This window comes from Tamandua tetradactyla, chromosome 7 (genome assembly GCF_023851605.1).
Source record: "Tamandua tetradactyla isolate mTamTet1 chromosome 7, mTamTet1.pri, whole genome shotgun sequence".
NCBI lineage: Eukaryota > Metazoa > Chordata > Mammalia > Pilosa > Myrmecophagidae > Tamandua > Tamandua tetradactyla.
Window position 1 is genome coordinate 84,803,797 of NC_135333.1, and position 288,358 is coordinate 85,092,154.

Genomic DNA, 288,358 nt, shown 5'->3' on the forward strand with positions numbered 1-288,358 from the left:
GTATAATTCTATTTAGAATACATGGTCCTATAGTTATTATTAAAAGTAACACAATTAAAGGCCCAACGAGAGCAGATAATAGCGTCATTAACCAGGGGGACTTAGTAAACCAAGATTCAAACCATCCCTGTTGCGCCTCTCGTTCTTTTTGTCTTTCACGAAGGCACTCTCTGAGTTTTGTCATGGACTCTTTAACAACACCAGAGTGATCCGCATAGAAACAGTACTGTTCTTTTAAAGCTGTGCATAGTCCCCCCTCTTTAAGGAAAAGTAAGTCAAGTCCCCGCCTATTCTGCAGAACTACTTCTGAAAGGGAGGTTAGAGAGTTCTGAAGGGCTGAGACAGATCTTTCTATTTCTTTTAAGTCTTGATCTATTGCGGCCTGTAATTGACTGGTTTGTTGATTGCTATGTACAATGGCAGCAGTCCCTGTGCAGCGACAGTTACCCCCATAAAGACTGCTAGAGTTATTGAGATCGGTTCTCTTTTGTATCTGATTTGGCTTAATAGTGTAGCTTCTAATTCTGTCCCTGAATGATAGAGAATTCGGGGGTACATAGAAACTAATACATAATAGTTGACAGAGTTGTTAAAAACCTTTGTAGATACACAAGGGGTAATTCTGGTGTCACATGCCCACTTTAAACCTGGGGGAGGTTGGAGGAATTTATTATTATCTTGGGTTTGGTTAATGGTGGCACATAAGATTTTAACGTGGGGAGGAGGGTTACCTATACAAGTTCCTTGCCCCGTAACCTCAGACAAGGTGAGTTTATGGTCGCTGTCCCAGTCGCAAGACGTGCCAGAAAGGAGGATGGTATATGGCTTTTTTATAGCTATTCCTTCGTAATAGGGCGGCGAAGCTGACAGGCAAAGCCAGCACGACTGGGTGAGATCAGCTCGGGAGTGATTGAGGGCAGAAAAGGCTCCCAGAATTAGGTTGTATAATTGGTCACCAAGAGTTCCTGGATTGTGGGAAGTCAGAAGGGGTGGAGAAGTGAGAATTAGGGTACTAATGGGGTTACGGGGGGTACGGCTAGGCCTTCATGGGGGCATAGGTTTTGCATGAGGCCCTGGGTTTTTCATAGTTAGAACAGGGTTGGGGCCTATCCTGATAGCTTTTTGGGGAATTTCTTCCTTTTTAATTAGTATTAGCCCCCCCCCCCCCCCGTCTGGGCCTTCTTCGTTGTATCTGATTCCCCAGGTCTTTCCACTGATCCAACCATTGTCTGAGGGGTTAGTGATATTTAGGAACACTTGGATGCAAGGGGGAAGGGAACCTAGTTTCTGTGCATAATTGCAGCCAGTGCCACCAGGGTCACATCCATGGGGGAATCCAATTTTAAGGAAAGGATCGCCTGAGGTCGTCCACTTTGAAGCTAAAGTCTCACAGCCCCAGTGGGCACAATAATCATGTCCTGGGCTGTTACAATAACTTTTTCCTGGATTGGATGCAGGACATAGGTAAACAGGGGCCTGGTTGCAGCAGGGCTCGGACGAGCCCCCATGAATGGTAAGACTACAAGGGGTCATTAGAAAAGAAGGCTCCCCTGCTCCCTCCCAAGTATTTATAGTCTTCTCATCTTCCCATCTGGATATTGTCCATTTCCAAGGCTTATGCGGGTTGGAATTGGGTTCCCCTGGGGGAGGGAGGAGAAGGAGTAGTAACCCTACGAACCTGCAGCTTGAGAGGATTGTCAGTCCTTTCCAGTTTCCATTGGGACTCAGAGGGCGAAGGCACAGGTTTGAGATGAGACGCATGGATCCAGGATGCGATGCCATCGACCTTGACTGCGGTGGGGGTGGTCAAGAGTACCTGATACGGTCCTTTCCAGTGAGGTTCAAGAGTCTGTACCTGGTGGAGGCGGACGTAGACGAAGTCTCCCACCTGATATTGATGCGGAGTTCTGTTGTCTCTTGGCTGGTAGGAGGTGGAGAGCTGCCGCCACAGGAACCGCTGGGCTTTTTCCAAGGCTCGCAGCCTGTCAAGCAAAGGGGTATGAAGGGAACTATTAATCTCTAGAATGGAGGACATGTCCTTGACTGGAGGTGGCACTCCATATAAGATTTCATAAGGGGTTAGATTACACAAGAGAGCAGAGGGGGTATTCCTGGCTCTGAACAGGGCATAAGGCAGGAGTATGGTCCAATCTTTCAAGCCAGTCTCTATAGCTAATTTGGTTAGGGTCTCTTTAATTGTCCTGTTCATTCTTTCTACCTGTCCTGAGCTTTGGTGTCTGTATGCGCAATGCAATTTCCAATCAATCCCCAATATCCTGGCCACACCCTGACTTACCTGGGCTACAAATGCGGGTCCGTTATCTGACCCTATTACCTTTGGTAGACCGAACTGGGGAAAAATTTCTTCCATAATCTTCTTGACTACGACCTGGGCCATTTCTCTCTTAGTTGGGTAGGCGTCAACCCATCCTGAAAAGGTGTCTATAAAAACTAGTAAATATTTAAGTCCATACTTTGCAGGTTTAATTTCAGTAAAGTCGACTTCCCAGAACTGCCCAGGTCGAGTTCCCCTTAGTCTTTTTCCGTTAGGAGCTTTTGTGGGGTAGGTGTTTACAATTTGACACGCCTGACATTTTCTAGCTATGCGATCTGCCAGTTCTCTTCTTTTTGAGGCTGCCAGAGGGTACAATTCCCTCTGGTCTTGCAGGAGCTGCTGTAGTTTCCCTGTCCCCTGGTGAGTGAGCTGGTGGACCTGCTGTATGTAAGCTAGGGCTTCCAATTCTCCTTGGGGTGTAACCTCAGATAGTGTTTCAGGGGGTTGCTGGTTTTCTTTGGTTACTAGGACCAAGTTTACAGGGTCCCTTAATGCTGCCACTTTTGCTTCTTCATCTGCTCGCTTATTACCCATGGTTATTGAGTCCGAGCCTCTTTGGTGGCTAGCACAGTGAACAATGGCTAGTTCTTTGGGAAGCATGACTGCTGCCAGGAGTTCAAGAATTTCCTCTTTGTGTTTGATTTCTTTACCAGCTGAGGTTAATAGCCCCCTTTGTTGGTAAATTGCCCCATGTACATTGGCAGTAGCAAAGGCATAATGGCTATCTGTATAGATAGTGGCTCGCTTTTCTTTTGCTAATTCTAGAGCTTTTGTGAGGGCAATTAGTTCAGCTTTTTGAGCAGATGTTCCCTCCGGGAGGCTAGAAGACCAAATAACTTTTGTCCCACTGACTACCGCCGCTCCCGCTCGTCTCTTACCATGTTGGAGAAAGCTGCTTCCATCCAAAAACCAGGTTACCTCCGAGTTAGGTAATGGTTGGTCTTTTAAGTCTCTGCGGATTCCGGTCTCTTCAGCTAATATCTCTTGGCAAGTGTGCAGCACAGGTCCCGCGGTCTCATCTGGGAGCAGGGTAGCCGGGTTTAAAGCTGATGGGGCCCCGAAAGTCACCCTGTCTGTGTCTAGGAGGATGCTCTGATAGTGGGTAATTCTGGCATTTGACATCCATCTATCTGGAGGCTGGCGGATTATGCTCTCCAGGGCGTGGGGGGCTATTGTGGTCAGCTTCTGTCCTAGAGTGAGTTTGTCTGCATCTTTTGCCAGGAGGGCAGCTGCCGCGATGGCCTTGAGACAGCGTGGCCATCCGCTGGCAACTGAATCTAATCGCTTGGACAGATAGGCCACCGGTCTCCTCCAGGGGCCTAAAGCCTGTGTTAGGACCCCTGTAGCCACACCTCTCCTTTCTTCTATGTAGAGCGTGAAAGGTTTATTCACGTCTGGGAGGGTTAAAGCTGGAGCTGACAGGAGCGCTTTCTTAATGCTGTCGAAGGCTTCCTGCTATTCTATTCCCCACTGGAAATCAGCACTCCCTTTGAGCAAGGGGAATAATGGGGCAGCAAGGGCTGCAAACCCTGGGATCCACAACCGGCAGAATCCTGCTGTCCCTAAGAACTCTCATAGCTGCTTTCGGGTCGTGGGCGGGGGTATCTGTGTTACAGTTTTCTTTCTAGCCTCGGTGAGCCATCGCTTTCCATTCTTAAGAGTATATCCCAGGAAGATTACTTCCCTTTTACAGATTTGGGCCTTTTTGGCCGAGGCTTGGTACCCCAGTGCAGCTAGCTCACTTAACAGTTTTCGGGTTCCATACTCACAGCCCTCCTTAGTGTCTGCTGCCAACAGTAAGTCATCCACATTTTGTAGCAAGGTGACTCTGGGATGCTGAATTCTGAAGGAACTTAAGTCTTTATGAAGAGCTTCGTCAAAAATGGTGGGGGAGTTTTTGAACCCCTGGGGCAAGCCTGTCCAAGTCAGTGGGTTCGAGGATCCCGTCTCTGGATCGATCCACTCGAAAGCAAACAAGGGTTGACTGTCCTTATGCAAGGGCAGGCAGAAGAAAGCATCTTTTAGATCAAGCACAGTATACCAAGTCTTTTCAGGATGGAGAGTGCTGAGCAGGTTATAGGGATTTGGCACCGTAGGATGTATATCCTGCACTCTGCTATTTATTTCCCATAAGTCTTGCACCGGTCCATAGTCTCTAGTCCCTGGCTTTTTGACCGGCAATAAGGGAGTGTTCCAGGCTGATTGACAGGGCTTAAGTACTCCCAAGCCAAGGAATTTCTCTATATGGGGCTTGATTCCTTCCCAAGCTTCCTTGCTTAAGTAGTATTGTTTTATCTGAATTGGAGAGGCAGTGGGCTTTAGGGTCACTACTACTGGGGGCTGAGTGACTGTCAACCCTAACCCGGCAACTTCCGCCCAGGAATTAGGGAATTCTTCAAGCCAGGCCTGAGGAATAGAACTGTGGAGCTGTTCTGGTTTTACGTACAGCTGATATTCTTCTTCGACTGGCAAGGTGAGGGCAGTTATTACAGGTTGGCTTACTAGTGGGTTTAAAAATTCCACCTTTGGCCCCTTAGGATTGAAGGTGATTCTCGCCCTTAGTTTAGTTAACAAGTCTCTTCCCATAAGCGGGGCAGGACACTCAGGGATGACTAGGAAGGAGTGTTGAACCTTCCCCTTCCCCAGGTCCATGGTTCTTTTGGTAGTCCAGGCGCGGTAGCAACTGCCATTTGCTCCCTGCACTAAGGACCTTTTTGTAGAGAGCGGGCCTATAGGTTCTTGGAGGGCTGACACTACTGCTCCTGTGTCGACTTCAAAATTAATTGGTACCCCCTCCACATTAAATTTTACCCTGAGCTCGGGGAGGGGTGCCGAGCCCTGACTCCCCTAGTCTTCACTTTCTAGAGCCAACGTGGCCGGTTGTTGCCAATTTGGGGGCCTAGTACCCCTCCGTTTTTTGGACAGTTTTTGGCCCAGTGCCCAGTTTCTTTGCAGTAGGCACATTGGTCTGGACTAAGAGGGGTACGATAACGCCTACCAGAGGGATTTTCTCCAGCTCGTCCTCTACCTTCAGTGTTTCTTTCAACTACTGTGGCCAGGATCTTTGTTAATTCTTTCATTTTCCTTTTCTCTCTTACCAACTCTTTTTCCTCTCTCTCTCTCTCTCTCTCTCCTTTGTTCTTTTTCTTCCTCTGTTTCTCTCTTATAAAACACTTTTTCAGCTTCTTTGACTAAATCTCGCAAGGCTAGGTCCTGCAACCCATCTAAGCACTGCAGCTTGCGTCTAGTGTCTGGAGCTGATTGGGCGATAAAGGCCATGGCCACTGAGGCTCTTTGATCCTCTGATTGAGGGTCAAAGGGAGTATACCTACGGTATGCTTCCATTAGTTTTTCTAAAAAGACTGAGGGCGATTCGTCCGCTCCCTGAATAACCTCTCTTACCTTGGCCAAATTGGTGGGCCGGCGTGCGGCTGCTTGGAGACCCGCTACTAGAGTCTGGCGATAGATGGACAGATGCTCCCTACCTTCAGAGGTGTTCGGGTCCCAATTAGGGCGGCGCAGCGGGAACCGATTCATCGATGACATGCTGGAGTTGGGTGGGTCTCCCGTCTTGTCCAGGAACTTGCTTCCTGGCTTCTAGTAGGATCCGATCTCGCTCCTCCATGGTGAAGAGAGTCCCCAGGAGTTGTTGACAATCATCCCAAGTGGGCTGGTGAGAGAACATAAGGGACTCCACCAATCCAGTCAGCCTAGTGGGAGCCTCGGAAAAAGGAGGGTTATTATTTTTCCCCAGTTATATAAGTCAGAGGAGGAAAAGGGCCAGTATTGTACCGCGGGCATTTCTCCCCCATGTCCATCATCCACTGGAGGCCCGTACGGTCTGAGGAGGAGATTGACAGCCACATCAGATGGGCTTAGTGCTCATCTGCTTCGTGTACTATGTGCTGGTCCTGGTTCATCTGGGATCGTCTGTTGGTGAACCTGCGGAGAGGGAATGGAAGAGGGTGGAGAGAGAGAACTAGAGGAGGGAGAAGGTGAGCTAAGAGAAGGGGGGTCCTGTACCGGAGCTGAAGGGTAGGGAGGAGGGGAAGAAGGACCTGCGTCGAAGGGGAGTAGATCCGATTGGGATTCCGGTAGGACTGCACGAGGTAAGGAAGGATAGAGTTTCAGAGCTTGAGAAGGACCCGGCACCTTGATTGGAAGTACAGAGGGAGAGTCATGTTGACCAAGAGGAGTAAGAAACGGCTTTACCCATGGAGGTGGGTTTTCACACAGGTCCTGCCAAACCATGATGTAGGGCTGCTGGTCCGGGTGGCCATACGGGTCAGGGCGGAAGATGACTGACTTGATGGCCCGAATCAAGGGTAGATGAAAAGCTCCTTCACGAGGCTATCTCACGTTAAAAGAGGGCCACCCAGCCAAGCAGAAGGTCTGCCATTTGCCTTTCTTTACAATAAGAGATAGATTCTGACCTCTTTCCCTGACCTCAGACCAGTGTCTTAAGGTCAGAGAGAGTGGAGTTGACATTCCCTGACCCATCTTTGGTAAAACAAAAACAATTCCCAACACACAAATACAGACAGACACACACAGAGCCGGCACACCATGTTTACACGGTTTCAGAGACACAGCTCAGACTGGCCTGATGACTGTGATCGAGTCTCCCCCCATCAGAAGGGAAACAGAATCAGAGTTGGCCCTGTAGGTAGCCTCCAGGTGTCCCCGGAGGTCCCCCAATCCCGAGGCATCCCTCGGGAGAGTGACCTGCAACCCCTGGACACGTCTGTTGGTTGCGGTCAGGGAGTGCTCACGAGACTCTCCGACAGTCACTGCCAGTCTGACAGACTAAGCAATCGCACCTCAGAGAAAAAGGCCTCACTTACCCCAGGAGAGAAGGCTGTTGGAGCCTCCCCTATGAAGAGCCGATCTCGGTGGAACCTCCAAATGTAAGAATTAGAGAGTTTTGCCATGCAAAGGAAGACTCCAAGAGATGTTCTCTCATGCAACATGCAAGGGGTTTATTTACCACACATGCGTGGGGCTCACTGAACACTCAGGAACAGAGAGCCCTGAGTCTGAGTTTGGAAAAGCTTTTAAGGGGTAAGACAGGGGGGTGGGGGTCGGGCATGGGTCACAGGTGCTATTTTGCAAAAAGCAGATAACAAACAGTTTTACAACAAGCATTTCTTGAGCATGAGTCATGGGAGTTGCTTTTTGCATGAAGCAGATAGCCTCAGTTTTACAACAAGTAATTGTGGCGCAAGAAGCAGATAACCACCCTGGGAAAGTCCTGGATTGTTTATCTTCAGCCTGATGGGGCCCATAATTCTTTTCTTTACAATTCTTAACTCTCACCAAATGCATAGCCATGAATATAAAATGACACAAATGCTTTTGCTGGACATTTCAGAAGCTAAAATATATGTAAATAGCTGAATTAAGCAGGAAAAATTAGCTACTGTTAAGCTTTATAAAATCCCTTTTTACAATATCAACAATGGGTCTTATGACCATAGTCTAAACATTGTTCTTATCCTGAGACCATTTCTTTCTGTGAGTGCCATGGATTGGACCTTGCTCTGAGGACATTTTTTACTTTGAGAACTTATTGCTAGAACGATTGTCATTGGCTCTCTCTAGTTCTGCTAAATCATAATAATACACTGAACATTTCTTTCGTTGAACTCTTTTATATTATATATATATATTTTTTTTAAAGGAGAGGGGAACTGGTTTATTTTATTGTTGACCATTGGCAGCTTATGATCTTGAAGACAACCTCATAGAAATACATTGATTTTACAGACTTTTTAAGCAGACAAAAGATACATCACTGCATCACTGAAGTATCCTGTAATAGACCACAGTGAATAGTAAAGTAATAACTCTGAAGAAAAAAATAAGATCTTCTTGTTATAGAAAACTTTCAAGAACAACAAAAAGCTTTCCTATAAAATTAACAATAAATATATAATAAAATCAATCTTTCACTTTATTTTATTAAAGAACAAAAATCACAAATTCATGTAAAACAATTCAACTCATAAAATGAGTAGAAACAAAGAGTCAAAAATTAATTTTCAAAACACAACACACTATAATGTGTGCATACAGTGTATTATGTAGTTTTGGAGCACAAAACCAGGAACAAGGCTGCAAGCCTCCAGGAATGTTATGTGAGAACAGAATGAACCAAGATGGAGGCTCCAAAGTTTCAGGATGTAAGTTTTATTAGTCTATGGCCATAGGGTTCAACAATAGCCTCTGAAAGTCTGAGTCCCAGTCAGGGGCTGATACAAGGTATCTATAGACAGCATGGCTGGTAGTGTTTTCCTAACATGGAAATTGGCTACACTTGAGGGAGGTGATTGGCTCTTTGCTGGTTGCCAGAACCAGGAGGGTTGTGAAAGCTGAGTTTACAGGAGCGAATGAGTGCTACAGGGGGATGGGCCTGCTTTTTGCCAGGAACTTGCTTGCTACAGTTTAACTTTTAGACTAACTCAGTATTAAACACCCAGATTTTCTGAGGAAGCTGTTGCAAACACAATCTCTGAGGAAAAAACAGTCACTGATGTGCCTTTTTCTTAATGACATAAGAATGTAGTTCACTTAGTACTACAGTCTCAAATCTTATTTCATTACCAGCAACTGTTTTTTCAAGATCTGGCTTTAAGTCCATTTTTATCTTTTAAACAAATAACATTTTAATTTAATTACAGTCAATGTAGAAAAATGTGAAAATACAGAAAAAACATAAAGAAAATAAAAATTATCCAATATGCTTCCCCCCAATTCAATTACAAAAGATTATATTTGGTTCTTTCTAATCCCTTTGTAGGGTTACATAAAATTTTAAAACAAGCTTGGTACTGTAAAATGCTTACATATCCTTTTTCCACTTCATATTACAAAGCAACCATTTCTTTTGGACATTAAATTGTCTGTGAAAATATGATCTTTTGCTGGCTGTTCCAAAGTCTATTATAGCTAGATCATAATTTACTCCAATTTTTAGACATTCAGATTGTTTTGAATTTCTGCTAATATATCAAACACTATATTGAACATCCTTCTTTGCATATAATTCTCTGTATGCATCTCTGAAAGCCTTTCAGAGATAAATTTTTAGGAGTAACCAATTCAGAGGGTATAAATATCTTTGTAAGCCTCTTGATTTGTTTTACAAACTTCCCCACAGAAAAAGTGCACTAACTTACAGTTACACTCATAAACAGCCCAAGAGTCCCATTTCTTCTCCATATTCATTGGCAATATGAGAAACTGGATGTTATGCCTCCTCACTGTACTACTGCAGATTTCTGTGTGCACAGGAGGGATGGGGGATGATCTAGCACCTTGTCTGTTTTCTAAATTGTAAGATTTTCCCATCTATGTACTGGTCATTTGTTTTTCATCTGGTTTTTGAAGCAGCCCGAATCCTGTAGAAGGAGTTGCTAATAAGTGTAGTTTCTTGTCTTTCTTATCACATGTTCTTTACATGCAGGTAAGGGCATGGATTTTCCATGTTCTTTCAAGTTAAGCAGGAATTCCCAAAGTGACTAGACTTAAAAAGTCTTCTTTTCTCCTGGGCAGCCATGTTATTTATTTATTTATCTATCTATTTATTTATCTACTTTATTTTTGGCATGGGCAGGCTCCAGGAATTAAACCTGGATCTCTGGCATGGTAGGCGAGAATTTTGCCACTAAGCCACCATTGCACCACCCAGTCATGTTATTTTAATGTCTTGGTAATGAAACAGAACACTGGACCACATTCTTCAGGTGTGGAGAGTTTCGGACCATGCCATGGACCCCATCTGCGATATAGTAGGGAGTAAACTTTTGGCTTTTTTGTATTTTCTTTCAGGGTCTTTAAGACCATGTCCACTGAAACCGCTTCCTCATACTCCTTGCAGCAATCATAATCTGTTGCCACATTGATACTTACATAGCAGATTCTTGCTTCCTTAGCAAGAACAACCTCTGGAACTGTGATCATATGGAAAACATCATCCCCCTCAGGTACGGAACATGAAGCTTTCTGCTTGGGAGCTAAAAACGAGGTGACCATTGTCCCCTTGTGACCGTTGTCCCCTTGAGTAACAGCAGAGTCCTCACTTCTTGGCAGTCTCTATGTGGACCATTCCCGTTTCGGGGCAGAACGGCTCAGCCATTGGAATAAGGCACACTCCCCAGGCGCAGGAATGACTTCCCTCATAGAAGGTTCAAGGCCGTGTGGTGGTCCTGTCGATGGACTGATCGATAAGAACAATATCGCTGGGCTGAACCTCCTTCCTCAAGGAGCCATGAGCTGTGGCCATGTGACCTGAGTACAGCCCTCCTTCAAGGCCCAGATGTTCGCCTGGTGGTTGACTTTGGAAGGCACGATGGTGTGCTGCCTCCCATGCCTCGCAAGAAGGACACAATCAATGTTTTTTATCTTCCCCAAAATCAAGGCATCAGATGGCTTGTCAAATAGAGTATCCACTTATTTTTCAGTTGTTCCTTCTAAAATTTCTGGATCATCCAGGCCTGCTCCACCAATTATTCCAGTCTTCAAGGCTATGGTGGCAGCTCCTGAGGCCATATCCACAGGAGGAAAGCCCATTGCCAGGGAGGAGGTGACAGTGGGAGAGTGCAGTGGTGAGGGGGGTGGGGAGGGTGGGGAGGGTGGGGTCTTTAAGGAGGGGGGTGGGTAAGTGTGCTGGGAGGGGGAGGGGTGCGGATCTTTTGTATTTTATTATAGGCACTAGAAGAAGCCAGTTATCAATTTCAATATTTGCTTTAGAAATCTTCTTAGCAGAACCACATGCTTGTTAAGTTCCCTTTCTAGATTCCACATTAATTCAGAGGATGGTCTTTCTAGCTGCTCTGCCACACGTAACTCATATCCTCTTTCATCCAACCTCCAGTGAAAACTTCTTCATTGCCCTTCAAGGTTTGCTAACAGTTCCCTCAAGGCCTGTCAAGTGTCTGCTAATTGAGCTCAGCTGGGTGATTCTCATTTAGAGTATCTCAGGGCACCTGAGTCATCTGACAGCTGGGCTGGTCATCCATGATGACTCACTCACATGGCTAAGGGTTGATGTTGAGTGCTGGCTGAGAGCTCATCTAGGGCCGCCAAGAACATACACACAGCCTCTTTATGTTGCTCCTCTGAGCATGGCATCTAGATTCCTAGAGGGAGCATTCCATTATGTCAGCATTCTAAGAGACCAAGATAAAAATCACAAGGCTCTTTATAACCTAGCCTTGGAAGCCATACAGAATTTCTTCCACGGAATTTTATTGGTTACACAGGGCAGCCAACACTCAATTCCAGAGAGACTATAAAATGGAGAGAATACTAGGAGGTGTGATGAATCAAACACAATGGATAAACAAATTGTGGTTTATTCATACAATGGAATACCATTCAGCAACAAAAAACAATGATCTACTGATACACAGAACATTTGAATTGCACAGATATTATGCAGGGTGAAAAATTTACACACAATAAAATACTTGCTGTATATCAGATATTTCTTGTTGCAAAACTGCTCTCCACAAAATGGCTTAGAATAATAACAACTGTTTTTTGCTCATCATTGTGTGAGATGGCAGTTTGAACTGGAACCAGCTGTGTGTTCCTTTTGCTAGTCTCACCTGGAATCACTGAAGATTAATCATTCTTGACTGGGGTGGTTAGTCTAGGGGTTTTCAGCTGGGATGTTTCTTTCCTGCTTCCTATAATTTCATTTCCCAGTGGACTAGCCCCAGTTTTTATATATGGAGCCACCAAGTGGATAAGGTTTCTGGAGGCCCAGGGTTGGAGGCACACAATTTTGCTTTTGTAGTGTTCGTAAGAATCAAGCTAAGTTTAGCTTTCATACAAGGTGACGCAGGCAGGGAAAGGGGAAGGCCTCTGATGCAAGCTTAGAACTGGTGACAATTCCTTAATGGCCAGGGTCATTAAAATGTAAAACATAATCAAAGGGGGAACCTTTGGCAGGAAGTTCAAATTAGTTAAACTATCCAGATAGGCTGTAACTTCTGGAGTATCCAATCAGCAGAGAAATAGGGAAGGGTCTGGGAGCTATGCACAAGTATAACTGTTTCAGCATTTCATTGTTTGGTGAGCCAGTCACCATTTTTCAGTCAGGCACCCATTCTTGCAAGATCATGAATGAATTCTTTTCTTGTCTACAATTGGATGAGTGTTTATTCTCACCCAGGATCTGAGGCTTCAGAGGGGGATCCCTGGGGAGGATGAAGGGAAGGCACACTCTGCTGATTGAGTGGTCACAGGCTCCACCATGGGGGCCCACCTCCAGCAACCAGGAGGACCCAAGACTGGACGCTTAGATCCACTGATTGTGAAGGAGAAAATGGGGAATCTGCCTCACAGTGACCAGGCAACTCTGTGCATAGACCAAGGTAAGAAAAAGGCTATTAAGTATTACCTTGGTGGTCAGGATGAATTCTGATAACCCTGGCAGTGAGTAAGCAAGTGTGGAGTTCCAATCTGTGGTTCCTTTCCCCAACGAGGGAAGGGGCTAGAGTTGGATGAAGCGTGATGGTACTGAGACAGAGGAACCCAGGCAAGACTCAGAATGGGTAGAGGCAGTCAGCTAGCCAGGGAAAAAAGGAAGGGCACTGTGCTGGTTTGAAAGGATGTACTGTTTCGTGAAAAGAGGGACAAGGCTTTAAGCCTCCTGGAATATTATATAGAAATAGAATAAACCAGGCTGAGGCTCCGAAATCTCAGGAAGTAGGTTTTATTTTCTATGGCCATAGGGCTCAGCCGAGTAGTCTCTGAAAGTCTAAGCCCCAAACAAAAGGCAATCTTAGCTTTTATAGACTGTATTACATGCTAGAGATAAGGTAAGCTTAATATGGCTACTGGCAATGTTAAAGACAAACAATTGGTCAGTTTAAGGAGCAAAGCAGGTTACAGAAGCAGATGAGCTATTAGGGGACGGTCCCCATCCCAGGTGTCTTATCTCACTTGCCTATAGTTTTACCTGGTCCTGAAGGCTAGGAGAGGGGGGTTGTATCCCAGGAATGTGTCTTATCTTGCTTGCCTGCAGTTTTACTCATTCCTGAAGGTCAGGAGAGGGGGTTTTGGGATTTTCCACAGAGAAGGCAGCTGAACCAGAAGAATAAGGTGGGGGTTGGGGGTGGGGAGTGGCCTGCCTGCTTAAAAGCCTGCTTGCTACAGTATGTCCCCTAGAAAAGCCATGTTTTAATCTAAATCCCATTTCATGAAAGCAGAATAATCCCTATTCAATACTGTAAATTTGAAACTCTAATCAGACCATCTCCCTGGATGATGTGATTTAGTCAGGAGTGGTTGTTAAACTGGATCAAGTGACAACATGTCTCCACCCATTTGGGTGGGTCTTGATAAGTTTCTGGAGTCCTATAAAAGAGGAAACATTTTGGAGAATGAGGTGATTCAGACAGAGCAGAGCAGAATGACATAGCCACAAGAAGCAGAGTCCACCAGCCAGTGACCTTTGGAAATGAAGAAAGAAAATGCCTCCTGGGGACCTTCATGAAACAGGAAGCCAGGAGAGGAAGCTAGCAAATGACACTGTGCTCGCCATGTGCCCTTCCAGATGAGAGAGGAACCCTGACCATGTTCACCATGTGCCTTTCCAAATGAGAGAGAAACTCTGACTTTGTTCACCATGTGCCCTTCCACTTGAGAGAGAAACCCTGAACTTCATTGGCCTACTTGAACCAAGGTATCTTTCCCTGGATGCCTTAGATTGGACATTTCTATAGACTTGTTTTAATTGGGACATTTTCTCGGCCTTAGAACTGTAAACTAGCAATGCATTAAATTCCCCTTTTAAAAAGCCATTCCATTTCTGGTATATTGCATTCTAGCAGCTAGCAAACTAGAACAGGTACCTATAAAGTTCCTCCCATGGGGTACATTCCTCTGGATAGCCCATAGGGAGAATTTGGAACATTGGCAGACCAAGGGAAAGAAAAATGTACATTTGGACAAAAGAAAGCATTGTGCCATCTGATGTATTTTGGGCAAAGTATGGGGCAGATAAGGATTGGGTTTGTGTGAGATCTTTAAGGCCTCACTATATAAGGGATAAAATTGCCTCTATCCAAATCTCAAAACTTAAATAAAGCCTTTGAGGGGTCTCAAGGAAAAGACAGCTTAAACTACCTGGTAATTTTTAGTCCTTAAAAGGGACTTGAAGAAGCTACCCAGAGTTACTGATATTCCAGCAATTTTCTAGTTTTGTCTCTTTGGTTCAATAGAATTATGTCAGAGTGGTATGTGACCACTTGATGCAGAGTCTGGGTTTCTCTATTATAAATCCCTTTGCCAAATGCAGGAATTGCAGACATGCTACTAATAAGAGTGAAGCAAATGGATGAATAAAACTATTTGATGTGGGAGCATTTTCCTGTAGGAGTTCAGTCTTGATAAAAGTGTCAGTGCAAGAATTGGGCTTCTAGGAGGGTTATGATATCCTCTGGCAGGACCTGCTAACTATTCTGAGCAACAGTGTTGGCATTATTTGAGGTGGCAGAAAAGATGCCTGCTGTTTTATTTAGGCAAGTAACTGAGCCAAGGAGAGGTTGGATAATTAAAGAGACACATGGGATGCTTGGTTAAACTAAGGATGCATCTTTTCCAGCAAAATCTTTTTGGATATTACATTTTTTTAAGGAATGAACTTAAACAAAACTTCCTCTGCTTACTTGCAAAAGTTGAAGGACAACATAAGGAAATATTCAGGCACAGACCCTGATAGTCCTGTGATCCAAGGATATAAAGGGGTCTTGGGTTGACATTCAGAGAAAGATACAGAAAATACATAAGTGGAAGGATAAATCACTAGAGGAGTTATTAAGAAAGTCTCAGAGTGTATTTTAGTTGTGATGTTTTGCTGTACTCAACTTTACTGTTGATGGTGACCTTTAAGACCCAATCAGGCTCTCTACTTTGCTTCCACATTTTATTTTGGATGCAGGATCATCTGTTCCTTCTTTGATGCAGGTGTGGACTTTGTTCTTTGTCTGCTCTGAGGTGTAGTATGAGCAGGAGGTGGGGAGCGCGTGGGATGAGGGTGCTCAGAACTGCTCAGTGTCAGGGCTGTGAAAGGACAGGCGGGAGGTCTGGGCTTCAAATCTGCTCTGGAGAAGCAGTGCGAGGGGATAAAATAGTCACTGGGTGTCTCCTAGGTGCCAGTTACTGGGAGTCTTGTTTACTCAAAAGTGAAGCAGAAAAGAGGTGCTGAGAACAGGCCCTGCTTGCAGTGGCCACAGGGTACAAGCCAGCCCTGGCAGATCTATAGCCATTGGCTGTGTACTGGTCACAACTGCACAGAAGGACCCATGGTCTCTGCTGAGCCCGGGAACCAGGCCCACCTGGCAGACAAGGGTGGGACAGAGGCACCAGGACTGAGAACGTGAGCTCAACACCCACAAGCTCCCTCCTCTAAGTCCCCAGACCCTTCCACTATGTGTGGCCCACCCCCAGGCTCCAGCCCCAGGAACAGCTGCTGGCCCCTCTGGGGGTGGGGACCAATGCCAGGGACTGGCCAGGGATGGACTTGGCTGGGGGGCCAGCACAAATGCTGGCTGGGTATTCCCCAGGCTGCCCACCAAGTGCAGAAACCAAGTCACCTAGCAGGTTGTGAAAAGGGAAGAGAAAAACAGAAGCAACAAGCTAAAGTCATGTTGAGCACAGTCAATCACATAGTTAAAAAGGGATTAGAGATAAAGCAGGAAGGAAACAGGCAGAGACAGTCTGGGCCAAAGGGGATAAAGGAGTGAGGAGGGCACAAGACTCAGCAGGGCCAGTTTTCACTGTGGAAAACCTGATTATTTCAAAAGGGAATGCCCAAATTTAAAGAAAGAAGATTGGATGATACCCATGCTGAATTTTGAAAATTAGGAAGGGTAAAGCCTCCTCATCTCAAGAGCCCACTGGGAGCCTTTGGTAAATCTGTAGGTGGGTCCATATCAGGGGAGAAATTATATTTTTGGTGGACACTAGGGCAGCTCAATCTTCTGCAGCCCATATCACAAAGGGGATCAAATTCTCAGTAGCTCCCTCATAGTTTCCGGGATAAAAGGGAAAAGATTTAAAGTTCCCGTTTTCAAACCTACTGATATCTGTTGGAAGATAACCAAATTATAAGCTCCCTGTTGTACATCCCAGAAGCTCGGAGCAGCTTGTAGGGAAGGGACCTAATAATACCATGGAACTGGCTAGTGGGCATGACCCAAAACTACTATTATAGAAGGGCAGTGAGTGTGTTGCAGCATCTGTACTAAAAGAGCCACTGCCAGTCAGGACTGGGAGGTACAGGAAAGGGATGTATTAAAGGAAAATGGCTTCAGAGGCAGAACTATGAAGGCTGAGGTCTGAAGTCAAAAGGCCTCTGGCTAGGAGAGCGGACCCACCCACCCACTTGGAGAGGGTGAGCTTGCCCTGAAGGCAGAGGATGGGCCTTCCACCTCGAGGTGGAGGAGTGGTACTGCCTCAAGCCTTGGAGAGAGGGTGAGCACATTCCTTGGGAATTGGGGAGAGCCTGGCTGCCACCATGTGGAAGGGTTGACCATGTACCCTGGAAATGACAGACAGCCCAGGTGTGGCCTCAATGCTTGGAGGGGGTAGAGCTGAGAGGGGTGGGGTCTCCCCATTGTTCCCCAGGATTGCATTCGGAGAGAGATGGGCTGCTGTATAGGCCCTTGGAAAGGGTGGAACTGCTGCTTTCTAAAGCCCTGAAGATAAACTCTCAGGCTCTGAAATCTAATGGAGTTTGCCCTGCAGGTTTTCGAAACTGCTTGGGTCTAGTGACCCCTGTGTTCCTCCCAATTTCTCCTTATGTAAATGGGAATATGTATGCTATGATTGTCCTTCCTTTGTATGTCAGCAGCAAATAATTTATTCTGAGTTTTACAGGTCCAGAGCCAGAAGAGAATTTTGCCTTAGGACAGACCATGCCGGTAGCTGACTTTGCAAAGGACCCCTTCTTTAAGAATTATATACTGGCTTTGTCCTATGCTCTGTCATCCCTCAGGCACCTTGGCTTGCTGGCCCACACCCCACCTCCTGAATTTGCTGCCCATCAACATCAATCCAGCAGTTGGGTCCTCATCAAATTGTGGAAAGAGTCCAAACTCCAACCGGCCTGGGAATGATATTGACAATTAAAATGGCCATCTGGACAGCAGAGAAAGGCTGGACTCACTATACCCAAGTGAAAGGATGAATACCTAAGCTGGATGATAAGTACCCAACAACACAGTCCAAATTCTGGGAAATAACTCCAACTTCGGACCTTTAAAATCACGTTAAAGAGGCAATAGTTGGGAGGGTAAAAGTTGCTTTTTGTGTGTGTGTGTGAATTTGGAGTTGGGATTCTGTACTTTAATCTAACGTAGTTAATAGTGACCCTGGCCAAAGAAAAGTCTTACCCAAGGAAGACGGATGAGGGATCTGGGGTCCAATTAAAACGTGAGAATGATTATACTAGTTATAATGTTCCAAATTGGGGACACAACAAGCTCTGTCAAATTGATAATGAATGTAACTGAAGGTTTAAATGTACAGTGATGAAAGAGCTTAGGCAAAGGCTTTATTTCAGGGAAAAACCAATCCACCCGGGCAGCATTTCAAGAGAAAGAAAAACAGCTGCCTCGAGGTGGCGATGGGGGTGATAGGATTTTTAAGGCTTAGGGTTAAAAAGTTGGGGGGCAAGGGTTAGGGAGTCCCTGTTGGCTAGTTTTAAAAAATAGGGAGTTGGCAGCTTTCCATTGATAAAGTTTAAAATGTCAACGCTGCCTTAAACGTGCAGGGATATAAATGCTGGAAGGCAAATAATAAATAAAGGGAGTTTACACAAGAATGCATTTGCCGGAGAGTAGAGGCTGAGTTAACAGAGGTTGTTTCAAGAAGGCAGCTGATGGAGGGTGAAGGAGATGCTGTGCTGAGGCAGTTTGCAGTAAGAGAGGCTTTCTAAAATATTTTCCAGCTGTAGGTTACATCCTGGGGGGAAGGGGTCCTGTCAAATAAAAGACTGTGGAGACAACAAATCAATAACAATTGAGTGGTAAAAACAAGTACTTGTGTCCAGAACGAATGGGGGAGGGGTGCTACAATTGAGCCTCTCCTTGCTTCTCCTGGGATGATGTATGATGAAATTGGACTACCCAATTTCAAGGATGAACTGTGGACATGGAATTAATTTCACAGACCTGAAGGTAGTGTAACCTGGTGGTGATAACCATTAAAAAGCAGACAAACCGGGCAGCAGCAGAGAACAGTTGATAAAATATATGGAATGGGGGCAGACTTCACTGGAAAAGACCCTTTAGGAAGTGTTCAGAATACAAGTCCATCCCTAGCACCAATAATGCCCTCTCTAGTTAACTCTTCAATAGCACTTAAGGAAAGGTTAGTTCCCTAATACAAAATAATCCCAAAGTTGTCAGGGTGGACAGAACAGAAAATTTGGAGCAAACCACAAGGGTAGGGACAGAGATACAAATGCCTGGGTAGGATGAATCATATATACAGTTCAGAGTCTAAACAAAAACAACTGTCACACTTGCACACAGGTTGACCCACTGTTCTTTGTTGTGCCCTTTCCGATGGGTAGGGAGGAACACAAAAAGGAGTTTAAATGCATGGTACTCCTTTTTCAGAATACTACTCTTGGTGAAAATTGAAATATGTTGTTCTCTCTTTTCCCTCCAGTCAGGGATGGAAAAGTCAAGACCATACCGGCTTCTCGCCTCCGTTCAGGAAACCATTCTGCCTGTCTCTCTAGATGAAACCTTGGGACCATGTTCTCATGTACCCAAGCATTGGGATGTGACAGGAGGATAGTAATGACAGTTTTTCCAGTTTAACCACACCACAAGCAGACCTTTGGTGGTACTGTGGAAAAGGCATCCTCCATCCAGTTTTACTCAAGAAGTGGAAAGGGACCTGTGCTCTGATCCAATTGGCCGTCCCATCCACTCTTGCATTTGAAATGGAGGAGGATGGGGTTGGTTTAAACAATATAGTGGTGTCAATGAAAATCTCAGAAGAGTTTAAAGCTAGAAATTAAGTAGCTGCAGGATTTAAGTCATCCTTATTCTGGTGGGTCACCATCAACAAAAATGTGGATTGGATTAATCAGATGAATTGCACCAAGAATGCAGTGAAGGGAAGAGCAGAAGAGTTAGATGCCACTAGTTGGATGACATGGGAGTATAGGACAGCCCTAGGCATGATGTGAACTGAAAAAGGAGGTGTTAGCATTATGATGGGGTGGTGGGGGGTAGTCGTTATACACTTATTCCCAATAATACAGCCCCAAATGGAACGATTGCCAAAGCTTTACAATGTCTGAGAGCCTTATCCAAAGAATTGGCGAAAAATTCAGGCATTGATGACCCCCTCACAAGATGGTTAGAAAACTGGTTTGGGGAATGGGAAGGGGCAGCACTGTCCATGCTAACTTCCTTAACCATCATAGCTGGGTACTCACAGCAATTAGGTGCTGCATTACCCCATGTGCGCAAGGGTTAGTTCAGAGACTCATCAAGAACCCTGCTAAAGAGAAAGATCCCTATGATGAAGAGTGTGAAAAGGCTTTTAGGTTTGAAGAGAGACTAAAATGTGAAATCTAATGGTTTGAAAAGAAAGAGAGGGGATTTGTAAGAATCAAGCTAAGTTTAACTTTCATACAAGGTGACACAGGCAGGGAAAGGGGAGGGCCTCTGACGCATGCTTAGAACTGGTGCGAAATCCTTAATGGCCAGGGTCATTAAGATGGAAAACATAATCAAAGGAGGAAGCTTTGGTGGGAAGTTCAAATTAGATTATCCAGAGAGGCTGCAACCTCTGGAGTATCCAATCATCAGAGAAATGGGGGGATCTGTGAGCTAGGTATAGGTGTAACCATTTCATCATTCTGTTGTTTGGTATACCGGCCACCATTTTTTGGTCAGACACCCATTCTTGAAAGATCATGATTAAATTCTTTTCTTCTCCATAATTGGATAAGCATTTGTTCTCCTTCAGGTATGGTATTCTTTCTAACATGTTCTACTGGGAAGAGCTCAAGGGAGTTTTCTGGAGGTTGCTATCCATTTTCTTCAACTTGATTCTAGTGTAGTATATGTAAACAGTCATTAAGCTATTCATTTAAGATTAACAAAGCTGTATGTACTTTTCTGTATGCATATTATAAATTAATAAAATTGTTTAACTATTGTTTAGGGATTCTTATTCGTCTTTTCTTATTGTTCTGTGGGGGACCTAGAGGCTGAGGCATTCCCAAGTCTTTATAAAACTTGAAAGCACACAGCTGCATGACCCGGATCCACTAGTGTTTCAGCTAACTTCCCTGTGGAAGGAGGAATGTGCAGGTCAGTGTATGCAAGACACCAGACCCTTCTCTGCATAGGATGTTAATCTATACTTCCTTCCTGAAGTCCTTGCAATGTTGTCATGATTACTGTAATCTACTTGCAACCTATAATACTTCCTCTGTGAACACAAACTATCATGAATCCTACCCTTGTGTCATGAGACCTCTCTGCTTTACCCATGTTCTCATACTCAATAGAATCTTTGTCTAGGGCCCCTATAACCAGCCCTGTTGATTCTTGCCTAAGGGCAGAGTGCTTTCACCTGAGCTCTGAATCAACCACCTTCAGAGTAGCATGAGTCCCCGATCAACATTTTTCTTTACTCCTATAAGTAAATTCCTGTAATTAAGTTTATGTCTCAGTCCACCCCTAGTGCTTTCTTTGGTCCCTTGGCTGGAAAGGACCCTGCAGGCTGGGACAGTTTCTAAAATTAAATTTGTGATGACTCGAGGATACATCCATTGACCTAAAATAGGTCACGATAGTTAGAAAAGATCTTTAAAAGAAAATTCACTTTGAGTCACTAATTTGGGGAAAATAACTATGATTCTTGGTGGGAAATTTATACTAGGTCTTTTAAGAGGGTCATTCTACTGCAGCTAAATGTTTTTCTTAATATTAATCAGTATGGAACAGCCATACAATATAACTACTGAAAAAGAATAAAGAAGATCTATTTCATTTACTTAGAAAGAGAAACATAATAAAACATTAAGTGAAGAAAGCTAGTTGTAGAATAATATGTAGTTGTTAGAAGCTCCCCCTCACAAAATTGGCAATGACCAACCATCTGTGGCTTATCTCCCTGTAACACAACCCCCATCCATGACCTATGCGACTGATTGAGAAACCATAGCCTACGTGCTAGAATGCAACCCACCAAGTCCTTCCAAGGACAAGCAAAGAAATCTACAATTCCCTGTTGGCCCTTAACCCCCCTGCCCATAACCAATCCTGCTACCTATCCAAAAATGCCCCTTCTCCCTATCATAATTCCCTAGCAATCATAATAAAACCCATCAGCTACACCAATTACTCCTTGCCCCATTTAAATAATGTAAACTGTCCCTTGCACTCCCTGTCCCTTTGCAGAACACAGATTTCCATTTTCCTGACTGGCTGCCATTAAATAATAATGCTGTACAATCCTTCCAAAGGTAAATTGAACTTGATTCTTCAGACCCCCCTGCTGAGAGAGTTTCTCAATAAACTTTCAGCCTGCAATCATCAGTCTCGGCATCCTGGTGTGCACCATTTTTTTTCCTAGTATAAAAATGATCCCTATTTTGTTCAAAAGGTTACACATATTTTTATATATAATTAATACATAAATTTGTGCAAGCATAGGAAAAATAACAGAAATATAAGCAATAAACTTAAGGATTTGAATGATGGGATTATGTGATTTTTATTTTGTGTGAACTTTATTCAGAATTCCTAAAAGAATATAAGCTAAGGAAAACTAAAAAATGTTAAAGTTAACTTCAGTACATACCATATAGAATTTTTGGAAGTAGGAAAATGAAATATAAGTAAGACAAGGATAAATTATACAATTGTTAAAAGCAAAAAAAGCTGCAAATCATCAATCCAGTCTCTGACTCACTTCTTGTCCCCTCTCTCATCTCCATCTCATCCCTATTTTTGCCATGGATAGGCAGAACTAACCATGTGGAAGTCCCCATTGGGACCTCTCACCTCTTGATCTGGAATACATCATTTTGACATTTGTATTAGTGACCTTAGGCCTTGCTATTGGATTGAAAGTCATTAGTTAAAGTCATGTAAGCCATCATGGATAAATGGTAAACTATGACTATTAAAATTATACATGATATTTAAATAGTGAAGGACAAGGAGGATTAATGGTCCAACCCAGCACAGAACACACTAGGCAGAGAGTTAGACATGGGTTTTATTTGGGGCTTATGAACAGCAGAAGATTCTTCCCAATGGCAGCCAGTCAGGAAAATGGAAGTCTGTGTTCTGCAAAGGGTCAGGGGGTGCAAGGTCATTGCAGTTTACAAGGGTTTAAGGCAAGGGTGTGACAACAGAGTTTCAGCAGGGTCTCCTGACACAGGGTTCTGGAGGTTTGTTATTAAGAGTGATCAAGGGAGAGGAGTTTTAATGCTTTGTTTACGATACTATCTATACATTCTTCCCTTCTCCCCCTGAGTAGGTCTGATAATTTTTAACCCTGTCCTGGTCATTGTAGGCAGCTATGTGCAACAACTTATTTTTAATATGGAGGTGGGGGGGGCCTGGCCCTTGGTCTCCGCAACTTAAGTATGTATGTGTCTATCTCCAGACTTTTGAGATAGATGATGAGTCTTCTGGAATGGGGGATATGAGCTACCAAAGAGAGGAGGGAAATTTGGGGATGGCGTGCCTTTCTTGCAAACTACTCTACACTATTAACCATTTCTAAGAAAAAGAACACTGGGGGTCTGTTTTAGTTAGGCTAAAGCTGAAAGAACACAATGTACCAGAAATGGATTTGCTTTTATAAAGGGAATTTATGAAGTTAAAGTGTGTTAGTCAAGATTTTCTAGAGAAACAGAACCAACAGGAGAGATTCGTAAATATGAGATTTACAAAGATGTTTCATGCAACCGTGGGAATGGAAGAGTCCAAAATCCATTTGGCAAACTGTGAGGCTGGAGGCTTTGATGAAGGGTCTAGAAAAACTCCACAGGAGAGGCTCACTGGCTGAAGAAGCAATGGAAGAATCTGTTTTCTTCCTTAAAAGCCTTCAACTGATTGGATAATCTTGTGGGAGACATGACTTAGTTTATTGCAGGTGTAATCAGCCACAGTTACAATCAACTGACTGATGATTTAGTACATCAGCCTTCCAGTTTATCAATCAGCCATGAAATATCCTTGCAGTAATGGTCAGGCCAGTGCTTGCCTGACCAGACAACCAGGTATAATCACTTGGCCAAGTTGATACCAGAACCTAACCATAATAGGCTATGAAAATGTCCAAAGGTACCAACAAGAGGATGCCTTCTAAGAAGAAAGGCAGCTTGCATCTGGGTTTCTCTGTTGCATGGGAAGCCACATGGTGGTGTCTTCTATCCTCTCCTGGCTTCTGGTTTCAAATGTCTCTCAGCTTCTGGCATCTTCTGGGGCATTTTCCTTCTGCATCTCCAAATGTCTGTGTCTGGGCTTTCGTCAAAAATGCTTCCATCTAAAAAGACTCCAGTGTGCTGATTAAGACCCACCTTGAATGGGTAGGGTCAGATCTGCATGAAAACAACCTAATCAAAAGTTTCTGCCCCCTCCAATATAAGTCTGCCCCCAGAAAATTGGTTAGAAGAACATGGCTTTTCTGGGGTTCATAATAATTTCACCCCAACACAGGGTCCACCGGCAAATAGGGCCAAATTTGTCAATCTTCTTGGCACCAGAGTAATTTCAAGAGACATAGAGATTGAATGTTTCCCTCTTCCTTCCCTCCCTCTCTTTCTCCTTTTCTTCCTCCCTCTCCTCCTCCTCTCCTTCCTTCCCTTCTCTCCCCTCCCTTCCCTTCCCTTCTGATGTATTGAGATGCCTGGTCTTCTAATTGGCGAAACTAGGGAGGAGAGGATTATCATCCTGGCCTCTTGATTGGATACAGACAATTTGCCAGCATCGTGCATTTTTGACCCACAGGGGCAGAGATTGCTGTGTCTCTAATTATTTGTAGGTTTGCTACTTCCCATTGGGTTACTGTGGTGGTTTCGAACTACATGTACACAGAAAATCAGGTTCCTAAAACTAATCCATTCCTGTGGTTGCAAATGTATTGTAAGTTGGACCTTTTGACAAGGTTACATCAGTTATGGTGATCTTACTAGAGTCCTTTATAAGAGAATGAAAATTCAAAGGGAGAGAAGCCATGGTAGCGAGCTAAAAACAAAACTGGGAAGAGAAGGGAGAGACAAACAGATACTGCTATGTGCCTTGCCAAGTGGCAGAGGAGTCAGGGATCATTGGCAGCCCATCTTGGGAAGAAAATAGTACCTTCAGGATGACTTGATTTGGACATTTTTCTCAGCCTCAGAACTGTAAGTTAATAATTTCTCATTGTTAAAAGCCAACCCAGTTCATGGTATCTACTTTGAGCAGCCTGGGAAACTAAAATAGTTGCCTGACAGCTTTATTTGGGCTCTAAGGGTGAAAAAGTAACTGACAATTACAATTCATCAGCCAACAGACCGAAAGAACAATAATAAAAAGGACTGACTTTGTATTTGGAAGTATTTAGTGAAATAGAACTGCTGAAAGAGGTAAGTGACAACTTAAATTTGGAAAATAAATAATAAGAGTATTTAAGAAATTTCTGTTAAAACCTAAAAGAAAGGTCTTCTAACGTTAAAAAAAAAAGGCCACTAATCTTATAATTATAAAATTCCACAGACGAATTGAAGGAGAGAATTGTCCCTGATTAAATGTGAATTTATAAGCTCTGGCCAAAGAAGAAAAAACAGAGCAAAGATGAAAGAAATGAGAGAAAGAATAATAGAAATAGAGGGCAGATTCAGGAAATTTAATATCTGAATAAAATACACAGGAAAAAAGACATATTGACTAAGTAGAAAATAAATATTGAATGAGAAAATAGATCATAAATTTAAAGAGAAATTGAGATTATGAAAAATATTTCCAAAGAGTATGGCATATAGTGTTATGTATAACAAAAAATTTTATTGATTTGAAAAAAAAAAACTGGTAAAAGATATGAAGAGACAAACTACAAATCCAAACAAAAAATAAGTATGTATAATAAATGTTTTACTTCCATCACGAAGGGAATAGTTGTGTAAATGTGATATATTCATACCATGCTATTATATCACCATTAAAAGATGCACTGGGTATGGTGATGATTGCACACCTATGTAATGATACTGGAAGCCACTGATAGTGTACTTTGGATGGATTGTGTGATGTGTGAATATATCTCAATAAAATTGCATTTTTAAAAAAAGATGAATTGGAGACATAAGCAGCATACAAGGAAGTGTATGTATTATGATCCCATTTTTATAAAGCAAACAGCACCCCAAAGCCTTCTATTTGTGTGCATGTATGTGAGGATGCATATATGTATTTGTGTGTATGAAAATATAAGCAGAAAAGGGTATGAAAATTTATGACGTGGCGTTCTGGTTGCTTGTGATAAGGAGCAATAGGAAAAGAGGAGTGAAGAGGTAATAAAAAAAGAACAAGTGGTTTTTTTCCAGTAAGGGTGTTAAGCAGGATATGATATTAATCATGCAAAAATATATGCATATGCTCTCTGTGTGTCAATAAGCATAAAAATGTATGAAAGGAATACCACTAAATTTTAATGGTAGTTATCTCAGGATGGAAAAATTTCAAGCATACGTTTCTCTATATTTTAATTATTGCTTGAATTTTTTACAATGACCATATATTGATCATATAATAAAAAATGAAATATTTTTCTGTAAAAAAAAGGAAAGAAGAGGCGAAATGAGGTCTAGATAAACTTGCTGGTGAACACATTTTGAATTAGAAGAGGACTGATTGTCTGATTTCTGTCTGGTTGATCAGCAAGAAATATGCTGCATTACAACACTGGATGGCCAGAAGAGTCATGATAACTAAAGCCTAAAAGTTGATCAAAATAGCTCTAATTGCCTGGGGAGGAATCCAGTATTATATTCATAGGAGTCCTCCTCCCCAGCCTATGAGAGGTTGGGGACAACTCGGCTGTGGTGGCTGACCTGACGGCAGAAGGGTGGCAGTGTAGGGACCACAGTGACTGAGAAGGGTGAGTGCCAACAGCCACACAGGCGTAAACGCAAAATCCCCTGGACTTCCTTAGGGAAACTCTAACCCCAGAGAACTTGCTATGAGGTTAGAGATGCTAGCCTTGGTTATGCTAAAAGAGACAGGGGGTGGGGGGAGTGTAGAATATTTGAGAAATTGTTTAATCTTCTTTTATAATAATAATCTGGGTTACCAAATTACTGTCTTGATGCATGATATTTTCAATGTCAAATGTGGAAAATTACCTTTTCTTCTGTAATGTTGTAATATTCCCCTTCCCATCTCTAGGAGCATAGTAAGGTCAAGATCATGTGCTTAGAAAGTGAAAAGGGAAAGTATTTTAATTATTTTAAAAATATTATCCCTGTCATAATGAGTACCATTTATACTGTACTTATTATATGCCGGGTGGTTGTGCTAAATGTTCTGTTTGTGTTTCCTCATTTAATCTTTTCAATAATACTATGAAAGAAATATTATTGTGCTCATAATAATATTTTCATAATAATAATGTTTTCAGTGACAAGAAACAGATTCAAGTTAGATTAATTTACCCAAGAGTATATTTAGCCAAAATACCACACTCACTGATAAATATGATTAACTTGAAGATTGGTCTATACCTTTGATCACTATGGAATATTTCCTCCCAGTAATATCTGTGTCCAGAGTAAGTGAGTGTGTGTGAGTGTAGGAGTGAAATGTCATGAACGGTAAGTCTTTAAACATCAGAAGTTCATATCCACCTATATATTGTGGCCCCAAGCTCTCTTCATTCTCTTCCATCTCTAAAAATATTATTTGCATCTTTGGGGCCTGGCCATCTCCAAGCATAATAACCAGTGGGAAATAAAACGCAGCAGAATCCAGGTTCCATAAATGAGGTAGAAACACAGTTCCATGGAAGTTAATTGGAGGGGAGGTAACATCTGATGGACATGTCAGGAACCACTCAAAAGAGAAGCTTTTGACGAGAGACTTGAAGATGGAAAGGCTTCTCACAGACAAAGTGTGGCTCTGGTTTCTGAAAGCAGTGGGGCTGTAAGAGAGAATTACAGCCAAAAGGACAGTTCATGGGAAGTTCAGCTGCAACAACTAGTTCCCTTTGGTTAAAGGAACATTAGCCGCAGCAGGGTGAGGCTGAAAATTCAGATGGCGGCTCTGCGGGGAAGAGACCTGAATGTTCACGTGAGGGGTCTCTTCTCAATCTGGGATACAACAGGAGGGTTTGCAAATTCTCAGCCCACACACACAGGGCAAGTAATGTATGTGCGGGATGGCACAGACACAGACTTTCTTCCATATTAAGTCCTTAGAAATTTTCTTCATTTCCACAAGTAAATATGTTGCCTTTCATTTATATTTTAAATATGTAAACTTCTCAGGCTATCTTTCTTATGTTTGAAATAAATGAAAAAAATTAATAGCAGAAGCATAGTCATACAGGGCAAACTGCACTTCATCGCAGCATCAGGAGTACAATAGGGAGTGTTGGGGACTCTGGCAAACTGGAGAATATCCACTTTATAGGGGGCTGCAATTCCGAGGTGATTGCAACCATATGGGAGCCTGAGCTCAGAGTTTCTAGATCTTTTAGACTTGCATTGGCAATCAGAAATTCTGATTCTTTATATAAAATCCCTTGATTATTTAAAAATGGCTAATAAAAAAAAACACTTAGCAGGTCAAACTAACAAACAAAAATATCTTCCATCTAGGCTGCTAATTTGCAAACCCTGCTTAGGAAGTCATTAAAGCTTTTTCTTTTTTTTTTTTTTTTAAAGGTTTTTATTTTTCCCTTTTTGTTAGAGAAGTTGTGGATTTACAGAACAATCATGCATAAAGTAAAGAATTCCCATATACGACCCCACCACCAACACCTTGCATTGGTGCAGAACATTTATTACAATTAATAATACCACATTTTTATAATTGCACTATTGATTAAAGCCCATGGTTTAGTTTAGGGCTTACTGTTTAGTGTAGTTCCATGTTTTTTTTTTTAACTTTTTTATTGTATAGTATAACATATATACAAAGCAAAGAAATAAAAAAGCAATAGTTTCCAAAGCACTTTTCAACAAATACTTACAGGACAGATCCCAGAGTTTGTCATGGGCTACCATATGATACTCTCAGACTTTTCCTTCTAGTTGCACTGGAATATAGAAGGCCAGCGGGCTTAAGTATTTTTTTTATCTTCACAATCGACTGTTTTTCCTTCTTTTTTTTTTTGTGAAAAATAACAAATGTACAAAGAAGCTATACATTTCAAAGCACAACACCACAATTAGTTGTAGAACATATTTCAGAGTTTGACATGGGTTACAATTCCACAATTTTAGGTTTTTCCTTCTAGCTGCTCTAAGATACTGGAGACTAAAGGAGATATCAATTTAATGATTCAGCATTCATATTCTTTTGTTAAATCCTATCTTCTCTGTATAACTCCACCGTCACTTTTGATCATTCCATCCCTCGCTTTAGCGGTGTTTTGGGCTATGGCAGTTTGAAATTTCTCATATTGGAAGGGTCTGTCACTAATATGGGGTAGGGAGATGGCACCACCTGATGTTCTGGAGAGGCTGGGTTAGGTTTCAGGACTTATCTGGACCAGGGATCCATCTGGAGGTTGTAGGTTTCTGGAAAGTTACCCATGCATGAAATCCTTGTGGATTCCATGATGTTCTTTAGGATTGGCTGGAATGGCCCTGTTGGGGTTGGCAGGTTTGGGTAGATAACAAGGTCTAACTGAAACTTGCATAAGACCAACCTCCAAAGTAGCCTCTCGACTCTATTTGAACTCTCTTTGCCACTGATACTTTATTAGTTACATTTCTTTTCCCCTTTTTGGTCAGGATGGAATTGTTGATTCCACAGTGCCAGGTCCAGATTCATCCCTAGAGTCATCTCCCATGTTGCCAGGGAGACTTTCACCCCTGGATGTCATGTACCACATAGGAGGGAGAGCAATAATTTCACTTGCAGAGTTGGGCTTAGAGAGACTGAGGCCACATCTGAGCAACAAAAGAGGTCCTCCAGAAGTAACTCTTAGGCATGTCTATAGGTAAGCTAAGCTTCTCCACTACCTACATAAGCTTCACAAGAGTAAGCCTCATGACTGAGGGCATGGCCTATTGATTTGGGTGTCCCTAAAGTTTGACATAGTATCAGGGGATTCCTGGATGGTAAAGTTTAATAGTCCCATCTTTTTTCTTCCATCCCTCAAGGGACTTTGCCAATACTTTTTGATTATCTGCTTAATATACTCTAGGATGTATCCAGGCATTACAATAAACTACACAGGATTAAAGGATCTCTTTCGCATTCTATGCTCCCTGTGTTTCAATTGTTCAAGTGAGCTATACAGATAGGTTGAGTTAGATTATGCTCTACAGAAAATTTCAGTTCCAAACCAAATTAATCTTTCTTCCATTGGTTTCAAAGAGTAAGTGTGGATCTAAAATATTGACACTGTCTTCCTTGCCCCTATGTTCTGAATTACTTTAACTCCAACATGTTTGGCTTCATCCTCATCTCTAAATATCAGGTTATATATATATAACAGCCTCTCAAAATCCAGAATCATAATAATAATCACCACTCCGGGCTTAATGTTTTTGCTCTAAAAGCTTACAATCTAGGCCCCAGTTTTCTTATCAGCATTTTTTTTTTACATGGGCAGGCACCAGGAATAGAACTCAGGTCCTCTGACATCACAGGCAAGCATTCCTGCCTGCTGAGCCACCGTGGCCCGCCCGATCAGCATTTTGTAAAGGTGATCATACCATTGTTGTTCTTTTGTTTCTGGCATATTTTGTCTCACCAAATTCCCACATGTTCATTCACATCACATCATTGTGTGCCTCACAACTTTGTTCCTTTTTGGTAGCAGCACAACCTTTGTTCATAAGTATACACCTTCGTTTGCCAATCTGCTTCTCAAGTCAGTGCATTCTTCAGCCACCTGCCTTCATCAAGCATCATGCATAGTGATGGTAAAGCTTTTATCTAGTGCCATAGATACATCTACCGTTTCTCCTTTTATTCACATTACATAATCCAGTAGTGTTAATTATATTCATAATGTGGTACTCCTGTCACCACCATCCATTGCCAAAACTTTTCCATCACACCAAATTTTGTACCAATTAAGTACTAACAATCCATTCCCTGCAACACCCCAGCCCTTGGTAAACTGTATTCTAATTTATGGCTCTGTGATAATTTCTTTATTCTGATTATTTCATATGAGTTAGATCATACAATTATTTGTCCTTTTGTGTCTGGCTTATTTTACTCAACATGCTGTCTTCAAGGTTCAACCCTGTTGTCACATGTATCAGGACTGCATTTCTTCTTACAGTTGGACAGCTTTCCATTGTATATATATACTACATTTTCTTTGTCCATTCATTGGTCGATGGACACTTGAGTTGCTCCATTGATTTTTTTTCATATTTTTATTGAGATATCTTCATGCACCATATAGACAATCCAAAGCATACAATCAATCGCCCACAATATCATCACAGTTATGTACAAAGTTTTTCAATGGAAGAATAACAATTAGAGTTTACTTTAGGAAGATTATCTATGGTTGTGTATAAAATGAATTAAAGCAAAGGATGTTTTGAAACAAGGGACCAGTTAAGACCTCTTTGCAAAGTACCAGGCTTGAACTGGATAGGTAATCTGGGAGATGAAAAGGTGCTTGCGGGTAAAGGTCTGTGAAGAAAGACTGTCTAGGATTCGGCAGCAGGATGTGGGGCATTAAAAAAAAAATGAAGTGCAGTGTTTTTTTTTTTACAGAAATAATAAATTCAAGGAAAGGAAAGAAGTTATTTTTTTACCTCCTTTGGCTTTGGTACCAGGGGAGGGTACAGCTGTAACTTTGAGTGCTAGGATAAATCAGACTCCAGAACAGGAAATTTTAAGCAACAGAAATGGTAACTGGAAGAAATAAATCAGATTAAGAAGGAGATTTCAGGAAAGTTTCAAACACAACACAAGCAGTGAAGTCACAGTCCAGTCAAGTAGATGGTAGTAAACATGGAGTGACGTTGTGATGCTAATATTTTTACAACTTAAGTTCATTTCTCTTTTGGATATTTTTGTTGTTGTTGTTGTTGGAACAATGGTTGTTTCATGGTCAGAGACAGAAAATACTCTTTCAATTCAATTTTACTGAATACTTACAATAGGCCAGATATTATTCTAGATGTAGAATATAGACCTTGAAAAAACTGAATTGTCTCTGCTTTCATGAAGAGAACTCTAGATCAGGGAGGCAAATAATTTTTAAAAATAGACAAATTAACAAGAAAATATCAGGTAGTGAGGAGTACAGAGCAAGAAAACAAAATCAGAGAGATGGACTATGAAGTAACTGGGGGACCACTTTGTGTGGTCAGAGAAGGCTTCCCTGATGAGGGGAAGGGCCCCATTTTCTAAATCTAAGGGATGGCTCTTTTCATCTTGATTCTGAACATGTATTGTGGCATGAGTTAAGCGAAGATAGAATAGCCTCAGATCAGGGTTACAGATGTGTGGGAATCTGTCAAGGGAGGCCTCATATTCTTATTTTGATGTGCTTTTCTCAATTTATATCAAGGTCATAAAAACACTCAGTGAGAGAAAAAGAAAACAACGAAGTAAACAAACAAATAAAAAAACAATTTAACTCATCAGCACAGAGTTTTTTTAATACTTGGAATTATTGTACCTATGAAATATATAGGTATATATACATACATATATTATGTATGTTATATATATTAAGGTATATGACACGTAAATCAATATATATTTTCCACTTGTGGTATAGGTTATACACTTTTTAGAAACCCTTTTTTAAAGAAAGATGCTGCCTTTGTATATTGGTATTTGAGAATAGCTATTGCAGATGGTTAAAGTGTTGGGAAAGTATTATAGGTTTTTTTTAAATTAGAGAAGTTGTGGGTTTACAGAAAAATCATGCAGAAAATATAGAATTCTTATATATACCCCCATGCACAGTTTTCCCTTTTGGTAACACTTTGCATTAATGTGGTATTTTTGTTTCAGTTAATGAAACAATATTATTGTAATTATACTATTAATTATACTCCATAATTTACCTTAGGGTTCATTGTGTTGCAGAGTCCTATAGTTATTTTAAATTATTTTATTCTAATAATAATAGTGATGATATATATATATATATATATAATGCCCCCTTTGAATCACATTCAAATTTACAATTCAGTGGCATCAATTACATTCAAAATATTGTGCTACTATCACAGCCATCCATTACCAAAACTTTTCCATCATCCCAAACAGAGACTCTACACTAATAAAGCACTAAGTCCCTATTTCCAACATCCTCTCTGGCCCTGGCAATCTGTATTCTCGTTTCTGGCTCTATGAATTTGCTAACTCTAGTTATGTCAGTGGGTGAGATCATATAATATTTGTCCTTTTGTGTCTACCTTGATGTCTTCAAGTTTCATCCATGTTGTTGCATATATCATTCCTTTTCATGTCCTTTCATTCCTTTTATTTCCTTCATTCTTTTTATGTCCTTTAAGAGTCTCATTTCCTGTCAACCATAAAGAGTTACTAATATCAAGAATGCCAATTGAATCAAACCATTTCTGACATTAAATGTCAAGCCTTCATTTCCTCCTTAACTTTGAATTCAGGGATACAAGTTACGTAAATGAGAGTCAGTTTTGGCAAATGTTTTATATTTGGACTGTGAGTGTTTCTTTTTAGTACGGAGGCTTAATTGTTTTTCCTCTTTTGTGTCTCACATGTTTTGGTCCATAGCTGCCAAGGAGATTAGTTATGAATGAGATGTATATGTAGGAATTGATTTGAGGGAGACAATTAGATTTCTTGATGAAGTGGGTCTTGCTTTATTGCATCAACTCAATTTTTACACCATGCTTGCATGTATTCCTAAGGGTTGCTTAAATCAGTACTAAAACCAAGTGAGGTCAGTGCTAACATGAGGTACCCAAGATGCAAAAGTTTGCTTTTTTCTCATGAACCTTGAAGACATACCTATGACATAGCAAAAAGTTAATGTGACATAGGACCTACTATTTGTAAAAATCATTTGTGCAATGTGACCCTGATGAATTAAAAAAAAGAGTGAAAAATTTTAGTAATTGAAAGTGATTTCTCCCCCTACCCCTTAAGTAGCCCCTAAAACACCTGATTGTTTAGAATAGGTTTATTTGGAAAAGTAAAAGTAGTAAACCTTCCAATCAGATGTTTGTTTGTTTGTTTATATTCTTAAAAACTAACCACTAATCCCAGTATACAGCTGTCTAATGGAAGAAGGTTTCCCTACAACAGAGAGTATTTTCTTTGGAAGATGCAGAATCCCTATCACAGAAGGCTTACAAAAATTTATGTGCTATCAAGGTTAGAGCTCATAAAATTGGCCTTGAGAGTCCAAGGACACTGTGATTATTGAGGGAGGCTTCTTGTCAAAATGGAGTGACAGGCTTACCCTCCCACCTGAAACTAAAAGGAAACTCATACAAAATATAGGAAGCAATGGTTTTCAAGTGGTTGGGCATATGGCTGTGATAGTTTATCCTGCCAATATCACCACGCACTTATTAGAATGGTTAACATTATAAAGACTGATCATGTGAAGTTTTAGTGAGCATCTGGAGGAAAAAAACTCTCATATCTGCTGGTGAGGATGTAAAACAGTTTATTTGCATTGTAAAGCTGTTTAGCAGTTTCTTTTAAAAAGTAAAATATATGCCTACTACAGGATCCACTATTAAGTGTTTATCCAAGAGAAATGAAAATATATGTCCACAAAAAGACTTGTACATGAACAGTCATGACAATTTGATTTCTAATAGCCAACAACTGGGAGCAAATCAAATGCCCAACAGCAGGTGAATAGATAAAACAGTCATGGTGCATCCATAAAATGGAAAACTATTCACCAATAAAAGGAAATGAACAATTGATACGCACCACTACATGGATGAATCTCAAAATAATTTTGCTGGATAAAATAATGCCAGACAACAAAGGGTACATGATGTGTGATTTTATTTAATTAAATTTTTTTTTAAATGCAAGTTTTCTATAATGACAGAATACAGATCAGTGGTTGCATAGGTATGGGGAAGGAAGGGGAGAGAGGCAGGAAGGAGGAATACAAAGGGGTACTAGGAAATTTTGGGGTGTGATCAATATCTCATTAAATTGATTATAGTGATGGTTTCACAGGTATACACATATTCCAAGTAATACACTTCCAGTATGTGCTGTTTATTGCATGTCAATCATATCTCATGAAGCAGTCAAATTTATTAAGAGAAAATATTTAATGTTCAAAACCCAGCACTCTAAAAAATTACTGTAAGTCTTTGCTATTTAATGTGTGTGTGTGTTCAATATAAGGTGGGTCTTGGACATTGTTATTGGCATTGTCTAATCACTTACCTTTACAAAGTATTAGAAGTCTTTTTTAATTAGAGATTTTATTAGCAATTTTTTCAGTAATGATGCAAAACCAATTGGAAATACACATAATTATTTTCAGGTCTTTCTTCATAGAGTGATTTATTTATATATTACTCCTCTGAGGGATTGAATAGGCCCTTATCTTCCCAACATCGCTGCCTGCCACCCTGTCCCAACGACGCGTGATCTTGGATTTTCTGTCATGTGCCAATGCGGGGGTGTTCTCTCCTGTTCTCTCCCTTCACTTCTGGCCCCAGTGACTTTCATTTTCTGGCTGCTCCCTCTGTGGCTTTCTCTGTCTCTCTGTCTGAATTTCAATCTCTTAGAAAGGACTCCAGTAATAGGATTAAGGCGTACCCTGACTGAGGTGGGTCACACCTTAACTGAAGTGACCTCATCAAAAGGTCCCACTTACAATAGGTGCACACCTACAGGAAAAGATCAAGTTTAGGAACATGTTTTTCTGGTGTACATGGCTTCAAACTACTAAACAGTATATTAAACACATACTGATTTTTACTATTTTTATTTCCCTGTACATTAATAAGCGACAGTAAAAGAGTTTTTGATGTTTTGACAAAAAAATTTTAAAGCCACAGAACAATTGCAAGTTTTCCCAATGATGATTAAAATTGCTTTGCCTGGCTTCAGCTTGCATGGTCATTTTTATAGTCCCCCACTAACATACAAAATGAGGGGTAGTTTAGGGTTGATCTAGTCCCCAAAAGAAACTTCTCTATAGTAATAAGTGAAAAGTATCCATCAAAGCAGGGACTCAAGTTTCAAAGGAAGTGAGAGGGTTCACAGGATGCCACACTGACTAGAGCTTCACATAGATGAGACTGAGAGGACAAGCCTCTGTTACTATCCCATATGTTGGGTACACGCAACTAAGTGAAGGACAATTTTAAATAAGCTACCACACAATGGAGCAGCTCCACCTGAGCTTCTACCACAGAGTTCAAGGTCTGGTAAGGATAAACGTACATATCGGAAGAACAGAATAAAGAATTCAGAAATAGATCCACATTGCATTATTTGAATTTTTTATAGATATGCCCAGATAATTCAACGGCCAAAGCATAGTCATTTCAACAAATGGTACTGGAAAAACTGGATATTGATATGGAAGAAAAAGCAACTTAACCCTTACTTACCCACATACAAAAATTATTTTTAAATGGATCATAGACCTAAATGTAAAAGCTGAAACTATAAAGATTCTAGAAGAAAATATAGGAGAAAATCTTTACAACCTTAAAGGTAGCCTTCCTTAGCTATCACACAAAATACCCAAGCTGCAAAAGGAAAAACTGATAAATTGAATTTCATCAAAAAATTTAAAAGTTCTGTTCTTGAGCTGCTTAGAAAACTATAAGGTAGTTGATAAACTTGGAGACAATATTTGAAATCCATATACCTAAGTACTTATATCTAAAGAATATGTACAAACCTTAAACTCAATAATAGATAGACCATCACATTATAAATGGGCAACACATTTAAAAAGATGTCACAGTAAATTGTATACGAATGAGCAATAAGCATGTGAAAATATCTCAAAATCATTAGTCACCAGAAACATGCCCATTGAAACCACAATGAGTTATCACTGCATACCCACCAGATTGTCTAAAATTTTTTAAATTGAACAAATCAAGTGTTGGCAAGAGTATGGAGAAACTGGAACTCTCATATATTGCTAATGGGAATAATACTGTAAAAATACTTTGAATGGCAGTTTCTTTTTTTTTTAACTCTTTAAATTGCATAATACAACATATATGCAAGGCAAAGAAAAAAAAAGCAATAATTTTCAAAGCGCTCTTCAACAAGTAGCTACAGGACAGATCCCAGAGTTTGTCATGGGCTACCAAGGAATGCTAGTTTCTTATAAAGTGAAATATACACTTACCATATGAATCTCACTTCTATGTACTTACCTAAGACAAATAAAAATATGTATCCACACAAAAATGTGTTCATGGATTTTCATAGCAACTTTATTTATAATAAAGTTGGAAACAAACCAAACGGCCACCAACAGGACAACAAATAAACAAATTGTGGTATAGTCATACAATGGGATACTGTTTTGCAAATAGAAAAAACAAATAACTGATACATACAAATGACACGGGTGAATATCAAAAGAACATAATAGTTGCCAGACACAAATACATACATTCTTTATGATGCTACTTTCCTAGAAATTCTAAAAAAATGCATATCTAATCTATAGTGTCTGAAAGCAGATCCTTGCTTGTCTGGAGCCAGGATTTGGAGAAAACTGATTGAAAAGGGGTACGGGTAAACTTTTTTAGGGTGATGGACATATATATCTTATAAGGATGTGCATATTTGTAAAAATTCATCTCACTGTACACTTAAAATAAGTTCATTTTATGCTTTCAAAATCTACTTCAATAAAGCCTATTAAAAAAAAAACTACATCAAGATACCACACTGGCAGGAAATTTAAAAGCTAAACAACACACTCTGTTGATGAGACTGTGGGGAAATGGGCACTCATATTGTTTGAGGAATGAAAAATGGTTCAATCCCTACAGAGAGGAATCTTACGTCTCCTGATATGGTATACTGAGAATGTGTAGTATTCCTGATAAAAATGCATAGCCTAAATCTAATCTTGTGGAGACATCAGGTGAACACTGAGCTCCTCAAAAATGTTAATAACATTTGGATGCATGGGTGGTTCAGTGGTAGAATGTTCCATGTAGGAGACCCAGGTTCCATTCCTGGACCATGTACCCCCCTCCAAATGTTAATAACCTTTGGTATAGTTTTCCATACCAAAGTTCCAGATGAAAGGAGACTAAATAGTCTTAATAGACATGTCAATTAAATGCAATATGTAATCCTAGATTGGATTTTAGGACAGGAAAAAAAAAATAGCCAAAAAGTTCATTAATGGGATAATTGGTAAAACTTCAATAGGGACTATATATTATGTAATATGTCAACATTAAGTTTCCAGAGTTGTTATTATACTATAATCATGTCGAAATGTGTTTTTGTGGTTAGGAGATAAATATTGAAATTTGAGGAAGTAAAGGATCATGTGGTGTCTGCAAGTTACTCTCAAATGGTTTAACAATAACAATAATAATAGCAAAAACTAGTATATATGTATATGGAGAAATAAAGCAAATATGGCAAAACAATAATTGCTGACTCTAAGCAAAGGTTTTATGGGAGTACAATTCTTTCAATTTTTTGTTTGCTTTTTTTAAATAAAAAATCTAAAAATAAATAAAATGAACCTTCACATTACTGTTTTTCAAGGACCAAATCAAAGAAGAAGGAATATCAAAATGGGAAAACAGAATATTTTTGCTTTGGGCCCCTGGAACTGAGTAGACCCCTCAGATTCTTGGTAAAGATTTCAAAAGGTATTTATAGAGGTGCAAGGGTAGTTTAGTGGTAGAATTCTCATCCACCATGAGGGAGACCCAGGTTCAATTCCAGGCAGATGCACTTTCCAAAGAAATAAGCAAACAAACAAACAAAAATTCAAAAAACAGTGCTACAAAAACGGGCTACTCACATGGAAAAAGAAGGAAATGTGACCCCACCATACAGCATGCCAAAAAAAAAAAGTTATTTATAACTTTGCATGGTCCGGGAGTTGAGAAATTAAGACTAGAATATAACCTAATTGGGAAGTGGGCCAGAGGATGTATGTGTGATGGCACATGCTTGGCCCCTGCTCCTACTCTGCCACTTTGTTTCCATAATTTAGAGAGCTGTGAATATTTTCCTGCAATTTCATGGAAAATGCACACACAATATTATTAGCAAAGGAGGTTGGTGGTCACAATAATTTCTGGGGAAAAAAGAATCCCAGAATTTACCTCGAAGCTGGAGATTAGCAAATTTTTTAGAGGAGAATGAGACTACAAGATTGAGACTACATATTAGGGTCATTTCCAAGGAAATTATGGGCCGGAATAACATAAGAAGGAAGTTGAAGAAAGAAGGGGGGAGCCTGTGAGGAAAAGGGGAGGAGGGGAGGCAGGACTAGCTAAGAGAAGAAAAGCCAGCAGTGCCTTTGGCATGGAATAGCATGCACCCCAGCACAACTTCAGCTGCCCCTGGAAGGCAAGAGGCTGCTACTTCTGCTTTAACACTCTCCCTGCCGCCCCCTACCCCGCCTTCCCCCCGCGCCCCCCCCCACCCCCCCATCGCACCCAGGAAGCCTCGGGAGGATCCCCTGAAACAAAGGACCTGGTCATTTCACTATGGGGATGTTTAATTTTTTTTTGTCTAAGTCAAAGAAAGTTGAATTGCTGACCTAAGCAATAATTCACTTTCATTGAATAGTTACAATTCTTTGGTATGGTTTTCCAACATTTGTCTCATGCCTAACTGTATTTTAACTTTTATAGATGTTTGCCTCTCCTACCAAAATGTAGATCTCCTATAGGCTAAGCAGAGGACATAGACATTTTATATTCTTCACAAAGTCAAAAATAGTGCCTATTCCTGGTCCGGCTACGAGTCTCGGATCAGAGGGCTACCCAAGCCGCAGTGGCCCTCCCCCACGGGCGGCGTTCTGGTCTGGTGGCGAATTCCCCAGGCCACGGCGGCCTGTGACCGACGCCCCTCCCCCACGGGTGGCTTCCTGGTCCGGTAGCGAATTCCCCAGGCCCGCTGCGGCCGGCGACCAACACCCCTCCGGGGAGAGGAGGGAATTTCCGACAGTAGCAGGGACTGGGTCCAACCAAACACCAATAGGGAAATTAATAAAGGAGCCACAGGATCACCTCAAGCCGCGGCGGCTGACGCCCCCACCACGCGCAGCCCCCGGAACAAACTGAGAGAATTGGATCGGAAATCCCCAGGCCGCAGAGAACGGTGACCGGGGGGATCCCTTCCAAACACGTGAGACAAACGTGTGCCACGAGCGCCACCTACTGGGCAAGATAAGAAAAACAGAACCCAGAGATTTCACAGAAAAATCTTACAACCTTGTTGGGTCCGACACCCAGGGAAATCTGACTAAATGCCCAGACGCCAGCAGCAGAAGATAACTGTCCATGCTCAGAAGATTGAGAATATGGCCCAGTCAAAGGAACAAACCAATAGTTCAAATGAGATACAAGAGCTGAGACAACTAATGCTGAATATATGAACAGAAATGAAAAACCAATTCAAAAAGGAAATCGAGAAATTGAGGGAGGACATGAAGAAGACATGGGCTGAACAAAAAGAAGAAATAGAAAAACTGGAAAAACAAATCACAGAACTTATGGAAGTGAAGGATAAAGTAGAAAAGATGGAAAAAACAATGGATACCTACAATGATAGATTTAAAGAGACAGAAGATAGAATTAGTGATTTGGAGGATGGAACATCTGAATTCCAAAAAGAAACAGAAACTATCAGGAAAAGAATGGAAAAATTTGAACAGGGTATCAGGGAAATCAAGGACAATATGAACCGCACAAATATACGTGTTGTGGGTGTCCCAGAAGGAGAAGAGAAGGGAAAAGGAGGAGAAAAACTAATGGAAGAAATTATCACTGAGAATTTCCCAACTCTTATGAAAGATCTAAAATTACAGATCCAAGAAGTGCAGCGCACCCCAAAGAGATTAGACCCAAATAGGCGTTCTCCAAGACACTTACTAGTTAGAATGTCAGAGGTCAAAGAGAAAGAGAGGATCTTGAAAGCAGCAAGAGAAAAACAATCCATCACATACAAGGGAAACCCAATAAGACTATGTGTAGATTTCTCAGCAGAAACCATGGAAGCTAGAAGATAGTGGGATGATATATTTAAATTACTAAAAGAGAAAAACTGCCAGCCAAGACTCCTATATCCAGCAAAATTGTCCTTCAAAAATGAGGGAGAAATTAAAACATTCTCAGACAAAAAGTCACTGAGAGAATTTGTGACCAAGAGACCAGCTCTGCAAGAAATACTAAAGGGAGCACTAGAGTCAGATATGAAAAGACAGAAGAGAGAGGTATGGAGAAGAGTGTAGAAAGAAGGAAAATCAGATATGATATATATAATACAAAAGGCAAAATGTTAGAGGAAAATATTATCTAAACAGTAATAACACTAAATGTTAATGGACTGAATTCCCCAATCAAAAGTCATAGATTGGCAGAATGGATTAAAAAACAGGATCCTTCTATATGCTGTCTACAGGAAACACATCTTAGACCCAAAGATAAACATAGGTTGAAAGTGAAAGGTTGCGAAAAGATATTTCATGCAAATAACAACCAGAAAAGAGCAGGAGTGGCTATACTAATATCGAACAAATTAGACTTCAAATGTTAAACAGTTAAAAGAGTCAAAGAAGGACACTATATACTAATAAAAGGAACAATTAAACAAGAAGACATAACAATCATAAATATTTATGCACTGAACCAGAATGCCCCAAAATACGTGAGGAATACACTGCAAACACTGAAAAGGGAAATAGACTCATATACCATAATAGTCGGAGACTTCAATTCACCACTCTCATCAATGGGCAGAACATCTAGACAGAGGATCAATGAAGAAATAGAGAATCTGAATATTACTATAAAAGAGCTAGACTTAACAGACATTTATAGGACATTACATCCCACAACAGCAGAATACACCTTTTTCTCAAGTGCTCATGGATCATTCTCAAAGATAGACCATATACTGGGTCACAAAGCAAGTCTTAACAAATTTAAAAAGATTGAAATCATACACACCACTTTCTCGGATCATAAAGGAATGAAGTTGGAAATCAATAATAGGCGGAGTGCCAGAAAATTCACAAATACATGGAGGCTCAACAACACACCCTTAAACAACGACTGAGTCAAAGAAGAAATTGCTAGAGAAATTAGCAAATACCTCAAGGCAAATGAAAATGAAAACACAACATTTCAAAACTTATGGGACGCAGCAAAGGCAGTGCTAAGAGGGAAATTTATTGCCCTAAATGCCTATATCAGAAAAGAAGAAGGGGGAAAAATGCAGGAATTAACTGTCCACTTGGAAGAACTGGAGAAAGAACAGCAAACTAATCCCAAAGCAAGCAAAAGGAAAGAAATAACAAAGATTAGAGCAGAAATAAATGAAATTGAAAACAATAGAGAAAATCAGTAAGACCAGAAGTTGGTTCTATGAGAAAATCAATAAGATTGATGGGCCCTTAGCAAGAGTGACAAAAAGAATAAGAGAGAGGAAGCAAATAAATAAGATCAGAAATGGAAGAGGAGACATAAGCCCTGACCTCACAGAAATAAAGGAGGTAATAACAGGATACTATGAACAACTTTACGCTAATAAATACAACAATTTAGATGAAATGGACGGGTTCCTGGAAAGACATGAACAACCAACTTTGACTCAAGAAGAAATAGATGACCTCAACAAACCAATCACAAGTAAAGAAATTGAATGAGTCATTCAAAAGCTTCCTAAAAAGAAAAGTCCAGGACCAGACGGCTTCACATGTGAATTCTATCAAACATTCCAGAAAGAATTAGTACCAACTCTCCTCAAACTCTTCAAAAAAATCAAAGCGGAGGGAAAACTACCTAATTCATTCTATGAAGCCAACATCACCCTCATACCAAAACCAGGCAAAGATATTACAAAAAAAGAAAACTACAGGCCAATCTCTCTAATGAATATAGATGCAAAAATCCTCAACAAAATTCTAGCAAATCAAATCCAGCAACACATTAAAAGAATTATACATCATGACCAAGTAGGATTCATCCCAGGTATGCAAGGATGGTTCAACATAAGAAAATCAATTAATGTAATACACCATATCAACAAATCAAAGCAGAAAAATCACATGATCATCTCAATTGATGCAGAGAAGGCACTTGACAAGATTCAACATCCTTTCCTGTTGAAAACACTTCAAAAGATAGGAATACAAGGGAACTTCCTTAAAATGATAGAGGGAATATATGAAAAACCCACAGCTAATATCATCCTCAATGGGGAAAAATTGAAAACTTTCCCCCTAAGATCAGGAACAAGACAAGGATGTCCACTATCACCACTATTATTCACCATCATGTTGGAGGTTCTAGCCAGAGCAATTAGACAAGAAAAAGAAATACAAGGCATCAAAATTGGAAAGGAAGAAGTAAAACTATCACTGTTTGCAGATGATATGATACTATATGTTGAAAACCCAGAAAAATCCACAACAAAACTATTAGAGTTAATAAATGAGTACAGCAAAGTAGCAAGTTGCAAGATCAACATTCAAAAATCTGTAGCATTTCTATACACTAGCAATGAACAAGCTGAGGGGGAAATCAAGAAACGAATCCCATTTACAATTGCAACTAAAAGAATAAAATACCTAGGAATAAACTTAACTAAAGAGACAGAAAACCTATATAAAGAAAACTACAAAAAACTGCTAAAAGAAATCACAGAAGACCTAAATAGATGGAAGGGCATACCGTTTTCATGGATTGGAAGACTAAATATAGTTAAGATGTCAATCCTACCTAAATTGATTTACAGATTCAATGCAATACCAATCAAAATCCCAGCAACTTATTTTTCAAAAATAGAAAAACCAATAAGCAAATTTATCTGGAAGGGCAGGGTGCCCCGAATTGCTAAAAGTATCTTGAGGAAAAAAAACGAAGCTGGAGGTCTCACGCTGCCGGACTTTAAGGCATATTATGAAGCCACAGTGGTCAAAACAGCATGGTATTGGCATAAAGATAGATATATCGAGGAATGGAATCGAATAGAGTGCTCAGATATAGACCCTCTCATCTACGGACATTTGATCTTTGATAAGGCAGTCAAGCCAACTCACCTGGGACAGAACAGTCTCTTCAATAAATGGTGCCTAGAGAACTGGATATCCATATGCAAAAGAATGAAAGAAGACCCATATCTCACACCCTACACAAAAGTTAACTCAAAATGGATCAAAGATCTAAACATTAGGTCTAAGACCATAAAACAGTTAGAGGAAAATGTAGGGAGATATCTTATGAAACTTACAATTGGAGGCGGTTTTATGGACCTTAAACCTAAAGCAAGAGCACTGAAGAAGGAAATAAATAAATGGGAACTCCTCAAAATTAAACACTTTTGTGCATCAAAGAACTTCATCAAGAAAGTAGAAAGACAGCCTACACAATGGGAGACGATATTTGGAAATGACATATCAGATAAAGGTCTAGTATCCAGAATTTATAAAGAGATTGTTCAACTCTACAACAAAAAGACAACCAACCCAATTACAAAATGGGAAAAAGACTTGAATAGGCACCTCTCAGAAGAGGAAATACAAATGGCCAAAAGGCACATGAAGAGATGCTCAATGTCCCTGGCCATTAGAGAAATGCAAATCAAAACCACAATGAGATATCATCTCACACCCACCAGAATGGCCATTATCAACAAAACAGAAAATGACAAGTGCTGGAGAGGATGCAGTGAAAGAGGCACACTTATCCACTGTTGGTGGGAATGTCAAATAGTGCAACCACTGTGGAAGGCAGTTTGGCAGTTCCTCAAAAAGCTGAATATAGAATTGCCATACGACCCAGCAATACCATTGCTGGGAATCTACTCAAAGGAATTAAGGGCAAAAACTCAAACGGACATTTGCACACCAATGTTTATAGCAGCGTTACTTACAATTGCAAAGAGATGGAAACAGCCAAAATGTCCATCAACAGACGAGTGGCTAAACAAACTGTGGTATATACATACGATGGAATATTATGCAGCTTTAAGGCAGGATAAACTTATGAAGCACGTAATAACATGGATGGGCCTAGAGAACATTATGCTGAGTGAGTCTAGCCAAAAACTAATAGACAAATACTGTATGGTCCCAATGATGTGAATCGACATTCAAGAATAAACTTGGAATATGTCATTGGTAACAGAGACCAGCAGGAGTTAGAAACAGGGTAAGAGAATGGGTAATTGGAGCTGAAGGGATACAGACTGTGCAACAGGACTAGATACAAAAACTCAAAAATGGACAGCACAATAATACCTAATTGTAAAGTAATCATGTTAAAGCACTGAATGAAGCTGCATCCGAGCTATATTTTTTTGTTTTGTTTTGTTTTGTTTTGTTTTTACTATTATTACTTTTATTTTTTTCTCTATATTAACATTCTATATATTTTTTGGTTGTGTTGCTAGTTCTTCTAAACTGATGGAAAGTTACTAAGAAACGATGATCATGCATCTATGTGATGATATTAAGAATTACTGATTGCATATGTAGAATGGTATGATTTCTAAATGTTGGGTTAATTTCTTTTTTTCTGTTAATTAATTAAAAAAAATAGTGCCTAATAATTCATGCTCGGTAAATATTTGTTGACAGAACAAACAAAAGTAAGCAAAAAAACTAATCTATCAGTATTTACATTTGACACGTTGTTATGTGTCAGAGCCCCCTAGTGTGCAAAAACAGCTGTCCAAAGGAACACAGATTGACAAGAATTTGAACACATTTTCTAGGGAACGATCTGTGATTCGCTCCTTTAATTCAAGATCTTTTTGATATGTTCTTCCCAGCGAAAAGTTCGGTTGTAGAATAATAGGAGTCATTCATTCTCCATGATCTCAGCTCAGGTTTGGGGAGTTCAGCCTTTTTCCAAAATGCCTTCCCTCCCTCCCCGATAATGGGGGATAAATGTATTTTACTGATTCTAAATTTCATATTTTTCACATTTTAACATTATTAAAATAAAACTAGACCTTGCAATTGATGCCTTTCATTATTGTTCTGTTCCTACAGAAATCATGACTCAGTGGTCATCTCCTGTACATCCAAACTGTGTATTAGCTTTTCTCAGTATTACCTTGGTTAAATTAAGGGCACTGCCTGGTATCAATTTTGTTGAAATTAATTTCCATTTGAACATCTTTAAATATATATTATGGTACATTAATTATTATATATAACCATACTTTGGCATTAAAACACAAACAATTGTGCATTTAGGAAGTCCGGGAAATTATGCAGTGGGATGTAAATTTATTAGTTTACATTGGTTAGCTTTGGAAGAATGACCAGATTTTCAGATTTTTGTGCAAAACAAAACCAAGTTTTCTACAATTATATAAGCTGTATTGTTTTCTCTTACTGAGATTTATACACCAAGATTGCTTATCCCTTGCTAAGCAATGCAACTAAAGATTGGAGAAATTGTCCAGCAGAATAGATAGAACTTCAAAGCAATGAGACACCGATGCAAGTTTGATCCATATATTGGGTCAAACTGTCAGAATCTTCCCAAATATTTTGTAGACATTTCTGGGTTTCGTATGTATACAATCGTATCATCGTCAAAATAAGAGTTTTGTTTTTTTCCTTTGAAATGCTTCTATTTTTATTTATTTATTTTATTTTGTGATCTGGATGCCATCTTATTGAATAATAAGACATCTGACTCCTGTTCTTTGCGTTAAATGGAATGTTTCTTGTGTTTCACCACTAAGGATGATATTTGCTTTACATTTTATAAATGTAGATACTGTTATAAAGTTCACAAAGTCATCTTGTATTCTTAATCTAACAAAACCATTTTTAAAAATATAAATTATTTAAAAATTATGTCCACATGATTTTTCTTCATCTCCTGGCATAATCATTAACAGTTTTTTTTCTTTTGGTTTTATTGATTTTTTCTATGGTTTTTTTTTTGTTGTTGTTCTCCTATTCATTATCTCTGCTTTAATCTTTGTTATTTCTCTTCTTCCATTTACTTTGGGGTTAGTTTGCTATTCTATCTCCAGTTCCCCCAGGTTAGCCGTTAAGTCCTCGATTTTTGCTCCTTCTTGCTGTTTTTTCTTCAAACTTTTTTTTTATTGTATAGTGTAACATACATACAAAGCAAAGAAATAAAAAAGCAATAGTTTTCAAAGCACCCTTCAAAAAGTGGTTACAGGAGAAATCCCAGAGTTTGTCATGGGCTACCATATAATCCTCTCATATTTTTCCTTCTAGCTGTTCCAAAATATAGAAGGTTAGAGAGCTTAAACATTTTTTTCATCACAATCACTTCTTTCCTTCTTTTTTTTGTGAAAAATAACATATATACAAAAAAGCTATGAATTTCAAAGCACAGCACCACAATTAGTTGTAGAACATATTTCAGAGTTTGACATTGGTTACAGTTTCACAATTTTAGGTTTTTACTTCTAGCTGCTTTAAAATACTGGAGACTATAAGAGATCAATTTAATGATTCAGCATTCATATTCATTCGTTAAATCCTGTCTTCTCTGTGTAACTTCACCATCACCTTTGATCATTCCATCCCTCTGTTTAAGGATGTTTGGGCTATGGCGTTTCTAAAGTTTTCATATTTGAAGGGTATGTCACTAATATGAGGTAGGGAGATGAAACTATCTGAGAAGCTGAGCTAGGTTTCAGGACTTATTTGGACCAGGGACCCATCTGGAGGTTGTAGGTTTCTGAAAAGTTGCTCTACAGAATGGAACCCTTGTGGAATCTTATATATTGCCCTAGGTGTCCTTTAGGATTGGCCAGAATGGTCCTGGTTGGGGGTCGGCAGGTTATGGTAGGTAGCAAGGTCTAACTGAAGCTTGCATAGAGCAACCTCCAGAGTAGCCTCTCGACTCTATTTGACTCTCTCTGCCACTCATACTTTATTAGTTACACTTCTTTCCCCACTTTTGGTCAGGATGGAATTGTTGTTCCCAGTGTGCCAGGTCTAGATTCATCCCTGGGAGTCATCTCCCACATCACCAGGGAGACTTTCGCCCCAGATTGTCTTCTCCCATGTAGGGGTGAGGGCGATGATTTCACTTGCAGAGTTGGGCTTAGAGAGACTGAGGCCACATTTGAGCAAGGAAAGAGGTCCTCTAAAAGCAACTCTTAGGCATGCCTATAGGTAGTCTAAGCTTCTCTGCTACCTACATAAGCTTCACAAGACTAAGCCTTATGATCAAGGGCATGGCCTACTGATTTGGGTGTCCCTAAAGTTTGCCACAATATCAGGGAATTCCCTGATGATAAAGTTTAATAGTTCCAATTCTTTCTCCCATCCCTCAGGGTACTTTGCCAATACTTTTTGATTAATATACTCTAGGATGTTTCTAGGCATTACAATAATCTTTAGAGGATTAAAGGAACTCTTTGTCATTCTGTGCTCCCTGTGTTTCCGTTGTTCAAATGAGCTATACAGATAGGTTGAGTTAGATTATGTGCTACAGAAAATTTCAGTTCCAGACCAAATAAACCTTTCTTTCATTGGTCTTAAAGAGTATGTGTGGCTCTAAAATATTCTGAATTACTTTAACCCTAACCTGTTTGGCTTCACTTTTATCTCTAAATATCAGGTGATATATACATATATAACAGCCTCTTGAAATCCAGAAATAATAATCATCACTCCGGACTTAATGTGTCTGCTCTAAAAGCTTACAATCTAGGCCCCTGTTTTCTTATAAGCACTTTGTAAAGATGATCATATCATTGTTGTCCTTTTGTTTCTGGCTTGTTTTGTCTCACCAAATGTCCCACATGTTCATTCACATCGTTGCCTGCCTCACGACTTTGTTCCTTTTTGGTAGCAGCACAACCTTCGTTCATAAGTATACACCATTGTTTGCCAATCTGCTTCTCAGCCAGTGCATCCTTCAGCCACCTGCATTCATTGAGCATCATGTAGGAGGTCTAAAGTCTACAGTCCATCAACTTTCTCAATTTTAGATAATTTCATTGTTCCCAGAAGAAAGAAAACTAATAAACACTCCCTCACCAAATAGGAAATCTAAACCTTCTCTTAACTCTTGACCCTCACCCCATTATTTACCTCTGCTGTTGCTGTGGTAGTGCTGATGGTTTCCTTTTGAATATAGGTCATAGCATGCAACAGCAGTTTTCCCCCTGTACCCTGGACTTAAACACTCTTTATAAAAGACTCATATCTTTGAAGTAATTCTCACAAGAACTACTTTATATTTCTAGTGTTAATCAGTGGGACACGTAGGTTTATATAACCCCTTTCAATCTTGTTCATCTTCAGTATGGCAATATTACTTACAGACCCACTAGAGAACCACCTTCACTCCTATCTATTCCCTTACATTGGAGTTCAACCTCATTAGCGAACTATTCACCCATCTCTAGTTTCTATGTATCTCTAAGTCCCCTATAATCTGTATTACAAACCTCTGATTATACCTTTATGTTGGTCATAAAAGTGGAACCATACAGTATCTGTCCTTTTGTGTCTGGCTAATTTTTCTTAGCATTGTGTCCTCAAGGCTCATCCGTCTTGTCATGTACTTCAGGACGTCATTTTGTCTTAACTGCTACATAATGTTCCATCATATGTATATACCACATTTTGTTGATCCACTCCTCTGTTGATGGGCATTTGTTTGTTTCCATGTTTTTGGTGATTGTGAATAATGCTGCTATGAACATAGGTGTGCAAGTGTCTGTGTCATTGCTTTCAGCTCTTCTGGGTATATACCAAGCAGTGCTATTGCTGGACCATGGGCAACTCGATATTTAGTTTCCTAAGGAACTGCCAAACAGTCTTCCATAGTGACTGCACCATTATACATTCCCACCAGCAGTGCATAAGTGTCCCAGTTTCTCCACATCCTCTCCAACATTTATAGTTTCCTTTTTGTTTAATAGCGGCCATCTCATAGGTGTGAGGTGGTACCTCATTGTAATTTTGATCTGCATTTCCCTTATAGCCAATGGAAATGAGCATCTCTTCATGTGCTTTTGAGCCATCTGTATTTGCTCTTCAGAAAAATGCCTATTCAATATGTTTAGCCCATTTTATCATTGGGTTGTTTGTTCTTTTTTTGTTGAGTTGTATGATTTTTTTGTATATATAGGAAATCAAACCTTTGGTTCGATATGTGATTTACAAATATTTTCTCCCATTAAGTTGGCTGCCTCTTCACCTTTTTGACAAAGTCTTTTGAGGTGCAGAAGCATTTGATTTTGAGGAGTTCCCATTTATTTATTTTTTTCTTTTGTTGCTTGTGCTTTGGTTGTAAAGTTTAGGAAGCTTCCTCCTATTACTATGCCTTGAAGATGTTTCCCTACATTTTCTTCCAGAAGCTTTATGGTGCTAGTTTTTGTATTTAGGTGTTTGATCCACTTTGAGTCAATTTTTGTGTAGGGTATAAGATAGGGGTCCTATTCCATTCTTTTGGCTATTGATATCCAGTTCTTCCATGCCCAATTATTGAAAAGACTATTTTGTCCCAGTTCAGAGGATTTGGGCCTTGTCAAAAATTAGTTGACCATAGATTTGGTGGTCTATTTCTCGATTTGATTCCATTGGACAATGCTTCTATCTTTGTGCCAGTACCATGCTGTTTTGACCACTGTGGCTTTATAATAGGTTTTAAAGTCAGGGAGTGTTAATCCTCCCAATTCATTCTTCTTTTTTAGGATGCTTTTAGCTATTTAGGGTCTCTTCCCATCCAGATGAATTTGGTAGTTAGTTTTTCCAAATCTTCAAAGCAGGTTGTTGGAATTTTGATTGGTACTGTGTTGAATCTGTAGATCAATTTGGGGAGAATTGACATCTTAACTATATTTAGCCTTCCTATCCTTGTTGCATGTAAATATCTTGATTGGTTTACTTTGCAAGTTGATTTGTTTCAGTAGTCTAAGGCCCCATGTTTGTAGAATGGATGTGCAGCACGGTGCAAGATAGGGGGTGGAGCATAACAGTGCTGTGATTTGTTTCAGAGCAGGGATAGGCACAGGTTGGGGATGTTAGACTGGTGTTTGAGAGCATGGACACCTAGCAGCCAGGGATGGTGTAGCTGTGTGGGTGCATAGGTCTTCGGGGTGCAACCCTTGTGTGAACTGGCCTAGGGCATGGGGCCCTTTATGCACATGCGTAGAGCTGTGGTTGTAGGTTGATGTTATGCCTTTGTGGATTGAGGGCAGATGTTACCCGGCTGTGCAGGTCACCACTTTCCCAAACCTGGGAAGTATGAATCAATCATTAACAACTTGATGCCAAGAAATTAGACAAATCAGATGGAAGACATGACAAAATTTAACAAAACTGACACATGTAAGTTATTAATAGACTATAACAAAGGAAGAAATTGATTTAGCAATTAAAATTCTTCCTATAAAAGAAAGCCCAGACCTAGATAGTTTTACTAGTGAATTTTCTCAACACTTTAATAAATAATGTAAATTCTACACAAACCCTTCCATAAAATAAAGAAGAAACACATCTCAATTCATTTTATGAGGCCAGTAGTACACAGCTACCAGTAGTACACAGCCAAACAAAGCTGTAACAGGATAGAAAACTATATATCCCTCTGAGTAATGACACAAAAATCTTAATGCAATTTTACAAACCAAATCCTAAAGCATACAAATACTTCATACACTTTGATCAAGTGGAACTTATCACAGGAATGTAAGGTTGGTTTAACATATGAAAACTGAATTATTTAATTTACTAAACCATATTAAATAAAAAAAGAAAAAAAACAGGTGATGATCTCAATGGGTACACAAGAGAAGCATTTGTAGATCTTGTCATTCATGGAAACCATTCTCACCAAATGAGGAATAGAAAGCAAATTCCTCAGCCTGAGAAAGGCATCTACAAATATACAACAGATAATATCATATTAAAGGTGAAAGATGAATTTTTTTCACCAAAGATGAGGAACAAAGCAAATATCTCCATTCTCAGCATTCTTTTCAATGTTGTATTTGAACTAGCCAGTTAAATAATGCAAGAAAAAGAAATGAAAGGCACATATATGTAAAATAAATTAATTTGTCTTTATTTCCATGTGACATAATTTGTATATGAAAACATAATAAGTAATTTACAATTTAAAAAAAAAGAAAAGAAAAGTAAGCCTGGTAATGTCATAGGTTACAAAATGAATACTAAAAAGAAATGTATGAGGAATGTCATTCAAAAAATAAATTTAAGAAAACAATTTCATTCACAATAACATTAAAAGCATAAAATACTTACAAATAAAATCAGCAATGGAAGTACACTGAAAACTCTAAAACATTGCTTAGAGAAATGAAAGAAGATCCACATAAATGGAGAGATATACTCATAAATTAGTATAAACACAATATTGTGAATGGAATTAGTACTATTATGTGGTAAATTTTAAAAAATGGTTCAAATGGAAAATTTTGTTATTTATGTGTTTCTACAATAAAATGTTAAAAATAAGTCTACCATTAAGATAATTAAAAGACAAGTTCTAGACTGGAGAAAATATTTGCAAATCTTACTTCTGAGAAATGATTTGTGATCAAGAATATATTTTTGAAATGTTAGAACTTTTAATATGAGGAACACCCCTCCACAAAGTGTGGTGCAAATGATTTTAATATACTTCACCACACAAGATATATAAATGATTAATAAGCAATATTATTAAAATGGCAAGCCTCCCCAAATTGATCTAAAGAGTTACTGCAACTCCTCTTGAAATTCCAGCAGTGTATTTTTTTTTTTTGGAAATTGGCAAGCTGATTACAAATTTATAAGGATATGCTAAGGGCCTAGAATAGCCAAAACAGTTTTTAAAAAGAATAACAAAGTTAGAGGATTTGTACTGCCTGATTTAAAACACACTATAAATCTACCATAATTAAGATGATGTAGTATTGGCATAAAGATAAGCATATAGATAAATGGAACAGAAAAGATAGTACTGAAATAAACCTACTCATTAACAGTGATGTTTTCCACAAAGATCCATTAAAGACAATTCAATGGACAAAGGATAGTGTTTTTAAAAAGGGAATTGAAACAATTAGATAGTCATATGTAAAATTAAAAAGTTGAACTTAGAATGTTAGCTCATGCCATACAAAAATCTTAACTGAAAATTAACAATAAACCTAAATTTAAGAGCTAGCTATACAATTCTAGAAGAAAATTTAGGAACAATATTTTGTGACCTTAGGTTAAGCACAGACTTCTTAAATATTAATCCAAAAACACTATCTATAAAAGAAAAAGTCATGAAATAGACTTCATTGAAACAAAAATTTGACATGATGAAAACATTTTAGTAATGGATGGTGGTGAAGGTAGCATAATATTGTGAATGGAATTAGTACTATTATGTGGTAAATTAAAAAAAATGGTTCAAATGGAAAATTTTGTTATTTATATTTCCACAATTAAATGTTAAAATTAAGTCTACTATTAAGATAATTAAAAGACAAGTTCTAGACAGGAGAAAACATTTGCAAATCTTACTTCTGAGAAATGATTTGTGATCAAGAATATATTTTTGAAATGCTAGAACTTGTAATATGAGTATCACCCCTTCACAAAGTGTAGTGCAAATTATTTTAATATACTTCACCACACAAGATGTATAAATGGTTAATAAGCACCAAAAACTTTCTCAACATCATTAGTCATAAGGAAAATGCAAATTAAAAATCTCTGTGAGATTTCTTTATAGACCTCTGAAAATGGGTATTTTTAAGAAGACCCAAGATACCAAGTGTTGTGAGGAATGTGGAGAAACTGAAACCATTTATATGTTGATGTTGGGGGAAATTTTGATGTTGGAAAAACAGTTTAATAGGTTTTTTAAAAAAGAAAAACTTATCATATGAACCAGAAATTCTACTCAGGTCTCTCCCCAAGAGAAATGTAAATATACATCCACACAAAGACCTAAAACCAAATGTTCATGGCATCACTATTTCAAATAGCTAAGAACTGAAAGCAATCCAAATGTTCAACTGCTGAATGGATAAATAAAACGTGGTATATCCATATGTGCTGGTTTGAAATAATGATGTACCCTAGAAAAGCCATGTTTTAATCCTAATCCCATTTTGTAAAGGCAGCTGTTTCTTCTAATCCCTATTCAGTATTGTATGTTTGAAACTGTAATTAGCTCATCTCTCTGGAGATGCGATGTAATCAAGAGTGGTTGTTAAGCTGGGTTAGGTGGAGACATGTCTCCACCCATTTGAGTGGGTCTTGATTAGTTTACTGGAATCCTACAAAAAAGGAAACATTTTGGAGAATGCGAGAGATTTCCAAGAGAGCAGAGAATGACATAGCCATGAGAAGCTGAGAGTCTACCAGCCAGCAACCTTTGGAGATGAAGAAGGAAAATGCCTCCTGGGGAGCTTCATGAAACAGGAAGCCAGGAGAAGAAGTTAGCAGATGATGCCGTGTTCACCATGTGCCCTTCCACTTGAGAGAGAAATCCTGAACTTCATCGGCCTTCTTGAACCAAGTTATCTTTCTCTGGATGCCTTTGATTGGACATTTCTTCAGACTTGCTTTAACTGGGACATTATCTTGGCCTTAGAACTGTAAACTAGCAACTTATTAAATTCCCCTTTTTAAAAGCCATTCCATTTCTGGTATATTGCATTCTGGCAGTTAGCAAACTAGAACACCATACAACAAAATATTTATCAGCAATAAAAAAGCAACAAAGTACTGATAAATGCAACAACATAGATAAACCTCAAAACATTATGCTAAATCAAAGAAACCAGATACTAAAGACTACATATTATACTATCTCATTTATATGACATTTCCAGAAAAGACAAAACTAATGAGACTAAAAGCAGATCCCTGGCCATCTGGGGTTAGGGCTGAGAGCAGGGATTGACTACATCGTGGAACTAGGAAACATTTGGGAATGAAAGAAATGTTCTAAAACTGGACTCTGGTAACGATTGAACAGCTAAATAAATTTTACTAAAAATCATCATATGGTAAAAAAAAATCATCAAATGGTGTATTTATAATGAGTGAAGTACACGTTATATAAATCATCCCTAGAAAAAGTTGTTAAAAATTATCAGCATCCTGATTCAATTTTAACAAAAGTGTTACCCCACCCCCACCCCAACCCAAGAACTTGGATAACTTCTCTATTAAACAATAACACTAAGAGGTCAATCAAGTGATTGGCAATGGTCGGGACAGAGAAGGCTGACTAAAATCTGGAAAAAGCCTAAGATGCAAAAATAATTTTCCTGACCTGACAACTCCCTCCTTACTAAACCACCAAAAACAACCATTTTGATATGAAAGGTCAGTTAAGTTGGACCTTAAACAAAAAGAACTCACACAGTTTTGCAGATTCTGGTGATGCCCAGAGCTGGAGACTCTGCTACTACTAAATTGAGAGGTAAAATCTCTGTGAAGGTGCTAAAGTTCAAAGACAAAGAGAAAATCCTAAAAGAAGTTAGAGGTAAGAAAAGAAGCAAACATCATATATGATACAAAGGTAAGAATTTTAGCAAAATCACCATCAGAATCAGTGCAATCTAAAAGAGAACAGAATGATACAGTCCTAAAAACTGTCAAGCTAGAATTCTATATCCATTGAAAACATGCTCCAAAAATGAAGATGAACTAAAGATATTTTCAGATAACAAAAGCATAAAGAATTTATTGCCAGCACGATAAGAAAAACTAAAGGCAATTTTTCGGGTTGTAAAGAAATTATACCAGTTCTGAGAGAAAGGTTATAAAACACCAAAATAGTATTTAAGTGGGTAAATATGCAAAACTAAATTTTCATATCCTTATTTCTTTGAAAGACCCTTGTCTATTTAACACACAGGCAATATTGTATTGTGCGGTTTGTAACATATATAGTAATAAAATACCTGACAACAGAAAAAATACAGGACCTATTTCTCAACTTTTTTTATTATTCAACTCTCCCCTCCCCCAGGAAACTTTTAATATATTTTTATCTATCCATTGTATTATCTAAGATGTTTTTGCCCCCAAAACCAGTTTTGCTCCTTGAGGGTAAATTCACTTCCATTGCAAATGCATGTTCTAGTGGTAGTAAATTCCATGGATACAACATCTTGCTACACTTCTCTTGATGTAAAATGTGTCCCTTGCCCAGAAACATGTTGTATAGTTACCAACATAGTTAATAAGTCATTCTATAAGTTCATAGATGGTGGTGCCGGCAAAAGCATTGAGGACAGGAAAGGGTAGAACAGATTTGTTCTATTTCATATTGGAAATCAACCATGTTCTGTGGTGGAAAGCATTGATAGCCACACTTTACCACTCAAGGAATTAACCTCTACAAGAGATCCCAGACAGAGAATCAATATGTTCAGCAGTGTCTCAGCCTTCCAGACTGTTAGGACAAATACCACAAAATGGGTTGGCTTAAACAATAGGAATCTATTGTCTCATGGTTTTGGAGCTTCAAAGGTTTGCTTTCTCCTAGAGTCAGTTGTGTTCTGGTCCTGGCTTGTTGGCAATCCTTGGGTTCCTTGACTTTCATATCACATGCTCCTCTCCTTTTTCTTCCAGGTTCCCACTGATTTCCTGCTAACGCCTTCCTGTGGCTTTCTCTTTATAAGGCCTTCTGTATAGGATTAAGAATCATGTTGTCAGTTGGCCACACCATAACTAAAAATATCTGGAAGATTTAAGAACATGTCCTTTCTGGGGTACTTAATTAAATCTGCCACAAACAGAAATAAGTTGCCTCTTTTATCAATTACTCCACTACTTTCTCAATGGGCTTCTTTACAAAGTGGCTTTGGTAGCAGAAATAGAGGTTTTGTGTGGGATCATTACAATTTTAAGATTTGATCTCCTCAAGGGTAATACAGTTTCCACCACTATTGCGTGCCAAACCCACAATGGCAGAGGCCAATGCTGAATACCCAGTAGAGAACTATTCTTGAGACATCAATTATCTACCTGGAAGGAGGTTGATTAAAATGGACCCACCCAAATAATAGTTATACCCCATTCCTACTGCCCACTTCCACATACACAAAAAGGTTGGAATCTTCTTGATTGATTTTTATATTGAGACCAATAAGGTCTTTATTGCCATATAATCTAACTTTTGATTACATTGTTTATGAAGAAAAAGTTCCCAAATACTGCAACTTACTTTCACATTCGTGTGCACAAACCATGGCTCTTGCGGAGAAAAGAAATCAGTTTCACTCTATATTTATAAAAGCAATAACAAATGGCTTATTTCCTCATATTTTCCAAAGCCTAGAAAACTGGATAATATACCGTAACATATTATGAATGTTAAGCATAGTTAGAAGTGGCCTCTACTTCTAACTATTTTACCCTATGATCTCCTGATCATTCTCCATGTTCACAAGATTAGACTCAATCATCCTAAATCTTAAATTCTTCATATCATCAATAATTACATTAAAGAGCTGACCTCCTATCCAAAACAGTAAGTTTTCAGGCAAAAATATAGTCTGTGACTTAGTAGTCACTCTCCTTTTAGGTTTAGGAGGCATTCTTGAGTAATTAATGCCTTTGGATTCTTAAAATCTGTTTTTCAATGTTCAGTTGAAACAAAGTAGAACATCAGGGTTCAGTCAAATCTAGATTTTTTTTTTTACATAATGATAGTTGTAGAAAACAAGTTAATTCTGTTTTCTTCATATGGTCTGCGAGTAGGTTAGGGTCATCCACATTTATACTAGAGCTCTGCTTTTTTTTTTTTTTTTTTCTTCAAATGATTCAGCTAAACATGGGGCAGGTTTTCCATGAGGCAACAGAATTGTTTTTCCTAAGACAGCTGTAGCCCAAAAGAAAGTGTTATGTGAAAATATAGTCTGAGAAATTCATAAGGAGATCTTCACAAAGCAGCTTGATGAATTTCTGAGGCAGAATAAATGATAAAGGATGGACCAAGGTCATCGTCCTGATGTTGCTTCCTCCGAGAAAATGTCTGGCTGAACTGGGCCACTACGGCCCAAGGGAAATGGGAGCTTGGAGCAATTAATCTAAATAATTCAGACAAGAAGGCACACTTGGACTTTTCAAAGTCACCCAGATGAGCACAACGGGAATCTAAATATTTTGAATCTTGTTAGGAATTTATTAAATATCTCTAAGATAACGTTCTGATAATGACTCATTGCAAAAAGGAAAAAGAAAAAGTCTCAGGAAAAAGTAGGCTCACTTACATTAGTCATATTAAATGAAGGCTCAATTTTCTTTGCCCAATACATAGTTCCTTTTCACCTACATAAGTGATTACCTACAGTGCTCTTACAGCCTATTTAAAGCATTTACAATTCTGCATTTCTAAAATAATTTCCTCTCTAAGCAGCAAGAGTTTTCATTTAGAAGAAAAAAAAAAAGCCTGTATGGCTGATGTGGATTCAAGATAAAGGAGGAACAGAAAAGGAAGTAACATTACCTACGTACTTTTGGGAAATAAAAAGACCTTACAAGCTATTTTTTAAAAAATCATTTTATTTGTAGGGTACATTTCCAAATTTTCTGCATGGAAGGGAGGTAGAGAAATTGAGACTTACTGAACCTTTTCACTGCCAGCCATAATTACAATGAACACACCAAAGAAAAAGACATGTTTTTACAGCAAACCTCCTCCTCTGACATTGCATTTACAGAGTGTAGAAAGAACTCAGCAGAACCAACAGAGACAGATACCTTATTTTCTCAAGTCAACTATTTAAAAAGTGCCAATTCGGTTTTTTTTTCTGTAGTTGCTACATTTTATATGAAAGTTTGAAAAAAAAAAAGGAAATGAGCATTGATATTCTCTACACCTCCTGCCAGTGGAGTTTGGCTTCATTGCGATTAAAAATTTCATATATGCATCAAAGATTATTTCAATTTTATATCCTAATCTAAAATCTTTTCTAACATTATTACATTCACAAGCTGGTAATCAGTCTACATTGATGAGAAAGGGGAATATTTGAACTTTCCTGTTTTCCTCTTACCTTCAGCCTCTACAAATTTGGGCTTGAAAAATACAGTGTACAATGCAAAATAATGACTAGATCAAATAGAAACTGTTTTAGGAAGCTTTGCAGACCAACTAGGCTGTAAATTACCTACAAAGTTCTAGTCATTTTCCAGGTTTTTAAAAGATTAGTCAGGCCTTTGAATGGAGCTATCTTTGCCTGTTCGCTCCCTTACCCACTAGTGTATCTGACTACTCCACTGGCCATCAATAATCCGAAATTGTGAATCCTGCACATTATGAGGTGGTAGTCTCTAATATAATCGACCAACAAGAAAGCTTAAGGGATTAGTGTTTAAGATTGAATGAGAAACAGGGACAGGTTGTTTCTTTTGCTTCCATGAATACTAGATAGAATTCATTGGAGAAACAAACATTCTTGAACTATGAATCTTCATATAGCTATCACCTAAGGAGCTCTCTATGAGAAGGTTCTACTACTTCCACAAAGGATATTTATACACTGTTATCAGATGCCTCCAAGGTCTAGATACTATTGTGCACTGAGATAGTCACATTCTATATTCGCTACATTTATAAGAGTTTTTGCTGACAATCAAGATACTACTTGAAACACACAAGGTTACATCTCTGAAGAGACAAAAGTGAATGAGGGAAATAGATAAGGAAGCTGGAGCTAAGCTATAAAAAGTTAAGGCATCCTCTGCCACCCCCCACCTGGTAGAGACAACTCCCTCTTTCCCATGGGCATAAATAATGAAAGGTGCATCTGTGTGAGTGTGTACTATAGCACAGGGGAGAAAATGCATGTAGGTCTGCTTAAGTAATAAAGGATAAAATGCATCTCTCTCCAGGATGATGTAACAGTGGCTCAGTGTGGCAGAATTCTCACCTGCCATACCGGAGACCTGGGTTCAATTCCTAGAGCCTGCCCATGTCAAAAACAAAAAGGTATCTCTCTCCAAAAGTTGTGAAGGGAGGCTACTAAAGCTTTCTTACTACATGCAGAGCATACGATGACCATGCTTCAAGGTGACATGCCTACCACTGCTGCTTCATGATGACAGGAGAGCTAAATAATTAATTTTCGAAGTCAGTGCCAAGGTGCAGATGAAAGAGGGATATGAAAATGGACATGTTTGTTTAATCAGCTTCAAATACCAAGGAAAGTACAACTTGGAGAGGGAAGGGAAGGGGAGAGACAGGAAGGAGAGACAGGAAGGAGAGAGACTTTAGATAGTCAGGATGTACATGAGTAAACAGGTGCTGTCCTTCTACTCTCTTCCGAGTGTTTGACAATCTGGTTCTCACACTGCTTCCTCTTTACGTCTTTTCATTGTTAGCCAGATTGACCGGATGACAAAGTGTTTTCTTTAAACAATTTCGAAAAGGTTTCTTTCTTATGACTGAAATCAAGGACAACAGCCTCTTCTCTGCTTAATTGTCTTCCAAGACCCCTCCCACAGTCCTTTCACAATTAAAACCATGATTGTATCTTTCTTTTTCTCATTTTGGTTGGCCCTTCTTTATTACAATTCTCCATTTCCATTACCATGCACCCTGGATATATCTGACTCCTGATTTTCTCAGCCCTAAAAGAAGTCTCATGTTTTAGATGTTTTATTGATCTTGTGTGAAACATACTTTTTAAATGACAAATATCTGCGGAAAGCTTAGTTACAGAGAAGCAGAAAAAGATATGATCAATATATTTGGATAATATTCCATAAAATAGCTTTGTATTACTGATATATCCCATAGCTTTTAACAAAAACCAAAGTAGGATTTTAGCATAATATCAAGAACAATAGGAAAACAGAGGAAGTAGGTAATAAATAAGTGGCCATGAAGAAAATATAATTCCTCTTTCGTGCTTTTAAAAAAATTATAGTCACAGACTGTCAAGGCTATTGTGCAAATTCTCATAGGTTTTATAAGTAAATTGTGTCCAATTATTTATTCCTTAGTTGTTAGAAGAAATCAGAAATTCTGGCACCAAAAAGAAGAAAATCAGCAGAGAGGAATGGACGCATATATTTTTTTCCCCATATTATAATATCAACAGAGATTGTATTATTTTTGAATAAGCTTTTAGTTCCTGCAGTTGTTTTAATCTTTCACCTCCAGGATGTGAGATATATGTTACAAGTTCAAAAGACTAGCCTCAACAAAGGGTAAATCAGATAGTATCTATTTTCTTTGCTTTTTTTTTTTTTTTTAACATGGGCAGGCACCGGGAATCGAACCCGGGTCCTCAGGCATGGCAGGCAAGCACTCTTACCTGCTGAGCCACCGTGGCCCGCCCAGTATCTATTTTCTTATGATAGGAATAAAGAGAGATTATAGCAATGGTAGATTCATATAGGAATTTTATAGTGCTCCATCTGTACATTACGACCTCATATTTAGGAGTTTATAAACAGATACCCTGGGTTTCTGATTCCTTTGGATTAGTCCCCATGGATTTCAAGGAGATTGTATCAAAGTTGGTGGAACATTTGATGTATCCTGCCTATAAGGACTCAGACAATTCATCTGAATGGGAAAAAAAGAAGTTCCACATTCAATCATTATATCCAGGGCCAAAACTAGGCCAGGGTGACCAGAAATTTCCTACAGGGCATCCACTTTTAGAGAGCACAAGTTTAAGCCAAAAAAAAAAGTAGTTTAAGGCAGTGTAAATTTTAGGCTTCCCTGAAAATTTCCAGTCCCACCTCCCTAGTCACAAGGTTACAAGCTCAACCCAAGTCAGCCCAGCTCCTCTGGTAATGGACAGAGATAGGTGGTGCTGGCAGGCCAAGGTCAAAAGCAGAGAATTCCCTGACCCTAACACTGAGAGCTTAAAAGGAGGATCACCTTCTCCTTTCCTTTTGCCTCTCATTCTGCCCACACCACTTATCTGGTAAATTGAAGTTGCCAGAGTTGCTGGTTCTATTATTGCTGACCCTGCTGGAGGTATTAATCTAGGTTGGAGATGAAAACCATTTGTTTCCATTCTTATGTATGTCCACCAAAGGTCACATCATCTGAGAACTGACCTTCACCCTACGAAGGTGAAGAAACAAAAACTGCAGTATTGGTCTGTATCGTTACTATTCCATAAACTTTTCCTCTTGTTCCCACAAAAGTCCTTACAGCTTTTGTTCTTGGAAAGTCTATGAGCACAGAGCAGATATTACCTGGTGCTGACAGAAAAGTATTTATACAGCACAATAATTATTTCCTAAAGACTTTTTTTTTGGTGTTTTAGTGACATTTTTCCCCTTAGGTTGCTTCTAACAAGGATTTGGCCGTTAAAAATTTCACCAAGTCAATATTTTCAAACATATAAACAAAAACTTTAAATGGCTGAATTTCCAAACAAAGAAACGGGTGGTTGTGTATAGTAAAATTACAAAGCAGCCATAGCAGCTGACAGGAGATGTTATTGATATCTTTTCCATTTTGAATTACCTATCACATTTTTGTGATGCTTCTGACAAATCTAAGAATATTTTTGGTAAACAGCACCCTAGGATTGCTTGGGTCTGTTATTTTAGATGTTAATGCTTATGCTATATTGTCCAGATTGCTTCGGGGACAAGCAAGCGTATTTAATCTAAACAGTTTTAAGCCAAGAGAAGTGCATGAAGCATCACATAGCCAAACCAGGTAACTGCCTGAACATCTGCCATTTTGGATCATTTACTACCTTCCTTTGTTAAAATAATGAAAAGCAAACTGTACAGAGGCAAAGTTCAGTGAGCACTTCCTTAATTTCTTTTTGGGGATTATAATTTACCATAATTTTGTATAAGCTATTAGAAAAATATTCTCTATAAGGTTTATGTGTCCAGAAATCGTTTTTCCTATACCAATCTTTTATATGAAAAATTACTTTTCTTTGTTGTGGAATGACTTAATCCACCACCCATCTTACTGTTATTGAAGAGCAATTAAAATTAAACAGCTATCATCCTTATTCATGATCTTTAGAATCAAGCAGTTCTCAAATTGAGGCTGATAAAAATTAATAAGTCATAGCAGAACTAATTTTTATCTCTACCTTCCCTTCAGCCTCTAGGGGGCAAACTCATTTTTGTCATTAAAAAGCGATTGAAAAATTACACAGATATTAAAGGGTGATGTCCTGTCTTGGCAGATGTATCAAAAGTGATCAAATGCTTTTTTATTGAATGTGTCCACCATAACCCAAGACTCTTCTGATAAGAATCTTAAAAGTCAGTAACATTAAAATATAATTGACCAAATTTGGCAACGTACTTGGCCCAATCCTGAAGGTCTTAACTTCAGATAAACAAAAATAAAATAATGGAAATATAGAATACAACATCTTAATGTTTTAGAGTATTCCAGAGTACTCTACAAGATAATGATACAGATGTCCTCCCTTAGGAACACATTTATTTCAGTAAGGATATAGATATATAACTTCACATACACATACACTCCTCCATGTTTAGATATGTCTTCTAACCGCATAACAGGCATATGTATGGCATACACATGAGTCGCCACTATCAAGTAATGCTAAATTGTAATTCTCATTAACTTGAAGCCATACTTTGAATAGCAAGAGCATGTATGTGTATCCTTAACTGAAGACTCTGCGGAAGAGTCCAAATTTCACTGAAAATACTAATCCTGAATTTCTCGACATCAGTACCGCTAACATTTCAGTCTGGGTAATCCTTTGTAGTAAGGGGCTGATCTGTGCATTGTGGGATGTTTAACAGGTTTCCTGGCCTCTATCAACTAGATGGGCTCTTCCCTCATCAAAAATGTCTCCAGATATTGCCAATTGTCCCGGCTGTTGGTGGATGGAAAACCATCTCGGCTGAGAAGCACTTGTCTAATAATCAAACATGACTTTGGGCCATTTCTGTTTTGGCCTTCAGAAGCCACACAGAATAGTTTTGCACATATTCATAACTAATGTTGGGCAAATCTATTGCATAAATCTATCCCAGGAGTCATAATAAGATGTAAAATTTCCAGATAACACTTTCAATGGAACTGTGATGCATGGATTCTACAGAGCTCAATAATAACATTTTTAAAAAGTTGAACACTTGAAATATAAGTCTGAATGGCACATTTAGTGCTGCTTGAGTGCATTTTTTTGTTAATCCTTTAACAATAAAAGAGTTATAGATAAAAATGTATTCACTTTAACAATAACAATAGCTCAAAAGAGGAAATATATTCAAGGTTGCACATATTATGAACATTTGACACAACTCATTCACAGTACATATATATTTTTGCTGCCATAAAAGATAAAAATTGCAAATCAATTCTGCACAGAATCAATATTCTCAAATTCTTAACTTCCTAAGTATCAATATAACCTATATTATGTTAACCAGCCATATTTTAATAGCTAGTTTCATAATAATCTCAATATTCAATCCCACTTAGAAATTGCCTATGCCAATGATGTAGAATTTTTCCAAGGGGCTTTAAAACAATCTTAATATTTTGTAAATTGACTCACCAAAATATGTCACTTTTTAAAATCTGTATGGCATACGATATTTCCTATATTAAAATTGAAGCAGAAATTTATGGCATCTACATTTCAGTGACCCCTATAAGAATAAAGCTAGTGGGTTCTATTCTCTCCTTTAGCTGAAGGACATCCCAAAGCACAAAGACAAAGTGGAAACTTCCTTTACCTTTCTCTTACATGTGAACACATTCAGCTACTTGTATTTTGTCAGTAGCATTTTCTTGCTGTGTGTCAAGCTGGTGTAACAAGCTTTCTAAGCAGTTCCACCAGCTACTAAAGGAATAAATAGCTACTGTTCACATCCCTTTATTTCTATGAAACCTTCCAACCTTTTTGCACAACAAGGTCTCTCCATGAGATATAAAGGGAAATTAGGATGAGAAAAACAATTCTACTTGTTTGGGGTAGTTTTTCTTCGGTCAGACTTGCATCTCATGCTAGTATGGGCACTGTGAGTAATAACCAGTAAGCTGGCTTGTATTATATCTGTGTGCAATAGATAACATATAATGGATTTGTGCCCCTCCAAAATTGGTTGTAGATTTTTGCCATACCAAGTCATGTGTGTTTAACTTTCATCGTAGCACAGGAATGGGCTTTGTTAATTCTCTCTCTCTCTCTCTGTATATGTGTGCGTGTTTGTGCTTATACTCTGCCTTGGTGTGAACACCCTATAGTAGATAGAATAAAGGATGTCCCTTCTAGTCTGTCTTCCATAGAGACTAAGCTTTACTTCATTGTGCTTTACTTCATTTCTAAATTTTAAATTATTAAGAAGATGTTGACAATTTGTAACTAAGTAATGCACTCACATTTGTAGTCTTTTGCATTAAAATAATAATAACAATGCAAATAGGTGTGCAAAGGGGAGAATTAAAACTGAGTTTATGCCCTGAATTCTGAGGAGGAGGGAAAGTGGCTCATGTTATCCAGACTATGAATCAGGACAGTCTAAATTCAACAACACTTCACATTGTCTAAGTAACCTTGACAAAAGGGGAGGAAGCAATTCTTATTTAAAATAAAAAAGAGGGGGATTATAGTTAATATAGACTTAGTTCAACAAATCACAATAATCAGCGGTAGCATTTTGTATCCTTATGACTCAGTAAGGGTTTTATTTAATCTATACCCTGTCACCCACCCACTGCCCCTAAGTAGGGCAAAAATAAATAATTTTAAAAAACCTTCTAAATGTAAATTTTTTTAAGCTAGATATTTTATTATGCCAGTTTGTGTTAATAAAATCAGGAACATTTTTGCCCCAGTACTTCCTTTATTTTTAGCTTGTTTGGTTAAAGTTCCCCAGCCTCAATAATTAGAGTCCTGTCTTGCTTTAGCACTGCATCTTCTAGATTTGAACCATGTAAATGTGCTGTACCAACATCATTTCATCAGCATTTTACCAGCTGAAAATCCACAATGTGTTATAAAATAGTTCTCAAGATGTTTCATTTCTTATTTATCTTCTAATTTAACATCAAAAGTACAGTTTTGCTTGGGGTTTTGTTGTTGTGGCTCTTTTTTTTTTCCCTTAATGGCCCATGCAAATCTGTGAAACAACTTGACCATTTCCTTTCAGAGTCACTTAGAAAACTGAACAAAAATACCCTGGCTCAGTTCTTTCTCTTTCCCCTGTCCCTAGGAAGAGGATCGGAGTGAGGTATTCTCACATGGGTCTAGCTGCATTCTCAGTGCACCAATTTTATGGAGATACCAGAGTTGGAGGAATTCCTCTGGCATGGTATGGAAGCCCGAAAAGGGCAGGACGTTATCGTAGTAGTGGTGGCTGATGGGTTGCTCATGCATATTCACAGAGAACGGCCAGAAACCATAGATAGACACCTCTTCACAGAGGCCCAGGGCGGCGCTCACCAGAAAGAGCCCTGTGGACAGGCGCTTGGCATGGATTCCCCTGTTTTTCCAGAACTTTCCAATGCTGCGCAGAAAATTGGGGTTGGCAAAAAGCACTGTTTGATTGGCACCAGCATCTGACAATGTGTAATACACCCGGAGAGATGGCTCTGTCCCCGTCTTCATAGAAAAGGCAGGCATGTAGATGTAACTGTGGTTGTAGATTTTCATGTTGTCCACAAATGTCTTTCTGGACCAAAGCAGGTTTTGAAACCTATTAAAGAGAAGAGACTCAATTAAAACCAAAAGAAATCCATCAGAATCCACCCTACTATTCTTCTGATGGGCGTGATGGCTCAAGTCATCTCAATAAAAACGTAGAAAACACTTTGCTTGTGGTTCAACATACTCCTGAATTTAGCAATGGTCTATCAAAGTAGACTTGCTTTCCTCTACCCCAAAGTCCCAAATTCAAGTTAATATTCCTTAAAGGAGGTTCCTCTCAGCTTGCATGCATTGTCCATTAGGTTCTTTTTCAGAATGTATTTGCCTGGAATGTGAAATGCTTTGTACTCATGAATTCACAAAGGTTGTTAGATGGGACTTTGATGAGTGTTATTTTGCAATCTGGCTTAAGCGTGGGGCTGGTTTCACACTCCGAAATCAAAGGAACCACTCCAGAGATACCTCTTCCCACTGAAATTCTATGATTCAGTAAGTATTCAGATTATGATATAAAGTAACTACAATATGATACCAGAAAAGAAAGATTTGTTACTATTATGAAATGAATCTGATAGTAACCAATATTACCTACCTCCAAAGAACACTACTTTTCTATGTTCTTTCAGTTTAGATTACATAGAGGGAGGATTTCTGGTTCAAATGAAAATGTATTCAAGTAAAACTTACGATTTACATTCCATGTGTCAAGCTTGGGGAGATTAAACATTAATGAACCATTTGTTGACCTCAAGCAATTCAAGTCCATTTGTGGAAATGAAAATATAAATGCGTACAACATAATGTTCTAAGTGCAACAGTTGCTATTTGTGTGAAGCACCATGGAATGCAGAAGGGGAAAAACAATTCTGCTATGGTTGGGATCTGAGAAGAGCTACCATTTAAATACATCTCAACAGAGGAAAAGGAGAAATAGCAGCTAAATGTAATCGAACACTTTGGTGGTCCTGACAAGGCTGAAACAATGGTGAGCATTCAGTGTACCTCGAATGTATGTGTAGGCATGATGGAGGCAGTGATTGAAGATGAGGCACGTTGCACAAAATCTTACATACCTCTCAAATTTGTTCACACTGTACTCTGCAGGCAATGGGGAAATGTTTAAAAATGTACATGAGTACGTATTTACCACAGTATTTCTATCACATGTTTAACTATCTGTGTCTATGAAGGTAAGCCTGGTAGTATAAAAACTGATCTGGGGGCTGGGTGCATGGGTGTATGACTGGTGGAATGTTTGCCTTCCATGTGGGAGACCTGGGTTCGATTCCCAGACCATGCATCAAAAAATAAATAAATAAACAAATAAAACTGATCTGGGAAGACTACGGCATGGAGAATAGTTAAGAAACTATTGGTATAATTCAAATAAAAAAAGAAAATGACAAGGAACTAGATTAGGGCCTTGCAACTTTGATTATTTTTTTTCCCCACACAAGGGGAGCTGCTAATCTCTGTTTATCTGCAGGTGAAGGAGTGACATCTAAGCATAGAATTGAGCCATAACTAGCACAAGGATGTGCTTGGCCTGACACGTTGGGCAGGACCCACTGTAAATATGTGAATTTAAGATTTGAATCCACAAATTCACAGGACTTTACAGAGCAGTAAGTGTTGTTAACTCTGCCTGACAAGAAAGGTGTGTTTCTCAAGTTCAAAAAACGGGGGGATCTCGCGTTTTCTTTGTGTCCTTGATCCAGAAGCCTGCTCTAACACTTTCCCTAAGCCTTGACAAACGAAAATGTGATAAAGGGTCTTTAAAGAGCATGGCTGTACCCCTAGAAGAAGGCATGGAAGCACATCCAATCATATTCTGGAATTTGGTTAGCCAGCCCAACCCCAATTCCTATTTCCCAGCTTCAAAATGGCCTCTAGCCAGCAATTCTTTTATTTCCTCCACTGCCTGCCCATATTTTCTGCTCTCTTTCTAAGACCCCAGTGCTTTCTCAAACACATAAACATACCCTGCATATAACCTCCTACTTCATTTTAACCATGGTTCTTAAACTTTCGTGTACATAAAAATAACCCAGAGAGTTCACTAACATCGCAGCTTCCTGAATTCTATTGAGTGGTTCAGGCAACTAAATTTTTTCCAGAACTCCTTAATGATTCTGAAGAAGATCAAAGCCATCAATATAAGTTCTCAAGCTCTCTGCATCTATTTCTCAACATCTCTTTCTTTATATCTAATTTCATCCTTGCTGCCATTCTAAAAGAGGAAGTGCTATCTCTTGCCCTCTCTGGTTGGAATGAGCTATTCCACACTTTGCAAAGAACTCATGTTCGAAAGTGGGTCTCCTCTCTTTAAAACATTCAACCTTTCCATCTTCACTGAATAATTCCCTTCTGTTGAATACATTTAGATTTTAATAAAAGAGAAATCTTCGTATGCCCATACTGATTCCAGAGCTCTCATTCTAGATCTCTCACTTCACCATTAAAATTGTAGAGCCATCCTTATATTTCTATTGCCTCCCTTTTTAAATTCCCACTCCTCCCTTAGTGCTGTATAGAGTGGCTCCTTCCACACAGCTCTGCTGACTGATAGGACACATCCCTCTCTCTATTTAATGGACTGCACATTAGTAGGGAATTACAGACAGCTCCAATAAAGTCAGGGCAATTGATTTTGTTTTCCCTGTCTTAAAGGTGACATAATATATGTAATATTATGCTGGTCAAGATTCAATCAAGCTGTTTTTTTTTTTTTTTGTATTTTACTAAATTATTACAAAATTCAATTAGAATTATAAAATTGGTGTTCCTGCTCATCTCTCCAGTCTCACATCCAGCTTCACTCCATGTGCTCAATTTATGCTTCAGCCATCCCTGTATATGTACCTGTCTACATTTTTTGCATATACAGATTTCCTTGCATTCATCCATTCATTGTCTTAGTAGAGTTCTGCCTGTAAATCAAGACTTATACCTGATTTTTTCTTTTTATCAAAGTCTTCTTTTAACTTCCCAATACGAACTGAACATACCCTATAATACTATATACTCCTTGAAGACAAGGGACAATTCTTATTCATCCTTTAATTTCTATAGCCTAATTGAGAATAATCAGTACTGCACAAATGAATAGATATTAGACAATAACTGAAAAAGGAGAACAATGAGAGCAGATTAGGCTTATGAATATGATAATAAACATGGACATAAGGAAAAATACATCAATAGAGCAGAGTAGAAAGCCTAGAACCATAGCACATCTTAAAATGAATTTAAGATGTGATAATAGAAAAACAAAAAGAGGACCTGTTAGGAAATTATTTAATAAGTAACACTAGGAAAACTAGCTAACAATTTGGAAATTGGGGTGGGGGGAGATATTCATGCTTCACAAAAAATTACAAAAAAAATTCAAGACAAGTAAACTAAATATTTAAAATAGACTTTACAGGAAAAACTGAAGGAAACAAAACATATTTGCAAAATATCTTTCTACAGGGCGGGCCACGGTGGCTCAGCGGCAAGAACGCTTGCCTGCCATGCCAGAGGACTCGGGTTCGATTCCCGGTGCCTGCCCATGTTAAAAAAATATATATATATCTTTCTACAAAGGAAATAGTGACAGAATCAATTATGTCAAAATGTGAAATTTCATTATCATGAAAAATCTGATATCTACGGGAAATTGCTCTGAAAAATATTTACAACAAAAATGACAAAGGAAAGTTTATTAGACACCATTTATAGAGTCTACATATATTTACACGAAAATGGACAAAAATACAATTCATCTAAATGGAATTTCAATTAATAAAAATGTTAATACGTTCAGCTTTAGGTAGTAAAGATGTAAACTGAATGGAATAAGGAAAATACAAAGCTCCAGCTCTCCCCTCCTACAGCAAATCCCTACAAAAAAGAGAAAAGATGTTTTAAAAAATCCATATGCACTTTGATAAGAAAGCAAATGGACCTTACCTCTGAAAAACAGAAAGCTTACATAAGAAAACCAGATCATAGAATAACCTGCAAGAGTACTGCTCCAAAAGGTAGCCAGTCTCTATGCCCAGAGGCAAGGGTACTAGAGAAGGTGGGTACCATAGGGCAGTGATCGAGTTTATAGTTCAGATTATGGGGCAGCAGGGTCATTCAGGTGGGTTGAATTCTAAAGCTTTGCATCGGTCAATCATCAGTATCTGGGCAGGGGTGAAGGAAAGGTTTTGGGAGGGTGAATGTCAGCCTCTAGGCAGGAACAGTGGGAGTATGCCTGAGTTGGAAACAGAATAGTGCTTTGATAGTTGGCTCAGCCCTGGACAAACTAGAAATTCCTCTCAGCTCATGCAATATGAAAGGCAGGTTCTTAGTTCCCAAACAATACTGAAACTGACTGACAAGATAAAAGACCTACAGAGTAACAACATTTGGGAGCCTCCCGACAGAAAGTCACCTTGCCACCTTCTCAGCCTACAGTGAAGCTACACTTTGCACAGATCTTCTGGTCGCTGAACAAAAACAGAGAGCCAATACCAGCAGACACCGAGGGCAAGCCTCCAACCTGAGAGTCAGAACAGAGCAGAAGAACAAAGGAAGCCAGAGGAAGCCATTCAAAGGACAGTGAAAATGCTTCAAAATCTATAACTAGTTTGTTTAGAAACATTATTAATTATTGCATGCATGAAATAATACTGGAATGCTGTTGCCAGATTCAGCTTCCTAGGTTCTCGGTCATGCCACAAGGAGGCATTCAAGGTCACAGCACAGCATAGAGTAATCAGGTAGACAATTTTTTGAGAATGCATGGGAGAGAATATGCAGGTGCTCTCCCAAGAAAGAGATGCGAGGTGAGAGGCCCTGATGCATTGGGGCAATCTGTTTTAATTTTTGTTCCGTTTGTAATTTCTATTAACCATCTTACTGTCCCCGTTTCCCTCATCTGTGGCTGCTTCACTGTAGATGACTCACTTCGACAGGGTTGACTGGCTGTTCTCCCCAAAGGTATCTTTCTCCTTGAGGCCCGATGCCTCTGGGAATTTGCCCTTTGCTTAACCATCCACTGTCCTAATTCTAAGGCTACCTTACTGTTTTAAAAAGAAAAAGAACAGGGCAGGCCTGTTCTCACCTGCCATGCTGGAGACCCAGGTTTGATTCCCAGTGCCTGCCCATGCCCAGAAAAAAAAAAGAACATTCAGGTAAAAAAAAAAGCTGTTAGCAATTAAGGAATATAACAACAGATAGAATCTGGAAAAGGAAAGATCCAGGAAAACAGCCACACGGTAGGCCCATAAAGCCATCAATCAGTTTCCAGCAAGAGGACATTGCAAAAGAGTAAAAGGCCGCTGATAGACTAATGTGTTTGGCAGTAATAAGAGAAGATTTGCAGCTCTAATGGGAGTCAAGACAAATTAGTGATTGCTGCATAGAAAGCATTTATTAGCTCTGGGGAAAAATTTAAGACCTGGACAGGATATAAAAATATTTGTGATATACTCTTTGTCTCAACTGTGAATAATACTTACATAGACACTAAGGTAAATGCTAACTATTGTTTTAATTGTGACATTACAGGATTGAAATATTAGGAAAATGTGTTTGTGCAGGGGGGATGCTGTGAGGAACATGCTAAGAGAGCTAAATCTTTATTTTCCATAGAAAATCAATAGATAAATTGAGAAATTATAATTGGTGATGCTGCTTTAAAATGTAAGAATTAAAAATCAGCTAAAGAAGTAAAAAATAATTTCTTAGAACAAGTCTTGGGGAAGTGGGGAGGTACGATATAGGAGACTGCTGTTTTAAGTTTGCCAGACTATTTGGCATTTTAGTGATGTATGCATGTTTTGTGGTTTTTTTGTGCAGGTGTGTTTTGATAAAAATAGAAATAGAATTTTTTGAACATAAAGTAGATAAAGCAACTTATATTGATCAAATGAATAATAGCACCAGGCGGGCCACGGTGGCTCAGCAGGCAAGAATGCTTGCCTGCCATGCCAGAGGACCCAGGTTCGATTCCTGGTGCCTGCCCATGTAAAAAAAATAAATAATAAATAATTAAAAAAAAAAGAATAATAGCACCAAGAAAATGTGATAGCTAAGAAGCTTTACATAGCTAACAAAATAGTTACAAAATAAATATAGCAAAGATTGATAAGACTATAGAAATTCACAAATCCACAATCATAATGAGAGTCTTCAATAAAATTCACATTATTTTAAAACATAAATGGAAAATTTCTAAAAATGACCACGCGAATGTCCCCAAAGAAATACCAATATATTAAACAATTATCATGATCCATGCCACATCCTCTGATCAAAAACATAAAAAATTGTGAAATCAACAACATAGAGACACACAGCACCAAGAAATTTAAAAAATACTATTTCAAGTATGTTTATAAGGGAAAATCTGTCAATATTTATAGATGATATAATTTCATATCTAGAGTTTACAACAGAACCAACTTAAACAATTACCTATTGGAGATTTAGGAAAAATCTAATGAAAAAGCCCATAACTCCCCTATACAGCAGCAATAAGGTATTAGAAAAATATAATAGGACAAATCTTTCATTTATGATAGCAACAAAGCCTCCAAGTAGCTTGAAATAAACTAAAACATGTGACATCTTTGGGCGGATTATAATGAATATTGAAATATGTTTCCCCAAATAAATTTTTAGGTTTGATGCAGTCTCAACCTAAATCCCAATGTTATTTTAAAATAAAACTTGATAAGATGATTCTAAAATTCACATGGAAGATAAATCAGTATGCATACTCAAGGCAATTTTGAAAAAAAAATAACAAAGAGGGAGTACTTTGCTTACCAAATATCAAAACAGGTGATAAATGACAGAACAGGACAGAGAGCCCAGACTGGACTTGGGCATATTTCTGATATGATAAAAGTGACATTTCAATAAATGAAATGATGAATTGTACTGGGACCACTAGCTAGCCAAGAGTAGAAATTAAGATGAATTCTTGCCTCATAGAAAAATAACTTCCAGATGGAATCAAGATATATTATAAAATTAGAAGAAAATATCTTTAAGACCTGGAATATGAAAGGATTTGTTTGATAAGGTGCTAAAAGCAAAATCCATATAGGAAAGGATTGGTAAATGTGAGTTTTTCAAAATTAAAAACTTCTACAAGAAAAAAAGAGACTATCAAGTTGAGACAAGCAACAGATGGGGAGAAAATATTTACAACATGTATAACAAACGATTGGTATCCAAAATACAGTCAATAAGAAATATACAAAAAGCACAATAGAAAATTAACAAATATAGATCTGTCAAGTCATAGACAAGGAAATTCAAAGGGCCAATTAAATTATGGATAGCCTCACTTAATATTAAAACAGTGAAATAACAACTATCTACACATCCAGTTGGTAAAAATAAAGGGATTTGAAAACTGTGTTAGCATGTGTGCTCTTATGTGCTTCTAATGGGAATGTGAAGCCTTTGATATTTGCAGAGCTCCCTTCCTCACTTCTCTTAAGTCTTGGCTCCTATGAAAGTTAGGTCTTTCCTGACCAACCCAACTCTCACTACCAACTCATCCTTTGTTGTATTTTTTCATAGTACCAGCACTACATGACATTTTATTATATATTTTTGCCTTTATTTATTGTTTGCGTCTTCTTGAATGTCCAGAAGAAGACACACTGTTTTCTTTATGGCTAAATTCACAGCATCACAAAGAGTGGCTGGCACACACAGTAAAAATCCATGAATACTTAACTGAAGTATGCAGAAATTTAGAAACAACCTAAAAATGCATCACCAGGAGAATAGCCAAATGAATTGTGTTATATCTATACTATGGATACACAATGATTCTTTTAATGACACATAACTATTTATACTGAAATGGAAATATTTCCAAGACAAAATGTAATGTAAAAAAAGAAAAGGTTTCAGAATTACCACTACAATTTGAATAGATCATCTATCTACCTATTTATCTGTCTATGTATCTATCTAATCTATCTATCCATCTATTATCTTTTTCTCTAGTTATATATATATATATGTACGTAAATGCATGAAAAAATGTTGGAAGGAGACACACCAAGCTAAAAAAAAAAAAGCTTTGGGGAGAGGTATGGGTATGGCGTGAGGGGCTGGTCAAAGACTTCAACCTTACCTATGATGTTTTTATTTTTAGAAGGTAAATATATTTATATTATTAAGTGTTTCCTTTTAAAAGTTCAGCCTCCTTAATAATCACATAAATGCAAAGCAGAACAATCACGAGTTTCTAGTTCATCATTTGCAACAATACCAGAATTATGGTGTTGTTTTGTTCTTTTTAATTTAATATTAAAACAGTGTTGTTTGTAAGTATAAAACATTAATAAAAGGGATCACATATATAAAACACACTAATAAAAGGGGCCACATAATTATCCACATGAATTTATCTCCTAAGCATATTTTATTTTTAAAGTCTACTTCTTTTATAGAGAATATTTATTATAATTTTTTTCTATAATAACTTTTATATTAACACTTTCCTTATTATTTACTTCCTGTTCAATTGTTTCAGTGATTTTCCAGTGAGTTAACTCATTTCCTCGTATTATTTGCTGGCTTTTCTAATATTTTGGGGCCATTTTTCATGTTCATGGCTGCTCACTGTCATTTTTCCATCTCTTTATGCAGCTGCTTGTTTACCCAGCTGTTGCTTCCTTTTCCTCTATGAGTGTAAATTCTGTGTTGATTTACAGCACTTTCCTTCTCATCCTATGGGTTTATCTCTTCCACGGGAAAAAAAAAATTACCAGATTGCAAAGAGCACTCCATACCAAGATATTCTATTCACACAAAGATATTCTATTCACACATAATGTAGAATAAAATATGCTCTAAGATTGCAAGTTTTAAAATATTTGGAAAATGGTCTCCAAACCTAGACTGGGGAGATTGCTGAGAGGAAAGAAATTCAGGACAAGCCTTTCAGAATGGATATATCTGAACTGAGTTTTGGAGAACGAGTAGACGTTAGCTATAAGAATGGAGATGGGGGGAGGGAGACCATTCTTGCTTGTGAGGCACAGTGGGCAAGGCACAGGATGAAAGAGCATTTGTTCAGGGAAATGTAAGCAATTTAATATAGTAAGGCCTAAGAGCCTTGGCAGTAGTTAGAAATGAGGCTACTTTGGTACATAGGGCAGAATAAAAGGACCTACTGCCATCCAGAGTTGACATTTCACTCTTAAGGAAAAGGGGATACTAATTAGCATGCTGTTAGTCCATGGGGAAATGATAAATGTATTAGGTCAGGGGCAGTGGGGGTAGGAAAGAGAAGCCAACTTTGGTGACTGGGTGGGGCAGGGCTGACTTTCAGTTGGGAAGTAATTGTGAGGAGTGTGGGAAGATGCCCATTCCCATTTGGTGCCTATCTCCTGACAAGTTGTTAAATGGTTATTACTCCTAGATACGAGGATGGTTTCAGTTTGGGGAATTGGATGCCTTGGATTCCTGGCTCCTTTCAACATGCTACGTAACACACTAAGAGAAGACAGTTTGAAGAGAAGATTATTATATTAAGCCATGGGATCTAAGATTACCCAGTAGAGTAGGATCAAACTCCAAAACACTGATGAATACTAGTATATAAAGGAAGATAAAGGAGGCAGAGTTGCAGCAAAAAGTAGATGGACAGAGAAAAAGAGAGGAAGTCAGGAGAGTGTATCAGAAACAGAGGGAAGAGAGAGCTTCAGGAGAAGTTTATCAACAGTTGCAAATGCTGAAGAGAGGGAAAGTAAGATAAAGACAGAAAATGCCATTTGGGGATTTAGCAACATGAAAGTCATTATTTTCTTGGCATGAACTATTTCAGTAGAAATCAATCTATATCATGAGTTGAAAGCTCAATTGCTTACAGGGACCAATTAGGTTAGGAAAATATAATGAAGGGGTAGGGTATAAGAGGGAATGGCTTTGGAAATGGAATCTGTTGTGTTCTCTCTAAAGGATTTCAACTTAAAAAGAAAAAAAAAAGTAATAGCCAAGCAAAACTATTCTGAAAGTTAGGTTTGGCCTCTTGGCAACAAGTTTGATGTCAACACTCAAGATTTATTTTAAATTCTAAATGACAGTGAGACCACGGAATCACAAATTCTTTTGGGGAAGAAGAAAATAAAAAAAGATGTAATGTATATATAGTCTCTTGCTTAATGATGACACTAGTGATACCTGAGTTAAGAATCAAAAGACCTATGGTCAAATTATGGATATAATCAGTGATTCTTTTCTAAGGTGCTTTCTAAACACATTATCTTATTGAATCCTTACAGTCACTCTAAGGAAAGGGCATTGTCCCCTTTCTGCTATTGAAGAAACTCATGGAGCAGTTTATTCTACTGATGAGGGTTCCCAGCAGCAAGGTAGTAGACCCCAGAATCCAACTCAACTCATTCTGACTCTTGAGTCAGTGTTCTTTCAATTATACTGTATAGATTTATCTCTAGAAAGAAGAAGTGTCTCTTCTGTCCTTCACAATTCAGTCATTTGTGATCTGGGATTCCAACCTTTCTGACCTTCTAAGGACCTGATCCATAGTTATCATCTTTATTGCCTCTATCTTCATTCACTCCCTCCCATGGGTCCTTTCTCCTACTTGGGTTTGTCCAAATCTTCCCCAACCAAAACAAACACAAATTTCCTCCAAAGTACATATATTTTTTGCTACTTCCTAATCTCCTTCCTTACCTCCACAGTCAAGCTATTGAGAGATTCCATTTACTTTCATGACTTAAACTGGGTCCTAGGTAAGGGTGGAAAATGTTATTTCAATAGACAGCAGAGTTTCTTGCAGAGAGAGAATTCTGTCTTGATGTGGAGGGTCCTTTAGGTATTGAAGGTGAAATCCTTAGAGTATGTCTTGGGAACAGAAAAGGAAATAAATGATAACTAACTGCCCTGTATAACTAATTAACAGGAATTAGAGGGTGGGGAGAGGAAAGGAGCAAGAGAGAAAAGAAAGAGGAACAAAAGAGAGTGTAGGAGGCTAAATACTGATGTAGCAACAAGTGGGGCATTTTTATTTTTTTTATTTTATTTTTATTTTTTTTATTTTTTTATTAACGGAAAGAAAAAAAAAAGAAATTAACACAACATTTAGAAATCATACCATTCTACATATGCACTCAGTAATTCTTAACATCATCACATAGATGCATGATCATTGTTTCTTAGTACATTTGCATCGGTTTAGAGGAACTAGCAACACAACAGAAAAAGATATAAAATGTTAATATAAAGAAAAGAAATAAAAGTAGTAGTAATAGTAAAAAACAACAACAACAAACAAACCAACAAGCAAACAAAAACAAAAAAAAACCTATAGCTCAGATGCAGCTTCATTCAGTATTTTAACATGATTACTTTACAATTAGGTATTATTGTGCTGTCCATTTTTGAGTTTTTGTATCTAGTCCTGTTGCACAGTCTGTATCCCTTCAGCTTCAATTACCCATTGTCTTACCCTGTTTCTAACTCCTGCTGAACTCTGTTACCAATGACATATTTCAAGTTTATTCTCGAATGTCCGTTCACATCAGTGGGACCATACAGTATTTGTCCTTTAGTTTTTGGCTAGACTCACTCAGCATAATGTTCTCTAGGTCCATCCATGTTATTACATGCTTCATAAGTTTATCTTGTCTTAAAGCTGCATAATATTCCATCGTATGTATATACCACAGTTTGTTTAGCCACTCTTCTGTTGATGGAGATTTTGGCTGTTTCATTCTCTTTGCAATTGTAAATAACGCTGCTATAAACATTGGTGTGCAAATGTCCGTTTGTGTCTTTGCCCTTAAGTCCTTTGAGTAGATACCTAGCAATGGTATTGCTGGGTCGTATGGCAATTCTATATTCAGCTTTTTGAGGAACCGCCAAACTGCCTTCCACAGTGGTTGCACCCTTTGACATTCCCACCAACAGTGGATAAGTGTGCCTCTTTCTCCGCATCCTCTCCAGCACTTGTCATTTTCTGTTTTGTTGATAATGGCCATTCTGGTGGGTGTGAGATGATATCTCATTGTGGTTTTGATTTGCATTTCTCTAATGGCCAGGGACATTGAGCATCTCTTCATGTGCCTCTTGGCCATCCGTATTTCTTCTTCTGGTAGGTGTCTGTTTAAGTCTTTTTCCCATTTTGTAATTGGGTTGGCTGTCTTTTTGTTGTTGAGTTGAATAATCTCTTTATAAATTCTGGATACTAGACCTTTATCTGATATGTCGTTTCCAAATATTGTCTCCCATTGTGTAGGCTGTCTTTCTACTTTCTTGATGAAGTTCTCTGATGCACAAAAGTGTTTAATTTTGAGGAGCTCCCATTTATTTATTTCCTTCTTCAGTGTTCTTGCTTTAGGTTTAAGGTCCATAAAACCACCTCCAGTTGTAAGATCCATAAGATATCTCCCAACATTTTCCTCTAACTGTTTTATGGTCTTAGACCTAATGTTTAGATCTTTGATCCATTTTGAGTTAACTTTTGTATAGGGTGTGCGAGATGGGTCTTCTTTCATTCTTTTGCATATGGATATCCAGTTCTCTAGGCACCATTTATTGAAGAGACTGTTCTGTCCCAGGTGAGTTGGCTTGACTGCCTTATCAAAGATCAAATGTCCATAGATGAGAGGGTCTATATCTGAGCACTCTATTCGATTCCATTGGTCGATATATCTATCTTTATGCCAATACCATGCTGTTTTGACCACTGTGGCTTCATAATATGCCTTAAAGTCAGGCAGCGCGAGACCTCCAGCTTCGTTTTTTTTCCTCAAGATGTTTTTAGCAATTCGGGGTACCCTACCCTTCCAGATAAATTTGCTTATTGGTTTTTCTATTTCTGAAAAATAAGTTGTTGGGATTTTGATTGGTATTGCATTGAATCTGTAAATCAATTTAGGTAGGATTGACATCTTAACTATATTTAGTCTTCCAATCCATGAACACGGTATGCCCTTCCATCTATTTAGGTCTTCTGTGATTTCTTTTAACAGTTTTTTGTAGTTTTCTTTATATAGGTTTTTTGTCTCTTTGGTTAAATTTATTCCTAGGTATTTTATTCTTTTAGTTGCGATTGTAAATGGGATTCGTTTCTTGATTTCCGCCTCAGCTTGTTCATTACTAGTGTATAGAAAAGCTACAGATTTTTGAATGTTGATCTTGTAGCCTGCTACTTTGCTGTACTCATTTATTAGCTCTAGTAATTTTGTTGAGGATTTTTCTGGGTTTTCTACATATAGTATCATATCGTCTGCAAACAGTGATAGTTTTACTTCTTCCTTTCCAATTTTGATGCCTTGTATTTCTTTTTCTTGTCTAATTGCTCTGGCTAGAACTTCCAACACAATGTTGAATAATAGTGGTGATAATGGACATCCTTGTCTTGTTCCTGATCTTAGGGGGAAAGTTTTCAATTTTTCCCCATTGAGGATGATATTAGCTGTGGGTTTTTCATATATTCCCTCTATCATTTTAAGGAAGTTCCCTTGTATTCCTATCTTTTGAAGTGTTTTCAGCAGGAAAGGATGTTGAATCTTGTCAAATGCCTTCTCTGCATCAATTGAGATGATCATGTGATTTTTCTGCTTTGATTTGTTGATATGGTGTATTACATTAATTGATTTTCTTATGTTGAACCATCCTTGCATACCTGGGATGAATCCTACTTGGTCATGATGTATAATTCTTTTAATGTGTTGTTGGATACGATTTGCTAGAATTTTATTGAGGATTTTTGCATCTGTATTCATTAGAGAGATTGGTCTGTAGTTTTCTTTTTTTGTAATATCTTTGCCTGGTTTTGGTATGAGGGTGATGTTGGCTTCATAGAATGAATTAGGTAGTTTTCCCTCCACTTCGATTATGTTGAAGAGTTTGAGGAGAGTAGGTACTAATTCTTTCTGGAATGTTTGATAGAATTCACATGTGAAGCCGTCTGGTCCTGGACTTTTCTTTTTAGGGAGCTTTTGAATAACTAATTCAATCTCTTTACTTGTGATTGGTTTGTTGAGGTCGTCTATTTCTTCTTGAGTCAAAGTTGGTTGTTCATGTCTTTCCAGGAACCTGTCCATTTCTTCTAAATTGTTGTATTTATTAGCGTAAAGTTGTTCATAGTATCCTGTTATTACCTCCTTTATTTCTGTGAGGTCAGTAGTTATGTCTCCTCTTTCATTTCTAATCTTAGTTTATTTGCATCCTCTCTCTTCTTCTTTTTGTCAATCTTGCTAAGGGCCCATCAATCTTGTTGATTTTCTCATAGAACCAACTTCTGGTCTTATTGATTTTCTCTATTGTTTTCATGTTTTCAATTTCATTTATTTCTTCTCTAATCTTTGTTATTTCTTTCCTTTTGCTTGCTTTGGGATTAGTTTGCTGTTCTTTCTCCAGTTCTTCCAAGTGGACAGTTAATTCCTGCACTTTTGCCTTTTCTTCTTTTCTGATAAAGGCATTTAGGGCAATAAATTTCCCTCTTAGCACTGCCTTTGCTGCATCCCATAAGTTTTGATATGTTGTGTTTTCATTTTCATTTGCCTCTAGGTATTTACTAATTTCTCTTGCAATTTCTTCTTTGACCCACTTGTTGTTTAAGAGTGTGTTGTTGAGCCTCCATGTATTTATGAATTTTCTGGCCCTCCGCCTATTATTGATTTCCAACTTCATTCCTTTATGATCTGAGAAAGTGTTGTGTATGATTTCAATATTTTTAAATTTGTTAAGACTTGCTTTGTGACCCAGCATATGGTCTATCTTTGAGAATGATCCATGAGCACTTGAAAAAAAGGTGTATCCTGCTGTTGTGGGATGTAATGTCCTATAAATGTCTGTTAAGTCAAGTTCATTTATAGTAATATTCAGGTTCTCTATTTCTTTATTGATCCTCTGTGTAGATGTTCTGTCCATTGATGAGAGTGGTGAATTGAAGTCTCCAACTATTATGGTATATGTGTCTATTTCCCTCTTCAGTGTTTGCAGTGTATTCCTCACGTATTTTGGGGCATTCTGGTTCGGTGCGTAAATATTTATGATTGTTATGTCTTCTTGCTTAATTGTTCCTTTTAATAGTATATAGTGTCCTTCTTTGTCTCTTTTAACTGTTTTACATTTGAAGTCTAATTTGTTGGATATTAGTATAGCCACTCCTGCTCTTTTCTGGTTGTTGTTTGCATGAAATATCTTTTCCCAACCTTTCACTTTCAACCTATATTTATCTTTGGGTCTAAGATGTGTTTCCTGTAGACAGCATATAGAAGGATCCTGTTTTTTAATCCATTCTGCCAGTCTATGTCTTTTAATTGGGGAATTCAGTCCATTGACATTTAGAGTTATTACTGTTTGGATAATATTTTCCTCTAACATTTTGCCTTTTGTATTATATATATCATATCTGACTTTCCTTCTTTCTACACTTTTCTCCATGTCTCTCTCTTCTGTCTTTTTGTATCTGACTCTAGTGCTTCCTTTAGTATTTCTTGCAGAGCTGGTCTCTTGGTCACAAATTCTCTTAGTGACTTTTTGTCTGAGAATGTTTTAATTTCTCCCTCATTTTTGAAGGACAATTTTGCTGGATATAGGAATCTTGGCTGGCAGTTTTTCTCTTTTAGTAACTTAAATATATCATCCCACTGTCTTCTAGCTTCCATGGTTTCTGCTGAGAAATCTACACATAGTCTTATTGGGTTTCCCTTGTATGTGACGGATTGTTTTTCTCTCGCTGCCTTCAAGATCCTCTCTTTCTCTTTGACCTCTGACATTCTAACTAGTAAGTGTCTTGGGGAACGCCTATTTGTGTCTAATCTCTTTGGGGTGCGCTGCACTTCTTGGATCTGTAATTTTAGGTCTTTCATAAGAGTTGGGAAATTTTCAGTGATAATTTCTTCCATTAGTTTTTCTCCTCCTTTTCCCTTCTCTTCTCCTTCTGGGATACCCACTGCACGTATATTTGTACGGTTCACATTGTCCTTGAGTTCCCTGATAACTTGTTCAAATTTTTCCATTCTTTTCCGGATAGTTTCTGTTTCTTTTTGGAATTCAGATGTTTCGTCCTCCAAATCACTAATTCTATCTTCTGTTTCTTTAAATCTGTCATTGTAGGTATCCATTGTTTTTTCCATCTTTTCTACTTTATCTTTCACTTCCATAAGTTCTGTGATTTGTTTTTTCAGTTTTTCTATTTCTTCTTTATGTTCAGCCCATGTCTTCTTCATGTCCTCCCTCAATTTATCGATTTTGTTTTTGAAGAGGTTTTCCATTTCTGTTCGTATATTCAGCATTAGTTGTTTCAGCTCCTGTATCTCATTTGAACTATTGGTTTCTTCGTTTGACTGGGCCATATGTTCAATTTTCTGAGCGTGATCCGTTATCTTCTGCTGGCGTCTGGACATTTAGTCAGATTTCCCCGGGTGTTCGACCCCACAGGTTGAAAGATTTTTCTGTGCATTCTCTGGGTTCTGTTCTTCCTATCCTGCCCAGTAGGTGGCGCTCGTGGCACACGCCTGTCTGTGGGTTCCACCAGCGAAAGTTGCTGTGGGTCCCTCAACTCTGGAAAACTCTCGCCGTAGGGGAGGTTCGGCAACCGAAGCGTCTTGGAAGAATGCCAGCCGGCCCGGGGTTCCAAACGCGGGGAGGGTCACTGGCCGTCGCAGCACAGGAGAGCGTCCGGCCAAATTAGCCAGTCGGCCCGGGGCACCAAGCGTGGCGGGAGGGCGCCAGCTGTCGCAGCCCGGGAGAGTACACTGTTCCCAGCCGACGGGGGAGTCACGTGTTTGGAAGGGATCCCCCGGTCACTGTTCTCCGCAGTCTGGGGATTTCCGACCCAACTATCTCAGTTGTTCCGGGGGGCCTCGTGTGGTGGGGGCACCAGCCGCCGCGGCCTAAGGGGACCGCCTGTCCAATTCTACCAGCTGGCCCAGGAAGGTGGAAGGGAGGGACTCCGGTCGCTTGCCGTCCCACCCAGGAAAGCCCGTACCCCTTGGTGATCTCACCGGAGCTGGTTCTCCCAGATAGTCAGTCATTCCAGGATGGGGTACGCTGTCCCTTTGATCTCCCTCGTGGCTCCGGGAGCTGCTCTGTATTATCTCCACTACCCCAGTAGCTGTTCTGGAGGAGGAAAGGTGAGGGTGGCAAGGCTGTCGAGGCTGGTGGCGGAGGAGCACGGTGAAGGCGGGGGAAGAGGGCACCGTGGTGGTTGGAGAGCAGCCGGAGCAGGAGGGGGAGGAGAGGGGAGAAGGAGGGCGGGCGGCTCGGCTGCTGCGGGGCGTGGGCGCCACGCGGCGGGCCAGCGGAGAAAGAGAGGGGAGAAGGAGGGCGGGCGGCTCGGCTGCTGCGGGGCGTGGGCGCCGCGCGGCAGGCCGGCGGAGAAAGAGAGGGGAGAAGGAGGGCGGGCAGCTCGGCTGCTGCGGGGCGTGGGCGCCGCGCGGCGGGCCGGCGGAGAAAGAGAGGGGAGAAGGAGGGCGGGCGGCTCGGCTGCTGCGGGGCGTGGGCGCCGCGCGGCGGGCCGGCGGAGAAAGAGCAAGTGGGGCATTTTTGATGGTAGTATGCTAGATAGTTTTTCAGTGTAACTTCCCTCCTTCACCTCAAACCTTCTATAAAGTCTGCTATACCCATAACGCTTTTGGGAATGAGGCAAGGAAAAGAGGTTTTAATTCATGTCAGCACTGATATGGAACAGAGAGGAGAATAGTAGCAGGAGGTGAGATGTGAAGAAGACTGAGCATTAACAGGTCACAGGCAGCTTTTCTGTCCATGGACACAGCTGTTGAAGTCTTCCCTTCCACTGAGTCACGTGTAAGTCAGAGTCTCCTAAAGTGGCTGAACAGCTGCGGAAGCTCTTGATTGGAGATGCGAGCTTTGAAATAATGGAAGTTTAAGGACCCATTTTGAGCCATGGGGATCATGGATTGTTTGGTAATGAAGTCCAGAGGCTCTGGGTTTATCAGGTATGCCACTATGGAGGAAGTGGGTACAGCCATTAAATAAGGCCACACAAGGTGGATGGAAGAGTTGTGGAACCAAAAAGGGCTGCCACGAGAGAAGACTTGAGAAGACCAGATGTCCACTTCACTGTGAGAAAGATCTTTGTTGGTGGCATTAAGACATGGAAGAACACCACCTAGGAGACTATTTTGAGCAGTATGGGAAAATCAAAGTGACCGAAATCGTAACTGACCAAGGCAATGGCAAGAAGAGAGAATTTGCTTTTTAAATTGTATTTTATTTATTTTTTGTAAGCTTTAAGGTAGAGGTCACATTTCATTCTTTTTCCCTGTGACTATCCCGCTATTGCAGCACCACCTGTTGAATTTTTTGGGTGGGGGCAGGGACGGTAAGTGCATGAGCTCAGAATCAAACCCGGATCTCCCACAGGGCTGGCAAGAATTCTACCATTGAACTACCTTTGCATCCTGAGGATTTCATAACCTTTGGTAACTATGACATATAGATAAGATTATCATTCAGAAATACCACACTGTGAATGCCCACAACTGTGAAGTAAGGAAAGTCCTGTCTAAGAAAGAGATGGTCAGTGCCATCCAGCCAAAGAGGATGAATTAGCTCTGGAAACTTTGGTAGTGATCATGCAGGTGACTTTGATGGGAACGACAATTTTTATCATTAAGGAAACTTCAGTGGTCATGATGGCTTTGGTGGCAGCCAGGGTGTTGGTAGATATGATAGCAGTGGGGATGGCTATAGTGGATTTGATCATAATTAGAGCAATTTTGGAGGTGGTGGAAGTTACAATGATTTTGGCAATTACAACAATCAATCTTCAAATTGTAGACCATGGAGATTGGAAACTGGGAGGCAGAAGATCTGGCCTTTGTTGTAGTAGAGGCCAGGAACTGCCAAACTATGAAACCAAGTTAGCTATGGTGGCTCTGGCAGTAGCAGTGGCCATGGCAGTGGCAGATGGTTTTAATTACTGCCAGGAAACAAAGTTTAGCAAGAGAAGAATGCCAGAGAAGTAATACGGAAGCTATGAATTACAGTAGATTTGTGAACTCAGCCAAGTACAGTGGTGACAGAGCCTAGCTGCCACACAGAAGGTATCCTTTAGACGATACTCATGTGAGGCAACAAGAAACTCAAGGGCTGTATTTGTGACTAAATGCATAATAAGTTATTTTATTCTCTGTTCTGTGGAAAGTATAAAGTATTCCAACAAAGGGCTTTAATGTAGGTTGTTTTTTATCCATGCTGTAGATGATTAAAGGTAACGAATCTTATCATGACACTGAATAAATGTCTTAAAAAATAAAACAGGACACAAGCAAGTGGAGTAAGAAATGACCATGTAAATGTAAGCTTATGGAATTTCCAAAATACTGAACCGAGAACGGAACTCTGAAGTCAATCTCAAAAAATCTTAAGGGCCAGGCTAACTTCAACTCATTTATGAATTCAATCTGATGACTTCCTATTCTCTATTCATAGTCAAACTGTTTAGTATTCCACAATTACAAGGCAGAATAGCCTGATGCTTTAGAGTGTAAATCCCCAAAACTTAGGTTTGAATTTCATCTCTAATACTTACTTTGTGACCTTGGTCACATTTCTTATGCTGCATGTATTTCAGTTTCCTTATCTGTAAAATAGGAATAATAATCGTATGTAACTCATAGAGATGCTTTCTTAAATGAATGGATACATTCAAAGTATTTAGAACAGAATCTGTCCAATAGTAAGTGCTAAATAATTATTAATGCTTATTACTAAGTTATTAGCCCATTGGACATTTTCATTCAGATTCATTCACTCATTCAGTAATTATTGAGTATCTATTACATGCCAGGAGCCATCCTGTGCACTAAGGAATATAGCAGTGAACACCATAGACAGTCTCTGGTCTCATGGAGCTTTTATTTGAGTGAGAAGACAAATAATAAAGAAAATAAATAAAAATACACAAAAAAGAACCATGAAGAAAATACAGTGTGGTAATAGGAAAACAGAGAGCTGGTGGGACTATTGCTCTTTTATTTAGGGTGACATTTTAGCAGAGGTCTGAAGAAAATCCACAGAAATCTGTAGAAATATCTCAACCTCAGCATCTTTCCACCAACAACCATATTCCTTATCTAAATGAATGTTACAATCATCTATCAGTGGTTCACCCTGGGCTATAAATATTTGTTCTTCCCTCTCCTCAGCTTCTATATCCAGTTGGTCACTAAGTTCCATTTTTATATCTCTTGATTCTAGGTGAATTGACCATTTTAGATGTCAGTAAGAGTTGACTACTGGCATATCTTCAACAAGCCCATTTAGTTTTCCCCCAGGGCATGGAGAATGACTACTTCTCAGGCTTCCAAGTGGTTAGGGAGGATCATGTGGCTAAAAGTTCTGGGCAGAACTGATACTCTGGTTCCTAAAACCTCCCCTCAGTACCTAATATTCTATAGGCCTAGGAGAATGGTGGAACCACTGAATGGAAGAAATTTGGGTCCCTGAGTGACAGTGGAGTAGAACTCCCCCCACTTCCTTGTGCACCTTCAAATTGTAAGTGCATGAGAAAGAATCCTTTATCGTATGAAGCCAGGGAGGTTGGGGGTAGTTTGTTGCAACAGGTAGCCAACCTAACTAATGGATATTCTCAGTGCATGATTTTACTTCAAGTTGCCATCAATCCTCCTCTGTGTCATTCCAACCCAAACTGGTCTGTCAGTCTCAAACCCAGTTACTGCTCCTCCAAGTAACTGTCCCAAGTCCGTATTAGACTATGTCACTCCTTGTCAAGCAGAAGTTCTTCAATGGCTTTTCTTCATCCTCAGAAAAAATCCAAGCAATCTAGGTATTTGAGGCTTTATATGATTTAATCCTTGCCTACATCTCCTGCCTCACTTCTTGCCACTGCCCATCAGCACTCTCTACTCTTGCCTATTCAATTATTTGTGATGTTCTTCAAATGGGCCGTATTCACTTATTCCTCTATACTTTTGCACATGCTATTATTCTTTCTCTATGAAGTGACTACCCATTTGTTCTAATTCCTATTAATCTTTCAGTACTCAAAAAATGGCACCCATTATGGAAAGTTTTCTATCACCCTAAGCATAGATTAGATATCTAACATTATGCTCCTTTAATACTCTATTTTTATCATGGGATTTATCACCTTATCATGTAATTTTCTCTTTAATTTTAATGTCTTTACTGAATTCCTTTAGAAAAGGCCGATGTCCTTTATCTTTGCATTCACTAAGCCTAATATTATGCCCTGACACATTGCAGGCATCTAATAAATGTGTATTGGATGAATAAATGCATAAAGGAATGGGTGGATTTCTAAGCCTTTCTGCTTCTTTGCCACAAAATGCACTTGCTTCATTCCAAAATATGCTACAGGAAAACAGCACAAAATGCTTTTCTTTTTCCAGGAATATTAAGATAAACAAGTGGTACTTTTGATTGCCTCTGCATTTGTCAAGCAATATTTTCTATCACTGGTTTTTATACAAATTGTTCCTCGGCTTAAACCAGAAAATGGGTAATTAGGGATAGGATAGCACCCTTAAATACAAATCACTTTTTTGGCACCAGTTCATTTTTTTGTAAATAGAATATGGTAATTTATGACAAACAAAAAACCACCAAGAATCATATAATTATTTTAAATCTCAGGAGCCATTTAGAAAATGCCATTTTTTCCAGGATGAATAAAATGGTTTTTGGTGTTTGTCTGACTATAAGTGTTCTTCTCTTGTGATTTCTCCCTTTTGTGGTTCTCAGAATAGCAATTATAGTTCTTTAAATTTCAAGATGAAATTAAAGCCACACTAAACTTTAAAAACAGAAATTGACTAATTTTGAGATACATGAAATTAAGCTAGGTCTATGCTAATCTGTGGAATATACTCGTTTAAGTAAAAAGTTATGGCATATTGGATACATCCCAGAGTATATTAAGCAGAGAATCAAAAAGTATCAGCAAAGGGTGGGCCACGATGACTCAGCAGGCAGAATTCTTGCCTGCCATGCCAGAGACACAGGTTCAATTCCTGGTGCCTGCCTATGCAAAAAAAAAAAAAAAAATTATTATTAGCAAAGTCCCTTGGGGATCGGAGAAAAATTATGGAGCTATTAAACTTTACCACCAGGGAAATGCCAGATACTGTTCAAACACTAGTGACACCCAAATTAATAGGTCAAGCCATTGAGCTTGAGGCTTGCTCTTGTGAAGCTTATGTATGTGGCAGAGAAGCTTAGCCTACCTATAAGGTATGCTTAAGAGTCACCTCTGGAGGACCTGTTTTGTGGCTCAAATATGGCTTCTCTCTAAGCCCAACTCTGCAAGTGAAACCATTGCCCTTCCCCCTACATGAGACATGACATCCAGGGGTGAAAGTCTCCCCTGTGACATAGGAGATGACTCCCAGGGATGAGCCTGGCCCTGGCACTAAAGGATCAACAATGCCATGCTGACAATGGGGAAAAGAAGTGTAACAAGGTACAGTGGTTGAGAGAATTCAAATAGAGTCAAGAGGCTGCTCTCTAGGTCACTCTTACGCATGTTTCAGTTCAACATTGCTACCTATCATAACTTGCCAAACCCCAACCAAAACCATTCCTGCCAATCCTAAAGAATACCTAGGGCATTATATAAGATTCTATAAAGATTCCATGCACTAGGGTAACTTTCCAAAATCTACAACCTCCAGATGGGTCACTGAACCAGAAAAGTCCTGAAATGAAATGGGGCCAGCCCTTCCAGAACATCAACTAGTTCCATCCCCCCATCCCATATTATTGACAGCCCCATTCAATATGAAAAAGTCAGAACGGGCATAGCCCAAAGTGGAAGAAAGATCAAAGGTGATGGTGGAGTTATACAGAGAAGGTCGGGCTTAACAAATGAGTATGACTGCTGAATCACTATATTGATACTTTTGTTGGTCTCCAATGTCTTGGAGCAGCTAGAAGAAAAAAATGAAAAATTGTGAAAGTGTAATCCATACCAAACTTTAAAATCTCTTCCATAACTACTTGTTAAAATGTACTTGGAAATTTATTGCTTTTTCATATATATGCTATATTTCACACACAAAAAAAGTTAAAAAAACATTTTAAAAAGTATTAAAAAGCACAGGAGCACTATATTTCACATTTAGGTGAGTTTAATGGCTATGAAATTGCAGAACTGTAAAAAGTAGATATGAGAACGTCTGTAAAAACTTAGAATAGTGGTTCATGGTATGGCTTTAAAACCTAAACAAAAGGCCTAATTTTCTTAGTGGTTGAAAATGATCTTAAGTATAAATTTTGCTGCTATAATAATAATAAAACATTAAAAAAAATAAAAGATGAGCAGTTAAAGTCAGGAAAAGAAGGAGTAGACAGAGTGGTCCTCATACTAGAGAAGGAAATTAGGCCATGCAACTTAATTCCAGGTAGCAAAGTCTGCTGGCCTGTGGCCTCTTTGTGCCCAATAGCTTATGATGTGGTTATCTGAATGGTACTATTTGGCATCTGGGAGTGTTTTCCCAGGACTCCAATTTGGATTCAAATTTAGGACTTCTAACCTTGAAATCAGAAGTCTGTCTTTGAGAAAGTAGGACACAAGAGAACACAATCTTAATTAATTAATCAATGAATTAATTTTTTAATTTTTAAACTTGGCCATAACATTTTAATTATACATATATGAGTCTCATTTGTGATACATTATATTTCTGTTAGATAACAGTGCTCTGGAGACTGGATTAGTTTATAATATATATATAACTATCTGCTTTCTGAATCAGTAAAACTGTACAGACCATGCCTTTTCTTATCAACTACTACTATTAAAATAATTTTATATAAAAAACTTATGGCATAAAGCAATTATATTGTATTTTAAAAACTAAATTTTATTTTTTAAAAATACAAAATATAAAAATTATTTTTTTAAAAATTGCATTTTCAAATCCCATTGTCTTTGCCATATTTGTATCTTACAAAAATTTCTAATATACATGATGTCCTCATATATTGCTTCCATTTATAAGTAAGGGGCACCAAGAACACCTCATGTTCAGCCTCTTCCACAGAGGCTGTGTGACCATGAGCAAGTAACTTGGTCTATCTGTGTCTCTATTTTCTTACCTGAACAAATGGAGGTAACACTAGCACTGGGTTCACAGGATTGCTGTCAGGACTAAGTAAGTTAATGTGTGTAATTCACTTAGAATAGAGCCTGGCTCATAGTAAGGTTTATATTATTTAGCTTTCACCATAACAATCATTATCATTTTTCCTATCCTCTTTGCAAGATTAAGTAATGATAATTCTATATCCTATTCTTAAATAACTCTTCATAATGAAATATTTTATCTCAGGAAACAGATTTTAAATTAACAGAAAAATCACTTCCTCGCTAGTGATAGACAAGGTATGGCAGACATGTATTTATACTGGCATTACTGGAATACTGAGATGAGTATAAGTAGATGTTCCTCTCTCACTTTTCATTATTTTACAAAATTTTTTTAATACGTGATTGATAGTTTAAACTCTCACTGCACTAGAAGTAAGAAATGTCATCACATAGTTGTGCATTCATTCATTACCATAAGATTTCAGTAGCTCTGAAATTATTGAGACTTGTTATTTGACCCAACATATGGTCTATCCTGGTCAATGATCCATGTGCCATTAGGAAGAAAGTGTGCCATATTCTGTTTTATTTGGGTGCAGCATTCCATATATGTCTGTTAGATATAGTTCCTTTGGTGTATCATTCAAGTCCTGTACTTCCTTATTGATCTACTGACTAGATGTTCTATCTATTTTTGAGAGTGGTATGCTAAAGTCTACTACTATTAATATAGAATCATCAATTTCTCCTCTCAAATCTGTCAATAGCTGCTTCATATAGTTTGGGTATCTGAGGATTAGGTGCATATATATATTTGATTGTTACATCTTCCTATTGAGTTGTACTCTTTATCAGCATCTAATGACCATCCTTTTTCTTCATAATTGTTTTTGACCTCAAGTCTATTTTATCTAATATTAGTGTAGCAACCCAGCTCTCTTTTGGTTACTACTTGCATGGTATATATTTTTCCATCCTTTCACCCTCAACATCCTTATATCTTTGACATTAAGGTGAGTCTCTTGCAGACAGTATATAGTTGGGTCATGCTTTTTTATCCATTCTGCCAATCCCCAACTTTTGACTTGAGAGTTTAATCCATTTACATTTGCAGTTACTACTGATAATATAGGACTTCGTTCTTCTATTTTGTTATTGGGCCTTTGTAAGTCTTGTACCTTTTTTGACTCTCACTTTCATTAATGCCTACTTTTATATTTATTTGCTTTCTTATGTTATACCATATTGAGTGCCTTACTATTTCTGTCTGGATATATTTTTCCTCTATATTCCTTGTGTTTACCGGGTGTTAAAATTTAACCATCCTAAATATATAACAATCATATTTGTTTGATACCAACTTCATTTCAATAGTATGTATAATACACTTTTACTATCCCCTCTATCCCCCCACCATTTTTTGTACTTGTTACCATTTATATCTTTGTACATTATATGTCCAAAAACTTAGATTTCTCTTTACTTTTTATGCATTTACATTTTAGCACATGTGGGAAATAAGAAGTGCAGTTATGTATTAAATAATACAACACAATAATAGTGGCATTTATAATTACCCAAATGGATACTTAACCACTAGCCTTTATTCTTTATGCTGCTTTGATCCACTGCCTGGTGTCCTTTCCTTTCTTTCTGAAGAACTCCCTTTAGCATTGCATGTAGGGCAGATCTAGTGGTGATGAATTCCCTCAGCTTTTGTTTAGCTGAAAATCGTCTTAATCTCTCCCTCACTTTGAAACAGAGTCTGGCCAGTTGTTTTCTTTCAGCACTTTAAATATTTTGACCCACTGCCTTCTTACCTCCATTGCTTGATGAGAAATTGGTCCTCAGTCTAAATGAGATTCCTTTTATCCTTCATATATTCCTTTATACATGTTGCTTTTCTCTTATAGCTTTCAGAATTCTCTCCTTGTCCTTTGCATTTGATAATGTGATGAATATATGACAGCATATATTTTTCTTCATATTTATCCTTTAAGCTTCTTGGGTATGTACTATTTTGCTAAGTTTTGGGTGTTCTCTGTCATTATTTCTCTGACTATTCCTTCCATCCCTTTCTCTCTTTCTTCTTCTTCTGGGACTCCCACAATACATATATCGGTATGCCTGATGGCATTCCATAGCTGCCAGGCTACTTTCACTTTTAATATTTCTTTTTTCTTTCTGCTTCTTAGCCTGACTAATTTCAAGAGTCTTATCTTCAAGTTCACTGGTTCTTTCGTTTGCCAGCTCCAATATGCTTTTGAAACTCTCCTGGGCATTTTTCATTTCAGTTATTGTAGTCTTCAACTGCAGTAGCTCTGTTTGGGTCCTCTTCCACATTTCTATCACTTTACCTAGGCTCTCATATTGCACATTCATTTTCCCCAATATCCTTTAGTTCTTTCTTTCAATTTTTTGTCATCTCCTTGAGCATTTTTAGGATCATTTCTTAAAAGGTTTTGTTCAGTATATCCACTTTCTTGTCTTCCTCATCGGTATTTTCCATATTTTTATCCTTTTCCTTTGAATGGACCATCATTTCCTATTTCTTTTCTTGTCTTATACTGTTTTATTGCACACTGTACATTTTAAAATTTTAAGATGCTAACTCTAGGATTTATTCCTTGAGATGCATGTTCTTGGTTTTATAATAAGACAATTTTCCTGAGCTTTAGCCTGCCTATCAGGAAGGCCTGCCCATGGCAAGTGCGGTGTGCAGGGGTTTCCCTGTCTTTCAGAGCCTCTGCCTTGTCCTTGGCTTTAGCTTTTTAGTTGTTTTAGAATTCCCTGTTTACAGGAGTTTGGCTATCCCTTCTGTTTTCCAGGAGGCAAACCTCTATCCCCCAGGTATTTGAAGCCTCAGGCCTTTTTCCCAATCTGTCCTCTTTTATTACACTCCTTTCATTGTCTTAAGCTGCTTTAACCTGGAGGACAACTTCTAGGGGGAGGGTCACCTCAGAGAGGACTTTTCCCAGGTCAGTGTTTCTCAGCTAAAATAGGGCCAGGGACCCACAAAAGGGATATGTATCAGCTCCAAAGCGCCCTTGGCAAGGAATCAGTAAGGGCACCAAGAGTTTCTCCAATGGCCCCCAAAACTGAGCTTTCCTGGCCTGCCCTCAGGCAACTGCCCCTTTGTCCTGAGGAAGCATTATGTCTTTAAGTCTCCATTGCCTCTCCACCCCTGGCTGGAGAGGATTGAAATAATGTCTGCTGCCTGCTGCCTCCTCTGTCTAAAGTTTGCTGAAACAATAACTGCCCTCGGGGCCAGGCCCCCAGTGATCCAAATTTGCTAATCAAAAAACATGATCCGTGATTGGAAGAGGATATTTATAGCCCTTTCTGTCACCAGTGATTAGGCAGGATCTGGACCCAGATTGGCCAGCCATGAGACTGGGGGATGGGTGCCAGCAGCCACTTTGTTGAGAGAGCAATTTATAGCTTTTACCTCTTCCTCTCACTATTTTTGTATTCTGTACAGTGTTCTTATGGCCTCTGGAGTTTCAAAATAGTTATTTCAGACAGTTCCTGCCTGTTTAATAGTTGTTTTGGTGGAAGGAATGAGGCCTGGGGCTCCCTACTCTGCCTTCTCTCTGGAAGTCAAAATGGATAAGAATTTTTAAAGAAGAAATCATTACGAACTACTTACTTTTAAGAGCACTGAAGTCATTATGTGCATTTGATAGCTAGAGGAAAATAGATGGAAATATATTTTTTTATCTAGCATGTGCCACCCAAAACTTGCAAAGGCTACTCTTAGAGGCTGTCACAAGACATATCAGAGTGTTCATGATTCATGTGCAAAAATTCTCATTGTACTTGGTATGGTAAATTCATGTTCCATATAGAGAGATCATTATTTTAAAAAATGGAATAAACTTCATATTTACGAGTCTCGACATTCATGTGAACCTTCCTAATCCAGCTGGGGTATGACATTTTGAGTATTAGGGTATCATGTCACTATACAAACTTTCTGTACTTTGAATATCAAAAAAGAATGCTGGCTTCTATATAATCACAACACGGTGGGTCCAAAAAAGGGTGATAAAATGGTTTACATGGGAATTAAGTGCTGTATAGCTCTATAAAATAAATCCAGAAAAGCTTGTCATTAACTTTTGATCAACCTCAAAAGCATACACTTAGGAACAGAAGCAACAACTCAAAGGCCTGGTTTAAAACTCATGTGGTGGAATATATATCATTCAAATATCCTAACAGCGAATAGGATAGAATTTATTTTAAAACAGCATTTAATGATTTCTTCCTCTATGCAAAAGGAAAACATAACAATTGTACAAAAACTAGGCTATAGAGTTAAGCACAAAGAAGTGTACTGATTCAGGTGGTTGACCAAGATGGCAGCATAAGAAGTTCCAGGGTGCTATTCTGCTACAGAATCTTTGAACAAGTAGCAAAAACTGGCAAAGCCATCTTACTCAGAACTCCAGAAAACAGTTGCAGTAACTGGGCAAGTGCCACACGAAGAAAACAGTAGGAGAAGCTCATGGCACCTTCTCCTGGACCTCTGTGGAATCAGCTGGCACATCCATTGTGGGTCCCTGGGCCTGTTCTGGAGACAAATAACACCTATGGGCATACTGGGGTGCCTGTATGTTGACACCAATCTATCAGGTGGCAATCTGAAGACTGAATCAGTGAACTCCTCCCTTGCTCACTCTCTTAGAACTTCCCCTGGTAGGAGCAACTTGTAGATAGGTGAAGCAATGTAAGAAAAATTGGGTCAAACCATCTGGAGCAAAGGGTTATCTGCTTTAAGAAAGAAAATAGAGCTCTTGGTGGGGGTTGGGGGTGAGAGTCTATTTCATAAGGAGTAGAAGGGGAATTAGAATTGCTGTAAAGGGGAAATTCCTAAGGCCAAGCAAGTACAGAAAAGATGGAGAGGACCCTGTGCTTCTCTCTTGTGTAGGGATGATTTTCTTGATGGCAGGGCTAAACTTTGAAAAAGAACACTAGCCAATGGAGAGCTATTTTGCAGAAAATGTGAAATATGCTTTTTTTTTTTTTGCCTTAGTTTGTTTGTTTGTATTAGCTCCTAGAACTCAAGAAACAATACAGCATGATCTCACCCATATGAAATAAGCACAATAAGTACATTCTTGAAGTCAAAAGCTAGAATACAGGTTACTAGTAGCCATTGGAAGAGAGGATTGGGGAATTAATATTTAATTGGTGTGAAGTTTTTGTTTGGGGTAATGGAAAAATATTGGCAATGGATGTGTAGGATGAGGGCACAACTCTACTCAAATAATTAATACCAATGAATTATATATTCAAAAAGGAAAAAGGGATATTTTAGGTTGTGTCTAAGTTACCACAAACATACACACACACACACACACACACAAACCCCACAGCACTATACAACACAAAGAGTGAATCCTAATGTAAACAGTAGGCTAGCATTAATAGCATAATTATAATAATATTGTTCCATGAATTTAATAAAGGTAACACACTAATGCAAAATGTTAATAATTGGGAAAACTGTTCGCATGAGAGGGAAGTATAAGGGAACTTTACACTTCCTGCATGGTGTTTCTGGAAATGAACAACTGCTGTAATAAAAAAATAAATTGACAAAGAAAGAAAGTAGCTCAGTGTCTTTCGAAGTAAATTTTTTTTTTTTTGGTTTAAATATTCAACTCATTGCAAATGCAAAGCCTCACCAGAGTTGGTTTTCTCCTCTCAACACATCTCCCCTCCTCCTCTCTCTTGCGTACATGTAGAGAAATGGTATAAGCCATGTGCAGGGTGGTGTGACTCGGGTTCCAGCACTTGAGTCTGCTGGGGAGTGAACGGCACCCCACTCAAGTTTTGGTTCTGCCTTTTCTCTGTCGTCCCAGTGTTGTGTGGCTGCCTTTTCCCAATCCTGAGTCTCTTCTGTTCCATCAGTACTTTTAGTATTTCCATATCTTCCTATTGGATTCTGCAAATATCACACTGGCCGCAGAGAAGTGGAGGCATCATCTCAGGTTCTGGTCCAAGCATCCCCTTCAGCCATTTTTAATTGACCCCCAAGGACCCAGGTGGAGCCCACCTAGGCTTTCCTTCCTGGAGAGGCACGCTGTCCTTTCCGATGCTCACCCTGCTCTTCAACATTATTACCACATTGAGTCCCCAAGTTATACCATCACCTGGAAACCAAAGGGAGAAGGAAGTGGGAGAGACAGGGAAGAAAGAGAAAAGAGACAGAGAACAGAAGAATGGAAACAAAAACAAGAGGAAGAAGACAAACAAAAAAATATTGCCAAAGATAAATGGAAAGACAAAATCCGGAAATCAAAATTCATGTGATATAGAGTTTGAGATTCAAAGAGTGAAAGAAACAAAAATAGCTCACTGATCTTATTACTTCTCTGCCACAGTGAACGAAGATAGAGAAGAAAATAGAAAAGTGAAGAAAATAGCAAAGAAGAGGAAGTGAGAAGGTGTCTCACTTGTTCTCTTCAGCCTCAAGGGCTAATTATATACTAATTTAATCTCACCTCCAATTCTCCCAAATCATGTACTACAAATAGCCCCAAACAAACCTAGTAGATGGCAAAACAGTTGACTCAGTGGCTAGGTAAAAAACAGAGCCTAAAAGTTGATTATATTACAGTTGTTGAAAACAGACCATCTATTTTCATTTCATGTTGTGACTCAAGGGTTAGTGGATTACATCAGCTTTTAAAAGAAACCATTTCCCCTATTTACACCCATATTATAGAGGGCAAATAGCAATTTCTTTTATTTCTCTGTCTTTTGTCACTGCCTGCCTACGCTAAAAAGCATTTCATGTAACAAATTTTCTGTTACGTATAGACAGCAGTCATTCTATCTTTCTAAACTCTTGAATCACTATTCAAAAGTGGAAAAGAAAATAAGAAAATGCAGTACACAACATATACTAGAATCTTCTTTATGGCATGTCCTATAAATTCCCAATACTTCAGGTTGAGACCAAATATATTAAGAATGAATTTGACAAAAAGTTCATTAATTTATATTTATTGTGGGGTTTTTATTTTAATACTCTCATCTACTATTTTTATAATTAGTCTAAAATGGTTTCTTCTAATGAGGAGAGCCAAGTTAAATAATTTTTCAGAAGCTTTAAGGAGAACCTTGCATTAGGTCATATGCTAAATTTGAAGGATTGGACGAGATATATTTAGCAGAAGAAGCAGCCTCACAGGTGAGAATTGTTAAAAAAAACAAAAAACTTCTGCTCTACTTCAGTAGTTTTATTAAAGAATTGATTTGCATGAGACTTTTCCAAAAAGAAAATCTCTAATACTTACGGAAGAGAGAGAAAAGATACTGAAGAATTTATGATTTCAGTTAAGATTAATAAACACTAAAAATTATTCATGCAAAATAACAATGCAATTTTAAATAAAGCTAGCTCTCTAAATGAAAGAAAAGGAAGTAATATTATGGCTAAGAAAAGAGTCTATATACTGTATTTCTGGGGTTTTTCCTTGAAAGCAATTTTTATACCTACTGACTTATGATTGATAAAAAATAAATTTTTATACAGTACTATTAAAAAATCTATAGTCACATCCTCTAACATAATTTATATAAAAATTATATATAAATGAAGTCAAATATAATGCACACCTAAATTCAAATCTAAATGACTAAACCTTGCTACATATTCTCTTTTATCTATTTTATACTATTTTAAAAAGTTTAGAGGAAAATTAACAAGCTTGCATAAGAGTAGCCTTTAGAATAGCCTCTTGATTCTGCTTGAACTCTTTTAGCCACTAATACCTTATTTTGTTACATTTCTTTTCCCCCTTTTGGTTAGGAAGACATTGTTGATCCCATGGTGCCAGGCCAGGCTCATCCCTGGAAATCATGTCCCATGTTGCCAGGGACAATTTCACCCCTGGATACTATGTCTAGGAGGGAGAGTAATGATTTTACTTGTAGAGTTAGGCTTACAGAGAGAGAGGGCCCATATCCCAGCAACGAAAGAGGTTTTCTGGAAGGAACCCTTAGGCATAATTAATCATATGCAGGCTTAACTTTTCCACTACAGAAACAGGCTTCATAAGAGCAAGCCTCAAGATCAATGGTTTGGCCTATTGACTTGGCAGTCCCTAATGATTGATATGGTATCAGGGATTTCCCTGGTGGTAAGGCTTCATAGTTTCATATTTTTTCACCAGTCCTTCAGGGGACTTTCCCAATACTTTAAAATCATCTGCCTTACATACACTGGGATGTATCCAGGTATTATCTTAGGCTATACAGAATTACAAGTCCTCATTCCCATCCTGGGATCCATGTGTTTGGGTTGTTTCAGTGAGGTATCTAAACACATTGAGTAGATTATGTACTACAGAAGATCTAGGTTTTAGACAAAATAAACCTCTCTTTCTTTGGTCTCGTACAGTAGGTGAAGTTCTAAAATACAGACCATGTCATCCAGATTATGATTTTAGGGTTGACTTTTAGAAGTGCTACTGCTAATTGAAAAGGTAAGAACATTTTTTAAGGTTCTTGATACAAACCAATTCTTCTGTTTTCTAGAAGAAATGTTGTACTAACTTATACTCCTTTTAGCAGCACATGAGAATATACACCAATACTGTTAATATTATAGTTAAAAATAGGTAACTCAGTGCTGGTTTAATGTTAATTGTGTTTAATTATTAATATAGTTGAATACTGATTTATGAGCCAACTGCACTTATTCCTCTGTGACTTTTCCAGTTTGTATCTAAGTATCTCCTGAGACTATAATATTTTTCTTGCCCATGTATTACTATTGTTATACATGAAAGATATTTGCCCTTTTTCTTGTTATAGCCATTGTGGTTTTTTTCCAAATTATTATTGGTTTCAAAATTTCAGTCATGTTTTTGATGAGGACAAATTTAGAAAGTAGGAGTCAAGTCTATAATTTATCCTTTTGTGGTTTCTTCTAAGAGAAAATACTCCTATCCTCAGAGCAAATAAGTATCCATATTAGTGCTTTTTATTTTTGTGATTTGTTCTTACATTTGATGTAATGCTTATATGATCAATTATGGTATAAGGTCTGAGATGAGGATTTAAAACATTTTTTGTTTCTTGGTCAAATAGTGAACTCCTCAGTCCAGTTGAGGCCAGCTCAAAAAAAGGCATGTTAGTTCTTCTAAACCGATGCAAATGTACTAAGAAACGATGATCATGCATCTATGTGATGATGTTAAGAATTACTGATTGCATATGTAGAATGGTATGATTTCTAAATGTTGGGTTAATTTCTTTTTTTCCGTTAATAAAAAAAAAAGTCATGTGAAGCTGGGATTTGACTGTGACACATGTGCAATATAATATTATTTTCCCTATGAGATGTGCATCTTAGCTGGTATGCAAAACAAACTAGTGGGAAAGGAATAAAATATTCAAACTCCAAAAAAAAAAAAAAAGGCATGTGAGATCCACTGTACACATTTCTTTCAAAATGAACATTGATATGACATTGGTAGCTTGAAATCAGCCATGGTGGAAGTATTTACATAATGGAAATTAGTAAATGCGACTGATTATTAACTACTTACCAGCATGACACTATTTTAATCTCTCTCTTTTTAACTGCTGTTGAATTTTACCACCAGTACCTCATACTGCAAAGTTCTGATACTTGAGTTTTTGGCTCTCAGCAGTAGTACTTATTTCATAATACATATATACATACTACATATTATATAATCAAGTAATCCAGAAGTATTTGAAAAATATACTTTCTGAGTTCTTGGGTTATATATGAATAACACCTTGGCTGGATAAAGAATTTTGACATTTCTCCTGAATGTTAAGTATATAGAGGAGGCTGAAGGCATCTTCATTCTTATTCTTTTATAGGTAACCCCTGTTTTTCTGACTGGATACTGGTAGAACTTTTCTCTTTATCCTTGAAATATAAAATCGTTCTCACGATGTGTCAAAATATCCCCATTAATTTTACCTAGAATATGGTTAAGTGCTTTTAATCTGTGGGCCAGGTCCTGTTTCAACTCTGGAAATTTTTAAACATCATTTAAATTGATTTTTCATGCTGAGTCTTATGATTGCTTATGTTTTATTCTTTTTTGATCCTTCTTCAGAAAACCTGTTATCTAGAGCTTGGATCTCCTGTTTATTTTTCTCCATCTTATTTTTCATCATGTCTATCTCTTTTTGTTTTTGTTTCCTCCATACTCTTTTCTTGTAGTTATTTTAAGATGTTCTATTGAAAAATTCTTGTGAATTATAATTTACAGAAATATTATGTATAACAATAACTATATAATGAAGGAGAGTGCAAAATTTGCATGCAACTTTTGAATTGATAAACTTTAAAAAATCCCTTCAACCATACATACATATATGTTTGAACAAATATATAAATGGAATGATATATATGCTTTTTGGGTTAGGAGAGGCTTTTTTTTTCTTGGGCCCTTCTTCCCATGTAATACTACATATATATTATGCCATCAATCTAGCATCTCCTTTTCTAAAATTTTCTCCACATTTATAATGCTCTTAACAACATTGGCAAAAAAAAAAAAAAAAGGTGAACCATAAATACAGTCCCCAGACTATATGAGTTTACCATTTAGTGTTACATGTATATATAAATATATAATATTGAGAAAGAGTTATATTCAGTTGTAAACATATTATTTCTCTGAATCTTGATTTTCCCCTTCAATACAAATCAATTTGTTTAGCTCCTATTCATCCTTTTTAATGATTGTATAATACCTTCACTATATCCCATAATTTGGCCATTTCCTTGATAATAAGTATTTCATGATTTACCTTGTATTTTTTTTTTTTTTTTTTTTTTTTGCCAATAGAAACATCCTTACACATATGTCATTATACCCTGGTGTTTTTATTTCCATGGATTAGATTACTAGAAAGACAAATTCTGGATCAAAGGATATATATATATATTCTAGATGTATATATTTGCATTGAGAATATATAAAGGCCTGTTAAAAATTGAGGAAAGAGGGGCACCAAGACAAGGTAGCAACAAAGAGCCAAGTGAAAGAATTTTCAATGAGGCTTGCATGATTAGCTGTGTCAATTAAGAAGTTGAGGACAAGAATGACTCCTTCCTAACTCTTTCTGCCTAATTCTTTCACTTTCATGATTTTTTCCCTTGCCTGTAGAGTTCTTTAATCTTACTAGGATATTCCAAGGGATATGCTTATCCCTATCAAATCAGCCTAAAACCTAGTTAATGCTTTTTAAAATTCAGTCTCAGGTTTCTTCCGTCCAGAGAAATTTTCTTCTGTTATTAGTATGATATTTATCTATCCTCCAGTGGTTCCATTTTCTCTTTCTGCTGCTGGGGTTTTAGGATCTGCCCTCTAGGCTGCTGATCCTTTTCCACTTGTTTCCCATCTCTTTATCTTTGTCCTGTGCTATAAGATATTTCTTCCCTTTGATTTTCCAGGATGCTACTTCAGGTCTTATGGTGATGATTTTAGTTTGCTAAAGCTGCTGGAATGCAATATAACAGAAATGGGTTTGCTTTTATAAAGCAGATTTATTAAGTTACAAGTTTACATTTATAAGGCCATAAAAATGACCAAACTAGTGCATCCAGAGAAAGACACCTTGACTCAAGAAAGGCTGATGGTGTCCAGAACACCTCTGTCAGCTGGGAAGGCATGTGGCTGGAGTCTACTGGTTCTTCGACTTCTGGTTTCAAACAGCTTCCTCAGGGGCATTTTCTTTCTGTATCTTCAAATGTCTCTGTCTGTGCAGGCTCTGAGCCTTTTCCAAAACGCTTCCCTCTTAAAGGACTCCAGTAAGTGGATTAAGACTCACCTTGGGGTGGGCCATGTGGCTCAGCAGGCAGAGTTCTCACCTGCCATGCTGGAGACCAGAGTTCAGATCCCAGTGCCTGCCCATGTTAAAAAAAAAAGACTCACCTTGAATGGACAGAGATACATCTCCGCGGAAACTACCTAATCCAAAGGTCTCACTCACAATGGTATGGGTCACATCTCCACGGAAACAATTTAATAAAAAACATCTCATCCAAACAATAAGTCTGCCTCCACAAGCTTGGACTACAAAATAGAACACAGCTTTTCTGGGGTACACAAACAGCTTTGAACCAGCACAGTGATCTTTTCTTTCAATTCATCCACTGATTTATATTTAGTTAGATAATTCAAATTTTGTACTCCAGAAAGACTTTTTGTGCTACACGTAAACTTCTTTACATACGCCAGTGTTTATTATTATTATTATTCAAATTGTCTTTTGTCTCTTCCAACATGAGTTTCTTTTGCCTAATCTTCCTCTCCCTGGGTCAGAGTTCCTCAGCAGGGGCTGCTTCATTGGCTCCTTGGTCCTCTTCCTCTGTTGGGGACTTTCTCACAGGTATGAGAAGAACAAGCAGTACCACCCTCTGAACTAGGTCATAATGGCACAGGGTTTCTGTCTTTGCTAAAGGCCCTAAATAATGCTTCCCTTTCCAGCTTCAGGAGCAGTAGAGATTCATCCCATTCATTTGGTTGCCTCCTGGCAACTTACATAGAGTTTAGGTCAACCTTCTCCCAAATGTCTCCCTAAGGTCCCAACATCTCTCTTGCACCCAGCTCTCCACTAACCAGGGCAGTCTTTTGCTCAAAAGAGGGATAGAAAGACCAGAGAGGAAGAGGAAGATAATTTACATTGGAGGTGGTTTCCCTGAGTCCAGCATGAACTCTGAAACCAATCATGGCTTTGAATAAAAGATCAAGAAATGGATAGTTCAGGAATCAAAGAGGTTTCTGGTGGTAGAGGTCATTGTCCTTTTTTGGTAGTGGTATTTTGAGAAAACGAGACAAAGAGAACCACTGAAAACTGAAAGAACAGGGGATTGAGAATGATCAGACACAGAGAAAACACATGCTTCAAAATGCAAGTTGCCACCATAAACTACATGGAATCTTGACTAGGGTGTGAGATCTTGTTGGTTTGTCCAGGTTAGTGTGATGCCCTGAAGCATCGCAGAGTAATGTGTGCAGAGATTAAAGAAGTATTTGCAAGAAGTCCCTTGGGGGACTGGAGAGAAAGGAGGAACTATTTAAATACCCCTTTTGGAGAATTCCTGATATTTTCACAAGCAGTGGGGACAACCAAATCAATAGGCTGAGCCCTCAATCTTGAGGTTTACCCCTATGAAACTTATTCCTGCAAAGGATAGGCTAAGCCTACTTAAAATTAGGCCTAAGAGAGAGTCACCCCTCAGAGAACCTCTTTTGTTGCTCAGATATAGCCTCTCTCTGTCTAAGCCAATTTGGCAGGTGAACTCACTGCCTCCCTCCTATGTGGGACATGGCTAAGAAGGGTATAAGTCTTCCTGGCAAAGTGGGACAAAACTTCCAGGATGAGCCAGGACCTGGCATCATGGGATTGAGAGAGCCTTCTTGAACAAAAGGGGAAAAAGAGAAATGAGACTAAATAAAGTTTCAGTGGCTGAGAGATTTCAAACAGAGTCAAGAGGTTATCCTGGAGGTTATTCTTATGCATTATATAGATATCCCTTTTTAGTTTATGGTGTGTTGGGAGTGGCTGGAGGGAAGTACCTCAAATTGTTGAGCTGTGTTCCAGTAACCTTAATACTTCAAGACAATTGTATTATTATATAACTTTTACAATGTGACTGTGTGATTGTGAAAATCTTGTGTCTGATGCTCCTTTTTTCCAGGGTATAGACAGATAAATAATAAGATATGGATAAAAAATAAATAAATAGTAGAGGGATAAGGGGTAAAATAAGTTGGGGAAATTGAAATACTATGGTCAGTGTGAGGGAGGGGTAAGGGCTATGGGATGTTTGAGGTTTTTTTTTCTTTTTATTTCTTTTCATGGAGTGATGCAAATGTTCTAAAAATTATCATGGTGATGAATACACAACCATGCAATGACATTGTGAACCATTGATTGTACACCATATAGGGACTGTATGTGTGTGAAGATTTGTCAGTAAAAATATTTTTAATGAAAGATAATCAAATGACCAGATATCAAAAAAAAAATCATGAGGCATACTAAAACACATGAAAATATGGCCCAGTCAAAGGAACAAATAAAAAAAAATGCATGTTGCCTTTTAAAGGAATTCTCACAGTATAACTACGTGGTTCAATTGCACTGACTTGTCAGAGCAATGTGTTGCAGCTAACTGCTTTAACACGCAAAAACCCAAATCTCAGTGGCTGAATATCAGATGTTTAAGTTTCGCTTACATAAAATCCAAATGGAGGTAGGGTGTGCTACACATAGTCATTCAAGAACTAAGGCTGACAACATCTGCCATCTTCAACAGCTGAAGGCCAAGGTCATTTGAGGAGCAATATCCAGTCAGCAGATATGAGGTAAGATCAAGGCTCTTCTGTGGGTAGTTTCCAAGGGACAGTCCCAACAGCAACATAATACACATCTTCTCTACTGCACGTAGGTCATCCTCCAGGATAGTCCATGTTTGATCGAAAATCAACTTCCCAGGCACATGCAGGGGGCAAGATCAACTTGACCCTCCTTTGGCTCAGAGCAGGCAGGAGTTGTGAGCAACCACCATCCTGGTGGTCACTGGCCTTGTCGGGGCAGCCAGGCTGGCACAGTCCCCACTGCAGTGCCCGATGCTAGCAGCATCACACACAGAAGCTGGGGCTAAGGCTGCACAGAGCTCCACACAGAGCCAAGGCCCAGCTACCCACTAGCACAGTCCCTCTGTATTCTTAGAGTTGAAATATTACAGACTTTACTTTCTATATTACTTTGCTCCTTCCTACCCTCAATGTGGATTGTGCTGATTTTTTTTTTTTTCAACTCTGCCTTCTTTCTCCATGTCTTTTTTCATCTCTATATTTGGTTCACCCTATGTTCTCAACACTTTTTCTACCTAATAGGCCAATTCTTAAGTAACATCAAGGTAAGACTTTGAAATGCTTTCTTCTATTTCCTCTGGAAAAGCATTTTTATTTGTGTGTTCTTCCTTTGAGTCTTTAAATTGTAGAATGTTTTGGAGGATTCTGTGTCAAATATTTTTTCTATAATTGTTTTCTTTAATGGTAAACAAACAACAACAAAAATGTTCTGGAACCATATTTGGCTACAGAATGGAATCATAGCATCCTCTCCTCTTATCTGCTTTACTGCTCTTTGAGATGTTTGTGTATTTTCTTTCTTAGATCTGGAACTATAAAGCATGCTGAAGTATTGAGCCCTGATCCTGGTTTCCAGTGGTAAGGAAGCATCCACCTAATGGGCCTATTAGACCAAGGGAGGATCTTCTACTCCAACTGGCAGGTTGTCTGATATCTAGACAGTCACATTCAGACTTCAGTTATTCTGCTGTTCAGCAACAGAGGTAAAAATTTCACCTCTGATTGCATGGTTCCAAGCTCTCTTCCACTCATCATCCCTTCTTGAACATTTTCTTGATACATATGTAGTCGGCACATAGTAGCTGGCAAAGTGCTACTGCGTCTCCTTGTCACTCTCTAACCTGGCAGCATTGCGTACTGTGATATGTGGTTTCCAAGTGGATGAAGGAAGATAAGAAATGATAAGGAGAAGGATGGGCATGACTCTAGCAAGCTAAGAATAAGAAAAGTGTTCATGTAACTTCAGGATTTTCTGTGTTTCTTTGCCAGTGGATAGACTGGGGTTGAGTCATAGCCTTTTCCAATTTTCTTCCCAGATTTCTGAGTTATTCTGGTTCAGTAGGCTTAATTTAGCATTATAACTCTCAACCCAACAACCCCTCCTTGCTGCAGTTAGTGGAAATTCCCTCCATATTTTAGCATTTGATTTTCTCTCATCCTTATTTTTCAGTTCTCTTATAGATCTTATCTATTTATATATTTATGGTGATTTAATTTAAAAGTTGCAATGGAACATTTCACCAGAATGGTACCATGTTAAGCCAGTTACTTGCTGAAAATTCATTTTGTGTCAAACACTGCTAGGTACCCAGAATAAAAAGATGAAAACAACAGAGTCCCTTCTAAGAGCTAAACCTTGAAGGGACAACAATTGGAAGGGTGCTCTAGGCAGAAGGTATGACATGTGGTGCAGATGTGCTGATGCAGATGACCTTTGGAGAAGGATGAACGATGTTGGAGCTTGTTTGAGGCAAATGAGAGAGAGTGGTGAGGAATGATGAGCTGAACCTCCATTTAGAAAGTAATGGGGGGCCCATGATGAATTTTAATTTTGTATTTTGGAAGATACATCTGCTTGTACTGTAGAAAATACATTGGATTGAAGGAAGTTGTTAAGACACTGAGTTTATTACGGCCCGGACAAAGCTAATGACAATGGAGATAATGAGACAGTGATAGGGCTAATGGGTAATAGGAAAGTAATACTGATAGGAATTTTGTCTGAGTGGATGTGGATAGTGACTGTGATTAGATGCAAGGATGACTTAAAGCCCAGCCACTCTGGTGGCTGGATACATGGTGCTGATAACTGTGATGGGGGCTAACGGCAGGGAAGGTTTGAAGGGAAAGAAAATAATTCACTTAGGGACAGACTGGATGTGAGGCACCTGTGGGACTTCTAAGTGGAGATGGCCTGTAGACACTGGGCTGTCTGAAGCACGAAGCTGAGGCCTTGGATAGATCTGGACTAGTGGGTAGTTATGGCTGAGGGCGAAGGCCATGGATATGTTACCTAAGGGATATGGTTCACCATCAATACGTGAAAAAAAGAAGTCATGCTGAGAGACAACACAGAGGAACACCAAATTTAGGGAGTCAATGAAGGAAAAACCAGCAAAGGAATCTAACAAGAAACTGGACCAAGAGATGTGGGGGGGACTCACGGGAGAAAAGAATTTCAAGAAAGCAGAAAACATGTTAATACCACAGAGGTCAAGTAAAATAAGTACTAATAACCATTAATTTCAATCTTCTAGGACTTTATATTTCCGGATTTTAAGGGGCTGTTTTATATATGTATATGTATTTAGGGGTAAGAATAAAACCGACCAGGTCAGGATTAAGGTAATTCAGAATACAGAGGTAAGGAAAACATTGTGTTTTAGAACTTCACCTACTCTCTGAGACTAAAGGTAGAAATGCTTATTTTGTTCAGAACCTAAATTTTCTCTAGCACACAATCTAACTCAACCTATCTGGATAGATCATTTAAACAATCCAAACACAGGGAGCCCAGAATAAGACTGAGAGCTTTTAATCTTGTATAGCTTAAAGTAATGCCTGAATACATCTCAGAATAAATTAAACAGATAATCAAAAAGTATGGGCAAAGACCCTTGAGGGATGGGAGATAAAATATTGAACTATAAACTTTACCACTGGGGAAACCCAAAATACTGTGTCAAACATTAGGAACACCCAAGTTACCCTAGATCTTGAGGCTTGCTCTTGTGAAGCTTATATATGTAGCGGAGAAGCTTAGCCTACTGATAGGTATGCCTAAGAGTCACCTCCAGAAGACCTCTTTTGTTGTTCAGTGGGCTCTCTCTCTCTCTCTAAGCCCAACTCTGCAAGTGAAACCATTGCCCTCCCCTCAATGTGGGACATGACATCCAGGGATGAAAGTCTCCCTGGCAGTATGGGAAATGACTCCCAGGGATGAGCCTGTCCCTAGTACTAATGCCATCCTGATCAAAAGGGGGAAGAGAAGTATAACAAGTGAGGTATCAGTGGCTGAGAGAGATCAAATAGAGTCAAGAGGCTACTCAGGAGGTCACTCTTACACATGCTTCAGTTCAACATTGCTACATATCATAACTTGCCAAACCCCAACCCAAAACATTCCTGCCAATCCTAAAGAATACCTAGGGCATTAAACAAGATTTTAAAAAGATTCCATGTACTAGGGTAACTTTCCAAAACCTGCAACCTGCAGATGGGTCCTGAAATGCAAAGGGGCCAACCCTTCTAGAAATCAACTAGTTCCATCCCTCTATCCCATATTTTCAACAGGCCCTTCCAACATGAAAAAGTTAGAGTGGGCATAGCCCAAATACCCTTAACAGTGGGAGAATGATCAAAGGAGAAGGTGGAGTTATACAGAAAAGGTAGGGTTTAACAAATGAGTATGAGTGCTGAATCATTGTATTGATATTTCTTATAGCCTCCAGTACCTTAGAACAGCTAGAAGTAAAAACCTAAAATTGTGGAACTGTAACCCATACAAAACTCTGAAATCTATTATACAACTAATTGTTGTGATGTACTTTGAGATTTATTCCTTGTTTGTATATATGTTATTTTTTTAATTTATTTTATTTATTTATTTATTTTTTCATGGCTACTGGAACACAGCTCTACATTTTCAGGCAGTTCCCTCCAGTCTCTCCATTACATCTTGAATAACAAGATGATATCTACTTAATGCATAAGAATAACCTCCAGGATAACCTCTCGACTGTTTGGAATCTCTCAGCCATTGACACTTTGTCTCATTTCACTCTTCCCCCTTTTGGTGGAGAAGGTTTTCTCAATCCCTTGATGCTAAGTCTCAGCTCATTCTAGGGTTTTTCTCAATCCCTTGATGCTGAGTCTCAGCTCATTCTAGGATTTCTGTCCCACGTTGCCAGGAAGATCCAAACCCCTAGGAGTCATGTCCCACGTAGACAGGGGGAGGGTGGTGAGATTGCTTGTTGTGTTGGCTGGAGAGAGAGGCCATATCTGAGCAATAAAAGAGGCTCTCTTGGGGGTGACTCTTAGGACTAAATTTTAAGTAGACTTGACCTATCCTTTGTGGGGTTAAGTTTCATATGAACAAACCCTAAGACTGGGGGCTCAGCCTATAGCTTTGGTTGTCCACATTGCTTGTGAGAATATCAAGAATTCAAGTTGGGGAAGTTGAATTTCTCCCCGTTCTCACCATTCCCCAAGGGGGCTTTGCAAATACTTTTCCACTCACTGATCGGATCACTCTGGGAATCATCGGGGCATCACTCTAGACAAACCAACAAAATCTAATGTCCTACCTGAGATTCCAAGAACTTATGGTGTTCAATCAAACTATCTACATAAGTTATAATAGGAAATGCACTAGTCAAAATATAAATTTTGTAACAAATAAACATTTTTTGCTTTAGTCTCACACATAAGGTGACATTTTAAAATATTAATTACCATCTATTTTTAGCACCCTGTAATAATGACATTCCTTTGTTCTTCCTCATGCAAAAACATTTTTAAAATTTGTACATTTAGTCACTATTATTATACACTCTAGGCAGTCCTAGATTATACCATTTCAATCTTTAACATCTATCTTTCTTTCTGATTTCATTTATGTCCCCAGCCCTCCTCCCTCTATCATTCTCACATGCAGCTTCATTCAGTGTTTTAACATAATTGTATTACAGTTAGGTAGTATTGTGCTGTCCATTTCTGAGTTTTTGTATTAGTCCTGTTGCACAGTCTGTATCCCTTCAGCTCCAATTACCCAATATCTTACCCTATTTTTAACAAAAGAAAAAAAAAGAGGAGGAGTGTAACAGCAGAGGCAGGATTTAACAAATGAGTGTGACTGCTGAATCATTATATTGATATTTCTTTTGGTCTCTAGTGTCTTGGCACAGCTAGAAGAAAAAATGAAAAATCATGGAACTGTAACCCATACCAAACTTTAAAATCTGTCTTTAATTACCTGTTAAAATATACTTGAAAATGTATTGCTTTTTTGTACATAGATTATATTTCACAATTTAAAAAACATTTTAAAAATTTAGGGTTTTAAGTTTCCACTGCAATTTATTTCTTTAATACTAAGAATTGTGCTTTTAATATTAAAGAATTGTGTTCTTCATATTAAAGAAATAACAAATGCTCCTACTCAGAAAACTTATCTGTCTAATAAGAATTTGTTCTTTAAAACCCTTGTCTTGTGGGCTTTTTAGTGATATTGGACACATGTTATCATCTGGAAAATATCTGAGAAACTCAGCCTGTTTCACAGAATTTGTTGGAGATGTAACCTGAGAAGGAGACACCTCTGGCCTTAGAGGACAGCAGTATATTTTAAAAATCTTGCCCAATATGAGATTTTGCAATACAGAAAAGCAGAGTCTGTTTCCTATTAGTTCTCCTAAAAGCCATGATTAATCTCGTGGTAGCAAGGTCAGTCTAAGAATAACCAGTCATATAAACGATGTGATGTAAAGAGCACTGAAGTTCCCTTTCAATCCTTCACCTTAAATACCTTCCCACACTGCACCCCCATGATGGCCAAAGTGTTTGCATTTCCTGCAGTTAAACCATTACTCTATTTTGCTAAAGTACTTAGTTTCCTCCAGGTGGCTCCAGTTAAAACATAAAAAACCAAGAGGAATAAAACATTAACCCATTATCAGCCATTAATACTTTAATAAATACCTGTTTATCAAATGATTTGCTTGAGAAGAAAAGAGTAGGGCCTGGAGGTTAAGGAGATTTGAATTGGGGTGTGAGGGTAGTTCAGTCGTAGAATTCTCACCTGTCATGCGGGAGACCCGGGTTTGATTCCCGGCCCATGCCCTTCCCAAACAAACAAAGAAACCAATAAAAACAAACAAACAAAAAATTCAACAAATGGTACTTCAATAACGGGATACTTGCATGGAAAAAGACTGAAATGTGATGCCGCCATACAGCATACAAAAAAGGAAAAAGAAAGTGGGCCAAGGTGGCTCAGTGGCAGAATTCTTGCCTGCCATGCAGGAGACCCGGGTTTGATTCCCGGAGCCTGTCCATGCCAAAAAAAAAAGAAAAAAGATTTGATTTATAGGGCACTGGTTGGGGGACAGGGCTCTTGTGTCCCCATATCACTAGCAACTGAGAGGATGGATACCAAAATGGGGGAGGGGGGAGAGGTAAGGTAAAACAGAGCTCCTCAGACTTGTTTTTTTTTTTTTTTTTAACATGGGCAGGCACCATCAGACTTGTTTTTAACACAAATTCCATTTTGTGGGCCACTTCCTTTCTAGATTTGGCTGTTCTCAGGAAGGTGGGTGTGACCTCTCCTGTGAATCACAAATCATCTGCAAATCCTAACCAACCAAAAATATGCTGCTGAGCTTGAGTTTCTGTAATTTGGATTGTGAAAATAATGGAAATTTTTTTAAAAATTCCAAATCTAAATATTTAAGGATATAATTATAATCCTGCATATGCTTTTCCAAAGACCCGCGCCCTACCGAAGAGCTTGACTTGCCCTTCCAACTGCTCCTGCAGCACTACACACACCACTAGCCAGACTTTCTCTCCAGGATGGGCGAGGGGCAAGAAATTTATCAAATTAACTCATATAAGCTACCTTTTTTTTCTTGAACTGAAGAGCATCACAGAAAATAACTGTTATAAGTTGAAACAAAAATTCAAAGCAGAAAAAACAGCCCATGTGGGAACAAAATGCATGAGAAGATAAGGAAGAATGAGGGTTTGGGATGACCAAGAATAAACTAAATCTTCTAATTTGTACTGTTGCAACAGCTTTACCAAGAGGCTGGTGGTTGTGATTTTGCAAATGCTAAATCATCAACAAGAATAAGAATCTCTTATCTGTGTGCTAACTGGTTTAAAGGTGTTGGAAAAAAAAGAAAGTGCCTGTTGTATTCAACTACTGTTACAGGAAGGAACTGTCTCTAGGGTGATGCTCATAAAAGACAGAAACTCCCAGAATGCCAACAAGAAGTAAGTTCCTTCCTCCTTCTCCAGCCTCACAGGGTCTCTCTAGTGCCCCCTTTTGGAAAGCCTCACAGGGAGCCAGCTGGCACAGGGAAAAGGTGGTTTGTAAAGTTCTTGTTCCAGCATTACAAACAGAATATAGAAAAGTGGTTTTGCAGCTGAGAGACAATACCCTAATAACCGACACAGGTGGTGAAGCTGGAGGCAGAGAAACTTGCTGGAAGACTACGGCCGTAATTCAGGAGAGAGAAGGATGGTGGCTGGGATCAGTGTGGTAGCAGTGAAGGAAATGAAAAATGGCCAGACTGCCTGAAAGCAAGTCCACCATAATTTCGCAGTCGATTAAATGTGAGGTATAAGAGAAAGAAATAAGTCAAGGAGGATTCTGAGGCTTTTGAACTGAGCAACATTTTCCGAGATGGGGAAGAATGCAAGATACAGAGGTTTCGGTGAGGGGAGGGGGTGGAATTAGGAGTTCTGTACTGATAATTTTAAGTTTGGCATTCCTCTTAGATATACAGATAGATTACTCAAGTGGGTGGTCGGGTATATGGGTCTGGAGACAAAATAATAAGTCCTGGATAAGATGCAAATTCAGGAACCATCAGCGCATAGATAGCATTAAAAGCCATGAGAACAATGAAAGCTCATAGGGCATAAGTAAATAAAAGGAAAAGCTAGAGGATAGATTCCCTGGGCACTCCAATGTTTATAGGTTTAGGAATGAAAACAAACTATCAAAAGCTACTAAGAAGTAGTGGCTTTTGAAATAACAAGAGAATGGTGACTTGGTAGCTAAGTGAAGAAAATGAGTTCAAGGGGGAACATGTTAAATGGTGCTGATAAGTTGAGCAAGATGCAAACTGACAACTGACCATTGCATTGGCAACCTGGAGTTAAGGATATAGTTCAAGAAAATTTTACAAAATAGAAGGACATGAGTTTGCAGACTGAAAAGATCCACTGAATTCCTGAATAATAACAAGGCAAGTCATTGTGAAATTTCAAAATATAGGGGAGAAAGAAAAGACCAGCTTAGAAGGCAGCAGGGAGTAGAAATCCAAGCCACATACAAAGGATAAATCAGGAAGCCATCCGTTTTCTCAAAAGCAACACTATAATCTAGAAAACATCAGAGGAATGTCTTCAAAAGTATTTCCAAATTAGAAATAAAAACCTAGCCAAAATATCAGTGAAGTACAAAGGTAGAATGAAGATATTTTCAGACATGCAGGGTCTTAAAGATTTATGTCCCTTCCACCTTTTCTCAGAAAGATATTGGAGAATGTGCACCACTACATTCACCAAAATGAAAGAATGCTCCAAGAAAGAAGATGATGCAGGTTACAGGAATCTTAGAGATCCCATACAGTAAAAGACGAGGGGAATTCCTAGGATAGTGGTGAACGGAGATTGCAAGATGACAATCTCGTACCAGGTAGAGAGAATAAGTAAAATTGTGGAACACATTTATTTTAAAAGCTGAAATTGATAGCTGACACTGCTGAGTGCTATTTAAGCAACTGGGTGAGACTTGGAAAGTTGTATTAGTAATAAGTAAATTGTTTGAAAAAAAGAAAAAATTATTAACTCCAAGCAGGAGATGCTAGGATTCAGGACACACTCGTAAGTATAAAGCCACAGACATAGGTAGTTTGCTTGATATAACAGTGGGAGCATGGAAGTTTCCTTGTTATCACTTCTATTTTCTCAGTTATTACCTGGCAGGAGGATGAGGAGGCTTGTGAGAGGAAAAGATGTGGTAGTAATCTAAAGGCAGGAGAGTGAACAGATTTGAGAAATCTTATGAAATTGCCTACCAATTCTGGTAACATATGAAAGAGCTAGCCACCTACTCTCTGTTCAGATGGTAAAGCACAGCTAATGGTTATTAATGGAAGCAATAAAGAGTAGAACCTATTCCAACAGGTGAGAAAAGAAACCAAAGCAGAGTGTGTGGCTCAAAACCTTGTGTGGTCAGTTTTAAAGTGTTGGAGGGCAACTCCAGTGGAGAAGTGGCCCAGTGGAAAAGTATTGCTACAAAGCACACTGAGGAAGTGCCCTGAAAGAGAAGGTGATGACTGACCTCATCTGAAGGAAAGTGATTTCAAGAATTTACAGAAAAAGTTCTCACAATAAAAGATATCTGGAGATAATCTGGCTATGAGAATTGGCTGCAGAAAAAATGGATGGTAATAGAAGCAGAGAACCTGGAAAGAAGTAATCACCTTTACCCAGACGGGAAACTGTTAAATTAAAAGCTACCATTAAAAGCAACTGTTTTATGATGGGATGCTTCTGTTTTAGACAACTCCAAAAAGCAACTGGAAATAGGAGATCTTATGAATTACACCTTTATAAAAAGATTCCCTATATGAACTTGTAGTGGCCCGTGGTCTTTTTCCTGCTGGTTCATCACGTTTAAGTAGTAATCTTGCAGCTCACTGTAGTATTACTTAACATTTATTGAGCATGTATTCTTTTGCCCTTTCATACCTTCTGTTATTGTCAGAATGTAGTGTTACAAAGTCATAAATCACTTTTCTTTTTTTGCCTCCCCAGGAGTTGCAACCAATTATCTCTAAATCGATAAATCCTCCTCTTTCCTGTTAAATGGTGAATTCATTAGTGACTTCCTGGAGTTTTCCGTTCTCCTCTCAGTGGGACCTGGCTATGCTGTAATAACAACTTTACATTCCTAAATGGTATCTCTTCAATCATTTCCTAAGGCAAAAAAAAAGAGTCCAAACACCTCATTTCAAAACCAATTTCTGCCATATACTATGTAACTGAAGCAAGGCATTTTACTTGTCTGTCATAAGATTTGTTTTTTTTTTTCACTGCGAAGTTAGGATTTTGCTAATACCTAGTTTACTCACCTCTCCATTTGTAAATTCTATCTAATTGTTAAGCAAAGCTCAATGTTTTCTTTCATGTGTCACTCTTGCTCCAAACATACATTATTTCATTTCCTATCTAATCATTTTTATTTCTGAGTAATTGGCAGATACTTTTCTCCTTCTTTTGCCTCAAAAAGTGACATTTATTCAAAGAAAAAAGAGACAAGATCTGTCCCTTGGTTCACTTCCGTCCCCCCTTATGTTCCTCCCTGGTCCCCCAAGAATGAACCCTGGGGGCCTGGGTAACACGAAAGCCCCTCAGATGAGGTCAGCAACTTTGAGGGGCATCTCTTCTATGGAGGTGTTGTAGAAGTTCTCAATATCTCAAAGAGTCCTCTTGTCTTCTTCTGTCACCATGTTAATAATCACACCCTTATGGCCAAAATGTCCACCATGACCAATTCTGTGGATGAAGTTTTCCCTGTTGGTGGGAAGGTCATAGTTGAGGATAAAAGAAATCTGCTGCACATCAATGCTTCTGGCCAGCAGGTCATGGTAATCAGCACTCTGCTAGAACCAGAATGGAGCTCCCTCATGATCACATCTCATTCCTTTTGGTCCATGTCACTATGCATGGCAGAGATGGTGAAGTCTTGGGAATGCATTTTCTCAATGAGCCAGTCGACCTTCCTTTGGGTGTTGATGAAAATGACTGCATGGGTGATGGTCAAGGTTTCCTACAAGTCACACAGTGTGTCTACCTTCCACTCCCTTCATTCCACATTGATGTAGAAATGGCAACTCTTCCTTCTTGATGAGAATCCAAATGGGGCTCTGCATGAACTTCTTAGTGACCTCAAACACATCGGAAAGCATTGTAGCTGACAACAAAACCACCTGAGTATTGCTGTGAAGCTTTTAGAATAAGTCATATTGAATCCACAGCTCAACATTTCATCAGCTTTGTCTAGTACAAACATTTTGATGTATTTGGGAGACAGGTATCCGATTAAGGACATCAAACACATGGCCTCAGGTGTCCATGATGGTATGCGGAGCCTCCATCTGCAGTTTTTGAACCTCAGCACACACGTTGGTGCTCCCGATGCAGAGGTGGCAGGAGATATCCATGTAATCTCCTAATGCCATTACCACCTTCTGTAGCTGCTGAGCCAGTTCCTGAGTGGGAGAAAGGACCAAGGCCTGGATAGCCTTTAGATCCAATTTGATCTGCTGTAGAATCGATATGGCAAAAGAGGCTGTTTTTCCAGTCCCAGATTGGGCTTCAGTGATCACATCATAACCCTTGATACAAGGAAGAATAGCTTGCTGCTAGATAGCAGCAGGCTTCTCAAAACCATAAGTGTAGTGCCATGGGGGAGAGATTCACGTTATCAAAGCTGTCGATGATCTCATTCCAGTTACTCTCAATGACGCCTTTGGATTCCATCCCACCAGGGCTACTGTCTCTGGATCAGGAATCCTGATTCGCAGACATGATCCTTAGAAACTAGTAACAAATACTTTTTATGTAAATGAAATGCTATGTCATCAAATCTAAGATGCTATTTATATTACTTACCAATAATAAAGAAAAAAACACTCCATTTACACTAAGACTCAGCATTCTGACAATCATGCTGTGGATGGTCTTGCATGAGCTTCTTGCTTTTACATTTCTTTCATCCATTCTAAGGAACTGAGCAATTTCTTCTACCTTGACTTGCATTCTTTGGCATGTGATAGGGAAACAATCATTTTGCATATATCTTAGTACCTATTTGCAATACAACTTCATCCACTTGTGGGTATTTTCTTCTTTCTTTTTGCTTTACAAGAAATTCTAGAACTGTCATTTCTCTGAAATAATAATTCGCTTAATAATCAAATTTTCACACCATTTCTGTTTCCATGCCTTTCTATGCACACAATAGGTATTCAATCTCTTCAGAGAGTCTATAAATGCCAATCAAATGCAACATATATAGTGCCAACAATGCACATAATGCAACTGAAATGACAGCAAAGGAACAGCTGTGATCAGGGTCACCCTTGTTCAGGCAACAACAACTATGACTCAGCTTCTAAATTGTTAACAAGACAGCTCAGTTCCATAAATGTTAAAATAGGAAAGACTGTGCATCTCAAAATCCATAAAATGTGGTCATTTATTTTGTGGGCATTCCTTCCTTCCTTTTTTCCTTTCTTTTGCCTTTCCTTTCATAAGTATTTACAATAATATTTGTCAAATATAGTATCTGCTCCGTCACTTTATATTCTGGCCTTGCCAAGAATTTATTTTGTGACACTAATTTTTAAAATGCCTTTCCTCCTTTTGCTGGTGTGTTCATGTGAAGGTGTGCACACACACAGGCAAGTGTGTGTCATACAGAGATCTACAGAAGAAAGCTAATAGTGGAAACAAGTTTAAAATACATAGCATGATTTATATATCCAATCCAACAATAAAGCTCTGATTTTTTGGAAAATGTTTCTTCTATTAAACATATTAAAGCAATTTAGCAAGAGAAATTTATAGGCATGTTCTTATCATGATTCAAGTTGGAAAGCAAACCTTTTTTCAATTAGAACATATATGACTGTTTTAACCAATACAGAATTAAATATAATCCCAATTTGTAATTTTTGGGCACATATTCTGTTTAATGCATAAATTCGCATGTTGGTTTGAAAGGATCATGTACCCTAGAAAAGCCACATTTTAATCCTGATCCAATCTTGTAGAAGCAACTCTTTTTTAATTCCCACTCAATGGGATATTTTGATTAGATTATGTCCACAGAGATGTGACACACTTAATTGAGGGTATTAAATTTTTATTAGATGGATATGTAATCCCACCCATTCCAGATGAGTCTTGATTAGTTTACTGGAATCCTTTAAAAGAGAAAGCATTTTGGAAAAAGCTTGAGAATGATGGAATGATGAGAGAGCCATCACAGAGCCACAAAGGCAGAGCCCATGCAGCCAGAGACCTTTGGAGATAAAGAAGGAAAACGTCCCCAGGGGAGCTTCATGAAACAAGAAGCCTGGAGAGAAAGCTAGCAGATGTCACCATGTTCGCCATGTGCCTTCTCACTTGAGAGAGAAACCCTGAACATCATTGGCCTTCTTGAACCAAGGTATCTTTCCCTGGATGCCTTAGATTGGATGTTTCTATATTCTTGCTCTAATTGGGACATTTTCATGGCCTTAGAACTGTAAACTTGCAACTTAATAAATTCCCCTTTTAAAAACCTGTTCAGGGCAGGCCATCATAGCTCAGCAGGCAGAGTTTTTGCCTGCCAAGCCGGAGACCTGGGTTCGATTCCCGGTACCTGCCCATGACAAAAAAAAACTGTACCATTTCTAGTATATCACATTCTGGCAGCTAGCAAACTAGAACAGTTCATATTCTTTAGTAAAATAAATTACAAATATTAATTTAATAATAAAATAATTTTCACAGAGACTATAGAAATACATGTATACATACAAATAATAATTACTGTCATACTTTTTTGTAAGGCTAATTAGGAAAGTTCATTAGTAACTGAATCTGATTTCCAGTGAAATGGAATTATTTCACAGGAAATGGATGGACCCCTCAAGAAGCTCTTGGCACATACGGAGTTTGAGAAGATCATCAGCCAGTTTCATATTTACCTCCCACAGTTAAACTCAGGCAAAAATGCCTTGGCTGTAACAAAATGTCTTTGTGAAAGAACTGGATGTCACTACATTCCAAAAGGTACTTGCCTTCAGCACAAATGTAGGACTTCAAAGGATTTCATTCTGTAGATTCCTAGGAGGGTTACACTTTTAAGGTCTTGTCTGCCTATATGCCATTACTGCTCACATTTGGAGCATGAACTATGTTGCTCCCATGTGACACAGAGTCTCTCATGATTTACACACACACACACACACACACATGCACACACGCACACACACAATATCATATACAAAAAATGACGGTCGTATTATAAATCTGAAGACCCAGAAAAGAGGGAAATGATTTCAGGACATATAAATTTCTCAATAATAATTAACAGTGGATCTTAGGCACTTCACTGCTTTCTAGCCAACCTGTCAAACGTTCCCAAAGATTTCACTCCTGGTCATTCGCCATCCACTGGCTCCTCTATCTATCCAGCACGTCTCTCTTCCTCATCGCTCTTCTGGCTGATCTCAACAATTCCACCCTTTTCTGTTATTCAGATTCAACCTTATATCCAATAATTGGGCCCTTTGAGGCTTTCCCCTAGTCCAGAATTGAGCCAGAAATGATTCCACACAACCACCAGACAGTACACTTAAATCAAACAGAATTCTGGTACCAACTGTTGACAGTATTTTTCCTACTAAGTTACATGCAGAGCATAGTTAAATAATTTACTTTAGATCACACAGCAATGTTTTCTGTACATTTTTCCTTCCAGTGAAATTGAAACCCACTGACATTCTGTTGATGAAGGTAAATATACAATTGAATCAAACAAAAAGAGGGCTGAGCAACTCTGCAGTTGAAATCATTATCCTTCCCCCTATGTGGGACATGACATCCAGGGGTGAAAGTTTCCCTGGTAGCAAGGGAGATGATTCCCAGGGATGAGCCTGGCCCTGGCATCATGGGATCAACAATGCCATCCTGACCAAAAGGGGGAAAAGAAGTGTAACAAATAAGGTATCAGTGGCTGAGAGAGTTCAAATAGAGTCGAGAGGCTACTCTGGAGGTCACTCTTATACAAGCTTCAATTAGACATTGCTATCTATCATAACTTGCCAAATCCCAACCAAAATATTTCCTGCCAATCCTAAAGAGTACCTATGCTATTGATTCTAAGAAGGTTCCATGCACTAGGGTAACTTTCCAGAAACCTACAACCTCCAGATGGGTTCCTGGACCAAATAAGTCTTGAAATGCAGAGAGGCCAGCCTCTTCAGAACACCAACGAGTTCCATCCCCCTGTCCTATATTATCAAAAGCCCCTTCCAACGTGAAAAAGTGAGAATGGACATAGCCCAAACACTGCTAATGAGTGGGAGAAAGATCAAAGGTGATGGTGGAGTTCTACAGAGAAGGTAGGGTTAACAAATGAGTATGATTCCTGAATTATTATATTATTTCTTTTTAATCTCTAGTATCTTAGAGCAACTAGAAGTAAAAACCCTAAAATGTGGCATTGTAACTCATATCAAACTCTGAAATTTGTTCTACAAATAATTGTTGTGATGTACTTTGAAAATCTTTTTTTTGTATGTTATTTTTCACAAAAAAGAAAAAAAGTCAATTGTGATGATAAATACATAGCTATATGATGATATTGTGAGCCACTGACTGGACACTGTGGATGATTACATGGCATGTGACTATAATATATATCAGTAAAAACCAAAAAATAAAATAAAAATAAAGGATAGCAAGAAAAAAGAGAGGGCTGAGGAAAGGTGGGTGAAGGAAAGATGGTATAAATTATTGATCCAGTGATCTCAATATGTTATGTGTCAATATAAATCCTGGGTAGAATCTTAAGTTGGTGACCTCCTGTGCCTACACCCTAATTCACTGGAGTACAACCTACTCTCAGTGAACTTGCTTGAAAGTACCATGAGAATTTAAGCTATTCCAGTACTTATTCAGTAATTATGCATTAATTATGCTTTTAAAAAATGAATTTGATCTATGTATTTAATGTGCAGATTAGAGTTTTACAGAAGGAAAGAAAAGAAAGGAAACAAAATGACATGAATGCAGTACCTATTCTGAGTCAGGTTCTGAGTTCTTGACTCCAGGAACACTCTGTTCCCAGAACAGTGTTGTTCTAGTTTGCTATCTGCCAGAATGCAATATACCAGAAACAGAATGGCTTTTTAAAAGAGGAATTTAATGAGTTGCTAGTTTATAGTTCTAAGGCTGAGAGAATGTCCCAATTAAAGTAAATCTATAGAAAGGTCCAATCTAAGGCATCCAGGGAAAGATACCTTGGTTCAAGAAGGCCGATGAAGTCAGGGTTTCTTTCTCAAGTGGACGGGCACATGGCAAACACAGTCAGGGTTTCTCTCTCATTTGGAAAGGCACATTGTGAACACGGTCAGGGTTCCTCCCTCATCTGGAAGGGTACCCGGTGAACACAGCGTCATCTGCTAGCTTTTTCTCCTGGCTTCCTGTTTCATGAAGCTCTCCAGGAGGCATTTTCCTTCTTCATCTCCAAAGGTTGCTGGCTGATGGACTCTGCTTCTCGTGGCTATGTTGTTCTGCTCTCTCTGAATCTCTTTCATTCTCCAAAATGTTTCCTTTTTTATAGGGCTCCAGAAACTTATCAAGACCCACCCAAATGGGTGGAGATATGATGTCACCTAATCCAGTTTAACAACCACTCTTGATTAAATCACATCTCCAGGGAGATGATCTGATTACAGTTTCAAACATACGGCATTGAATAGGGATTATTCTGCCTTTATGAAACAGGATTTAGATTAAAACATGGCTTTTCTAGGGTTTTTCATACATCCTTTCAAACCAGCACAAGTGTTATTGGCCAGGGGTGGAGAACATTTTGAGTTTCTTAATTCAGTGCATAAATTTTGGGGTACAAACTGATCTCACTTAGATCTGGAGGGGCACGAACTCTCACACACAAAATCTGGGTTCCATTCATGTGCCCCACTAACTCATAGAGCTGCTCTAATCTCACAATGAATTAGTATCAGGAGAGATGCTAAAATAACAAGGCCTGCTTTATAAATGATTGTTTTCTAATTATAAAATTCTGAAGGAATTTAGGAATTTTAAAATTTATTCCTTTACAAATATTCTATGCATATTATTTTACATAGTTAAAACAGACACATATCTATCTTTATTTTTTCACTTAATATTATAACCTGAGCATTTTACAGTGTTATTAAAGCTATTCAGGAACATGATTCCATAATATGATTGCATAATACTCCATTTTATGTCATATGTAACTTATGGTATTAGTTACAAAATCATTGATGTATTTTTATATATTTAGCAAATTATACACAATATGATGTGTACATTTGATATGTACATTAGGGTTTTCTTTGTTTTTAGGATGGATCCTAAAAAGATAATGAAAAAGTCTATTTCTTTAAATAGTTTTTCTTTAACAGCCTTGCCTAATATTTGTTAATTGTATTAGACTTTCAAAGTTCTTTGGCTTTTTGGGTTTTTTTTTTATATGCTGCATAGTGGGGTCACATTTCATTATTTTTCCACATTATTGCAGCACCATCTGTTGAATTTTTGTTTGTTTGGTTTTGTTTGTTTTGCTTATTTGTTTGTTCTTTGGAAAGTGCATGAACCGGGAAAAGAACCCAGGTCTCCCACATGGCACGCAAGAATTCTACCACTGAACTACCCTTGTGTGCCCTCTTTGGCTTATTGGATTCCATCATTTTTTGTATATTTTTTTCAGGTTACTATTTTCTGATGATATCCTTTTACTCTTTTCTTCAACTTTTTAAACACATTATTCTTTAACATCCTAAGTTATATTCATAGCTCATTAATGTACAGTCTTCTTTTCTAACATAAGACTATATAAAGATATAATTTTCCCACAAAGTATTACCTTAATTAACCCCGCAAGTTTTGAAATGTACCATTTTCATGAAAATTTATTTTAACTAGCTTCAAATTTTTATTATGATTTATTCTTTGATCCATGAATTATAAGTGTGTTTCCTAAATGTTAAATCTTTCAAATTTGCTGAAAGTTGTTATATGACCTGGGCTGAGGCTTGTTTTAGTAAATATTTCTCTGTGCTTAAGGAAAAAAACTACAGCACATATACATTTAAAATTTCTGGCTGCAGAATTCTACATATGTTTATTAAATAAAGTTGTTAATCTTCTGTATGTGAATTTTTTTGTCTGCTTGACCTATTAATAATTGAGGGGAGTATATTGAAATCTCCCTTTACAATAATGAATTTGTTAAATTTTCCAAGTAGTTCATTAATATTTGCATTATATATTTTAAGGCCAATTTTTAGGTGCCTACAAATCCTGGAGTCTTCCTGGTGAGTTGAAACTTTCATGATTAGAGACCATTTTAAACCTTTAGAAAGCTTTTTGCCTTAAGGTCTATTTTTTCTGATATTAATAAAGCTATGTCAGCTTATCAATGTTAGGATGGGGCTGATATATATTTTTCCATCTTTTAACAATTTTAGATTTCCAGTGTCTTTATGTTTTAGGTGTATATCTTGAAAACAGCATATCTCCGGAATTAGAAAAGAAATCTCATCTGGTATTCTTTGCCATTTGACTGCCTGGCACATTAGACTACTAAAATTTTTTGACTTGTTTCCACTCTCTTCATGCTTTTATTTGTCCATTTTGTCTTAAATTATTGGAATATTTGAACTTTTTTTCTGCAATCTAACTTTATGATTTCTAGTTAAATCTCTATTTCCGTGTTTCTATTTAATTTTCTAAATTTTATTTCCCTCCTCTTTCCATATTTTTCTATTATTTTAGTGGCCACTCTTAACATTTACCATACATACTTGATTGAATAAAGTCTAAAGTTAATTAATACCTTAATCTCTCTCCCAACAAATAGAGAACTGTGGCAGGCTGCATTTTCTAAAGATGGCCACAAAAATATTTTCCATCACGCTAACTCTTTTTACAATGTGACTCCGACATTTTTCTCATTGAGGCATGGGTCTTATGTCCTCTCTCTTCAATCTGGTTTGGCTTTGGAACCACTAGAGTGTAGTGGAAGTGATACTTTTGTGACTTTAAAGCTGGGCCATTCAAATGTCACGTCCATCTGCCTTGTTTTCTTGTGACGCTCTCCCCAAGGCAAGCCAGGTGTGGTAGCTAGATTCAGTTGTCAACTTGGCCAGGTGAAGGCACCTACTTCTGTTGCTGAGGACATGAGCCAATAGTACGTGAACCTCATCTGTTGCTCATTACATCTGCAGTCGGCTGGGAGGCGTGCCTGCTGCAATGATTGACATTTGACTTAATTGGCTGGTGCTTAAATGAGAGAGCGCAAAAAAAGTAGCACAGCCCAAGCAGCTTGGCATGCCTCATCTCAGCACTCGCAGCTCAGCCCAGGCCTTTGGAGATGCAGAAAGGAATCACCCCGGGGAAAGATGTTGGAATCCGGAAGCCTGGAGAGAAGGCCAGCAGAGATTATCCTGAGCCTTCCCATGTAAGAAAGAACCTCAGATGAAAGTTAGCTGCCTTTCCTCTGAAGAACTAACAAAATAAATTCCCTTTTATTAAAAGCCAATCCGTCTCTGATTTTATTAAAAGCCAATCTGTCTCTGGTGTGTTGCATTCCGGCAGCTAGCAAACTAGAACACCAGGCTTCCTGACAGCTGTCCAACTGCTCTCAGGCTGCGTTGATGTGAGAAAATACAAACTAGTCCACATGAAGAAACCACATGAAAAGTGTAGTGGGTTGAAGAGCATCATCTCCAAACTTATGTCTACCCAGAACTTCAGAATGTGACCTTATTTGGAAATAGGATCTTTGCGGATATCAGTAGTTAAAACTTGAGATAAGATCATACTGGATTTGGAAGGACCCTAAATCAAATGAGTGCTCCAAAACTGGGAAGAAAAAAATATCTATTGTTTTCCACCCAGTTTGTGGTTATTTGTTACCACAACCCTAGGAAACTCATATAGATCTTGGGATTAGGAAGTGGGATGCTGCGGTAACAAATACTTAAAAAAGTGGACGTGGCTTTGGCATTGGATAATGGGTAGAGGCTGGAAGAATCATGAAGCCCCTGATAGAAAAAGACGAGATTGCCTTGAAGAGACTGTTAGAGGAAATATGAATGTTGGAATGCGATTCTGGTGAGGGCTAGAGGGAAGTGAGAAGCACAGTAAAGAAAGCTTCTTTCATCTTAGAGAATACATATATCATCACAACAAAATGTTGGTAGAAATCTGATGTTAAAGACGCTTCTAGTAAAGTGTAAGAAGGAAATGAGGGACACATTATTGGAAACTGGAGGAAAAGAGATCCTTGTTATAACGAGGTAGAAAACTTGGCAGATTTGTATTTATTGTTGGGTGGAAAGCAGAATTTGTAAGCAAAGAACTTGGATATTAAACTTAGCAAAGCATTGAAGGCATGACCTACTTTTTTCTTGCTGCTTATAGTAACAAGCAAGAGGAAAGCGATATATTGAGGAAGGACCTGTTCAAGCAAAAAGGAATGACATCTTGATCATTTGGAAATTTTCTCAGTCTTTCTATGGCAGTTTGGAGCTCTTATGTACCCTAAAAAAGGCTACGCTTTTTCAATCCATCCCTGGGGTGCAGACTTACTGTGGTTGGGACCTTTAGGTTCAATTGAGATGTGACCCAGCCCATTCAAGTTGGGTCATTTACTGGAGTCCGTTATGAGAGGAGTTTTGGAGACAGGACTCACAGAAACAAAAATGCCCAGAGAAACAAAGCCCCACAGAAAACTGAAGGAGCCAGAAACTGAAAGCAACAAAACCCGGAGAGAAGGGTCAGCAGATCCTTGTGCCTTCCCATATGACAGAGGGTCCCAGATACCATCAGCCTTGCTTCAAAGAAGTTATCATTTTGTTGATGCCTTAATTGGGTCATTTTCATGGCCTTAGGACTCTAAATCTGTAAACTAGTAAATTCCATTGTAAAAGCCAACCATTTCTGGTATATTGCATTCTGGCAGCTTTAGTAAACTGAAACATTATCCATATTGCAAAAGATGATAAAGCATGCTCTGGAGAAAACACCAAGGGTATGACTGAATAATCTTTTGCTGGAAAGGTTGGGTGTGTGACACATGGATTCAATCATACATTTCAGCAGAAGCCAGAAAAAGAGATAGGGTTCTCCAGGAAGGCTCTGTGGGGAACCCTTGTGTCTAATGGTGTGGCTCTCCGTGACTACGGACTAGGTTTGTGATAATGTTATATCAGCAGAAATACTGCCAGCTTAAACTGAAATGGACAGAGCCTGGACGTCAAACCTCTGGGATCCAACAGACGGGAACCAGCTAATAGATTTTCTTGGCTGCAAATATGTTGTACCCTTTAGAAATAAGAAGCGGTGGTAGGGGTGGGTGGGGGAAGAATGACTCCACAGAGGCAGAGGCCAGAGAGGTAGATTCAGAGGCAGAGGTTGATTGGGCTTCCATGGGCCCAGAGGCAAGGGGACAGTGGGGGGCCCATGAGTCCAGAGGGTAAGGTCTTTGCCACAAGCCCAGATGACAGAGCATCGAGCTATAGACAGTCAGTCTCAGACTTTGATATCTAATGGAATTTGCCCTGAATTCGTTTGGAACCACTGATCTCTTTATTCTTTTCAGTGTCTCTCTTTTGAATGGGAAAGTTTATACTATGCCTGTCCCACCATTATATCTTGGAAGATGAAAATTTATTTTCCAGTTTTACAGATCCACAGATGGAAAGGAATTTTGCCCTAGGATGCATCATACCCAGTGTCTTAGCTGATGATATTTGGGATCTTTTGAGTTGATGATATACAGATGAGATTTTAGAGTTAGGGTTGATGCTATTATGGAATAAAAGTTTAGGGGGGATATTGAGATGGAGTGAATGTATTTTGCATGTGAAGATGTGAATTTGAGGAGGCTATAAAGTGGACTGTACTGGGTTGAACAGTCTACCCCCCAAATTCATGTCCACTCGGAACCTCAGAAAATGACCTTGTTTGGAAACAGGGTCTTTGCAGATATAATTAGTTAAGGCTTGAGGTGAGATCATACTGGATTAGGATGGGCCCTAAATCCAATAAAAATGTCCTTATAAGACGCGAAGATATGGAGACATAAAGAGAACAAGACCACGTGAAGATGGAGGCATAGGATACCTCCCAAGGATTTCTGGGAGCTACCAGACTCTGGAAGAGATGAAGGATTCTTCCTTGGAGCCCTCAGAGGGAGCATGGTCCTGTGCATACTTTGATTTCAGACTTGCACCTTCAAAACCATGAGAAAATATATTTCTGTTGTTTTAAGCCATGTAGTTTGTAGCCATTTGTAATGGCAACTCTAGGAAACTAATTCATAGGGGTAGTGAGACTATGTGAAGAGAGAAAAAGATGAATGGCTAGGCCATATCTTCTCCATCTACTGCCATTCCAGCTTCAATCATCATTTGACTAAACGACTTTGGGCCAGATCCAACCAGCCTGGGCCTTCCCAGCTTGCTGCCCCACAGAAAGTGTGAAAAGGTAATAGAATGATCATTGTTGTTTTAAACCACTAAGTTTTAATGTGATTTGGTATGCAGCATTAGATAATAATTAGATTTTGTACTGGGAATAGGATGCTGCTAAAACAAAAATCTAACACATGACATTGGCTTACAGGCTGAGAAGTAGGTAGAAGTTGGAAGGGCTTTAAGGAAAATGTAAATGAAAATAAAAAGGCCTTGATTGGAATGTAAGCAGAAGCCAAAAGTGCCTAAGAAGGCCTCTGGTAAGGGCTTAAAGAAAGTTAGGAAAGTGTTATTAGAATCTAGAGGAAAGGGGCCCTTTGTTATATAGTGGCAGGATATTTGGCAATACTGTCCCATGAAAAAAAAGGTAAGCAGGAAAGATACTCAGTGAACTCAATGATCAGGCTAAGGAAATTTACAATGAGAACAATGTAAATGCCACCTGGCTTCTTTCTGCATGTGATTACACAAGAGGCAAGAGATCATCTAAAGAACAAACTATTAAATATGAAGGAGCCAGCATTTGTTGAGATTGAAAATAAAACTGTTTCTCCTTACAAGACTTTCCATATGGTGAACAATTCTCAACTTAATTAAGACCCCAATTCAAAAATCAAATCCAGAGTACAACTTTAAGATGCTTTGTTAAATCGTCAGAAAAGTCTTAAGAAATGCCTCACCAAACCTTTCAGAGTGACAAAATGTCTTCTAAGAATCTTAAGGGCATGCTTTGCAGATCCTCTCCATCAAACAAAAGGAGTCCTTGGAATCTTAAGGACATTGTCCCACAACAGCCTCATGGGGAGCTCAAGGTAGGGAAGGGTTTTTCTTGAAGAGATTTGTGTTTGTGGCCTTTGTTTGTCTAAGTGAACCCCAATACGATTCACAGAGAATTCACAAGGTTTTAAAGATAATAGCTCTGGTGGGAATACCACCAGTTTGGTCTAAAAGGGACAGAAGCAGTAAAAAACTAAATGTGGTCTTTGAACCTCCATTCTATAGACAGGAAACAGAAAATTACTCACCAGCAAACATGGGCCATATTTTTATGAAAAAGGAAGGATGACTCAGAGGGCAGAACCCCCTGCCCAAAGGGTTGAACCAAAAGCCATGGAGAACCATTCTGAAAGCAAAACTGAGTCCTAATTAAGGAACTGGAAATACATGCCTGGTTGGATTTTAGTATTGCTATGGATCAGATATTATTGTCTGCCTCCTTTTCAATCAGAATGACTTCAGCAGTTATCCTATGCCTGTCCCACATTTGTATGCTAGGTGTGGGGTAGGAAAGATAAGGTAACATTGTAGTTCACATGTCTAGAAAGAAAAGAATGATAACCAAGGAGCTATAGCTAATGGACTGCATTTGAGTAGCCTCATATTTAGCTGGCTCTGATTTAGATGACAAGATCTGCGCCTTTGAGTTGATGCCATTATGGGATAAGATTGAGGTTCTTCAGGGAGGGGCTGAGTTTATTTTGAATGTAGAAGGGATGCTATTAGTTGTGACCTAAGAGACGACTGTGCAGATTGTATTATCCAAAAGCAGCCACAAAAGTATCTATCTTAATACTAACAATATGACTTTCACACTCCTCCCAATAAGAGGTGGATCTATGCAGGACTTTTACCCTCTGTGCATGGTTGGGCCACTGTGGCTGCTTCAACCAATAAAGTAGGAAGGCAATGACGCTATATGACTTCTGCTATGAGGTTATTAAAATGCTGTGCACCCTGGGCAGGCCACGATGGCTCAGCAGGCAGAGTTCTCGCCTGCCATGCTGGAAACCTGGGTTCAATTTCCAGTGTCTGCCCATGCAAAAAAATAAATAAAAAATTAAAAAAGTGCCATGCCCCCCTGTCTTGTTCTCTCTGGAAACATTGGAGGAAGCCAGCTACCATGTAAACAGTCCAACTTCCCTGATATTGCCATGGTGTGACTAAGCCCATGCTAGTTCACAGTGATAGACCATATGGAGAGCCTTGAGACTACTTGGAGAAAGAGATGCCCAGTCAGTACACAACTGCTCCTACCTTTTGCCATTTCCACTCCAGCCACCAACCAATTACAGCGATGAAAGAGATCATGGGCCAGTTCTACCCAGCCAAGCCCTCTCTGAACTCCTCACCACAGAAACTGTGAGAGATACTAAAATGATTGCTGTTGTTTTTTAAGCCACTGGTGTGATTTGTTAAAGAACAATAAATAAGTGAAACGTGCTATAAATCTGCAACTTCAACTCCAATTTCTTCCTCTCAACTTAGGTAATATTATTTTTCAGTAAATTAGTTGTACCTTGACACTACAAATTATATATATAATGCATCATCATTATTGTTTTACACAGATGTCTATGTAGATATATTTATATGGTTACCAATTTCTTTGCATCCAAGACTTTCCTTCTAGAGTAACAATCTTTTTTCCTGAAATATATTTCTTAGTATTTCTTTCAGTGATGGTCTACTGGTATTTACTCTCGATGTCTGTTTTTAAGAAAAAATTTTTATATTGCCCTTGTGTTCTAGTTTGCTAGCTGCCAGAATGCAATATACCAGAAACAGAATGGCTTTTAAGAAGGGGAATTTAATAAGTTGCTAGTTTACAGTTCTAAGGCTGAGAAAATGTCCCAATTAAAACAAGTCTCTAGAAATGTCCAATCAAAGGTATCCAGGGAAAGATACCTTGGTTCAAGAAGGTAGAGGAAGTTCAGGGTTTCTCTCTCAAGTGAGAAGGCACATGGAGAACACAGTCACAGTTTCTCTCTCAGCTGGAAGGGCACATGGTGAGCATGGCATCATCTGCTAGCTTTCTCTCCTGGCTCCCTGTTTCATGAAGCTCCCTGGGAGGCATTTTCCTGCTTCATATTCAAAGTGCTGGCTAGCAGACTCTCTGCTTTGTGGTGCTGCAGCATTCTCTGCTCTCTCTGACTTTTCTTCATTCTCCAAAATGTTTCCTCTTTTATAGGACTCCAGAAACTTATCAAGACCCACCCAAATGGGTGGAGACATGTCATCACCTAATCCAGCTTAACAACCACTCTTGATTAAATCACACCTCCAGGGAGATGATAAGATTAAAGATTCAAACATACAGTATTGGATAGGAATTATTCTACCTTTACAAAATGGGATTTTGATTAAAACATGGCTTTTCTAGGGGACATACATCCTTTCAAACCAGCACACCTTGCTATTGAAAAACCATTTGCTATTTGCTTCTGAAGATATTTTCTACTTCTCATTCTATCCTCTGTGTTTCTTTGCCTTGCCTTTGTGCCTTGTATATCCACAGATCTGGAAAGGTATTTACTCTATATTCCAGTTCACTAATTCTCTCTTTTACTTATGTCCAACCTGAAATCTGACTGTTTCAATGATTATATTTTTCATCCCTAAAAGTTCTATTTGGTTCTTTTTAAAATCTAGTTAATTTTGATATTCTATTATTGTAAACTCATTTTTATTCATGTTTTCTCTAATGTCCAAATCAAGGCATCATCAAGGCAACTGACTGTTTTCTCCCCAAAAACATTCTGGGGTGGCTCTTGGTGATCTTTAATCCTTTGTTTGTCACACGTTAAGCCACACAGTGGCATCTCCTTGTGTCTCCCTTCTTTTCCAGGTTCCACTGATTCTCAGCTTCTGGCTGCTCTGTCTGTGACTTTCTCTCTCTAAATTTCATTGTTTATAAAGGACTACAATAATAGGGTTATGATCCATCCTGACTGAGATGGGTCACACCTTAACTGAAGTAACTTCATCAAAAGGTTCTACTTACAATGGGTTCAGGCCCACAGAAGGGAATTAGATTTGCTGCATATATTTGTAACTGTTGCCTCTTATCTGCCTTAACATGCCCTGACATATCCAGACATCTCTCGTTCTTGCAAGCCTTGCTATTCTAACCCCCTGCCTAGCAACTCCTGAGCATATATCGCACCACCTTTTCACTTCTTCTTCATTAGACCATGTACACTCCTCACCTCACCACCCATTATAATATTCAACACACCTCCTAGCCAATCCACATCCTATACGACACCATACCAGCTGCCCATCAAAGTTTCTTCACCTCTAATTAACTCCCCCTCACCAACCCTATATATTCTTTGTGTTTCCTCCTGTCGGGGTCTTAGCCTGTAAGCCTTGCCAGCCAGCTAGGTCCCGCGAGCCCTATACAATAAATTACTGCTATTATTCTTTAGTCTCGGTTTATTGTGCTCGCGTGCCCTCCAGACCTTCGAGCCCCGTGGTCTCGGCTGACGCCGCTCTCCGGCCGAAACACATCCGAGGACGAGACCCCAGTGCGGTCAGGCTAGGCAAGCCCCAAACCGCAAGATTTAAGAACTTTTTTTATGGGGTACAAAGAGCTTCAAGCTACCACACTGGATATAGTGATTCCAATAAGTTCTCAAACGTTAAAATCTATTCATTTTGTTTGTTTGCCTTTCGTCTGTGAGAACTCTCACTATTGATGACTTGTGTTCATCTTGAGTTTTTGTGGGCTTAAATTTTTTTAAATTTAATATACGTGATTCTGAGAGCTTTCCACCAGAAGAAATTTGTGTTTGTTCCTGTTGTCAGGGGCTGCTACTGACTTGGACCCACATGAGGCCTTCTCAGGGCTTAATATGGGACATACATTTACATAGTGAATGCAAGACTTGGTCTTCTAGTCTCAGTTGGTATCCTAATTTTATAGCCCACAGGGCCAGAAGTGGCTTTAGTGTTCTGATTATCTGCTTTGTTTGTTTGTTTGGGGGGATATGTAAACACCCCCTCTAAAATTCCCTAAATGTGATGAGCCCATTTACACATTTAAAAATCGGTTTTATCCAAAAACAAAATGGGTTGCAGCAAGAGGGTCCTCCTGATAAGCCATTCCAGATATATGCCGAGTAGCTTCTATTGGAAGAAGCTACATCATCTCATTTATACCTCTCAACAGTCTTTATAGGTAGGTAATTTGTTCTGAATTAACAGATGAGAGGTTACGTAATTGACTAAGATTATACAGCTACCATGCAGAAGCACTTACTAAGACCACTGAACACAAATTTCTTTAAAGCCAAACCTGTATTCTTCACCACTGTGTAATATCCTCTCCACTCACAAACTCTGTACAGGTATGAATTTGGGGGTATTTATTCTCTATCTCACTAACTCTAGTTCTAATTTTAGCATTATCCTTCTAATTTCCTTGTATAATTGCTGATGTTAGGTTGAATGGCTATCTATGACTGACAAACCCTGAAGCAAATCCTGATAATCTCCACTGAGTATGGAGAGAAAAAAAAAAAAAAAAACCACGGTCAGACAGCAGAACAGACATGAAGGCTTTAGGAACCCAAACTAAGACACGAGCCATATAAAACTCTAAAGAGAAATCATTATAAACTTTTCCAGGCCCACGTTACTTTTTCTCAAGGCTCAAAAAATTTAAAAATATATAAACAAAGAATTGCTCTCCCTGCTATTATTTCTAATAATTTCCTTTTAAAAATTAGAGGCAGTAACCCTTGGATTAAGTTTCTTCCATTTGTCTGTGAGGAGATTACCCAGGTTATACCTGATATTAGAAACCTCAAAGTATATTGGGGTCTTATATCACACCCTCCAAGTGAATTAAAACTAATTCTGCACCTTCAAATTTTAAAAGGCTTAACTCCACAGTGATTTATTCTCCATTTTCCTAAAATATTTTGTGCTTCCTAATTAACATCAACTTTCTTAAAAAGCCTAACTAGGTTTTCTTTAGCTACGTATGCCACTGTTTTGAAATCCCTATTCCTAAAAACTTCATCTTCTCATCTAAAGAGTATAAAAGCATGCTTAACTGACATTGAAATGCTTAATTAAATTTCCTTTTAATTATGCAATTTAAACCAAAAATTTGGTTTGGTGCATGTGGTAGTTTGAAACTATGCACCCCTGAAATACATCTGCTTAAACTGAATCCATTCCTGTGGGTCTGCACTCCTATACATAGGACCTTTTGAGGAGGTGACTTCAGTTAAGGGGTGGCCCAGCTGGATCAGGGTGGAGTAATCCTATTACTGGAGGACTTCTAGGGAAGGTCACACAGAGAGAAAAGAACCAGGGGGAACAACCAGAGGCTGAAAGGCAATGAACCCAGAAGTGAAGGGAGCAGCCAGGAGAGGCTGCTGTGTGTATCGCCACGTGACAAAAGAGCCAAGGGCCCAGATCACCAATAGTCAGTCTCAGAGCACCAGTCTTCAAGAAGAAAGCACTGCTTTAATGACACCTTGTTTTAGACATCTCCTAGACTTAGAAACTGCGAGCCAATAAATTCCTACTGTTTAAGCCAATGCATTGCATGGCATTTGCCTTAGCAATGAGGATATGGAATCTTTGGAGATTTTTAAATATATTTGTTCATATAGTCATTCTTTCCATAAATACCGACTGTGCATGCCTTGTATGCCAAACAACATTCTGGGGTCTTGAGGGCACAGAGAGCATCTTCTTAACCTCAAGCTGCTCATATCTATACTGTTTCTTCTATCATGCTTATATGGAAACACACATACTCAGAATCTTGTTGTGTTTTCCCAATGGCTGCAAATAAAATCATTTCCCAAATTGATTAGCCTTCAATTTCAAAAATGAATTCTTAATGCCATAATAGAGCAATCAATTAAGTTCTTGTTTTTATTGCTAGCAATCATTTGTCCTATTACCTATTGTCCCTGGGAATATCCTGAACTCCTGTACGGGAAAAATGAATAGCTGAGATTTCAACGCTATCAAAAAATTGAGAAACAAGCTTTGAGAGCTAAAATCTCTACTTTTACATCAAAGTACAGTGAAATGACTTAGTTTAGGCCAGTGAATTTTAAACCATTTTTGAGTATTGAACTCTTTGGAAAATCTGATGAAAAATGCATATACAAGTACATGAAAAATTTCGACATATCTCAGAAGGGGTCAGGACCGCCTAATGCCCTTAGCCCCTTAGATCCGTGGAATGTCTGCTGGCTGTGGGCGCCTTCAGGGCTCGAGCCATGACTCATTCAGCTTTGTATTCTCTGCCCCAGAACCAACTGCAAAAAATAAGTGTTGAATGAGTGTACCTAAAGCTCTGTCCCCGTGACGTGCCCTCTCAGTTTAATCTGTCTTCCCTATGAATTTCCATATTCTTAACTTCCATATGTACATTTTCTAAAATATTTTTGCTCAAGATTAATCTGTCTAAAGAAACATCTACTCTACTTCATAATGTCCTTTTTTCCACTTCACAAAGGAAAGGCATACCTCCTACCTTCCAAAATATTACACTGATAACATTCCTCATGGGTGTTAAACCTCCAGGGCACCACAAGAAAATAAAAACATTTCCAAAACATGTTTTTATTTTCTTGTGGAAAATTTCTGAGGAATTGTCCGCATGAGACAAAGTCAAGAGAGCTTTATAGCAAATGGAAAGGGACTATGTCTTATTTTATCTACAGGGAAAACTCTTGACAAATCCCCACAGCTTATTATTTATCAGATAATTAGACTTCAGATGTGAGATGATTGTTTGGGATTACATTTGAACATTTTGAATTAAAAAAGAGTCAGCTCTTTTCTGACAGCAAGTTAACGGAATGCATGAATTTGATAAAAAGGCTTTGCCAAAAAGACATGTAACATTAAAGTAAGTTAAAGCTTTACCTCTGACATTTTTGCAATGTGTATTAAAATCCTATGCACAAACATTTATATTTTACGTAGTAAATTTCCTAATTTAACTTGTATAGTCAGTTTAGTTGAATACCATATGTACACAGAATCTTGAATAGAGTGTGAGATTTTGTTCATTTGTCTAGGTTGGTGTGATGCCTCATTATATCCCAGAGTAATTAGGGCAGTGGATAAAGAAGCATTTGCAAAGTCCCCTTGGAGGACTGGAGAGAAAGGATGAAGTAGTCAACTTCCCCATTTGGAGAATTTCTGGATATTCTCATGCAGTAGGGACAACCAAATCAATAGGCTAAGCCCTCTATCTTGGGGTTCACCCCAAGGAACTTATTCCTGCAAAGGATAGGCTAAGCCTAATAAAATTAGGCTTAAGAGTCACCCCCAGTGAACCTCTTTTATTGCTCAGATGTGGCCTCTCTCTTTAAGCTAATTTGGCAGGTGAACTCACTGCCCTCCTTCCTACGTGGTACATGACTCCCAGGGGTGTAACTCTTGCTGGCAATGTGGGACAGAAATTCCAGGATAAGCTGGGACCTGGCATCAAAGGTATTGAGAAAACCTTCTTGAACAAAAGGGGAAAGAGAGAAATGAGACAAAATAAAGTTTCAGTGTTTGAGAGACTTCTAACAGAGAGATTATTCTGGAGGTTATTATTATGCATTATATAAATACTCCTTTTTAGTTTATGGTATATTGGAGTGGTTGGAGGGAAGTACCTGAAACTGTTGAGCTGTGTTCCAGTACCCTTGATTCTTGAAGACAATTGTATAAAGATAAAACCTTTACAATGTGACTTGTGTAACTGTGAAAGTCTTGTGTCTGATGCTCCTTTTATCCAGGGTATGGACAGATGAGTAGAAAAATATGGATAAAAATAAATAAATAAATAGATAGATAAATAATAGGTGGAACAAAGGATAAAATAAATTGCATAGATGGAAATATTAGTTGTCAATGAAAGGAAGGGGTAAGGCGTATGCAATGTATGAATTTTTTTCTTTTTTCTCATTATTTCTTTTTCTGTAGTGATGCAAATGTTCAAGTAAATGATCATCGTGATGAATAGCTAACTATGTGATGATTCTGTAAGCCACTGTTTGTACACCATGTATGGAATATATGTGTGTGAAAATTCCTCAAAAAAATATATTTTAAAATCCTATGCCCAATATACAATACAATCAAGTACACACTTGGCAACAATCTAACCATTTGCCTCCCAAAATTAGATACCTACCTAAATATGACCAAGGACATAACAGTGGATTGAAAAAACATCCTTTAAGAGGTATTTGAAAAAAAATTTTTGAAGATCGATTGATTACAGGTGAAGGGTAAGCCCATGAATGGATCTTTATTACCACCCACCTATAAACCCCAGCAAACTAAGAAAAGAGGTGGGCATTAGCAATGGGCTTGAAAATCCAGTAGTCCCTGCTGCCATAGTACAGCGACCTCTCTTCTCCTTGTTCATAAAAGTACAAACAGAGAATGAATATTACTGTAAAGCCCTTTCTCATCTCACGTCCTGGACACCATGACTAATCCTTTCCTTCTGGGTGCTGTCAAGAAGAATCCCCTCAAAACAAGATATCATAACAATTAAGGCTGTATCAAAGCTTTTTATTGAGAATTTCTTTTAAATATATCACTAAACATTACTTTCTCTAACCATATTTTTGCTACTAAATGATGTAGCATACATCATTATATATGAGCTCATATATATTTACATTTTTCAAACCTTTTTTTACCCATCACTGGTATTTTCTAAAAGAATTTAAAGTGAAATTTCATAATTCTTATAACTTTCATTGGAATATTTTTATGAGAACCAAGGCTTCAGAGGAGACTATGAAAATAAATGGTCTTAATGTTTCCACAGCACTTCTTTGCCCAATGAATTTAATTTTCAGTCAAATGAAAGTACAAGACACAGACAACATTTTGGTTTTATATAGCTTTAAGAAAAGACTACAAGATAGGATTAAAATATCTAGTATAAATACAATAATATCCTACTATAGAAATACATACTGCCTTTCCCATCCCAATTTATTTTTTCCATTTTGGTATATCATGATAATGTAACAGCCTAATCTATATTTTTATCCCTATGTATAACTATTTGCACATTTTCAATTATCCTGTTTGCATATGCTGCTAGCCACTAGAGGAAGACGCTATGAAATATTCCATAAACTATATTTAACTAGTTTAAGGTTACTAGCACTTGATATCTGTTTGATCCTGTCTATGAAATGAAAAGTTTATAATTCCTGGGTTACAACATTGTCTATGCTGCAATTTTAACACGGAGCTTTAAATCCCTGAGAGTGGCACTGACAAGCTTTTACTGTATTTTCCACGCAATCCTTTCTATGAGTCCTTCCATTCCAGACTGATGTGTATTATACAGACTTATCTAATATACTTCTCTGGAACTCAGTTTTTGCAAAAAAGAAACTTGAGAGCCTCTAAAATTAATTATACCTTTTGCATCCTTTGAATTAATTTCTTAGGGCTGCTATAACAAATTACCAAAAAGTGGGTGACTTAAAACAACAGAAATTTATTCCTTCACTATTCTGGAGTCCAGAAGTCTAAATCCAGATCTGATGAGAGTTGGTTTCTTCTGAAGAAGAATCTGCTTCATTCTTCTCTCCTTAGCTGCTGATGGCTACCAGCAATCCTATTTTCTGCCTCTGTCTCCACATGACCTTCTCCACTGTGTGTCTTCTCCCTTTCTCTTCTAATAACATTGAATTTAAGGTTCACTATAATTCAGGCTGATCTCATTTCAAAATTCGTAACTTAATTACATCTGCAAACATCCTTTTTCCAAAAAAAGGTCATATTTCCAGGTGCCAGGTGACATATCTTTTGAGGGGGCCACCATTCACTGTACCCTCTATCACTTAGGTTATATTTTTCTTATTTTTTTGTGAAATATATATTTTGAACATATATATATATATTTTATATACACACACACAGAAAAGTATATATAACATGTATCTGCAGTTTAAAGAATAATTATAAAGGGTATATCCAAGACCACAAGCCAGGTCAAGAAAAAGCACATTTCCAGCGATCTCGAGGTCTCCCATGTTTCCTTCTTTGAACTCCTTCCCGAGAGGTAACCTTTTGTTCTTCTTTATAGTTTTACTTGATCTGTATGTGTCCCTAACCCATAATGTTAATTTTTTTTTTATCTTCATATAAAGAGAATCATGCCATATGGTTTTTTGGTTAGACTCACTTCTTTTATTCAACATTATATTTGAGAAGCTCATCTGTTGGGTTGTGGGTGGTGACAGTTCATTGCTATGAAGCATTTCATTATGTGAACACATCCTAATTTATTTATTCATTATGTCACTGATGCAGATTCAGGTATTTTTATGTTTAGCTACTATAAACAATTATTATATACTTCTCCTGGAGAACTTGTACAAGATTTTCTCTGCTGTGTATACACAGGAGTGGAACTGCTGGGTCATGGGGTGTGTGCATCTTCAGCTCTACTAGATAATGTCAAAATGCATTCCAAAGAGGTTTCATTTTTCACACACTAATGAGATGGAGCACTGCTCCACATTCTCACCAACATTTGGCATAATTCTGCCAACTTGGTATACATGTAATATCTCATTAGGGTTCTGATTTGCATTTTTCTGGTGGCAAATGAGGCAAAGCACATTTTCACTCGTTTACTGGCTATGTGAAAATTTTTAAAGTAATGGTTCAACTCTGACTTTTCATATTAGCTTTCCTTATTACATGAATTTCTTTCATAAGAAAGATTCATATATTTTCAATATAAGTTCTGTGTTAGTTGTCTTCTATGATGTGATTGCATTTTCCCTACTTTCACCATGTCTCTTCATGAATATAATTTCTTAATTTTAATAAAGTCAGACTTACCACTTTTCTCCCTTATAATTACTGCTCTCTGGCTCTTGTTTAAGAAGCCCAAAGCCCTAACTTATCTGCCTTAGGCTTTCCTATATTTCTTTTCAAATTTAGATCTTAATCCATTTGGACATCATTTTTAGTGAGTTTTATTTCATATCTTTCCTGTATAGATACCTAATTGTCCCAACACCATTTTGAAAAATTTGTCCATATATATATATATGGCTCTTTTGGAGAACGCCTATTCTGATTAGTGGTCAATTTTCTTTTCTTGTGCACCAATAACCACATTGTCTAAATTTTATTTTATTTTATTTTTCATTTTATTTTTTTGCATGGGAAGGCCCGGGAATTGAACCTGGGTCTCCAGCATGGCAGCTGAGAAATCTACAACTGAGCCACCATCACACTGCCTGTCTAAACTTTAATAGCTTTATAATAAGTCCTAACATCTGATAGGTAACCCCTCCAACCATTTTTTATTCAAGCACTTCTCTGCTATTCTTGATTTTTGCATTTTCAGATAAATCTTAGAATTAAATTGTCAAGTTAAACACAAACATGCACACATCCATACACATACACATACACTTGGGATCTTTATTGGAATTTCAATGAATCTATAGATTGATTTGGGTAGAACAGATGCCTTTACGACATCAAGTCTTTCAATTATGGGCATGGTATATCTGTATATTTAACCTGGTCCTCTGAAATATCTCTCAACAAAATTTCATATTTTTTCATAGATGCTTTGCACATTTTTTTGTTTAATTCAGTGCCTTATATTATTTGATGCTATTATAAAGGAAATATATTTTTTCTTATTTAACAAGATGGAATTACTTTATGCACATTGATTTTGTACCTGGAAATCTTGCTACATTGAATAAATTTTTAATGTAAGGAAACTCACTTTTTGAAAATGATTTGCTACATTTGAAAACTCTATTGTCTCCTTGTACAATACACAGATCACTTGGAAAGGCTGGGAAGTGTAATGGTCATTGGTTAAGAACATGGGCTTTGGGATCAGACAGGCCTGGGTGAAGCCCCAATTCGATTACTGACAGTTGGGAGAGAGCGCAAGGTCCTCACCTTATGTCAGCACCTCTTCTTCTGTAAAATATATGACTTAAAATACGTCCAACCTATTAGTAATGTTCTGAGGATTAAGTGAGGAAATTCAAAAAAAGAGTACAGAGCCCAGCACGTAGAAATGGTAACTGAATGTTGACCAGTATTAATAATAATGATTCTTGCTTGGCCTTGCATTTTTTTCCTCATAGTGAAGTTAAGTCTTAACTAACAGGTTTAATTTTCCTCTTCAATATTTACTTTTTGTCTCTTTCTTCTGTCCTTTTGTAGGAATCATTTTATCTTTTATCAAAAAATAGAATTTTTTTGCTCTCATTTTACTATAGAGCTAGCTCTAAATATTCTTTCTCATGTTATTTTTAATATCTTACCACCAACTCCTCTGCATATTCAGGTGGGAAAACAGAATCTTCTGCCCCTGAATGTAATATGCTGCATGTTTCATTTCCTCCACGAGAACATTTATTCCTTCTCAAAAGTTACTTTATTTCCAATTCAAAATAATAGTCAAAGCATTACAATATGGTTATGTGAGATGTTACTTGGGGTTATTTGGGTGAGGGGTACTTGGAACCTTCCTGTACAATTTTTTTTGCAACTACCTATGAAAATAATCAAAGAAAAATATTTCTGCAAGTGTTCTCTTGAACTTCGTTTTCATTCTCTTGAATCCTAGATAAATTCATCTGATTTTAAAATATGCACATTTTTTTTTGTATGCTATATGACAGGAGTCACATTTCATTCTTTTTCCATGTGAGTATCTCCTTATTGCAGCACCATTTGCTGAAGTTCTGTTTGTTTGGTTTTACATTTGTTTGTTTGCTTGTTTGAGAGGTGTGTGGGCCAGGAATTGAACCTGGGTCACTCACATGGCAGGTGAGAATTCTACCATGAACTACCCTTGTACCCCCTAAAATATGCACACTTTTATGATTTCCAAAACCCAAACTCAGTAAATAGAATAAATAGATATCATCTCTTGTGATTTTCTGCCATCTTCCTGATCAATCTCCCACCTGCTGCCCCCAAAGAAAACAAGAATTGAATGAGAGTCAATAACTGAGCTACATAAGCGACGTTTTATTTTTCATTGGTCCCAACTTCTTGCTATAATATGCTAGCTATATCACCAAACTAAACACACTAAAAATTAAAATATCAAGTATTAATTTTTGGTCACTAATTTAGTCTACTGAATGACCAATTTGACTGGCATTATTGGTTTTCAATGAAATTTTAAAAAACTAATTGTTTATCATGAAAGCAATATACCTACATTCACCAACAACAGATTTATCATACAAAAGTGAACAGAACACTAAAACTCACATGTTTAAAAAAGTCAAATAGTATATGTGACATTAAATCAGGCAAATAAAAGAAATAATCTGGGATATAGAAATAATAGAAGAAACAAACAAAAACACAAAACCTTTAACTGTCATTAATCATCTTAATGATATTTGAGAGGCTATCACATCCCTAAAAATAGAATATCCTCCTGTGAAAAAGAAATAGAGTCACAAAAAACAAAAATACAATTTAAAAATATGGAAATAATAGATTACATAGCAGAATGGACACAACTGCAATATGATTTAGTGAGCTGAAAGGAATTTCTCTCTTGATATATAACATAAACAAACAAAAAGCATTCTATATTACATGAGTTAGAATAAATGGCTAGTAGACCTAGAACTTCCAATATCCACATCACAGGAGAACTAGAAGGAGAGAGCAAATACAATGGAAAAGAGGAAATAATCAGGGATATAACAGAAAATGTTCAGAGAGCTAAAAAATAATACTAATAATAGCTAACAACTATATGATACAATACACCAGGCAGTGTTCCAAGCATTGCATACAATTAAAATATACACACACACACACATATATACACATATATAGGCATATATACACATACATATGTTGACAACTCATTATAATGAACTTATTATGTAACTATTATTATTCTTACTTCACAGATGAGAAAACTGAAGCACAAAGTGCTAAAGACGCAGCCAAGTTTACGCAGCTGGTGCATGGTCGGGCAGGGAAGGAACCCAGGAACTCTTGCCTTAGAGATGAGACTCAACCACTAACTCCCACACCTGTTAACTGAAAGAACCTCCTGAGTGCTAAGCAACATTAATGAAAAAAGGGCCCACCTTATGATATAACTTGGTGAAATTTCTGAACTTAAAGGGTAAAGAGAAATTTGTAAAAAACTTTCAGTGAGGGTAGAAAAGATGGGTTTTCCTCAAACAAAAAAAAAACCAGACTTACATTAGACTTCTGTAGTAGTTAGGTTCAGGTGTCAACTTGGCCAGGTGATAGTGCCCAGAGTTCTGCTCCTGTGGACTTAAATCCTTAGCAAGTGAAATTCATCTATGGCTGATTACATCTGTGATGCGCTAAGGGATGTGCCTTCCACAATGAGTGAAGCTTAAAAAGAGGAGTCAGAAGAGAGGAGTAGAGGTCAGCTCAGACGCAGGCGTCTGGGGATGCAGAAGGGAAATGTCCCAGGGAAAGCTGCTTGAACCCAGAAACCAGAGAGAGGGCCAGAAGATGTTGCCACGTGCCTTCCCTTATGACAGAGAAAGCCAGAGGAAAGTGAGCTGTCTTTTCTTCAAAGAACTGTAAATTTGAAACTAAGTAGATCCCCTTTATAAAAGTCAGTCTATTTTTGGTGTATTGCAGTCTGACAGCACTAGCAAACTAAAACAGATTTTGGTAAAAGAGCAGTGGGTGCTGCTGTGTTTGCAAATACTAAATATGCTGAATGGCTTTTTAAATGGATAAGGGGAGGATTCCAGAAGAACTGTCAGGAGCTTGATAGAGAAAGCCTAGATTGCTTTGAAGAGGTTGGTGGTAGAAATATGGATTCTCAAGATACTTCCACTGAAGCTTTACACAGAAATGAGAAATGAGTCATTGCAGATTGGAAGGAGGGCAATGCTTGTTTTATGGTAGCAAAGAATTTTGCTAAATTAAATCCTGGTAAAGGATGGTAGGGAGTTTTTGAATTTGATGATCTGGGATGCTTGGCTGAGGAGACTTCTAAACTGAGCATGGAGGATGCAGCCTGGTTTCTCCTTGCAGCTTGTAGTGAAATGCAAGAAAAGGGAAAAATTAAGAACTGAACTTTTGAGTACAAAAAAACCAGAGGTTAATGGTCTGGAAAATTCTGGGCTTTCAGAAAGTGAGACGCTAGAGAACAGTGCCCCACATGAGGATTTAACCAAACATGGAAACAGTCAGCCACTGTAAGACAAGTCAGGATTGCACATGGAGGTATCTAGAAAAGATTTGTGGAAGGTCCTATTGCCTAACGGTTTTGATCCCTGTATCCTACATGCCAAGTCAGCAGAATTTTTGTGAGACCTGTATAAATGGAACCACTGCCAGTCAGGCCTGGAAGGGACAAAAAATGGGCAGATAGAAGGAAGAATAACCTGAGAGACAGAACCATGGAAATTATGGTCTGCAGCCAAGAAACCTCAGGCCAGGAGAGTGGATCCTGGCCTGATGGGGTGGGTTTTCCCTGGAGGCAAAGGGCGGGTGGAGGGGGTGGGTTTGCCCTGGAGGCAGAGAGTGGGCTTTCAGCCTTGATGTTCAGGGAGAGTTGTGGTGTCTGAGGCCTCAGAGAGGATGGAGCATATTCCCTGAGGCTTGAGGGGAGCCTGGCTGCCAGCCCATGTGTTTGAAGGGGTTGAGCATGTACCCCGGAGATGGCAGAGTATCTGGGTGCTACCTAGATGCTTTAGGAGGATGGGGCAAAAAGAAAAGGTGATCTCTCCAATTTTCCTCAATGTACCAACACTCATCCTAGTGTTTGGAGAGAACGGGGCTGCTGCATAGGCCCTTGGAAAGGATGGCACTGCTGCTTTCTACAGTACTCAGGGTAAACGACTCTCAGACTGGAATTTGTTTTGCCCTATAGGTTTTCAGAATTGTTTAGGTCTGGTGACTCCTGTTTTTTTTTTTTCAGTTTCTCCCTATGCCAGTGGAATTGTTTATCCTATGAGGGTTCCTTCTTTATAAATTGGAAGTCAATAACTGCTCTAAGTTCACAGGTTCACAGCCAGAGGAGAGTTTTGACATGGGACAGACCACACCTGTAACTGGCTTTGATGAAATTCTGTACTATTTTTGAGTTGGTATTGTATTTATATTTTCACTGAAATGGTTTAAGGCTTTTGTGATATTATGATGAAATGAATGTATTTTGTATATGGAGAGATTTAGAGCACTATATGCAGGACAGATGAGCATTGTTAGGGGAAAAAATGGCTGTTATTATTTTCTATTAAGAGAGTAAGTACGGTTTAAAGTGATGTCTATAGTTGCCAGTTTGATAAGAGGTGGACTTTGCAGTAGCTTGGTCCAGGTGTCAACTTGGCCAGGTGATGGTGCCCAGTTGTTCTGTTGCTGTGTACTTAAATCATCAGCATGTGAATTTCACCCATGACTGATTACTTCTGCGGCTGGCTAAGCGGAATGTCTTCTGCAATGAACAAGGCTTAAAAGGAGGAGTCAGAAGAGAGGAGCAGAGAGCTGGCTTAGATGTAGATGTTTGAAGATGCAGAAGGGAAATGCCCCAGAGAAAGCCATTTGAACCCAGAAGCCCGGGAGATGGCCAGCAGACGTCACCATGTTCCCTCCCTGTGACAGAGAAAGCCAGAGGAGAGCGAGCTGTCCTTCCTCCAGAGAACTGTAAATTTTTAACTAAAAAAATCCCTTTTATAAAAGTCAGTCCATTTCTGGAATATTGCAGTCTGACAGCATTAGCAAGCTAAAACAACTTCTTATTGGTAATAGTAAGTGTAAGACACTGAAACAGTAGTTTCAAAGTTTCCAGGAATATAGGAAATGTCTGAAAAATAGTATTACCTAATGGTAATTATTATTATTTCCTAATAGTGTGATTTGGATGATTGTTTTTTACCTTCTTCTTTGTACTTATTAAGTTTCTTAAAATGAACATACATTTTTATTAAAAGCAACAAAATTATTATTATAAAATAAGTAAACTCACATGGATTTAATTTATTATATATTGAAAATGAAAATATAGATTCACTGGAAAAATGTAGAATGTTATTTTCTCATAAGGGGGATGGGAGTAAGGATGAGAATTCAAAGAAAGATTGTTTTAAAAAAAATAAGCCATAAAGGAAAAGACTAACAAATTTCATTACATAAAGATTTTTAAATTCCAAAAGGACATAAATTAAAAGATAGTGACAAACGAGGAGAAAATATGTGCTAAATATATGTCAAAGACTTAATAGTCGTAACTAAAAAAATTTTTTTTTAATTTTTTAAAAAAGAAAGAAATACAAATAGGCAGTTCACAGAACTACTGATAATCAATACCCACTCAGCCCTGCATATTCATATTCATAAGGAAAAATGACAAAAATTTTAAAAGATTAATAGTACCTACTTTCGTTTTCTGTGTGAGGAAACAAGGAGTCTTATCCTTCCCTGGATAGAAACTAGATGCTATATTTGGGAGGTTAATTTCACAGTATCTGTCAAAATTTAAAAATCACTTGATTGTATTCCTAGATAACTATTTTTCATGAATATTTAGCAGCATTGTTTGTAAAGTGATACTTGGACTTCTCTCTCCCAGATGACAAGTGTCTGGGTCCAGAATGCCTTGATATTTCACTCCTAATTGCTAGGCACACAGGAGGATCCAAAGGCACTGTTTGGCTCCTCTGTTCAAAAAGATTGTGTCATTCTCTATAATAAATAGTCCTTTGAGGAAGAGCTGATGGCTTACTGATGGGCTTCCATCAACTGGAGAGTGACCCCAGCAGCCCCCACAACAGCTGCCAAGATTTCTGGAATTTATATTAGCGCAAGAATTGTCCACCTGCTCTCCTGAATTTGATATGATATGAAAGATAATAAATACACATATCTCTGTGATTTCTGATAATATTAGTATTTGAATGCATGCATATGCCATAGATTCCACAGTTGCCAGTCATGAAGTTGGGACTGAGATCAACAAATTGGAAAGGAGTAGTAATGAATATTATTATTTCTACCACCACTAAGGGCAAGAAACAAAAATCTCAGAGGAAGTATGACATGCTGTTTGAATTCCCTGAATCGTGCCTAGTTTATTTACAATTTCCCCCTTCATCCTTCCTGTTGTCCAGATGGTTTTCTTCTTTGATTCCCAAATTGGATTATACTCACTGACTTTAAGATACTCAATACTTCACAAACATTCCTCTTTAGTTCCTCACAAACGGAAATTTTAAACTCTTACCTTTGTCGAATTATGCTAGGATTAGCTGTCACTAAATGACTTTTGGATCCAACATCTTTAGTGTATTCACTTGACAGGGGAGGAAGATTGCATCTAAGGAAATAAGATACATTTTAGAATGATTTATATACTTTTAAATCAAGTCAGTTAAAATGACCCAAATAGGAACTTTCATAATTCTAACTCAACTCACAAATAATTGCTTTGATTGCCCTTCCTTTTAGTAGACATCAAATGTCTATTAATTAGATGATTAATTAACCATCCACATCTTTGAAATGATACCATAAAAAACTAGCCCTATATTAGAAGAGAGAAATAAGTGGTCTGTGAGATGAGAGAGGCAGTAGCTAGGATGTATTTACTGCATTCAAAATATTTTTGAGGAAGCCCAATAAGGAGAATTAACTTGAAATCAGACCTCAGAAGGAGGTGGTACACTAGAGGACACAGCGTATGCATTGTTCTCTGCCTGCCCATAAACCTCAAGAGACAGGGAAGAAATATATCTGTTGTGCTTTTCTTTCTTCTCCCCAAATCTGAATTATAATAGTACATTCAGAGCAGACTCTGTCACCCAAATCAATGTACATCTGGCTTTTGTGTACATAACCAACAAACAAATTTATTACAGGTAAAGACATAATGGTTTGTCATCTAAAGTGTGAGGATTCAGTCAATGGAAAGCACACAGGTGATGACTTTCCTTATGATTGAAAAGGCACCCCACCCACCCCCAATCACTCCTGCCCTGGTTGCTTTCCTTGACCACAATGTTTTATGAACCTTCACAATGGAATGTGGCTAATGGCAAACTCCAGTTCCCTGGCTTTCTGGCTGTGGCATATTAGGCAAGTTAATTCACTTCCCTTGCCTCAGTTTCTCCATTATATAAAATGAGGATAATGATTTTCCTGTCTTATAAGGTTATCATGAGGCTTAAAAAGAAGTAATATATGGAAAGTCCCTACCATAATGCTTGACTCATAGTAAAAGTTCAAAATATCATATATCAAGAAAATCATATATTTAAACCAAATATATATTTTTTATTTATGGAAAATACAAATGAATCTATAGTTTCTATTCAGCTTTCTTTTGTTACTGTGTACTAATTTCTGTCTTTTCCACCCATATGTATAACTTGACTCCTGCCACATCAGCACATCTCCAACTTGCTATTACTTCAGCAAGCCAAAGCATCATTTATTTGTAAGTGAAGATATGTTATAAATATTGAATCTCAACCAGTTCCCCACAACTAAATGCTCCCTACGAATTGCCCCAGGAGATGGAACTGTCCATGTATTCACTCAGCTAATGAATTCAAGTGTCTGATTTTTAACCTGTGATACTCTCGGAATACTTGGCAAAACTTTTCTCAGTTGTTTTGGAATTTTTCTTGTATCTGTTCTTTGGGATTAAGATGCCAGCTCTCCTGGCAACTACCCACAGATCAATTAGTCAGTCTACCAGTGGCCTTTGTTGCATGTCCAATGAGAATATGACACTGCGTCGTGGGCACTGTGGAGAGTTTAGGTCGGAGCCCAAGTCATAGAGCCTGCCCTTGAGGCATCTACAATCTAGTGATCCCACCAGATGCCATGTGGTTTCCTGAGGCTTCTTGTGAGGAAGTGAACTAATGCAATAACAACCGAGGTCATCCAGAGTGGTGGTGAGGGTGGTCTTGTGATGTAACTGATCATGGCAAAGATGAAGAAGACTTCCAGGATAAGCATAGGCTAAAACGTGGTCATAGGCTTCTTTGATCTTGAGGGCCCTTGGCAACATTTGAGAATCAACCGTGCAACATTAAAACTGGAAACTGAATATTTCTGGGTAGTGCTATCAGTCTGTTTTCTCATTATTCTGTGAAACAAGTTGCTTTTCATGAGTAAATACTTTTATTTTCTGTATGTTCCTTTTGATAGGTCTGTTACCTCAGATGTCTGAGATATGTCTGAATACTTCCTATCACAGAGGAAAACTTCAAAAATAAACAAAAAAACCTGGCAGACATTGATTGCCATTTCCTACCACAGAAACAGCTGTTTAAAACAATGAAGATAATCTTTTATAGATGTATTTCTGGAATGATATTGATGACAATATATTTTCACGTAAATAACTGCCCTAAGTTCTTCTAGGTAAACTTCCCCTTTAAGTCCAAATGTCTGTGTCACGGCCTTATAAACTTTTCTTAGAAAAATCACACAGTAAGTTCTTCAACTCTTAAATTGATAATTGCATGGATTTACATAAAAGGCACATTTCATAGAGTCAAATTTTTTCAAGTAAGGCATAATTGTGTAAAAGCGTTTCAAACTTTGCAGTATCGTTTGTTGGTACAATTAACAGATAATAATGGCTCAAGTGTGCACAGCAATTGAGCTCATGATCCAAAAAGGGATGCGATAATATTTACTGCATTAAAGAGAGAAAGTAGATGCAATCATTGTTACCTCTTTCTTGAAAACCTTCCAGATAAATTCTATTCAACAATATTACTTTTGAAGTCTTGCTTTGGGGAATGGCACAAATATTTACTTTGAAAAATGGGAAATTGATTTTTAGCATTAAAAGATATAAGTCTTTGAAAATATCTAAGCAAAGAAAATGACAGCTTTATTACATCCTAGTCCTGGTGGAAGACTTTTGAACTATAATCTGGTACACCATTGTATATAGATAAGGCAAAGGACCTCCTCCCTAACTGTAGCCATCCAATCACCCTATGGTCCAGGGCAAGATATACCACCTGCTAGCTAATCATACTAATCAAAGGCACATGCACACATGTGTGCATAGCTCTAGTTTGATGTTACTTTCTTTGAATTATTTTCAATTCTCATCTCTGCCATCACTCTATGAACATTATGCTTCTGTTCCCTTCATTCTAATCACAGGCACTGATTAATGCCACATTGTAAGAAATGCAAACTTACTCTTGTTTATTTGCAATAAATACTGCCCCACTAGGTAACTCTAAAATGCTTAGGTCTCGTCTTCTACATGTTACATTAAAAACAGCTATTTTTCCCAAATACGGTGACAATTTTAATATACCCTCAGGAAAAATATTAAAAATATGCTTATTATACTGTTTTCTTCTACAATTTGTAGCTAATTCAATTTACTTTTCTGAGTTTGTGAATATAGTATTATCCATCCTTTCTTCTTTACATAGTTTTGGGAAACGCAAACAAACCTATACACAAAAGCAATTTGAAAAAAAACTAAAATAGATAAAATGTGTTCTAATTATATGGTATTCATATAACCATAGAATCAGAGCTTGCACAGAGGAAAGGATTGGGGAATTATCTACTCCAAGCTCCTCATAAAGATTAGAGAGCAGGGCCCTAGCAAAGGAAAAGGATGCTCTGAAGGTCACACATCTCGTTAATGGGAATGGCTTGTGCTCTGACCTCTCTGTTTTCTCCTTAGGTCTCCACCTAAAGCCAAAATATTGGAGTGAGCACCTGAGTTTGGCTCAGCACCTCTGTTTTCTCATCTATCGATTCTCTCTAGGTGATTTTATCCACTCCCATGGCTTAAATACCCTCTAGCCCCATCTCACTCCACTCTCCCCAATGCTCATGATGCTGTGCTGAGACTCGGCTTCCTTCCTATATTAAAGCCTTGGAAATAGTTGTTCCTTAGCCTGTAGTGACATGGAAAATCAGCTCAGCCCAGACACTTCTTTTCCTCACAAGCTCCTTGCTCTCTCTACCATCTCTGTCTGAATAACCCCTATCATAGTACACATCTCCAAGTTATAATTCCATGATGGACTTGTTCAGCATTCCATTTCTATACCCAGCTCAAGGCCCAATACATGGATTAAGGCTCAATAAATGGATTTTGTATTGACTTTTAAAAATCTTCTCCCTTCTGTTGTTTGTACAGTTAGCAAAAAAAAAAAAAAAAAGAACAATGCAGAGGAAATCACTGTTCTATACCAGTAAAATGTATGATATGGCACCACCATGAGATAGAGAAAAATCTCCCCACTCTGCCTCAGGCTTCACTGAAACAAAATGTCTTTCAGGGACCCCAACTCTGGCTCTCTGAGAGAGATGTGGCTCTCCCCCAAATCCACAGCTTCTCTGAAACCTTCTCAAAGAGAAACTTTACTCTTCTCAACCCCATTTAGCTCAAACTCAGAGGTGGTTTACTGTTCTCTAAGTTAGCTTTTGCCAGCTCTGGACCAACATTTATTTATCCTTAAAAATGAACATAAAAATGGGTGGGCCACAATGGCTCAGCAGGCAGAGTTCTCGCCTGCCATGCTGGAGACCCGGGTTCGATTCCTGGTGCCTGCCCAGGCAAAAAAAAAGAACATAAAAACAATATCTTCCTCTCCTTTACTCAACTTTTTGGCCTTTAAATTGCTGCAGTCCTCATGCATCCTGACCACCAAGCCCTCTGGTTCATAGTCATTCTCACTTCAGTGAGACTTTGGGGACCCACCTAAAGGACCCCCCTTTCCCACAGCCTCACCTTAAAGTACCCTCACTTATTCACTAACAGATCTCTTCATTTTTCACATATCCCTCTGAAATGTGATCATCCCTCCGAAAAGCTCAAGTGAGTTCTTTTTTACTTCAGCTTCTTTGTCACCACTGCAGGCTCTGAGCGACCTTGTCATTTGTCCCCCTTCCTTTCTGCATCATACCTCTCAAGACCCACTTTGTATTATACCACTGGACTCCAAGGTGTGTCACTTCACACTTTCTCTTTCTTTCCTCCTTCTCTCACTCCCAGCTACTCCTAAACCTGCATCAACCCCATCAATTGCTGTCTTTGCCTCTATACTGCTTCTGGCTGCAAAGTATTTCTGGTCAAAATCACCCGACAATGCAGGCTGGTGCCTCTACAATTGTCTCCTCATGTGGCTGGATGCATATTAATTCCTTGGCATGAGCCTGCAGCAGCCTCTCCTCTTGTCTGCTAGAACTAACGTGCATATCATCACTCTGTTCAGTCCTCCTATGAAGCCTCCTTGCTCAAAATGTACTCTCCTATCCTGGGCAGTGTAATAGTGGCTCAGTGGCAAAATTCTCACCTGCCACGCTGAAGACCCAGGCTCGATTCCTGGAGCCTACCCATGCCAAAAAAAAAAAAAAAAAATCAGTGTAACAACAAAAAAAAGTTCTCTCCTTCCCTCTTTACTGTATTCCTAGTCATGCACAGATCAAATCACTCTTCAAAGTCCACCTGCCACTTACAAATAATTTTGTAAAAAATCTTTCAAAAAGGGGTTAGAATGACATGAATAAATTCATATTTTTATTCATAGAGAATTATCTATAAGTCATGAAGAATTTTAAATGTTTAACTCACTCAACTGTGTAATCTAAAATAAAATCTGAGATGTTTCCCTGCTTTCTTTACTCACACAGACCTGGTCGATCCACAACCTCTGAGCTTCCCACAGCTTTGCACTTTCTCAAGGCACGTTCCCTCGCTCCTCCTGCCTCTCTGAAACTAACTTGTATACAAGCTTGAAGGGAAAGAAAGAATGTGTATGATGGATTAATCACCAGTGACTAGTTCTGAAAGGCCCCAGGACTCATGGAAAGGGTGGAGAATAGGAGAAAAGGCAGAGGCCACGCTGTGGGTACTCTCTCTTACCGCATGACAAAATTTGCTTCATCGATTTGACGACCACAGCCACTCTTCTTCAGAATCCCACCATTTCCCACCACCACGCATTTCTTCAAGGGCAGCTGGAATGGGGTCGCCTAGCAACAGAAAACAAGGCGGGTTTTCACTGCGGAGAACACACAACTGCGCACAATATCATTGTTTACAGCAGATGCTTCAGAGGAATTTGATTGAAGACAGGCAAAGCAAAATGAGCATGTGGGGAAAAAAGGTGCCAAGAAGTTCGTAGGAAACAAACTAGCCTATTCCTTTGAGATTAAACACAAAAGTAAAACAACAAAAACCTCCCCGGAGTGTATTTAAATATAACAACATTATTTTGCATTCCCAATTTCCCATGCACATCATAGAAGGTGTCCGCTGGGGAAAATAGAAAAATACAAGCTAAACACAGAATTAGTATTAAAAGTGTTAAGCTCGGAACAAACACAAATGAATTCTATTCCCCTACTTGAAGGCAATTGCATTCATTCATACAGTCAGCACCCACTTAACAAATGTTTCTGAGCATTTCCAATTCTAACTGTTGGAGATAGAAGGATATGGTCTCACAGGACTCAGAATTGACAATTTGGGATGTGGAAAGACAGAGGAGTGTGGAAAGTGTGAGACATGTAACAAACTCTAATGCAGTGTTGAAATATTTGGAGAAGCGGTATGCACCACAAGCTATGGGGAACACCATAGAAGAGGGAAAAAGCATTGCCCAAGAGGCTCAGGGAAAGCTTTTCCCTGTGAGATGAATCTTAAAAGGATGACTAGGATTTACCAGGCAGAGGAATCAACACAAGCAAAAGCACAAAAGTATGAGAGCGTGTTCTGTTTATGAGCAAATGAACACTCTAGGTGGGCCTAGCTAGAATTTAGGAAACAAGCAAGTGATGTGTGTCGAACCAGGCCCCATGTGACTTAGTTCTACAAACACTGAACTGGACTGTAAAGAAAATTTTCAGAGTACCTGAATGTTCTGTGAGGTGCTATTTATAGTAACCAGGAATATGGAAAACCAGCAATAACTTCTGTGAGTGAAATGCGTCATTCAGCTTCTTCCAGCTGGGTCAGCAAGAACCTCCAAATAATGAATTTTCTGTATGCTCTAACAATGCTCAGCAGCTGGAATTCCTTGAGGGAAAAACCTCATATAGTCATATGAACTTATATGTATTTGTGCTGGTTTGAAAGGATGTATGTCCCCTAGAAAAGCCATGTTTTAACCAAAGTCCCACTTCATAAAATGGCAGAATGATCCCTACTCAATACTGTATGTTTGAATCTGTAATTAGATCATCTCCCTGGAGATGTCTCCCAATCCAGAGTGGTTGTTAAGCTGGATTCGGTGATGCTATGTCTCCACCCATTCAGGTGGGTCTTGATAAGTTTCTGGAGTCCTATAAAAGAGGAAACATTTTGGAGAATGAGGGAGATTCAGAGAGAGCAAAGCAGAACGACACAGCCACGAGAAGCAGAGTCCACCAGCCAGCGACCTTTGGAGATGAAGAAGGAAAATGTCTTCCAGGGAGCTTCATGAAACAGGAAGCCAGGAGAGAAAGCTAGCAGATGACACCATGTTCGCCATGCGCCCTTCCAGCTAAAAGAGGAACTCTGACTGTGTTCACCATGTGCCTTCTCACTTGAGAGAGAAACCCTGAACTTCATCTGCCTTCTTGATCTTTCCTTGGATGCCTTAGATTGGACATTTCTATAGACTTGTTTTAACTTGGACATTTTCTCAGCCTTTGAACTGTAAACTAGCAACTTATTAAATTCCCCTTTTTAAAAGCCATTCCGTTTCGGGTATATTGCATTCCGGCAGCTAGCAAACTAGAACAGATTTTACATACACATAACTGGTACAGAAAACTATGATACTAAGTAGGCCTACCTGGGTGAAACTCCAGCAAAGAATACAGATTATACCAGGAGATTAAATGGAATAAATATATAAATATAAAGTATGAGGGCTTTGCATAGGCATGAAATAATTAAATTATTAAAAAAAATTCCAGGAGCCTCTGTCTTCATTGGTAGCTGTCGAGAGGATCCTGAGAGGATCAGGCCAGATCAGGAATCCTTTTGGAGAGGAAGTGCAATTGTAACTAGGTTGTCCAGAGGACTCAGAAGGAGATGTGTCTTAATTTTCCATGGCTGCTTTGACAAATACCACAGAATGGGTTGACTTAAACAATAGGAATTCATTGTCTCACAGTTTTGGAGGCTAAAAGTCCAACACTGGGGTGTCTGCAGAAGCATGCTTTCTCTGAAGTCTGAAGTGTACTGGTGGCAGCTTGCTGGCAGTCTCTAATTCAATCCTTATCTCTGCCTCAGTGACACAGTTGTCTGGCCCTGTCTGTTTTCTACTATGTCAAAATTTCTTCCACTTACAGCACCAGTCATATTGGACTAAAGCCCACTCTGATTCAGTTTGACCTCACCTTAATTGATAAGACCCTCAAAGATCCTATTTACACCTATAGGCACACTCAAAGGAGCAGGAGTTAGGACTTGGACATGCTTTTATGGGGGATTCAATTCATAACAGTCTGTCCTTTGAACACTTAAGAGACATTTACTTCCTACATACAAAATGCATTTACCTCATCCCAACATCCAAAAAGCCTTAGTCATTTTAGTAACAACTCTAAGTTCAAAATCTCATCCATCTAAATCAGTCATGGGTGTGATCTATCCTGGGGCAAAATTCCCTTCCATCAGAGAACCTTTGAAGCCCAGAAAACAAGTTATCTGCTTCCAAAATACAATGGTGGGACAGGTACAGGATAGACATTCCTATTACAAAAGGGAGAAGTTAGGAGGAAGAGAGGGTCATGGGTCCCAAGCAAGTCTGAAACCCAGCAGGGCAAATTCCATTAGATTTCAAGGCCTGAGAACAACTGTGGCTTCATGTTTTGCCTTTCAAGCCTACTAGAGTGACAGTCTCACCCTCTTGTTCCACGGAGGGCTCTTAAGCTCAGGCTTTTGCATGTATGATTTTATCCTTGAAATCATTCTTCCTTCATTTTGTTTTATCTTTAACCCTTTCCTTCCAAGTTGGCAGCATTTCTGCTTATAGAAAATTCTCAAAAATGTAGTTAGTCTTCCATGCAATTCAAAGGGCTCCCAGCTATCAGACAAATGATCTTCCACAGATTTTTTTCTGGATAATTGTATTTCCATTTATATTAGCTAGGGTTCTTTAGAGAAACAGAATCAGCAGGAGATATATGTAAATGTAAAATAAAAGTGTCTCATGCAACCATGGGGCTGTAAGAGTTCAAGATCTGTTGGGCAGGCTGCAAGCTGGCAGCTCCAATGAAGAGTCTCAACAAACTCTCAGGATAGGCTGGCTGCCTGAAACAGAAAGAGTGATTGCCTCTTTTGAATCCTCCTGAAAAGCCTTTCTGTTGATTAGATTAATCATCACTCATTGCAGAAGACACTCCTCTTAGCTGATTGCATATGCACTGCATATGCAATCAGCTATGGATATAACCAATGTGGTCATGATTTAAGTCCACAAAACGTCTTCATAGCAACAGAAAGGCCAGTACTTGTACAATCAGACAGCTGGGCACCACCACCTGAGCAAGTTGACACATGAACCTGACCATCACACCATTCTCAACTTACTCTGAGATGGTTGAGTGGATTTCTGAGTCATTTTCTGAGTCATACACCTAATTTGTTTAGCAAACAGTTGTTCAGATGCTATCTTAAACAGAATATGAAAAGACGGGCAAAGAGCCTGTATGTCTGGAAACCAGTGAGCAAAGGAGAGAAAAACTGAAGAGGGGATTAGACAGTCAACTGATAGGGAAGTTGGGGAAAAAATTCTGTAGGCCTTGAAGGGTACTGCAAAAACTCTGGTTTTTACTGTAAGAGAAGAAGCAAGTCAATGCAGGGTTGAACAGAGCAGTAACATTATTTTCTATTCTGGCACAACCACTCTGCTGGGACAAGGGTGTAGGAAATACAGGGTAGGAAGAGAGAGACCAATTAGGAGTTTCCTGTAACAATACAGGCTACATGGTAATAGTGGCTTAGAGCAAGGGAATAGAAGTGGGGTGATGAGAGGAGTTCAGATTATGAAAATATGTTGGAGGAAGTGCTGACTGGATTTGCTACAGAAATAGAGTAAAAGTAAAAGTGAGGAACTAACAATGACTCCAAGGTTGGCTTGAACAACTGGAAAGATGGACTTGCCATTTTCTGGGATATGGAAGATTAGAGGAGGAGTGGGTTTAGAGAGAAGTGTTAGGAACTCAGTTTCAGATATGTCAAATATGAGAAGCCTATTGGACATCTAACTGGCAATGAGAAGTAGACAATTAGTATCTGAGCCGGCAGTCAGTGAACTGGTGTGGAATGGAGCTAGGAAGTTGGGTATGATCAGCATATACGAAGCATTTAAAGTCATGAGCCCCGATAGTGAATGACTGTAGATAGAAAAGAGAACAGGTCTAATAACTGGGCCCTGGGGCACTCTAACAAGATGTCAGGAGACAGCAGTAAAAGAGACTAAGAAGGTGGTGAGGGTGTGTTTATTGGTTTTCTTTCTCTTGGGAACAATGAAATTATCTAAAATTGAGAGTGTTGATGGACTGTGGACTTTGGGCAGTATACATGATCCCTGATGAATCTAGGTGGCTGAAGGATGCAATGACTGAGAAGTAGAATGATGTATACTTATAAACGAATGTTGTGCTGCTACAAAAAAGGAACAAAGTCGTGAGGCAAGTAACAATGAACATGTAGGACATTTGGTGAGGTAAAATAAACCAGAAACAAAAGAACGACAATGGTATGGTCTCCTTTAGAAAAGGCTTACAAGAAAACAGGGGCCTAGATTGTAAGCTTTTATAGCAGATACATTTAGTCCAGAGTGGTAACTATTATTTCTGGATTTTGAGAGGCTGTTTTATATATATATCCTGACATTTAGAGATAAGAACAAAGCTGATCAGGTTGGGCTTAAAGTAATTTAGAACATAGGAGTAAGGAAGACAATGTCCTTACTTAAGAACCAAACATGCTCTTTGAGACCAAAGGGAGAAAGGTTTATTTGTGGAACTGAAATTTTCTGTAGCACGTAATCTAACTCGACCTATCTGTATAGCACATTTGAACAACTGAAACACAGAGAGCCCAGAATAAGAGAGGTCCTTTAATCCTGTATAGCTTAATGTAATGCCTGGATACATCCTAGAGTATATTAAGCAGATAATGAAAAAATATTGCAAAGTCCCTTGAGGGATGGGAGAAAAAATATGGAACTATTAAACCTTACTATCAGGAAATACCCTGATACCATGTCAAACTTTAGGGACCCCTAAATCAATAGGACATACCATTGATCTTGAGGCTTACTCTTGTGAAGCTTATGTAAGTAGCGGAGAAGTTTAACCTACTTATAGATATGCCTAAAAGTTACTTCTGGAGGACCTCTTTTGTTGCTCAGATGTGGACTCACTGTCTCTAAGCCCAGCTATGCAAGTGAAGTTATTGCCCTCCCCACTTCTTGGGCCATGATATCCAGGGGTGAAAGTCTTCATGGCAACGTGGGAGATGACTCCTGTGAACACATAGGGCAATATATAAGAAACCATGCACTAGAATAATTTTCCAGAGGCCTACAACCTCCAGATAGGTCCCTGGACCAGATGAATCCTGAAACTTAGAGGGCCCAGCCTCTCCTGAACATCAGATAGTTCCATATCCTTACCCCATATTAGTGACAGCCACTTCCAACATGAAAAAGTTAGAATGGTCATAGCCCAAACATCCCTAAAGAGAGAGATGGAAAGATCAAAGTTGATGGTGGAGTCATACAGAGAAGGTAGGATTTAACAAATGAATATGATTGCTGAATCATTAAATTGATATCTTTTTTTAAGTCTCCAGTATCTTAGAGCAGCTAGAAGTAAAAACCTAAAATTGTGGAATTGTAACCCATGTCAAACTCTGAAATATGTTCTACAGCTAACTGTGGTGCTGTTCTTTGAAATTTATTGCTTTTTTGAATATATGTTATTTTTCACAAAAAAAGAAAGAAAAAAAGTCAATCGTGGTGATAAAAAATATTTAAGCCTCCTAGCCTCCTATATTCTGGAACAGCTAGAAGGGAATAGAAGGGAATTTCTGAGAGGATCATATGGTAGCCCATGACAAACTCTGGGATCTGTCCTGTAACTACTTGTTGAAGAGTGCTTTGAAAACTATTTGCTTTTTTATTTTTTTGCTTTGTATCTATTTACACTATACAATAATAAGTTTAAAAAAAGAGACTAAGAAGGAGTGGCCAGTAAAATGGACGAAAAAACAGAAGAAAGTGGCATTCAGGAAGGCAAAATTTTTTTTTAAAGTCTCAAGAAAGGAAGGGGAAAAGCTGTATCAGGTGCTGCTGAGAAATTAAGGTAATGGTTAAAAGTGGCATTTGGTTTCAAAACACGGAGGTCCCTGGTGACCTCCACAAAGACAGATTCAGATCAGAAGGGCGGACAAAAGCCTGAACTGAGTTCAGCAAATTATACACATGTACTTGCATATCTACTTGTATACACAGTTTATTTGAAAAGTGTGTTCACTCATCCTCCACTAATAATTATCTGTGTTTACAAAAGACAACTTAAACTTCCCCTACATGAGGAAGAGAGGTTCTTGAACCAGTGGACTGGCAACTCCAGGTTTCCAGGCATGAATCTGTGCCCAGAACAAGCAGACATGTGGAACAGCAGCAGCAGAGTGGCACAGATGTGAGTATAAACATTACTCCTAACTCCCTAATAGTGGGATTGTGGAACAAGCTGTCAAATGCCACTCAGTTCCACTTTCTGTTTTTAAAGAGGGGATAATATTGCATCAAATTATCTGAAACTATATAAGATGATGTAGGTAAGGCATCTAGCCAAGCCAATGGCATGGGGGTCAACTCATCTTCTTTCTCTTCCTTTTTCAGTCCTTTCCTCTTTCAAGCAGTATTCATTGATATTTGTAACTCATAAAATGCCTCGACCTCATGGGGGTTTTGTGGAACATCTAGAAGCAGAGATTTATCTCACTCTACCTTAATTAGGAATGATTCAGTCAGGAGCAAATTTAATGATTATATACATGCACTATGAAATTCCAAACACCACTTGTGTCTGGGAGAGGAAATTTCTGATTTTTCTTTTGGATAATATTTGTTAACTGCTGATGCTTACACAATCAATTTCATTACCATTTCTTTTCATTTCATTTTTACAAATATTTATTGATTACCTGAGTGCACTCTTCTAGTGGACTGAATAATAATAGCAAAGTTATACATACATACATACATATATCATACACACACACACACACACACACATATATATAAGAAAATATCCATTGAAAAATACTTGGAATTTTTTAGGTAATTGAGATAATACTGTCATTATTTTATTTTAGACCCAGAATATGTCAACTTGGCAATGGCCAATGCTTTCTAGAAAGATGCATGAAAAAGGCATGTCCTTTTCTGAATATACCACATATAAAGAAACTTGGTTTGATTGATTTTGGTGGAGAAGAAGCAAGGAATGTTTTCATTAAGGCACTGCTTCCATTCTTTTCAAATATATCTCTTTGTGCCCATGCAAGAAAATATCTACTGGATCTGAGAATATGATATCCTATAACACTCCTCCTGACAACCTTTAAAAATATTACTCTAAAGAAAGGATGGATTTGACATCAAATATTAACTCAAAGTATTTTTCAATTCCTAAAAGTAACAGAAAAAAAAAAGAAAAAAAATATTTTTCAATTCTTGCTCAGCCACTAATGCATCCAAAATGTTTTCCTAATTTTCCCACCTACCTTTGTTCCACATCATCTAATGTACTTCACTTTTTCTCAAGGAAAAAAACAGGATCAGGCAACAAACTACAGTAGTTGTAAGCATAACTGTTTAGAACACCCAGTGCATAACAACATTATTATATTAACCATCTGGATTCAGATCCTGACTCGCCAGCCCCCAACTTCTCAGTGCCAGTGCCTCACTGGAAGCTGGACACGATAATAACTGCCCTACATTTTTTTTTGGACCTATCTTTTTAATTATGAGCATTAAAATAAAGTAAGGTGCTTAACTTCATTAGCAAAGTCTTAAGCCCTATCTAAATGTAAGCTATTAGTATGTTATTATAAACTAAAAAATTAAATTATCTGAGAAAAATCATTATATTGCTTGACAACTATAGTATGTAGTCTATCGTGTGTGAGATAATATGTGAGATATTTTCAATTCAATGATCTGCATAAGTTTTGAACAAAATGTTATTTTTGATCACTGGTATTTTAAGGCTATATGCATTCCTTCTATCGATTAATGACTTCTCTAAAATATACATTTTTACATGAATCACTGAGGGTCCCACGCTGTTTTGCTTACCATTCTATATCCAGACTAAGGACAAGTTAAGTGATCATCAGTTTGTTTAATAAGTTAAACTATTTAATCAGTGGATACTTATTGAGCATCTAATGTATTTTCAGCAGCGCTTGGCTTAGAGTGTTATTTCCTTAATGTCCAAGTGAGTATAAAATTTAATCTTCAAACTTGATAAACACAACTAAGCCCCACCTCCCTTATATTTAATAAAGCTATTTCAGAATCTTGCTTCTGAGATACCCTCTTAGCCTTACCATCTTCCACAGCCTATACTACCCATGCCTCTTCCTAAATACCCCGGATACCTAACTTCCCTTCTCATTCAACAACTGTTCTGGATGCTGACATTATAACAGGAAATATAGAATTTAGCAAATGTGATAGGAAAGTGCAGGATGCTAGGAGGCTAGGGAAGATCTCTCTGAGAAAGTGATATTTAATCTGAGATCTTCAGATTTTAGGTTTAACAAAACAATTGAGTATTCTGGTCTATTAGTTAATCTTAGGAAGGCTAAAATAAAAAGCAAACAAAAATTAGGGTCTTCGACATTTTGTAGCATGAATGAGGGTAAAAAGACTTGTTAAAGGCTAGAAGACTTTTTCGCAAAGAACCACAAATGCCAACTGCAAAAATCTCTGGCTGATAACATCACTTCCAGAAAAAATGCTATTAAAATACTGAAGAATTTAAACCCTGTTTTAGTACCTTATTAACACCAAAGCAGCCCAGAATGGTTATTCATGAACTAAATGAAGCTTCATTCACCAAAGTCATTTCCAAAACCAGATACCTCCTCTCTTTCTCCCCTGCATGTATAATCCACAAAAAAGCAAAGTGCTAAGAGCCAGGGAGCTTTGCTCTGCCCCCTTATCCCAGGTGAACCCTGAATCACAGGTAGGAGGAGCTCTTGTCCCACCTACTCATCTTCCATCCTGTAGACATAACTCGTTTTCTTGAACAATCATTACGTTAGCTCCGTGAACAGCTGAGTTCACCACAATAAATCATAATCCTTTTAGTGTTTGTGCTTGCCTCGGAGAGGTGAGGGAAAGAAGGTAGGAGGTTCATGGGGAGAAAAGAAAATGTAAACCAGTTAGTAGATACAGAATTGGATGAAACAGTGCTGTGGTAACTCTTTTCACAGGAGTGTGCAGCATTTTAGTAGGGGCACCTCTAACTACAAATTAAATTATAATGGTCTTTCAGAAAGGCCACTTCTGAAGCATGTCTACATTTTTAAAATTAGCATCATGAATTGATGTAAAATCAGGATCCAAGAATAAAAAATGTTCTTTAAAACCACTGTAAGGCAGGACCAGAGATTAGGGGGAAGACTGTAATGTCCCTTACATTCAAGTTAAAAAACAACTGATCCTAAATTTAGGCTTCTTGGAAACTCCAGGAAGCCAAACTGTTTGAGATCCTAGAAATAACTGGCTGCAATTCTATCAATAATGAAGCTTTGTGAGAAATGACCTAAGCCCTGAATAAACAGAAGGCTCCAGGGTTTATGAAAATTGAGTAACCAAATGAAGCAGATTAAGTTGGTTAGTGATGAATTAAATATCATTAATTTTAAGAATTTATCTAGGTGTTAAACATATTTTTATGCCTTCTCTTGCTTTTGAAGATGTGAAAAAAAGCTTCATTGTTTTTAATTTAGGACAGGATATGTCCAATTATTATTATAATAATTCTCACCATGCTCCACTCCTTCAGCATAAATTTCTCAGATACTCTGAATAACTTTTGCACCTATCTTGCTTTTGATTCTTCTACCTCTCACTTCCTTCTACCACTCCTTAGTTCCTGTTTTACCTGCAGCTTACAGTTATCACCGTTTTCCTATTATAATGAGGGTGATGGGGCAGAGATGCCATAAATATTTCTGAATAAATACCTTCATAACTTAAAAAAAATGAGGCTACCCCAGCTAAGTTTTGCTGACTTTTATTACACATGTAATTTTATGTGGATACTCTTTTAACTAAAAGAGTTGACACTTCTCATTTTCACCCTTAACAAGATAAAGGAAACTGCTTCCCCCAACCCACTGCACTACTCTCCTCCAAACCCTTTTATTTTTTATAGGAAGGGAAAGCAAGTCATCTTTTTCATATAATTGCATTTTAAAGCCAGAAAAGTTATGGAGCTACCCAGTATTTAGACACCATCACATGCCACTAACAACATGAATCAATGTCAGTGTGAGATGCGGGTCTCAAATCCTATTAGAAAAGCAGAGATTTTGATTTGCAAACCTCAGAGTGGTCTGAAAGGCTGTCACTATAGGCCATCTGGTATCAGTCACAATGCCAAACATATACTTGCCCTTACTGATGAAAAACTCAACTTCTTTGTCCATAAGAGCATCAACTCACAAATCTAATTATACTCAAACCCACTCATTTCATTGTACCCTCACCCACTTAGCCATATGGACTCCCACACATAATTATGCTTCACCCACACACATAATTTAATTTGTCACCCATATATTAATTATATCCTCAACATAAGCATCCAAATACAGCCCCTTGCCACACGTTTAATTACAGTCCCCCTCTTATGAATATAATTACACCATTCAGCAACACATCTAATTATGCTTTCCTTGACATATTTAATTGCATTGCCCTCCGCAAGGACCCAATTACATTCTAACTATTGTATCAAGTAAGCCCCCAGCCCTCCAACAATATTCTTCAGATGCACATCTCTTTATGAGTTCAACTAAGGATTGGCAGTTTCCCACAAGCAAATTTCTAGTAAAAAAGGGACCCAGCTACATAGGCAAAATAATGGCTGAATCAAAAGCAGATTTGCTATTTTCCAGTAAGTAAGCTAACATGCATTTGCTTTTTGGGTCATTTAACTAGCCCCTTAGAAATTTACATTAAAATTTCAGCTGTTTTCTTATTTTGCATGTGTAAACATTTTTACGATTAAAATATCTAGTGATTAATTTATATCAGAGAAAAATGCTCCACATTAGAGATATTTAATTATGAAACCCTTCAAAAAACATTATCTGAAACTTTGCCTGGAGATAAATATTTATAAATACTAATTACAGAATATTTGGGCATCTCTACTAAAGAAATTTAACTGTTTTTCAATTAAATGAAAACAAATTTCCAGAAAGCTGCTGCTAAGACTTGTATTCCCCATTCTACCAATAAATTTGTGATTTAAAAAGTTTAAATTCAGTATTACTGGGCTTTTTACACAGGATAGATCTCTGGAAACTGAATGATGTGAATATTTATATGCTAGATGCTATTGCCTCTTAAAAATTTGGGCCCTATCCATTATGAAAAAGATAACACTTAAGCATTCCAAGGAGTATTCTGTGTTTTTCACATATGATCAGTTATTCTGGCTACAAATGTTGGAAGCCAAATATCAGTTCACATGACCATTCCTGGTTAAAGAAACTTACTGACATTGCTTCTGACCCACAGGACCTGAATGCCAAAGCAACAATGTAGGTTATGCCTGTACTTTAAGACAGAAGTTGGCCATGATTCAAAAGTCCTCTAAATTGTGTTTTCATTTGGTTCATGATGGCAAAGAAATAAAATATAAAGGGTATGCGCGACATTTCAAAGGTAGCGGCCAATTATTCCTAGCAGTGGAGCAGAAAATGAAGGTAGCAATAGCAGGAACTAAACCTCACACCATTTCTCAACATTGCATTCTCAGTTCCCTGGAAGGAATTGCCACTGAAGGATTCTTTTTCTACAAATACAGCCAGTGCATCTATGTGTTCATGAACATCCTCTATAGCCTGCCTGCCTGCATCCAAATCCCAGTTTTGTCATTTCCTCTATGACCAGTAGCAAGTTATGTAATTTAATGCCTTAAACCTCTTTATAATAACAGCATGTCAGAGTTGTTGTAAGGATTAAATGAGCTTATATTTGGCACAGAGGTTGTAGGCAATAACTGTTATTTTTATTTTAAATGGGCCAACATTTTCTCAGCAATCCTGGAGTCATTTTTGCTTGTCTGTCTTTTAATATCACTCCAAAACCTACCTCTGCAGAGGCTGTTGTACTCTTCCCCTCTTTCCCCTCAGCATATTTCTTAGTTTCCCAGCTGCTAAAACAAATGTCATATATTCCTTTAAATTTGCTAATGTATTGAGTTACATTAACTGATTTTCTTTTGTTGAACCATCCTTGCATTCCTGGTATAAACCCCATTTGGTTGTTCTGTAAATTCTTTTATTGTGTTGTTGGATTCAATTTCATATATTTTATTGAGAATGTTTGTATTTGTGTTCATTAGGGAGATTGACCTGTAGCTTTCTTTTATTATAGCATCTTTACCTGGTTTTGGTATTAAAGTGATGTTAGCTTCATAAAATGAGTTAGGTAGTATTCCTTTTGCCTCAAAATTTTTGAAGAGTTTGAGCAGGATTGGTGTTAGTTCTTTTTGGAATGTTTGATAAAATTCCCCTGTGAATCCTTCTGGCCCTGGGCTTTTCTTTGTAGGAAGATTTTTGATGACTGTTTGAATCTCGAATCTCTTTACTTGTGGTTGGTTGTTAGATCTTATTTCTTCCTGAGTCAGTGTAGTTTTTGTGTTTCCAGGAATTTGTCCATTTCATCTAAGCTGTCTAGTTTCTTGGCATATAGTTGTTCATAGTATCCTCTTACAGTTTATTTTATTTCTTCAGGGTCTGTGTTGATGACCACCCTCGCATTTCTGATGCTGATAATTTACATCCTCTCTCCCTTTTTCTTTTTCAGGCTTGATAGTGGTCCAACAATTTTATTGATTTTCTCAAATAACCAACTTTTGGTTTTATTGATTCCTTCTATTATTTTTTGTCCTTCTATTCATTTAACTCTGCTTTAATCTTTGTTATTTCTCTTCTTCTATTTGCTTTGAGATTAGTTTGCTGTTCTTTCTCAAGTTCCACCCAGGTAAGCAGTTAAGTCCTTGATTTTGGCTCTTTCTTATTTTTTAATATAGGCATTTAGGGCAATAAATTTCCCTCTCAGCATAGCCTTTGCCACATCCCATAAGTTCTGATATGTTGTATTCTCATTTTCATTCAGATCCAGATAGCTACTGATTTCTCCAGCAATTTCTTGTTTTACCCACTGGTTGTTTAAGAGTGTGTTATTTAATCTCCATATATTTGTGAATTCTTGTTCTTTGGTGGCTATTGATTTCCAGCTTTCTTCCATTGTGATCAAAGAAAGTGCTTTGAATAATTTCAGTGCTTTTAAATTTATAAAGACATATTTTGTGCCCCACCATATGATCTATCCTGAAGAATATTCCATGAGCACTAGAGAAGAATGTATAGCCTGGTGCTTTGAGGTGTATTGACCTATATATGTCTGTTAGGTCTAATTCATGTATTAAATTGTTTAAGTTCTCTATTTCCTTGTTGGTTCTTTGGTTGTTCTGTCTATAGAGGAGAGTGGTATATTGAAACTCTTCTACTATTATTGTTAAAACACCTATTGCTCCCTTCAGTTTTGCCAATGTCTGTTTCATGTACTTTGGAGTTCTCTGATTGGGAACATAGATTTATGATTGTTATTTCTTCTTGGTTAGTTGTCCCTTTTACTAATCTATAGTGCCCTTTTTTGTCTCTTATGATGGGTCTTTGCATTTAAAGTTTATTTTTTTATGATATTAGTATAGCTACTTCTGCTTTATTTGGTTATAGCTTGCACAGAACATTTTTTTCCACCTTTTCACTTTCAATCTATTTGTATCCTTGTGTCTAAGATGAGTCTCTTGTAAGCAGCATATAGATGGATTATGTTTCTTAATTCATTCTGCCAATTTGTATATTTTAATTGGTAGGTTTAATCCATTAACATTCAAAGTTATTACTGTAAAGGCACTTCTTGACTTTATTTGTCAGATCTATATGTTCTTTTCCCTCTTTCTCTTTTAACCCTTTAGGTTAACCTTACTGGTACTCTTCAGTTCTGTGCCCATCTACACACCTCCCTCTCCTGTCTTTTGTTTTTTTAGCCAGCAAAACTCCCTTTATTATTTCTTGTGGAGCTGGTCTCTTGTTGACATAATCTTTCAGCCTTTGTTTGCCTGTGAAAATTTTACTCTCTTCCTCAGTTTTGAAAGACAATTTGGCTGGATACAGAATTCTTCACTGGAAGTCTTTGCCTTTCAGGATCTTAAATATATCATACCACTCCCTTCTCACCTCCATATTGCCAGTTGAGTAGCCCAAAATCAGTCTTATGTGGTGTGGTAGTTAGATTTAGTTGTCAACTTGGCCAGGTGAAAGCACCTAGTTCTGTTGCTGTGGCCATGAGCCAATGGTAGGTGAATCTCATCTGTTGCTAATTACATCTGCAGTCGGCTAGGAGGTGTGTCTGCTGCAATGAGTGACGTTTAACTTAATTGGCTTGTGCTTAAATGAGAGAACGCAATGTAGCACAGTCTAAGCAGCTTGGCATTCCTCATCTCAGCACTTGCAGCTCAGCCCAGGCCCTTGGAGATGGAGAAAGAAATCACCCCGGGGAAAGTTGTTGGAACCCAGGAGCCTGGAGAGAAGACCAGCAGAGACCATCTTGTGCCTTCCACATAAGAAAGAACCTCAGTGGAAAGTTAGCTGCCTTTCCTCTGAAGAACCAACAAAATAAATCCCCTTTTATTAAAAGCCAATCCATCTCGGGTATGTTGCATTCCGGCAGCTAGCAAACTAGAACATGTGGCTTCCCTTGTATGTAGTAGATTTCCTTTTGCTTATTTCAGGATTTTCTGCTTCACTTCAACATTTGACAGATTGATTAGTATGTGTCTTTGGGAAGGCCTATTAGGATTTATTCTATTTGGAGTTCATTGGGCTTCTTTGATTTGCATATTTATGTCTTTTATAAAGGTTGGGAAGTTTCCCCCATTATATCCTCTGCTAATCTTCCTAGCCCTTTACTCTTCTCTTCTCCTTCTGGGACACCAATTATGCTTATATTTTTGTACTTTGCTTTATCCATTATTTCCCTGAGATCCAACTTAAATTTTTCCATCTCTTTTGGCATTTGCTGTTTTGAATGTTTGAAATCAGTTGTCCTGTCCTCTAGTTCACTTATTCCTTCTTTCACCTCTTCAAATCTGTTGTTGTAAATCTCTAGCATATTTTTTATTTGATCTACAGCATCTTTAATGTCTGTGATATCTGCTATTGTTTAAATTTATTCTTTCAAATTCCTCTTTATGCTCTTCTAGTGTTTTCTTGATCTCCTTTATGTCATTAGCAATCCTATTTATTTCATTAAGTAGAGTTATATAAACATCTTTGATTAGTTGTTCCAACGTCTGTGTCTCCTCCAGTGTTTTAATTTGGTTATTAGGCTGAGCTATATCTATCTGCATCTTGATATGCTTAATGATCTTCTGTTGTCTTCGAGGCATGCAAATATCTTAATAGTGTTACTTTGGAAGTTGATTTCCTTTCTATTTGCAGGATGAATTTGGAACATGATGCGGGGTGTGGGGTAGGGCCTGAGAGTGCAGTGATAGGTTGCCGTGCAGGTATAGGCACAGGTTGGGGGTGCTACACTGGTGCCTATGAGCATGGGGCACAGGGTGCAGGGTTGCAGAGGTGCAGTGAGGGAGCTGTGGGGATGGGCGTAGCTAGGCAGGCCTTGGAGTGCAGGAACAGTGTGTGGCATAGGGACACAGAGGTAGGGCATGGTGGGAGGCAGATGAGGGGTGCTGTGTGGATGCACAGAGGCTGGGACGCAGGTAGGATGTGGGTGGGTGCATGGAGCATGGGTGTCATGGGTATCAGGGTGCAGGGTAGGTGCCACAGAGGTTGGGACATGTGGGGGAGCCAGTGCATGGATATGTCTTTGCATGGGGGAAGGACCCAGGGGGCCTTGGATGTGGATGTGGGAGTGTGTAGGTGTGGGGCACAGGTCATAGGGGTTGCAGGACATGACTTGGGGTGGGGTGTTGCATCAGGTAGGTGGGGCCCTGGCACGGGTATACAGCTGTGGAGGGAGTTGGACCATGTGTGCACACATGTGCAGGGCAGGGGTTCTGTAGCACAGATGTGCATGTGAGCACCTACCAGGTATGGGAGTTAGGTGCTTATGCTGGGGAATAGGGCAAGGGTGCATGTGTGTGGGGCAGGGGGTTGGGATGTAGGGCTCAAGAAGTCAGTGCATGAATGTGTGGGTGCCTGGCAGCAGGGGGAATGTGGCTGTGTGGATGCATGGGTCTGAGGTCCTTGCCTTGTATGCACTGGTCTCTAGGAGGCAGGTTCTTGTGTAAGCATGTGCCAAGCTCAGGGGTAGGGGACAAGGGTTGCACCTGCATGGGCTGGGCTTGGGTGTGTGCCAAGTGTGCAAGTCAGTGCTTGCCCAGAGCTGGGGGTCATGATTGGGGGCCTGGGCATGTGTGCAGATCTGGGGAGGCCATAAGCTGATGTACATGTGCGCAGAGCTCAGGGGGTGTGGGTGGGGTTGCATGACTGTATGAGCTGGGGGTGGGTGTAGCTTGGGTATGAAGGTAAGTGCTTGCAGTGTTGATGTTTCAGCGGCTGCCTTCAGGGGCAGGGAAAGGGGAGTGGGTGTTGAGGGGGCTGGGTGTGAGTGTGCAGGTCTCAGCAGGGGCAGGGCAAGACTATGTGCTTGCACAGGAGAGGTGGGTTGGGCTGGGGCAGGCATGCACACACTTAGGGTCGGGGCAGGGTGAGGGTATGGACCGAGGGTGTCAGAACAGAGGCTCTTGGAGCATAGGGTGGGAGGGTGATGGGCTTCAGGTGCATGGGGTATGGGGTGAGTTGCCAGTCCTGGGGCTGCAGGGGTGAGGGTTGCGCATTCAAGGAACAAGGCTTGGCTTATTTCCTAGTTCCCATCTCCTCGTCTCCCTGTCCATGCACTCCTGAGGGCTCTGGGCTTCTTTTTGCCAGGCTGTTTGTGCTAGCTAGAGAGTCTCTGGTTCTCTGTGTCTCAGTTCTTCAGCTTTTGCAACCAGGGCATCTCTATGTGATGTAGGAAACTCTCCCAGGTCACTTTCACCCTGGAATCACTGTTTCGGCACCTTCCCATCCCTTCTCTAGCTATTCCTTGGAGCAAGGATGAACTTGATCTATCCTGTTCTGCCATCTTCTTGGAGCTCTTGCAATTTATTTTTTAACCCATTATTATTTCAAGAGTATGGTGTTTAATTTCCACATATTTGTAAATTTTCCAGTTTTCCTTTTGTTATTGATTTCTAGATTCATTCCATTCTTTTTGAAGAAGTTTTACTTCTACAATTAAAATAGTTTTAACTGTTTGAGACTTCTCAGGTGTCCTAAAATGTGGTCTATCCTAGAGGATGATGCCTTGTGCACTTGAAAAGAATGTGTATTCTGCAGTTGTTGGATGAATCATTCTACATACCTCGTAGATCTAGTTGGTTTGTAATGTTGTTCAAGTCCTCTATTTCCTTTTTGATCTTCTGTTCAGGATTACAATGATTATTGAAATCTCCAACTATTATTATAAAACTATTTATTTCTCTTGCCAATTCTGTTAATGTTTTCTTCATATATTTTGGTGTCCCTTTGTTAGGTGCATATATGTTTATAATTGATAAAACTTCTGTTGAATTGACCCTTTTATTAATAGATTGCATTTTCTTTGTCTCTCAAAAACAGTTTTTGACTTAAAGTCTATTTTATCTGATATCAGTAAAGCCACCCCAGCTTTCTTTTGGTTATTATTTATTTGCATGGAATATGTTTTTTCAACCTTTTGTTTTTAACTTGTTTGCATCTTCAGATATAAGATGGATTTCTTGTAAGCAACATATGTTGGGTTATGTTTCTTTAACCATTATGCCAATCTCTGCCTGTTGATTGGAGAATTTAATCCATTTACATTTAAGGTAAGTACTGATAAGGCAAGATTTATTTCTGCCATTTTGTTAATGGTTTTTGTAAACCTTATATATAATTTGTTTCTCCCTTTTTCCTACATTACTGTCTTCCCTTTTTATTTAGATGACCTTTTATAATGAGCTACTTTGAATCACTTATTATTTCCTTTTGCAAAGTTTTTAAAGATATTTCCTATGGTTACCATGGTGTTCTCATTTAACATTCTAACTCTATTATAATTTAGTTTCTCTATTGAATCCAACTTGACTTCAGTAACCTACACAACAGCCTTTAATGGCTGCTGCCAAGAGGGCAGAAGCTGAGGCCAACATCTTCTCTGGGCTCTTAGGGATCTGCCAGACCAGAAAATGGCCATACATAGATGAAAAAAATTAGCCAAAGGTGTGCTTGCTCTTTATAGCCTCATGGATACAGGTGGACACCAGAAGCTGCTGTTGTTCAGAGGGCCAAAACTGAGGCCAGCTTTCATGTTGGTCCCTCACAGATTCCCCAGACTGACTTTGACCCTCAATCCCAACTTTGGGAGGATAAGGTTTCCTCTGCATATTGCTGCCCCAGCCAGCCACTCCCCGAATCCAGGCCATGTTGCCACAGCCCGCACCATTCCCAAGGCCACTGCCACTGAACTGAGGAAGAGGACCAGCCCTTGCTTTAAGCTTTCACTTACAAATCTAAACTCTTGGCAGCCCCTCACTTTCTCTTGCCCTCTGCTAGTTTTTTAGATGTCCATTCTGGTTCCAGGGTGACACTTAGTTCATTCTACTCTCTTATGCCAGCTTACTAATTTTTCTAGTGAAGGAAGCAAGCTGTAAAATTTCCTACTCCACCATTTTGCCACTTTTTTATCTTTGTTATAGCTGTCCCCTCTCCCCAACTTTATACTGTAATACCTACCTATGGAATTATTTTTTTATTCTTAAGATCTGTCAAGTGTCTGCTGGTATTACATCCAGTAATATCTCCTGCAAGCTCAAAAAATGTTCAAAACTTGAAGCAGATCAGAGGCACATTAAAATTTATTTATTCACAATGAGTCATGATAATCATTTATTAAAGCTGTGCACAGTGGCTTGTAAATATGTCTGGACTTGAATTCAATCATTTCATCAATACGTGCAGAGACTTTAAAACACTACTGTTGATATGGTTGTTATTTTGTATGTTTTTCAATGGAAGCCCTTTGTCATTTTTCAAACAAGATTGTATGCAAACTCCACTAAAACAACAAAATATGGAAAACAAAAGAAAAACATGCAGTTTAAAGTAGAGAAAGTTGCCCCTCCCTAACCTCTTGATTTCTCCCTTACAATCCAAAAGTGACACCTCTGCATCCCCAAGAAATTTGAGAGTGCAGAAAACCACTAATCTAAAAAAACTCCTTTTGTCTTTTTGGTGGAAATAAAGAATAACATACACTGAGCAATTTCAATTAAGGACATTTGTCAACTATTTATTGAGTGTCAACTAACCATATACTAGACACTATACAAGACACTGGAGCAAGAACCCTAATCCCAGCTCAGTGTTTGTTCCACTAAAGTGTGGTGTGAATTAAGACATTCATTTTGTATAAATAGTGTGCAATTACTCAGTAATGCTTCAGATTACTAAATTGTTAATGTAATTTAACTGATTAGTCACCTGAACTAGCAGAAAAGGATCAATTGCCTGTTAATTTAACTATTATTTGCATTTTTAAAAAAGAACTGGGTTGATTGTCTCATATATAGCTATTTGCATTCCATTAAAAAGCAAGAAATCAAGTAGAGATATTCTCTTTGGGAATAACTGGCTCCTGCTGCTTTATTTACCCAGCTTTGTAAAAAGTATGTGTCATCCTTTCTTACTGAGAAAAAAAGTAAAAGGAGAGCATCCGCTTATTCTAGGCATTGCTCCCTTACTTGTCTCTCAGGATCCCCTTATACAAGCCTCCAATCCAACTGATTTTTTTCACCTCTAAATCCCCTGCTGTCGTAGTCTCTGCTATTTCATGCTGCCTTTAGGTGCCACCTTCTCTCCTCTATTCACGGTGTGAGCCATGTACAACAGAATCACCTGGAATGCATGTTAAAAATGTGTATCCTTGGCCCTACTTCGGCCCCTTTGAAACAGAATCTTGGTAGAGCCGAGAAACCTGAAGTTCCCCCCAAAATTCTTGCGCGTCATTCAGTTTGTTATCCACCAGACTCTGCCAACTCTCAGATACAACTTAAGGTCTCCCTACCCAGAACTTTCCGGGACCAGTTTCATCTTCTAGAATCCATATCCACAATCCCGCCTACCTCCACAGAAATGCCTCGATCAGTCCTGATCCCCAGATACTTAGCATTTGGTACCAGATTTACTAGTCGCTTTTTTGTATACATCCTCTTCCTCCACAAAAGGTGCGTAAGACCCTCAAGAGTAAAACCATGTCTTGTAACTTATAATGTCCTCAGTCTACCACAATAGGTATATAAAATGTTTTCACAGATAGACTGAGTGATGGATTTACCCATCCTCAGATTGATTTACCCATCTAGAGGAATCTATCTAAGCTGATGGAGCAAATCTGTTAACTTTTTCAGACCACTGGTAAAAACATTAAGGAAATTATTAATAATACCCAGCTGAGCTAAAAGAATCTAGCACAGGAGCTGCAAAATCAAATGTCTACAGAAGCCAGGCAAGTAACATAAATGAGTGAAAGGCAGGGAATACGTGACCTGGTAAACAGAGGACACACGACCAAACCAAAAGTATGAGGAGCTACTCAGACTCTGTAGACGAACATAGGGGCCCAGACATTCTGGTTTATTTTCCCAAATTATGCTAAAGATCCAGATTTTTATGTGAAATCTCATTTTTAGATGTTAGCAATACAATTCAAGTGTTATTTTTAAGCAATAAAGGCCAAACAAGACACACTTGAAGGCCAGGTTTGGTTTCCTTGTAGCCAGTTTACATATTCTACTATAGAACCCTAACAGTCTTATATTTATTCAAAGAGTAGGAGGTAAGAAATGAGAGAAAATCTTAAGTTATGCAGAGAGATGTAGGAAAATACATGTTTTGGGGGGAATTTTCAGCCAATGAATGGAAAGACTCTCTTCTCCATGCCTTGCCCAGATGAAATAATTGGTCCTTTTATAGGTAGTTAGTGGAAAATTCAGGATTCAAAGAGGCAGAAAGCAGTGGGAAGGATTTTTGAAAAATCTCCCTAATTTCTTTTCAAAACAATGTTAATATTCAGATATTACCCAGTGATTTCTCAGTTTTATGCTACTAAGCCCTCTCTTCTTAAAAAAAATTGTTGAGTGTTTCCTAAGCAAAATGGAATCATCTTATCCATACTTTTGCAATCTGATTTTTTCTTTAACAATAAAATATTAATATCTTTCCATCATGATTTTTAATGTTAGAATAGTATGCACTGTTCACAATTTAACCTCTTTCCCATACATATCTTTGCTCTCTTGGCTCTGCACCATTTCACTGTCCTTTATATATCTTCTCTCAACATCTGGAAAAGGGAAAGCACATTTTTACACACTAAGATCCCCAAGGTATAATCTACTCTCTAACATGAAGAATGTTTTCTTCAGGCACTGTCCTTACAAAAACACGACATAGCCTGTGACATTTTATGGCCATTATTTTTATTAATATGATAATAAAATACAATAGTTTTCTTTTTTCTCCAAAGTTTCCTAGCCCCACTTCATTCATCTCATGTCTTATAAGTGCTCATCCCAACTATTTATTTCTTTAAATCCAAAAATTCAACTTCTAAATCCTTCCTTGCCACTATTTGTTCATGATGCAAAAGTGTGTTAGTTTGCAAGCTGCTGGAATGCAATATACCAGAACTGGAACGGCTTTTACAAAAGGGGAATTTAATAAGTTACAAGTTTATGGTTCTAAGGCAATGAAAACATCCAAATTAAGGCACCAACAAGAGGTTACTTAATTCAAGGAAGGTCCATGGGTTAGGAGTCCCTTTGACAGCTGGGTTATCATGTGGATGGCATCTGCCTCTCTAGGTTCTAGCTTGCTTAACACCTCACGGCAACATCTCCAAACATCCGTGTCGCTATTCTCCACGTGTCCACATCTGTGTCAGCTCTGCTGTGTAGTTTCTGATGGCTCTAAGGATTCTGTCGCTTCTGTCATTTCTGTAGGCTCTGTCATTTCTCCAAAATGTTTATCCTTTTAAAGAGTATAGTGATCTAATTAATACCCACCTGGAATGGGTGGAATCACATCTCCATGGAAACAATAAAAAAATACCACCCAGCAATATCTAATGAGAATTAAAGGACAGGGCTTTTCTGGGGTATACAACAGATTCAAACTGGCACAGTCAGCAATGACGTTATAAAATGCCTTAAGAATTTAATGACTTAAATTTACTTTTTAATTTTTGAGCTGTGAGGATATTCCTTCTGAATATTGCAGAACATACAGCCATTTCTTTCACAAGGCCATTTCCTTGAAACGTAATTACCATCCAAAAAAGAAGTCTAGGGAGTTACTTAATTTATGTTTTCTACTAATTTCCAGAAAAGTCACAAAGCTTCCATCCAAGTCAAAAGGTGATTCTTCTAACTGCCCATGTTATTCACTTAGACTAATGTCTACAATCTGGATGAAACCTTTCTCTTGTTTTGAGTTCCAAGGGGTTAAAAATTATGACTGTCTTTAGGAAGAAGTTGTTTGGGAGCAATACTGCCTGGCTTGTTTCCTAAACATATTGGCTGACAGTGTTACAAAGACTAAAAAATGTTTTCCTCTAGCAGCAGAGCCAAGATAATTTGAAAACAAGCAGGGTGGTAGTATGTTAATTTAAAAGATGGTGGCATTTTAATAGCAGTGATTTCAAAATACAAATCCCATTCATTCATTTTGTGGGGAGATTGGTGCAGATGAAAATTGGTTAGAAGAAGAGAAGGAGGAGCAAGGTCCTAGCACAGGGCCCTGAAGCCTGGGGATGCCAGCTCATGACAGGGAAGAGACCTAGGAGTCACATCCTCTATTCATTCTATCGCTGCTTTCTAGCCTTTCCTTCTGAATGGGGAACAGGCAGAGATTGGCCAAGCTGACATCCCTGATAGTAATTTTTAATCTTGAGGAAGAGCAGCAATTTCTCCTCTGTGGTATCATGTGAGATTGATTTTATTGCAATACCTAAGACCCTACACCAATATATAGCCAGGCAAAGGGAACACACAGCCACAGTAACAAAAGCGGCTAAACATAACCCTGTTTGACCATCCCCACAATCTTCTCTTGAAGGCTTCAGCATTAGATGGCCATTCTGAGGTTTCTCAAGCTTACTGCTTCTGATGTATGGATTTTCCACCTCCAGTCTCTGATAATGAACTGCAAATCCTATTATATTTCTATGCAAGCATAGCCTACAGGGTCTATAAGGATTACAGCTGTGGCTGTAAATAGTAAAACCAAGCAGCTCAATTCATATATTCATTCTTGCATTCAACTAAAATTTATTGACTATTTTCTGTGTTTCAGCAATGGCACTAAGAATTATTATAGTACAGCCCTCTAGTCCCCCCAAATTAAATACTGTCTACAAGGAATGTCACGGCTAGTGAGAAAGAGAAAACCACGAATCAAATACTCATACAATTGAATACGAAGTTGCAAATGAGAAGTGTATGATATTATGAAAGAATTTAAGATGGGGTTATGAATCAAAGATGGTCTCCTTGAGGACAGGATCTAAGGGATGAACACAGGTTAACTAGGGAAGAAAAGGCAAGAGGCTTGCAGAAGTGAAAGGCTCTATAGAAAGAGAAAGCATAATGCTTATGAGTTGATGAGAGAAGTAAGTCAGCAGTACAACGAGCAAAGTGTAAGGAGAAACATTTCGGAAATTGATGCTAGAGTTATAAGAAGGGACAGACCAGGCAGAGATTTGCCTTTAACCATTAGGCAAATCAGTGGGAAGTCAATCAAGTAGAAGGATGGCATGATCTGATCTGCATTTTATAAAGATAATTCAGGCAGCGGTGTGGAATATGGACTGGCAAGAAGACCAGATTAGATACAAGAAGCCTAAATGAAAAATTGTGTAGTCATTTAGGCCAAAGGACATTTTTGCTTGCAATAAGATAGAAGAGGAAATGGTGGAAAATAAGGTATGTATATAAGAGAGAGAAAAAATGTTCTTCACAAACATCAAAATGCCCTATAGCATTACACATAATAATAACATTCAGAGTATTGAATGTTTTCTTATCCTGAGAAAGCATTTTTATTTCATTTACAGTCAGATGATTTCTACCTATACCTATCTATCCTAGATTTCTCCACTATACTTATCCACTCATCCATTTCTCTGATACACTAATGTAATTTCTTTTTTTAAGGGGTTTAATTGAGATATGTTCACATACCATAGAATCCATCCTAAGTGTGCAATCAATGGCTTTTAGTTTAATCACAGAGTTGTGCATTAATCATCACAATCAATTTTATAACGTTCTCATTACTCCAAAAAGAAAAACTCCACAGCACTTAGCTATCCTTCCCCAGCCTACAAAACCACAATCTATGTCTGTCTCTATAGATTTATTGATATTTACATTTTATATAAATGGAATCATATAGCATGCAATACTCTCTGTCTGGTTTCTTTCAATTAGCATTATGTTTAAAATTATTTCTTCTTAATTAGAGGAGTTTTAGATTTACAGAAAATGAAAAAATATAACGTTCCCATATACTCCGTTATTGTTGACACTTTGCAAACCAACAGAACAATATTAAAATAGTACTATTAACTATAGTCCATAGTCTACATTAGGTTTATTTTTTCTGCCATACCACCCTCTTGTATTAGGGTCATGCATTTGTTGTAATGCATGAAAGAACATTCTAATACTATTAACTCTAGTCCATCATTCTCAACAGGATTCACTGTGTTATATAGTCTTATACTTTATCTTCTAACTTTCATTCTAGTAACATTCACAACCCAAAACTTCCCCTTTCCAGCACATTCCCATACATAATTCAGCACTGTTAATTACACTCACAATAATGTCCTATATCACCATCATCTATTTCCAAACCATTACAATCAAAGTCAATAGAAATTCTGTACAAATTAAGCATCAGCTCCACATTCTCTCTCTCATTCTATCACTTGATAACCTGTATTCTATATTTCATATCTATGAGTTTGCTTATTGCAATTACATAATATCAGTAAGAATTTTCTCCCCAGGTCCTATGATTTGATTAAATTCTCTTCCTCACTCAGTGCCCTATCCTCCTTACACATTTCAGTTTGGGACCCATCCTATTTTACAATAGTTCAATTTACACCCCGCCCTTTTTTTTTTTTTTTTTTTTTTCCTATGTTAGGCTTTCCTGCCTCTAGTTTCTTCCCTGTTAAGGTATCCCACTCTAGGGAGCCAGATGGAGTCAATCCAGAAAGGGTCACTTCAAAAGTCCATTTTGCCTTTAAGTTGACCAGTTGACTGAAACTAGATTAGTCACAGCAGTTCTTACTAGCTTTTCTGTGGCAATCTTCCTCCACCACCCCACTACTCCCAGCCACAAGGGCTCCTTTGTATGCAGCACTTCTCAGTGGCTCAAGTTCTGCCCTGGGTCCCCACAGACTTGGGTCCCTGTGGTTGTATATTCATGGAGTTCCTGAGAATCAACCTACAGGCTTCTTCTGTGGTGAGAGGCATCAGGAACTGTGCTGCGTCCATGTGGCTTCTCAGCTGCAAAGGATCAGTTGAGAAACGGGGTCCACAATGGATTTCTCCTACCTGAGATTTTGCTGTTTCTTTGTGGAGTCATTCACCAGTCCCTACTGTCCTCCAGAGGTCTAAGCATGTGGAATTTGTCCTTCATTTGCTAAATCTCTGGGGTGTCTTTTTCAAGGGATATTTATGTTCACTATTGTATTAGTTAGGGTTCTCTAGATAAACAGAATCAACAGGGAACACGTGCAAATATAAAATTTATAAAAGTGTCTCACGTGATCGCAGGAACGCAGAGTCCAAATCCACAGGGCAGGCTGTAAAGCCAACGACTCCAATGGATGGTCTGGATGAACTCCACAGGAGAGGCTCACCAGCTGAAGCAGGAATGGGGCCTGTCTCCTCTGAGTCCTCCTTAAAAGGCTTCCCGTGATTAGATTTAGCATCACTAATTGTAGAAGACACTTCCCTTTGGCTGATTACAAATGGAATCAGCTGTGGATGCAGCTGACGTGATCATGACCTAATCCTGTGAAATGTCCTCATTGCAACAGACAGGCCAGTACTTGCCCAATCAGATAAACAGGTACCACAACTTGGCTGAGTTGACACATGTCCCTAACCATGAGATGGCATCACCTCTAATATAATTTCTTAATTAACCAATCTACTCTAATTCTATCCTCTACTTAGTTTCTGCTCTCTCTATACTATCTACCTCCACGGAGTTTGACAAAGGCAAGGGTAAGGAAAATTTTCCTGCTTTATTGGGCCTAATTCTCAAATTCTGTGTAATCCTGAGGCCACATCTGGAACTAGTGCAGATTCAGACTGAGACCTGGGACATGGAGGCTAATCCTGCCCTTTGGCAGAGGGATTTGGGGTGTGGTAACCCGGTGCCACGGGAATCATCATTAAGTTATAGCCACCTTCTTCTGGCCCTTGTTTTGAGGTGTAGTTCTGGTAGCTTGGCTTCAGTTTTATTTTCAGGACATAATCCTAGGTTGTCCTTCCAGATTCCTTACTATCAACTGTGCTAAAACTGTGTTTTAAATCCATTCTCAAAACCACCCCTAATTTTGACTGTAATGCTGGGAAACCAAATTTGTTTACTTGAAGCCCTGCCTGGATTAAAAAAAAAAAAAAAATCATTTCCAAAGCCTTTAAGAAGGTTGAGGCCCTGTCTTCTTCCAGTCCACACCCTTTGGAAGCTGCCATTCGGCAAAAACCTTCAGCCTAGAGTCTGGAAAGATGAGGACAAATGTTATTTCAGCTGTAATCTCTGGGATAACTACACCCTCTCCCATTTTTCATCTCTAGTCTGCACACTATTAGCACATCATGTTACTCTTTATCTTCTGGATGTTGCCGACAATCGTCTATTGTGAGACTAAGTCCTTTGTGGCTGCTGTTTAAACTTCCTTTTAGCCTCCATGACTAGATTCACTCTCTTATCCTACTCTCACTCCAAACTTTGTCTCATCCTGATGGGCAAGTTTATCTTTAGAACCAGTCCCTCCAATCTACCGGGGTGTCCTGGACCCTGTAGATAACAGGATTATGGTTTGTCAGGCCATGAGTGACAGCAAAGATACTGAGTCATCTTCCAAGTGATCTACAGATTACAGGACGGTTAGTGGAAGAAAGATAGTGAATTTATTTGAACTGATACAAACATTAAGAAAACATTCTCTGTACTCATTTGTAAATCTTTATTTCCTGAACAAGTTAATTAAGCCAGAGAAAATTCAGCCTTGATATGGTTACCTCTCTTTAACTAATCAAATGTAACCTTATGCATTTAAGAGACCCATAATAAGGTTAAGAAATGCAAATGAACAAAATAGCATAAATGAAATAGAAACTTCCTGGTATCCAAATGAAAGCTCAAAACTAATCAAAATAGGACGAAATTGCTTTCATCCCCTGGACCTCTGCCAGTGGAAGTAAAAAAATAAAAAAGACATACCAGCTTTCTCTACAGGAAAGTACACTGTTATGTTACCAAACCTAAGTAGAAAAATTTATATGGAACATTAACATCTCCTGGGAAATATCATCACTCCTGTTAGACTTAAGGATGAGATTTGACTCTGTAGTAACTGATGCCATGTATTTTTTTTCCAAATGTTCCCAGGAAGCTTGAAGCCTAAGACATAATCAGACTTTGTACTAAATTTTACACACCATCAAATACTTTACAAAGATATACAGCACGGTAAAAAAGATCGCACCATATATACGTTTATTTTTTCATTTTATGCTTAACTATAGATAACATGTGAATTTGCATTTGTGAAAGGTCTTAATTTTTAATTATTTCTAAATTTGGAAAATAAAGTATTTTATAGATGCTTTGTTGGATAACTCCATTGTATGAACTCCCTGCTAATCATTCTTCTTTCCCTACAAAGACAGATATTTGGAAGTATTTGATGATCCACTCTCCAATCTCATTTTCAGAGCAATTTAAAGAGTAGTATATATTCATCCATTGTTCAGATACACAGACTTAATTCACTGGAAATTGATAATTTACTTCACTCACACTTTTAGTCTAGCTTATTATCCAACTATAAAGGCACATATATAAAATTGGCAGAGTTTGTAGCATTCTCCACTGCAACTTTATATTTCCAAAAGTCTCACACTCAATAGACATATTTGTTTTCACCATTCATTGATCTGGAAAATTGATTTTCTTTTCTAGCGTTTTTTAAAATAAATCAGTTCCTGGTATCATCAACTGCTAAGAAAATGTCTGAGTGCCATATTTGCATGGTTAGGCACATAAGAATAGTAATCATATTATCATATATTTGTATAATGTATTCATTTCAAAGCACTTTTACACCTATAATCTCATTTTCTTTCTCACAACACTAAAATATGAAGACCAGATGTTATTAGTTTTAATTTGACAATGATAATATTCAGACTGAAAACAACCATATGACTTATCTGGGTTCATAAATGTCATCATAGTAAGAGCTCTTATCTTTAGACCATTCCCTGTATAGTTCTCTAAGTCTGGCATTTGGCCAAGAATGATCGGGTAAATTACCTAAATTATTTAATGATATTGGACTCATATTCTGAAATCCTATAATAAAAAGCAATGTGCAAAGAATAATTTTGGCTTTCCTCAGAGAACCTGGTTTTCTCTTTTATAAAAATGAAAATAATGCAACTGTTCTTATTTCCTTTTTCAGTGTGAGTCACTTAGGGAGCTCAAAGCCAAACACAGAAGGAAACCACGGTAATTGTATAGGTTCCAATAGCCTGCATGCTTACACTCTATTTTCTCTCCTAAACAGCTGCAAAAGACGTTTCTCCATTTATTCTAAAAGAAGTAAAAACACCTTAAAAATGATTTTATAGGACTTCGAGGTAGTTGAGTGATAAAAAATGAACAACAAATCCAATAGAATCTATCTCTTTTTTAAGAAAGATAAGACATGAAAAAACAACACAATGTTTTCCTATCAGATATGCCTGGTTTCGCAATCCAGCCAGCCCTTCTGCCTCCCAGCTCTGGAACCTTGGATAAATTACTTAACTCCTCTCAGCATTAGATTCATCAGGAACTGGGGACAATAATCCCAAACAGCCACACAGCATTACTATAAGAATAGAGTGAGATAACATGAAGAAATCGAGGCAGATACTATGGGTTGGCACCGTCAGGACATTTGCCTGGAGTTCAAATGCTGAACTCTCCAATCGCTCCTTGCAATGTAACATTACCATATGACTCATTTCTGATCAATGAGACAGAAGCAGAAGACTGCCAGTACTTTCTCCCTTGTTTCCTCCTTGTTCTTGCTGAGGTCATAAATCTAAACTAGGAGGTTCCTTGGCCATCAGCTACGGATGACGGGATCCTGGCTGTATGCCTGCTATTCTCCCATCCATTCCCAAGTAAATTTATGCTTCTGGTTAGGCCAAAATAGAGTTTATTCAATAATACCTAAATACCCTAGACCATGCAGACTTATTAGGGATGATTATTGGCTAAGCAAGAAGAAGCTGACCCAAACTAGGATGTTCCCAAAATGGGAACTTATAGCATCACCCCGTCCCCTCCAAACACACAGACACACTCAACTACACAGCGCACATCCCAAAGAACCCATGTGAGGTTTAAGATCCTATCCTTCATGCCTAATATTATTCAACAATTATTTCTGCAAAATTATAGGGCCAGCATGACACACAGCCCTGATCTAGGCCTGCTAACATTCCACAACATACAGGGTATCTTCTTTCTTTTATTTCATCTTGGAAAAAAAAAAGGATAAAAATAGGCAAAAGAATAATAACAATCACAACGATAGTTAATATTTATTGAGTATTTAGGAGAAAAGTATAAAGGAACAGATGTATAATCTGAGCTGGAGAATGAGTGACTTGGTATTATTTTACCAAAATTCAGAGAAAGGAGGGATGTTTTGTTCACACTGGCAACACTGAACTCAGCCCACTCGCCTGCATTTCTACCTTAATCCACACTAGTTCCTCCCACCGAGAACATGAATGAAGCACATCAATTAACTGGCATCTTAGTTTCCTGATAACAAGCTAGAAACATTTCACAAAGAAATAGCAATGGGAGGGGGAAATAACCATCCTTTTTGTGATGCAAACTGATTTCTAAGACTTCAATGGATTAGTCACTTCACAATCTCAGCAGGAAAATATATACGTAGCTTTAAAAAAAATTTACTGACTGCACTGATTCAGCCCTTTGTAATGACTGTATATGTACAATGATGCAATGACTGCCGATCCCTAGGAAAAATAGCTTTTTTCTTTATTATTGAGGGTGGTTTCCTTAGTTTTGCAACTGGTGTAAACGGGCACAGAATTCACTTGCATGTTCTTTAAAGGAGCAATGCTTCCTAATATCCTACTGCTGCAACTGACAGATAAGATGGGTGGCTGGCTTTTATTTCCTTAAACAGCTCTTTTCTTCAAATCTATTTTCTAGAACAAAGTTAGAAGTTAGTTGGTGTGACTGAAAGTTCTCGTCTATAAAAATGCTATTTTAGTTTTCTTCTGAAGTTTTTCTATCTGATGAGCTGTTGAAGGAGTGTTTTCTTGTCTCTTCATTAGCGTAACTAGTTGAGATCAGTATTTTTACTGACTCCTACTTTTCCACTCTTCCAATGAATTTTTAAGTGCCAACTTCCTTGTATTAACTTTCTGCCAAAAATACTTGGGAAGGTTTCTGTCCTTTGCCTTAAACCCTTACTAATAACATCATATTCCTCATTTCTCATTCTAAGTATGCAATGTATGAACCAAGACAATATCGACACCTGCCATTTATATAATGCTTTGTAGTTTACAAAGTACAGTGACATGCCTTATCTAATTTGATCCTCACCACAACTCTGTGGGATAGCTAGCACAGTTGCTGCTCTCTTCATTTTAAAGATGAGAAAGCTGAGTCTCAGAAGAGTTAGGGACTTTTTCAAGGCACTTAGTAAGGGTTAGAGACAAAAATTAATCCCACATTTCATGACTGTTAGTCCTTTCCATTGACACTAGGAAAGCTCCAAGGGCAAATGAAGAAGAGAGGGGACGTACATGGATGCTAACAATGAATTAAACTTTTTGTTTCCTATTTAAAACTCAAAAGCTTATCATTACATTCTAAAACGATTAAATTAGACTAAAATACCTAAGGATGAGTCAGAAAATAATATTTCCCAGGTGGAGTCTATACCTTAGCTTTATAGGAACCCTCCTGTAAAGACTCTTTGGCTATTAAACAGATGCAAGAAAGATTCAGGTCCACTTTCCAGCTCTGACCCTGGATTTTCTCTCTGCACAATCATGCAGCCAAACCAAGAATGGTTAGAAGACTTGGAGAGGCCAAGACTCATTTTTCATTTCTCCCTATTGGTGACTCCATCTAAACTCTTCCCCTCTCCCCTTCTAGGGGTCCCTTGGGCAAATATTTCCTTTCTCTTCCCCTCCTGCTGCCTAGATATATTTTAGTAAAACATTTGATTCTAATGCTCAGGAAGCCAAGAAGAAAAACATTGAGTAAGCAAAGCTTGATTTAAACCACTTCAAAAGTGGTCGAATTGAATACTTTTCCTCCATATTCACCACTCCTCCGTTTCCTAGAAGTAGTCTAACCACAGGGTTAACATGAAAGCACTGTAAGAAGCAAATTTCTGGCCATATGGTAACCACTCGCTGAGAACAACAGTTCTAAGGAAACATTCCAATATGACAAATCCTTAAGATCTTTCCACAGCCAACCTCAAAACACTGGAATTCTACATTTTCCTGACCATTCTCTGCTTGGCTCACTCATTCTTATATGACTCCCAGATCAAAGGGGTTAGGAAAACTGTAACTCTATAATATCCTATTTTCTCCTGTGCATGAATTTACACATAACTTCTTCTCCCACAAAATGACAGATACAAAGAATAATACTTGAAATTAAGAAGAGAAAAAGGTGATGAAATGGAGACCTGATTTGGTTAGGCAGACTATCTTTTTTCTTTGTGATATCAAGAAATAAAAGTAATTACATGAAAAGGCATCAAGTGATATACTAACCTGGGGGAACAGAGAATAAGTTGAATTGTCAATGGTGAATGAGTATAAAAATTCCCCATCATACCACATGCTCTTCCCCATTGGGGAATTCATTTTGGTCATAGCAAAGAGATGGGCGGGGTCACAGCAGTCTTCCATTTGTTTTCTAGGAGAGAAAATAGAGACAGTAAAAAGAACAGGTTAATGAGCAACAGACTCATTCACTTGTCATTTCCACAGAAATGTGGAGCCTCACCTTAGTGCCAGCTCACTGAAACATTAGCGTCTCCAGGGTGATTAGACTACTATTAATTCACTCTTCCAGGCATCAGAATGCATGACTGGAATATCTCATATATATTTTTCAGTGTTTAAGAAAATTACATCAGCTCTCAAATGCAGCTGAAATATATCAGAAGGCAAAAATAATGATTATATCTGAAGCCTGATTGATGGATTTAGACATCTAGGTCCAGGAAAGACTTGGATAGTTAACTCTGGAGACTGCTGAGCTACTCGGTTGCAGCATAAATGCACCTTTATCCTTATTTAACGATTGGGTGGTTCAGTACAGCAAGGAAGGACTTTACATGAGCTGTATATAGTAGGGAATGCAGAGAGTGGTCCAGAAGAGGGGACACTTCCCGAAACTAGGGACAGATTAGAGAAAAACTGCTCTGAAACCCTTTTGAACAGAAACAGAATGAAATGAGTGAAGTGATTTTCAGATAGTGGTGAAAACAACCTGCCTTCTCACTGTTAAGTATCATGGGTCTTTTGGGCTCTCAGATTTTCTCTGACCTCTCAGTAGTGTTTGCCACAGTTGACTGCAGTGACCTTTGTGAAGCTATCTCTTCACCTCCTTAGCATCTGAAACATCAGCCTCGCCAGGACTGTTTCACTTTTCTGGGCTGGCCCTGCAAGTGTAAGCCTTGCCACCTTCTACAGGGCCATCTTGATATGGTCTAATTAAAAATCTGCCAGAAACAAATGCTGTTTACTCACTGAACTTCCATGGGTAGACGAACTTATTTCCCACCCCCACAAACAAGAAGGCGAATAAACCACCCTGAATGGCACCTCCACCCGGGCAGTGACACCTTCGGAGAGAGCCAGGCAGCCGAGCTTTCTCAGCTACCCGTAGCTACCTGTGATATCAAAGCTAAGAGCCGGAAGAGAACAGTAAAATAGGATCATCTGGGTTGAAATCCTGACACTGCCACTTACTTAGCTCTGTGACCTGGAGAAAATTACTGTGCTGCAGAACTGGCCTCAAAGACTTTTTTGAGTGTCTGAGAATTCTCTGAGATCATACAGGAAGAACATAGAGTATAAGTTCAATAAATAATAGATATTGTCACATTATTATTATGCAATTCCAGCCTCTGCTGCAGGGTTAGAGGTCGAGCAGGCCTCCTTACACCTTGGGGTGGGGGTGGGGGAAAGTTTTCTTCCCGCCACATTATACTTTCTCTCGGGCTCCTGGCCAACTTGGTTGGCATAAACATTTCAGAATAAAGGCAGACAGGGAGAGGGACTCGGGAAGATCTTCATAGTACCCAAGTTGCTAGATTTAGTGTCACTTCTTTTTCTGTACCATTACTTCATTTCTCACTAGTTGCATCTCTCTTTCCTTTCCTACCTTCAATTCTTATCAGTGTTTTACCATTCAAGAGGCTGCTTATCACAGGGAGTAAGTTTTATAGTAAAACTTTTTTCAAAAGAGGATCAGCAAACACAAAACAGAACTAGATGTTCTGTTTTTTTTTTCAAAAGAGGATTAGTAAACATAAAACAGAACTAGATGTGTTTTAAGACTGTATCTTTAAAAATGAGTAGAATTATCATGGACATGACCCTAAACTTTGCAGGGGAAAAACCCAAAATTTTGAGGCCATATTACATGTCTCATGATACCTTACCATTTTTAGTCATTACCTCAACCTTAAGAGATAATCTAGATAATTATTATTATTGGCTCCAATTCACTTCTAAGGAAACAGGCTTGGGGTCGTTATAAAGCCTAATCAGGTAACACATCCAGCTATTGGCAGAGCAGAATTGGAAACCAGGTCTGCCCAGACTGGGTCTAAGCTTTTTCCTCTCTGCATGCTGCCTGCTCAGAACCTTCTCGATTCACTGTGACCTTTCTGTACTCTGAAAAAATGCTCTTCAAACACTGACCAAGTGCCTGCCATGCACTAGATACTTTCATAGACATCATTTCACTCAATTTTCAGAATAATCCTGGAATTGGAGCGCTTTGATTCTTGCAATCGCTCATGTAGGATCGCGTAACTAATGAAGCGACAGGGCATGATTTTTCTCCCAACTACTCTTACCTCATGTCACTTCCAAATCATGCTCAACTTCCCATGGGGTACAAAGTATTACGGAACATGCAGAAGAAAAAATTGTCACAGCATATAATAGTCCCTTACTTAGTCTAGTACCTATCAGCCTATAAAGCACTTTCACGTTTGTTTCTTCTTTTCATCTTTAAAAAAACACACACACACACACACACACACAAGGAAGAGGAAGATAGAGCCAGCTACATTATCCTGAATTTAAGAAGAAGGAAACTGAAGCACAGGCCAAGAGACTTGCTTGAGTTCATCCGGTTAACACACGAATGCTCAATTAGGATAAAATACGTATAAATGCTGGGGAATCAAATGCATGTCTCTTCCAAAAGCATCATCATGCCCAAGGACAGCTATACCTTTAGTAAGGGGAATCAAAAACTTGAGAGAAAACGGAAAGTGCCACAGATGTAAAATACTTTTAAATATCTCAGAGCTATAACAAATTCATAATAATCATATCACTATTTGCAATATGGGAGTATTTTGTCTACAGTAATCTTTCAAACACTTCCCTCCATCCGAAATGTCCCACCCACCCACCCACAGCTTCCTTCTGCCATGGCCATTTCTCCAGGGTGGGCAAAAGGGGTCACAATGTGAAAGTATGTGCATTCCCCCTAGCTCACCAGTATACTGGCAGCAGCAAACAGCAATAGCAGTAGAAGTACTAGTAATTTTTATTGAGATCTTAATTAACATTGTGCTAGGTTCCCAGGATTTAAAAGTGAATAAAAAATTAGACCTGCCTTCTTCAGAAAACATGGCAAAAGGGGCAACTACAAGCAGTCACTAATTATGTGTACACAGACAGCTGTGGCTGCTGAGCTAGGGGAGGGTATCTAAGTCAGACCCCAGGTTCCAGCAAGCATGCCCTGCTCTGAAGTGTGCGGCCTGGGCGGAGCTGGCAGGGAGAAAATGGAGGCAAGTGTAATTTCAGGCAGAAAGGCTTCCAAAGAAGCATGAGGCGACAAGATGCATTCTTTCACCAGAATACACTACACAAACATCAAGTCTGTGATCTTTAGGAAAATATGTGGAATAGTAAATAATGAATTTCACCTCCAGCCACACAATAATAATCTTTCAAGTCTTCAGGATCCTGGAGAGAAGATACACAGCAGCTTTTAGAATTTTTAGCAAATTTGGTTCCCGCTCTCTCCTACTTTGCACTGATGCTGTTTATTAATTGGTTCTCTTTTGCGGCACACAATACACTCACAAAGGACTGAAAAAGCAAAGTTAAATCCATTTTCATATTCAGCTTTATTTTTCTTATCATTAAGGTTTGGTTAGACTGCTAGTTGAGTAATGGGATTAAAAATTGCAAAGCTTTTTTTATCATACGAATTCAAGCTTCAGCAGCGGTCATATCTAATGGTGCTATAGTTGCATTACGAAAGCAAATATTTATGAGGCCTAGGAGACACTTGCTAAAAACTCACTCAGGTTTTTATGTCCTCCAAATGGAAACCCTGGATATCAATTAAGCCAAGAAAACCTCCGCTTGTCGTGTCTGTAGATCAGAAAGATGGGATACTGCGGAAACTAAGCAGGCAAATGAGGATAAAAAGCCAGCTACTCAGTTAATGAAGCTCAGCGACAGAATGAATCTTCTTAAGACCCTTTCAGATGCTCCACTCAACAGTGTGGTCACCAGGCATGGATAAGGTCAGGAAGATGCCACTCCAAGGACTGACACTATTGTACCTCCTCCTGGGAATCCCTGGGGATTTGAGACAGCAGACGTGAACCAGAGTTCTACCTCGGTACCAGTATTTGGCCCAAATCTACTGTTAAACTTCAACTTTGAACCCAAGTAGCCAAATGTCTACTTCAATGCCATTCCTGGTGTCCCTAAACTTGCATATGACAAATTATTGTGTGATCATGCAAGTCACCCTCATCTCTGAGCAGGAAGTGTCATTAGGGTTTATTGTTTATAACTGAATAAGTCATTTAAGTTTCTGACAAGCAACCTAGAAGTAATCAACATGAAAATCTCTTCGTGTGTTTTATATAGGTGAAGTATAAATGTACATTTATTAATGAAAGAGAGAACTGTTGCAATAATAAATTTGCGAAAGGGGTTAATTCTATACATAAAAAATTATGGAAAACTATTGACTAAATAGGAGAATAAATTGTCTGTTGAAAGGAATATTGAGGGAGTTGTGTATTTGCTAGATATGCTTTGCAAAAAATATTGCATCAGTTTTCTGCCAACAAATATCGATAACATTTTACATAATAAAACAAGGCAGATAACAGAATTCAGGTTATATAGTAATTCCAGTCATTGTAGAATTATTTGATTTACTAGCATTCAAAATATTAAACAAAATAATCTTGCCTTTGATTCCATTTAGACAATGAGTTATTCAGGAAAAAAGTCCTGGTTTGGACTTCTTCATATCTTGTAAGGAATTAATAGGCAAATGACAACTTTGCCCCCAAAAGATTTCATAAGAAAGAAAAGTTTTAAAACAACATCCAGAGAAATAATTTTTGATCTAGACACATTATAGAATTCCTTATATCCCTCTTCCTTGCTTCACTTTCCTTCATAGCACTTAACACTATTTATACGATTTATATGTCATACATTTAATTTATAGTCTTATTTATGGTCTCTCTCCCAAAGATATAAAACTTCACCAGGAGAGGGACTTTTTTGTCTTTTGTTCACCCAGTTCCTGGAATAGTACCTGATACTTTGAATAGGTACTTATTAAATGTTGATTGAATGAATTTTAAATAACAAATAGGAAAAAAAGGAGAATGTGCTAGAGAAACAAGAGTACCTCAAAGCACATTTTGTTCTCACTATTTAAAACACAAATAAAAAAATAATTCTTTATAATTTCAGTCTATGGAGGCTAAATTCTTTTAAAAGCTTGTCAAATTGATTGCTGTAGACTAGCAAACATTTTTCCATAGTAGAAGATCCAGGATTTTTGAGATTCGCTAAGTAATACATCTAAAGGTCCTATGCTGTGCACCAAAGATTAGTCCAGTTAAGAAGGCATGTCTTTATACTACAAGCACATGGCCTAAAGACCACAGAAGCAATCCACCAGTTGGTGGTGCTAATAAATTATTTATCCTTCCCTATAATGTCAAACTTTCAAGATTTGACTTCTAAAATGTGTGATGAAATTTCAGATTTAATCTTGTCTCCCCAAAGTTCTTTCTATTCTAGTGACATCCGACTTCAATCAATTATCAACTTTAACATTAGGCATCTGGCCAAACTTGTGTGTAATACGTTTCCTCCAGACAGCTAAACCAATAGTCCTTATTGTTGATTGTACTGCATCAAGTTCCTAAAATTCCTTTTGAATTATTATTTGTTGATTCCATGGGTTTGTGTCACAGAGTCTCAGATTTATTGCGGAAAAATGTGTGTCCCACCATTAGTGGATGGTTTTGAGATTAATACATATAATAAAATAGTTAGCATATAATATATTCTCAATAAATATTAATTTCATTCTCTTATTTAAGGGCCACACAATTCTGCTTGTCTGGCACAATCTTAGTTATTGCTTTCTGGGCATAATTATAAAGAGTTCCATTCTTTATATGAGTCCCCCTTCCATTCTCACACATGTCCCTATCTGGATGATAAATTATATATAGGCCCTGTTAAGAGTAGAAGCTAAAAAACTGGCCCCAATAAAAAAGGGTCTTCCCTTAAGTGAGGAATCTGGTGGCCTTCAGAGAAAAGTTCCCTATCTGCAATAACTAAAATGGCAGATTTCACAAAGAGTATGGAGGGTAGAATTTGGGCTGGGCTGTCATCAAAGTTGTTTGTGTGTGTGTGTGTTACTTAAAGAAATTTTTGTTTTTAATGCATCAGTTTGAAGTAAGTTTGAAAGTCAGGTGCTATGGTTGCCTTAAGGCACAGGATCTAGAATAAAAACTGACAGAAGTGGAGGAGGAGCAGGGTCCTGCCCGTGTGAGAAAGCGGAAGCAATGGGGACAACAAACTATCTGGGCAAAGGGAGAACCTTCTGTTCACACTATGGTTTGCTTCATGGTGACAGCACTGATGTAAGAGGTCCAAAATACACACTGGATACAGTAGAGCAGTTTGCATACATCTTATATTTCTGCAAAAAATCTATTTAAAAAGAAAATTGAGGAGAGATACTTCTCATTAGATGATTACTTGAGATAATGTTTTCTACAGATACAATAAAAAGTACTTTAAGAGACTAATCTTCTGGATAATTTGGCAGAACTACAAACAGAGAAAAACAGCTCTTATCCACTACTTAAGGCACCAAGTAATCTTTTATTTGGCAGCACTTTATTCTTCACATTTGAGATGGCTGTGTAATAAAGGAAAAGTGCATCAAAGAAAGGGAGAGAAGTGTCATGTGTAATTTGCTTTTCTCTAGAACAAAGTCCATTGAAATGAGGAACTCTGGGAATACAAATATTTCAAGGATGACTTGCTTTTCCCTAATATTTATTTGTTTTGCAATGTGCTTAACAAGTACATGATAATTTGAACTTGAAAATATAAATCTTTCCAGGAAGGATTTCAATGAACACCCATTTTCAGTCCTCCTACTTATGTGTATTTGATTTATATAAGCTAGAAATATCCTAACACTATCCTTTGGAATCGCCTATTTGCTACTGTGGTAATTGGAAGTGGCTGCCTCCTTTGGACACTGCTCATTCAGTCAGTCAACAAATGCTTTCTGGGGCACCTTCTATGTGGCCAGTGCTGTTGTTGGATCTGGGGACAGAGCAGTGAATAAAGCGGAAATATCCCTACACTCTTAAATTCTAACGGGGAAACTGATAGATAAATAGCGGGGGGTGCTGCAATTTTCAACAGGGTGTCTAGGGAAGTCCTCAATGTGTAGGTAACTTCTGCGGTCCAGGTCAGTAGCTCCAGCCCACACCGAAATAAAGCCCCATACTCCACTGGGTCTCAGACAGGTGCCCACAATGCAGATGCTCCAAACTGCAGACACTGAGTTATAATTTCACGTAGCAGGCTGGAGTGCAATCGGAATGTCTTTATATATGACCACTGATCATCCTAAAAGGCCCTGGGAAGGCCACAGATTATGTATTCAATATAAGCACCCAATTTAGAAACACATCTTTTTCTTGTTCTAAGGAAACCCAGATCTGAGATTATTTATGTGAACGATGGTGAGAAGTTAGTGGAAGGCAGAGCAAATAAAAAGAGATGGAAACATTATTGAATTTCAAAATTATATGCATTTTTCTAAATAAATATTAAGTTGGCCATGGAAGTGGTATATTTCAGAGGGCAAAGGCCAAGAAATTCCCTGGACTCATCCCAGCTCCACTGCCTATGAAATCCATGACAGGCCAGTATCACATGTCCTGAAATTTTTTCAGACCGTTATTATATATTTTGTGACTTATGGCACACAATTTTGGCATTTTGGTAACAGTTCCAGTATTTGAGCAAATTCAAAGTTATTTCCTAAGAAAAATTTTGGCTTTGCTCTATGACTCATTTCCATAGAATGGAATTCAGCATAAGAACACAAAATCAGATTCTTAATTTTCTCAGCAGAATATTAACTTTCCCACCTGCTAGTCCAAAACACATAGATTTCTTTTTACTCAACACAAAAAGTCAGGCTTTCAGGTTGTCAACAACTTGATACTAACTGGCATCTAGTTCCCATTAAATGTATGTTTGAAGGAACTAATATTTGGGAAAGACAAAGGGATGCGTTAGCTGCGTTTTCTCCTAGAAGCTAGATTCTGTACATTCTTTCATTATATCAAGTCAAATCACAAGCAAGTCTCCTATTTGCATTATATAAAAGTACTTTGATTTATAAATGTCCACCCTTTCAATTCTTATAGATGTAAACAAAGCTATTCTCTAGGTCAGGTCACCTAGCGTGCCACCAATATACCGTGAAAACAATTTATTGTGAATGTAAGCAACCTATTCAGAAACACATTTTTTTTCCTTGTTCTAAGGTCACCCAGGTCTAAAATTATTTATGTGAACAATGGTGAGAAGTTAGTGGAAGGTAAAGCAAATAAAAAGAGATGGAAACATTATGGATTTTCAAAATTATATGAATTTTTCCAAACAGGTATTAAGTTGACCAGGGGAATGGTATATTTTAGAGGGCAAAGGCCAGGAATCAAACTCTTTGGACTCATCCCAGCTCCACTGCTTATGAAATCCATGACTGTGAAATGCAGTGGTGAAATGGGCAGGTATTTTCATCTCATTCATCCATCATCCCTCACCTTCTTGCTATGTCTGCTACATTTGTACTTCATTTTGAATTGTTTCGTGACTATCATTGACCTCATCATTTTGGAAAAGTGTAGAGTTACTGAATGGGTTGAAAGCAAGTTAAGGAGAAGTGTAGGATTGGAAATGCAGAAAAAAAAGCAGAGATTATATGTTTAAGAATTGAAAGCACTGAGAAAATAAAGGCTATTATTACAAGTGGAATGGAGTGAATCATTTGACATCAACTGAACAAAGAACAATTGGTAAAAGGGAAGGAAAATAATAGATGAAATAATTTTGTTGGCTTTTTTTTAGTTTGTAGATAAAGAACAAGTAGAAACTGAAAAGTAGAGACAAGATAAACCTAATATGAAGTATTCAGTGCTTACATATTAAGTCTGTCTCCAACTAGGAGAAATAAAAAAATGTTTACGTTAGTGCTAAAGAATAAACATAAATGTCAAATGCTTATTAACCTAATGATAATCAAGATAATGGTAGTGCATTATTAAAACATTTCAAGGAGCAGATGGTACAGGTCTCAGTATGGTCAAACACATCAGGAATCAATAAGCCCTTTTTTTTTTGCTTGGAAAGATCTCTTCTGGAGACTTCTGTCTTCCTTCCCTCAGCTCTTGATCTCTAGACTTGATGAACACCTGTGGTTTTATATTCACCTCTTTCCTGTATTGCATTACCCAGTTTCCTTTATCTAATTTTTCTGTTTCTTAGTACTCCCTCATTTTGGGGTAGCATACATTCTGGGTTATGGGTTTAAGTACATTTTTTGTCTTTGTTGCAAACACTCCCTAGTTTGGCAGGTACAAAATTCAAGATTAGAAATCATTTTCCTCAGATTTTTAAAGTATTACTCCATTGTTTTCTAGCTTTCTATTAAGAAATCGGACATCACTCTTATATATATTGAATAGTTTGACTGTAATCATTTTTCTTCTCCATAAGTTTCTAATCTTACCTGAGGGATTCTGAAATTTCACAATAATATGCCTTGGATAGGTCTTTTGCATTCATTTTGCTAGAAAGTTAGAGATCCCTTTCAACTGGGAAATTTAAGTCATTCAATTCTGGAACCAGTGTGCTATTATTTCTTCAATAACTTCTGTCCTCTCTTTCCTTTATATTTCTCTTTCTAGAATAACTATTATCTAAATTTCTCACTTTGTTCCCAATTTTTCACCTCTTTATTGTTCTTTCTACTCTGGGGAAGTAATTTCCTAAACTTTACTTCGCAAATAAATCTATTTTAATTTTCACATTTTTAATAAGACTTTTCTTATCTTCCAAAATTTCCCATTTGATAGCTTTCTGTCCTTTGCAAATACAATATATTTTCTTTGTGAAAATCAAACTATTTTATCAGTAACATATTCTGCATCCTTCATAGACTTTTCCCAGTCTCTCTTGGTTTCTCTTGTTCATGTTTGAAGTTTTCTAGAAATACTTAGTGAACCGTAGCGTTCATTTACATTTAAGAACAAGGTACCATGAACAATTGACTGAAGCTGTTTATGCTTGGGTGTTAATCATGAACTGCTGGCTACTCAAAGGGTGATCCAACAGTGGTCCAGACATTTCACTGGGTGTAACTGTCAGAAATGTCAGAACCTATAGACTTTTCTCTTAGACTAATCAGTTTCCCCAAAGTGGAACCCTCCAATTTTCCTGGTTGGAAGAGAGATTTAAGTCTAGTTGCTAACATTCTTGGAGATAAGTGAAAATGGGGGCACCTAATTCCCTATTAGCAGCTGATTTTCCAAATCTAGAATCTCTTTGGTTCATCTCCAGTCTTCTAACTTTTGGTCATGGGTAAATCTTGGCTCAGTGGATCAAGAGAGGTCTGGAAGACTTCCAACCAATCTTCATGTTTTTAGTGTCATCAGAACACTCATCATAATTCCTGAATCTTTCAGGATTTCTGCAAAATGAACTCCTCCTATTCACAGGCTCCTCTCAGTACAGGCATTTAAGTTTTAGATTTTCTAACATTTCTAGTTAGATCACTTGGCTATCTGCTTTGCACCTCCTAAAATCATGTTGATACCTGTTGTCTGCTATTGTCTCCTCTTCCATTCTTTTCATCCTTCCTCTTCATTCTTACAAGTTTATATTCCTCCAATCTTTCTATTAGTCTGTCAAGACAGCCAGAAACCAGAAGGTAGGAGGTATTATCCTTTTCAGGCTTAACTTCTTTACCTGTGATTCCTCAAAAATGTTTTCAGATTTTAAAACATGTATGTGTACAAAATTACTCAAAGGCTACTCAAATATTGGGTGCCTTGGAGAAATAGAAATGGGGTACTAAGGAATTGATTTTCAACTTACATGGTTCTATAAGCTGTGAACTTATATTACTTTATCATTTTAAATGTAATTCATTATTTTATTTATTAGAGAATTTGTGGGTTTATAGCTCATGCACAAAATACAGGAATACCATACACCACACCACACTAATACCTCGCATTGGTGTGGAACATCTGTTATAATTGATGATAGCACATTTTTGTAGTTGTATTATTAATTAATTATTATTATTAATTAATTGTATACTGTTGTTCCATGGATTTTCAAAAGTTTTTTATTTAGTTACCATATATACAATCTAGCACTTTCCCCTTTTAATCATATTCAGATATATATTTGTGTTGTTAATTGCATTCACAATGTTGTGGCACCATCCATTACCTAAACATTTCGAGCATTCTAGGAAACCTGTATATTTCATGCTTTAACTTCCCTTTCCGTGTCCCCACCCATACTCTGGTAACCTATATTCTAGATTCTGACTTCATGAGTTTTATCATCCGAATTGTTTCAAATCAGTGAGATCATACAACATCTGTCCTTTTGTAACCAGGTTATTTCAATCAATATGATGTCTTCAAGTTCATGTTATCACATGTATCATGACTACTTTTTATTACAGCTGAATAATATTTATTGTATGTATAGACCACATTTTATTTACCCATTTATCAGTTAATGACACGAGTTGCTTTCAGTTTTTGAAAATTGTGAGTAATATTGCTATGAACATCAATGTGCAAATATCTGTTTGAGTCCCTGCTTTCAATTCTTTGGGTACATTCCTAGCGGTGGGATTGCTGGATCATAAGGTAATTCTACACATATATTTCTGAGGAACTGCCAAACTGTCTTCCACAGAAAAGACAAAATTTAGCATTGCCACTAGCAATGAATGAGTGCTCCTATTACACTGCATCCTCTCCAATACTGGTTTATCCATTTTGTAAATAGCAGCCATTCTAATGGTTGTGAAATGATATCTCATTGTGGTTTTGATTTACATTTCTCTGATGGCTAATGATGTTGAGCATCTTTTTGTATGAGAGATACCTGTTCCAATCTTTTGGCCATTATTTAATTAGGTTGTCTTTCTGTTGTTAAGTTGAAGGATTTCTTTATATATATTCTGGATAATAAAACTTTATCAGAGGTGTTTCTAAATATTTTTTCCCATTGTGTAAGCTGTTATTTTACTTTTATACTAAAGTCCTTTGAGGTTCAAAAGTTTTTTATTTTAATGAGGTCTCATTTAACTATTTTTTTCTTTTATTGCCTGTGCTTTTTGGGTAAATCTAAGAAACCATTACCTAATACAAAGTCCAGAAGATGCTTCCTTATGTTTTCTTCTATGAGTTAGATAAGTTCTAGCTCTTATATTTAGGTCTTTGATCCTTTTTGAATTGATTTTTTTTATATGGTATGAGGTAGGGAGTCTTCTTTTTTTTTGCATCAGTGGAGACCCAGTTTTCCCAATAGCTTTTGTTGGAGAGACTGTGATTTCCCAATTGAGTCATCTTTGCCCCCTTGTCAAAAATCAGTTGGCCATAAATGTGAGGGTTGATTTCTGAGTACTCAAATCTACTCCATTGCTCTGTATGTCTGTCTTTGTGCCAGTACCATGGTGTTTTGTTCACGGTGGTATTGTAATAAGTTTTCAGATCAGGAAGTGTGAGCCCTCCAACTTTTTTAAGGTGGTGGTAGTTATTCAGAGTTCCTTATACTTCCATATAAATTTGATTGTTGCCTTCTCCATTTCTGCTAAGCAGGCTGTTGGAACTTTTATTGAGACTGCACTGAATCTATAAATTGCATTAGGTGGCACTGATATCTTAGTAATATTTCATCTTCCAATCCATGAACACAGAATGTCCTTCCATGTATTTAGGTCTTTTAAAACTACTTTTAGCAATATTTCGCAGTTTTTCTATGTATAGTCCTTTACATCTTTGGTGAGATTTATTCCTATGTCTTCAATTATTTTAGTTGCTATTGTGAATGGAATTCTTTTCTTGATTTCTTCTTCCACTTGTTTGCTGCTTTTGAATAGAAACATTATTGATTTGAGGGTGTTGATCTTGTACTTTACCACTTTGCTGAATTCATTTATTAACTCTAGGAGCTTTGTTGTAGGTTTTTCAGGATTTTCTGTATATATGATCATATCATCTGCAAATAGTAAAAGTTTTATTGCTTCCTTTCCAACCTGGATATGTATTCTTTTTCATGCCTAATCGCTCTAAAAAGAATTTCCAGTACAAGGTTGAATAACAGTCATGACAGTGGGCATTCTTTTCTTGTTCCTGATCTTAGAGGAAAAGCTTTCAGCCTTTCACCATTAAGTAGGATGTTAGCGGTGGGCTTTCCATACATGCCCTTCATCAAGTTGAGGAAGTTTCCTTCTATACTGAATATTCCATGCATTTTTATCATGATGGGGTGCTGTATTTTGTCAAATTGTGAGATAACGTGTCTTCTTCCTTCATTCTGTTCATGTGTTTTATTACATTACTTGATTTTTTTATATTGAGTTAACGTTGCATGCCAGAGATAAATCCCACTTAGTTATGTTGTATAATTGCTTTAATATGCTGTTGGATTTGGCTTGTGGGTATTTAGCTGAGGATTTTTGCATCTATATTCATAAGAGGAACTGGTTTGTAGCCTTTTCTTTTGGTATTTTTATCTGGTTTTGACACCAGGGTGATGTTAGCTCATAAGAATGAAATAGGAAGTGTTCTAACTCTTCAATTTTTTGGAACAATTTAAGCAGAACTGGAGTTAAAAGTTCTTGGAATTTTTGGTGAAATTCCCCCTATGAAGAGCCATTCAGTCCTGGGATTTTCTTTGTGGGTAATTTTTGATGACTCATTCTCTTTACTAGTAACCGGTTTGTTGAGTTCTCCTTTTTCTTCTTCGGTCAACGTATATAGTTTGTGTGTTTCTAAGATTTTCACCATTTCATCTTGGTTATCTAATTTATTGGCCCACCTTTGTTCACAGTATCCTCTTGTAGTCTTTTTTATTTCAATGAGATTGGTAGTAATATTCTCCTTTTCATTTCTGATTTTCATTATTTGTATCCTTTCTCATTTTTTCCTTTGTCAGTCTGGCTAATCGTGTGTCAATTTTATTGACCTTTTCAAAGAACTTGATTTTGGTTTTGTTTATTTTCTCTCTTTTGTTGTTTTCTATCTCATTTATCTCCACTTTAATCTTTATTCTGCTCTCTTTGAGTTAAGTTTATTCTTCCTTTTCTAGTTCTTCCAGTATTGAGATTAGGTCTATGATTTGAAGTTCTTTTTTTAATGCAAGCACTTAGAGCTATACATTTCCTCGCAGTACTCCCTTTGCTGTATGTTGCATTTTCATTTTCATTCACCTTAAGATATTTCCTAATTTTGCCTCTGATTTCCTCTGTAGGTTGTTTAAGAGTATGTTGCTTAATTTCTACATATTTGTGAGTTTTTCTCTTCTCCCCTTTACTGATTTCTGGTTTCATTCCATTGCGGTTGGAGAATATGCATTGCATTATTTCAATATTTTTTATTTATTGAGACTTGTTTTGTGATGCAACATATGGTCTATCCTGGATAATGATCCATGTACACTTGAGAAGAATATGTATCCTGTTTTTGTTGGGTGAAGAGCTCTGTTAGGTCTAGTCGGTTTAGAGTTTTGTTCAAGTCTTTTACTTCCTTACTGATCTTCTGATTAGATGTTCAAGCCATTGTTGGGAGTGGCATATTAAAGTCTCCTACTATTAATGTGGAGTGGTCAATTTCTCCTTTCAATTCTGTCAGTATTTGCTTTATATGTTTTGGGGCTCTGCTGTCAGGTGCATAAATATTTATAATTGTTACATCTTCCTGTTGAATTGTCCTTTTCATCAGTATATAATGAACACATTTGTCTCTCATAACTGTTCTTGATGTAAAGTCTATTTTATCAAATATTAGGATGGTCATCCCAGCTCCCTTTTAGTTATTATACATGGTATAGTTTACCATTCTTTCACCTTCACCTGACTTGTATGCTTGACCCACAGCATAGAGAGTTGGGTCATGATTCCTCATCCAGTTTGCCAATCTAGGCTTTTTTTTTAAATTACACTTAAAGTCGCTACTGATAATATAGGACTTTCTTCTGCCATTTTTCTATTTATCCTTTGTACATCTTAAACCCTTTTTGTTCCTCACTTCCATTAATACCTACTTTTATAATTATTTGATTTCTGTGTTGTATCATATCTAGTGTCTTCTCATTGCTATAGCTATATATTTTCCATCTGTTTTCTTTGTGGTCACCATGGGGTTAAAATTTAACATCCTAAATATACAAGAATCATATTTGGTTTGATAGCAAATTAATTTCAACAGTATGCACATTTACTTTTCCTATACCCTTCTGTTCCTCCTCCCCACTATATTTTTGTACTAGTTACCACTTATATCTTTGCACATGGTAGTATGTCCAAAAACATAGATTAATCACTTCCTTTATGCATTTGCATTTTATTACCTTTAGGGAGTAAGAAGTGGAGTTACATAACAAACAATACAAAACAATAATATTGGTATTTGTAATTATTCAAATGGTTACCTTTACCACTAGTCATTATTTCTTTATGCTCTTTGAACCACTGCTAGTGTCCTGTCCTTTCCTTTCATTCTGAAGAATTTCCTTTAGCACTGCTTATAGGGCAGGTCTAGTGGTGAGGAATTCTCTCAGCTTTAGTTTATCTGAGAAATTTCTTAATCGTTCCCTAATTTTTGAAAGAGTCTTGCTGTATAGAAAATTCTTGGCTGGCAGTTATTTTCTTTCATGACTTATAAGTATTTCAACCCACTGCCTACTAGTCTCCATGACTTCTGATGAGAAATTGGCATTCAATCTAATTGGGGCTCCCATGTACATAGTACATTGCTTTTCTCTTGCAGCTTTCAGAACTCTCTCCTTTCCTTTGCATTTGGTAGTATGACTAATATATGACAGAGTGTGTTTTTCTTCAAGCTTATCCTGTCTGATGTTCTCTAAACTTCCTGGATATGTGCATTCATGTGTTTTGCTAAGTTTGGGAAATTCTCTATCATTATTTATTGGACTATTCCTTCCATCCCTTTCTCTCTTTTTCTTCTTCTGGGACCCCCATAATGCATATATTGGTGTGCTTGAGGGTGTCTCATAGCTGTCTTAAGCTATGTTTTTGCATTTAATATGTCTTTCTGCTTCTCAGCCTCTATTTAATATTCTTTCTGCTTCTCAGCCTGACTCATTCTAATTATCTGGTCTTCAAGTTCACTGATTCTTTCTTCTGCCAGGTCCAATCTGCTATTGAAACTCTCCTGGGCATTGTGCATTTCAGTTATTGTGGTCTTCAATTCCAGTACTTCTATTTGGTTCCTTTTTGAAATTTCTATCTCTCTACTAAGACTCTCATAGTGCTTACTTATCATTTTCCTGATAGACTTTAATTCTTTCTCTATATTTTCGTTTATCTCCATAAACACTTTATTTTGTTTTGTTTTGTATGGGCAGACACTGGGAATCCACAAGCATTTTTAAGATCATCTTTAAAAGGCTTTGTTCAGTACATCCATATATTCATCTTCTTCACTGATGTTTTCTGAATTTTTATCCTTTTCCTTTGCATGGACCATTATTTCCTATGCCTTTGTTTGACCTGTACTCTTTTTTGCACACTATACATTTTAACACTTTAAAATGTTAACTCTGAGATTTATTCCCTGAGATGTCTGTTTCTTGGTTTTGTAGTCAGCTGGTAATAAGACAGGGATTTTCTTGAGCTTCAGCCCTCCTATGGGGAAGGTCTGCTCAAGGCAAAAAAAAGTATACAGGGTTTTCCCTGTATTTGTGGGCCTTTGTCTTGTCCTAGCCTTTTGCTTGGTAGTTGTTTTGGAGCTCACCTGCTTACAGAAGTTTTGTTGTCCCTTCTGTTTCCCAGGGAACAGACCTCCATCTCCAGGTGTCAGAAGCTGGCAAGACTTTGGCCCAGACTCTCCATCTCTATAGAAGTTTATGCTCCTTTTGTTGTTTCACACAACTTTTACTTGGAAGGCAAATTCTGATAGGAAGAGACAATAGAGAGGACTTTTCCAAGTGTTCCTAGCTATAACAGGGCAAGGGACCAGCTCCAAAGTACCCTGGGAGGGGATCAGAAAGTACACCAAGAGTCTCTCTTATTGCTCCCCAAAGCTGAGCTTTTCTGGCCTACCCAGTAAATGCAACCCAACAGCTAATTGTCTCCCACAGCCCTGAGAAAGTGCAGCACTTTTAAGTCTCCACCAACACCACCACCCCTATCCAGGGTGGGTTGGCACAATGGCTGCTACCGCTCTCGTCAGAGCAGATTTAAACAATGCCAGGCCTTCAGGGATCCAAATTCACTAATAAAAGTAGTGGTCAGTAATCGCCTCTTTCCACCCCTGCGTTGAAGGAAGAGGATTTTTATGTCTTTTCTATCAGCAGCAGCTAGCCAGGAGCTGGATTCTATGACAGCCTGCCTCAAAAGCAGGGGGTGGGCACTGGGTTGCCGCCTACGCAGAGAGAACAATTCATTGTTCTTTACCGTACTTCATAGCCTCTTCCTCCCACTCTTCTCAGGATGCTACAGTGTTTTTCTGGCCTCCAGAGTTCCAAATAGTTGTTTCAGCCTATTGCATAGTTGTTTCAGTGGAACAACTAAGCCCTAGTGCTCCCTGTGCTGCTATTTTCCACAATGCCCTAAATCTGATTTACTTTAAGAGCTGTTAACAAATGAAAATGTAATAGATTATCATTATAGAAAATTTGAAAGATATGGAAAAGGGTAAAGAAGAAATTGAAAGCTAAAAAGTAATCAGGGCAGCCCACAGTGGCTCAGTAGGCAGAGTTCTTGCCTGCCATGCTGGAGACCCGGGTTCGATTTCCGGTGCCTGCCCATACAAAAAAAAAAAAGTAATACCACCACACAGAGAAGAATATTATTAACATTTTTTTTTGCCTGTAATCTCAATGTTTATTGTCTCAGCTTTTCTTCAAAATTGCCATACATTTGCCATTCAGTTATCCCTGCTCCCCAGCATCTTCAAAATCGCTTTCTTAGCTATATTCTTAACTTATATATACCCTAAAAATACATATAACTGTACTAAGCTGAAGAAAACTTCCCTCAAATATGTGACCTCCTTACGATATTATAAAATCTTCCTAATGAGATTGTACAAATATCTTAAAACACTTATTTCCTTACCATCCATTTTGCCTGCTGCCAGCCCATCGCCTTTATTGAAATCGCCCTCTCCAAGGTTGTCACCAACATCCAATCGCCAAATCAAATCAAATGGCCTTTCCTCATTGTTCACTCATCCAAACCACTCTGGCATTTGAGAATGCTGACCAATTCCTTACTTCTTATGAGCTAATCTGCCTGTGAGTTCCATAGCAGTGGCTCATCCTGCCTAACCACTACCCTCTCCAATTGCTTTTGCTCTGTTTCCTGAAAAAAAAAAACAACAACAGCTCTTCTTCCACTTGTCACCTAAATATGGCTGTGTACCCAAGGCCAACCCTGCATCTCAGCATTTCTTACTCTAGTCATAACGACCGGTTGAGTCACAGCCACATTGACTCCACCATTTATTGCTGTAGGGCTTTGGCCACATCATTTATCTCTGAATTTTTGTTTTCTCACTTATAAAGTGTGGGCACAATTAGTCGATAAAATATTATAAATCAGGCTTATGAAGTACTTAGTACAAAGTATGTGCTAATACATAGTTGTGGTTATTATTATTCTGACTCTAGGAATACAGGTTATTTTCACAATTACAAGAAAGAATGCCATAGAAGGTAAAGGAAGAAAGACTTCCAAGAAGAGATGCTGATCAACTTAATGTTTCTCCCAAGGCGTAGAACCACGCCTGGAAAGAAGCCTGGGCCTCCATGTGTTAATAGCATCACTTGAGAGGAGAGCACTCAGCGATTTTCCCTCTCTAAGGGAGCACCCATGTGGGAAGGCCAAACAGGCCAGTCTCCATTTGTGACTTGGCTGAGTCCTGGGAAAAGGCTCAACCCAGTAATTAATATTGCTCAGAGAACATATGTCCCAAATGATAGTGCTCATGTCACCAATGAATCTTAAGAGAAGAAACGTGTAGGTATGTTTCCTAGATAAGTTGTTTTGATCATTTTTAAGGCAAAAAAATAACACAAAACTTCAAAGTCTCTATGGATTTAGAAAGGGTAAGCTATTAAAAATGTAAATATCTTCCTCCACATTTACATTATAACATGTCTTACATTCTTTTGCCATAAAAATAAATAAAAATGTGATAATTAATATGGCAAATCAAAAATGAAGAGACTGAAAGAAAAACACAAGCTGACCAGAAGGGCTGAGAGAAGCATTACAGCTCAGGGAAGTATTTTAGACAGCAGCTACAGACTGTTCCCAGACATTTCGATAATGGAGAAGATAATTAGTTTTCTTCAGCAAAGAAAAACAGAAGAACCAATGAGGTCAAAACCCATAAATTAATTCAATTCAGTGAGGGTTTGTGTTTGAAATTGTGGGTCAGAAAAGATGGTCAAGACACAGACAAAAGGTTTGAAAGGCAGCCAAGAATTTGTTCACTCATTCATTCATTCATCTATTCAATATTTATTACACACTATTTCCATGCCAGACAATGTGTTAAGCTCTGGTAATGAAGGTCAATAAAAATGCAGCGCCTGTCTCCAAGAATCTCATGGTATTGTGGCAAGAGAGATGAGCAAAGAAACAACCAAGTATAGTCACTTGGTGCCAAAGAAGAGGAGAAACTGTTTGCCACAGAGAAGAAAGATAGCTTGAGAGGTTGGGAGGGTTAAGCGAGAATAGGTGGAGGGAGATAGGAGAAGATTTTCTAAGGTCAAGGTATAAAATGAGAATTGAAGGAATCAGAAGGTTTAGTCAGACAGACATGAGGCTCATGGAGGAAACAGCATGTAACTAGGCACAAAACTCCCAGGCTTCTGGCTGGTGCCAGTCCAAAACAAATTTTTCAGTAGACTCTGGCATAATAAAGAAAATGTAGACAATGAGTAAAGTTTTCATATTTTATTTAATTACTACTCTTTATTCTGAGATTATGTCTTTTCTACTTTATGATGCTAAAATATGTTTGAAATGAAATGGTGGGTATTTTATAATTATCTTACTTGTCAAATACAAAATTATTAACAATACACATTTATTTATTTGTTTGGTAATTTTCTAGTCCCCAAATTCCCAAATTTGGGAAATCCCAAGCATGACACATTAACAGAGCCATAAACTTAGCATGGTTAGAAGGCAGAGTACACATGGGGAACAAATATGCAACAGTTCATGTAGGAGATTAAGTTCAGAAAGTAGGCAGGGACCAGGTTATGAAGGCATTTAGATGGCTGGCTAAAACGTTTAGACTTTATCCCCTAGGCAAAAAGGAGGGGGTTGGTTGACTACCTAAAAGGGTGAGAAGTTGGTGAGTGTGATATCAGGCAAGTCATGTACTCTCTCTCTGGTGACCATTTGTTAAATGCTGATACTGGTAATCACCCCTCTGACCAAGGCTTATTCTGTGCTACATCAAAATCAAAATGAGTTGTTGAAATAGTCCTTAAATTTTATCATAGATTCAAAGATAAAGGATTATTATTGATAAAGTCTTCCCTCTCCTCTAAGTAAATATATAAACTAACCAGCTTTAAAAGTCTTCCTTCCTGACTCTTTTCCTGGACCACTTTTGGCCAGGACAAGGAACCAAAGGACATGAAATTACAAAAACAGCAAGATACTCCTTGAATTCTAACAGATGGATGGTGCATATTTCCACAGACATTGATTTTTATTTGTGATTGAGGACCACCAACTAATAATCAACTAAATTAATTTTTAGGATTATGAAATCTTAGTGTTCAAAACTAGAATTAGCACAGTTTTGGAGTTCACCAAGGATTCTAATTCAAAATTCTATGAAGAAGTTTGGCTGCTGTGTAATACTTGGCAATATAACAATGCTTCCTTTGTTGCTGAATATGTGCATAGTTTTGAAATTCCCACAATTGTCAGAAAAGATATTATATCAGAGCATCATCAGTGTTGTTGAGAATTGGCTATGATTTTCAATTGCTACATGTCTTGTTTGTAAATATAAATTAGTTAAATAATGGCTGGATGAGCCAAAAGGCAAACTATGTTTGTATTTGGTGTGCCAACTAAACAGAGGAATCAAACAAATGTTTAAAAAAAACAATTGAAAAACATAATTTGATATTTGAAATTTCTGAAAAGCATTGAAGAAGTTATGGTCAAGTCTAAAACTTTGCTAAACTGGTTGCATCATTCTCTTTTCAATGTTTAGTGCCTCTAAAAATTTTTATATCTTTGTATAAATTTAACATGAAACTTAGGATACCCGTGTACTATTAGATTAACTCTACATTGGGTAGAGAAGAGTACTTGTATTGATGATATTTTAGGCCTACAATTTTCTAACAACTTCGAGACATGTCTGTATTATTTATGGTTCAAATATGAATCATCCACAAATGGGCTGATAGAGTGATAGTTCATGGTTATTAGGCTCTGAAGGCAAATTGCCCTGGGTTTGAATCCTGGCCATGCCACTTACAACATGTAAGTCTTTGGGTATATACCTTAACATCTCTAAGCCTCAGATTTCTCAACTGGAAAGTAGGAATAATAACAGTACTTACCTCATAGATCAGTAGAGCAAATGACATAAGATCATACAAATAAATCTCTTTGCATGGAAGCTGTCACATTTCTTACTACAAGTTAGTCACTGTTGTCGTCATCATCAGCACCAGCAGTAGTCATGAGTTCATTTATCATCATAAAATAAAAGTAGGTGAAATCGAAGGGCAAGAAAGCCCAGCATACTTTTAGCCACCAAATAAACACATTGCAATTTTGCCAACATTTCCAGGAAAAAACAACAGCAAATGCTGGACATGTTATTCCCACACAGAAACCCTCAGAGAAAGAAAACAAGATAATATCCAAGGGAGCTGAAAATGAGAAGCAACAGGATTCCAGCCTGTGCCAAAGTGCCTGGATTGCCACTGTGCCCAAAATTTCACTCAATTCCAATGAACTAAGACAACTAAGCCAGAAATCTTTGATGTTGAACAACAACAAACTTACTAGCACCATTCCTGATGAATGCATTCATAAGCTCAATTCATCAATTTTAATGGCAAGTGCGTTAACATATCTGAAATATGTTAGGAATGTCCAGTGGAGCCAAGGGCATATGCTGCCAGCAGGAAGGTGTCCCAGGCCATCTGAACTGACCAATCAGTGGTCAGAGACCTGGCAGCCGCAGACATGCTCTACTTATGCCTTGGTATTTACTCATAAGGCAAATTTAGGGAGTTTCATTTTATAAAATGTCTAGATATTCAAAAAACATTTTGGTATTACTTGTTCTATGTATGAGCTTGTGTATGGGTCTGTGTTTGAATCTGTTGCAAAGCAAGGAGTACACTTGTTTACAATCCTTAAAGCAATGAGTAGGAATACCTGGGAGAGATAAAAGAAGGAAATAAGAAGGTCAGGGGGGCTGCTTCTCCTGCCCATCCAGACCCCTGACAGCTCAATCCCACCAGGTGCTGCTACCACACAGTGGGCCAAACAGAGGGACTGAGGAAGTGGCTTTATAGAACGGGTCTAGCATCACACACTCTCCTTCCATGCTTGCTACTACTAGAACTTACTGGAGATCTTCAGTCATCAGAAAGCTTCAAATACAGCTAACCCAAGTTATCAAAATGTGCTAACAAATGAAAAGTAAGCCAGCCAGTGTGTCTCCTAAACCAAGTTTTTAAACTCCTCCTACATTTATGCCATTATGGAGTTAGCTTTAGCTTTTCCCTCAGCAGAGCACATACTAGGAAGATTACTTCAAGACCATTCAACACATAACTAATGAAATACTTATGGGAACACATCAAGAATCCCATCCAACAACTGGAAAAAAATTTAATGAAAGAAATGATACCTGGCTCCATCAGCAGAAGAAAACTCTACCTAGGTAAAATCCAATTTGCTTTTCTAGAAAACTTTACCTAGATAAAACCAGCTTTGTTCAGAGCACTTGAAGCTCAGACTTTATTTAATGTGTCACTTCCACCAACTCTACCAAACCATTTACTAAATCAAGGGGGTTTCCTTTTGTCCATTCTATAATGCTTCCATTACCTTCGCTCTAGATCAGACTTGGCAGAACTGGCTCTTAACTCACCCACCACCACTTTAAGTCAGTCTACCTCGACACCACTGCCAGATTCATGCTCCTATTCACGTTTATTGTGGTACTTCAATACTCAAGATTTATAATGGCTCTCAGTTTCCTATTGCTTCCTATTCTAATTGCCTGAAATATTCTCCCTTTTCTCACACTCACATAATTCTGTTCCAACCAAACATGTGGCACTGACTCTCAAACAAAAGCAGTTTCTCATGCTTTTTTCTAGGCTCAGAATATGCCTTTACTATTTATCTACCAATTCAAGTCCCACTCAGCTTTCACAAATAAGTTTAGCACTCTTCTTTACTCCTGAGGACCATTACTTGATTCTCTGACCTCTTGGTTTCAAGCTCCTCCTGGAGGTCAGAGACTATGCCTTACACATTTTTGTATTCTCCCTCAAACCTACCATCATGGAGTTCCAAATGATTTGCTGAATAAAAGAAAATTCTGTACATTCTATTACTTGCAATTAAGAAGTTTCTATTTTTGTCATGTTTCTTACTCCTTCTCCATTCCTATCCCAACCACCGATCACAGACTCATTCTCAAGTAACAAAGGGCTCTATTTAGAATAGCCAATCTTTCCCAGTATTAGACACAAGCAGTATTCCCGCTGCTGGGAAAAATAAAGCAAAATTAATACACACTGACTTTTAAAATCTAGATTCTTTTCCTCTGTTCTGAACAGAATTTCCATCCTGCCTCTTGCTTTCCATTTCCCCACAAAAATCTAAACTATTTTCCTGCCCTTCCTCTTGTGCTGCTTTCTAAAATAATGACATTTCCAGAAACTAGATTCATTTGATTTAAGCATCTCTCAGGGATCTATGTTTCCTGTTAAACCAAAGATCTTATGGTATCAAAGGATATGAGGAGAATATGCAACAAAAGAGCTTATAGTAATGATGGAATGGATTATTGAACATAATTCAATTCAGGACATCCCCTCTCTTCCATCCCCCCCCCCACACACACACACACCACACAAACACAAAAAATGTATTCCCTCACAGAGAGTCAATGCTGCAGGATGAAATCATTTGTTCTTAAAGTCAGAAATCCAACATGTCTTACCTGCATTCACCACAATGGCATAAATGGATGCTTATTCTATCAGTTGGAGATTTCCACCACAACTATTGAAACTGAATGGCTTCAGGAATGAGGTTTGGTGGCTAGATTTATAATATCTGTAAACAACAAGCAGAGAGAGAGACAGAGAGACAGAGAGAGATGCAGGCAAGCTTCCAAATCATTTTATGAGGCCATGAAACGTAATGGTTAGTAAGTGAGCCCTGAAGTCGGAGAATCCTGAGTGCGAATCCAGATCAGGCCCTTACTGCCTCTCTAAGCCTCACTTTCTTAATGTCAGCCACTTGCCCAAGATCACAGAGCTCAAAGTGATGAGGGGGCAAGACTCAAAAGAAAAGAGAGAGAAAGAGGGATGAAGAGATAGAGAGAAACCCAGCATCAAATTTGTTAAAGAAACACTATTAAGCATGTCCATTAAAGAATGTGATACATGAGAAATAAATACTACAAAGGGAACAAATTATCATCATTTATAAAATATTTATGTGCATATCTGCAAGACCAAAGAGGATAAACTGGAAAAAAAAATACAGTAAAAGACCTAAGTAAGGTGGATGGCTATAAACAAAAATGAATAGCTTTCCTATGGATAAGCAATATCATTTAGAAATTTGAATGGAGACAAGCTGTTACTGAGTATAAAGGTAACAACAAAAATAAGTAAAATATATAGGAATAATCTTAATACGAAATGTGCAGATTCTATAAGAAGAAAACTAAAATACAACATAAGGATTGAATGTATGAGTAAACATATCTTATTCTTGGATAGGATGTTTCAATTTTGCAATAATAATACACAAATTTAATGCATTTTCAAAAGACAATAAGAAATTTCAATTCTACCTAAAAGAAAATATGAGAGGATAGCAAAGAAAATCTTGACAAAGAAACAGTGACTGGCTCTATCGGATATTAAAATTTACTATAAATCTACAGCAGTTGAGGCAGTATGGCTATAGAATAAAACTAGTGAGACATATCTATGGATAAAAATTGGGACTTCAAAAATAGATTCATATACATAGGATTATCTAATATACATAACTTGGCATTCTAAGTAAGTGGAGGGAGATGATGTGGGTTTTTTTTTTTTAGAGAATGCTGCTAAAATATATGGGGAAAAAATGAATCACTCCTTCATTCTTTCTTCTAAAATAAATCACAGGTCTAATATATAAATGCAAAATGTTAAATCAATCATAAAATACCAAATGAAAATATCTTGAGACTGCAGCAAGCGTGACACAAGGACTCAAAAGTCATAAAATAAAACAAATGATGACGATTGCTTGATTACTTTTAGTCTGTATGGGAAAGAATTTTTTAAAATCATAAACCTATGCAAAAGCAAAAGTCAAATTGAGAAAAATATTTGCAAAGACATGACAAAGAGCTACATTCTCTAACAAACAAAAGACACTTTGCATATCAAAAAAGAAAACATAAACAACTCAAGATGAAAGTAAGTAAAAGACATGAAAGTGCCACAGGGATAATAATAAGTATGTGAAACAAAGTTCAGGCTCATTAATCATTAAAATTATAATTTTTCACCTATATTATTTGCAGATTTTTTAATGATAATATTCTGCATTGTTAAGAGAGATGCACTCAGCAAGCAAGAATGCTTGCCTGCCATGCCAAAGGACCTGGGTTCGATTCCCCGTGCCTGCCCATGTAAAAAAGTAAAAAAAAAGAGAGAGATGCAAATAAGCTCCCTCATGTAAACACTTTGGGTCTTAAAACATGGCTTCAACTTGAAGACAATTTGCAAGCATCAATAAAAAATTAAACGTTGCCTCATGGCCTTGAAATTTTCCCTTTAAGAATATATCCCAGGGAGATAATTGCAGATACGAAAAAACAATAAACAAACATGTTTCCAAGAATGTCTGTTGAGGCATTTGGGTTTAAAAAGAAGAAAAGAACAAAACACCATACCTGGTCAATCCTAAAATGGAATTTTATGTATACACTGCACCTCTATCTCTTCTTTTCTGAGATACTATTGCTTTGTACCACACATACTAAATGAGGTATGTACTAACAGACATGCTAATGGGAGGGGAAAATAAGGAAGTTGTCAAAAACTACTTATACATAATTCAACTTTTACTTTAAAAAAATACGTATTAGTTATCTATTACTATATAACAAATTACCCCCAGACTTGGCGGCTTAAAGCAATAAGCACTTATCTTCTCACACAGTTTCTGAGGGTCAGGAATTCAGGTGGGGCTTAACTGGATGTTTCTGGCTCAGGGTCTCTCCTGAGTTGCAGTCAAGCTGCCACGACTGCAGTCATCAAAGCTGGAGGATGCACTTCCCAGCTCGTGTGTGTGGTCGCTGGTGGCCTCTGTTCCTCACAGCTCTTGACCAGATACCTCACTCCCTTACCACGTGGCCTCTTCATAGACTGCTTGAGTGTCCTTACAAGGTGGCAGCTGGCATCTCCCAGAGCAAGCGGCCCAAGAGAGAAGAGAAGAGAACACCCAAAACTGAAGCCATAGTTGTTTTAAAACCTGATGCCAGCAGGGGCATTCCATCATTTCTGCAACATCCTGTTGGTTGGGAGCAAGTCACTAAGCTCAGCCTACATCCAAAGAGAGGAGATTACACATGGAAACCAGGAGGTGAGGACCATGGTGGGGGGCTGCAAATGATATATAGAAGGAGGTACATGTAGGTGTTTCTATAAATATAGATATAAAAACACATATTCGAGAAGGTGCAAGAGTGGTTCAGTGGTAGAATTCTCGCCTGCATTGTGGGGGACCCGGGTTCGATTCCCAGCCCATGTACTTCCCAAATAGAGAAGCAAACAAACGAAAAAATTCAACAAATGGTACTGCAATAAGGGGATACTCACATGGAAAAAGAATGAAATGTGACCCCTGCCATACAGCATACAAAACAAACGAACAAACAAAATACATATCCATCAGTAGGGACATTATATAGCCTGTTTTTTTAAAAAAAATAGTTCCAGTTTATGCCTGTTGCCCTGTCATAATTATAATAATTTAATCTCAAGGATCCCAGATTGGATGATAAATGATACCCTGAATAGGAAAATGTCTGGAAGGACACATATGTAAATATTAACATTGTGTGTATAATTGTTGTATTAACATTGTTTTCTTCTAAGGAATGAGATTGAGAAGTCCTTTGTATTTGTTTCGGACACCTGTTTAAAGCTTTAACTTTTTGTAGTAAGAATGCATTCCATTAATTAAACATGTTTACAAAACAGAAATCACTCACTGGATCTATAGATTGTCTTTCTGAAGAACTCAAAATTTTATTACATAGATTCCATTTCAAAATCAGTGACTGAAGCAAAAAAAAAGTCCCTGAGGATTGCAGGAAAAGAATAACTTCCCTTTTCAGGTGACACAGAAAAAAATCCTCACGTGGTTGAATGTTCCACTCCTGCTTCTTATTGCTTTATAGGTTTTATTTCCCCTGTCTATAGCGTAGTTTGTATCATTTCTTGGCATCCATCTCATAAACAGTAAGGGGAGTTAGGCAAGTGGGCTGTGATAGCTGAGCAAACTGACCCTAAAGCTAAGCTGCTGAAATGAATCAGAGATGTGAAGAAGAGAGAGAAATAGGAGAAACCCTCCTTTCCCTGATTGAGCTCACTGCGTTATTTGCAGCCCTTGATACTAACAAAGTCAAAATTCAGGAGGTATTTTTTCAGCTTTACAGGATGAAATTTTACCATTTGAGATTCATTCCTTTGTGTTAAGACAGAGAAATATAAGAAGGCATCGGACTCTGACTTGAAGCCCTGGATGTGAATATATCAGTCTTACTGCAAGGAGGCAGCTCAGCATGGTGAGGAAGTCTATGAGCCCTGAAGCCAGACAGATCATTTACTAATTGTGCAGTCCTGGGCACGTTCCTTTGTGCATCAGTTTCTCCATCAATAAAAATAGAACTATCTTCTAGAGCTGCTATAATGATAATATACATAAAGTACTTGAAAGAGGGCCTGATACATAGTAAGCATACATTAAGTGTTAGCTCTCAGCACCACTTAAAATCTAAATGGCCTTAGGCAAATAACTGTTCACAGCCTGTTTCTTGCCTGTAAATTAGGAATAATAATATCTCCCTCATAGAATATTTGTGAATATAAATGATATCACTGCATAAAGTGCTTAAAACAGTGCCTGACATATGGCAGACACAAAATAAATAACAATGATATTACTAAAAATATCATCATTATTGTCTGACAAATGGGGCTGATTTTTAAAACCAGGGCTATATTGACTAATATATTATGCATGAAAACATCCAGAACGGTGCTGGCACATAATTATTGGTGCACAATAAATGTTAATTAAATCTAAACTTGATTTTCCATATTGCATTCCCATTTTAAAAGCTCAAAGAGAATTTTTTGGGTAGCTTATGAATCATAAACTTGAAATCTGATACACTAGAAGCAGTCTTCCTGCTTCTTTACTGGTTCTTTTCCTTTTGTAACAGGATGTTCAGTGGGATTTTATGCTGGAATTACAGATTTAAGACCAAAGCTGGGGACATGGCTGCAAAGTACCCTACATTTGGATTTGAGAAAGCCACTGAATATGTGACCAGCCCTCAGCAGTCTTGGGGGGGGTTCTGTTAAGCAATCTAGTCCACCCCCACAACCACCCCTCACTCCTGGCTAATATAAAGGGAGAACTGAGAGAGAGGAACCTGTTGAGGAATGAGGACTCTTCCCTTGCCTGAAAAAAGGAGAGGCCCCAAGAGTTTCAAGACAGGGGGTACCTGCTTAGAAGGATTCATTCCCCAGCTGAGGTCTACTTAGCCCAGAGACAGGCAGATCTGCCCTGAGCTTTCCAAGCAGAAAGAAAAGGAAATGGAGAAGAAATGACAGAGGAGTGACAAAATAGAAGGCAACAGCATTGGACATTTGTGGCAAGTCCCCTGGACAGGGGGTGGGAAGCTGGGACACTTGGTGATCATCAGGGGAAACCTTAGCTGCTTGCTTAAAATGAGATGGAAATGACTCAGCTGAGCATTTCCCTCAGGGATCCTTTAAGAAAAAGTATAAAACTACTGGGTTTTGTGAGGGTACAAAAAGAATCCAGGGGATAAATGTAACAAAAGGTGGGTTTATTTCCTCTTATCCAGGAATTTATGCCCACAACCCCAAACTGAGGCCAACAGGCGCTGAGTACTGCATCTTCTAAATTCAGGAAGCTTCCAGTAGTTGCAGCCAGCCACCTCACTACAGGTTTATGAGAGGTGCCAAATTAGAGAACCAGTCTTACCACCGCCCACGCCACCACCTGGCCAATTCATACTGGGGAAGGACTGGGAGAAATGAATAGCTTTGGGAGTGCCATGTTTTTGCAATAAGGCTACTGCTTCTCCACTCCCATGGGAGAGGAGGTAGAGCTTTCCCTCCCTGGCAACAAGAAAAGAAAAGGGGGTGGAAAAAAAGCTCCATAAGAAACACTTGTAAAGACTGAGGGAACCTGAAATAAAGGAAGACAGGTACTTTATTTCTTGGCTACTTTGCTACAATGACCTTGTGCTGTCTAGTAACGGGAAAGAGAAATGGAAAGAGATGGTGAGGCTGAAAGGGGGTGGGCAGTGAGGACCACACTGGTGTGGCAAGGATAGAGCAGCTCCCTGTGGATGGAGCGAACTTCACACTGTGTTTATCAATGTTCCACCAACCAGACTAAAGAATCAGGACAATTTGCCCTTGGAGAGCAGCAGCAACCTGTCAGGGCTCGCTTGAGAAGCAGCGATCACCAACAGAGAGAGAACCATGAGTTCACCCAGTCACATGAGGGCTCATTTGCCCTCTTCTCTGCCCAACACCAAAGAAGCAGATCTTACGGGGAGGAAGGGAGGGGTGGAGGCGCACACATCAGACAGGGCCTCTGCCCTTCACATCTTCCACTCCAAGTTCCTAGAGCTTCAGGTGGAGCCTAAGCAGGCAGAGATGGTAGACAGAAGTTTTAATTGTGCTTTAAAATAAACAAAACTGAGCTAAAGACCAGAACAAGACTCTTACGATCACTAAAGTGGATGAAATTGATTAAATCTAGCCAAGTTGTCCAGAGAATTATCAGAGCAGGCAAGAAGGGATGGTAGATTTGACATGGTATAGTTGAAGCAGTTATTGGAAGAAATGAAATGACTTTGGGTTTTTACCCCAAACTGAGACTCCCCAATTCACAGCTTATCTATTTCTATTTCCCATCCCTCCCTTTCCTTTACATGTCTTTTCCTTTTCTTTATTATGGCAGAGTGGCTGGTTTGAGATCACTTGCTGACAAAATGAGCAATCCCCCATCCAAGCCTGCCTGCCTCTTAGTCTCTTTGATTCTACCGGTAACCGAGTTTTGCGTTCCCAAGTGGGTTCATGTATCTTTTAGCAAGGTTTGAAAGTGCTTTTTCTCTCTAACATTACACATGTTGCATATCAAGGAAGCCTCAGGCCTTACAATCACAATGAAGGCCAAAAATTGAATGGTCCAGAAGGACAGACTTTAGCCCTTTCTGAACTGTAGCAAATATAGACATATATAGCCAAGGTCTGTGGTGGCTTTTCCTTCCATGAAAAGGAGCTGAGAGACTTTGAAAAGTAAGTAGTAAAATCACTGCTCTTTATATATATGCTGTGTGTACATGTATTCTACAAGGATAAGGCCATATTCTCTTGGTTTTTAAAACTCTATTCCCAAAAGCTAGCATAGTGCCTGGCACATAGAAGGCAAAGAATAGATGTTTGCTGAATGAAGGAATGAATAGGTAGTAGATATTTATCATTATAGAGCCTTAATATTAGGAAACAAATGAAATTATCCCTAAAAGGCATTCAGATATTTGTCTACAGGCCTTTGAGGCAATCTAATGTTCTCATTCACCCAACAGATAGGTACTAGACACTTAGAAAGAGCAAAGGATTTTTCTTGTCAAGAATCTGAAACAAAGATAAATCAAACTCAGTCTTTGTCCCTAGGGTACAAAAGTAACAGTGTGAATAGCCACTTCACATGGATACAAGGGAGTACGATCCAGGGTAGAATGATACAGGCCAATGTCATCACTCTCACCAATAAGCAATCTGCAAATGACCTGCCATCAAAATCTCACTGTGGGATATTTGTGCCATTTTCCCCACCCGCCTCACACCCTCCACCCAAGAGTCGTATGTTCTGCTCCAGATTCAAGCCCAACACTTAATTTTCTTTTTTTTTTTTTTTTGTATGCTGTATGGCGGAGGTCACACTTCATTCTTTTTCCATGTGAGTATCGCCTTATTGCAGCAGTGTTTGTTGAAGTTTTGTTTGTCTGTTTTTTGTTGTTGTTGTTTTTGGGGGGAAGTGCATGGGCTGGGAATCGAATCCAGGTCTCCTGCATGGCAGGCGAAAATTCTACCAATGAGCTACCCTTGCACCCTATTCTAGTTTGCTAGCTGCCGGAATGCAACACACCAGAGATGGATTGGCTTTTAATAAAAAGGGATTTATTTTGTTAGTTCCCAGCTAACTTCCCACTGAGGTTCTTTCTTACGTGGGAAGGCACAGAATGGTCTCTGCTGGCCTTCTCTCCAGGCCTCTGGGTTCCAACAACTTTCCCCAGGGTGATTTCTTTCTGCATCTCCAAAGGCCTGGGCTGAGCTGCGAGCACTGAGATCAGGCATGATGAGCTTCTTGGGCTGTGCTACCTTGCGCTCTCTCATTTAAGCACCAGCCAGTTAAGTCAAATGTCATTCATTGCAGCAGGCATGCCTCCTAGCTGACTGCAGATGTAATTAGCAACAGATGAGGTTCACATACCATTGGCTCATGTCCACAGCAACAAAACTAGGCACATTCACCTGGCCAAGTTGACAACTGACTCTAACTACCACACACCCTATCACTTAATTTTAATAAATAGGAAACTGACTTTTAAAGTTACATAATGTCACAAAACACAATGTTTCTGTTTTATTTGACATTTTTCACTTTGTTTGAAATCTCTACTGTTTCATGAAGCAAAAGTTCATTTTCCTTTTTAAATTACTGCTTTATTTCATTGCTTAATGAAATAAAAAAAAAATGATGTATAGGATCCTATAAAGAGATTGCATTTTGAATATTTGCATACTTGCTTTTCGATTTCCAATGCTCAGATTTCACCACACATGCATGAATTAATTGCTTAAAAATATATCACATACACACAGAAAAGATATATCACACAAATTTGTCAGCAGCATGAATATCTTTTTTTTTTTTTTTTTTTCTGCATGGGCAGGCACCAGGAGTTGAACAAGGGTCTCTGGCATGGCAGGTGAGAATTTTGCCATTGTACCACCCGAATATCCTTTTTTAAAAAAGTAATTTGTTCCAATATAGAAACAAATTTTTTTTACAAAAAAAACCTCACAATAAATAACCTTTTTCCAAAATAAAAGTAATAAGGTTACTCTATTTAATAATATGGGAAAATGCTAAACATATAATGTTGAGTGAATAAAAATTATAGAAAACTAAATATACAAACTACACACACAACAAAAATTATGCATGAGAGAAACCATTCACAATGATTAATTCTGAGTAATGGGATCATGATGTAATTTTCTCATCTTTCCTACATTTAAAAGTTTTCTCCATAAATATTCATTACTTCAAAAATCAGAAACATTTTTATTAAAAGTTTTTAAAAGTAAACATAAGGGACATAAAATCATGGATAAATGTGCTCTATCAATAAACAAACATTTTATTCAAAAATAAACTGTTTTCTCATGGCATTCACTTGGAAATCTCTAGTAGTGCACTCTGTTACTTAAACCCTGAATAATGGAATTTGTTTGGCACCTAATACAAGGAGTGACATAGCTCTTACGGTTGTTGTTGCTTTCCCCCACTCAGTGCCCTAACTAGAAGACAAAGGGCAGTCAAACATCTTTCCAGAAAGATGGAAAACCGATTGCTTCAAAATTCAGCCTAAAATGTAAGGGAATAGATAGAAGTAAAGGCAGTTCACTAGTAGGTCTATAAGTAATATTACATATTGAAGGTGAACATGAATGAAAGGGGTTATATAGACCCATGTGTACCACTGATTAACACTAGAAATATAAGTAAATTCTTGCATGAACAACTGCAAAAGGTATTAATCTTGTACAAACAGTGTATAAGTTCAGGGTATAGGAGCAAAATAACTATTGCATGCTATGGGCTATATTTAATGGGAAAACATCAACCACACCACAGCAATACCAAGGGTAAATAATGGGGGAGGGACAAGACCTAAGGGGAGGTTTGGATTTTTTATTTGGTGAGGGTGTATTCAATGGTTATCTTTCTCTTGGGAACAATGAAATTATCTAAAATGGAGAGTGTTGATGAACTATTGACTTTGGACATTATATAAGATGCCCAATGAATGGCGGTGGTTGAAGAATGAGCTGACTAAGAAGTTGAACAGCAAACAACAGTGTACATATATGATTACATATTGTGCTGCTACAAAAAGGAACAAAGTTGTGAGGGATGCAACGTTGTGAGTGAACCTATGAGACATTTGGTGAGGCAAAATTAGTCAGAAACAAAAGAGAAAATATTGTATTGAGTCATTTAGAAAATTCTTATAAGAAAACAGGGGCCTAGATTGTATTATAGCGGTCGTATTTAGACCGGAGTGGTAACTGTTATTTCTGGATTTTGAGGGGCTGTTTTACATGTGTATAGCCTGGTAGGGGTTAAAGCAGTTCAGTATACAGGAGTAAGGAAGACATTGTCTGTATTTTAAAGCCTCATCTACTCTTTGAGACCAAAGGAAGAAATGTTTATTTTGTTCAGAACCTAAATTTTCTGTAGCATATAATCTAACTCAACCTGTCTGGACAGATCGTTTAAACAATCCAAAAACAGGGAGCCCAGAATAAGAACGAGGGCCTTTAATCCTATACAGTTTAATGTAATGCCTGAATACATCCCAGAGTATATTAAGCAGGTAATCAAAAAGTATTAGCAAGGTTCCTTGAGGGATGGGAGAACAAATACGGAACTTTTAACTTTACCACAGGGTAAACCCCTGATACTGTGTCAGACATTAGGGACACCCAAATCAATAGGCCAAGCCCCTGATCTTGAGGCTTGCTCTTGTGCAGTTTATGCATGTAGAGGAGAATCTTACCCTACCTATAGGTATACTTAAGAGTTACTTCCAGAGGACCTCTTTTGTTGCTTAGATGTGGCCATTCTCTCTCTAAACCCAACTCTGCAAGTGAAATCACTGCCCTCCCCACTATGTAGGACACGACATTCAGGGGTGAACGTCTCCCTGACGGCATGGGAGATGACTCCCAAGGATGAGCCTGGCCCTGACACTGTGGGATCAACAATGCCAATCTGACCAAAAGGGGGAAAAGAAGTGTAACAAAAAAGGTATCAGTGACTGAGAGAGTTCAAATAGAGTTGAGAGGCTACTCTGGAGGTCACTCTTATGCAAGCTTCAGTTAGACATTGCTACCTCTCATAGTTGCCAAACTCTAATCAAAACCATTATGATTTTGTATATATAACACCTAGGGTGTTATATAAGATTCTACAAAAGTCCATGCACTAGGGTAACAATCCAGATGGGTCTACAATCCAGACGGGTCTCGGGACCAAATAAATCCTGAAATGCAGAGGGACCAGCCTTTCCAGAATATCAACTAGTTCTATCCCCATATCCAATATTATCAACAGCCATTTGCAACATGAAAAAGTTAGAATGGGCATAGCCCAAATACTCCTAATGAGTGGGAGAAAGATCAAAGGCAATGGTGGAGTTTTACGGAGAAGGTATGGTTTAATAAATGAGTATAACTGCTGGATCATTATATTGATATTTCTTTTACTCTCCAGTATCTTAAAGCAGCTATAAAGAAAAACTTAAATTTGTGGAATTGTAACCCATACCAAACTCTGAAATCTGCTCTACAATTAATTGTTGTGATGTTCTTTGAAATGTATTACTTTTTTGTATATATGTTATTTTTCACAAAAAAGAAAAAAGTTGGCTGTGATGATAAATGCATATCGATATGATGATATTGTGAACCCTTGACTGTACACTTTGGATGATTACACGGTATGTGAATATATAATATACATCAATAAAAATACATTATTTGGCAAGGAAAATTCAGCCTAGTTATCAAAAACAGACACACTATAACCCTTGGGATACCATGTTACTCAATTTCTTACAAAAATTTTGTTAATGACGTGAGACTACAATATACATTTTGTAAAATTAAGGACTGGGTTCATCACTGTATCTCCGGCACCTAATAAACACATAATAGGTACTTAGGGAATGTGGTAGAATGAATGAATGAATGATTGAATGAATGGTCAGATGACTTATTGGTGGGCTCTGCTATCTTCTTTAAATTTCTGTGGGTCATTTTAGAGTATCCTTAGTACTAATTCTATGAAGGAAGAAGGTGAAGAAGAAGGTATAAAGTTATATTTCATTGCCAGATATTTCTGTACTAAAGATACAATAATAGGCATAGGATCTGTTCCAGAACACGGCTTTTCTCCTCATTATAGCTTAATCATTAGCAATTATTCAGTACCTAATCCTCTCAAGGTAAATGCTGCACCCCCAGCTAAGGTTCAGAAAGGCCAAGTAAATATTCAAGTTGACAAGATTAATAAATGACAGGATCAGGAACAGAACCTATTCTCTGGCCACCAGGGCCCAGACTTTTTACAGGTGGGAACAAACTTCCTGTCATCTCACCCATCCAAGTAAGGAACGCTATGGATTCCACATCCCATCTGGTACAGAGAGCCTCTGCTCTGCAATGAGGAAGCTGGACAAAGCTACGATCCAGCACGCCCCCACTCAGATGTTGTGAGCTGAGAGACTGGGCCCTTGATGTAGGCTTACAAGTCTAGGCTGATTTGGCCCCTGCCTCTCTCTCCAGCGTCTCCTCATTCTGCTCCTTGCCCCCTATTCTTGCTCCAACCATATTATCTTTCTTTCACTTCCCACAAGCCCCTACAGTCTCCCTTCTTGTGCTGTCTCCTCAATCTAAATCTGATTCTTCAAACTCCCCTCCTCTCCATCATCCTTCAGGTCTCAGCTTACACATCAGTTCCTCCTGCCCTGGTCTTATGGTTGAGCTAAGGGCCTTTCTCATGCTTTCTCCTAGCACCTTATTCTTCCCTTATCTTTATACTATATCATAATTGTCTTTCTGTCTTTCCCACTGGATTTTAAATCAGGAGAAAGTAGGAATCATGTCTCTCTTCCTCAACTCTGTATCATCAGTCCTGCAGTAGTACCTGGAACATTTAGGCTCTTAACAAAGATCTGAAGAATGAACAAAAGTATGAATGAATGTGTATAGAATGTCACCAGCCATGGCCCTGCACTTCAGACACCACTACCTACTATCCTCTAAGGAGCACAAAGTTTCTTCTCATTAATTAATCGCATAGACTCTGGAGCCAAGCTGGTTGGGTTCAAATCCCAGCTGCACCGTAAAACTGTGACAAGTAAACAGTTACTTACTGTAAAATCTGGAACAAGTAAACATCTCAGTGCTTCAATAACCTCATCTGTAAGTTGAATGTAATATTAGTATCCACCTTAGAAGTTTGTTATAAGGATTCAATTAGTTCATAAATATGCAGTACTTAGAACAGTTTCTGGAACATAGTAAGTGCCATGAAAGGGTTTTATTTTGTAGTTATTATTAAAACTTTGTTTCCAGATCATGTATCCCTCCAGATTTCATTAAACTATAGTTCTAATGTTTGAAATGTAGATATACTTTCATTTTATTATTGTCCATTTGTTTTTTCTAACAGCAATTTTTTCTCCATTAGTTTCAGGGCATTAAAAGAATTAAAAATAGCTTTAGACACTTTTGTTAGCATGAAATCCTCACAAATGGATAATCATTTACTAGTAGAGCTGTTGTGTGGCAAGTCATGCTTTTAATCACTTGTTCAAAGCCTGCCTTTCCTGATAGACTGTGTGCCCCATGAAGGCAGACCCATTCCCTTCACCCAGGACTGGGCTTACATATCATCAGCACCAATACAGAGTAATCAAATAAACAAGCAAATGACAAGAACTAATATTAAGAATTTACAAAATGCAAGGCATTGTTCTCAAAACCCTACATTTATTATCTCACTTAATTGTCATCACAGACCTAAGACAAAAACAAAGGCACGTAGAGGTAGGCAAGGTCACACACCTCCTGATACAGCCGAGACCTAAATTAAAACTAAAACATATTACTTCTCTTTTACTAGGATTCTATCAGCTGCCTCATGAGAAATTGCATTAATAATGCATAGTCAGCATCACTTTCAAGATGATTCACAATTCTGTAAAAAGACAAACTGGCCTACGCTAATATATATATGTTGATTTAATTGGGCCAACTATCTTCCTAAAACGCTCTTCTTTGATATGAAGACTAATGAGTCCCCAAGTTGCAAAATGAACACAACAATCTTTCACTTGAGTATTGCTCATACGGTGCAAATCAAAGACACTACAACCTCTCCCATTAGCAAGGCAAAGAGCAAGAGTACAAATGAAGGCCCATATCCCACATATCTAAATATTGGAAAGTTTTTATAAAGCCAACACACAGCAACAAAAAATACGTTCTACCTTTCTATCCTCCTCCCTGGACAAAGGTACCCATATAATAATCTGGAATGTCAGACTTGAATTTAAAATTCTCAGACTGCAGGGACTTTGACACTGGAACATGGCAACACAGGGACAACTCAACCCAGGTACACATGTGGGCTTTTCAGTCCTATACCCAAGCTCCTTCCACAGCTTCCCCATCCAAACAGGGACCGTCCTTTAGCCATCCCTTAGGTATGCACACTGGTGGGGTAACCTATCTTAGGAAAAGGGTTGGGATAAATGCCCCATGCAGGGACTATTTGGGCGGGCCTCTAATTGTCAAAGCATTTATTCTACAGTTTTCAAATGTAACTCTTCAATGCACAATATTTTCTGGGTGATTTTAATCTTGTCAGATGGGTTGGCTTTATTTCTCTAGAGCAGTGGTTCTCAACCAGGAGTAATTTTTCCCCTCAGGGGTCATTTCTCTAAGTCTGAAGACATTTTTGGTTGTTAAATCTAGTAGGTAGACCCCAAGTTGAATTCTTGATATTCTCACAAACAGTGTGGACAACCATAGCTATAGGCTGAGCCCCCAGTCTTGGGGTTTGTTCACATGAAACTTAACCACACAAAGGATAGGTCAAGTCTACTTAAAATTTAGGCCTAAGAGTCACCCCCAAGAGAGCCTCTTTTGTTGCTCAGATGTGGCCCCTCTCTCCAGCCAACACAACGAGCAGTCTCACCACCCTCCCCCTCTCTGCGTGGGACATGACTCCCAGGGGTGTGGACCTTCCTGGCAACGTGGGACAGAGATCCTGGAATGAGCTGAGACTCAGCATCAAGGGACTGAGAAAAACCCTAGAATGAACTGAGAATTAACATCAAGGGATTGAGAGAAACTTCTTGACCAAAAGGGGGAAGAGTAAAATGAGACAAAGTGTCAATGGCTGAGAGATTCCAAACAGAGTCGAGAGGTTATCCTGGAGGTTATTCTTACACATTAAGTAGATATCACCTTGTTGTTCAAGATGTAGTGGAGAGGCTGGAGGGAATTGCCTGAAAATATAGTGCTGTGTTCCAGTAGCCATCTTTCTTGATGATGATTGAACAATGATATAGCTTTCATAATGAGACTCAGTGAATGTGAAAACCTTATGTTTGATGCTCCCTTTAGCTACTATATCAACAGAAGAGTAGAACATATGGAATAAAAATAAATAATAGGGGGAACAAATGTTAAAATAAATTCAGTTTGAAATAGTGGTAAATGAAAGCAAGGGGTAAGGGGTATGGTATGTATAGTCTTTTTTTTCTCTATTATTTTATTTTTTTCTGTTGTCTTTTTATTTCTCTTTCTAAATCGATGCAAATGTACTAAGAAATGATGAATATGCAACTATGTGATGATATTAAGAATTACTGATTGTATATGTAGAATGGAATGATATCTAAATGTTTTGTTTGTTAATTTTTTTTATTAATAAAAAAAGTTAAAAAAAAATCTAGTAGGTAGAGGCCAGAGATGCTGCTAAACATTCTACAATATACAGGACAGTCCCCTACAAGAAAGAAGTATCCCACCCAAAATGTCAGCGGTGCCAAGGCTGAAAACCACAGCTCTAAGAGAAGGACTCTTTGAGAATAGCAAATATACCATTTACTCTTTTGAATGCTCCACACTGCCAAGCAGAGTGCTAGACACAGAAAAGAGTCTCACTAAATATATATTGATTGACTGACTGGCATTTTGGTGCCACACCTTTCTAAAACTTTCATTCACTCAACAATGTGACAAAAATTTCAATGTGCCAGGGACCATGGTAGGCTCTGGGAATGCAAAGATAAATGAGACATAGTCCCTATATTCAAGGAGCTTAAAATTAGTGAAGGCCAGCAAACTAACTGATCATTTTAATGCACTGAGATAAATACTTGCCACTACCAGATATTTATACAATTATCCATTTATTATCTATTCCTCTCTCACTAGTCTGTATGTTCCAAAAACGCAAGAATTGTGTTAAGTTCACTGCTATAGTCCCAGCATCTTCTATGGTAAGAGAGGTAGACACAGTGGCGGGTGTTTTGGATAAATGAAAGAAATACTGTTACATGCACAAAATGTGGAGAAAACAGAAAGGAGAAGATCTAACTTAGCCTGGGGAAAAAAGAAAGAGTCAAGGAAGTCTTGAAGAGAACTAACCGTGAGCAGAGCACTTTATATACCAGAAACTGTTCTAAACATATTAAATGCATTAACTAATCTAATTCTCACAATTGTACAAGACGCTGCATTTTACAGATGAAGAAATGGACAATAAAGGCTAGCTTGCTCACGAACACAGCAAGCGGTGGAGTCAGAATTTGAGTAAACGCTAGCCTAATTCAGAGTCTGCTCTTAACCATGACAATGCACAGTTAGGGGATGAGCAGGGATAAGCCAGGGGAGGGGCAAGCCGACACGGCCTTGCAGTGAGGGCACCTCAGGCAGAGGGAATGACACGAGCAAATCCAATATAGCCCGACCAATTTCAGGAATTGTAATGATACCAATATTACTAAAGCATAAAGAAGAAAACTGATGAAAGATGACACTGAGGAAGTATTCAGGGCCAGATCATAAGATGATAGAGATAGAGATAGAGATAGAGATAGAGATAGAGATAGAGATAGAGATAGAGATAAAACAATGTCTCATTTACCTAAGAATATCCATAATGAGCAAAAGGTTTAGTATCAAATGGCTCCAGATGAGAATCCTAACCATTAGCAAAAGATGCCCTTTGCTAATGGACATCTCTGAACTTCCATTTCCTCATCTCTGAAACAAGTATAAGTGTCCCTACTTTATAGAGTTGCTATGAGGACAGTTAGGTACTGTATATAAGCACTAAGAACTGGGCTTGGGACATTTTATGTGTCCAATAAATGTTAAAGATTTATTTCTACTTTCACAGCTATTATTAATGAGATTTTCCCACATTCATAAACTTGCAACATAACCAACCCAAGCTTATTTTTTCAACAGCAAAACTCAACTTTTTTTTCCTGAACAGCTTTTAAAGTAAAATCTACATGTTCCCAACTTAGAAACATCCTATTTATATCTCATAGACACAGACAACTGCATCTTCCTATCATTCCCTCCATCCCCAATGCCATTCTGCTATCAGCAGGGCAGCTCTGAAAATACCTGAAGGTTTTGACATACTGAGAGTTCAGAAATGGAGAAAGAAATGCTGCAAAAAGCTCAAAATGCTTACAGTAGTGGTTCATTCAGCATTTGGGAAAAGAAAAGGGGAACATAATTGCTTAGAGTAATGGCTACCACTAGTGGGTACACAGAAATTTCAAAACAACTACTTTGGTGTGTTTCTCCTTCTCCCAAATTGTATCACTGATGTGTGATCTCTGCCAACAGTTAGTTCAAAGCCCTTGGACACTTGCTGTCTGTCCATTTGCATAAGCCACAACTGACGACATTTACTTCCCAGCCTATCTTTCTGCAATGGTCTTTGTGAGCATAATTTAATCATTCCTATAAAGGAAACACACCAGGTACTTCAACACCTCCCTGCCTTGACTTTTGCTCTTCTCTATGCCTGTAATACCCTTCGGCCCTCACCTCTTATACTGTCTCATCTTACCATCCTTCAAGGCTTGGTATAAACACCACCTCCTCTCTGAAGCCTTCTCTGATTTGTCTCCTCCTCTATATTATTTTCTCCGCACCTTTCCAGCCCTTTGTTTATGCTCCTATTACTAGAACATCCATGTATTAAATAGAGATATGCAGCAAGCATCACTCTAGGTGCTTTCTGCAGTCTATCAAGTAAGTCTTATTACAAACCCGTAAGGCATCATACAAACCCCATTTAACAAATGGGGAAACTGAAGCTCTGAGAGTTGAACTTACCGGTTATCACACAACTAAAAAGTGATGCAATACAAATTCCAACTGTAGTCTAGCCAACTGCTTGCAAGCCCAAACGCGCTTCACTCTGTTATGCCCCTCTCTTTTACCGTCCTATTTCAAGTTAGTTAACTATATACATATATGTCTTTCCCATGGGATTATGGTAAATTCCCTGATGATGGAGAACTGAGCATGTTCATCTTTATAAGTAGATCAAAATGTATCCACTTATACAAGATTGTTATGATGATAAAAATGAAAGATTACATAGAAAGCACCTAGCATAGTGCCAAGAAGATAATAAGCATCTAATAATTTGTTTTTATTGTTGTGGTGAACATGTCAAGTGCCTTGCACATAAATTGTGAGCTGAGGGTCATCTCTACAGAACAAAGGAAATGGGTAGGGCCCATGGGAGAGACAACTCTCCTTTGGTTTGGCATTTTCCCCACACTACTTGACTACTGAATCAGAGACAGTAAGAGTTAAGAAAGCTCCTGTCATAGGGCCAATTGATTTCTTTACCTTTCTATTGCTGTTGAATTTTAGGAAACTTTCCTGTTAGGCTCAAAAATATTGCAGTTTTGTTACTTTTTTACTGCCCTCTTTTGCGCAGTTTGCCCTCTATGCTAGGAGAAGAAAAAAATCACAAAAGTAAACAGAGATACAGATAGCAAAACGAAAGCTGAAGTTCCTGTACTTGCAAACATAACGAAACACCTTCTTTTAACTTCATAGCATTTAAGTACTTAAACCATTGTATTGATTTACTCGTTTGTTTTTATCTGTGACCCGTATGTAGGCGATAAGCTCTCTCAGGATAGGCCAATTGTCTATCCTGTTCCCAGCTCCACCCCCGCCCCCCAGGGACTCACACATATCTGGCACACCATAGTCAACTCATTAAACATTGGCTGATTGATTAAAACATTTGTTTGTCTGTGTATGCACATATATTTGTACAAATATATGGACATCATTTCATGATTCACGAATAAATGTGCACACATATCCCCATATATTAGTCCATTCTGTACATTAGCATATGCATATTTGTATTTATGCAAAAAAAAATGTTTCAGACTAAAGAAACAGAATCCCTTTTATGCCAAAGTTCTGTCTCAACATATAAAGGCTCTCTGGCTGACCTAAAGTTTAATAAACATACTACTGCCCACATATTAACAATCCATATGTTTTTAAAAATGGATTTTATTAAACGTGCACAGTGAAAAAAGAAGGCTTTGACTTAACAAACTATTAAACTTTTACCATCTCTTAAAATTCCTTATCCTCGTTAACTTAAGTGTGTCGGGTGGATAGTGGTAGGGGGATGCCACTAATATTTCTCTTTGGCAAGTCAAACATTCTAAGTTCTTATGGACTTATTTAAGTTGTAACATACACAGAAAAGCATCATTTATAGCAATTATAATAACAACCATTATTGGGTACACAGCATGCCAGACACTTGGCATCAGTTATTTTATTTAACCCTTTTAACAACCCTGCAAGGTAGATGTTATTTATTCCATTTTATATATGAGGAAGTTAGAACTCAAGGAGAGCAACTCAACAAAGCTTCTCTGCTGTTTATTTAGTAACGACACTGTCAGTTTAAAAAGTCAGAATTCTACTATGAAGCCCTACCTGTTTTCAAGTAAACAATGGCGCCTCTTACACAGTTCTACATATCCTAACTTTGAGGTATATACATTTAGGCAGTTTTTATAATGTGGATCTTCATAAGCAATTCTCTGCACACCAAGACAAAATGACAGTCAAACATACTGAAGATTATTTCAAGTTACAAACGGCAAGGAACAAACCTGTTTCAGAAATTATCAGTCTGTGTTTCTCATAATATGAAGCATTTCCACTTGATTATGTCCTCCAAAAAGATATCTATGCTCTAACAGAGCTTCATTATTCCTCTTCCTATACAAAAAAGGACTCTTTCATTGCAGACCAATGGAAAGTTCTTAACTCATTTCCTTATATTACTTGCAACGAAAGCGTTTTCTGTCTTTACAGAAAAGAATTGCTAGATGCTAGCAATCAATTGATCCGTAAAGGTGCAAGAAAATTAACTCTTTTGTACTCCTAAAGGGACCAGGACTAATTTAAACTTGGTAGCAAAATTATAGAAAGAGAGATAAAAGAAAAGCCTTCCCTTCCAGTTTAAAGGAGAAATCAGTTGCCTTCCTCTGGGGGGAGGGGGGAATTCCTCCCTTTGACCTTCCTTCTTGGAGTAGGCTTGAAATGAGGAAGAAAACCAAATATTTAAAAAGTTTTTTAAATTCATAGATGTTTCTGAGTATCTGTAGCTACCCTCAGTGAAGAATAATAAAGTTGGCTCTCATTTGCCCATATACTGCTTGGAAAGATCCTATCCAGAGCCAAGGATAGCACTCCCCACCCAGACACCACCACAGTTACTGGGGGTGCTGATTGCAGCATCTGCAGCTCAAGGGGTTGAAGGTGAAAGGGACGCATCCCAGCAACGGAAGTGCCCAGTGTGTCCCCTCAAAAGGCCAAGAGAGGTTGAGGGAAAAGGAAAGCAGATCTGCCTTCCTTCAATTTAACTGTACAACCCCTGCCTCCAGAAACTTGTTTTTAGACAAACTGAAAGGAAAGAAAACTACAATCTCTGAGTAATCCTTGAAGTTCTGCTTTCCAACTTGGTTTTAGTTGTACTTTCTGATTTCTAGTACCTAAAAGCATATCCCTATCCTCCAGGAGAAAACAGCCACAGTAAGAAAAGGAAAATATTTGGGAGCTTTGGGGTTTTGCCTGATTAAATTCCAGCTCTTACACTTCAGTACATGACCTTGGACAATTAACTTATTCTTCTAAAGATTCAGTTTGAAGTCGGTAAAATGGGTATAATAATATCTGTCGTTGGAAAGTTGCTGAGACATCATAATAAATGCACAGTACCTAGCTCCTAGCAGGACATCATCAGTAAGTGCTGTGTGTTAGCTATGGGTTCAAGGCGCAAAGCAGCGAGATCCCGGCTGGGTGTCCATGTTTCAATTTCACTGCCCAAGACTTACCAGCCCAGTGATCTACGTCACCAACCGGTCACCTAACCTCAGCCTTTTACCTGCTTCTAGCTCTATATAGCTTCAAACGTCTGCAAAGCCCAAGCAAAATATATCCTCATTAAATACAAAGGTCTAAGTTATCCTGACTTCTCCTTCCGATCAGTTATTGGCAAATCGTTAAATGCAATTCAAGCTTGGGAGAAAGGCGTACAGGCTTTACACGGGCAAAGCGGGTGTCTACACATCTTTTAGAACGAAGGATGGGGAAGGAAGCTTGACTAAAGTCTCCAGGTTGACCATGGCAAAGGGGATAAGAAAAGGACTGGATGGAAAGGACGTCTGTAAGAGGCTGTTCTAATTGGTGTCCCTGTGCTCTGCGCGCCAGGGAGGAAAGGACACGAGCGGGGAGGAGCCGGGAGGGCAAGGGTACCTGAAGACTCTGGCGGCTGTCTGGTTCCTCCTCCACGCGGTGCCCTGTTGCAGCACACCCTGCACGATCTCCTTCTCGTCGGGCAGCCGGTAGACGGGGAATATATAAAGCCAACAGAGGACCACCACGCAGAGGGCACTGGCTCCCACCGGCAGTCGGGTCCGAGGGAACTTCCACGCCAGTAGGGCCATGACCCCTCTAGACGTGTGTCGCCGGGTTTGCCCGCAGGGGCTCATCGCGGCCCCAGGGTTCCGCGGGGCGGGGGCCAGAGCCTCAGCACGACACTTGGGGAAGTGGCAGCTAAGAGTTCCCCCACCGCCGGCCCCCCATGCACACACACCTTTCGCTTTCTTGCTCCCGCACGCACTCACGCTTCTTCGGCTCCCACGGCCCAAAGGTCAGCGCAAGGATTTTTTAAATGCAACTTTTTCAAGGATTCCGATCTAAGAGAAGTGGCCGGGGGACAAGTCACGAGCTATGGCCATGGTAGCTTCCCCTGCAGAAGGCGGGCGCTGGAGTCTCCGAGTGCCCAGAGAGTGGTGGCGCCGTGCCTCTCCCGCGGGTTCTGCAGCATCACGGTCGCGCTCGGCGTGGGTCCGGAAAGAGACCGGGCTTCCTCCCAGACATTTGGTCCGCGGTGTCCCCTTCAGCGCTATGCTCCTTCGCCCTACGCCTCCTCTCCGCGTCTCCCGCCCTGCTGCGCCTCCAGGCACCCCCCCCCCCAGACGCGCCCTCCGCGCCGCGCCAAGTCTTTGGAAATTTCCACCGGGCCCGGGACCGCTATCCTGCGGCGGGATTCTTCGCCTCGCCCTCCAGGACCCTCCCTCCCCACCCCTCCCGGAGAATAAAAGAACTCGCTCTCATCAGTTAATTCAGCGGCGCGCTGCAGCCTTCCGCTGAGCCCCGGACTTCGCAGACAGACGCCCGGGGATTGGTGGAAATCAAGGTCTCCCCCTCCTTCCCCCGTCAGCAAAACTGCCTCCTTCGACCGGTTTTAGATCAGCGACGCTCAGCTAGAGCGCGCACCCTCTCTTCTTCCCTTGTTCTGTGGCGATAGAGGCAGACAATACAAAACAACACTCCCCCTCCAAAAATAAAACAAAATAAAAATAAGTCCCCGAATGGGGCAGCGACTGGATGATACCCTGACCCTTCGATACGCAGTCGGCGTGCTCGGGTTGTCACTCTGCCGCCGTCACCCACGTCTTTCTCTAACTGGTTGGTTGGTAACCTTCAGTGAGGCGCGAAGAGGCCGGTGGGGAGTTATTCCCCACAGGTCGTGCACCCCCATTGCGGGTCCCGGAGCCGCGGCTACAGCCGATACCCGGGCGCGCGTGCGCACGCACTTACACAAACACACACACACACACATACACACACACCGATGCACACGTGCGCGCATGCTCGTGCACGACGAGGCGCGCTCACACCAGGGTCCTCCGCCTCGCGCGGCAAGGAACTGCTACATCCAGATGTGCACACAGCTGCTGCCCAAGGACGCAGGGTCCGGATATCTTGATGTTTGAAGGCGCTTTCGCCTCCTACATCTTTTAGATTAAAGGTCCGTTTGTATTGAGACATCTTCCTCGCTCCCCTCAACAAGCTTATACCACCCCGAATTTGGAAAAGGGCCACCCGCCTAGACTCGCGGAACCAAGGGCGCCACCGTTATCCATTTCTGCTCGTTCCAGCTGCAGACGCAACGCTGGAGTACCTCCTAGCGGTTGCCTGGTCTACTTGTCTAAGCATCTCGTCAAGCATAAAATGCGCAAAGACAAAGAAACCCGACGGGTCCTCTTAATCATCATGACCAGAATCCAAGGCCACAGCTCCGTTTGCTCAGTCGACCTGGCTGCAGCGCCCGGGGTAAGCTACCCGCATCGCTACGTAGCTCGGTACTGTACAGCTCCTTTCTTCATTGAGAGTGGGACTTGAGAAGTTGATAGGAAGTTATTTACCAAAACGGCGTGGTGTATCAAAGGATCGCCGTAGTCGTATTCTCCCAATACCACTCCCCTCTACGCGCAGGCATGCCTTAGAAATCAATGCCCTGGAGAAGTAAATCAGTTGAGACAGGAAAACGTGAAATCACAAAGTTACATCTTACCACAGTGAACTGAATAAAGGTTCTTTAAAAAGAAAGAGCAACTGAAGTCCTTCAAAGGAACCAGCCAACGCCAACCCTCTTCTGTTCTTGAGGTTTGGAGGGAGAGGCAGAGTTTTGAGCAACTAAGCCAGTAAACAAAATTAAGGCATAGTGTGTTATAGAGGCTATGGAAGTGTTTCTCCATTTAATATTTTAAAAATACATTAAAGTCTTGCCTTAAAATGAAACTTCTCTGTAATGCAATGTACCGTTTTGTTTTGTTTTGTTCCCTTTTTCTGAAACTTAAGATTGTCTTACGCTTGTGGCTTTTGCCCCACACTATGGTTCATCCTTATTTCCTGCGTTTCCTCAGCAGGCTATTACCATCACCCTTTTCGGTCACACAGGAATCGCTTCTGTCGCTGCATTACCAGCCGTGTTGTCCTTGCATGGAATGCATTTTTTTCTCCCTCCTATACAAATCCGACTCATCAGTTTAGGCCAAAGCCTGGTGGCTAGAAATTTCTTACTCAATAATGTGTTCCCAGAGCACCTGAGACACTAGGCTTCATGGAATAGGAACTCGGTCAGTGTTTGGGGTTTCCATTCATATTCCCCCCAATGCCTCTATTATTTGCTGGCTTTAACAGATGGTTAAACACTTAAATGCATAGCCTTGTGCTGCTAGCATATTTCATGTAGAAATTTATCTCATCCACTGGACAGTAAGAGTATTTGGTCTCATATATCAAATGAAAAGCCTATGCTGTCATCGAAATTAGGACTCCACATGACATGCCTTGGGGGAAGAGCTGGAAAAACATTTTCCTCCTGTCACCAAATCAAGCATGAGCACATATATTCTCAACAAATAATTGCTGCTTGATTTTTTAATGAGGACCTCATTATTCAGGCTGTTGCTGATGCAGCACTGTTTAAATAAAAATAAAAACCACCGATTTTAATGTTTTAAATAAAATGTTTTAACTGATATTAACTTGTTTATATGACTTTTAGAGGGTAGGACCTAGATACTCTGTTACATTTCTGAAACTGAGTACACTTAGAGCACACTACAGGGTGTGCTAAGAGACTAAATCACTTTCAAATCTTTGTAGATGTCTGAAAAAAAAATACAAGGGTAGGGGATCCAGTTGAATGAGCCCCTTTTTTTAGACAAATTTGGGCCAATTTCCATTTCTACCACTTACTAGTTAAGAATCTTGCTCAGTTAAATAAACTCTGAATTTTTTTTCCCATCTATAAAATAATAATAATAGTCACTTTGTTATTATGAATACTCTAAATGTTCATCAGCAGCAACGCACGACTGCTCTTTTACTGGCACCTCCAATCTTTCTTTCGAAGAGTAATGTGAGAGTAGAAGACAAAGTATTTTAACATATTTAGTCCTTACTACCAAAGACAATAGTTATGGTATAACACCCTCTTATGACGTACAGCATTACCACTTGCTTGTCTACCATAACCACTCACCAGCTCATAGAAGATCTTGCAGCACTGCAGGTATTTCTCTCAGGTCATGGCAAACTACTGAACCAGTAAATGTCATATGCAAAACTAATTTCCACCATCGTTAACTTTGGTGAGCCTTTGTGACATCAGATTATAGTGGAAACCAATACAAGAAACGGAACCACTACAGAATTAAAGCAATGGAGAAGAGGGGCAAAGGAGCACCCCTCATTGAGAGGTAGAGAGAAGTCAGCATGGAGAAACATGGTCAGAGTGAATGGACACAAGCAATTAAACAAGCTAGCTTGGATGCCAATGTGTGTGAAGACCAATAGTCACACAGAAAACTCTTGTTGAAAGAATAAATAGACTTAGCAATGATTTGAGATAAAAATTTCAAAATCGTCATCCTCTGTTTAGTCTCTGCTCAAGTTCTTGTTAAAATGACTTAGAATGAAAAGACAAAAACATAAAAGCATGCTATTTTACAACAGCTGCAACACTGAGACAAATAAGGTTGTAGATTATTAAGAAAGGCTCTGAATGTAATATATCTGAATAGACACAGATGCTTATCTCCTCTCCCCTTTGTGACTTCACTTAAAGGACAGTAAAGGAATAAAAACATAAATTTTCAAGAACAAGAGAAAAGGAGGGAGCAGTGTAATGGTAGCTCAGTGGCAATAATTCTCGCCTACCGGAGAAGACCCGGGTTCAATTCCCAGAGCCTGCTCATGCCAAAAAAAAAAAAGAAGAGAGAGAGAGATACAAAAGCAAACAAAAGATGTCAAAAAAGTTCTCAAGAAGAAAAGCAATTGAACGAGTGATGGTTTATCGGACTTGAGAAAGTTCTGGACCTTCAAGTGATTGTGTATGTACGTGTGTGTATGTGTATTTTGGCACAGAGCAGGAGGTTATAGAGAGAAGCCAAGAAGAGTAAAGTTAATTTGCACTATAAAGTTCTAGAAAGGTTAGGGGAACCTGGTACCTCTAGAGGTAGAGGCAATGGATGACACTGAATTTAAAGACGTTTGAATTTTTTTTTAATAAGCAGTGAAGCCTCTAGATGTTAACCCCTAATCTAGTTTAATGCAAGAGGTTAACTCTGTAGCCAGATTGACCAGCACAAAGAATAAGTCCTACAGATTCTGATGTGAGGGATATCTCCAATCAAACAGCCATACGCCTGCCTAATAACTACAAAAGGGTAAAACCCACCAGTAGATAACCTTTACTCATACAGAGTTCCTTAGCATCTTTTTAAGACCTGCTTATATATGCATGGAAAGCAAGAATCCCAAATATTTGAAGAAAGTCTCAGCACGAATGCAGAAATAAAGCAAGCAATCAAGCAAACAAAAAATGAAAGCCAAACCAAAAAATCAAGGAATGGAAAAAAAGGTTATGCAGGAAGCAAGAACTCTTCCATTTAAAAAGTGTGATTAATATACTTACGTCGATAACAGACAAGCCGTGAAGCAAGAACAAAAGAAACTTTCAGATGGCCATAAATAAAACAAACATAGAAATATAGTAACAAAAATTTAAAACAGTAAAGAGTTGAAATACAAAATTGAAGCATTCTCCTAGAAAACAGGCCAAAAAGACAAAACAGAAAATGAAAAAATAATAAATTAAAGACTCCAAGGAACAAATAAACATTCAAATAGTGGGGATTCCACCCTACCTTATTCTCTCACTCCCCAAAAGAAAACCGATAGGAAAAAAAATTCCAAAGACATTAAAAACAAACAGAAAAGCAAAAGCCAAATCCAGAGAGTTCATTAAGGACTTTTAGTATTCTGAATGTAAAAGACCTAAGTTAAGGTACATCACAGTGAAATTTTAGAATAGAAAGAATAAAAAATCCTAAAATTTTTCCCCTCCCCAAATTACTATACCAAGTATTAGAATACAAATGGCTTTATATGTCTTAACAGCAATATTGGAAACTAGAAGAAGTGGAGTCGAGCCACTGAAATACTTAGGGAAAATTATTTCCAGTGTAGAATTCTATACCTGATCAAACTATGACTTCATATTTTCAGACATGAAAAGTCTTAAAATTTTACTCACATGCAGTCTGTCCTGGGAAAATACTGGAGCTACAGCACTGAAATAAGAGGTTTACCAGGAGAGAGGAAGATAGAGATCCAGAAAACCAGGACTCTTATGCAAGAGGGAGACAAAGGGAATTCCTAAGGAAAGCCCTGTGTCTAAAAGTCAACCAGTAATTTTGACTTTTAGTTCAGACATATAAAGAACTTGAAAGTCATCACACCCCTCCCATCTTTCCAAGAAAAAAACTGGAGAAATTAAAATTCAAGAACATTTCTTGCACCCTTTGGAGAACTAAGGTCACAGAGCAAACTGCCACCCTAAAATTTAGAGAAACAGGCAAATCCAAAAAGGCTTAGCTGATGTCAGCTTACCTGGAGCAGGAGTTTCTGGAGCCATAAACTGGTAGGAATACTAAACTGATAATGTTGATGAATTGCTGAAGGATGAATGTGGATGAGCATGAGAGTGAGAAACTCCTGGGGGTAGTAGTGGTGAAGTTTTAAGGAAGCCGTCCAGGAATCCTACCTGATTCTTATAGCAGCCATCGTGAGATATGCCCAGATCATTCTCTGTAACAAAGGCTTCCTCTACAGGGGAAAACTTTACCAGGGACTTGTCCCACTCCATTCTTCTCTAGCCCTCTTGTCTCATCTAAAGGGGGTAGGAGGGGAAGAAACACTTGGGTAGTTTATACTCCAGGGACACATGTCCATTGAAAGACTGAGACTTAACCATAACATACAGAACACTTCCTCTCCCCCATATCTTACCACACTGTACCAATAGGATTCCAGAATAAGAACAGTGGTTTAGAACTGAAAGAGCTGCAAGATATGTGTCCTCCCTGAGTCAGAGTAGTATGGAAGCCCAAAGTCAACAGGAAAGTTAAAATAGTGACATTAGAGAAATTTGAACCCTCTGGTACTTCCAACCCACAGCAAATACAGACTAATTCCTACAAATTAACATAAAATTTCACACTAAAGGCCTATTTATCTAAGTACTGAATGTCCAATTTTCAACACAAAAGTTACAAGGCATACCAAAAAGCAAGAAAAAACAGTCTTAAGAGACGATGCACGCACAACAAGCAGACTCAGATATGACGCAGTTACTGGAAGAAAGTCTTCAATGGGGTCATCAGTGCAGGGACATGACTGAGTCAGTGAGCTTGAAGATAGGTCGGTAAAAACTCCCCAGGCTGAAGTGCAAAGAAAAGGGAAAAAAAATTGTTTGAGAAATCCAAGAACTGTGAGGCAATGTCAATGTAATTAGAATACCAGGAGAAAACAGAGCAGGAGAAATATCCGAAGTAATTATGGCCAAGAATTTTCTGAAATTACCAAATCATAGATCCAGGAAGCTCAGAGAACACTAAGTGAGACGAACTCAAAATGTCTATGTCTACACATATCATATTCAAACTGCAGAAAACTACAGATAAAGAGAATGTCTTGAAAGGACCCAGGGGAAAGGGAATTGGAAGTACCTTATCTATAGAGGAACACGGTTAAGAATTACAGTAGATTGGTAATGGATATTTAATTGGTTCAGTTAACTGATTTAATTAAATTGATACATTGCTTATTTTAATTTATTTGATTTAACTTGTGTGATAAAAACTGATGAAAGTCGGAGATGAATTTGAACACAGACATGAAGGAGATGTGCATGTTAAGAGTATCTCATAGGTTTCTGAGTAAAAAATCAAAGGTTATTCTTCAAAACAGGAAATATTAGAAGAGAAGTGGGTTGGATCTGAGGGCATGAGTTTGGTTTTGGACACATGGATTTGAGGTCCCTTTGAGACATCCAAAAAGAAATACCACAGAAAGATATTTGTATTGGGAGCTCAGAGGAGAGGTTTGGACATAATAAATAATTGGAAATAATGGACCTGTAGTTGTAAGCATAGATAAAATTGCTTAGAGGAGGAAAATGCAGAAGAAGAGTGCCTAGAATTGAGCAATGAATACCCAATGTTCTGTGGTCAAGTAGAAGAGAATGTTTGTATGAAGGATTTAGACAAAGGTTGGACCAAGATGTAATATTAAAACCCAGAGAATATGGTATGACAGAGGACAAGAAAATAAAGAGTTTGCTGTCTTACATGAAGAAAGAATGAAACTTTGATGAATTATCCCATCTAATCAATAGCTAAATGCTACATTCTTTCTTTGTTGTGACTTTAGAATCTAAACTTCCCTTTTAATCCACCTACCACCAACCCAATTGTGCTTCTGACTTTCTTTTATCTCCTAACATTTTCCTTTCCTGCAGTCCTTTCACCCCATCTATCTTGTGTACCACTCTCATTTTTATCTTTCTAAGAAGCTCTTTTACTCATATCATTTACAGTTGAACAATGATTCACAATTGCCTATATATGTGTCTAAAATCCATAGCCTGGCAGTCAAGTCACACCACAATCTCACCAACCCTTATTCCCAAACTTATATCCCTATGCAAACAATTGCCTCCAACAAATCCTTCTACTCTGTAACTCCAGCTCCCTTTTGTCTGCTTCATTCATGTGTGCCCTTTCATTGGAAATTCAATCCCAGTTCCTGTGTGTACCAGATCTTACCCAAATCAAAATCTCACCCTTTCAATGAAGGTCTATTTTCCCCATAGCATTCAAGGCCATGGCTATCTCTTTCCTTGTTATTTTATGCCAATGCCTATAAATTTCTTTCATGCCTATAAATTTCAATAATCAAAATTATTGCAGTATGGTCTGAAGTTTCATTTTCTTTTCTTATAGCATATTAGATTTTCATGATTTGGCATCTCAGATTTTAAACTAATTAAGAGCAAGCACCAATCAAATTCAAATATTCATTGGCCATCTGTTAAGGGCCAGCTATATGGTAATTATAAAGATTCAGCTATGAACAAAACAGATTCAGCTACAAACAAGACAGACACAGTCCCAGCCACACAGTCTAGGTCATGATTCTTTTTAACACCAACCAGTCTTTTGTGTTAATGGAGATGAAGTTGTATTCAGTGACTATGCTTACCCCTAATTCCTGCTTGTATCATAAAACATACTTGTTATGCTATACTAGGAGTTCATGGAACATGAAAAGAAAAGTTTATTGAGACAAATCTGTATCTCCACATTCTCAGTCTAAAGCAGAGTAGTTCCCTCCCCTTCAAAACCCAAATGCTCTTGGTGCTATCAGCAAAAATATCCAGAAACAAAGTTATATTAAATGTTGTTCCATGGCCTAAGGTGGTTTTATCAAAGGACAATGTTCAAATAAATCCTTCATGTACCTTGTAAGGTAATTTATTTGATGAGACGCAGTGGGAGACCAAATGCTCACACCCTCTGTCATGGTATTTATTCTATTCTAAATGTCAATATGTACACTGTTCTGAAGTCCATCCACAGGTTTCTGGGCCACAGGTTTTTCCCTTCTAAAATCCAAGATGTACAAATGATAATCTGGAAGATTCCTTCAGTTATAAAACTCTATGATTATACTTATATACATACCCACACACAGAGTTATTAGAATTAAAGTGGTAAATGCAATAAAGAAGGAAAACAAAGAAAAAAATGTCCTTAACTGTAAAATTAAAATGTGATTGGGGAGTTATGGGCAAAGGGGCTAGGATGGGGATTCAAATGTAGCACCTATCATCCCTATTAGAACTACCAGCCAGCCAGCCACTGACAGATTTGCCTGGGTACAAATGGAACATCAAAACCTAATTTGATGGCTCGGTTATATAATTCATTTTTAAAATCTCTTTTAGACAAGACAAATACAAAACTCAGAAAAGCCTATCATTCCTACAGCTCTACCCACCGAAAAAAAATAGCAATCCTGCATCATGAGAAGAATGGGAAGCCCATTTCCATGTTTCTCACACTTTAATGTGCATATAATTCAATTGGAGGTCTTGTTAAATGCAAAGTCTAATTAAGAAGGTTTGCAGGAGGGCCTGCTGCTCATGGTAAGCATGATGACCAATTTGTACCATGGAGAAGATAAATACCTTTGTAATTTGTGGCACTGTGGATGTGAACTGAGGTAAAGGACACACTCACCAGTGACATCTTGCCATAATCTAGGCAGGGCATTTTTTTCCTATGAATGTACCTCTCTAGCCTGAGCCTCCATTATAACTAGACCCTGACATTTAAGTGTATCAGATTCTATTGTAAGCAACAGATCAGGATTCATGTCCTACCTAGAGACGTTGGCAAGTGTGATCTCCTATCTATTTAGTAACATGCAAAGTTCATGAGTATATTGCTTCATCACTTTTCCATAACAACTGCTAAACCTATGGCAGTTCCTGTAGTCATTCCTATCTAGATTAACAAGTCTTTCCTATCACAAGAGTGAAACTCCAAATGAGCTATCTCCACTTGTCTCGACACATCAAATTCAATTCTCAAGACTCATGACTGTGGCTGCTAAGACTATTAGTATATTGCATCCATCATTGTTTAAGGTACAACAAATATTGCCACTGTGTGCTTATGGTTGTGATGAAATTCTAGAATTGTGGTAGTTGAGCCTATGCAACTCCTAGGTGAAGTTCATTTTGAATAAGCCATGAAATTTTCCCAAATTGTCCTTTTTGAAGTTTCAAGGATTAATCAACAGTGATATATGATGATCATATCAAGCCAATATTCACTGTCAGTCTCAATCCTGATTCAGTGAAAAGGGCTTGTAGAGCACTCCATCTGCATTCACATCTGTTATTGTCAAAAGAGCAAAGTAGACTCTGATATTCAAGGCAGGCAACAATACAAGCCATTTTCCTACTGTCCATATTTTAAAACTTCAACCTTTGTGTGAGACCAAAGGACTAGCTATTTATTTAGTTCAAAATTTATATTTTGGGTAGCTCATTATCTAATTTAACTTGTATGGTCAGTTTATCTGAACGATATGTGTCCTAGTTTGCAAGCTGCCAGGATGCAATATACCAGAAACAGAATGGCTTTTAAAAAGGGGAATTTATTAAGTTGCAAGCTTATAGTTTGAAGGCCATGAAAATGTCCAAATTAAGGTAAGGCTATAAGAGTGTCTAATCTAACTCATCCACAGAAAGATACCTTGGTTCAAGAAGACTGATGACGTTCAGGTTTCTCTCTCAACTGAAAAGGCATATGGTGAGTGTGGCAATGCCTGCCAGCTTTCTCTCTAGGCTTCTTGTTTCATGAAGCTCTCTCAGGGACATTTTCCTTCTTCATCTCCAAAGGTCTCTGGCTATGTGGGTTCTAAAACTTTTTCCAAAATGGTTCCCTCTTAAAAGGCTCCAGTAAGCAACCCCACCTTGAATGGGTAGAGACACATCTCCATGGAAAAAAACCATCTAATCAAAAGTTATCCCCTACAATTAGGTGGGTCATATCTCCATGGAAATAATAAAAAGGATTCTACCCAGCAATATTGAATGAAGATTAAATGACATGGCTTTTCTGGTGTACACAGCAGATTCAAACCGGCATACCATGTTACATAGGATCTTGAATAGAGCAGGAGATCTTATTGGTTTGTACAGGTTGATGTGATGCCCCAATGCATTACATAGCGATTTGGGCAGAGAATAAAAGGGTATTTGCAGAACGGGGAGAAAAGAGGAAATGTTAAACTTCCACATCTGAGGAATTCCTGATATTCTTGCAGGCAGTGGGGACAGCCCATTCAATAGACTGAGCACTCGATCTTGGGGATTGACCTTATGAAACTTAGTCCTGCAAAGAATAGTCTAACCCTACTTATGATTATTCCTCAGAGTCACCCCCAGAGAAAATCTTTTGTTGCCTTGCTTTAAGCCAACTTGGCAGGTGAACTCACTACCCTCCCCACTACGTGAGACATGACTCTCAGGGGTGTAAATTTCCCTGGCAACATAAGACAGGACTGCTGTGGATGAGCTGGGACCTGGCATCATGGGTTGAAAGAGAATTCCTCATGAAAAGGAGAAGAGTCAAATTTTCCCAGACCAGAAAGGCCCAGGTCTGAGGAGGAAAGAATAGCAGGCATCAGTTTTCCCTGAGGGTGAGACCCAGCATGTTTTCAGACTTTCCTATGAAGCCTGTAGACATTGTACTATTCTTATCCTGCCCAGCATGTGGTGCTTGTTTACCCATGGCTTCCCACCTGCTTAAAGTGAGGTAGTGCCTTTAATTTCAGCAGACTGCCAGTGGCATGGCTGAGACCCTTCTAGGGCCATGGTTGAGACCAAGGATGAGGTAGGAGGCAGGGTTTGATTGCTTCTGTGTTCCAGACCCTGAGACCTCAATTCCCTGACAGATGGCCTCCTCTGGAGCAGGGCCCAACCCCCTTTTCTTGGGAGAAGATATACCCTTTAAAGAATTAACCCTTTTTCACCAGACTATTTACTTTGTCTCTCAGACATGCCTTAGTTCCGCCCTTGCCTGGGGTAGTGCTGGAACCTGAGAGCATTTGCAAGTCTAGTTAATGAGCTATTAAGCAGTAAAAAGAAAAAATGAAGAAAAAAAAAAGCAAAAAGACTTTGAGCTGCACACCAGCCCACCAGGTTTCTCAATGAAGAACTTGAGTTGGTACATGGCTCTATGTATCCCCAGACTCTATATGCCCACTTTCCTCGGGGTCCAACCCTTTTCAGTATTTTGTGCTGTCCAATTCAAAAAGCCTTTGGTTTTGTGGGGTTTTTTTCTTGTTTTTTTCTTTTTTCCATCAGTCCCCCCACTCCCACCCTCTCTGTCAGAATGAAAACTCCTGCTTCCTTTAGTGCTTATTCCGGGTTTATCTGTGCTTGGAACCTATTTTCAGTAGTAAGAATTTGTTAATACTTCTGCAATTGGAGCTTGGTTGAACTAAGTCTTGCTGCTAGTGGAGTCTGTTTCCTTTCTCTTCTAGGAATGAGTCTACTGTGCACATGGAGGAGGCACACCAGCCTCTGTGGCTTGGGAAACTTATAGCTCCATGTGGGATCTCAGACACTCCACTTGTTACAGACTGGTGTACACTGTGTGTCCAGTCACTGATGTCCCCCCAGCCATTGTTCTATAGAGTTCCTCACTATTTACTAGCTTCCCTGGATAGCAAACTAAATTCCATACCTCACTATGTGACCATCTTGCCCCACCTCTCTTGGAGCATAAATTTTTTATTTAAGACTTTTTATTTCTTTAAATGTAAGAATTTAATTCTGTAATTTATTCTCTCAGCACTGTCTTAACAGTGTCCTGCTGTCAGACATTAAAGAAGTAAAAAGAGAACATTGCCAATTACTCTATGTCCATAAATATGAAAATGTAGATAAAATAGAATAACTCTTTGAATAATGGAAATAACCAAAACTCACTCAAGAAAAAATAGGTAAACTGCATAGTTCTATATACATAAAAGAGATTGTATGTGTAGTTAAAAAACCTTTCCACAAAGAAAACTCCATTCCCAGAGTTGGCTAGTAAATTCTATCAAACATTTATGGAAAAAAGTACCAATTCTACACAATCTCTTCCATAAAATAAAAGAGGATGGAGCATATCTCAATTCACTTCAAGAAGTTAACATTATCCTGATATGCTAGAAGCTAGCACCTTGAAAGACTGAATTAGGAAACTTGTCTCAGGCTCACCCTCCCAGACTTTGCCTTGGAGGCAGAAGCAGTTTGCAGATAGTTAAGGGAGCATAAGAAGCAAGTAAATCAAAGTTACCTATGACAAAGAATTACAGATGATAATTTAAGTCATGCAATAGAGTACCCAGATGGGAGGAAGTCTGTTTATAGGCAGTAGATGGAGCATTGAAATTTTTGTAAATGGGGGAATTCCTTAGGCTATGAACAGGCACAAGCCCAGGACAATATGCAGGCTCAGAAAATACAGAGAGGACCATGCACTTCACTTTCACCTTAGACTGATCTACTTGAAAGGAAGGCTAAATTCTGAAGGAGAAAATCAGCTAATGGAAAACCGAAATGACAAATTCCCTAGAGGATCTCAAAGGCAAAATGGAGCTAAAAGAAGAAAGAATCAGTGAATTTGAACATACAATAATTGAAATGATTCAGGATGAGGTACAGAAAGAAAGTAACATTTTAAAAAGTGAACAGAACTTCAGAGACCTGTGGGACACATTCAAGCATACCAAAATAAGCATTATGGGAGTCTATGAAGAAGAAAGAAGGAAAGGGGCAAATGACCAAAGAAACAGTGTCACAAAACTTCCAAATTTAATGAAGGACATGAATACATACATTTAAAAAGCCAAAGAACCCCAAACAGGGTAAACCCAAAGAGAACCATACCCAGACACATAGTAATCAAACTATTGAATGTCAAGGACAAAAAGAAAGCTGAAAGCTTAAGAGAAAAGTAGTGTATTGTGTACAAGGAAGACTTTAATCAATAAGATTACATGCCAATCTTTCATCAGACATCATTTAGGCAAGAAGGAAGTGGGATGAAATATTTAAAGTGCAAAAAGAAAACAATTGTCAACTAAGAATTTTATAGCTGACAAGACAGTCTTTCAAAATTAGAGTGAGACTAACCCATTCCTGGGTTAAACCAGAGGGAGTTTATCACCAACAGAACTGTCCTACAAGCAAAGCTAAGGGGAGTTCTCCAGACTGAAGAAGCTCTTCGGACACTTCTGGATTAAAGAGGTGCAAAGAAATAAAGACCTCTGAAAAAGTAAACATATGGGTAATTGTTTCAGTTTGCAAAAGCTGCCAGAACACAATATACCAGAAAAGGACTGGCTTTTATAAAGGGGATTTATTATGAAGGTATATGTTACAATTCTAAGATTGCAAAAATTTACCAAAAAGAGGATAACTTCTCAGAGGGAGGGCAACATCCACATTCCTCTGTCACATAGAAAGTCAAATGACAACATCAGTTGGTCCTCCTGGATTGGTTTCAAAATGGCTCTCTCAGCTCCTGTGGATCCTTCTGGATTCTTTCAGCAGGCTTTCCTTCTGCATCTCCAAACATCTGTGATGAGGCATCTGTTCTCTGTATCAGCTCCTCAAGCATGTCCAAATGTCTGCATCCTGGTTTCATTTATCTGGTCTCTGTGTTAGTTCTGAGCTCTTTCTCTCTCCATGAGCTCCATTAAGGACTCCAGTAAACTAATTAAGACCCACCTTGAATGGGCAGAGGGTCACAACTCCATGGAAATAATCAAATAAAAAAGATGCACCCACAATTGGGTGGTGGGTCACTTCTCCATTGAAATAATTTAATCAAAGATCCCACCCTACAACAGGTCTGCCCCTACCAGATTGGATTAGGATTAAAGTAACATGATTTTTCTGAGGTGCATAACAGTTTCAAACTAGCACAGTAATTATGCATACCAATCCTATTATATTACATTTTTGGTGTGTAACTTCAGTTTGTACTTCTTACAAGACCTAAAATACAAATGGCCAAAAAGTGATGATAAATCTATGGTTATGAACAATGTATAAGGATGTAATTTGTCGACTTCCGGAGAAGATGGCGGCTTAGTAAGACATGCGGATCTTAGTTTCTCCTCCAGGACAGCTACTAGGGGAGTAGAAACGATACAGAACAGCTCCCAAAGCCACGACAGAGATAAAAAAGACAGTGTACCCCATCCTGGAACTGCTGGCTGGCTGAGAGAACCAGCTCTGGTGAGATCGCCGAGGGGCGCGGGCTTCACCGGGCGGGGCGGCAAGCGGCCGGAGTCACTCCCTTCCCCTTCCCCGGGCCTGCTGGGAGAATTGGACAGGAAGTCCCCTCAAACTGCGGCGGCTGGCACCCACACCACGCGTGGCCCCCCGGACCAACTGAGAGAATTGGATCGGAAATCCCCAGGCCGCGGAGAACGGCAACGGGGGTGGGGGGCCCTTCCAAACCCGTGACTCCCTGGGAACGTGCACTCTCCCGGGCGGGCCGCTGCGGCTAGCACCCTCCCGCCAAGCTTGGCGCCCCGGGCCGACTAGGAAATTCGGATGGGCGCTTTCCCGGGCTGCGGCGGCCAGCGACCCTCCCGCGTTCGGACCCCGGGCCAGCTGGCACTCTTCCAAGCCGCTTCGGCTAGCGAACCTCCCGGACGGTGAGAGTTTTCCAAAGTTAAAGGACCCACAGCACCTTTTACTGGTGGGACCCGCAGACAAACGTGTGCCACGAGCGCCACCTACTGGGCAGGATAAGAGAAACAGAACCCAGAGATTTCACAGAAAAATCTTACAACCTTGTTGGCTCTGACACCCAGGGAAATCTGACTAAATGCCCAGACGCCAGCAGCAGAAGATAACTGTCCACGCTCAGAAGATTGAGAATATGGCCCAGTCAAAGGAACAAACCAATAGTTCAAATGAGATACAAGAGCTGAGACAACTAATGCTGAATATACGAACAGAAATGGAAAACCTCTTCAAAAATGAAATTGATAAATTGAGGGAGGACATGAAGAGGACATGGGCTGAACATAAAGAAGAAATAGAAAAACTGAAAAAACAAATCACAGAACTTATGGAAGTGAAGGATAAAGTAGAAAAGATGAAAAAAACAATGGATACCTACAATGATAGATTTAAAGAGACAGAAGATAGAATTAGTGATTTGGAGGATGGAACATCTGAATTCCAAAAAGAAACAGAAAATATCGGGAAAAGAATGGAAAAATTTGAACAGGGTATCAGGGAACTCAAAGACAATATGAACCGCACAAATATACGTGTTGTGGGTGTCCCAGAAGGAGAAGAGAAGGGAAAAGGAGGAGAAAAACTAATGGAAGAAATGATCACTGAAAATTTCCCAACTCTTATGAAAGACCTAAAATTACAGATCCAAGAAGTGCAGCACACCCCAAAGAGATTAGACCCAAATAGGCATTCTCCAAGACACTTACTAGTTAGAATGTCAGAGGTCAAAGAGAAAGAGAGGATCTTGAAAGCAGCAAGAGAAAAACAATCCATCACATACAAGGGAAACCCAATAAGACTATGTGTAGATTTCTCAGCAGAAACCATGGAAGCTAGAAGACAGTGGGATGATATATTTAAATTACTAAAAGAGGATGTAATTTGTAACAAGTACAACAGAAATGTGGGAAGACAGGAGGGTAGAGGAATAGTATATGTATATGCTATTGAACTTCAATTGACCTTAAATCAAATATGACTGTTATAGATGTGGGATGCTAAGTATAGGCCCCATAAAAGCAAAAAAAGAAAATATCTGAAAAATGTATACCAAAGGAAATGAGAATAGACTCAAAATGGTACAATACAACAAATCAAATAAATATAAAAGTAGACATTAAAGAAGAATTGAGGGGCAAAAAGGCATAGGATTTATAAAAGCTAAATAGTAAAAAGGTAGAAGAAAGTCCTGCATTATCAGTTAAATCTAAATGGATTAAGCTCTCCAGTTAAAAGGCAGATACTGGCAGAATGGTTTTAAAAAGCTCACCTTAAGCTCAAAGACACAAGGAAGTTGAACGTGAAAGGATAAGAAAAAATGTATACCATGCATATAGTAACCAAAAGAGAGATGGGATAGCTATACTAATGTGAGATAAATTAGACTTTAAGTCAAATCTGTTATGAGGGACAAAAGTCACTATATGCTGATAACAGGATCAATTCAATGATAAGAAATACCAGTATAAACATATCTGCATTTAACAGTAGTGCCCCAAAATATAGAAAGCAAAATTGACAGATTTGATGGTAGAAATTGATGGTTCTATAATAATAGTAGGAGACTTCAAGACACCACATTGAAATAATGGATAGGACATTGGGACAATAGATTATTATTTCCTAATTCTATTTCAGTTAGGAAAAAGAAAACTTGACAGATACTAAAAACCAACTAAACCTAACATACATTTATAAACATGCCATCCAAAGCAGTAAAATAAACATTCTCTAGTGCACATGGATGATTCTCCAGTATAAACCATGCATTAAGTTACAAAACAATAAATTCAAAAATACTTATATCATTCAATTTATCTTCCCCAAGCACAATGAATGAAGCTAGAAATCAATAAAAGAGGGAGAATTGGAAAGTTCACAGATTTGTTAAAATTAAACACAGCACTTTTATAAAACCAATGGATCAAAGAAGAAATCACAAGGGAAATTAGGTAATATCTAGAAGCAAATGAAAATGAAAATACAGCCCAACAAAATTTAGGGGATGTAGCATATGCAGTTCTGAGAGGGAAATTTATAGCCTAAATGCTTATAACAATAAAGAAGAAAAATCTCAATGAAGAGACTGAATTTCACAAATGAAGGATCTAGAAAAGAAATGCTAAACTAAACCCAAAGCAAGGACAAGGAAAGAAGTAACAAAAATCAGAGTGCAAATAAATAAAATAGAGAATTTAGAAAACCACAAAAGATAACAACCCAAAAGCTGGTTCTCTGAAAAGATCAGTAAAATTGTCTAATGTTTACTTAGATTGACAAAGAAAATAAGAGACAAGATGCACATAACCAAAATCAGAATTGAAAACACGGCCATTACTGACTTAATCCATAGAAAGAAAAAGGATTATAAGAAGATACTATGTAGAATGGTATGCAAAGAAATTAGATAAACTAGATGAAGTGCACAAATGCCTAGAAACTCACAAACTACCTACACTGACTCAAGAAGAAATAAAAGATCTTAATAGAGCAAAATAAGTAAAGACATTGAATCAGTAATCAAAAACCTTCCAACAAAGAAAAGCTCAGGGCCAAGATGGCTTCACTGGTGAAATTTTATCAAACATTCCAAGAAGAATTACCCCCAGTCTTGCTCTACCTGTTGCAATATATTAAAGAGGAGAGAACTCCCTAACTCATCTATGAAGCCAATAATATCCTTATACCAACTAGATAAAGATTCCACAAAAAAGAAAATTACAGACCAATATCCTTTATGCATATAGATGCAATAAAAACTCAACCAAATAATAGCAAACCAAATCCAACACTACATTAAAAGAATTACACACCATGATCAAGCAGACTTTATCCCAGGTGCTAGGGTGGTTCAACACATGAAAGTCAATTCATGTGATACACCACATTAATAGAACAAAGAACAAAAACATATGATTATCTCGATTGAAGCAGAAAAGGCTTTTGAAAAATCCGGCACCCCATCTTGATAAAAAACATGTAGCAAATTAGCAATAAAAGGAAACTTTCTGAACAAGATAAAGGGCATATATGAAAAATCCACAACTAACACCACTCTCAATGGTAAAAGATTGAAAGCTTTTTTTCTAAGATCAGGAATAAGACAAGGCTATCAAATATCATCTTGGTTTCTCAAAACCATAATAGAAGTTCTATGCAAAGCTATTAGGCAAGAAAAAGAAGAAAAAGGCATCCAAATTGGAAAGGAATAATTAAAACTTTCCCTATATACGGAGGACATGACCCCACATACAGAAGATGCTGAAAAATCCACAAGAAGGCTAGAGTTAGTAAACAAATTAAACAAAGTTGCAGAGTACAAGATCTACATGCAAAAATCAGTAGTATTTCTATACACAAGCAATGAACAATCAGAAGAAGAAATCAAGAAAAAAATTCCATTTACAATAGCAGCTAAAAGAACCAAATATCTAGGAATAAATTTAACCAAGGATGTAAAGGACTTATATGAATAAAATACAAAGCATTGTAAAAGAAATTTTAAAAGACCTAAATAAATGGGAGGACATTCCATATTCATAGATTGGAAGGCTAAATATTGTTAAGACATCAATTCTCCCAATGCAATTTACAAAGCCAATGCAACCTCCTTTGCAAAAATGGAAAAGCCATTCATCAAATTTATATGAAAGGTGAAGGGGCCCTGAATCACCAAAGCCATTTTGAAAAAGAATAACAAAGCTGGAAGATTCACCCTTCTTGACTTTGAAACTTATTACAAAGTTACAGTAATCTAAACATCATTGTGACAGCACAAGGACACACATATAGAAGAATGGAATTGAATTGAGAGTTCAGAAATCAATCCTCACATTTATGACCCACCGATTTTTGACATGGATGCCAAGTCCACTTAATGGGGAAAGAATAATCCCTTCAGTAAATGGTGCAGAGAAAACTGATATCCATAAGCAAAAGAATGAAGATGAACTCCTAACAATACCATATACAAAAATTAACTCAAAATGAATCAAAGACCTAAATATGCAGACAAAACCTATAAGGCTCCTAGAAAAAAAATAAACATCGGGGAGCATTTTTAGGACCTTGTGTTAGGCAATGGCTTCTTGGACTGTTCTAGTTTGCAAGCTGCCAGAATGTGATATACCAGAGCTGGAATGGCTTTTAAAAAGGAGAATTCACTAAGTTGCAAGTTTATAGTTCCAAGGGAGTGAAAGTGTCCAAATTAAGGCACTAACAAGAGGTTACCTCCATTCAAGGAAGGCCAATGGGTCAGGAGCACACCTGTCAGTTGGGTAGTCACATGGCTGGCATCTGCTAGTCCCTTGTCTCTGGGCTCCATTGCTTTCAGCTTCTGTTCATGTGAGTGTTCCTCACTTTACTCTCCAGGACTGGCTTTCATCTCTTGGCTTTCTTTGGCTCTCTCCAGGTTCCGGCTTGCTTAACATCTCATGGCATCTCTAAACATCCATGTCTCTGTTCTCCAAATGTCTGCATCTGTGTCAGCTCTGCTGTGAAGTTTCTGTTGACTCTGAGGCATCTGTAATTTCCATTGGCTCTGTTATCTCTGACTCTCTCCAAAATGTTTTTGTTTTTAAAGGATTCCAGTAAACTAATCAAGACCCATCTGGAATAGGTGGAGTCACATCCCCCTCTAATCAAAGGTCACAGCCACAATTGGGTGTGTCACATCTCTTTAGAGATAATCTAACCAAAAGTCTCAAGTCTAAAGTTTTGAGTTAGGATTGAAAGAAATGGATGTTCCTACAGATTGGATCAGGATTAAAACACAGCTTATTTGGGGTACATAATACTTTCAAATCAGCACCAGTCAGCCTCTGGACCCCTTAAAAGACATGATTCTTCCATATGCAAAATACTTTCACTCCATCACAATATCACATCACAGATAAAATACAAATACAATACAAAGTTAAAACCAGTGCAAAATTTCATCAAAGCCTGTTACAAGCATAGTCTTTTCTAAAGCAAAAAATTCTCCTCTGGCTCTGGACTTGTAAAACTCAGAACAAGTCATCTACTGCGAATATACAAAGAAGGGACAGTCATAGGATACATATTTCCATTGCTATAGGGAGAAATCGAAAAGTAAACAGGAGTCACTGGACCCATACAGTTCTGAAAACCTGCAGGGCAAACTCCATTACATTTCAAAGTCTGGGAGTCATTTATCCTTGGGGCTTTAGAAAGCAGCAGTCCCGTTCTTTCCAAGGGCCTATGCAGCAGACTTGCTCTGTCTCCAAATGCTGGGGTGAGTTACAATACCGGGGCTCATTGGGGGGACCAACTTTTTCTCAGCTCCACCTTCTCCATACATTGGGGCCACACCCAGGCTCTCTGCCATCTCTGGGGCACATACTCAACCCCTCCAGAGCAATTGGTGAAAGCCAGGCTTCCCCCAGTCCCCTGCTTATGCACTCCACCCTCTCTGAGGCCTGAGGTGGCACAATCCTTCCTGAGCATTGAGGCAAAAGCCCCACACTCTGCTTCAGGGCAAACTCACCCTCCAGGTGTACGGCTGGGTCCCCTTTCTTGGTCCAAGATTTCCTGGCTCCAGACTGTAACTTCGATGGCTCTGCCTCTGAAGACATTTTTCATTCACTTTGTCACTTTTCTGTCCCTTTTAGTCCAGACTGGCAGTGGTCCCATTTATTCAGATCTTACAACACTCTTGTTGGTTTTCTATGCAATATTCTGGGATTATGCTCATTAGACAAAAGGACTTTCCACAAATCCTTTCTAGAGAATTCCAATCCTCACTTGTCCTATAATGGCTGACTGCTTCCATGCTTGGATAAATCCTCATACAGGGCCCTATTAACTGGGGTCTCACTTTCTGGAAGCCCAGAATTTTCTAGAACACCAATTTCTGTTTTCCTTGTACCCAAGAGTTCAGCTCTCAACTCATCTCTTTTCTATTGCATTTCACAATAAGCTGCAAGGAGAAACCAGGCTGCACTTTCCAAATTTAATTTGGAAATCTCTTCTGCTAAATATCCAAGTTTGTGGCTTTTAAAATCTGCTTTCCATCTAAAACCATCAGTCACTTTTGCCAGATTCTTTGCCACTTAAATGAAGATTTCCTTCCTTCCAGTTTTCAATAACATGTTCATCATTTCTGTCTAGAGCTTTCTCAGAAGTATCTTTGGAGTCTACAATTCTACCAACAAGTCTCTCCAATATATTCTAGGCCTTCTCTATCAAGCTTCTCATAGCTCTTCCAGAATCCTCCCTTTATCCATTTACAAAGTTGTTCCAATATGTTTAGTATTTGCAAACTGCAGCAGCACCCCACTTTTCTGGTACCAAAATCGGTGTTATTTTGCTAGCTGCCAGAATGTGATATACCAGAACTGGAATAGCTCTTAAAATGGGGAATTTAATAACTTGCAAGTTTATAGTTCTAAGGAAGTGACCAAACTAAGGCATCAAGAGGTTACCTTCACTCAAGAAAGACCGATGGGTCAGGAACACCTCTATCATCTGGGAAGTCACGTGGCTGGCATATGCTGATCCCTTGCTCCTGGCTCCATTGCTTTCAGCCTCTATCCCTGTGGGGGCTCCTCAGTTTACTCTCCAGGGCTGGCTCTCATCTTTTGGCTTCCCTTGGCTGTCTCCAGGTTCTGATTTGCTTAACATCTCATGGCAATGTCTGCTGGGCTTCAAGCATCTCCAAACTTCTATGTCTCTTGTTCTCCAAATGTCTGCATCTGTGTCAGCTCTGCTGTGAAGTTTCTGTAGGTTCTGAGGCTTCTGTCATTTCTGTAGGCTCTGTCTGCTTTGTTGTTTCTGACTCTTTCCAAATTGTTTTCTCTTTTAAAGGATTCCAGTAAACAAATCAAGATCCACCTGGAATGGGTGAAGTCTCATCTCCATCTAATCAAAGGTTACATCCACAATTGGGTATGTCACATCTCCATGGAGATAATCTAATTAAAAGTTTCCAAAGTACAGTGTTGAATCAGGATTAAAAGAAACAGTTGCTCCCGCAAGATTGAATCAGTATCAAAACATGGCTTTTCTGGGGTACATAATACCTTCAAACTGGCACATGGAGCTTACACAAAAAGCAAAAGAAACAAAAGAAAAAATAGATAAATGGAAACTTATCAAAATTTAAAATGTGTGTGCATCAAAAAAGTTCATCATGAAAGTCAAAAGTCAACTTACAGAATGGGAGAAAATATTTGAAAACCACATATCCAATAAAGTTTTTATATTCAAAATACAAAAAGAAATTCTAAAACTTAACAACCCAAAGAGAAACAACCCAATTAAAAAAACAAGCAGAAGAGTTTTCCAGAAAATATATGCAAATGCCCAATAAGCACATGAATGGCTCAACATCATTAGCCATTAGGTAAATGCAAATCAAAACTACAACGAGATATCATTCTACACAAACTAGAATGGTAACTAATGTGAACACAGTAAATAACAAGTGTTGGAGAGGATTTTGGGAAGATGGTAGAATAGAATCTGCTGAGTTCACCCCTGCTTTGAGAAACAACTAAAGAAATGACAAAAAATAACTGGACAACAGTTTCAGGCCATGATTAACCATAGAAGGTCTATAAGGATGTCCTGGTTGATAAAGCTGAGGAGTTGGAACACAGAAAATGAGGTGAGTGAGCTCCATCAGGACTCCACTGGGGACAAGAGGCTGTAACCAGGAAAATGCCTGCCACTGTAGCTAGCTTAGGATATCAGCTCCATAGCTTGAAGCTTCCTTGGGGAACCTGGAAGCCAGTAAACTTGCTTTCCCTACTCATAGAGACCATCCAACTAGTGAACAGAGCTTAATGCTCACCTTTCCATATGGAAGGCCAACACCCTAGGAGTGCATGAAAAAGGAGATGAGGATGAGGAAGTATGCTACACCACACCTCACACCCCATGCCCAGCCCTGGTGCCCACACACCCATATATGCCATACCCCACATATATGTATACTAACCACCATGCACCACGAGCTCTATACTTCTTACTCCATGTACCTTGCACCCTATCTGGTTCCCCCCAGCCTCACCCGCTCTTGCACACATATACCCTTCACCACACAACTTGTACTCAAGCTGCACCCAGCCTGTGCCTGTACACTGTACACCACACCCTGGCACTGCACTCCAAAACCACACCTCACCATGCACCCTGTGCCACCATACCACCTCCCACCCACCCTGTACCATGCCCCACCCTGTGTCACCTCTCCCATGCCCTGCCCACATTCCCCCACACCTTGCACCCCATACTACATGCCGTACCACACCCTGTGCCCCCATGCCTGCACTTGCATATACCATGCGCCCATGCCCCAAGCCATGCTCTGCACCATGCCTAGCAGACAGGCATTTCCAATTTAGCTGTGGACAGAGGTAGCTGATATACCCATTCCCACAGCCCAAGGTCATTCCAAGTGGGAGCATGGAGGTCTCCAGTTCCATCAGTCCCACAAGCAGAATTCCATTGCGATGCACACTACCCACTCCCCAGCCCTGGTGTTGGCAGCTTTCAACACACACCAGGACCAGTGGACCTGGCTGGAATTGCACCAAATCTCCATCAAGCTCATCCAGCTTTCACAGTCAGGAAGAGGTAGGTCTGAAGGGACCAGGAGGCCCAAAAGCGCCATCTGCTGGGAAGAAATGGAAAGTGGAATCTTGGCAAATTGCTTATCTTTCTAGCTTCAAGCAGATCCTCAAGTAGAGTTGCATGCCCTGCATGAGATCTGGGTCTTGGATTGCCAGGGAATTACTGACTAAGAGCAAAAGGAGACCTTCAGTGCAAATCTGAGCAAATACAAGACTTTAAATGACTAAGGGCAATCAATTTTCAAAATAACCCTATCAAGATAATCAAACGCCTTGAAACCAACAGATAATCATAAGTCATATTAAGATGCAGACAGACATGTCTTGGTCAAATGACCAAATTAAATCACGGGAGGAGACACAGACTTTGGAACAACTTATCAAAAATGTTCACACACCTCTTCTAAATAAATTCAGTGAGTTGGCTAATGACATAAAGGATACCAAGATCACACTAGAAGAGCATAAAAAAAGAATTTGAAAGAATAAATAAGAAAATAGATATCACAAAGATGAAAGATACTGTATAACAAATTAAAAATATATTAGAGGCACACAACAGCAGATTCGAAGAGGCAGAGGAAAGAATAAACAAGCTAGAGGACAGGACAATTGAATTTGAGTGCACAAAAGAAGAAATGGCAAAAATATATATGGAAAAATTTGAATTGGATCTCAGGGAAATTATGTACAACAGGAAGCATGCAAATATAAGAACTATTGGTGTCCCAGAAGGAGAAGAGAAAAGTAAAGGGCTAGGAAGATTAATCGAGGAAATTATTGGGGGAAACATTCCAACCCTTATAAAAGACACAAATATGCAAATCAAAGAAACCCAAATAGAATAAATCCAAATAGGCCTCCTCCAAGACACTTACTAATCAATCTGTCAAATGTTTTGAAGAGAAGCAGAAATTCCTAAAAGTGGCAAGAGAAAAGTGACTCACTACATACATACAAGGGAAACCACCTAAGACTGAGTTCAGACTATTCAAAAGCACCATAGAGGTGAGAAGGCAATGACATGAAACATTTGAGATTCTGAAACAGAAAGACTTCCAGCCAAGAAGTGTTTATCCAGTCAAGTTGTCCTTCAAAAATGAAGGAAAGATTAAAATTTTCACAGACAAACAAAGGCTGAGATAATTTGTTAACAAAAAGACCAGCTCTAGAAGAAATACTATAGAAAGAAATACTATACTCTTCTGTCAGCTAAAAAAAAGACAGAAGAGGGAGGTCTGGAGGAGGGTACAGAACTGAAGAGTATCAGTAAGGGTAACTTAAGGGATTAAAAAAAGAAAAAGAGAAAAAAATATATAGATCTGACAAATAAAAACAAAAGGATAACATAGTGGATTCAAGAAATCCCTTTATGGTAATGATGTTGAATATTAATGGGCTAAACTCATCAATTAAAAGATACAGATTGGCAGAATGGATTAAGAAATATGACCCACCCATATGCTGTTTACAAAAGACTCATCTTAGACCCAAGGGTACAAATAGATTGAAACAGAAAGGATGGAAAAAGAAGTTCCATGCAAGCCATAACCAAAAGAAAGTAGGATATGCCATCATAATATCAGACAAAATGGACTTTAAATGTAAAGACATCTGTATTAGTTAGGGTTCTCTAGAGAAACAGAATCAACAGGGAACACTTGCAAATATAAAATTTATAAAAGTGTCTCACGTGACCGTAGGAATGCAGAGTCCAAAATTCACAGGGCAGGCTGCGAAGCCGATGACTCCAATGGATGGCCTGGATGAACTCCACAGGAGAGGCTCACCAGCCAAAGCAGGAATGCAATCTGTCTCCTCTGAGTCCTCCTTAAAAGGCTTCCCATGATTGGATTTAGCATCACTAATTGCAGAAGACACTCCCCTTTGGCTGATTACAAATGGAATCAGCTGTGGATGTAGCTGATGTGATCATGACCTAATCCTATGAAATGTCCTCATTGCAACAGACAGGCCAGCGCTTGCTCAATCAGATGAACAGGTACCACAACTTGGCCAAGTTGACACCTGTCCCTAACCATGACAACATCATAAGAGACAAAGAACACTACATAAAAGGGATAATTCACTAAGAAAAAAATAATCATAAATGTTTATGTTTCCAATCAAGGAACTCCAAAGTACATGAGGCAAACATTGACAAAACTGAAGGGAGCAATAGACATTTCAACAATAACAGTGGTAGACATCAATACAGAACTGTCCTCTATAAATAGAACAACCAGAAAGTGGATCGACAAGGCAATAGGGAATTTAAACAATTTGATAAATGAATCAGACCTGTCAGACATATACAGATCATTACACTCCAGAACACCAGAATATACATTCTTCTCTAGTGCTCATGGAACATGCTCCAGAATAGATAATATGCTGGGGCACAAACCAGGCTTTTATAAATTTAAAAAGATTAGAATTATTCAAAGCAGTTTCTCGGATCACAATAGAATGAAGCTAAAAGTCAATAACCACGGGAGAACCAGAACTTTCACAAATATATGGAGATCAAATACTGCACTCTTAAACAAGCAATGGGTCAAAGAAGAAATTGCTAGAGAAATTAGTAAATATCTGGAAATGAATAAAAATGAGAATACAACATATCAAAGCTTATGGGATGTGGGAAAAGGCAATGCTGAGAGGGAAATTTATTGCCCCCAATGTCTGTATTAAAAAAGGACAAACAGCAAAAATCAAGGCTGTAACTACTCACCTGGAGGAACTAGAGAAAGAAAAGAAAACTAATCTCAAAGCACACAGAAGAGAAATAACAAAGATTAAACCAGAAACAAATGAATTGTAGAACAAAAAAGCAATACAAAGATAGAAAAAAGTTGGTTCTTTTAGAAAATCAATGGACCCCTAACTAGGCTGACAAAAAAAGAGAGAGAGAGAGTTACAAATGAATAAAATCAGAAATGAGAGGGGAAGGGCTTACCATGAACCCTGAAGAAATAAAAAATATCATAAAAGGATGCTATGGACAACTATATGCTAACAAACTAGACAAATTTGATGAAATGAACAATTTCCTAGGAACACATGAACAACCTATACTGACTTGAGAAGAAATAGAAGACCTCAACAAACCAATTACAGGTAAAAGAGATTCAGTCATCAAAAATCTTCCAACATAGAAAAGCCCAGGACCATATTGCTTCACAGGGGAATTTTATCAGACAGTCCTAAAAGAACTACAATGAATCCTGTTAAAACTCTTCCAAAAGATTGAGGAAAAAGGGAACACTACCCTAACTCGTTTTATTACGCCAACATCACTCTAAAACCAATACTGGGTAAAGATGCTACAAGAAAGCAAACTACAGGCCAATCTCTCTAAGGAATATACATGCAAGAATTCTCAACAAAATATTAGGAAATTGAATCCAATGACATATTAAAAGAATTATACACCACAACCAGCTGGAGTCTATACCAGAAATGCAAGGGTAGTTCAACACAAGAAAATTCGTCAATGAGTTACAGCATATTAACAAATCAAAAGGGAAAAAATCACAAGATCATCTTGATTGATAATGAAAAACCACCTGACAAAATTTCAGCACCCTTTTCTGATAAAAACACTTCAAAAGGTAGTAATAGAAGGAAACTTCCTCAATATGATAAAGAGTATATATGAAAACCTACTTATACGTATGCCTAAGAGTCACCTCCAGAGGACTTCTTTTGTTGCTCAGGTATGGCCTCTCTCTAAGCCCAACTCTCCAAGTGAAACCATTGCCATCCCACCACACGGGACATGACATCCGGGGATGAATCTTCCTTGTGGTGTGGGAGATGACTCCCAGGGATGAGTCTAGCTCTGGCATGGTGGGATCAACAATGCCATCTGGACCAAAAGGGAGAAAAGAAGTGTAACAAACAAGGCATCAATGAAAAAGTTCAAATAAAACAGTCGAGAGACTACTCTGGCAGTCACTCTTACACATGCTTCAGTTAGACATTACTACCTATCATAACTTACCAAGCCCCAACCAAAACCATTCCTGCCAATCCTAAAGAACACCTTGGACCTTATTTAAGATTCCATAAAGTTTGCATGCACTAGGGTAACTTTCCAAAACCTACAACCTCCAGATGGGTCCCAAGACTTATTCAGGATAAGTCCTGAAATGCAGAGGGGCTAGCCTTTCAAAAACATCAACTGGTTCATCCATCTATCCCATATTATTGAAAGCCCCTTCCAACATGAAAATTTTAGAATGGGCATAACCCAAATCCCCTAAAGAGTGGGAGAAAGATAAAAAAGATCAAAGGTGATGTTAGAGTTAAACAAAGAAGGTCAGGTTTAACAAATGAGTATGATTGCTGAATTTTTGTACTGATATTTCTTTTAGAATCCAGTACCTTAGAGCAATTAGAAATAAGGCCCTAAAATTGTGGAATTGTAAAAAACAAAAAAAAAAAAACAGAACAAAGCAAAAAACATAGCCAGCATCATATTCAATGGGGAGAGACTGAAAGCTCTCTCCCTAAGATAGGGAATGAGACAAGGATGGCCTCTGTTACCACTATCATTCAACTTTATACTAGAAGTTCCAGCTAGAGAAATCAGGCAGGAAAAAGAAATAAAAGGCATACAAATAGGAAAGGAAAAAGTAAAACTTTCATTATTTGTAGATGACATGATACTATAATTGGAAAATCCTGAGAAAGCTACTTGAGCTAATAAATTCAGCAAAGTGGCAGGAAATAAGGTTAATGTGCAAAAATCAGTACTGTTCCTAAAGAGAAGACAACTAAGGAAGAATTTCCATTCAAAATGGCATCTAAAATAATCAAGTATCTGAGAATAAACTTAACCATGGATTTAAAGGAATAGAAAACATCAAAAAATTGCTAAAAGAAATCAAAGGAGATCTAAATAGGTGGAAAGGCATCCCTTGTTCATGGATAGGAAGGTTGAATGCAGTTAAGATGTCAATTCTACTGAAATTGAGCTATATATTCAATGCAGTACCAATCAAAATTCCAACAACCTACTTGAAGACTTGTAAAAACTAGTTATCAAACTAATTTGGAAGGGAAAGAGACCTTGAAAAGCTAAAAATATCCTAAAAAAGAAAAATTAAATGGAAGAACTAACACTTCCTGATTTTAAAGCTTATTACACAGCCACAGTGCTCAAAATAGCGTGATACTAGCTCAAAGCCTGTATTTGTGCTAGAAGTACTGACCAATGGGATTCAATTAAGAATGTGGCACTAGACCACCAAATCTTCGGTCAGTTGATCTTCAACATGGCTCCCAAATCCACTGAACTGGGACAGAATACTAGTGTTTTTAATAACACTACAAAGGGAGAACTGAATATCAATAGCCAAAAGAAGGGACACCTATCTTACACCTTATACAAAAATTAACTCAAAGTTGATGAAAGACCTGAATATAATGGTCAGTATTATAAGACTCCTAAAAGAAAATATAAGGAAGCATCTTCAAGACTAGTAATAAGAGGTAACATCTTAGACTTTACACTCAAAGCACAAGCAACAAAACAAAAAAGTAAATAAATGGGAACTCCTCAAAATCAAATGCTCCTGTACCTCATAGGACTTTGTCAAAAAGGTGAAAAGGCACCCAACTCAATGGGAAAAAATATTTGGAAATCGCATATGAGATAAAAGTTTGATATCCTGTATACATAAAGAAATTATATAACTCAACAACAAAAGAACAAACAACTTAATTGTAAAATGAGCTAAAGATATGACTAGACATTTTTTTCCAAAGACTAAATATAGATAGCTAAAAAGCGCATGAAGAGATGTTTATTTTTATCACCCATAAGGGAAATGCAGATCAAGACTCCAGTCACCTCAACTTATAAGAATGGCTGATATTAAACAAACAGGAAACTACAAATGTTGGAGAGGGTGGGGGAGACTTCCTCCACTGCTGGTGGGAATGTATAATGGTACAGCCACTATGGAAGACCATTTGGTGGCTCCTTAGAATGCTAAATGTCAAGTTGCCCTACCATATCACTACTTGATTATATCCAGAAAAGCTGAAAGCAGTGAAGCAGACATTTGCACACTGATGCTCATAGCAGCATTATTCTCAATTGTCAAAAGATGGAAACAATCCAAGTAACCATCAACAGACAAGTAGATAAACAAAGTGTTTATCTATCATATATATATATAATGGAATATTATGCATCAGTAAGACAAAATGAGGTCCTGAAGCACATGACAAGAAAGATGAGCCTTGAGGACAAAAAGCTGAGTGAAATAAGTTAAACACAAAAAGATAGATATTGCATGATTTCACTGTTATGACCCTACTAAAAGTAATCTCAGAGGCTTATAATATAGAATAAAGGGCACCTACAGATATACAGCAGCTAGAGATGGGTGGACATATAGCTAACGAGGTTGAACCTAAATGTAAAGGAATGGATAGAAGTGAAGGCAATTCATTAGTGGGTTTAAAAGTTATATTATCATTTTGAAGGTGAACATGATTGAAAGGGGTTGTATAGAGTCATGTATCCGGCTGATTAACACCACAAATATAAATAAGCTCTTACATGAACTACTTCAAAACTACGAATCTTATACAAAGTGTCAGTAATAGAGGGGTATAGTGGGAAAACTACTATTGCATGCTATGGTCTATATTTAATAGGAAGACATCAACAGTACCACAGAAATACCAGGTATAAATAATTGGGGGTGGGGGAGGACAAGAGTTAAGAGTTCCTCAGATGTGACCTTTCTTTATCTAAGCCTAACTTTGCAAGTAAAATCATGGACTTTCTATTTGGGGAGGGTGTTTTTATCAGTTTTTTCTTTGGAAAAATAATAATTTTCTAAAAATAAGAGTGTTGATAATGGTATAAGTGAGGATAATGTGAGACATGGATTGTTGACTTTGGACATTAAACATGATGCCCAATGTTTAATGGTGGCTGAAGGATACATTTAGAAATAGAATGGAGAACTGTGATAAATACATATGATGGAATATTGTGCAGCTACAGAAAGGAAAGAAATCATGAAGTATGCAATGAGGCAAATGAACCTTGGGGACATTATGTGGTACAAAATAAACCAGAAATGAAAGAACTAATATTATACGGTCTCTTGTAGAAAATACCTCTAAGAAAATTGAGGTCTGATTTAAGTTCTTAAATATACATATACATATATCTTGCTGTGCTGGAGACCTGGGTTCAATTCCCAGTGCCTGCCCATACCAAATAAATACATTAAATAAATAAATAAATAAGGTATCAGTGGCTGAGAGAGTTAAAATGGAGTCAAGAAGCTATTCTAGAGGCTACTCTTGAGCAAGCTTTACCTAGATATTACTAAATACCACAGTGTGCCAAATCCCAACCAAAACCATTCCTGTTAATGCTAAAGAACATCTAGTACTCTATCTGAGATTCTACAAAAATTTCACATACTAAGATTACTTTCCAGAAACCTACAATCTCCAGATAAGTTCCTAGGCCAGACAAGTCCTGAAACCCAGAGGGGCCAGCCTCTCCAGAACCTTAACTAGTTCCATCCCCCATCCAATACTGTTGACAGCCTGTTCCAACATGAAAAAGTTAGAATGGGCATAACCCAGATACCCTAAAGATTGGGAGAGAGATCAAAGGAGAAAGAGGAGTTATAACAGAGAAGACAGGATTTAACAAATGAGTATGACTGCTGAATCATTACATTGATATTTCTTTTGGTCTCCAGTGTCTTGGAGCAGCTAGAAAAAAAAAAAACCTAAAATTGTCAAAAAGTAGCCCATACCAAAGTCTTGAATCTGTCCTATAACTACTTGTTACAATGTACTTTGAAATTTGCTTTTTTGTATATATGTTATATTTCATAGTGAAAATTTTTTTAAAAAGGTGTTGGAGAGGATGTGAAGAAATAGGAACACTCATTCATTGTTTATGGAAATGTAAAATGGTGCAGCCTCTGTGGAAAACAGTTTGGCAGTTCCTCAGAAATTTAAGTATAGAATTATGATATGACCCAGCAATCCCACTTTTAGGTATATACCCAAAAGAATTGAAAGCAGAAACAGATACCTACACGCTATGTTCATAGTGGCATTAAAATTTAAATATTTGCAGGTGGGTAGAATAAAAAAGTTGTAGCAATTCCCTTATTCATATATAAATTCAGAGTAAAACCATTGCAGGTTGTTTGATGAACTATCAAGAGATGAGCAAAACAACACAAAGGAAAGATGCACAGGGAAGAAAAGTACATGGCAGGGTAAAAGAGAAGAAGGCAGTGCAAAGGGAGGTGTGAAAAGGAAAGACAAGAAAGGGTGGAAGTGCATGATGAAAAAAATAGAGCATAGGAGACTCATATCCTTCTTATGTAGAACACATTTCCCATGGCTATAAATATAAAACAAAAATCAAGTCAATTGGGTAAATGTTACTTCCTTTTTGAAAGTTGAATTAATTTTTTCACATAATGAAACTAAATTACTAAAAGTGTCCCCAGGATTTCTTTTTGTTTTACAAAAATATTGTCAACTATTTTCCCTTAGTTGTTGGCATAGAAAATATCATTGTCTCTCAGAAAATGAATTGTCTAACTTTTCACTTATGAGTATCTCTGATGTCAGTTCTCATACCTTTAAAATCATACCTTTATGGTTTCTCATACCTGAAAACAACATTGAAATCAAGTTGGAAATCAGGTAAAGATTACCATAAAGTTATCCATTAACTTTTGTGTTTCCATAACATTTACAATCTTATGATGTGGCACGGATCGATTCATACCATAAGGACAAAAAATCTCCTTCATTAAAAAAAACACCAAACCCTTCAAATAAAATTTCATTCATTAAAATACCAATGAAAACACATAGAAAGACAAACTAGCAATAGCGCTACAAATAGCACTATAAGAAGAGAAGTCAAAATACTAAATTCTGAAAAGAATGTCCATGAAATGCAATGTTCATAGGGATAATTGAGAACTGTCTTAAATCATACGCCATATTTTCCAACCTCTACACCAAAACATGGCAGAATCTTCCTTCTCACATTCCCAGTAAGCACGCATAGACTAGACACCTTCATTTTTAACTCCTCAGTCTCTAATGCCCCTTCTCCTGGTACCAGCAGTAGGAGACGGTCCCCCTTCAGTACCTTCTCCATGTAACTCAGATGAATGACTACCCAGCTCCAGGATTGTGCAGGAGATCTCAGTATGGACAATTTGAGCACTGCAGTCTCCTTACCAGTGATTGGATCAAAAATGGCCAGTTGACCCAACCCAGCCCAGTCAGAGTCATTTCAGAACTTTTCTAGAAATTGCTGAAAAACATCTTTGTCTACTGAACAGAATGAACAGGACATATACATAAAATGTGCTGGTGGTCATTTTGCTACAACATGGAAATATTTGAGAATGAAGCCAACACAGAGGAAAGTAGAGCTGAGAGATGTATGTAGAGACTAAGTCCTAATGGTGTCAAGAAAGTCTCTGAGTCTGCTTCTGTAGTTCTATCTTGGGGCTTTTCAATTCTTTGCGCCAATAGGCTTACTGCTTTTATTAAACTATAGAGTTTGGCTTCCATCAAATGCAACAGAAAGCATCCTGACTAATACAACTCATAAACTACTCTTTCTCTACCGTCGTCATTCAAGTTCTGCAAAACACACACACACACACACACACACAACAGAGCAATAAAGAGTCAAGTGCTGTTAGCTACAAAAGTTCCTAGGGAAAGAGACAAGCAGAGTACAGGGAATAGTGCATGTAGGATGCATGGCACATTGTTCGTAATGTGCTAATTCAAAACTACGTATCGTGCTAGGATTGCCAGAACCTGATGGTCTGAGGAGGGAATATCTCATTTAATGAACAGTACCCCTAAATAATTAGGACCTCACTTCCACAAATAAAGCTAGTAGCTGTACACGTTTATTGGTGAACTAATATGTAGGCATGAACCTAACTTTCCTTATTTAATTAGAAGTAGATAATATACATGTATGTGTGTATATAGTATACATATATATGCATGTACAGTATATATTATATACATATTCAAAATATATACATAGGTGATTATAGTATATATATATATATATATTCAAATATATAATGTGGAGCCTATGAAAATATACTTCAACCTAAAATTGAAAACATTCCCTGGAAGAACATTTACTGAAAGAAAAATAAAGCAGGCATATACTAAGCACCCTAAAAATTTGAAAGCACCCAGCTGAAGCAGGAGCAAGAAGATAATTGGCTGAAATGAAGACAAAAAAGTAAAAGCAACCAACTGAAAAAAGGCAGGGATGTAAGAAAAGTGAAAACCCAGCAAAAGGGTTAATGTCTGCATTTGTGGGAAAATAAGAGAACAAACCACTTCTGTAGATGATGGAAAGGAATCCAAAAAAATCAGGTCACTCATGCCTAATAAAAGCCTATGGTAAACTAGGTGGGGAAGTAGGAAACAAGGGCACCCGTTAAGGACAAGAAGGGTCTGGGGCACTGTTGGGAGTCTGTGGAGGGAAGAAAAAGTGTGAAAGAGTCAATTAGAGGAATAAAGAATAAGTGGACCAAGGAATTGTAACATTGCCTGGCAGCATCAGGGTCACTTAAGGGGAGCAGGAAAGTAATTTGAAAGATGCTGAGAAATTTCCTCACGATGTTGTATTCTATTTACATGTGGATAAGACCTTGAATGAATTGTGTATAGCTTGGTTCAAGGAGGATTTTGGTTCTGTATGTCCCAAAATACAGGCATAAACTCAAAACCATAACTTCAGGATCTGATATTATGAACTGTTTAAATGAATCATTGATCCCTAATGTACTTACATTCTCTTTACGTTGCCAATGCCAACATTTAACATAAAACATTTATACATGCAATTCTTTGGAATCTTTCACTAAAAGTTGGCAATCCCTGTCCATTCCAAGTAACCAGAGAAAAACGTACCTGCAAATCTAAATTTGGTCTATTTTTGCTACACTTGGTGCCATCCTGGCCTCTCCAAGGGTTCTCGGAATTATGTTGAGAAAAAAAGACCCTTTCCCCTCTCTCCAATCAGCAAATTCAAGAGAAGCTTTTGGCTTCTGAATTGTTTAAGAGATTGAGGTTTGGATTTTGCCTTTCCTACACTCTTTCATAAGAGAGAATGATGTTAAATGGATGATACTTATCAAAGAAAAAAATGTGTCATCAAAGTTAGTCAACATTTATCAGTAGCTCAGGTGCGAGGAGCCTGCAGGAAGTGACCGGGTAAACCTCAAACTGAAAACTGATGCCAAGTGCCCAAGCTCCAGCAAGACAATAGGTTTCCCCCATCCTGGCACACAAAGATTCTGGGAACAGCTAAACTGAGAGAGGCAATTAAAGAAAGAATAACGGAGAAAAACCAGAGAAACAGAAGCATGCCCAAGAGCAGGAGCAGCAGGTGCAGGCTAGGCTGAATAACTGGTCAAAATGAAAAGCTTCCTGAAAAAGCAGATAATCTCTCCCCAGGTAATCAAGGGGTTTTGCTCAACTCATTTAGAAAGACAAAATGGTCTTTCCTGAAACTGATGATACGAAACCTAGAAGTTCACTGAAATCTTGTGTAATATAATCTGCCTTATCATGCGATTTAGATTTGCCAAATAAATCTGATCATTGTCAGCATCAAAAATAGTTAATTTCAGGTAGTTAAGCTCCTGGGAATTACATACATAGAGACAACCCTGACAAAGTTCAAGCAGTGGAAAACGTTTTTTGAGACCTCCATTTCTGGATCTAAGGTTTGTTGGAATTCTGGACCTGCCCTCCACCTGAAAACAACTCTAAGTACTAAATACAAATTATATATTTTTATACCATTTAAAGGTGTTGAAGAGAAGACAAAATGGTAAGCAATTTCCAGACTTAAATTTAAGTGAAACCAGAGAGGAAATCAAGCAGTGAAGCTAATTTTGCCCTGAGAGCATTTTTTGAACCCAGAGAACCTGTGCTTTGTTTTCACTGCTTGGGGGACGTTTGGCTCCCTGTGGAGAGGTGTGGAAGACTGATGGGCCACGTGCTCAAGGACTCTGTTTCTTCTTCCTGGGCCCACAGCAAGACTGCATTTCTCATTCCTACTTATATATAGGTAGAGGACACATGTCTAGTTTGGGTCAATGGAATAGGGGCAGCACTTAACCTATGCCCCTTCCAGGCCTGGTCCTAAGGTAATCTACAAGATCCTTAGATTCTTCTTAAAAATACAGGCAGCTAAAAGTGAAAGCTCCTTGAGGGTGGCCTTGAAGTCTATGTACCCCGGAGAGCCACCTGGCCTATATCTCACTGTGACATGAGCAAAATAAAAAAAAATGTTTAAGACACCGAGATTTTGGTTATGGTAGCTTTTGAACCATTATGCTGACATTTTCAGGAAAATAGAAAGAGACCCATGGTCCCATAAGAATATATCCTCAACGTAAAACACACTAGTGATCACCTCTATCAGACCAAACCTGGGGGACAAATGTAGGTAATGTCATCTTGGTTGAACATGAAATGATGGTAGTAAGAAACTGTGCTTGAAGAAATCTAAACACAAATGAGATGCATACATGTATTATTATATCATGTTCACAATTTCCTGGGTTATGCCAAAAAACTCAAATTGAAAATTTAGTTTAAAGTTTTCTCAGATTGTAGTGTTCCCCAGAGTCTAGCATATGCAAACACAAATCCCTTCTGGAGAATTTTTCTTTATCCCAGGCCTCAAGGATGTTCCATAAAAAATTTTACTACAAAAATCCATTGATCACACCCAGAAAATAACTGAAGACAGCAGGAAACAGATAGCATGAGCAAAAAGAACAGAAACAGCAGACAGTAGAAACAAGCATTAAGAAAGATAAAATTTGGAATTTTCAGAAATGTAATTCTATAATTACTGTATTTAAAAAATGAAAGACTAGCTTAAAATATTTTTAAAAATAACATAAAGAATAATCTAAGGAAACAAAGGGAAATATCATTATGAGTAATAAAAGAGTTTAGGAAACATCCAAAGAAAAGGAAATCGAGGCAATAATCCCATTACAACAGTATCAAAAACAATAAAATACTTAGGAATCCATTTTTGAAATTTTATTCTGGTAAAATATATACAACATAACATTTCCCATTTTAACCACAATTCAGTAGTGTTAATTATATCCGCAATGTTGTCCTATCATCACCACACCCATTATCGAAACATTTCTTTCACCCCAAATAGAAATTCTGAACCCATTACACATTAATTCCCCCATTTCCCAATCCTACCCCTGCACCTAGCACCCTGTAATCTACTTCTGTCTCTATAAATTAGCATATCCTAGTTATTTCATATAAGTGAGATGATACAGTATTTGTCCCTTTGTGTCTGACTTATTTTACTCACCATGATAATTTTGTAACAGGTATCAGAACTTCCTTTTATGGCTGAATAATATTCCACTCTATGCATAATGTATATACCACATTTTGTTTATCCATTCATTGCTGATGGACACTTGGGTTGCTTCCACCTTTTGGCTACTGTGAATAATACTACTGTGAACATTGGAGTACAAATATCTATTTGTTTCAATCAAGGGCCCAGAATAACCAAAAGAATCTTATGAAAGAATAAAGTTGGAGGGCTCATACTTCTCAATTTCAAAACTTACTACAAACTTATAGCAATCAAGAGAATATGATGTTGGCATAAGGATAGACATATAAGTCAATGGAATATAATTGAGAGTTCAAAAATAAACCCTCACATTTATGGTCAACTGATTTTCGATAGAAGTGCCACTCAATCCAGTTAGTCTTTTCAACAAATGGCACTGGAACAATTGGGTATCCACATGCAAAAGAATGAAGCTGGACCCCCACCTCAAATCATATACAAAAATTAACTCAAATTGGGTCACAGGCCTAAATATAAGAGCTTAAATACAAGAAAACAAAGGAGTAAAACTTTGTGACCTTGGAATACGCAGTGGTTTTTTTAGACAATGATACTTTACAGATCAATGACAAAAGATAAATAGAGAAGCTAGATTTTTTTTCAAACTTTTATTTGTGCACATTCAATTGACAAAGATAACTTGTACAGGTTCTTTGGGGACCGTATTCAGCATACAAAAATGTGGAAGACTTTTCAAATAAAACAAATTATCTCAAACCGGGGAAAAAAAATAAACGATGACAACAATGAAACAATTTAAGGTAGTACACACTGTGACAGTTTTACCTAGAGGACAGAGAATTACTGCGGAAATAAATAAAATGTCCTCTTGTAAAAGCAGTAATATCATGTCTTGTAAACTTCCTTTTTATATAAAAGCAAGGTTTGAAATAAAACCCAAGGGACTGGAGCTTAAACAGCAGTCATGAGTGAGTAAAAGAGTCCACTTCCTCTACTACTGTTTATCCAGTTTCCTTTTGTTTTGAGTCCGGTGTGCAGCAGGTTTTAAATGGTGCTCAGACAGGAATTGTAACCAATGACATGATCAATTATAAAATTTCTTTCCTGTTTTCAAACACAAACAGGTAAATCTGTTCCACAGCAGTAGTGACAGCTTTGACATTGGGCCCTGCTACCATAATATAATTAATCTAGAATTTGATAAAAATATGACTTGGAAAGATCTATATGTTTAGAAATAAAGAAATATATTTCTGACTGAACAATGATCCAATGAACAAATTATAACGCAAATGATAAAATTTTTTAACTGAATGATTTTAAAAATTATACCTCAAACATTACATGGAATTAAGAAAAATCATACTTACAGAGAAAATTAAAGCCTTTAAATACTTATATTAAAAATGAAGAAAGGATGAAACTAATGAGTTAAGCATTTATCTCCAGAAGTTAGAAAAAGATTATCAAAATAAACCTAAAGAAAGTAAGCAGAAGGAAATAAAGATAAAAATACAAATCATTAAAATGGAAAACATATGTACAATACAGAGAATCAAAAAAAAGTAGAAGTTGGTTCTTTGAAAAACTATTAAATCAATAAATTCCTAGCAAGACTGCTCCAAAAGCAAGAGAGAACACACAAATTGCTAATATCAAGAATAGAAATATTTAAAAGTTAATATGAAGATTATATACAACCATATATATCATTGCGACAAATTTGACTAAATGGATAAATTCCTTGAAAAACACCACTAAATGAACTTGACTCAAGAGTAAACTTATAACCTGAATAGTTCTGGATATGTTACAAGATTTTAACACTCAATGCTTTATGAGACAATTCTCAATCACAGTCAAAATCTCAATGCAATCTCAATGAAATCTAAATCAAAATTTGTGGAAATTGATAAGATATTTCCAAAATTTATACAGAAACATAAAGAACTTAAATAGTCAAGACAATCTTAAAGTAAAAGACTAGATTTGGAGGACATCCACTATCAGATTTCAGCAGTAGTAAAAAGCAGTGTGATATTGATATAAAGATACATATATATAAAGTGATAAAACAGGCAGAAAGAATTTAGAAAGCATAGAAAAGACCCACACATAAAAAGTCACCTAAATTGTGACAAATGCAATATTGTAATTAAGTGAGGATATAAATGAAAGTCTTCCCAAAAACTATTGCTGGAGCAATTGGGTATCTGTATGTGGTAAAAAAACAACAACAGCAAAAAAGCAGCTTTAAATCTACCCCATGCCATATGCACGTTTTTCAGTTGGATAACAGACTGAAATGTGAAATGTAGAGCAATACTCTTCTAGAAAAACATGCAAGAAGGTGTTCATAGCATTAGAATCAACAAAAAAAATTCTTAAACATGACACAAAAAGCAAAAACCACATACAAACAATGATTGACAAATTGGATTTGATTCAAATTAAGAAAACACCAAAGACACCTTTAAGGGAAGAAAAAGGCAAATTAGACTGGGAGAAAATATTGTCAATTCATTTATCATTAAAAAAACCCTCAATATCCAGGATACACAGTGAAATTTTATAATCAACAAGAAAAAGAAAACAACCTTATTTTAAAGGGCAAAGACTCCAACAGCCTCTTCACAAAAGAGGGTATCCAAAAGCCTGTAAGCATAAGAAAAGTTGTTCAATCTCATTAGTAATCTAAGAAATTCCATGTTCTTGGATTGCAGATCTCAATATTAAGGTACAAATTCTCTTTAATGAATCTATAAATTTAATGAAATCCTCATCAAAATCCCATTTCCTTTTATTGTTGTTTATTTTTCTTTTCTTTATGTGAAAATTGATCATCTAATTTTAAAATTTATATGGAAGGGCAAAGGATTAAGAAGAGCCAAACCACTCCTTTATGCCAAAATTTTATTATAAATGTTTTTATACATACAGAAAAATTGAAAGACTTTATGAGGAACACCACCCATATATTCTAAAATTAGTAGCATTTTGCTAAACTTGCTTTATCACATAGCCATCCATCTATCTATCCCCCTAAATATTTGCCAATCCATCTTGACTATAATTCTCTTGAAAAAGAGCATGAAGGATACACTTGCCTTCCCGTATGTTAGGTCTTACTAATAAATAGCTCTACTAGTTAAGACAACGTGATACTGAGGTGGAGATAAACAGGGTTATAAGGAGGATTAGAAAGCCCAGAAAGCGGCCTAAGCATTTACTGGCATTTGTTACATTTCAGAAATTGTATTGCAAGCTACTGGGAAAAATGATGAGCATTTCAATAAATTATGTTGGAACAACTGAGTATTCCCATGCAAAAAAATGAGAAAGGACCCCTGTTTCACACTACACATTTTTAAAAATCTAGGTAAATTAAAGACCTAAATATGAAAATACATACACGTATACACGCGCTGAATAGTGAAGAATTTCTTTAAAATTTTTTAACCAAATATAATGGTAATTTTCCCAACATTAGAATTAAAAACTTCTTATGATCAAAAGTGAAAAGACAAGCCACACACAGGGAAGAGACATTTTCTTTACCCTAGGTCTGTATGTCCGAGTCTCATGGTAGAATTTAAAGTGATGGTCCTCAAAGACTACAGCCTAATTTCTCAGATACTGCCACCGTACCTTAAATATTCATCATCTCCATGAAGCTCTAAGATGTATTATGCAAATTGTCCATTTACCAACACATACACATTTATATACTTACCTGCATGTGGTATATCACGCCATCCGAGGAAAGAACCAGAAGTCAAAAACTCCCAATCAATAACAAAACCAGGGAGCTTTAGGATTTAGGATTTATGTCAGTCCTTGGTGCATTTACCACAAACCTCTGTGCTTATGCCCCAACAAGTCCTGGACTTTGATGATGTAAGTTATTACTAGAAAATCCTGTCAATATTTTTCACTGAAGCCCAGCATAATACAGGGAGCAACCAAATAAACTGTTGAAGCAGCACCCTGAACAGAGGTTTTGGACTTGTGAAGCAGTACTTATGAGAGGAAAACAAAAGGGTGAACAGAGGTTTCTGGTACAGAATACAAGCAATTCTGGGAGATGCAGCCTAAAAGATGGGAGAGGGGCTCTGTTGTCAGTGAGGCCAGGGAACGTTGCACAGATTCTGCTAGTAAGATTTTGAGATGGTTTGAGAAATAAACACCAAAAAAATAAATTGTCCACTGATGGATATTTCTCATCAAATCATTGGCAAATTGTTGGTCATTAGTTCCTGGAAAACTGAAGGTCAGACACTTTTGACATAATGTAGTAGGAGAAACAGAGATGACAAGCAAAGTAAAAGTATCTACTACAAATGGAGGAGGACTTGATAACATAGTAAGAAAGCAAGGAAGGAAGTGAAAGATGACTTGAAAATATAAAAAGTAGTTAGGAAAAGAAGACACTAGGTTAAGGACACTGGTGATATCTTTAGAAACAGTGAAGAGCAAACATAAAATAACAGAAACTGAGAATTTTTAAGAAAGTACGAGTGGATCAAATTTGCTATATCGTTTTTATTTTTAAAATTCAATACATTAGAAAAATATGGGCATTTCCTTAACACAAACATCACACATACATTTCAAACCACTACTCTGACTGACAACTCTCAGAACAAAAAAGCAGGAAAATGAAATAAAAATTAAGTGCACAGGTTGATTAGACTGAAGGAATAGAGATATTTTCTTAGGAGGAATAAAAGAGGGCAGACTAGAGAGGTATGAAAAGGAAAATGAGGTTTTAAAGACCTGCATATATATTTATAAAATGGAAAAGGCAATCTGTCCAGGTTTTGAAGAGAGGGAGATACGTAAGCATACCTCAGAAAGGGTGATGGAACTCAAAAAATGTGAAGATGGATGAGGTTTGTTTCAATAGTTGATGTCTTTAGCAGAATCAAAACTGAATGACTCATCTCTCCACAATAGGACAACCCACAGAGCAAATTCTAGAAGAGTACACTGAGAAAAATGACATACAGGCATGACAAAAAAGGGAATTAAAAAGAAAATTATCTTCAATTTTTTCTGATCATTTTTGCCCAACAGTCCAGAAGAAAAAAACTTGATATATCCAGATAATGGCTATACCAAAAGTGGCAAGAATGTGGAGCAATAAGAACTCTCACTTGTTGCTGGTGGGAAGGCAAAGTGGTATAGCCATTGAAAGACAATTTGATAGTTTGTTATCAAGCTAAATACAGGCTCACCATACAACACAGCAATAACACTCCTTGGTAATTTCTCAAATGAGTTAAAAACTGATGTCTACACAAAACTCCGAATATGAATATTTATAGCAGCTTTATTCATAATTGCCCAAAGTTGGAAGCAACCAAGATGGCATTCAACAGGTGAAAGGAAATCAAACTGTGATACATTTATACAGTGGAATATTATTCAGTAATAAAAAGAAATGAGGTTTCAAGTCACAAAAAGACATTGGAAGAACCTTAAATGCATATTGCTAGTGAAGGAAGTATGTCTGAAAAGGATCTATAGTGAATGATTCCAATTATATGACATTCCGCAAAAAGCAAAACTGTAGAGATAATAAAAGGATTGGTGTCTGCCAGGGGTTCAGGGTAAGGAAAGGAGGGATGAATAAGTGAAACATAGGGGATTTTCAGGTAACAGAACTATTCTGTATGAGACAGTAATGGTAAATATATGCCATTTTGCAATTGTTAAAAGCCATAAAAGACTGGAGCCTAATGTAAACTATGGACATTATGAATAGTAATGGATCAGTTTTCTCAGTTGTAACGAATGTACCATACCACTGCAATATGCTAACATGAGGAAACTGTCAAGGTGGTAAACTCTCTGTACTACCTGAAAAAAGTTTTCTGTAAACTTAAATTTGCTCTAAAAAAAAAAAAGTATATTAAATTAAAAACGTGATGGTTTGCTAATGCCCAACTAAAACCATTCCTGTTAACCCTAAAGAACACCTAGGGCTCTAACTGAGATTCTACAAATGTTTCACACACTAAGATTACTTTCCAGAAACCTACAACCTCCAGACGGGTTCTTAGACCAGATAAATCCTGAAACCCAAAAGGATCAGCCTCTCCAAGAATGTCAGCTAGTTCCATCCCCCTATCCCATATTATTGACATCCCTTCTCAATATGAAAAAGTTAGATTGCACATAGCCCAAATACCCCTACAGATTGGGGGAAAAATTAAAGAAGAGGGAGTTATAACAGGGAAGGTAGGATGTAACAAATGAGTATGACTGCTGAATCATTATATTGATATTTCTTTTAGTCTTCAGTGTCTTTGAGCAGATAGAAGGAAAACCTAAAATTGTGGAGCTGTAACCCATATGAAACTCTGAAATATGCTCTATAACTACTTGTACAATGTACTTTGAAATTTATCACTTTTTTATATGTGTGTAATATTTCACAATAAAAAATGATTTTAAAAATCAGAAATTCAAGTGATCTCTTTTAAAAGTAGTGGGGGAGGAGCAGATGGAAAAGAAATAATTGATACATATCCCAACATTGGAAAAATAAAGATGTAGAAATAGGAATTGTTCCTCAAGACCTAAAACATTCAAATGTTGAGGGAGCACATGGCAGAAGATCGAGCCACTGTATGCCCCAGAAGCATACAGTGGATTAGGGTGTGTGGTATATTGAGTCATGTACCCTAGTTTGGATGTGCTCTTGGGCTTGGTCTACCATCTGGTAGGTGTGGACCCATCGTAAATTAGATCTCTTCAAGATGGTTACTTCAGTTAAGGTGTGGCCCAAATGAATCAGGTTGGGCTTTACTCCAGGTCACTGCAGTCCTTTATAAGCAGAGTGAAAGTCAAACATGGACAAGTTATAGGGAGAAGCCAGAAGCTGGAATTCAACAGAACCCAGAGGAGAAGGGAGAGGATACCACCACATGCATTGTCATTTGACAGAAAAGCCAAGGACCAAGGAGCGCTGAGAGCCAGTTCCAGAATGCCACAATATTCTGGGAGAAAGTGGTGCCTTGCTGATGCCTCAATTTTAGATATCTCCTGGTCACAAAGCTGTGAGCCAATAAATTCCCATTGTTTAAGCCAATCCATTATATGGTATTTGGTTTAGTAGTCAAGAAACTAAAACAAAGCCCAACAAGAAGAATTTCAGTTTAGGAATCTGCTGAGACCGATTCTCCATTTGGATCAAGGTGAAGGCTAAGCGCAAATCTTCCAGAGGAAGCAGTCTTGCAGGCACTTCCCTATTAAGAGGGAGTAGCAGTGGTCTCGGGATCATGAACTAAACATGTTGGCTCACAGACTGTGGAAGCTGTTGTCAGTCAGTTCCACACTCAAAGGGGAAATGAAAGTAGAGAGGTTTTGAATATTCTTGCTGAGTAAAACAGGGTTCTAAGACCTGGTGAGTGAGGCTTCCATGGTTGCAAAGTCTGAATTCTTGAGAGAAATAACAGCATGCACAGGTGGCATGTTTCCCTCCATATGGAAATACGCAATGTCATAATTAACTCTGATGAATTAATATTCATAAATCATGGAATCCAAACTAGATTAGACAGAATGGCATCCCAGTGAGTCTGAAAGCAAATAAGGTTTGTTTTCACCCTTGCTCAGTTACCACCGAGTTCCTGTTCTGGTCTTTGAAGTTAGCAATTACGAGGGTCTGAGAATATCAGTTTGATTGGAGAGTTCTTCTTTAGGAACTGAGGTGAGGTTTAATCTGGTTTTTTTTTGTTGTTGTTGTTGTTGTTTGTTTTGTTTTGTTTTAAATTTAGTGGTGGGGAGGAGCTGATAATATAATTATCTTGCATTTCCTGTCATTGAATAAAGGAAGAGATATACCACGTTCATAGTTGAAAATTTTAGATTGTAAAAATACCATTTCTACCTCCCACTCTAGCCTCTTCACACACACACATACACACTGAAAAAAATAATTTATAAATTCTTTGCAGTCCCAACCCAAATCCAGCCTGACCTTGAGAAAATAAAACAAACATACTATCAAATCTAGGTGAAGGAAAAAATATCTAAGAATAACTGACACAATTTTGAAAACGAAGAGTGTGATATGGCTGACACAGTTGCTTACAGAACAACCATTTTCCTTTTATTTCTTATTAGCAAATCTCTAATAGGTCTGTATCGCCTGCCTCCATGTGACTGAAGGAATGACCCTATGCCCAAGGTAAATCCTAATCAGCCTTAGACAATCATTGTGGCCCACATTCTCTTTGCCAGTACTTGGAATAGATCTGGGTATTTGGCATGTTCTGGTCATTGGGGTGTGAGGGGAAGTCTGCTAGAGACCTTCTGGGAAAGATTTTTTCCACTCTTAAGGAGTCAAGAAAAAACAGTCCTTCTAATGCTGTCCTTGATCATGTCTGAAGACACTCTCTACTGCAGCTATTTTTTAACTAGAAAAAGAAAGCCAAAATACCAATGAGAGCAGAGTAGAAAGATGGAAAGAATGAGATATTTGATAACATTGTAGCATCTTTGAATTAACCTACCCTGCAGCACCCTTATCTCAGAATTTACTGTTAATAACAATAAATTCCCCTCATTGTATAAAAAATAGGATGCGATTATATGTATTGATACGAAAGATAATGAAACAGATTTTAATAGAAGAAATCTAAAATAGTAGATGTAGTATGATTCAATTTGTGTAAAACAAAGTTATATATATATGCATTGTTTATATTTGTAATATGCATAGAAAATTTATCTAAGGATATAAAGAATCCTATTAACAATGTTTACTTCTGTTTCAAGGGTTCAGACTGTTCACTTTATAATTCTTTTCTAATGTTTGAATTTTTTTATCATGAGCATGTATTAGTCCAAAAAAAGAGAGTGGAAAAGGAGAAAATAGTAATTTGTCAGATTAGGGCAGAAGTGAAAGGGAGAACCAGAATACTGAGTAAGAGAAAGAAATGGAAATAAAGAAAACAGAAAGTAACGGCTCTAGTAAATAGCAGTTAGGTCTGAAGTCAACTTCTGATGATGTTCGTACTGTTTCTAACCGAAGCTTCAGTTTCTGTCATAGCCACATTCTAGCTGCTGCCCGATGCTCCGGGACTATGAATGGAGAAAGAAAATAAGATCCAAATGGCAAGGGCTCTTCACATGCCTACTCCTCCTAGCTGGAAGAGGAAGCCTTTTTGTTTAAAATCTTGGTTCATCTCATGAAATGCCCACCTGCCTAATGTGCATGCGATGGGTTTTGTGCTACAAGAGGCAAGTTTCACCAATCATTAATTATACCACATGGTGGTGGAAGACTTAACAGACAGCATAAATTTACTGAGAAAATAAACCTCAACAAATCATTTCAGGAAAAAGCACCATCCTTAAAGTGCCAAGGATGGACACCAGATCTGCCATAGTAGATGTCAGCCTTTCAAGTTGTTGGGAAAGTCATATTAAATGATGCAGAAGTTATTGGTTATTAGCATCATTTTTATAAAATATGAATTTTATAAAATCCCAGAATGATCGATTTTAGGAGAAAAAGAATAAAAAGATATGGATACCTCCATATCTGAATAGAAATTTGACTCAGTATAATTCAGAGTTAAAATCCAATCCTCATGGAAACATTGTGGAAGCAGAAAATTAATTAGTGATGTGCTTGTTATGGTGGTAGGGACCTAGAATCTGTGACACAGTTGCTCTTTTAATAAGAAAATTGTGCTAATGTACCAGTAATGAGGCTAAAGTTGTGTGTTTAATCCCCTAAGGGGCCAATTTTCTTTGTTTTCAAGCTACATAGTACAGTCTGCCTTCAAACAAGACAAAAAAAAAAAAAAAAAGGCCTAGTGGATGTGCATGAATCTTTATTTATTACTGAAAGACTAAAATTATTTTTGGAACTGTAATTTATTCAGTGGGAGCTAGTGCCTAGACCAAATAAGATTAACAAATGCATCAGAAATTTTTTATTCTTGTAGAGAAATCAATACTTCTGTAATGCATTGCACCTTGATCTGAGGCATGAGGGGAATTAAATTGCCAAATAAAGGTAACATAAGGCTTATACTTTTTAGCCATCTGTTTGGGCTTAATTTGCTTTATTTCAATCAAGTGCTCATTCATTCCAAGTGCCTTCCCTTTCAGAGGGAGACAGTGCTGTGGTGAGAAGAAAAGGAGCCTGAGATCAGTGTTTGTTCCTTGTCCTGCCTGGGTACTGGAATTCCTTCTGAGTTCTAACACTGCAGTGCAGTTGTTACCTTTTCTCTTTTCTCTTGCCTGATTGGATCCTTACACACGTCCCACCTTGCTGACCAACCCTGGCCTTGTTTGGTGGAGGAGAAGCTATCCCTGACCCTTTCCTCTCTCTAGAACCTCTTAGAACCTCCCCACCTTCAGCCACTCTAACCTGTCACCCGAGAGGCACTTTGTTGGTTATTCTGCTTCTCCGAGGGGACATGAAATCTCAATGTGGGCCCAGGGATATAAGGCAAAAGGGACTCACTTCTCCCATGTATTCCTAACTTCAAAGCTGCATCCTCAGGGTTTGGCCTGAAATGGGGAGAAAGTGCTCAGATCTGACCTCATCCTCTTTTTCTCTTGTCTCCACTTATCTTTGGTGCTCCCACATTTCTCCCTAAGGACACAGCAACCTCACAACCTGTATCTTCTTTACTTGTGATCCATAGGAAAATTTGAAGTTCAGCCCTCTAAGCTTTAAGGAGTTTGGAAATCCTTTACTCGCTCAGCAAACCTTGCCTCTCAAGAGCGTGCTTTTACTATGAACCTAGATGGAACTATACAGTAAATAGCTTGTTGTGTCTTTCCACTGAAGCTCAGAAATCCACTGTGTCAGTAGATGGGAGTACCAAGACATCATGATTTGAAGGGAAGGAAAAATACATCACTGTAATATACTCTCACAACTGAAGGAAAACTACTCAAAATGTCAATAATGTTTCCTTCTCACATGTTTTATAACTAATATTACCTGATGGTATTTGGGGATGTCATAGCTCTCCTCTCTGAGGCAACGCTAACTTGGATGACATTCGAATCTAATTATTACACAATGAACTTCCAATAATTACTCCTTTTTCCCAGATGATTGTTGAATAGAATCTATTGTCTCAGAGCCACACTAAGAACTTCAATGTCGCTGCTTTATGTTTAATAAGTAGAGCCATTGTTTTATGAGAATTATATCTTATTTTATCAGTTTAGAATTAAAAGGGTAAATTTCCTTGTATACCAATATTAGTATTTCAATAGGATTTTTGAAACATTGGGCTAGAAATCTAGCTCTTAAATCAGGAAAGCTAAAAACTGTGTAACAGAAAAATATGAATGTTCTAAATATTCTATATTACAAGAATATTCCAAATGTTCTACAGTAGAAAAATTGCCTATGCCAGAGCTCAGTGGCAGGGGTCACTGTGTTCATGACTGCTCTGACGGGACGTGCCCCTCTAGGGTTCAGAGGGGCCCAGAGAGGCCAACCTCGGGAGGGAGGGTGGGAAGAGGAGGTGAGGAGTCCTTTAAGCTAGTAAATTAATACCAGCTTTAAGGATTCAAACTAACATTCTGACTATACCTCTGAGGTCTGCTCAGCCACAAATTATGAGACATATTTCAAATTTAAATACCATGGAAAGATTTTCTGGCAATTTCCTAAACACTGATGTTCTGATACTTTGAGTTACATTTTTAAAAACATTTTAAAAAGCTCCTACACCACCTACCTCCCTTCGACTTGCCTGGAGTAGCATCAGTAACCTCTTGTTCATATTATATTTTGGAATATATCTCAGGGTATCCCAGGAGAGAAGCATTTGCTGTTTGATCTATAGTAACATCTGCACTTTTTGTCCTTTTCTTGCAGCAAGAGAGGAGGCAGTATAAGAAGATTTAAAAGTAAGAATAGAAGCATCTATGGCCACTCAAGTTGGTGAAATGCAGCCTTTATTGAAAACTTAAGCTCAAGGAGTTTAAACTGAAATGATTTTGCCTCTAGTAGCTGTGTACCCTTGGGGAAAAATAATTCACTTCTCTGTGTTCCAGTGTCTTCCTGAAGCAAATGGAATTTTTAAAATGGGAAGATTAATACTTCTCCCTTATAGAATTTTTGGAGGATTAAAAAGTTAATAGATGTAAAGCATTCAGAGTAATATTTGATACATAATCAACATGAAATAAATATTAGCTATTGTTCTAGTTTGCTAGCTGCCAGAATTCCATATACCAGAAATGGAATGGCTTTTAAAAAGGTGAATTTAATAAGTTACAAGTTTACAGTTCTAAAGCCATGAAAATCTCCTAATTAAAGTGAGTCTATAAAAATGTCCAAATTAGGGCACCATTAAGAGGTTACCTTCACTCAAGAAAGACCGATAAAGTTCAGGGTTTCTCTATCAACTGGAATGGCATGTGGCGAACACAGCAATGCATGCTACCTTTCTCTTCAGGAATCTTCTTTCATGAAGCTCCCCCAGGGGTGGGCTGTGTGACCTCAGGTGGTTCTCGTGGTTCTCATGGATCTCAAGTCTTTTCCAAAGTGCTTCCTCTTTTAAAGAATTCCTGTAAAGTAATGAAGATCCCCTGGAATGGGTGGAGTCACATCTCCATCTAATCAAGGTTAATACCCACAATTGGGTGAGTCACACCTTGGTAGAGATAATCTAATCGAATTTCCAACATACAATACTGAATAGGGATTGAAAGAAATGCTGCCAACAAAAGATTGATTAGGGTTAAAATATGGCTTTTCTAGGGTACATAATCCTTTCAAACCAGCACAGCTATTTTATCAACTTTTTATTGTAGTAATATATATACAACTCAAAATTTCTTTATAACTACTCTCAAGTGTACAATTCAACAGTAGTAGTTGCATTCACAATGTTGTACTGCCATCACCAATATCCATCACCCCAGCCTTTTCATCAGCTCAGTTTTTGCTGTGGTTTGTTTGGATGGAAATGAAAGACAACAAAGATGGAGTTGGTGTCTTGCCTTCTTTTAAGATTTCAGTGTATTTCTTCTTGTTTGGTCTTCATGAAAGCTATTGACTCACTCTATTCATTTTTTTTCTTTTTTTCACTCTATTCATTTTCAGACATGAAGTTCCTTTTTTGTTCATTTCATTTCCTTCTATCTGTGAGTTGGGCCAACTGCCAGTTAAGGCAATTATTATATGGCTTCCAGCCTTCTTTACTCCACACTACATAGTTCTACTTCTCTAAATTCCATCTCATATATTTTCACAGAAGATGGTTACTGGGAAAATCAGACATATCTAGAAGTCATCTCCCAGCCCTTGCCTAAATGCCCACTCCCGTTTTCTACTGTGTGCAGTTATTTCAAAAAGTTTTCATTCTGTAGTCTTGGGGAGAGGTCAGGTCTAATGAAAAGGCCTGACCATACCTTAAACCCGGAAATTGGGAATAAGCAGTCCCAGCTTTTTGTCAAGGTAGGGACATTCAGTGGCAGGGCCCTCTTCTCCTGGGTTCTCAAGGGTTAAATACCCACCCTTGGTAGCACAGGTTGTCTCTCCTCTCTCACATGATGTGGGTGTGGAGCTGCCATCCACTGACCCCGAGCTGAGTTGTTGGCCTCCCCAGGAGACATGTCACAATGGGATTTCCTTCCCTGCCCTTTTAGACCCTCTGTGCTATGTAAGCAATAAAGTGGCCATTTGCTGAGAGTTTATGTTGTGCCTGAGCACTGTGTTCCCATAACACATGATAAAGCAACTCCCTCCACTATGGTAGCTTATAAAAGTTATACCTAAAGACACAGCCCACAGGTTTGATGCTTTATAAGGGCTATATAAACCAGGAACTTCTAAATCACAGAGCCAGTAAATAACAACAATCAAGGGAGGCAATGCTAACAGAATTAGTTTGTTCTCTCACAAAATATGAAACAATATGTATTTTGTATGTCTAAACACCAAAAAGCAAATAAATTCTAGGAAATATATTTTCATGTATTTGAAAAGCAGCTTCTGTGTGAAATGTGACAATGCAGTAGTTTTGAGCTATATATCCCCAGAAAACAATGCTCTTAAACTTCATCCTTTCCTATGGCTGTGAGCCCATTGTATGTAGGACCTTTTGAGGATGTTACTTCAGTTAAAGTGTGACCCACCTCAATCATGATGTGTCTGATTCTATTACTGGAGTCCTTTATAAGCAGAATGAAATTCAGATATGTAGAGCGAGAAAGCCACAGAGGGAAAACCAGAAACTGAAAGTCAACAGAACCCAAAAGGAAAGGGAGAGGCCAGGAGAGGCTGTCAGAGGCACTGCTATGTGACAGCCAAGGATTACAGCCCTAGAATGCCAGTCTTCATAAAGAAAGCAGCACCTTGACAGTGCCTAGTTTTGAACTTCTGCTAGCTTCAAAAGCATGAACCAGTAGATTCCCACTGTTTAAGCCAACCCATTTCATGGTATTTGTTTTTGCAGCATGAAAGTTAAAACACCCATTTAGGTTATCTAAAATTCTCAACTTCTTTTTAGTCTAGGAAAATCCTGCTATTCAACTTGGTGTGTATTCTCTTTGTTTAAGGAAGATGCTTGAAGGTTCAAATTCTCACAGGTTTTGTTGAATGGCAGTGACAAAAATAATAGCAACTTAAAAACAAATATCCCAATAGACTGATCAGAGTCTTAATTTCCTCCTTCCTCTTGCAGGTGGGTACTTGCTTGGCCCTTTGGGCAAAATAAGCCTTCAGGCTCCTATACATTTGAATGGAAGTGTGAGAAAAATACTTGAGATCTTGCTAATTTGAGCAAATGGGTGATTCAGCAATTACTATGAATACTGAAGCATATGTGTGTTAGGAGAAAGCAGTGCCATGGAAGCCAAGAGAATAGAGGGTTCTATCGGAGGGGAGTGGTGTCCAAAGCTTCTATTTGAATAAAATCACCAAAAGATGCTTTTTAATCATCTCTTGGGCTTTATGGTTGAGGTCATCGACCTTGTGAGAGCAATTTCAGTGGAAAGATTAGGGTGGAAGTCAGATTTCAGTAGATGAAAAAGTAAATAGGAAGTGAAGATGTAAAGACAGCAAGATATACTACTTTCTCAATAAGTTTGTTGGACAAAAGAAGGACCTATAGCTGAAAATAGATATAGGGAAGTAATTAGTCAGGGTTAACCAGAGAAACAGAACTAACAGGAAACATTTAGATAGATTGATTGATTGATAGAGAGACAGATGATAGATAGATGGATAGATAGATAGATAGATATAGATAGATAGATAGATAGATAGATAGATAGATAGATAGATAGATAGATATAAATTGTAAGAGATTTATTATAGGAATTGGCTCACACAACCATAGACAAGCTGTAAGTTGTAAACTCCAAAGAAGGCAAAGAAAGGGAAGTTGAATTCCCCAGCAGAAGTTAGCTGGAATAGGTAGAGGCAAAAATTCTTCTTTTTTTGACTTCTGAACTCTCTTATGGCTATTAAAACTTCCAATTGATTGGATGAAGAGATTTCCCCTCAATGTTAAGGATAATCTCCTTTGTTGATTGTAGATGCTATCAGCCCATAGATGCAATCAACTGGCTATAGATGCAAATCCATCTGCAAAATACTTTCACAGTAACAATAAGGCCAGTGTTTGCTTGACCAAACAACTGGACAACATAACTTAGCTGAACTGATACATAAAACTAAACATCACAGAAAAGGTGGGAGCAAGTTTGTATGTTGAGATCAAGATTAAGTAGAGTGGTACATGCATTGTGCTTGCAGTGATAAAAACTTTTTGGTAATGGATGGTGATGATGGTAGCATAAACATTGTGAATGTAATCAGTACCACTGAATGGTAGATTTGAATGTGGTTAGAGGGGGGAGATTCTGATATATATTGCCACAAAATAAAATTTAAACTTTTAAAATCAATAATTTAATAAATAAGATTTTAAAAGTTCAAGTGGAAAGGGAAAGGTTGAAAATAAATGAGAGATGGACTAGATGCTGGAGACTGTTTTAGGAAAAGACTATATAGATGGGACCTAGAACTCAGATGCAGAGGAAGAATTCTTGTCTGTGAAAGTAGAGAAGAACAGATGAAATGGCTACTAATATAAAGGGGATTAGGGAACAAACTAAGGAAAGAATGAGGTCTGCTAAGCGTTGCTGACTGCCCAACTCAACTTGTTTCAATACCAATTTTCAAGGAAAAGGCAGATGGCTAGAGTGGTCTAAGATTGGGATCTTGCCAGGCTGGTAAAGTAAGAAAATAGAGGTTGAGAGCATAGAGGGTCCCAGTGAGAACAATAGAGGTGATGTGCCATGTAGTCCAATAAAAAAAAATTCCCTAGTAAAACAAAGGAAATAAATAAAACTAGCAAGACAAAAAAAAAAGAGACAAAGAAGATGGCTTTATCTATACTCTAAGTTGGTGAAAATAATCATACTAACTTTATGTACAATCACGTAAGCAAGATCGGAAACACGACATTTGAGAATGTCTTTGAAGTCCACCCAGCAAACAGTGATGCCACAGTAAGGGCAACAGTTAGGAATGTCAACACAATGAATACAGAACAAAGAACACAGGAAATTTCCTGGCAAACTCAATGAGGGATCTGTTTTCAGTTTGTACCATAATGAGGAAATTATTTTTTCTGCTGTTAGAAATGGAATACAAGCCCTTCGCTCACTCTTATATTCTAAGGAGAAAGCAGATGCCTAGAAGAACAGGAACACAAAACAGATTGCTCAAGTGTAAGAGAAAAGTACTAAGTTACAGATCAACATCATCAGCACCAAGTTACAGCATCAACATCATGCCCCCATCTAAGCTCCCACTGATAGCAAGCAGCCTCAATTTATAAGTGCGTATTGGGATGAAGCAAAGACTTCTATAGAAATCAACGAAGACTTGGCATTTGTATTTGTACTTCAAACAAGTACATTAACAGTTAGGGCTAGGGATTTGATTAAAGAGTTAGCTGTCCCAATATATTGAGAGACATGTGAGAGGAAACCCAGAACTGGAAAGAAAAATCTATACCAGAACAGAACTAGTTCCCTTGCTCTGATCCTCTTGGTCATTAGTTAGAGATTATCAGTGGTTCCTTAGTGAGGAGTGACTGGGAACTTATATCACAATACTCTTTAAACCCTTTATGGCTGATTATTTATCATGATAATGTAGGTTCAGTTGCTCTTAAAAATTATCTTTAAAAAGAAATCATTTTGAAAATACAACTTAAAAGAAAAAAGTATTATGACTTTTAGAAACCAGTGTTGGATGGATTCTATCCACAAGTCTGTTAAGATCCTTGTGTCTAGAGTGACCAAAGAAAGTAGCCTCAAAGAAGTTTTCTTAATAAGACTTAGTAGTGAAATTGCACAAGTTTTGCTGGGTATTATGCACTTAAACACATAAGTATAGTAATACCTAACTCTTATATAGCACTTACTACGTGGCAGAAACTGTTATAACACATGAAGAAATTATGGATATTAATTTATCAGCCCCATTTTATAGATGGAGAAACTTAGTCACAGAGATATTAAGTAACTTAATCAAGGTCAAATTGCTAGTAAGTGGTAGAGCTAGTATTCCATCCCAGGCCATCTGAGCCTTGAATCAGCACTCTTAACCCACCCCCCACCTTTCCCTTCTCTTGAATCCCAATCTTTTGTAGTCTAATTGAGTATTCAGGACTTGGCTCTGTGGGAAAAAACAAAGAGAAAAAAAAACACGCACAAATGAAGATAGTATAAAGGAATTCATTCATGTGTAGGGATATGCAGAGTACATTCCCTATGGAGAGATTTTTAGTTATGTTAGTAGGGCAGAGAAATGAAGAACATGTGTTTGCTTAGAAGAGAAGAGCCCTCCATGTAGAATGCACAACATATGCAAAAGCCCAAAGCAAAGCACATAGAATTTGGCTACAGCAAGGCTCCAGAATGAAGTTAATGAGCAAAGAGCATGAAATCTGCATTAGTTAATAACTGCTGCTTAACAAATCAACTCAAAATATAATGGCTTAGGACTTCCAGAGAAGATGGCGGCTTAGTAAGGTGCACGCGTCTTAGTTCCTCCTCCAGAACAACTACTAAATAACTAGAAACATTACAGAATAGCTCCCGGAGCCACGACAGAGACCGGACACACAGTGTACCCCAGTCTGGACTGGCTGGACCAGCTGCGAGACTCCGCTGCGGTGAGGACCCCAAGTGGCGCGCGCTTCCCTGTGCTGTGGAAGCTGGCGGCCAGCGCCCCTCCCTCCCTCCTTCCCGGTCCGGCTGAGAGACTCGGAGAGGCGAGTTCCCCAAGCTGCGGTGGCTGGCGGCTGGTGCCCCTCCCACACACGCGGCTTCCCGGGCCGGTTGGGAGCCTCGGATCAGCGGTTCCCTAAGCCACGGCGGCTGACAACTGGCACCCCTCCCACACACGCGGCTTCCCGGGCCAGCTTGGAGCCTCGGATCAGCAGTTCCCCAAGCCACGGCGGCCGGCGACCAGCGCCCCTCCCACACACGCAGCTTCCCGGGCCGGCTGGGAGCCTCAGATCAGCGGTTCCCCAAGCTGTGGCGGCTGGTGACCGGTGCCCCTCCCCCACAGGCGACTTCCCGGAGGGAAAGGAAAGAGTCTCCAACAGTAGTAGAGACTGAGTCCAACCTAACACCAATAGTGGTATTAATGAACAACTTCTGACTACTAAAAATAGGCCCTCAGCTCAGGCGAAACTGATCAAGGCAGAAGTCGCCTATTGGGCTAACTGAAAAAGAGGAAAGGGGGTGAAACAGAGCCTTCTGCTGTGGTTTCTACGGAGGCGTGGTTGTCTCTGGGCTCAGCGCTGGGATTACACAGGTTGCAACTGCCCCGAATGCAGAAACAGGCTGCTTTCAGGGCTCTCTACCACCTGAACCTTCCCCGTGGGAGGGGTGAAATGCAACTCAGTTGGAATCCCTCTCTCAAGGAATTCAGATCCCAGGACTTCACAATTTGTACCCATTAAAACCAGCCTACAACCTTCAATCTGTCTCCAACACACACCCAGCAGCAAGAGTCTTCCAAAGTTAAAGTAGCCACAACATCTTTTGCTGGTGGGACCCACAGACAGACAAGCACCCCATACTGGGAAGGATAAGAAAAACAGAGCCCAGAAACTTCACAGGAAAGTCTTTCAACCTGCTGGGTCCCACACTCAGGGAAATCTGATTAAATGCCCAGACGCCAGCAAAAAATAACAAATCACACCAGGAAAATTGAAGATATGGCCCAGTCAAAGGAACAAACCAATAGCTCAAATGAGATACAGGAGCTGAGACAACTAATTCTGAATATACGAACAGAAATGGAAAACCTCTTCAAAAAGCAAATCAATAAATTGAGAGAGGACATGAAGAAGGCAAGGGATGAACAAAAAGAAGAAATGGAAAGTCTGAAAAAACAAATCACAGACTTATAGGAATGAAAGATACAGTAGAAGAGATGAAAAAAACAATGGAAACCTACAATGGTAGATTTCAAGAGACAGAGGTTAGAATTAGTAAACTGGAGGATGGAACATCTGAAATCCAAAAAGAAACAGAAACTATGGGGAAAAGAATGGAAAAATTTGAGCAGGGGCTTAGGGAATTAAATGATAATACAAAGTGCACAAATATATGTGTTGTGGGTGTCCCAGAAGAAGAAGAGAAAAGAAAAGGAGGAGAAAAAATAATGGAAGAAATTATCACTGAAAATTTCCCAACTCTTATGAAAGACCTAAAATTACAGATCCAAGAAGTGCAGCACACTCCAAAGAGAATAGATCCAAATAGATGTTCTCTAAGACACTTACTAGTTAGAATGTCAGAGGTCAAGGAGAAAGAGAGGATCTTGAAAGCAAGAAGAGAAAAACAATCCATCACATACAAGGGAAACCCAATAAGACTATGTATAGATTTCTCAGCAGAAACCATGGAAGCAAGAAGACAGTGGGATGATATATTTAAATTACTAAAAGAGAAAAACTGCCAACCAAGACTCCTATATCCAGCAAAATTGTCCTTCAAAAATGAGGGAGAAATTAAAACATTCTCAGACAAAAAGTCACTGAGAGAATTTGTGACCAAGAGACCAGCTCTGCAAGAAATACTAAAGGGAGCACTAGAGTCAGATACAAAAAGACAGAAGAGAGAGGTATGGAGAAGAGTGTAGAAAGAAGGAAAATCAGATATGATATATATAATACAAAAGGCAAAATGGTAGAGGAAAGTATTATCCAAACAGTAATAAAACAAAATGTTAATGGACTGAATTCACCAATCAAAAGACATAGACTGGCAGAATGGATTAAAAAACAGGATCCTTCTATATGCTGTCTACAGGAAACACATCTTAGACCCAAAGATAAACATAGGTTGAAAGTGAAAGGTTGGGAAAAGATATTTCATGCAAATAACAACCAGAAAAGAGCAGGAGTAGCTATACTAATATCCAACAAATTAGACTTCAAATGTAAAACAGTTAAAAGAGACAAGGAAGGATACTATGTACTAATAAAAGGAACAATTAACAAGAAGACATAAAAATCATAAACATTTATGCACCAAACCAGAATGCCCCAAAATACGTGAGAAATACACTGCAATTACTGAAAAGGGAAATAGACACATCTACCATAATAGTTGGAGACTTCAATTCCTCACTCTCATCAATGGACAGAACATCTAGACAGAGGATCAATAAAGAAACAGAGAATTTGAATATTACAATAAATGAGCTAGACTTAACAGACATTTATAGGACATTACACCCCACAACAGCAGGATACACCTTTTTCTCAAG

At 38.3% G+C, this 288,358-nt stretch overlaps 1 protein-coding gene and 2 pseudogenes across 1 annotated transcript; all 3 read right to left on the reverse strand.

Moving 5' to 3' along the window:
- Positions 1-10,035: 10,035 nt before the first annotated feature.
- Positions 10,036-10,885, reverse strand: LOC143689839 (S-methyl-5'-thioadenosine phosphorylase pseudogene; annotated as a pseudogene).
- A 49,977-nt stretch (positions 10,886-60,862) lies between these two features.
- ST8SIA1 (ST8 alpha-N-acetyl-neuraminide alpha-2,8-sialyltransferase 1) lies at positions 60,863-231,109 on the reverse strand. The gene is made up of 5 exons (XM_077170269.1): positions 229,749-231,109; positions 184,395-184,539; positions 151,759-151,868; positions 146,122-146,214; positions 60,863-66,343 (listed from the first exon to the last, which is right to left on the reverse strand). The coding sequence occupies exons 1-5, from the start codon at positions 229,982-229,984 to the stop codon at positions 65,857-65,859; spliced, it is 1,071 nt and encodes a 356-aa protein (XP_077026384.1). The 5' UTR covers positions 229,985-231,109; the 3' UTR covers positions 60,863-65,856.
- On the reverse strand, positions 111,119-130,878 carry LOC143691585 (eukaryotic initiation factor 4A-I pseudogene; annotated as a pseudogene).
- Positions 231,110-288,358: the final 57,249 nt, after the last annotated feature.

What these genes read in the sequence shown, in the direction of transcription:
- ST8SIA1 (XM_077170269.1), bottom strand. Translation starts at nt 229,984, where the DNA reads ATGAGCCCCTGCGGGCAAACCCGGCGACACACGTCTAGAGGGGTCATG. An exon ending in ACAGCCGCCAGAGTCTTCAG is followed by an intron (nt 184,540 to 229,748) that starts GTACCCTTGCCC and finishes TTTCTCTCCTAG; the next exon opens with AAAACAAATGGAAGACTGCT. An exon ending in CTTATTCTCTGTTCCCCCAG is followed by an intron (nt 151,869 to 184,394) that starts GTTAGTATATCA and finishes TTCTGTTGCTAG; the next exon opens with GCGACCCCATTCCAGCTGCC.